The sequence below is a fragment of the Lepus europaeus genome, chromosome 6, assembly GCF_033115175.1.
Source record: "Lepus europaeus isolate LE1 chromosome 6, mLepTim1.pri, whole genome shotgun sequence".
NCBI lineage: Eukaryota > Metazoa > Chordata > Mammalia > Lagomorpha > Leporidae > Lepus > Lepus europaeus.
The window spans coordinates 76,501,618-76,789,975 of record NC_084832.1 but is presented as its reverse complement, the minus strand read 5'-3'; the positions used below and the strand labels follow the sequence as shown (position 1 = coordinate 76,789,975).

General features: G+C 44.4%; 2 protein-coding genes across 2 annotated transcripts in view; one reads left to right on the top strand and one right to left on the bottom strand.

The window, feature by feature from the left end:
* Positions 1-9,553, bottom strand: part of HSPH1 (heat shock protein family H (Hsp110) member 1) — a 28,587-nt gene extending 19,034 nt beyond the window's left edge. Inside the window, 4 exon segments of the mRNA XM_062195185.1 lie at positions 3,098-3,220; positions 3,893-4,033; positions 6,529-6,586; positions 9,144-9,553. Of these exon segments, the coding sequence (XP_062051169.1) occupies positions 3,098-3,220; positions 3,893-4,033; positions 6,529-6,586; positions 9,144-9,250 (429 nt within the window). The 5' untranslated portion in view covers positions 9,251-9,553.
* Positions 9,554-51,063: 41,510 nt separating this feature from the next.
* B3GLCT (beta 3-glucosyltransferase) lies at positions 51,064-175,004 on the top strand. Its single transcript, XM_062195183.1, has 16 exons — positions 51,064-51,271; positions 51,318-51,416; positions 68,639-68,688; positions 76,920-76,959; positions 85,275-85,384; positions 106,455-106,531; positions 107,333-107,444; positions 117,380-117,516; positions 124,688-124,751; positions 131,133-131,252; positions 133,245-133,314; positions 142,535-142,648; positions 144,384-144,483; positions 155,047-155,166; positions 162,873-163,017; positions 173,010-175,004. Exons 1-16 carry the CDS (start codon positions 51,064-51,066, stop codon positions 173,175-173,177), a joined length of 1,734 nt encoding a protein of 577 aa, XP_062051167.1. The 3' UTR covers positions 173,178-175,004.
* The last annotated feature ends 113,354 nt before the right edge of the window (positions 175,005-288,358 follow it).

Here is a 288,358-nt window from a genome sequence, read left to right as displayed (position 1 = left end):
CACGTAGAGGATTAACCAAGTGAGCCACAGCGCCGGCCCCCATGAAAGTTACTTAAATCTAACAGAAAACTTTAAGTGGATGAAATACTGCTTCCAAATTAATCTTAAATTTCTACTGGTATTTGAAAATTATTTTAAGTCAACATTTAATGTTAGATATAATTAAAAGACTACAGGGACACAAGGGTAAAACAGCGCTAATTCTAGCACAGGCTACCATCTTCACTTTATTCACTGGGTTCAGGCATAAACAGATTATGGCTACTATTTAATTCAATGGACCTGTTAAGATTACAAAAATTGGAACCAGCACTGTGGTATAGCAGGCAAAGCCACCGCCTGCAGTGCCAGCATCTCATATGGGCAACGGTTCAAGTTCTGGCAGCTCCACTTCCGATCTAGCTCTCTGCCATGGCCTGGGAAAGCAGTAGAAGATGGCCCAAGTCCTTGGGCCCCTTCACCCGGTATGGGAGACCTGAAGAAGCTCCTGGCTTTGGATCGGCACAGCTATGGCTGTTGCAGCCAACTGAGAAGTGAACCAGCGGATGGAAGACCTCTCTCTCTCTGCCTCTCCTTCTCTCTGCGTAACTCCTTCAATAAATAAATCTTTAAAAAAAAAGATTATAAAAATTTTTTGGCAAAGTGTGTTGATCTTCCTAAGAGGCAGAAGAGCACTTGTGCTTCTAGCTACAAGTAATTTTTTTAAAAGATTCATTCACTCGGGCCGGCGCCACGGCTCACTTGGTTAATCCTCCACCTGAGGCGCCGGCATCCCATATTGGCACCAGGTTCTAGTCCCAGCTGCTCCTTTTCCAGTCCAGCTCTCTGCTGTGGCCCAGGAAGGCAGTGGAGGATGGCCCAAGTGCTTGGGCTCCTGTACCCTCATGGGAGACCAGGAAGAAGCACTTGGCTCCTGGCTTCGGATCGGTGTAGCTCTGGCTGTAGTGGCCATTTGGGGGGTGAACCAACGGAAAGATGACCTCTCTCTCTCTCACTGTCTAACTCTGTCAAATAAATAATAATAAGAAGAAAAGATTCACTCATTAATTTGAGAGGCAACAGTAAAGGCCACAACAGCTGGGCTGGGCTGGGCCAAAGCTGGGAGTCTAGAGCTCCATCCAAATCTCCTACATGAGTGCAGGGGCCTAAGTAGTTGGGCCATCCTCCACTGTCTTCCCAGCCCATTGCAGAGAGCTGGATCGAAAGTGGAGCAGCTGGGACTTGACCTGGCACCCATATGGGATGCCAGCACTGCAGGCAGTAGCTTTACCCTCTAAGCCACAGCACCGGCCCCTACGTTACCCTTTTTAAAAACGATTTATTATTTATTTGAAAGGCCAAGAAAGAGAGATCTGCTGGTTCATGCCCCAAATGTCTACAACAGCTGGGGCTAGGGTGGGCCAAAGCCAGGAATGTCTTCCAGACCTCCCACATGGGTGCTAGGGCCCAAGCACTTGGGCCATCTTCTGCTACTCTCCTAGGCATATTAGCAAGCAGCTGGATTGGAAGTGGAGCAGCTTGGGACATGAACTGGCATCAACGTGGTATGCCAGCATCACAGGTGGCAGCTTAATCTGCTATAGAACGCCGGCCCCGTGGGTTATTCTTCTGTGGGAAAATAAAAAATACCACATTCACAACCTGGAAGGCAGCTAAGAGAAAACTGAATATAGCAAGTTTTAATTTTATTCCAAAACATCTGTGGGTGCTTCAGAAAGAGACAGGAGCTACAGGTGGCACTGTGGCACAGCAGGTTACGCCAACACTTGTATTGGTAACATTCTGTACTGGACTGCTGGTTCAAATCCCAGCTGCTCTGTTTCCAATTCCAATCCAGTCCCTGCTTTCCCCGGGTAAGCAGAAGATGGCCAAGTGCTTGGGCCCCTGCCACCTAATGTGCGTGACCAGGCTGTAGTTGCTGGCTTTTCCTAGCCCAGACCTGGCTGCCACAGACCTCTGGGAAGCAAATCAGCAGATGAAAGATCTGTTTCTCCTCCTCCCCTCTCTCTCTACCTTTCAAATGAATGAAAGAATGAGAGAGAAAGAGAGGGAGAGAGGGCAGGGAAGGCAGGCCGGCCAAGAGCAAAGGTGAGTCCTTGTTCTTCCAATCAGGGCTTTTATTATTATTAGGTTATTTAAAGGGAAACAAGAGATCTGGGGTAATGGAGTAGAGGGGGGAGGGGAAGGGAGCAAAAGAGGGGAAGGGAGGGGAAGAAAGCAGAGAGAAGAGAGGAGAAAATGAGGAAGAGAGAAGAAAAAAAATCCATGGACTTAAGACTTAATTCTTTGATGCTACCAGAGATTAGTACTCCTTCTGTAGGCAACAACCAGACATTGCTCCGTCAGAAAACCCTCTGTCTCCCAAAGTCAACAGGAGAGCTTCGGCTCTTCTGCCTCTACTTGTCCACATCCTAGAACCTGCTGCCCCCAAGACTTCTGCCTGGTCTGGGCAGGTCAAACAGCTCATAGTGCAGGTGGAGAGAACTTGGCTGCTTAAGTCCATCACTGACAATCCTGCAGAGCACAATCACAGCTGAGCAAACAGCAACCCCACACATCTGGAATAGCAGAACTCACAGCACCTTTTTGGCATCCAAATAAAAGCAGACTCTCATCCAGTTCATGTACTCCTTGACCATCTGACTAGTGACCGTCCACTGAAATAATGGGCTGTCCAGTACAGAATGTCTAGGTTTTGTCAGTACTGGCAGCCAGTTTTCCAACTCCTAATGCACTGGTTCTCAACCAAGCATAGACCTCCTTCATCTATGAAAGGCTGCCGTGTTGAAGTACAAGCTGGTGGGTAATGTGACAACTCACTGCACTGGAACACCCACAGATGTCATTAGTCCATCTGGACTTTCAAAGAGCCCCATGGGAGATGGCGAGTTACACCTCTAGTTAAGAACCTTCACAGCTCTGGCTAAAAATATCGCTCAAACCTACTCTTGAAATGCTCCAGAATACTTACTACATTAGTACAGACCAGCATAACTGTGATCTCTAGTAATAGAACACTTTCACACATTCCATATTTAAGAGTAATATAAAGAAGGTGATTAAAATAAAACACACTGGCTGGTTAAATTCTACTTACTGAAATAACACAATCTGTTACTGGTTTCTTGAGATTGTTTTCAGCAGTTTCCTTTAACTTGGTCAACAACATGGCTGTTATCTGTTCCACACTAAATAGATGTTCTTCATCCATGTACATCACCTATTGTGAGGGGGAAAAAAGGTTTTGAGCACTGTTAGCACATGTTAGCTACATGTTAACTTCCAAATATTAGCACACAGTCTCTTTCATAAATCTTTATTTCAAAAAGAAGGAAAAAGGGGTGAGAAAAAAAGAAAAGAGGAAGGGAAGTTTTTCCCTACAGAGGGAAGAGAGGGGAAAAAAGTTAAGGCAGATTTCTCTCCATCCAAAGACCTAGTCAAAAACACTATAGAAGGAAGTAAATTTCCATCCTAACTGAAGAGATGAATCACTGGAATAAATATTATAGTGTTGATCAGAGGACAGGAATGCCTCTGCTGTTTAAAAAAAGATTTCTGGTTGTATTACACTACTGCTCTCCAAACAACTCCAACTGGGCTGTCTTGGAACAGACCTTGACTTGACACACCATTGTTTAACACCATCAGAATAAATCTACATTGTGCAACTGCCAAGAAGTTAGAAACAAAAATTAAGATATACTAGCATAGAGTACTATTTGAGTAATTCTCAAAAGACAATTTAGTATGTATCTATTATACTTTAAAAAAAACAAAAGCCATCTTGTTCATTTAAGAAATTTGAACTATTTATTAAAAAGTTAGTACTTTTTTCTATAAACAAATTAAACAGTCTCTGGCTAAAGAGCCCATAGTTGCTCAGTTATATTACCTTTATTCCAACTCCACCATTTTTCATTGGAACCAAATCGTAACTTAAGTTTTCCTTCTCCTTTTGAATGAAGGGGTCACTGAAGGCCCGACCATGAAATCTTTTGAAGTTTGACACTGTATTGTTTGCATGAGTGATTTGCTGCAAAAGAAGTTTGATATTGAAATTTTTTCTCTAATTTCAGCACCTACCACACCCACTCACGGCAATTTTACAGGCAGTCGTTAGTACAACTCAAACATTGTAAGACCAGGAATGTACATAAAGTTCCCTGGGGCCTGGATTTCCCATCCATAGATTTTATTTACACTTTCTTCTCCTATACCTGAAGAAAAGCACTGAGACACAAATGGGAAGAGTGACACCACAGAAGTTAAAACAGATTTCAAAACCTCTAAGATAAATGTAAGAATATTGAAACTATCACTAAAACTTCTAAACAAACCCCAAGAACTGTACCGCTTCATTGTTTTCCTTCCACTAAAATTTAACACATAGGTAATGACAGGATGAATAGACATAGAAACACTATAGTTGAACAGTTTTTTTTTAAGGAGTTAACAGAGGCAAGAATGAGACATTTCTAAATGACACTTTTCAACTGCATAATTTTTAAAAACAAGACACTGTTTTCAAACTAATGGCTGCATCTTTGTTCAATATGAGTGTACCTAAAACTCTTGCTCAGCTACTTTTAACAATCTGTTTACAAAAATGAACAGTCTCGGCTATCAGATAAATACATTAGGTTAAGCAGAAATGCCTGATTTGAAACTGAAGAAATCTGGAAGGACATATGACAAACTGTTCTAAGAAACTGTGTTTTCTCACTTCACCATTTTGGTCAAATATCTCATTAACTCCAAATCCAAAAGTCCCACATCGGAGCATATTTGAAAGATGTCAGTGAGAACTTCATTTAAGACAAGTGACATAAAACATGAGAAACTATGTGTTCTGAAGTTATTAGCTTGAAAATGACTAAAGTTCACTACTTTTTTCTCTGATTACTTGAACTCTTAAAGAATACCGCTGAGCAGTAATAATCTGTAAACACTATGAAGGCAAGCATGTGTGCATCCTGTATTACCCAGCATCCTAGAACTGGGATGTGTGTCTAGCAGCCTACAGGACAGACAGCTGAGCCTCCTCAGAAAAGAACAAAAAGATGCAACTACAGTTTAGGTCGGGCCTACCAATATCATAAATGGGGACATTTGGGGGGTTTATTACTCCACTTTCTCCTTTTCAGCATGTCACTCTAATTGTGTGTATAACTATTTTTCTTCTGTCCTCTTACTGTGTGCCTCTTCTAACACAAGCAGTCATAATATAGAGTTAAAATATTATTAAGGTTTTACTTTTTTTTTTTTTTTAACATTCATCTATTTGAAAGGCAGAGTTAGGCAGAGGGTAGAGACAGAGAGTAAGTCTATGTGCTGGTTCACTCCCTAAATGGCCAAAAAAGCTGGAGGTGGGCCGATCCAAAGCCAGGAGCCAGGAGCTTCGGCCGGCCTCTTACACAGGTGTAAGCACTTGGGGCATCTTCTACTGCTTTCTCAGGCCATAGCAGAGAGCTGGATCTGAAGTAGAGCAGCTGGACACAATCAGCGCCCGTATAGGATCAGAGGCTTAGTCTATTATGCCACAGCGCCGGTCCCTGGTTTTACTTCTTTTTTAGTCATACTGTTTTCTGCATTAAAAAGAATTATTTTGGGGTCAGTGCTGTGGAGTAGTGGGTAAAGCCACCACCTGTAGGTATCTCATAAGGATACTGGTTCGAGACCCAGCTGCTCCACTTCCAATCCAGCTCTCTGCTATGGCCTGGGAAAGCAGTAGAAGATGGCCCAAGTCTTTGGGCCCCTGCACCCGTGTTGGAGACCCTGAAGAAGCTCCTGGCTTCAGATCAGCACAGCTCTGGCGGTTGTGGCCATCTGGGGAGTGAACCAACAGACAGAAGACCTCTTTCTCTTTCTCTCTCCCTCTCTATAACTCTGCCTTTCAAATAAATAAATCTTTTAAAAAAAATAAAGGTGAGATTAATTTCCATAATTTAGCCCAGTATATCTAGAAAACTCACTTCAACATGTAATAAACAAAAACTGATGAGATATTTTCCTTTTTAATTTCATGATAGGTCTTTAAAATCTCATGTATACCTTATGTGTTCTTCACATTTCAGTTCTGATCAGCTACAATTCAAGTGCTCAACAGTGACATGCAGCAAATGACTACCATTACTAGGCCACACAGATCTCACCTTAATTACTAAGTAACCTAAAGATGCTTTTAAACATAGAACCTCTTGGAAGTCCCTTCTATAAAATGACTCTTTAACCCTTAAATGAGTATAATGAGAAACTTCACATGAAAAAACTCCAAATGTCTTGCTTATAATTTTTAAAAATAAGAAATTAAATGACAGCAAAGTTACTAGAAGTCAGGATTGGCACTTTAGAAAGTTAGTGAAACAAGAAAAGGAATGGAAGAGGAAAAATAATTTCAGGGTTCATAAAGAATACTTGAGTTACATTCGAAAAACGCAAAAGCATAAGCTTTGACACTTAATACACATAGCCTCTTGGGATTTTCCTTTTAAAACTTTCCCTTGAAAAATTATCAGAATTCTAACATACCTGATTTTTGGCTGCAACTCCAATTGTTCTGTTTTTTGATCCAAATGATATGACTGATCTAGAAGAAACACAAAGCAGATGTTGTGAAGATACTAAAAAAGTAAACGAGGACACATTAAAACAAGAGGAAAATTCTAATACAAATTTCTGACCTATGGTGATGGTAAGGGCACCAGTGTAGGATAATTTCAGTCTGTAGCTCCCATCAGACACTCAAAGGAGTTGTTTTACTTAACTGCTGCTCTGAAAACCCAACCCAGGGGCAGTCCTACCACCCCAGAAAGTCTGCTGATGGCTCAAGGGACATTTTCTAATACTTCAAGTACTAGTGTAATTCTCCAGGTTCTCAATCATTACAAAGTGAACATTAATTCTGAAAATGCTTTGAATAAAGGGTATTAACTTGGCCCTACACAGGTGACCAACAATAAAACTATGGTGTATAACGCTCTCAGCCTCCAACCCTTTACCTACCTAAATGTCACTGACGTACCCAATTCTGTCATGCTATACTATATGCCTCTTTAGGAATCGAAGCTTTTCATGTAAGCACAAACAAGAGTACCTAAATTATGCCTCTGGAGTTTAAAGAAAAAAAAGGGGAGGGGGGGTTCCATCTGGAAGATTCTACTTGAGGACAAGTAAAATAACGCAGAGCAGGTATCACAAAAGCAGTGAATATAACGCTGAGCGAAAGCAGTGACTGATCAGTGACGCGAGCCGGTTCTGAACACCAGAGGCAAAGTGACTTGTAACTGAGACAGCCTGCTCCGAACAGAAGCCGGGCTGCACGGCAACAGCACAGCTACGGCTTGTGAGGGGGAGGTGAGTGATTAAGATTCTGGATCAGAGTTATTAACTTTGGATTATAGTCACTCCCACCCAGGTAAATGAGATGCACGAAATGGGAATACAAAGAGGGATTAAGTAACAGGCTGAATAAAGTTGGCATGTACTGCAATAGAGCCATCCTAGGCCTAGATTCCCTGAGCAGAAGCTAAATAGCATTCTGAAAGCCAGGGAAGTGTTGGGAGACTACACCTTTAAAGTGCATCCTAAAAATTGAGCATCATTCGAAACTCAGTTATACATTTTCAGAATGAGCTACTCATTTTCCCAAGGGAGAATCAAATTAACTGTATTCAATTGGAATGAATGGGAACAAAGCAATGATGTCAACCACCTGGTCTAACAACAGTGAGGAGAAGGCCCACGGTGGTGCCCTCAGTTTGCATCATTCGGGGCCATAGCTATCATGACGTTAGTTTCAATGGTCACTGTATCCAGGTACCCCCATTTTACCCCTGCTCTCCTTTAAACTGGTTTTCTTTCTTCTATTGGATCAAAGAAAACAAAGACGTAGACTGCCTCCAGACATGAGAGCCGGAAACACTGTCTTCTTTCTTACTAAAACCCAATTCCAAAGCCCTCGGCACAGGCAGAGAACAGACTGCAGGTGCGGAGGAGACCCAGGGGCTGCTCAGGCAGAACAGTCTTCCCCAGCTTCCCAGCAGTGGCGACCGTCCGCTGCTTTGCCGATTTTTCCACTCACTTTCACAAACGCTCATCTCTACACAACTAACTGGATAAACTCAGGCATGTTTAACCTTCGGTTCAATGTTTCACTGCACATTTTTCATCGTGCGCTTGGGATATTGGGGGGGGGGGGGGACGGACAGCTACAGTAATTTCCTTGAGAAGCACACAACTGATTACATCAGCGGGCATGCAGGTCTGTTTGCACATATTCTCTCCAGAAAATAACCTCCCCCGAAAGTTGCTTTTGATAACACTGCGCTGCTGTTAAAAATAAATAAATAAATAAATAAATAAAAACCTTTAATCCAGGGACGACATACATCCATTCCAGGAATTCGTGCACAAAAGCATTTCATTTTTATTGTCTCTTAAACTGCAAAATGGATTAAAAAAAAAAACAAAGCCTCGGTCTGGGATTCCTCACGAATGATTCTCCCTGAGCCAACACAGGACGTTTACGTCTTTCGAAAATACTTCTGGGTACTAAGGTTAACCACGTTAGCAACCGAGAGAAGGATAACAAGAGGTGGGTTAACCTTTCATGGGAGCGGATCTGCGGTTGCTAACAACAGCCTCCTCCCTGGCCAAGCAGCAGCACACAGGCTCTGGAAGCTTCCAGTTCATTTCGAGATTCACAATGCGGAAGAAAAAGCTCCACGGTGCGCAGATATCCGCGGAGGGAGGGGGACCAGCTGGGGGCGGCTCAGCCAGCTCAGAGAAGCCGGGTGGGGAACCGGGGGCGGCCGCGAAAGGCGCAGGCTGCAGCCTGCCGAGAAAAGCGATCGGACCCCCGCGCCCCCCACCCCGCCCCGGCAGGAAGCCCACCCAAGGTGAAGACCCTGGGGAACCCAATCCTGGCCGACTCCTGCCCTCGTGCATCCCGGAGACATCCCTCTCCGGTCGGCGGCGCCAAGCCCCCAGCCCCCCAGCCCCCCAGCCCCAGGCAGGGCGCCGGCGCACCGCTCCCCACACCGCCTCCGTTCCCGGCGGGGGCTCCGCAGCCGGCCCGCGAGCCCGCGTTCCCACGTTCGCCAGGCCCCGGGCGCTCCCCAGGACCCCCGCAGCCCCCCACTTACGGGGTGCATCGGTCGCTGAACTCGTTGGCGATGGTCTCGATGCCCCCGGCCCGGGCCACCGCGATGTAGCAGCTCTGCGAGCCCACGTCCAGCCCCACCACCGACATGGCCGGCTCGCGGTCCTTCTCCGCCTCGGGTCTGGCGCTGCGTCCTCCGGGCACCTGCCTGCTCGCTCCTCCGGCCGCTGCTTGCGGCCCGCGGGGTCCGACCGCCTCTCTGTCACTCGGAAGGGCACCCGGACACCAGGCCTGCCAGCCTCCGGCTTCCCGGGGACGGCGGCGGCGAGCAGGAGTAAGCCCGGGAAAAGGCGGCGCTCGGCCTGCGCGGCTCGCTCCGCAGCTCGGGCTCCTCGCCCAGCTCGGCCCGCCGCTCGCACACCGGCGCCGGCGCTGAACTACCGACCCAAAAGGGGAGGGCCCAATTCTTCAGTCTTATGTATCGCACTGATCAGAACTTTCCAGAATCTGCGGCATTTACCCACCGGCGCCTCCACGTGCCACTTCCGCTTCCTTCTTCTCGAGCCTTCTCGAAAGATTCTACCCAATGGGAGGCTGGTCCCCCGGGGACGGCCGCCGTTGCCATGGCAGCGGGAGGGCCGCTCGGCCGCCATTGGCTCAAGCCGGCCAAGCTGCCCTCCTTCCCCCGCGCCCGCCCTAGCCGGCAGCTCTCGGCCGACCTAGTAAGACAGGCAATGAGGAATGACTGCAGAACTCGTAACATGCACAATGTCCTACTGAGGGTCCGTGTCCGATCCCTAAGGAGAGGCTTAGCCAGGGGTGGCGTCACACCCACTTTCTCAGAGACCCCCACCCCCCAGGCCCCGGGTAGTTAAGGGGGCCGACCTGCTGTCAGTAGAGCACGTCGGGAATCGTAGTCCGGCTGGGCGACATGCGCGCCTTGCATGCTGGGACATGTAGTCCAGGTCGCGGTGTGCGCTGGGAGTGGGCTTTGTCTTGGGGACACTAGGGAGAGGCCAGGTTCTATGCGGTGCTTCGGGGCGCGTTCTGCGGCGGGCAGCGTTATTTTTGTTTTGAATTAGCTTCCATTATTGTCTCGGTTACCCCCGAAAACTGGCGCCCTGCGTCGTAGACGGAGGAATGCCCGTTTCAATGGCTTAGAACGATTTCGCCTTAGGTGTGTTCCTCAGCCGGCAGGGGCCTCCTTCCGTGGAATAAAATGTCGGAGGGGTTTGGTTTCTGTTGCGGAAAGCGGGCTTCGGTTGCGATGCCGTTTGAAAGGCTGTGGCGTCGCGTTCTGCTTACTCCGCTGCACCGGATCTCCGCAGACCCCCTCTCAGCAGGCTACTCTCTGGAGACCCTCCGCTGTGTATTTTTGCTTCCTGTTGGAACCGGCTTTCGTTTCCTTTCCTGAAAAGCGATGCCCTCATTGATTTAGGCTCAGCAAAAGGAAGAAAAGCTGGCAGTGTGGGGTCACACGTTTTATCAGGTTGCCTTACCTCGGGCACATAGCATGCCGCACTCCTGTAATGGGTGTGACTGGATGAAGAGTTGGAACCCAAAGTCGGATACCTCGGAGTCCTGAAGAAACTCTTGTCCAGATTAAATCTGAGCCAGCCAGGGGCCCGGGTTCCCATTGCACGTAAATTCTCTGCGCTTTTGGCCTGCCTCTTAGGCTGCTTACTCTGAACATGGTTCAGTTAACGCCTCTATAAGTGAGCTTTCCTGTAAGTTTGAAAATAGGATTAGCTCTATTTTTGTTAGGTAGCCCCCAAACCCCTCCCCAACCCCGCCAAATTTATGTTTTGTTTTACTTTGCATCTCAAAACCTTTCATTAAAACCCTGGAATCGCAGCAGTTTTGAAGAGAAAGAACCTCTGAGATTATCTGGTCTGCTTCCCACATTTTACACGAGAATACTGCTGTGCGAGAGAGAAGCAAAGCCAGACAGATTTAGGTCAGGTTCAAATCCTGGCACCAGCTAAGATGCTTTATATAACATACAGCTTGTGAGCGCACCAGGCCTCCTGCAGTCGGACTTCATGGGCTTGGATATTGCCCATCTTTCTTATTAATCTGTGAGCTGGGCGCCCTTGAGATGATCCCCAGGCCTTGCTGTGTTCCAACTCAGAGTTTATATAATGATGAAAATGCATGTGAAGTGTTGAACGTCATTATTCTGTAATGGTACCTACTCACTTAGTTTATGGCAAATTCCTCTTTGCCCTCAGTGTGTTCAACTGTAAAATGGAAGTAATACCTACTTTTGCTGGGATTTTGGAAAGACTGGATATAAAGGAAACATCTAGTATGATAGTAAGTGAAATCGGACATGACCCCTAAAATTTACACAAAGATGTGGCCCCTTAAAGTTCCTCAGAAGTGCTATCTGGGGTGCCACATGTGCTACCGGAATTTGGGATGCCATACAATTTCACCATATGCTTATTAATAAATCCCCAATATTAATAAGCCCAAGAGGGTTCTTGCCTAATACTTAGAGAAGAATTCTATAAATACTGGCACAGATAAACGAGGCAGCATAGTATGTTTTAGGCTTTTATTTAGTGCGAGAGGTATCTAAGAAAGTGAGAGCTTCAGTTCAGGTTGCAGAGAGGGGAAAGTCTGGAAACTAGGGTAGCATCCATACCACCAAGAGAGCAGCCAAAAGCCACGTGCAGCAAGCACCTTGAGGAGCTAGCCACCGCTTATCACAGGCAGCAAAGCAGAGGCAGAGCGCGTTTTGCGACACTCCCTGCCTTTTTATGTATTTTCCACAGAGGAGTGGCTTGTGGGCAGGTGGGCGCTCAGGTATGGTCAGGTAGAGCCTGATGTCACGTGGGGGCGTGGTGGTGGGGGGTATCAGGTAGGGTGTAAGGTCACACAGGGGCGTGGCGAAGCTATCAGGTAGGGCGTGAAGTCACACAGGGGTGTGGCGAAGGCATGGTCTTCCAGCTCACAAATCTAATCAATTTTAGCCTGTATGCCTGCCTACTTCAGTATGCATTCAGTAAATTGTAGTAATAATACTACTCCTATTCAAGAAAAGTCAGGGTCCAAATGTCAGTCTCAGTTCTTACTGCCGTGGGCTCTAAGCTACGCTGTCGACTTGTAGCCCCCTTTTATTTAGTCAGTTCACCTTAACTATTAGCAGAATAGGGGAGAGATGAGAGACCATAAAAAGTGCCATATTTATTATCTAATTAAAATTCTTGTCATTTTTATTGCTTTTATAGTATGTTTACATTGTATATTGTATTTATTTTTTTATTACACACGCTATTTCTGTCAAAGTGTCAGAAATTTTAGAATGGAATATTTAGACCAGGAAAATACAATCCCTAGAAATCCTTACTATGTAATTATGGATTCAAAGGTAAACATAGAATTAAAGTGGGTTTATCTTTTCTGCTAGCAGCTGAGAGTGCAATCACTGGTTTCTGTTCTGTATTTGTTTTAGAGAACAAGAAAGACCTCAAAGAATAACCATAAAACAAAAAGGCAGAATTAAAAGAGGGAAGTCTCTAACAAAAACACCACTCAGAGAGATGGTAGATCAAGCAAGCTGGAACTGGCTTCTTTGAGAGGAGGGAAGCAATGAGCAAATGATGGTGTGTAGATCAAAAAGGAAGTGGACGTGACCTTCAGCTTCTGGGGTGAATCAGTATTTTGGTGGTGGTCTCTGTTTTTAGCACAGTGCCATGTGCTGGAGTTCGAGTACAACGTTTGTTCTAAATCAAGTTGTATTTTATATGACTTCTCTATCAAGCCAGTGCATCAAGCATCAAGAATGCTCCAATATCAGAATTCCTGTCCGCCTGAACCTTTTTCAATAGCTGCTTCCTAAAGGATTTTTTTTCTTCTTGCATATTAACTTAAAATTTATTCTTGAAAAATTAACTGGTTCTGCTAAAATCTGTTTTGTTCTTATTTTAAGTTACTTTAGAATGATCAGCTAAAAATAGGAATGCATGAAGAAATCGTTCAGGGAACAGAGACTTTAAAAAAAGTAAATGTAGAAATAAAGTGACTTTATCCTGTCTTTTAGCAGCCAGGATAGGAATAAAAGTATAAACCTGTAATCTAAAAAGGATCATCATATTTTATAACAAATGCAGCTAACAAATTCCCCAACTCAGGAAAGTATTCATGGCTGCCTCTCCAACCTCAATGTGAACCACGTTCCCGCTGGAACATCAAGGCACACTGGTCACCTCCCGTGTCAAGGTGTTTGTGTTGGTTCCACTGCCTAGAAAGCTCTTCCAGTTCTTGTCCAGGTAGTCCAGTTCCTTCTCATCCTTCAAGGCTCACTTAAAAAAAAAAAAAAAAAAGATTTATTTATTTACTTGAAAGGCAGAGTTATGTATAGAGAGTGGGGGGGAGAGAAGGAGGAGAGAAGGGAGAGAATTTTCCATCCACTGGTTCACTCCCCAAATGGCCACAATGGCCAGGGCTGGCCAGGCTGAAGCCAGGAGCCAGGAGCTTCTTCCAGGTGAGGCCCGAGCACTTGGGCTGTCCTCTGCTGCTTTCCCATGCGCATTAGCAAGGAGCTGGATCCCAAGCGGAGCAGCGGCTTTACTGTTCTGCCACCAGGCCAGGCCCCCAAGGCTCACTTTAAATCTCAACTCCTATCAAGGAAGTTTCTGAATGAGCACTCAGCAGGAACATTACCCTTCCCAGTTTTTGTTCAGTTGTTAAGGAGAAGCTGGTACCAACCTAGGCACCAAGGGTGGTTCCCATTTGGCCTTGTCCAATCAACACATCCCATTTCTCCTTAGCCACAGTGGTTGGTTCAGAGATGGGCATGTGCCCTGGGCAACTCAATTGATGTGACTCTCCAGACTATGGCTTAGGATACCTGGAGGTGGAGGTTACATCTCTGTGGCTCTCCAAGACCCTTTCTTTCCTCCTCCCTCTCTCTAACACTAGTGTGTGATGTTGTGGGGCCCAGAACCATCACACTACCTTCCTTACCACCACCCTGGAAAGGACACTGACACACGGAGGGAGCTGAGGGATGATGCCAGCCCTGAGACCCGCTCTGCCTCTGGACTTAAGTTCTTTGAACCATACATTTCTCACTGTTTCAGCCAGCTTCTAATGGCGTTTCTGTTACTGGTCACCAAAAGCAAATAACCTCCTCAGAAAGATCTTTTGTGCTGGTCTAAAGCACCTTCCGGTTACTCTCCATTGCCATTCACTGATGGCCTTCGGAACCTGCACAGCCGAATCCGCAAGGAGCACGCGTGTTTGTGACTTCTTCTCTGTGGCTTCTGTGGCTCAGGAGGGAAGTGGCTGCTTTCCTCTGTACAGTGCTCTATAAATGCTCCATAAACATCTTTGGAGTAGTTGAACTGACGAGGCTAACGTTAACTTACTGTGAAAAGGACATTGGTCAGCTTTCCACTAGCCTAACACAGAGTTTCTCAACCGTGGTCCTCTCTACATTGTGGGGCTGGATAATGCTTTGTTGTGTGGACTTTTGTGCGCACTGCAGGATGTTTACTGCATCCCTGGTCACCACCCACGAGATGCCAGAAGCGGTATCCTGCTCTCCTGGGCCCTCAGGACAACAACCAAAAGTGTCTCCAGACAGTGCCAAGTGTTCTCTTGGGACAACTGCCCTCAATCTAGAAGCTTTGATTTAAGCCTAACTGGTACAAAAAGGGTGTTGTATTGGGATCTTTTTAAAAAGCAAATGGAGCCCTGTTTGATTTCTGAACCAGAAAGTCTAAGAGATGGGAGATAGCCCTGCTGGGAATGAGTCAGACAACTCCAGCCTGCATTAGATCCCATATGAGAGGAGGGACACATGTTTCTCACTAGGGTACAGGACATGCCCACTGTTGTGAAAATGTGCACTGCCCACTCTGTGAAGATAATCTGACTGCAGCTGAGAAGTATTTTTGTGGAGTATAAATAATTTCCTTCAGAAGCATGCCTATAGCTCACTACTATCCTTTGTCTTAACTTCCTTACTTGAAATTATAATTAGCATGCTTGCGCAGTTACTGACATACATTACGTCAGTCATACATGTATGGTTATCTTAGCTATTCTACTGTAGAAGGAAAGAGAAAGTATTTACCAAGATCATTGTTGCCCCACATCATAGTCTCATTCTTCACCCTGAGAACTAAAGTCAGTCCCAGAAATAGATTCTTCTTTCCTTTGTTTCTTCAGCACAGCTGAGCCAAGGGGAAAGGAGGAAGAGTTCGGATCCTGGGTCCTTTCTGTTGTGAAACCTTACAGGACACATTCAAAGTCCATGAACATACGGGCGAGTCACTTTGGTACAGATTTTTTGAGTTTGCTCTATGGAAACAAGAGGCTTCATTTTGGTGGGGAAACAACCCCCAGCTGCTGTTTTTGTTTTTTTGCATGGGCCACATAGAATTCTGAAACCATGGATTCTGTGTAGCTTTAGAGATGTTAGCATTATGGCAGATGCCCTTATTGGGTGGTGTATTAAGCTCTTGGAAGCAGGTGTGTATTTTGCTGCTCAAACTGATTAAGAATCCACTCGAGGGGGGTGGTGGCTAGAATAAACAATATTTGGGGATCTGTTTTCATTGAGCAGATCAGCTTGTTCTTAGCCCATTGGTACCAAGTGAAATGAAATCCTCCTTGCAGACATCTCAGGAGGGCTGTGCACCTGGCTCCAGAGTCACATCTGGGTGAAGCTGATGTAGCACAAAGGCTCATCCTCTCAGGGTAGACGGCAAGGAAAATGTGGAGGAGAGAGAGACAGAACTAAAAGCCATGCCAATTAAAGTTGCTTTTTTGAATTCCCTGACATAAAAGGGAAACAGCAAAAAGGGCCAGTTCTGAGCAATTATTCTAAGATAATTACACATGCCTGTCAACGCTTTCTACATCAGCAAACATGGGCTTGAAAGCGTTCAGAGGAAGGAATAAAACACTGAAGACAATGTATAACTCCAGCTTCCCAGAAAACCCAGTTATCATTAGAAAGTTGGTTCAGGTGGGCCAACATCGTTGAAAGTGGGTTAAGCTGGGGTTTGAGACACTGGCATCATATATCTCTGTGCCAATTCTAGTCCTGGCTGCAGTGCTGCTGATCCAGACCCTAATATACTTGGGAAGGCAGCAGAAGATGGGCCCCTGCCTCCCATGTGGGAGACCTAGAGAGAGTTCCTGGCTCCTGACTTCAGCCTCTCCCAGACCTGGCTGTTGTGGCCAGTTAGGGAGTAGAACTGCAGATGAAAGATTCTCTCTCTCTCTCTCTCTCTCTCTCTCTCACACACACACACACACACACACACACACACTGCCTTTCAAATAAATAATCTGAAAAAAAAAAAAAAAAGATACAGGTTAAATATCCTTCATCCAAAATGCTTGGGACCAGATGTGTTTTGGACTTTTAGATTTAAAGTTTGGAATCTGAGTTTAAATGCCAAGTTTCTTTTTGGGTAGGTGTTTGACCGAGCGGTTAGGACATACACATCTTATATCAGAGTGCCTGCATCTGATTCCCAGCTTTGGCTCTGATCCCAACCTGCTGGCAGCGCAGACCCAGCAAGGCAGCAAATAATGGCTCAGATGACTGGGTCCCTGTTAACCTTGTGGGAGACCTGGACTGAGTTCCCAGTTCCCAACTTCAGCTTCAGTTCAGCTGCCCAGGCCACTGTGGGCATTTGGGGAGTGAACTAGGGGATGGGATGCTCTCTCTGCCTCTTCCCCAAAATTGTTTATGCTTCATACATAACTTATACACATAGCCTGAAGGAAATTTTATACAATATTTCAAATTTGTGCATGAAACAAAGTTTCATGGGGTAGAATTTTTATGTTGTGGCGTCATGTCAGTGCTCAGAAATTTCAAATTTTGAAGTATTTCGTATTTGGATTTTTAGATCAGGGACGCTTGACCTGTATTGCTGACCAACAACCCTGAAACAGCTATTTCAATCCTTAAGTGCAAGTCACAGTTTTGTTTTTTTTTCTTAGGAAGTTTGTATATTGTTACTTTTTAACAAAAAATAAGGTCTTGGGGCCGGCGCCACGGCGCTGTAGGTTGTTAATCCTCCACCTGTGACACCGGCATCCCATATGAGCACCGGTTCTAGTCCTGGCTGCCCCTCTTCCAGTTCGGCTCTCTGCTGTGGCCTGGGAAAGCAGTGGAAGATGGCCCAGGTCCTTGGGCCCCTGCACCCACGTGGGAGACCAGGAAGAAGCTCCTGGCTCCTGGCTTTGGATCGACGCAGCTCTGGCCGTTGCAGCCATTTGGGGAGTGAACCAACGGAAGGAAGCCCTTTCTCTCTGTCTCTCTCACTGTCTGTAACTCTAACTTTCAAACAAAATAAATAAAATCTTATAAAAAATAAAGTCTCTATAAATACATTGGTCTTTTTTTTTTAAGATTTATTTATTAATTTAAAAAGCAGAGTTACAGAGTTACAGAGAAAAGCAGAGGCAGAGAGAGAGAGAGAGATCTTCCATCTGCTGCTTCACTCCCCAGATTGCCACAATGGCTGGAGCTGGGCTGATCTGAAGCCAGGAGCCAGGAGCTTCTTCCGGTCTCCCATACCAGGTGAGGGGCCCAAGGACTTGGGCCATCTTCCACTGCTTTCCCAGGGCATAGCAGAGAGCTGGATTGGAAGTGGAGCAGCCGGGACTCGAACCTGAATCCATGTGGGATGCTGGCACTGCAGGCAGAGGCTTTACCCGCTACGTCACAGCACCAGCCCCTCATTGTTCTATCTTGATCTCTTAGCAGTTCACCATCTATCAGATCTCTTTATATTTGTCAATATCAACTTGTCCCTTTTGTTTCTGAAGGAAGGGAACAGGGCCAACTCAAGACAAATTCAGAGAGGGTCTGGAGCTCCTTGTGTTGCCTTTCTGTACCTGTCCCCAGGCTGCCAGTTCCCTCTCTCCCAGGCTCAGGCACATGGCCAGGAGCCAGCAGCTGCCTGCCAGCTCCCCAAAGCTTCTTTCCTCTGCCCCCAACCCGTGCCTTCCTTGAGGTGCTGACTCATCTGTCTGTGCCCAGTGCCCTTGCACTCGCCTTGGTGCATTTCTGGGCCCTCGCGTTGTTTGCTGCTGCTAAATGCCAACAATTTACCCCAGACCATCCCACCATGTAAACTTGGTTCCAAAGTTAGCTCTGCCACCTGGTTAAACAGGTGCTCCCTGTTGTTTGAGACTGCATAAAAAAATGAATCCAGATGTGAGCATCTGCCCCAGGATGGAAATACTCTAATTACGTTCTGCCTACACCTCTAGTCGGTCCTATCAGGAGCTGCAGAGGGAAGATATCCAACACGAGGAGCTCTTCCCAGTGCTCCTTATAGTGCTACTGAAGACTGGCTGGAATGTGAAGAATCGGTGAGGCTCCCTTCTTTTTTTTAAACTGTATTGATGTATTTATTTTACTTACATATTTGAAAGGATGCATAACACAGAGAGAGGAACAGAGATCTTCCATCTGCTGGTTCACTCCCCAAATAGCTGCAATGGCCAGGACTAGACCAGGCTGAAGCCATGGGCCTGGAACTCTATCCACATCTCACGTTGTGGGTGGCAGGGGCCCAAGTACTTGAGCCATATTGTTCTGCTTTCCCAGGTTCATTAGCAGGAAGCTGGATCAGAAGTGGAGCAGCTGGGACTTGAACAGGCACTCACATTGGATGCTGGGTTGTAGTGGAGGCTTAACCCAAGATGGCACAACCAGACCTCACTTTACAACAACTTGTGCTCTTGAGAATTAGCTCAGAGGGATCTCCCTTAATCTCTTCATGAGGGTGGAGTCCCAGTCACCAATTACCCTCCACTAGGCTCCATCCTTAAAGGTACTAGCACCTCATTACCACCACATGGGCTTCCAGCTCTGCATACATCTTTGCAGGGCAAACAGACCACATCCAAACCATAGCTCAAGATAACTCTGTCCTTTTCCCCTGGAGGAGCTCCTACCATTTGCCAGGCCTTCGCTCTGTACTGGGAATATGATGACGAACAACTGGTCTCCCTACATGCAGGAAACTAAATAGCACCAGCTGTTACAAGCACAGCACGGTCAAGGGCCTGGCCAGCAGGGCTGTGCATTCAGTGTTAGCACTAACAGTCACAAGATACTGTATCTGGAGTCAGATGGAATGGAGTATAAATCCTGGCTTCAGGTGACCAGATGGCCCAACCACAGGTGTCGGCTCCACCCCACTCCCACCCTAGTGGGATTCACTGCTCCTACTTCCCTACCCCCCCCCCCACCAAAGATTTAACTGGACTTGCTTCCAACACAAGTTCCATCTCTTCCCCCCCTTACTCTCTCACGCCCCCCCACCCCCCGCTCGTCGGGCTTCCCTCACCCAACAATAAACCTATCCTCTAAAAAAGTAAGTAAGTAAATAAATAAATCTTGGCATCTGCAACCTCTCCTGGGAAATTTACCTAAGTCCTCTGAAATCTCACTTGTAAAATGTGGGAAAGAAATTCTAACTCATTGCATTATCATGGGGACCAGTTACTCAAGCAAGGTAGCATGAGCAAAGTACCTACTACAAAAAGCACAGCCGGCGCCGCGGCTCACTAGGCTAATCCTCCGCCTCGCGGCGCCGGCACACCGGGTTCTAGTCCCGGTCGGGGCACCGGTCCTGTCCCAGATGCCCCTCTTCCAGGCCAGCTCTCTGCTGTGGCCAGGGAGTGCAGTGGAGGACGGCCCAAGTACTTGGGTCCTGCACCCTATGGGAGACCAGGATAAGCACCTGGCTCCTGCCATCGGATCAGCGCGGTGCGCCGGCCGCAGCGCGCCAACCGCGGCGGCCATTGGAGGGTGAACCAACGGCCAAGGAAGACCTTTCTCTCTGTCTCTCTCTCTCACTGTCCACTCTGCCTGTCAAAAAAAAATAAAAAAATAAATAAAAAAAAACAAAAAGCACAATATACGGTGGCTCTGGCTGCTATTGCCCTGATTGCTAATCTCTTGGTCACCTATAGCACTCCCAGAGAGCTCTGTTCCCCTCATAACACCTGACCAGTAATACAGCCATCAAACTCTTTTCTCATCCTCATTTTCAGCATGTGCTGCTCATATTGCAAGATTGCTTGTTTGACCAACAGTTCACACATTTAAAAAAAATTAGCCAGACCTGTGTGTGTGTGAGTCTTTGCAGATCATTCTCAATCAGATCAGTTTCTACAGGGATGTAAACCTGCTGTCTGCGGTGCCGGCATCCCTTATGGGTGCCGGTTCAAGTCCCGGCTGCTCCACTTCCCATCTTGCTCTCTGCTATGGCCTGGGAAGGCAGTAGAAGATGGCCCAAGTCCTTGGGCCCCCACACCCATGTGGGAGACCCAGAAGAAGCTCCTGGCTCCTGGCTTCAGATCAGATCAGCTCCAGCCGTTACGGCCATTTGGGGAGTGGACCAGCGAATGGAAGACCTCTCTCTGCCTCTGCTTTTCAAATAAATAAGTCTTTAAAAATGCTTCCTTTCGATTGTGTCAGATTTATAAGAACATTCTGAATATCACAGATTTTAAATTTGTTACTGCCCTGGGAAGATTAACTTCCTTTTCTTTTCCTTTATTCCTACTGAAATGTTCGCATAACCCTCTCCCCAGGGTTATTTTATTGTATATAAGTGTCTGCTTATGAGATTGTTGTCAGGATAGTAGTATATTTTCTTTATAAAAGTTTTAATTTATTTGAAAGGCAGAGAGACAGAGATCTCCCATCTTCTCCTTCACTCCCCAAATGCCTGCCTGCAACACTCGGGCTGGGTTCGGCCAAAGTTGGAAGACAAAAACTCCATCCAGGTCTCCCTTGTGGGTGGCAGGGACTCCAATACTTGAGTCATCATCTGCTGCCTCCTAACGTGTGCCTTGGCAGGAAGCTGGAATCATGAACAGAGCTGCGACTCAAACACAGGCATTCTGCCAAATGTCCACGCCTTCTGGTACATTTTCTAAAGGTTTGCTACAGTATCATATAACACATGGAAGGGAATGTCATTGTATTCTCAGAATTGTATCTACAAACTGTACTGAATCTGTTAAAAACTAATTAAAAATTTAAAATAAAATTGAAAAATAAATAAATAAACAGACTTGTCACATGTGTGTTTTTTTGGCACTGGAAGCTTCCTAAGTCTATTCTTCATCCATTCAAGCAAAAAGTCTTTGTGGAATTCCCCCCCAAAAAAAGCCATTTTTCAAAAGTGTGACTGTATATGCAAAGATCATTCTCAACAACGACGTAGGATATTTGCTTGCCTGCAGGGGCGAGGGGCAGAAAGAGATATAATGTAGAAGACTATCAGGAGGTACAGGCGAAGCCAAGGGCTTAGGCAGCAGAGAGGTACCAGCTGTCTCACTTTAACCCTGTGATTCTGGGAAGTAGCTGGAGGTCTCAGGTCCCATGGTTTTCATTTTCAAAATGTGAATCTTCAGCATTCATCCCACACACAGTCTTTTGCACAGGCCTATGTCTCCCGTCATTTAATTACCCTCTCTTGTTAATTTCTCCCCACCTTACTGTAAGGTGTCTAGACAGTAGGTTCTCAACAAATGTAATTTTATCTTCCCCTGTACTTTTAATTCATATATTTACTCAACAAACTTTGAATGTCAGATATGGGCCAAACCTGTACAAAGAAACATTTAGCTTATAGAAAAAGAGATAAAAACCATATTTCAACCTCCTCAATCTAGTTGGGGATGGAGTCTCTAACAGAGTTATACAATGTAATCATTGCTCTGACAGCCCTGTGCAGAGGACACTATTGGAAACAGAAGTGGGAGACACATAGCCTAGCTTAGGCCAAGAGTGTGAAACTGGAAGATGCTTTGATTTGAAAGTTTCCCAAGGGGCAGGCGTTGTGGCATAATGGGCTAAACTGGCACTGGGATGTCATTGCCCACATTCCGGATCAGAGTGTCGGTCTGAGTCCCAGCTACTCTGCTTCCAATCCAGCTTCCTAGTAATGAATCCTGGGATAGAGCAGATGATGATGGCACAAGTGCTTGGGCCCATGTCCATCACTGCGGGAGATGCAGATGGAGTTCCTGGCTCCTGATTTTGGTCTGGCCCAGCCCTGACTGTTGCAGGCATTTGGGGAGTGAACTAGCAAATGAAGTCTCTCTCTCTCTCTCTCTCTCTCTTACTCTGCCATTAAGTAAGAAACTTGGTTCCCAATGCAGCCACGTTGGGAGATAGGACCTTGCGGGATGACTGGGTGTTGAGGTCTCTGTGCTCACGAATGGATCAGTCTACTAAGGGGTTGATGGACTCATGGATTAATGTGTTATTGCAGGGGTGTTTTCTTTTTTATAAAATCAAGCTGTCCCTGGCATTCTTGCTCTGTCTTGCCACGGGCTGCTCTTCACCATGTTCTTTTTTTTTTTTTTTTTTTTTTTTTTTTTGACAGGCAGAGCAGACAGTGAGAGAGAGAGAGAGAGAGAGAAAGGTCTTCCTTTGCCGTTGGTTCACCCTCCAATGGCCGCCATGGCCGGCGCACTGTGGCCGGCGCACCACGCTGATCTAAAGGCAGGAGCCAGGTGCTTCTCCAGGTCTCCCATGGGGTGCAGGGCCCAAGCACTTGGGCCATCCTCCACTGCACTCCCTGGCCACAGCAGAGAGCTGGCCTGGAAGAGGGGCAACCGGGACAGAATCCGGCGCCCCGACAGGGACTAGAACCCTGTGTGCCAGCGCCACTAGGCAGAGGATTAGCCTAGTGAGCCACAGCACCGGCCTTCACCATGTTCTAAAGCAGCAGGTGGCCCTCACCAGATGCGGAGCCGATCCCAGCACCACGATCCTGGACTTCCGGGCCTCCAGAACCCTGGGCCAAATAAACCTCTACTGTACAGGAGTTACCGACCTCTGGTACTGTGACAGCAGCAGAAAATGGACTCCAACAGAGGATGACAACGTACGTAGGGGATTCCTGAGCTGGGGGGTGAGTGGGATGGAGGTGGGTGTTTTCACGTCTCTGCCAGAAGGCACCAATACGGAGATGAATGACACCTGCAAGGAGAAGCAGGTTGATGTTTCTGAAGTGCAAGGGCTGAAATAAGGAACAAGTGATGAGTGTGTAAACAAAATGTAAGCATGGCACAGAGTAGCACAGACTAAAGATGTGATCCTGATGGTCTCTGAGGACTAAAGCATCAGCAAAGTTTCCAAGGATCTTTTTGCAACAGGAATGTCTCCCCGGAAAATTCATCAGGATGCAATAAAGCCAACACGTCTGGGTGTTTTTAAAGATATCCTTACGAATTGCAGGCACGAAAATGCCTGTGAACTTGTCATTGTTTCTCTAAGGAGTCAATTCTTTCCCCTACAGAGGGATCTGGATGGACTCAATGCCAGTGGCCAGGACTTTGCAGAGCATGCTGGAGTCTGGCCTAGTTCTTGCGGCTGGCTGGTACACGTTTCTTCTAATACCAGGACAGTGCTCTGCATCCTTAATTGATTATGGAGGAGTGGGACTCGGGCCACTCACAGTACCACTGCCCTTAATCCAGCGGCTGCCCCTGCAGGAGCAGGGGGTGAGCTTCTGTAGGCTGGTTGCAAACCCAGAACCACCACAACTGGAAGAGCAGATGGATCATAAAAAAAGAAATCTCCAGCAAGGCATGTGCAGGCGAAGAGGAAGCCCCCAAGCCTCGGTGACTGGAGGAGAGGAGGGGTAAGTGCACTAGAAATGAGCATGCTGAGCCAGGAGCAGGAATGTTAGAAATGTGAACTTATTCTCTTTGCCACCCAGGGGAGCCAGAGACTCATGGAAATCTTACACAAAGCTGCCGAAGCTAAGAGCTAGGGCAGGAAAAAGCAGTGTTTCAGTTTGGATACTGCAGCTGAAGGCAACAAAAATAAAACATTAAAAAAAAAAACCTGAAAAAAGGGATGTATGGATTCATTTGATTTGGAAGTTTCTGTTATGTGTTGTTTAAGGCCTGCTACATCCAGAGGCATGTGACATCATCAGGACTTGCTTTATCTTGGTTTTGCCCATGTCTAGGCTTGAGTTCTGCTGTGTTGCCTTCGTTCTTGTGGGAGTACACAGACTCTGTCACTCCAGGGTGATATAATTCTTTAAAAATTAAAAAGGCTTATGTATTGAAAGGCAGAGTGAGTGACAGAGAGAGAGAAGGGAGAGAGGTCTTCCATGAGCTGGTTTGCTCCCCAAATAATCATAACACCCAGGACTGGGCCAGGCTGAAGCCAGGAGTCAGAAACTCCATTCAAGTCTCCCACGTGGATGGCAGAGACCCAAGTACTTGGACCATGACCTGCTGCCTCCCCAGATGCATGAACAGGAAGCTGAATCAGACCGCTTCTCTGGTATGGGATGTTGGCGTTGCCAATGGCAACTTAACCGGCTGTGCCACAGTGCTGTCCCCTGGTAACGTGGTTCTTACAGCATGGAATAGAGGAGTGAGTGGGTGTGAGTACTGTGAGCTCTGGTACTTTGGCATGGTCACTGGCCCTCATTGGTGGTGAAGATGAGGAGAGTCAAACTGTTAGGACAGGGATGTTGGGCAGGGATGGTGGCACAGAGACACACCGGGCTGGCAAAACCTGAGGCCTACAACAGCTAGAGAGAAGACACCACCATGTGATGAGTGCCTTGGCACAGTGCTGGGTACCATGTGTGTTTCCTTGGACAATGTCCCGAGGTGCCCTGAGCTAGGAACCTTCCATTATCATCCCCAGTTTACAAAGGAGTTCAAGGCTCAGGTGGATTAAGTCATTCCTCCAAGGACAAGCAGGACCTGGGTGTGCCAGGATTTTAGATACGGATTGAAAGAGAAAGGAAGGTGAGGGGGAGGGGTGGGAGGGCAGGAGGACATTGGCCTTGACCCGCTGGGAGCCATAAAAAGAGTGGGCAACTCAGAACACAGAACAAAGTGCTTTTAAGCCATTGCTTTTCTTTCTTCCTATGGAGCCCACGCTACAAACCTCCTGCCAAGTGAGTCCAGAGAATGGAACTGGAGGAACAGGTTAACATCTGAGGCTGAGCAAGTTGTGGGGCGAGATGAGGCCAGGCTTTGGGACCTGGGGTGAGACTCTGTTAGGATCTGATCTCACACAGGGCAGATCCCCAGCCCGTGCCTGGATATGCACTCAGAGGGACCTGCCTGTTGCTGTCAGATGCTGAGTCCTGGCTCATCCCATGGTGCCTTTAGCTTCCATCACTCAATCTCCTGCCAGTCGAGACCAAGCTACTCAATCTTGCCAAGGGGGCTGCACTGAGTCAATGTGGGGAAGCAGCCCAGAGTGGACTCTGGGAAGAGGGGACTGAGTGGAAGGAATGGGGGTTACTGTGCTTAGAGTGCCCGATTATAAAACCGTGAAAAACTGGGAAGTTTCTGGAAAGTGTTTGTAATAAGAGCAGTTGTGTTTCTGAGTCTCTTATAATGGAGAATATTCAGGAGCACACAAGGCAGAGGGAATGCGGGTAACAGCTGACTATGTGACCTGGAGACAGATGAATGTAGCCCCCACTCTCGAAAATATAATCAGCCTGGGATCTGACTCAGCACTGCAGGATCCTAGTCTACATGCTACAGTGATGGGCTGTGTGCCACAAGTATTTGTATGTCTTCGCTGTATTTTCATGCTATCTAAGAATTTCTTTTTAATTTTTATTTATTCATTTAAGAGGTAGAGAGACATTGTTCTCCTATATTCCGGTTTGCGCTCCAAATGCTTTCAACTGCCAGGACTCAGGCCAGAGCTGGGAGCTGGGATCTCAACCTAGGTCTCCCATGTGGGTAGGGGTAGGGTGCACATTGGCAGGAAAATGAAAGCAGGGACTTGAACCCAGATACTCTGATGTGGGACATGGGCATCTCAATCAGTATCTTATCCTCTATGCCAAATGCCTGACCTACATAAGACATTTTTAAACATTATATTCTGGGGCTGGTGCTGTGGCTTAGTAGGTTAAGCCTCTACCTGTGGTGGTAGAGCCCTGGCTACTCCACTTCTGATCTAGCTCCCTGCTAATGTGCCTGGGAAACCAGTGGACTATGGCCCAAGTGCTTGGGTCCCTGCAGCCACGTGGAAAACCCAGAAGCAGCTCCTGGCTCCTGGTTTCGGATTGGCCCAGCTCCGACTGCTGCAGCCATTTGGGGAATGAAACCAGTGGATGAAAGATCTCTCTTTCTCTCTCTAGCTCTGTCTCTCAAATAAATAACTAAATCTTTTTTAAAAGGTTTGCTAATGACCACATTAAAAGGTGAAAAGAGGAGCCGGTGTACATTGTGGCTTACTGTGTTAAGCTGCCACCTGCTATGATGCCAGCATCTCATATGGGAGCTGCTTTGAGTCTCAGCTGCTCCACTTCCCACCCAGCTCCGTGCTAATGTGCCTGTGAAAGCACTGGAAGACAGCCCAAATGGTTGGGCCCCTACCACCCATGTGGGAGACCTGGAAGAAGCTCCTGGCTCCTGTTTTGGCCTGGCACAGCCCTGACATTAAGGTCATCTGTGGAGTGAACCAGTGGACGGAAGATCTATCTGTCTCTGTTTCTCCCTTCCCCTCTTCCCCATGTCACTCTTTCAAGTAAATAAACAAATAAATCTTTAAAAAGATGAAAATAACTGTAGTTTATCTGATTGAACCTAAAATATCTATTGACAGACATATACTCAATATAAACATTATGGTTGAGATCGTTTATGTACGATAATATTTGGAAGGTGGTGTGCATTTTAGTCTCATAGCACACTTCACCATTTCAAGTGCTTCCTCACCCTATGCACCCTGTTCCCTTCTGATAGAGTAGCAGGTCCATAACAGGCTGTCGTGGACACAGGGTCACCAGGAAGGGCGTTCATGCAATGGTCCAGATGAGAGAGAACGGCTGCGCCAAGGGTGAGCATGGAGAGAAAGACTAGTTCTCCGAAGGTCTATGGTAGAACTTGCTGACTATTGTTCCAGCTCCCTGGGGACACACAGAAGGACCATGTTGGGAACAACTGCAGCCTGATGTGTGGTAACCATACAGGAAGAAAAGAATTAGAAAGGAGCCCTCCCACTGTGTAGTGCTGTAATCTTCTCATCTCCTCACTCCACCACCACTACCACTCCACCACCACAAGACAAGGCAGAACCTGACCATTCATAATTTTTTTAAAGATTTATTTATTTGAAAGTCAGAGTTATACAGAGAGAGAAGGGAGGCCGAGAGAGAGAGAGAGTTCTTCCATCCAATGGTTCACTCCCACAATTGGCCACAATGGCTGGAGCTGCGCCAATCTGAAGGCAGGAGCCAGGAGTTTCTTCTGGGTCTACCATGCAGGTGCAGGGGCCCAGGGATTTGGGCCATCTTCTACTGCTTTCCCAGGCCACAGCAGAGAGCTGGATGGGAAGTGGAGCAGCTGGGTCTTGAACCAGTGCCTGTGTGGGATGCAGGCACTGCAGGCTATTCCACAGCACTAGCCCCCTGACCGTTCATATCAACACTCTTCCACATGGTGTGCCCCAGCTTTCCCTGGAAGCCACACTTCCTCATTTTTGTTCTGGGCTTATCAACCTCAGTGCATATGATGATGAAATGGAGTCCAACCATCCCTCTGTTGCTCTCCAGAGACAAAGTTGGTGGGGAGTCCTCCATGTCCCTTCTTGGGCCACATTAGATCTTTCATGGGTATTAGGCCCTTCTGTCTTCATGGAACCCTTCCGCCATTAAGCATCCATATACACACATAAGGGGACATTAAAAAGTCATGGAAAATGTGTATTATGAAGAAACTATGTGTGACTTTCAAAATTTCTTGTATTGAAATGAATTTCAATTTCAGTGCCATTTTTTGGTACCCTCATGTGTTTACCACTGTGGTGGTGAAAAAATTAGTATGTTAATATTACATGTTGATGGGAAGCAGGATACACAGCAGATTCATAGAATGGCAGATGTCCTAAACAGCACTCTGGCCTCAGAATCAGCCCTTAAGGCATTCAGATCTGGCTAAAAAGCCCATGAGATTATTTCAGGCATGGAAAGCGAAGACACTGCACCAAAAAAAAAAAAAAAAAAATGACCTAAATGAAAGATCTCTGTGAGTGAGATCCCAGTGGAAAGAATGGGCCATCAAAGAAGGAGGTACCTTTCTCTGAAGGGAGGAGAGGACTTACACTTTGACTATGGCCTTGTCTAAATAAGATCGGAGTTGGCGAACTCAACAGGCTTCCATAGCCTTGGTAGGTCATAACAACAGCCTCGGGTGATTACTGACATTATAAATAAGAGTGTCAATTGTTAAATCAACAACAGGAGTCACTGTGCACTTACTCCCCATGTAGGATCTCTGTCCTTAATGTGTCGTACTATGTGAATTAACGGCATAGCTAGTACTCAAACAGTACTTTATATTTTGTGTTTCTGTGTGGGTGCAAACTGTTGAAATCTTTACTTAGTATATACTAAATTGATCTTCTGTATATAAAGAGAATTGAAAATGAATCTTGGGGCCAGCACGGTGGTGTGGTGGGTGAGGCCATCACCTGCAGTGCCCATATGGGTGCTGGTTTGAGTCCTGGCTGCTCCACTTCCTGTCCAGCTCTCTGCTATGGCCTGGGAAAGCAGTCTTTGGGCCCCTGCACCCACTTGGGAGACCCAGAGGAAGCTCCTGGCTCCTGGCTTTGGATCAGCACAACTCCGGCCACTGCGGCCAACTAGGAAGTGAAACATCGGATGGGGGACCTCTTTCTCTCTCTGCCTCTCCTTCTCTCTCTGTGTAACTCTGACTTTCAAATAAGTGAATAAATCTTAAAAAAAAAAAAAAGAAAATGAATCTTGATAAAGAATGGGATGGGAGAGGGAATGGGAGATGGCATGGTTGTAGGTGGGAGGGTGGTTATGGGGGGAAAAGCCGCTATAATCCAAAAGTTGTAATTTGGAAATTTATATTTATTAAATAAAAGTTTAAAAAAATTACATGTTGAAAATTCTTTTTCACTATTCAAGTTCCATTTTTCCCCGATCTTTTTTTTTTTTTTTAAAAAAAGAAAGATTTATTTATTTTTATTTGAAAGTCAGAGTTAGCCGGTGCTGCGGCTTACTTGGCTAATCCTCCACCTGCGGCGCTGGAAGAAGCTTCCAGGGTTCTAGTCCCAGTTGGGGCGCCGGATTCTGTCCCAGTTGCTCCTCTTTCAGTCCAGCTCTTTGCTGTGGCCTGGGAAAGCAGTGGAGGATGGTCCAAATGCTTGAGCCCTGCACCCGCATGGGAGACCAGGAGGAAGTGCCTGGCTCCTGGCTTTGGATCGGCGCAGCGTGCCATTTGGGGGGTGAACCAACAAAAAAGGAAGACCTTTCTCTCTGTCTCTCTCTCTCTCACTATCTCTGCCTGTCAAAAAAAAAAAAAAAAAAAGAAAGAAAGAAAGAAAAGAAAAGAAAAGAAAAGAAAAGAAAAGAAAAGAAAAGAAAAAGAAAGTCAGAGTTACACAGAGAGGAGAGGCAGAGAGAAAAGAGGTCTTCCATCTGTTGGTTCAACTCCCAAGTTGGCCGGCATGGCCAGAGCTGTACCAATCTGAAGCCAGGAGTCAGGAGCTTCTTCCAGGTCTCCCACAAGAGTGCAGGGGCCCAAGGACCTGGGCCATCTTCTACTGCTTTCCCAGGCCATAGCAGAGAGCTGGATCGGAAGTGGAGCAGCGGGGTTCCAAACGCGTCCACATGGGAAGCTGGCACTGCAGGCAGTGGCCTCACCTGCTATGCCACAGAGCCAGCCCCTCCCTGATCTTAAAGAATATGAAATATTGTCTTGTTTGGCCCTGAAAGTGTTATGCCAGGCACTGTGAATGCTGTGCCTGATGGAAAGGTTGACACCATCAGAGAATTACCCTCCCCACCTTTTTTTTTTTTTTTTTAAAGATTTATTTATTTATTTGAAAGGCAGAATTAAAGAGAGGCAGAGGGAGAGGGAGAAAGAGGTCTTCCATCTGCTGGTTCACTCCCCGGATGGCTACAGTGGCCGGAGCTGTGCTGATCTGAAGCCAGGAGCCAGGAGCTTCCTCTGGTTCCCCAACGTGGGTGCAGGGGCCTGAGCACTTGGGCCATCTTCCACTGCTTTCCCAGGCCATAGCAGAGAGCTGGACCAGAAGTGGAGCAGCTGGGTCTCGAACTGGCGCCCATATGGGATGCCGGCACTGCCCTTACCCACCAGCCACTCCCCACCACTTCTGTGCTGTCCTCCCACCTTCAAGTCAGTAAGGTGAGCAGTTGAGGCCCTGAAGGCCTTCCTAAATATTTCTTACATGTGGGTCCAGAGGCCTCTAAGCTGGATCAAAATATTAATGGGGGGGGGGGAGGTGGGAGAGAATGTCACTATGTTCCTACATCTGTATATATGAAATACATGAAACTTGTATAATTTAAATTAAATTTAAATTTAAAAAATAGGGGCTGGTGCTGTGGTGCAGTAGGTTAATCTTCCACCTGCGGTGCAGGTTCTAGTCTTGGCTGCTCCTCTTCTGATCTAGCTCTCCGCTATGGCCTGGGAAAACAGTAGAAGATGGCCCAAGTGCTTGGGCCCCTGTCCCTATGTGGGAGGTCCGGAAGAAGCTCCTGGCTCCTGGATTCGGATTCACTTAACTCCAGCCATTGCGGCCATTTGGAGAGTGAACCAGCAGATGGAAGACCTCTCTCTGTCTCTCCCTGTCACTGTCTGTAACTCTACCTCTCAAATAAATAAACAAAATAAAAAAATACATTAAAAAGACTTATTTTATTTATTTGAAAGGCAGAGTGACACAGAGAGAGGAAGAAACAGAAAGAGAGATCTTCCATCTGTTGGTTCACTCCCCAACTGACCATAATGGCCTGGGATGGGCCAGGCCAAAGCCAGGAGCCAGGAACCCAATCTGGGTCTCTTACATGGGTCTCCCAAGGACTTGAGCTATCTTCCACTGCTTTCCCAAGCTCACTAGCTGGGAGCTAGATTGGAAGTGGAGCAACTGGGACTTGGACAGGTGCTCCAATATGGGATGGGCATCATAGGTGATTGCCTAATCCACTGTACCACAATGCCATCCCCCCAAAATTAACTGTTATACACAGAGCCATCCTCTAATCTGAGAGGTCATTAGTGATCTATTTCATTGTCCAATTGAGTTTTCCTGGCAGGTTCTTATGCAGCAGCAGGTATGCGTCCAGCCCAAATAATATGATGCTAATACACAAGATAACCTCAATGTTGCGTTGATATACAACATTCTCACAGGGTGGAGTTTTTCCCAGAGGGAAGCTAAAATTAAAGACATCTAAATTCTGTATCTTTTTTTGTTTTCTCCCTATTTTACACAGTCAGGCCGCAGCTCTCCCAGGCACCTGGTGTGTTCTGAATTCTTTATTCAATTGTTCAGCCAGAACCACCTGCCACTTCAATTAATGTAACTCCTTCAGTACATTTTGGGTGGTTGTTGGGAGGCTCATCTATAATTTGCCCCTCTGTCCAGGAGCATTGTGGGACAGCACTTTCCCTTTAAATTTGTGTCCTACTCTGGTCAACCTAGAGTGGAAGTGCCTTGTTTCGCCTCTTGGTGAACATCTTTAAGACGGTGTGCATGTGCAATGCACCACGTTCCCTTGCCCTGCCCTGCTTTTACCCTGCTAAAAGGTGGAGGTGGAGGTGGAGGTCGAGGTGGAGGTTTGTGTCTCTGATTGAGAAGAGCCTGGAGCAGAGCCTCCTGCTGGCCTGAGACAGACAAGGATTATGAACACAATAAACCCTGTTTTTTCAAGGGTTATTTGACAATGAAACATAACCTAGCCAGAAACAATTTCATAGTTGCATTTCTCCAGTTCTGGGTCCCTCTATCCCTTTTTAAAATATTTATTTATTGGGGCTTTCAGTGTGGTATAGTGGGCTAAGCCTCTGCCTGCAGCACCAGAATCCCCATATGGGCACCGGTTCTTGTCCCTGCTGCTCCACTTCTGATCTTGCTCCTTGCTAATGAGCCAGGGAAACCAGTGGAAGATGGCCCACCTGCTTGGGCCCTTGCACATATGTGGGAGACCTGGAAGAAACTCCTGGCTCCTGGCTTCAGATTGGCCCAGCTCTGGCCCTTGTGGCCATCTGGGGAGTGAACCAGCCAATGGAGGTCATTTCTCTCTGTATCTCCCTCTCTCTGTGACTCTGCCTCTCAAATGAATAAATAAATAAATAAAATAATAATTGAAAAAGACAGATGGTCACTGTTAAAAAAAAAAGTATTTAAGGGGCTAGTGCTGTGGTACAGTGGGTTGAAGCTCCAGCCTATAGCACCAGCATCCCATATGGATGCTGGTTCGAGTTCCAGATGCTCCACTTCTGATCCAGCTCTCTGCTAACAGTGCCTGGGAAAGCAGCGGAGGATGGCCCAAGTGTTTGGGCCCCTGCACCCACGTGGGACACCCAGAAGAAGCTCCAGGCTCCTTGCTTTGGATTGGCTCAGCTCCAGCTGTTGTGGCCATTTGGGGAGTGGACCAGTGGATTTTTTTTTTTTTTTTTTGACAGGCAGAGGGACAGTGAGAGAGAGAGACAGAGAGAAAGGTCTTCCTTTCCCATTGGTTCACCCACAATGGCCACTGCAGCTGGCGCACTGCGGCCAGCGCACCGCGCTGATCCAAAGCCAGGAGCCAGGTGCTTCTCCTGGTCTCCCATGTGGGTGCAGGGCCCAAGCACTTGTCTCCACTGCACTCCTGGGCCACAGCATAGGGCTGGACTAGAAAAGGAGCAACCGGGACAGAATCTGGCATCCTGACCGGGACTAGAACCTGGGGTGCTGGTGCCACAGGTGGAGGATTAGCCTATTGAACTGCGGCACTGGGCCTCTTTTTTTTTTTTTTTTAAAGATTTATTTTATTTACTTGAAAGACAGAGTTATAGAGAGAGGTAGATCCAGAGAAAGAGGTCTTCCATCCGCTGGTTCACTCCCCAGATGACCGCAATGTCCGGAACTGAGCTGATCCGAAGCCAGGAGCTAGGAGCCAGGAGCCAGGAGCCTCTTCTGGGTCTCCCACGTAGGTCCAGGGGCTGAAGGTCTTGGACCATCTTCTACTGCTTTCCCAGGCCATAGCAGAGAGCTGGATCGGAAGTGGAGCAGCCAGGACTTGACCAGGTGTCCATATGGGATGCCAGTGTTGCAGGTTGGGGTTTTAACCTGCTGCGCTACAGTGCCAGCTCTGTCTCTACCTCTTTCTGTAACTCTTTCAAATAAAAAAATAAATTTTAAAGAAAAATATATTTTAACAAAAGATTTATTTATTTATTTGAACGGCAGAGTGACAGAGAAAGAAAGATCTTCCAATCTCTGATTTACGCTCTCAATGCCCACAACAGGGGCAGGTGTTCCAGCTGTCTGTCTACTTGACTGCCTAGGCAGGTGGACTTGCTGTGCTTTGTGTGTTATGGGCTTAGGTTCTTGCTCCCACAGAGATAAGAACTCAAGGCAGAGGCATAATTACAGTGCACAAGTGAAAACAGAATTTATTTAAGAGAGGAAACATGCACGCACGCGTGAGTGTGGGCCACTCCACTTGGAGAGATACCCATCATACCTGGGCCAGAGAGCTGCCTATGAGAACAGAGATGGGGAGAAGGCAGAGAAGGATCCATAAATGTGGCCCAGAAGACAAGAACAAAAGAATCTGCTCCCATGCTTTCCATTTCTTTTATGAGGTAGGTGGTGGTGGTGCCCTAATTGAGTGTACAAATGGAGTGGAGTTTAACGTGCATGAGGCATTCTGGGAGTTTCATGGTACTTGCTCAGGAAGTTTAACTTTCACATGGCTATCATGGCATCTCCTCCTTCCTGGTCCCGGATGAGACACAGGTGCATCATGGGAAAGTGGGGATACTGGACAGATCAGGGGGTGGAGTTAAAATCAGGGCTATACAAAAATTGTGGAAAAAAATTCCAGCTCTATTTATTGCTACCTAACTCCTACCTTTTTCTCCCATATGAGACAGACTTAGTCATCTTTGACTTGGAAGGAAGGAGAAGGGAGCAAGAGGCTTCCCTCATGGCTCCTGGCCTCAGCCATGTTCAGCCCACTTCAGCTGGCTCACCTAGATTCTAGCAATGGCGATGACAGGGACCAGTTACTGTTCACACAGTACTGGGCTACTGTTCCTTGGAGGCATGGCATTTAGGTATCAGTCCCCAGAGGGAAGGATGAATGAGTGAGTGTTCTGATGATCCCAATCCCCAATCAAACCCTAACTTGTTACAGAACCCCCCAAACAGGTGGGAGGAGTTGCTATAGAACCCCCAAACCTGGGTCTGTTGGCCTGATTTCCAATCACTGACATGGGTGGTGGAGGGAAGTTGGTATTTGCAAAGCACAGAGCAAGGAGCCAGACAGCTATTGCTTAATTCCAGGCTCCCTGAGCAGTGAAGGGTGAAGGTTCCTACAGATGGAGCTATTCCATCGGCTTGTGTCCAGGTTCCTGGTTGCTCTGTGGTGATCAGGCCCTTCCTTGAATTGGGCAGCAAGCCATGCTCTTTATGGAATTTTTATAGTGGTCAAGTGGGCTTCAGTAACACTGGGAGCTCCACGCAGGAGGTAGTTGCTTTCCACCCTGGGCAGGAATTTCCCTGAAACAAGATCCAGTAAAAGGATACTGACCATTTAGATGTTAATTACTGGAGAATTTTCCTGGGCCAATTGAACCACTCCCCTGTTAAGGGAACTCCTAAAGGAAGGGCTAGGAGACCTTGAACTAAAGCTGGGAAGCTGGGGTCTCAAGTGACATCTAGCCTCTGCTTTAGGGACATTTGAAGGAATTCGTTTTCGAACTTCTGGGGGAAAGTTCAAGCTTTCCCTCTGAAGGCTCAGTAATTTTGGTCTATGAAATAAAGCTGACAGTGGATTTATAGGAGAAAAACCAAACAAAATTCATTAATTTGCATATGTGCACAGGAGCCATATAAACTATGAAAACTCAAAGAAGGGCCAGATGGTTGAGTCTTACCCTCCCTCTTCATAGTGGAGAGGAAAGGGGGAGGGGGCTTCAGGCAATTTGGAGGGAGCTATAGAGACAAGAAGGGGCCCAGACAGCAGACCATGGCCTGGGACAGAATTCTTCTGGGCTGTAGGTGTGGGGTTCGATTTTTCTGATGCAAGTTTAAATGTTTATGTTTCTTATCTACCGCAGGCGTGGGGAACACCCAGCCCAGGGGCTGTGTAAGACCTACAAAATCATCTGGTCCGGCCCTGCCAAGGCAACTGCTGGTGGTACTCGAAAATTCAGCTGGCTACTTTTTACTTTTATTTATATTTTAAAAATTTATTTTTAAGCAAATGGCAGAGTTACAAAGAAAGGGAAAGGCAGAGAGAGAATCTGCCCTCTTTCCCAAATGGCCACAATGGCCAGTATTACTGGGAAAATGGCTACGAGGAAGACGACTTTCGTTGTTGTCTCACCTAGAAGAAGTATTTCCATGTGGACAAGGTAGTGAGCAAAGCAAGATTTATTTAAGTCAGAAACCTCCTGTCCCAGCAGCCAGGAGGGGGGCTCTAAGAGAGGAAGACTGAGAAACTGGTGGAAGTGGTGTCTCTCAAGCACCATCTGGAGAACCATCAATCCCTGAGTGGGGACAAGGCCCATCAGAAGCTGGAATTGTAATCAAGTGCAGCCATCAGAAAGGTGGGATGGGAAACTTCTTCCAATTCTCATGATAAAAATACAAAGTCAGACAGGTATGACAGGCACTTTTGTCTTGCTAAAGGTAGCTTCCACAGAGAAAAATGCATCTTGTACACTTTTAAAGAGCCTCCCCCCTTTTCTCATTCCAACAGGGACCTTATCTAACTGCCTATTAGCCCATCCAGCTTGTCACACCAGGAACTGGGCCAGGCCCAAGCCAGAAGTCAGGAGCGAGGGGATTTATCCCTGTCTTCCATGCAGGTGCAGGAGCCCAAGCACTTGGGCCATCTGCTGCTGCTTTCCCAGGCATATTAGCAGGAAGCTGGATGGGAAGTACAGCAGCCGGGACTGCAACCGGTGCCCACATGGGATGCTGGCTTTGCAAAGGGCAGGCAGCTTATTAACCCACAGCACCAGAGCATTGGCCCCAGGCTAATTTTTAAGTTGATACTTTTGTGTGGCCTTCGAATGATGCTAAAAATATCCAAGTGGCCCTGGGCAGAAAAAAGGTCCCCTGATCTACCTGAAAGGCAGAGCAACAGCCAGAGTGAGAGTGCGAGTGAGCTTCCATCCACTGGTTCCTCCCCAAATGCCAAAACCAGAAGCCCGGAACTCCATCCAGGTCTCTGACATGGGTGGCAGAGACCCAAACACTTGAGCCATCACCTGCTGCCTCCCAGGGTGCATTAGCAGGAAGCTGGATTGGAAACAGAGTGGCCAGGACTTGAACTGCACTCTGATAAAGGATGCTGGCATCCCGGGCAGCAGCTTAACTGACTGTGCCACAACCCTTGTCCCAGATGTAAGTTTAATCTCCCTTGGTTACTGAAATCTCAGTAAGAAGATTTTAAGGCGATTATGTTTCTCTTAGGCTGATCCCATCTTTACGCAGACAAAAGAACTTCAGGGAAAGCCTGTCTGCATCTGTGGCTTCCCCGGGGAATTTTACTTTGGAGTCCAAAGTGGCATCTTTTTGGGTATCGTTCTCTGAGCCCCAACACGCCTTTAACAGTATATAACCTGGAGGACAAACTGCCCTTTAAAGAAAGCCTGCAAAGCACGCGGGAGAAACACAGAATGAGACATGTCCTCGGATGGTGCACACCAAGCCGTGAATCTCCGGCACCAGGTCAATTTGACTAGGGTGGTGTGCACTTAAGATCTGTCTCATCTTAGCCATCTGGAGCAAACTCGGGCAATTCTTTGTTCTTTATCTGAACATTTTTCATCAGTACCCAAAAATGTCCCTCTTAACTTGATCAGCAACCTTCTTTTCAAAATAACCTGTTTCTAAAGGTGTTTCTAGCCAATTATGTTCTAAAAATAGTCATTTTTATCCTGTGTGAAAGTTTTTCCTGCTTACCAAAAATCTGCCTTTTCAGGCCAAGCTGATGCATGTTCACTGTGTAACAACAAACCCAAATTTGCAGAGTACAGTAGCTTTGCTGGCCAGCATACATTCTACCAGCCTTCAGGTAATTCATCTGTGCCCAGCTTCATCAGGTTTGGGGTTCGTGCCTCAGTGGCCTAACAGGATCTGACTACGGTTTGACCACTTTGGAATACTTCCCAAGACACTAACTTTCCCGGGCTTGTGTCTTTGGGGCCTTAGTCACTCATATTCTGCCCCAGAGAACCCTTATAATAACCTTTTTTATAGAGCCGATTTGTTTCCATCAATAACAATCTACATATAAGTATCCTTACAGAAGCAGCATTCAAACAGCCCATGTAGGTATCCATCCATATTATTGTCACCAAACAGCTCTTAGCAGAATCTTAATGCTGTCTTCCGGGAGTGTAGGGAACCAGACCGGAGGAACCGTGCCCCTAAGATGGCGCCGACTCCCTGCTTCCGGGTTCTTCCTCATCTCAGGGAGTTCCCGCTCTTGCTCGCTCCTTCCCGCCTTAGATTTCCCGCTCTAGCTCGCTCCTTCCCGCCTTGCCACGAGATTGTCCTATCCCCGCGCTTCTAGCCTATCACCTGATTTGTGACGTGTATTGTGCATATAAACCCTTGCTACGCGGGTGTAAGGGAAGTTCCTGCCCAGAAGAGATCGAAGCTGGATCTCCTGCTTGCCGAGCAATAAAGGAACCCCGTGCAAAGTGTTCGGTCTCTGTCTCTTGCTGGACGAGGACGGCGCCGAGCACGGGAGAAGTAAACAGAATGAGATAAAGAACAAAGGCGCAGGCGAGATGCTTTATAGACCTATTTCAGAACACGCTTTTTATCAAATTCACAAAAGGCTACGTTTTGGGGATCGACTGGAGGCGGGGACGTGACACTGCAGAGCCCCACACAGGGTCGGCACATACTCAGCCACCTCTCCGTGGGGCACACACGCAGTGAGCAAAGGGAGAGGTGTCTTCCCAGAACTCTGAATCACCAGCACATTAGTGCACTGTCACCTTTCATGAGCCATCAGCAGTATAACTACAAGGAGCATCCTGGAGAGCCACAACAGAACAGTGTTTCTTAACGATTCTGTTTTCCGTAAGTATTTCACAGTCAGATAATTCTCATAAGGAAAGCACTGAGCCTTGAATGCCCAAACTGAATAGAATGTTCAGAAATGGGAACTGTGACTATTTAATGTATATTCCTATTTTCTTCCCTCTCTCTGATTCCAGAACCGCTTGAATAACTGGGCTTTTGACTTGTTTGGGAAAAGACTTCCACATTTGCAAATTAATGACCCAGTCCTAGCTGAAGCAATAATACCCAAATACTTCATTTGAAAAACAAACCCAGATCTGGATTTTTAAAATAGCTCCAGAGTATGGATTGGACTGTCATTCTTTTGTGCCTGAAGGCATCAATCTGAGACTGACAGAAGGGAAAATCTAAATAAGCATGAGTGCAGGGGCAGTTTCAATGGAAGAAAGACACTCCCTTGGCTTTTACACTGCAGTTTTCCAGTTAAGCCCAGCAAAACACCAATTGCTGCAATCTGCCACTACTGGGAAAAGTATGGGAAATTAAACTGTTTTTTAAAAATGATTTCTAATGTTATATTAGTGAATTCAACAGGTATTTTTGTGTCAGGCACTGTACAGATACAACAGCAAATTAGGGTACTTTAGCAGTTACAGTATAATGTGATAGATTGGCGAAGAGCATGATGAAACTATGTATGAAGTGTGTGTGCTCTTTGGGCTGGGGTTAGGACCAAGATGAGCTACTGAGATGCAGGGAAAATATTACAACTCGTCTTTGTGATTTTTTTAAATTTAATACATAACATTTTATAAATTTCTGGGGTCCGTGTTGTGGTGTAGCAGGTTAAGCTGCTGCCTGCCGTACCAGCAGTCTCGGCTGCTTCATTTCCAATCCAGCTCCCTGCTAATGAGCCTGAGAGAGCAGCAAAAGATGGCCCCAATGCTTGGGCCCTTGCACCATGTGCAAGACCTGCAGGGAACTCCTGGCTCCCGGCTTTGGCCTGGCCCAGCCCTGGCCATTGTAGCCATCTGGGGAGTGAAACAGTTGATAGAATCTCTCTCTCTCTCTCATGGTCTTTCCTTCTCTCTCTGTAGCTATGCCTTTCAAATATAATAAATACATCTTCATAAAAATTTCTTTATTTGAAAGGCAGAGGCAGAGGCAGAGAGAGAGAGAGAGAGAGTAAGAGAGAAAGAGACCTTCCATTTACTGGTTCATTCTCCAAATGCCCACAGCATCCAGGACTGGGCCAGAAGTTCAATCTTGGTCTCCCATGTGGGTGGCAGGAACCCAATTACTAGAGCCATCACCACTGCCTCATAAAGCAGGCATTAGCAAGAAGCCAGTATCAGGAACAGGAGCTGGGAATTGAACCCAGGTCCTCTGATGTAGGATGTTTTTTCTTGTTTTAAAATTTATGTATGTATGTATGCACATATTTAAAAAGCAGAGTGTCAAAGAGAAAGAGAAAGAAAGAGAGATCTTTTACCTGCTGGTTCACTCCCAAGTAGCTGCAACAGTCAGGACGAGGCCACGCTGAAGCCAGAAGCCAGGACCTCCATCTGTGTCTTCCGCATGGGTAGCAGAAGCCCAAGTACCTGGGCCATCTTCTGCTGCCTTCCCAGTCACATTAGCAGGAAGCCGACTGAGAAGCAGAGCAGCTGGGTCTTGAACTGGCACTCTGCTATGGATGCTGGCATTGCCAGTGGTGGCTTAATCAGCAGCGCCCCAACACTGGCCCCAGCGGTTCCCTTTAGACTGGTGGAAAAGGTGCAGCTTTATAAGCTTGCCATTCAAGACTTCACCAATCTCGCCTCAATTTCCTTACTTGGTCTAGCATTGTACAATCTAAGGTTAACTTCAAACACGTAAACAAACCAAAGGCTGTTATTTTGTGGAGATAAGACAAAGAAGAGAATTGCTTTAAATTCTACACCTTCTTATGTGCCTCCTTGGAATAGCTTCTCTTCTGTTCTTCGGCTTCTCCCTGTTTTCAGTTGGCCCCCAAGGTTCTGCAATGAATCACAGCAGCTTCTCTGAGCAGACACATCACATGCATCTCCAGATTTGGGTTTTTCTTCTTTTTTCTGTCTTATGGTCCCTCCAGAAGCCGACGCCAATGCACTCAGCAGGGAAACGCGACACAGGACTTGCCTACTCCTGCTTTCAGAGCCCAGAGAAAACAAAAGAAAATCCCCAACCACGACAATTTAATTTAAGCAAGGTACTTCTGACATCTGCTTGATTTAATGCTATTTCTGAAATTTATATTTTCAGTTATGTGAAACAATTATGCTATAGCTATTTTATTGTTATTGAAGTAGGGGAATTATGAAAAAAGTACATTTTTAGAAAAAAAAAAAACACACACACACACAAGGCATGCTTTGGCTTTAGCTTCTTCAACTTAAATAAATGCCTGTATCTCTAAGCTAAACATTTACTTGATAATAGTGTTGATATGCTCAGGGCCTTGTGGTCTCCTTTGCCGTGGGTTGGTCCTCCCTGGCTGGGTGTTCCACGTGGGTGCAGGGGCCCAAGGACTTGGGCCACTTCCCACTGCTTTCCCAGGTACATTAGCAGGGAGCTGGATCAGAAGTGGAGCAGTTGGGACACAAAAAGGCACCCATTTGGGAAGCCGGCATTGCAAGTGGTGGCTTTACCAGCTATACCACAGTGCTGGTCCAACACCCAGATCTTTAAAAAAACAAAAACTGTATTCACACCATACTCTCAGCATACTGCAAGTTCCTGTCTGACTTCACTATGTCTTCATTTTCTCTCCCCATTTCTGCTGCTTTGGGTCATTTCATGATCTCTACTCAGATCTCTCCTTCTCCCTGAAACCACCCAAACCGGTTTCTCCCAAGAACACCCAAACCATTCAGTTCATCTGGACGTCCCTGACTGCCTTGTTCAGCTGTTACTTGTGCAGTTACTCTGTAAATAGTAAGGAGCTGCTCCTGGCTCCTGGCTTCGGCCACGGCTAGGCCAGGCTGTTGCAGCCATATGGGGAGTGAACCAGAGAATGGAAGATTTCTTTCTCTTTCCTTCTCTCTCTGTATTTATGACTTAAATAAATAAGTAAGTAAGTAAATAGTAAGGAGTCACACAGAAGTAAGGTGGCGTTCTTTGTACTTTGACCTTTCCAAACCTTCCCTGTGAATTCAGAAAGGGCAGAGGATACATCCTCGCTCACTGTGTGCCCCAGTATCCAGCACGGCATCCTTTCAGAGTAGAAGATGGGGTATAGTTGGCTGGCTGGAAACATACAAGGGATCCCCAGAAGTTTTCAGAAAATGCAGATGGTGAACACACTGCATATGGATTTCAAAAACTTTGGCAGGGAGATAAACATCTCTTTTGGTTTCATTTTCCATGAATTCTTTGAAGTCCCCTGCAGAGGAAGGGCAAGATAATGCACAGTACTGTGTCCACCCACATCCAGCTCTCCTCTGTTCTGGGCTAGAGGATGGCACCTCTCGCCCCTCAGTGTGAGGCAGGCAGAAGTGAAGCGCGACACTTCTGCAGCCAGTGTTGATGGCTGGTGCTTGGCTCTGCAGCCCAGACCCATCTGTGGTGGTGATTGTGGAGGGCCTGAGTTCTGGTGGCAGCCAGCCTAGACCTGTGAAAAGGGGGAGCCGCTGGCCCAGAGTGTCCCCAGCAAGCCGCAGACGTGGCATGACCGAGAAAGCCTTTTGTTAAGTTAAGCCACTGACAGTTGAGAGTTGTTTGTTGCCCCGGCATGAACTTGCCCATTGAACTGATATTTATTATTTTAAATCCTTTAATAACTGAGGTCTTAATTAGGTGACTGGGAGCCAACATGGGCTTCCTGGAAATCTGGCAACCCAAATGCAACAGATCTGAAGCCAAACAGGAAGGAACCAAGCACAATGGGTGAAAGAGTTTTGGGGGCAGATGGATCTGGGTTTTAGTACTCACTTCCACAGTTTCTAAGTTATGTGTCTGGCTGACAGTTTTCAGGATGCCTTCAGACTCTGAAAAATCACTGAAAACTCCAAAGAAGTCTGGCTTATGTGGGTTTTATATCTATAAATATTTGCTGTACTAGAAATAAAATTGAGGGGCCAGTGTTGTGGCATGGCGGGTAATCTCTCTGCCTGCAATGCTGCATCCCATTTGGGTGCGAGTTCAAGTTCCGGCTGCTCCACTTCCAATTCAGCTCCCTTCTAATGGCCTGGGAAAGCAGTGGAAGATGGCCCAAGTCCTTAGGCCCCTGCACTCATGTGGGAGACCTGGATGGAGTTCTAGACCCTGGCTTTGGCCCAGCCCAGCCCCAGTCCTATGTGGCCACTTGGGGAGTGAGTCAGTGGGTAGAAGATCTCTCTGTCTCTGTCTCTCCCTTTTTCTCTGTTACTCTACCTTTCAAATAAACACATTTTAAAAAGAAAAAATGAAATAAAGCTGAGACATTGAAACATACTTATCAATTCATTTTAAGTTAATAAACTCAGCAATGTTGATGTATTTCAATGAAAACCATATTCTAAACGTAAAGAATTAGTGAGAAGAACATAATTGCTTTACATTTTATAAACCCCTTTAATGTCTGGTTTAAGAGGAATAGGTAGTCTTGATCTGTTTCTTCATCTTTTCGGTTATGTTGTTTTAGATGAAGTAAATGAAGAAAATCCAGTCTCACACAGATGTGCAGTTGAAAAGCAGAGCTGGAAATATTTTACCAATCATTCAAGGATGTTACATCCAAACTTGAAACATTTAGGAGTCTCTTAAACTTAGTTGTAACAAGGAGTCTGAAACCATATCAGATTTCAGTCTGTCTGGTACTTTGAATGGAAATTTTTACCCATGCATGCTTTTGTGTTTTATCTAGGCTATTTGGAAAATATTATTCTGCCAAAGTGCATAGGTCTCCCACAGGTTGTTGTAGTTCATTCTGCAATCTCAAAAAGAAAAAAAAAATCATGCTTATTAACACTATCATTGATTTCATCAAAAAAGTCTTGAAGGATTGGGAGACTGTTAAGCTCGTGGAGGCAAACTTATAATTTCGAGGAAACTTCAATGTTGTCATTGGCAACAAATTACATCAGTAGTTTTCTCTGAAGTGGCAGGTTCACTTTGATTATTTTTGAAAAAGTGTTTGTTCAGCTCCTGCATTACTGCAGTTTGTCAGCTTTTCTACCTGAAAAAATCAGCTAGTTCAGTTTGCAACTCAAAGAATCTCACTAGTGCATTGGCTTGAGATAGCGTACTTTGGTACTCAAAGGAATTGTATGTTTATTCCTCAATTTGTCCATAAAACATGAGGGTACTTCAGAAAGTTTTTAGGAAATGAGTATTACAAACAACTATACACAGAATTCCAAAATAATTTTTTGCATTCAAATAAACATATATATATATATATATTTAAAGTTTTATTTATTTCTTTGAAAGGCAGAGTTAGAGAGTGAGTGAGCAACAAATAGAGAGATTTTCCATCTGTTGGTTCACTCCCTAAATGGCCTAATAGCCAGTGCTGGGGCAAGCTGAAGCCAGGAGTCAGGAGCTTCATCTGGGCACAGGGGCCCAAGCTCTTGGGCCATCTTATGCTGCTTTCCCCAGGTGCATTAGCAAGGAGCTGGGTGGGAAGTGGAGCAGCTGGGACTCAAACTGGCACCCATATGGGATGCCTGCTTCACAGGCTGTGGTTTAACCTGCTGTACCACAACACAGAATTAAAAAAAAAATATATTTTTTTTTGAGAGAGAGAGAGAGACAGAGACAGAAAGATGGACCATCCATTGGTTCACTCCCCAAATGCCCATAAAGGCCAGGCCAGGAGCCAGGAATTCAATCTAGGTCTTCCACATGGATAGCAGGAACCTAACTACTTGGAAATTCACTTGTGCCTCCCAGGTGCATTGGTGGGGAGCTGGAATCAGGAGTGGAGCCAAGAATTAAACCCAGGAAGTTCACTGTGGGATGCAGGCATCTTACCCACCAGGCCAAATGCCTGCCCATGAACATATCTTTAATTCCATTTTTTTCTAAGAACTTTTAAAAGTACCCTCAAATTAAAAAGCTGTGTAGTCAAGGGTGTAATTAAATTTTTACTGCTTCATCAAGTACCCTTGTAAGTGAACTTGGCTTTGTTTGTTTTCCCACAGTACATTTTGGCGTCAATGCCTTGATTAGTGCCGTAGTGACAGCACTCTTAACCATCATAGCTTTTGCACTACCAGTGGAAATTCACCTCTGAGAAAAAAAGTAACATTTCAGTATTGCTGTAGAAGCAGTTTTGACTTTGCAAACTTGGACTTCCTGAAGGAGTCTGAGGGGGCCCTTGAGCCAATCGCTGTGAGTTACTTGATTTCCATCGAAATTGGAATGATGGTGATAAACCTGTTTGGAGAATGGAATGATATTGCTTAACACGAAATAATGCAGGCAAAGCACTTGGTGGGGCACCTGCTAAACAGTTAGCGTTAACTATTGTTGTTAATGGATTGATATAGTGAAGTTATAGCTATCACTTAAACTAGTAACCACGATGATACTCTTATTTTTCTCTACCATCTCATTCCTCTGTCAGCTTTCCATGTCGGTTAATTGCCTCAATGGTCCCAACATGTGGTCCCTTCCTTTGCTCCCGCCATTACTGACTCCCTCAGCAGTACAACTGATCTGGCCTCTGTCATGCCTTTGTGCAGCTCCTTTCTCCTCCTGCTGGGAGTGGTCCTGTGAAAGAGCAGGATTTCCATTATGGGCAGCTCTGGCCAATGCGTATTTGACCTGAGACTCAGCTTATTAATTTGTAATAGTCCTTTCATTTGAACAAATTTTAAGAACTTTTTTGGTGAGGCTTAGATGAAACAGCATGAAGGGTCTTCAAAAAGTTTGTGGCAAAATCATGTTATGAAAAAACTGTGTAGAGATTTCAAATTTTGCACCAAAAGGACATGCCCTTCGCCGTCAGCCCACAGCCCGTCAGTGCAGTTGCGCCTTTGCTGTGAGTTCTCCAGTCTCCACTGGAGGTGCTCTCCTGCGCTTCTACCTTTGTTCAGATGCTTTCCAGGGGACTCATGGGTTTCTACATGGGCTCCTGGCTACTTAGGCAAGTCTTGACCTTCTGATCAGACTGTATCCTCACCCAGAAATGTGCATCCCCCTCCTCAACCTCATGTCACAGGAAGACTTCACACATGTAATTCCTCTGTGACATGTTCGATCATGACCACACACAGAAAGTTATTATCATTCATTTTGTTGAGCTGGTTCGACCAGAAAGCAGGTGTTGTAAAATGAACAACTGCTGCTGATGGGGGCTGGTGCTGTGGCGTAACGGGTTGAAGCCCTGGCCTGAGGCGCCGGCATCCCATGTGGGCACCGGTTCAAGACCCGGCTGCTCCACTTCCGATCCAGCTCTCTGCTGTGGCCTGGGATAGCAGTAGAAGATAGCCCAAGTCCTTGGGCCCCTGCTCCCGGGTGGGAGACCTGGAAGAAGCTCCTGGCTCCTGGCTTCGGATTGGTGCAGCTCCAACTGTTGCGGCCATCTGGGGAGTGAACCATCGGATGGAGGACCTCTCTCTCTGTCTCTACCTCTCTCTGTAACTCTGTCTTTCAAATAAATAAAATAAATCTTTTAAAAAAAATGAACAACTGCTTCTGAGTAGCAGCACCAGAAACACCAAGATGATTTGTGCAGGCCGCTGAAGAGTCCCGCGCACGCCGTCTGTTCTCATCAATGTCAGACACCGACATTTCCTACTGCTCCTGTTGCTACGCTAGTTATGAATGACTCCTGAACTTACCGAGGACAGGAGGGTCCAGGACTCCAGCAAGAACCAAACAGCCATGCAGGTCATCTAGGTCTGGTTAGAAGTTTCTAGAAGATAGGTCATTTTGTAGAGAGGCTTTTACGCCACACTATGGCTTCAATATCACCAAGTATCAATGGTGTAAGATCTCCAGGTACGCCCTGGGGGCTCGCATCAGTGGTAACCAGGATTGTATCTCCTGGATCTCAGTTCAAGGCTGGTAGGCTGGGAGAAGTCCTTGATTAAGCCTCTTTGGGTAAAAATCTTACTCGAAAGTCTGGGCCAACAAGATGAGTTTTTCCTGATTTCTGTAAAGCTTTGGAAGCAAAGTGAAGCTGTTTTCTCAAGGGATGACCCCATGTCATCCAAGCATTTTGCTGGAGTACTTGTGGTGGGGGTTAGGCAGTGAGGGAGCTGAGCTGTGCCCAGTGGGTCTGTGCTGCGTGGTAGAGGTTTTGCTCTTTTCTGTTCCTGTCTCACTTTCTCTCCTATGGAGGATAAAGGTTCTCCTGCTTCTCTAGATGTGAAAGCATCAAGTAAAGCGATTGGTGGCTCCCCTCACACCCTATGTGCAGATCCAGGGGGAGCTGGGGGATGCTTAGCAGGCGGGATTGTGTCGTGGCTCTAACATCAGGTCTTTGCTGCAGCAGGAACAGGATGCCCCGAGGGTCCCTCCCTAGAAGCCAGGGCCACCTTACCGCCACTTCCCGACCCACGCGCTGCTCTCAGCTCATGTATTTTGTTCACGCTGTACCTCTGCCTGCCCTAATTTTCTCAGTCTTGAAAACCTGCTATTTGTCCTTTAAGATCTTGGCTACAGCCTGGCATTGTACACAGGGGCTTAAGCTGCTACTTACATGCTGGTGTTCCATACAGCAGGGCCGGCTCAAGTCTGGCTGCCTCACTTTTTTTAAAAAAAGGATTTATTTATTTATTTGAAAGGCAGAGTTACAGAGAGGTAGAGAGAGAGTCATCTTCCATCTGCTGGTTCATTCTCCAAATGGCCACAATGGCTAGGGCTGGGCCACGTTGAAGCCAGGAGCCAGGAGCTTTTTCCTGGTCTTGCAGCTGGGATTTGAACCAGTGCCCATGGGATGCTGGCACTGCAGGCTGCGGCTTTACCTGTTACGCCACATTGCCAGCCCCTGGTTGCTCCCACTTCTGATCCAGCTCCCTGCTAACGTGCCTGGGAAAGCAGTGGATGATGGCCCAAGTAATTGGGCCCCTGCTACCCCATGTGGAAGACTGGATGGATTTCTAGTCTCTTGGCTTCAGCCTGGCCTAGCCCTGGTAGTTGAGGCCATTTGGGGAGTGAACCAGTGGATGCAAACCTGTCTCTCTCTCTCTGCCTTTCAAATCAATCAATTAAAATCCTATGCTAAAGTCTCTCCAACTTTTCTGATGGTTGCCTGGTCTCTCAGATTCATTTTCCCTATGCGTTCTGAAGTGCTCCTGTCTACTCATACTATATAGCATTATTGCACAGTAGTAAAATTAGTTATGAACACTTCTGTCTCTCCAACTGGACTGTGAGATCCTGGGCCCACTGCCATGTTTCCTGATTCTCAGTGTCTGCCCCAGAGCCCCAACAAAGGGAGCATCAATTAGAAAGTGTTCACTAACAGTTAATGAATGAATGAAAGGATCCCCGTATTTGAGGCCAATACAGTAGTTCCCAGATCACTCATGATTCATCTGGAACTTGTTCATTAGATTTTTCTGGCTGCCAGTGGTAGTTCTGTTTCCTATAGTGTTGGAAAAATTCTTTAAAAACTTACTAGCCTGCAACAACAGGGCTTCCCCCAAAAGGGGTGGCTCCCTGCTTCTCCTGGGGACCTGGCCTATTTTCAGGGGCCAGCACAAGGGTAGCCACTGGGATGGAGGTGAAAGAACCCCAGGAAGAGCCAGCTACGGCTTGCTCCTCTGCACATCATAATCTCCGCACTTGGCAGATTTGCTCTTCTCTATTGTAAGTCACCCCCTCCTACAGCTGGTGTTACCCAGGGCTAAGGTGGCTCCGACCCAGGCACTGGCTGATGGCGTCCACCTGAGGATGTGTGCGCCAGGAAAGGCTCTCACCGTGGGACTGGGAGGGGCTTGCGGCAAGTCCATCTATCACAGGACTAGAGGAGGTGAAGGGTAATCCTGCTGGGAACGTGAGTTAGGAGCTTCGCACGCTGCCGTTTGTCTACACCTGCTGCGAGAGGAGGAATGCTAGGGCAAGTTTATCACTCAGCGTGCACTCTCCATCACCCTCAGGGCTCAATTCTCCCCAACGTGGACTGGAACACCGTGATACTTTCACGTGACAGATTCAGACGGAAACTTAAAAAAAAAAAAAAAAGGATTTAAAAGGCAATGAGAGGCCGGCGCCGCGGCTCAATAGGCTAATCCTCCGCCTGCGGCACCGGCACACCAGGTTCTAGTCCCGGTCGGGGTGCCGGATTCTGTCCCGGTTGCTCCTCTTCCTGTCCAGCTCTCTGCTGTGGCCCGGGAGGGCAGTGGAGGATGGCCCAAGTGCTTGGGCCCTGCACCGCATGGGAGACCAGGAGGAGGCACCTGGCTCCTGCCTTTGGATCAGCGCAGTGCGCTGGCTGCAGCAGCCATTGGAGGGTGAACCAACGGCAAAGGAAGACCTTTCTGTCTCTCTCTCTCTGTCCACTCTGCCTGCCAAAAAAAAAAAAAAAAAAAAAAAAGAAGCGGAGCAGCCGGGACTCGAACTCAGGATGCTGGTATCACACAAGGGCTTTACCGACTAAGCCACAGCACTGGTTCCAAGGAATGTTTTCTTAGAAGAAAGTTGAACAGTTTTGAAATTGGAAGTAATCTGTAATGTTCAATTAGGCAGGTATGTTTTAGAATTTTCCTAAGAAGGGGGGCCCCCGGCGCTGTGGCGCAACAGGTGGGGCTGCCGCCTGCAGTGCCGCCATCCCATATGGGCGCCGGTTCGAGACCCGGCTTCTCCACTTCCAATCCAGCTTTCTGCTGTGGCTTGGAAAAGCAGCGGAAAATGGCCCCTGCACCCACGTGGGAGGTCCGGAAGAAGCTCCTGGCTCCTGGTTTTAAATCGGCACAGCTCCGGCCATTGTGGTCAACTGGGGAGTGAACCATCGGATGGAAGACCTCTCTCTCTCTCTGCCTCTCCTTCTCTCTCTGTGTAACTCTTTCAAATAAATAAATATATCTTTTTTTTTTTTTTTACAGGCAGAGTGGACAGTGAGAGAGAGAGAGACAGAGAATAAATATATCTTAAAAATAAAGAATTTTCCCAAGAAGGTTAAAAGAGATCAATGAAATCAAGCATACATTTAAAAATCTTCACTAAGAAAGGAAGTGAAGATGCTGGCGAGGTGGTGTAGTGGGTTAAGCTGCTGCTTTTGGTGCCAGGATTCCACAGCGGAGCATCAGCTGCTGCACTTCCAATCCAGCTCCCTGCTGACGCACCTAGGAAGGCAGCGGAAGATGGCCCGAGTACTTGGGGTCCTGCCATCCACAGGGAGACTCGGCTGGAGTTCCTGGCTCCTAGCTTCAGCCTGGCCCAGAGCTGGCTGTTGTAGGCATTTGGGGGAGTGAACACGCAGATGATATTTCCCTTTCTCTGCCTTTCAAAGAAATAAATTAAAAAAAAAAAAAAAGAGAGAGAGAGAGAAGCAAAAGGATTTCTACATTTCTTTTCCACAACCTTTTCCACAGCCTTGACTGAACAAAACGGTACTATCTGCAGTCACATGAAATGGATAATGCATGAAATAATTAGGTCTTTAAGATTTTAATTTATTTATTAGAGAGACAGGCAGAGACAGATAGGGAGATGGCCCAAATGCCTGCAGTGGCCAGAGATGGGGAGCACAAGCCAAGCCTCCGATGTGACAGGAACCCAATTGCAAGAGCTGTCACTTTGACCTCCTGGGGTCTGAACTGGAAGAAAGCTGGAATCGGGAGCCAGAGCTGGCCATCAAACCCAGACACTCTGATGTGAGACATGGGTGTCTTAACTATGAGGCTAAATGCCTTCTCCTGACACAAAACAACTTAGTTCCCAATTTGAAGATGCCAATATAAATCAGAGAGCGAGAAAGTGAGAGAGAGCGAGTGAGCACATGGTCTCCAGATTTCCTTAAAACAAACAAATGTGGCAGCTGTTGCATGGAAAAGTGACAAGACTGTCCTAGCACATAAGAGACCAAGGCCCTAAAAACCCTGAGGCTTATGAGGTTCAAGACTCCAAACATTTCTTCAGCACCTGCTTCTCTTTCTCCAGCATCCTACCTGTCATCCTGAGGCCTGGTGCCGATCCTCACTCAGTGTTCAGCAATGTGAAGGTTGTCAGTCCATGTGGCAGACACTGCTGGAGTGACAGGCATCCAAACACTGTGAGTAAATATGAATGAAATAAGTCACTGCCTGCAGGAGCTCTCGGGCTAGCCTCGGGCTGGGGACAAGCCCTTGGCCCAGTCTCCCTCCCTGGAGGCGGAAAGGAATTAAAGGTGGGGGAAGCACGCAGGAAGGCACAGCCATGACAGGTGGCTTCTCGAACTCCATTTGTGATCGCTTTCCACCATGCAACACAAGGGGCCAGCCAGGCCCACCACTCTGCTCTCAGGCCTGTTAGGGACAGGAGGGTCTCCGGGGGGGGGGGGGGGGGGCTCCCGTGTCACTCCCCTTTTCCCACTTAATTATTTTATCCGACGTTTTCGATAAAATTATACCTTCCCTCTTCCATTACGGCAATCACTTAAAATTAAATACACAGAAAATTACCTTTCCACAAACATCTATTAAAAGCAAAGTTCCAGGCTTAAGTGATTGGCCAAATTCCATTAAAAAAGAGGTATTAAGTAAATTAGCTGAGCTGATTAAAAACACCTTCATCAAAGTACAACACTGGTGCCAACAATACTGAGCAGAATTGATTTTTTTTTTTTTATAGCAGATGCTACATCAGCAAAGAAAACTGCTTCCTCCCCTTCACTTCGGGTATTCCAAGGGAAGCTAGGGACCCGCTGAGACCAGGAGCGCGACGGAATAGGGTGGGAGGACACGAAGGGAAAACGCAGGGCGCGGTCAGGGGGGAGGCGTGGAGATCGGCGGCCGGGGCAGCGGGAGGGCAGACGCCTGGGGGGAGGGCCATGTCCAGGCGGAGCGGCTGCGACCTCTCCCCGCCGCCCGTCGGGCCGGACCCCGGGGGCAGCCCCGAGCCCCGCAGGTGCTCCCGCTCCCGGCCGCCAGAGGGCGCGGCCGGAGCCGGCGCGGCGGAGCCGGAGGAGGGAGGAGGGGAGCCGGCGGAGCAGGGTCAGCCGCGGCGGCAGGGCGGCGGCGGCGGCGGCGGCGGCAGCGGCGCAGCTCCGCTCGGCGCGCGTCTCCCGTCCCCGCGCTCATCCAGGGTGCGCAGCCCCCGCCGCCGGGATGCAGCCGCCCGCCCGCCGCGGCGACCGCCGCCTCGCGCTGCCCGCGCTGCTGGCGCTCCTCACCTGCTCCGTGGGTAAGTAGCGGGCGCGCACGGGCGCGGCGTGGGCTCCGCGGGCTCCGCGCCTCCCGGCCCAGCCCTCCTTGCCCCGTCCGGTCCCCGTCCCCGCCGCGCCGGCTGCAGCGCCCTCTCGCGGCGCCCGGCTGGGACCCGGGGTGCTCCCGCCCGGCGCCCGTTCGCTCGCCGCCGCCGCCGCCGCCGCCGCTGCCCCGACTCGCGCCTCTCCGCCTCCCTCCGCCGGGAGCGGGCGGGCGGCCGGGCGCCCCGCGGCCACCCCCGCAGGAGCGGGAGGAACTGTGCAACTGCGAGAAACTTTGAGAGAGGCCGGGCGGCGGCGGCGGTCCCGCCCCTCCGCCTTCCGCCCGCCCGCCCGCGCCCCGGCGGCGGGAGCCGGCTCTCCGCGGGCCGCCCGGGCTGGGGTTCCGCCCGCGAGGGCACGGAGGGCGGCGGGGCCCGCCGGGGCCCCCGAGGGCGCGCGGCCCGGCTCCTCCCCGGGAACGCGGCGAGCCCGTCGGGAGACGGCGCTGGCCGCCTCTGCCGCGGACAGGGCGCGCGTTCCTTCGGCCGTCCGTTGTCCTCCAGTCAAAAACCCCCCAAAAAACTAAACCCAAAGGCAAGCCGAGTCGTTGCGTGTCCGGTCGGAAAGCTTGGGCGAGAAATCCTGCCCTTGCCAGGCGGAGAGGAGTGCCCTGGCCTGGCGCTGCCAGCCGGGGAAGGGTGTGGGGATGGCAGAATGGCGCGGTTTGGGGAGAGACGTGGCGGCTCCCCGTCCCGCGCCCTGCCCGTGCCCGGACGGCCCGCTTCGGGCTGGCCTTGAGCTCCGAGAACGAGGGCACGCTTCTGCCTCGTCCGTGGACCCCTGGCATTGCCACGGGCGCCCACTAAGTGTGGCAGGATCGAAGGCGATTCGTTGGTGATGAATTGTGCCCAGGCCTGATTCATTGGGCACCAGTGTAATTAAAGATGCTGGCGCGCACCTTGCACAGGGAAGGCAGTCATTGATCACGGGCAGCGGTGGAGTTAGGCAGCTGCGCTTTGTCGGGAGACGAGGCAGCGCTGGGTGGGGGCTCTGGGAGACCCCGAGTCTGGAGGTTTGGGAAACTGACCAGGTGACCCTGGCTGCGGCCCTTGGCTGGTTGCCTGGAAGGTGTGCAAAGAACCGAATGGGTGGGTGGTAGCTGAACTCGGCATTCTACTTATAGCATCGCACTTTATAATGCTGTCCTGGGGATATGATATTTGTATGTCATAGATGCACTATACAGGCTGAAGCAAATACCCGCTTGTACTGCTAGGTGGATCTATTTTTTTTTTTTTTAACTTCTCTTAAGGAAATATTTGTGCTATCCAAACTTGATACTACACTGAAGGGCATTCAGAAGGAGCTGCAATGTCAACACATTTTTAGAGATGTTTATTAGCCTTGTGAAGTTGTCAGATAAGCACAATAAATAAGACACAAAACGCCTTAGCAGGTCCTGGGAGACGGTTGGGCTTTGTGATCCGGCTTTCGTGGGCTGGTACAGACAGGAGACGGTTTCCTTTGAGATCGGAAGTAAATCAGGCGTGCGTTTTAGTGAGCTCTGCTTTGATGTGAGGGCAGGGGAACCGGGCTGTTTGGAGATGCAGCCCTTGGAATCTTCCCGAAACAATGTTCCGAGGCATGTGAACAATCGGGAAGGTTTAAAAATACCTGAAGTGTTTCCTCATCAGATTGGTCTGTGTATAGTTTAGTTTCCCCATGAACGTTTATTTCAGTTTTTAGAGAAAAGTCAATATAGAAAATTTATTTTAAACCCATATGTATATACAGGGCAAAATCCACTGCGGCTTCCGTTGGAAGTCTGGCAGATTGAATCTGGTGGAGACAGACTGACTCAGGCCTGGTGGTCTCTTAGCTGTGTGGCCTTTAGTGGCTGTAGGGCTTAGTCTGCTCGATAAGACAGGAGGCAGGGGCTAGGTCGGATACTAGAAGTTTGTGGTCTTTTACAGTTTCAACTTCCTGATTCTATTACAGCGGAGACTTAACTGCCTACCCCATAACCCTCCCCGCCCTGCCTTTTTTTTCCTAACAAAACTTGTGTATTGGGGGTTGAGGGGAGGAGTGAAGAATGGTGTGGCAGAGCCGATATGAAACGTTTCTCAGTGGCGTTGCTGTGAGATATCTGCTGAGATTATTGGCTGGGCTTCTTGGTAAAGCTACTTAAAGGTGGCTCATGCCGTTGGGATGCAGGCCTTTTGACTTTGTTGTATCTACCTTCCCATTGCCTTTTATGTGGATCTGATGGCTGGAGCTGTGGTGACCATCTTGTGACCATGAGGTGACCTTGAAGATGGAATTCGGTCATGAGGATAGTAGATTAGAGAGACAGAAGCAGCCTGAGTGCCAGGTGGAGCACAATGCCAACCTTGGACCACCTGTTTCCAAACTTGTACTGCATGAGATTCTATACAACCAAACTTCATCCTAACTGAACATCTGTGAAGAAGCCGATTTGAACCGATGGCAAAATAATAGGTATTAGCTTTTATTTGTCACATCCCTGCTTCCTCTGTGTGCGAGCCAAAATTGTAGTTCTCGGCACCTGCCAAAATTAGGGATTTTTTTTTTTTTTTTCCATTCTGAGCCAAGTCTTGCTCAGATTCCTTTCATTGCAGTGAGTCAGAAATTTTAGGAGTCCGAGAGTCAGACCTAATTCTGAGTTGTTTTGTGTTTTTGGATTTTTGAAACCCTCTCTTCTCCAGCAGTGTGTGGCGTTAACCAGCAGAGATAATAATTTAGGGATGGGTTCTTTGTCAGCCAGGTGGTCTGGGACCCCCGTTATCATGGCCTTGACCTTAGGAGGTTGTCTGTCACCACCAGTCAAGCTCAGGGGTGGGGCGAGGAGCGGGAGGGAGAGCATCTACTCCAGGTGTGGGTGGGGGTGTGGGTGTGGGTGGGTGCCGAGGAGATGTTCTGACCCCTTCCTTCACTTGCTCGGAGGGAGGTCGTCACCGTGGGCCCAGTACTTGAGTTGGCCTCATCTGGAGCACACAGGGTTGGGATTTGGGCTGTTATTAGACACACTGTAAAGCAGGCAGACAGAATTCCCAAGCAGCAATCTCTTGGGGGATTTGTGAACGTTCTGTGTTTTTGCTCTGGTAGCTCTGTTACGATCCATCGTGGGTGATACACAGACTCTTGCTTAAGAACAATACGCAGGAGCCTCATAGGTTAACCCTGTGCTTCCCGTGATCATGGGTTTGTGGTGCATGTCAGGGCTTCCTCAGATCTGTGAATGAACGAGGGTCTCCCTTACTACCCTGAGTTCCAAATTCTACTCAGTAAGCGCTTCCCAGAGAAGCCTGAATAGCTAGAAATTTAATTATTATTTCATTTTAAGAAGTTTTACTTGATATGTATATATTTATAGCATGTTTTTTTTTTTAAAAAAAGATTTATTTATTTCTTTGAAATGCAGACTTACAGAGAGGCAGAGGCAGAGAGAGAGAGGTCTTCTATCCACTGGTTTACACCCCAAATGGCTGCAACAGCTGGAGCTGGGCTGATCTGAAGCCAGGATCCTGGAGCGTCTTCCAGGTCTTCCATGTGGGTGTCAGGGACCAAAGAGTTGGGCCACCTTCTGCTGTTTTTTCAGGCACATTAGCAGGGAGCTGGATCAGAAGTGCAACAGCCCGGACTCAAACCGGCACCCTTATGGGATGCTGGCTTTGCAGGTGGCAGTTTTACCTGCTGTGTCACAGTGCTGGCCCAATATAATGCGATATTTTAATTTGTGTATTAAACATGCAGTGATCTGATCAGGGTAAATGGTATATCCATCACCAAAAACATTTTGCCTTTCTTTGGGTTAGGAACATTCAAAATCTTTTCTACTGGGTTTTTTGAAATATTCAGTTAGTTGAATTTTTGCTTACTTTGCTGTGCTCTGGAACATTCCCAGTTATTTCTTCTCTCAGCTGTACCCCTTTACCCATTAGCTGCCCTCTCTCCATTTCTCCCTGTCTCCTGCACCCTCTGTAGCTTCTGGTAACCACTATTCTATCTCTAATTCAATAACATAAAACTTTTAAATTTTCACATGTAAGTGAGGACGTGTGGTATTTTTCTTTCTGTGTTTGGCTTAAATCATTTAACATAATATCTTCCAGTTCCTACCATGTTGCTGAAAATGGCAAGCTTTTATTCTTTTTAATGGCAGAATAATATTTCATTGGATATATCTATCAAATTAGAAAATGTTAACTTAAAATAGAATTAAGGGGACATGTTGTGGCACAGCAGGTTAAGCCACGGCCTATGATGACAGCATCCCATAATGGTGCTGTTTTGTGTCCTAGCTATTCCACCTCTGATCCAGTTCCTTGCTAATGCTTCTGGGAAATTAGCAGAAGATGGCCCGAGTATGTGGGGCCCTGCCATCCACGTGGGAGACCCAGAAGAGGCTCCTGGTTCTTGACTTCGGCTTTTCTCAGCCCTGAGAGTTGCAGCCATTTGGGGGAGTGAGCAAGTGGAATGGAAGATCTTTTCTTTCTTTTTCTGTCTCTTCTTTTCCCTCTCTCTCCCTCTCTGTCTTTAAAATAAATAAATAAATCTTTTGTAAAAAAAAAAATAGCTTTAAGGGGCTGGTGTTGTGGTCCAGCAGGTTAGTCCACCACCTGCCATGGTGTCATTCCAAGTTGGAGAGCTGGTTTGACTCCTGGCTTCCTCTGCTTCCAATCTAGCTCCCTGCTAATGTGCCTGGGAAAGTAGCGGGAGATGGCCCAAATGCTGGGACTTCTGCCACCCACATGGGGGAACCAGATGGAGTTCTTGGCTTCCGACTTTAACTTATGGCCATTTGGGGAGTAAACCAGTAGATAGATCTCTCTCTGTCATCTGCTTTCAAGTAAGCAGATCTTTAAAAGATAGTGTGATAAGGAAAACAGCCCAAGATTTCTTTGGTTTATTTAAAATAGTGATTGTTGACTGCCTACTGTATGTGCAGCATTGGGATATTGCAGAAAAAACACAGATTTGGTATCTGCCCCCATGGACTTTGCAGTCCAGAATTAAAGATAACCTGAAGCAATAACACAGTAGAAACTGCAGGTCTACTCAGTTCAGTGGGTGGAAGGTATCAAGGTGCATTGAGAACTATGCTTGTAAGGAGATGCTGGTCTTTCACGCCATCCGGGGCAGTGGTTGTCAATAGGGTCTGAGCCTGCACCCCAGAGAACTTGTATCTGTGTCTGGAGACTTTTGGTTGTCAATGGTGGTTTAGCAGGGCTTGCCACTGGCATCTAGAGCACCCTGAACATCCTCCACCACACACTGTAGCCCCGCCCCACCATCACACAGTTCATTGTTGGGTCCCACGTGCCAGTAGCGCTGAGAGTGAGAACTTTGGAGTCATGGCTCCGGGAAGGCTTCCTAGAGGGCACAACCTTAGATCTCAGCCTGGAAGGGAGGCAGAAACCAGGTAAGAGGAGCCAGGAAGAGAGAGGGCATCACGAGGTCTGGAGATTTTGGGAAGGGGCAGGAGAGTGACCAGGTGATGGGTCAGGGGTTGTGTTGATGGGCTGTCGGGGGCAGTGCACGACTGGGCTTCCAGCTTTGACCCTCAGTCTGGTTGTCCTGTGCAGCAGGGGTTGGAAGAGGCCTGGGGAGACCATGAGGAAGCTGCGGGAATGAACAGGTGGGAGATGATTAAGTTGGGAACAGGGCGCTGAGGGCAAGGGTTGGGGCAGGTACGAGGGGTGCATGCTGTGCTGTTGGCACATTCAGGCACTGGCAGAGGATGGCCAGGTTAGAGACTCAGTTCATCGGAGAAAAGTTGAGGCTGGGGTGCATGGTGGACTTTGAGGTGTCATGTCAGGTGAGCAGTTGGGTATTGGGGTCTGGAGCTTGGAGGAGACATCTCATTGTGGAGGTCTTGGGGGGTCATTACCACAGGTGGCAATTTGAAGGGTTGTTTTGTCGTCTTTTTCCCTAAGGAAGAGAATCATGATTGACAGAATAAAGTCATTTGATCTTTTTCTCAACATGTCTGTGTACCAAAATTTTGTAGAAGGTGGGGTAGGGCCAGCCCCGGGGCTCACTTGGCTAATCTACTGCCTGCGGCGCCAGCATCCCATATGGGCGCCGGGTTCTAGTCCTGGTTGACCCTCTTCCAGTCCAGCTCTCTGCTGTGGCCCGGGAGGGCAGTGGAAGATGGCCCAGGTGCTTGGGCCCTGCACCTGCATGGGAGACCAGGAAGAAGGTCCTGGCTCCTGGCTTTGGGCTGGTCATAGCTGCCACCTGGGGAGTGAACCAACGGAAGGAAGACTTTTCTCTGTGTCTCTCTCTCTCACTGTCCAACTCTGCCTATCAAATAAAAAAAAAAAAAAAAAGGTGGGGTAAAGTGGCCTTTATCTGTATAATGGAAAGCTGTGGGGTTTGCATACGTGAAAAAATGAGTGTAGGTGTCATCAAATAAGATTTGAATGCATTTCAAGTGTAGCAATGCCATTTTCTCCTGGGCATATGACTTATTTTCCCTCCTAAAAGAATATTTTACGATGCTGAGGAGGTGATATATTGTAGCTAACATCATTGCCTCCTGCAGGAAGCCCAAGGCTCTTTATACATCATGTTGGATTGATCTTCTCCAGATCCTTGAATGTGGGTGAGGTGTTTCGTGTGTGGAGTTAGTGAGGTGAAGGAAGGTAAGTGGCCAGTGCCTGCTGTGAGAATAGCCGTGCCCAGTTCCCTGAGATCCTGTCTGACTGCCAGTGCGCATCAAGCGTGAGTGCGTGAGAGTCAGCTGAGGGGCGTAGCGAAGCCCCTGTTTGTTAGAATGCAGATGATCGGTTCCAGCTCCAGTTCCCCAGTGCAGAGAGTCTGAGATGAGGCCTGTGGATTTGTTTTTTTTTTTTTTTTTTTTTTTTTTTTGACAGGCAGAGTGGACAGTGAGAGAGAGACAGAGAGAAAGGTCTTCCTTTGCCGTTGGTTCACCCTCCAATGGCCGCCGCGGTAGGCGCGCTGCAGCCGGTGCACCGCGCTGTTCCGATGGCAGGAGCCACGTGCTTCTCCTGGTCTCCCATGGGGTGCAGGGCCCAAGGACTTGGGCCATCCTCCACTGCACTCCCTGGCCACAGCAGAGAGCTGGCCTGGAAGAGGGGCAACCGGGACAGGATCGGTGCCCCAACCGGGACTAGAACCCGGTGTGCCGGCGCCGCAAGGCGGAGGATTAGCCTGTTGAGCCACGGCGCCGGCCTGAGGCCTGTGGATTTGTAAGCTCAGCAAGGCCCCCGGGGTGAGTTGTAATGTGCAGTCAGGTGTGGGAGTCCCACCTGGGCCACTGGCGGCCTGGTGTGAAGGAGGTCTCTGATTGGGTGATTTTGATGAACATCTGTAGCATGTGAAGGTAACTGATGGTTGCTCTGCCTTTACAAGGCAATGAGGAGTTGTTTTGGAGAGGGCGGAGTATGGAACTGAGGCCCCGTATTCATCAGGAAAGGGACTGTGGAAACCTCACAAGTCAAACTAGGAAGCGTTTTTCTGGTGCCCGCCTCATTTGGCAGGTTGTCAAATGCCGCAGGAGGGACCATAATCTGTGGAGCGTGAGTCTCAAACAGCAGAGCCGGCGGTTGTTAGAGCTAAGGTTTTTGGATGGCACACAAGGAAATTCCAAAGGCTCAGAACATCTCAGGTTGTGTGTGCCATGGCTCAGGGGTACTGATGGGTACTGCTGCCCCAAAAGGCCGCAACACCTGGAGCTGGGTTGATCTGGAACCTGGAGCTTCTTCTGGGTCTCCCATGTGGGTGCAAGGGCCCAAGCCCTTGGGCCATCTTCTGCTGCTTTCCCAGGCACATTATCAGGGAGCTGGATTGGAAAGGAGCATCCAGGACATGAACTGGTGCCCATATGGGATGCCAGTACCGCAGACAGAAGCTTAACCTACTTGCCACAACTCTGGCCCCTACACATGTTTGTAATAGGTAGGATACCCAGAAGTTAAGCATCAATTGCACTTTTTTTTTTTTTTTTAAAAAAAGGTTTATTTCATTTATTTGAAAGACAGACTTACAGAGAAAGGTAGAGACAGAGAGGTCTTCCATCTGCTGGTTCACTCCCTAGTTAGCTGCAATGGCTGGAGCTGAGCCGATCTGAAGCCGGGATCCAGGAGCTTCTTCCAGGTCTCCCACAGTGGGGCTGGGGCCTAAGCACTTGGGCCATCTTCCACTGCTTTTCCTGGCCATGGCAGGGAGCTGGATCAAAGTGAAGCAGCTGAGGCTCAAACTGGCACCCATATGGGATGCTGGCGCTGCAGGCCAGGGCTTTTTAACCCACTGTGCCACAGGGCCGGCCCCTCAATTGCACCTTTATAAATTAATCCTGACAATGAACTGTTCTGTAGTGCATTGCAGGAAAGGAATTGTACAAAGTGCTTGTTTCTTTGCAGGTACATGCTTGCCCTGTGTTCCTGTGCAGTATATTCTGGGGTAGGTTGTATGATCTGGGATTTTTCTGAGCCTTCCTGTGACTCTCTCCCCCCAGTCTCTGTTAAGAGTTGGGATTTTCTCGTTTTCATATCCTGAGTGATTTGTATAAATGAGATATGACTTAGGCAAATGACCTTTTTTCTTCCTACATATGTATGATTATTTCCTTTTTGTCTCTATTCAATGCCCTTCCTGTAAATATATTTACCCCCTTCGAGGGTCCTGGCAAACTTGGTTGCCACGGAAAACCTGTATTCCAACCCCACTTTTCCCGTTGATGTCCATGGCAGAGCAGGAACTGAGTGTAGATGGAGCAAGGTTGCGTTTGGGTGGGAAGTGGGCCCCCTGGAGGAAGATGGGGTCTGCAGGATCACTGCCGTGGCATCGCGGGAGGCTGGACGCCTGGACGCCTGGACGCCAGCCTTCAGTACTTCTCTCTGCTGGCTGAGTCACTTTGTAAATGCGGCAGAACCTTGGAACTTGGAGAAGGAGGATCCCTGGCCAATTTTATTTTTATTTTTAATTTACTTATTTGAAAGGCAGAGTGACAGAGAGATAGCTAGAGACAGAGAGAGAGGGATTGAGAGAGAGCTTCCATCTGCTGGTTTACTCCCCAAATGGCTGCAATGGCGCAGGGCTGGGCCAGGCTAAAACCAGGAGCCTGGAACTCCATCAGAGTCTCCCAAGTTGGTGGCAGGGGCCCAAGCACTTGGGCCTCGAACTCTGCTTTTTCAGGAGCATTAGCAGGAAGTTGGATTGGAGGTGGAGCAGGTGGACCTTCAACCAGCCTTCTGATACAGGATGCTGGCATCACAGGTGGTGGCTTAACTTGCTGCACCACAAACGCTGGCCCCCAGTATTGTCCAATTTTCAACTTGCTGTGGTTGTAGAGTTGTGCTAGCATCTTCCCAGGCACAGCGGGTGTCTTCTAAGACCATCTTGTTTGGTAGAAGAACTAAAGGCTCCTCACATAGGCCAGATACTGTTCCCAACCTGAACATACATCAGCTTACTGTCAGGTGCCGCATAACGGCGGTTCAGTCCGTGACAGACCATGTACATGATGGGGTCCTGTAGATGGCTGTCTCAGTTTGTGGAAGTTTTAGTACCCTCTAAGGTGTGTGCATCACTCTGAAATTGTCTATTGATGCATTTCCCAGAATGTATTCCTGTCGTTAAGTGCCTCATGAGTGTATTTGTTTTTTAAAGATTTTTATTTTTTTATTTGAAAGGTAGAGTTACAGACAGTGAGAGAGAGAGAGACAGAGAAAAAGGTCTTCCTTCACTCCCCAAATGGCTGCAACAGCCGGAGCTGGGCTGATCCAAAGCCAGGAGCCAGGTGCTTCTTCCTGGTCTTCTATGCAGGTGCAGGGCCCCAAAGATTTGGGCCATCTTCTGCTTTCCCAGGCCACAGCAGAGAGCTGGATCAGAAGAGGAACAGCTAGGACTCTACCTGGTGCCTATATGGGATGCCGGTGCCGCAGGTGGGGGATTAACCTACTGCTCCATAGAGCCAGCCCCATGACTGTAGTTTTTTTTTTTTAATATGGTGAAAAAACATATATTTAGAATTAGCCAGCTGGACTCAATTCAGATGATCCCAATTTTGTTGGCAACGTCCAGAGCATCATAGTCAGGAGCCAGCCGCACATAGGCCTTCTTCTCTGCGTCAGGTCTGATCAGGGTGTTGACTTTGGCCACATCAACGTCAGAGAGTTTCTTCACAGCTTGTTTGATCTGGGTCTTGTTGGCCTTGACATCCACAATGAACACCAGGGTGTTGTTGTCTTCTATCTTCTTCGTGGCCAACTCATTGGTCAGGGGAACTTGATGATGGCATAGTGGTCAAGCTTGTTTATCCTGGGGGCGCTCTTCCGAGGGTATTTGGGCTCCCGTTGGGAGGCGTAGTGTCTTGGGCCGCCGGAACGTGGGTGATGTGTGGATCTTCTTTTTCTTGTGGCTGTGGACGCTTCTCAGCACTGCCTTCTCGGCCTTCAAGGCCTTTGCTTTGGCTTCGACTTTAGGAGGGGCAGGAGCTTCCTTCTTCGTCTTCGGTGCCATCTTGGTGAAAAGCATGTATTTTTTTAAAAAGATTTATTTATTTATTTGAAAGGCAGAGTTACAGAGAGGCAGAAGCAGAGAGAGAGAGAGAGAGAGAGAGGGAGGGAGGGAGAGAGAGAGAAAGAGGGAGAGAGAGAGAAAGAGGGAGAGAGGTCTTCCATCCTCTAGTTCACTCCCCAGATGGCTGCAACAGCTGGAGATGCGCTGATCCAGAGCCAGGAGCTTCTTCCCAGTCTCCCACGCAGATGCAGGGGCTCAAAGACTTGGGCCATCTTCTACTGCTTTCCCAGGCCACAGCAGAGAGCTGGATTGGAAGTGGAGCAGCCGGGACTCCAACCTGTGCCCATATGGGATGCTGGCACTGCAGGTGGCAGCTTTACCCGCTGCACCACAGCGCCAGCCCTGAGGAGTCTTTCATCCACTGATTCACTCCCCAAATGGCCATAATGACCAGAGCTTTGGGCTGTTCCGAAGCCTGGGGCCAGGAGCTTCTTCCAGATCTCTCACAAGGGTGCAGGGGCCCAAGGACTTGGCCATCTTCCACTGTTTTCCCAGGTCACAGCAGAGAGCTGGATTGGAAGTGGAGCACCTGGGACTTGTACTGGCGCCTACATGGGATGCCAGCACTGCAGGCAGTGGCTTTACCTGCTACACCACAGTGTATTTTTTGTGTGTATTTTCAAAAAAGGTTTATTTATTTGAAAGAATTAGAGAGAAAGAGCACATGTACCCTGTCACACTGCCCCGTCATTTCTTCCCCTTTCAGAGGTCTCTGCCCTGGCTGCACTGGACTGCTAGAGGGGTTTGTCTATAGAACTCTCTTTGAAGGGGTCCCTTCAAGCAGTGCTTCCTTCCTTGGCCCCTTGTCCCAGGGACTTCCAGTAGATGAAGTGGCTTGTGGACTCTCTGGCCTGCGTCTGCCGTGAGCCCATCAACTTTGTGGGAGCCACCTGGTCATCTTCCATTTCCCAGCTCCTTGCACAGCAGGTGGCACACAGCGACCCTTGTCGGTGGAACAGATGAACATCTGGCTGAATAGTTTTGGCAGTAGCTGCTGACCCTGTAGCACATGGCCTGTGCCAGTCCTGTGGCTAGAGCATTTCACACAGCCCTTTGGTCCACGGCCACCACGTGGGCTGTTCCTGTCTTCAGCCCCTGTGTGGAGTGACAGGGTCCTCCACTCCTCAGTTTAGCGCTAGTGCCCCCTGGCTGCTGGAGCCACTCGCTGTTGTGTTCGCAAGTGCGGGGAAGGCAGGTTTATCCAAGGAGGATGATGGGAAGGCAGGCTCTAGTGCCTGTCTCTGGGACTGGGCCTTGGGTGTAGCCTTCAAGGCAGGTAATTTGAAACAAGCCAGCTGGCCCTGGGCTGTGTCTCCTGGAGCGGCAAGCACCTCCCAAGGATGAAGGAGGCCAGAACAGGTCACAGGAGAGACAGTGCCCCCCCCCCCCCCCCCATGGTATGTTGGAAGCCAGAGTCTGTGCACCATTTAGGTGGGTGGGAAGTACCTGCTGTGAGCCTCCATGATGTCTCCTTGGGAGCTCTGGCCTGGGTGGCTCAGCTGTGAGCACCAGGTCTTATTCCCTCTGTCCTGGCTTTTGTGCAGGACACAGGACTGTGCAGACCCCTCCCAAAGTGGCAGTCATGGTCACAGCCATCCGTGACCTCGGGGCTGTTACCTGAGCTTCTCTGTCTGCTCAGCTCTGCACAAAACGCCTTATGCATCTCCTCGTTGACTCCCCACAGTGCCCCTCTGAGGTGGGGTGATGTAGTGTCCTAATGGCTGTTTTGCTTTTGTTTTTTGGATTTCATTTGCTTTCTAAGATGGATCTTCTGGGGAGAGTTTGGGAAGACAGACCAGGAGAACAGGAAGAAAATCAAGTGAGGAATGAGGAGACACAACTCTTTTCTATGTGGGAATGGGGGCCCCTTGCCCACTCCTAAGAGCCAGAAAAGATTGTTGATTAGTGTGGCTTAAATGCATTGCAATTAATTCCTCTCCAGTTTTCTTGCACTCCAGGGCTTAGGCTACCCTATAAATCATAGTCCCAGGTTAGTTGTAAACTCCTGATTTATCTCCCTGTATAGGTGTGCTAACACGTTCGTTGGCTTGAATTATTTAAAGGTATCATGAAAAAAGTCTGATTTTTATTGCCTACCATGATTTGCACTTTAAATAAAGTTCCTGGTCTCAATTCACCAGCATTCATGTTCAAATAGAAAAGGGAAAATTACTTTTAAATAGCAGTTTGGCATATAAAAAGTTGATTTACCTTGGAGTATTTCTCCAACTGTACATTAAGGTACTGAGTCCTAGTTTTCAAGAGTATTTTTCCCTCCTGAATCCGGAAATTAGTTTGAAATGGAGCAGCAGCTTTAGAGCTCCCAGTGGTCGCTGTTGGGTGCCCCGTGCTCGGGGCCGATGTGGTGCTCTCCTCCCTCCTTGCCTACCTTACTTGCTTGGTAACTCAGGACTGCAAGGTGAACTCTTTTTTTCTTTTAATTTGTTTTTAAAATTTATTTGAGGGGTCTGCAATGTGGTGTAGTGGGTTTAGCTGCCACTTCCCTTCCAGGTCCCTGCTAATGTGCCTGGGAAAGCAGCAGAGGATGGCCCAGGTGCTTGGGCTCCTGCACCCGAGTGGGAGACCCGGAGGAAGTTTGTAGCTCCTGGCTTCTGCCTGGCCCAGCCTGAGCCACTGTGACCATTTGGGGAGTGAACTAGCAGGTGGAAGGTCTCTCTCTCTCCCTTTCCTTCTCTCTTTGCTTTTCAAGTAAATGAAATAAATCTTTTTTTAAAAAAGACAAAATTTACTTAAAGGCAGAGAGAGCGAGCATGGGAGTGAAAGTGAGAGAGAGAGAGAAACAGAGCTTCCATTCATTGGTTCATTCCCCAAATGCCTACAACAGCCAGGGCTGAGAGAGTGAGAGAGAGAGAGAGTGAGAGAGAGAGAGAGAGAAAGAAAGAGAGCTTCCATTCACTGGTTCACTCCCAAAATGCCTGCTGCAGCCAGGGCTGGACTGGGAAGAAGCCAGGAGCTAGGAACTCCATCCAGGTCTCCCATGTGGGTAGCAGGGATGCAAGTACTTGAGTCATCAATTGCTGCCTCCCAGGGTGTGCATTAGTAGGGAGGTAGAATTGGCTGCGAAGCTGGGATTGCACCCAGGCACTCCAGTGTGTGATGTCTGCATCCCAAGTAGTGGCTTTACCCAGTGCACCATAAAGCATACTCTCCAGTATATTCCGAGTTGCTGCCCCACACACCTGCCCCGCAGTGTGCACTCTTGTAGGTGTTGAACGTAACTCAGTTTATCATCTCACCTGCTAAGTTTTCTTGCTTTCCTCATCTATTTGCACCATTTCACCTTCATTTCCCTGAAGCTAGGATTTTGTTGGTGGTAATTCTGTAAATGATTTATTATTTTAAGATTGGATTTATTAGTCGTGTAGCATATTCTGTGCCTTGAAAGCACACTTGGTTCCTTGATGATTTCTTTTGTTTGATTTTAATTATGGAAATGTTAAGATGAAACCAGCTGACACTTTAAAAAATATTCATCTAATGGGGATTATCTTGCCAGGTATTTGCTCTTGCGACTGAAAGTAGCTGGTGCATTTCTGTGCCATTGCTTTAGATATTACATAATTGAAATTATCATGGGAAAAAGGAGTTTTTAATTTCACAGCAGAGTGATGGGGAGAAAATGAGAGGCTTTTTTTTTTTTCAAAGGATATTTTAACTCTAGGTCTGTGTATTTTTGGACAGAACTAGAATCTAGTTTAAATTGTATCTGAATAAAGAATGATGTCTTGATTGTGACAAGCAGGATTTGGGGAATTCACTTGATTTACTGGTGATGTCTTCACTCTGTAATTCCTACTTTAAACAGTTACACAGTCAAATAATCAGCGGTCTGCTTATGAGAGGTGATGTGTTAGTAATTTTCAGACATCTTTCCTGCTCTGTAGTCTACATTCTAAGGGCCAGGGTGCTTTTGGGTTGACGTGTACTTCTTTGTCATATAGACTTCTGGCCACACGCAAGAGAAAGGTGAAAGGCAGCCCTGGTTATTAGATGTTGCCACTGAAGCAGTTAAATTGAGAAAATCATTTTACTTCACACAAGAGGAGGTTCTAATCTGGAGAGCTTTGTGCATATTTGGAATAGGGATTGATTGGAGTAAGAAGATGGATTTCTTATTCTCTCTCTCCCTTTTTGCTTTTTTAAGCTTTATTTATTTGAAAGGCAGAGTCTCAGAGAGACAGGGATAGACACATGCACACACAGGCGCACACACACACAGATCATCCATCTGCTGTTTCACTCCCTAAATGGCAGCAATGGCCAGGGCTGGACAAAGACAGAGCCAGGATTCAGGAGCCAGGAGCTTCATCCAGATCTCCCACATGGTTGGCAGGGTCCAAGCACCTGGGCCATCTTCTGTTGCTTTCCAAGGCGCATTAACAGGGAGCTGGATCAGAAGTGGAGCAGCCAAGATTCAACCTGGTGCTCACTTGGGATGCCAGTGTTGCGGACATTGGCCTAACTGGCTGGGCCACAATCTCGGCCCCAGGGGAAGATGGATTTCTGAGTCAAAGTCGTGTCTGAGCTTGGCCACCATTTTTACATGCCACAAATCACACACCACCATTTTTACATACTATAGATTCTCACTGTGTTCTATTTTCTGGAATTCTGTAGTACTAAGTGATGGCAAAATGTTGCCCCCTCCCTGTTTGATGTCTATTAAATAATTCTATTTATCTCTTGAGGGTTTTAAATGTGCATATTAGTTAGGAGGTAAGTGATATAAGACAAAACCAAGTGAGGATCCAGACGCAGTATTTAAATGGCATCTGGGGCTAAATGTCCCCTTTCTTAGAATTTGGTGAATAATTGGGCTATTTTTCCCAGTGTGTGTGTGTGTGTGTGTGTGTGAAGTGAGAACATGGATCCTAGCCTGGGATGGAGGGCACTGAACTCCATTCTGCTGGGTTGGTGCTGCCTGGTATGAAAAGTAGGTAGCCCGTAAGTGATGTGACCATGGGCCATAGTGAAGACTTGCTGTCATTCATTACCTAAGTATTTGTTGAGCTCCTTCTATGAGGGGACTTCAGAACCGTCACTGGATAGTAGAGTTAAAAGGTAAGTGTATTTGGTGCAAAGAAATTTTGAAGCCTGTGCAAAAATGTCTTCATTCTATGGATTTCGCATAAACCTTTTGAAGATCCCTCAGCTGTGCTGGCTGTGGTCTTGGTGTGGGGCAAACAGTTCATAAAGCTATATGCTTGCTTGCCTTACGGAACTCAAAATAAGTGCGATATAAGGTAAGACATAAACAAGCAAGCATAGATTCTGTCAGCTGGTGATAAATGCTCAGGAAGGTGAGGGGGCAAGAGGGGCTTGGGGGTGAGGGTTTCCTCTTTCAGATGAGGTGGTCCAGGTGGTCCAGCTATCTCAGGATAGCTGTAGTTATCTAAATTCCACCGCAGTGGTTCGTTTGGCTTACATTTCAATTTCACCCTGCCTTTTGAAATGTCATTCTGGAAATGGAAACGATTAAACCATGTTAGTCATTTGCTTCTTAGTGTGAGTATGTTTTAGATGGTTTTCTTCGAGCAAGTGTTAATGGAGAATTTGAGGCAATGGCTGGCTGGGGTGGGTGGCACGGGAAGGGAGTAGAAGGGCCCTAAGTAGCTGCAGTTCGCCCCTGCTTCTGAGCAGGGTCTCCTCTGTCACCTAGGCAGCCACAGCCCTGACACTCCCTGCGTGCAGTTTGGTGCTGTCCCGTGATGCCCGCCTTTAGCCCTTTCAGTACCTTCTTGCTCTATGGCATTGCCCCTTCCTCCTGGGATGCCAGTTGGAGAGAGCAGACACCCTGCACTGCTTTGCCCCTAGCCCTTCCTGGCAAACGCACAGTCTGGGATGGTGCTGGGTTTTGTTCTCTTACGCTTTCTCACTGTTTAGCTTCTCATTTTTCCTTATACTTTCAAAGTATGACTGCCATGTTCTAATTATGATTAGAGTTAATGCAGAGTCTGAATGTGTCTCTAGGGATGTCTCTGTCTGTTTCTGGGCTCCGACTGTAGGCGTGAAGTCCTTCTGAATGGGGGCTGCACCCCGCCTCCTCCCCAGCTCTTTTGCCCCTCGCTGTGCTGCCCCAGTTGCCTGGGTAGGAGCTCTGCCGACTGCCAACTCCCCGGGAGCACCTGCACCTCCCCTGCAACCCTGCAGGGCTGAAGAGAAAGCTCAGAAAGAGCTCTGTTGCCTGCAGGCTGTGGCCGTGGCCGTGGCCGTGGCCGTGGCCGTGGCCGTGACTGTGAAGGGAGGATTTCTGTTTCTCCCTCTGGAGTCTCAGGACTTCCCCTGTGCCTGAGAAAGGACCAGAATCAAGGTTTCTAAGAAGTAGTGTTTCGTCTACATCTACTCTGCAGTTTGGCTCTGTCAACACACATGACGCACCGCGGTTTCAATTCCATTCGCTTGGTAATCCAAGCATGCGGGCCTCACATCGGGGAATAATTTCAGGCTGGGGATAAAGAAAGCCAGAAATACCAGCTTGCAGCAGTGCAGCTGCTTAAAAATGAGTGTTGTGTCTTGTTAAAGTCACACTGTTTCCCCATGCATTATAAGCAAACTTGAATGTGAGAACGAAGCTAGATTGCTAGTTTTCATGTAAAAATGTTCCTTTTTTTTTTTTTTCCTCTTCCAGCTATTGGTTTGGTTTCTGAAGATACGAAGAAAGAGGTCCAGCAGTCTCAGGTACTAATTCAGATGACCTAATTTACTCCTCCTCCCTGAGGTTCCTTTGTGTTTTCTTTAGTAGAAACTGTAATAATTATGCCCTTTAGTAGTTAACACGTTTCTTTTCTGGCTGTTGTGTGGAGTCACATCGTGTTGGTCAACATAGATTTTTGAAGCCCCACCAACAGCATATAGGGAGACTTGCTTTTTAAAAAAAATCTTTTAATAGTTACAAAAGATCTGCCAGGTTCTAAAATAATTATAAGAAAAAAAAAGTTGTTTTGACATGGAAATAGAACTTTTATAAGTCTTGCTTGGATACTGTTGCTTTCTGTGTTCTCGCCATTTCTTAATTCTGGGTGTAAGTTTTCCATTCTTTGTAAAGACTTTGCTGTCCTAGAAGCTGCAAGAACCTGATGATCACCACTTTGTAGGTGATGCACTGTGAGAGAGCTGCTGGGACCAGGCGGGGACCCACAGGTGGCTATGCTGTCCGATTCCTTGTAGGTGAGACAGGACTCCAGCCCTGGGGAACCTGCAGAGCAGGGGCAGAACTGACCCACATCTCAGAGCCCCTCGTTTTTGATCAGGTGCATTTAAGAACCTCATCTAAATTTTTACTCTCTGAGTTCTGCACTGGATACATTTGGCATGTGAGAAAGAGAAGCGGTATTTTAAGATATGAATTGTTTTTCTTATTAATTAAGGCTGTTGACTCATGGTGTGACTGATATGAGTATTTTTAAAGAGAATATTTCTTTTACCGACAGTAAATATGTCTGTTCTAATTATACTGTGGGATTCTGCCACAGGGGAAGTGATAATAATAATTTCTTATGATTGTAAGACCGTTTATGGTTCATAAAGCGTTTTTATTTCATTGAGTCTTCTCGAGGGTCCTGTTATTGGCAGGCAAAGCCGGTGTTCCCAGTTCCAATGGAGGATACTTAGCCTCTGAGAAGTTAACAGAGTTGACCAAGATCACATGATCATTAAAAAGACAGAATTCAAATTTCCTGAGTTTTTGATATTTTTCAGGCTGCACTAAATTACACAGGATTGTGTATTGTCATATGCGTGTTGGGCAGTAATGAGGACTATTTATGACAAGCTTAAAGTGCTACTTCAGGATTATTGGCAGTGAATTATTGGCGGGGTTGTCATCAAATTCAGACAAGCCCTACTCCGTGCTGGGTTCCTGCCCAAACAACGAGCAGTCTCATCAGTTGGCTACGGGTTTGACTGCCCATCGAAATCCTGAATGTGGCTGCTGCTTCGTGCCCTGATGTGTCGTCTGGGGCCTGCCGCCTGACCCTGGCCTCCCTCCTGGGATCCAGTGTCCCATTCCACACCGTGGGGCTGCTGTAGCCATTGCCATGCACTTGTCTGTAGCCTGCCTTGTGTCCTGCCACGGCCTGTGATACTGCGTCCTTATGTAAGGTTAGCACTGAACATGGGCGCCACCGTGCCACGGTTCAACTCTTCTCCACTGGGGACCAGCCATGGGGCCTAGTGAGTCTCACTGTGCCTCAGTTTCCTCATCTGAAAGATGCAGTGACAGGGTTAACCTCAAAGGACTGTTTAGAGGTTTAAGAAAAGAGGCCAGGGGGAGAAAGAGGCAGTTAGTTTAGAACAGTGCCAGGTCCTAATGAACTGCTTAACTGATTGACAAAATAACAAAAAATGTGTTAGGCAGCCTTCTAGGAGGTTGCATGGGCCCTCTGTTCCACCTAAGCCAGTCCGTCAAAGGTCTTCTGCTTGGATCAGTCAGGTTTCTTCCTTGGAGCTGGGTAACTTCATAGAAGGCAGTAGGAGCCGATAATGATGAGCGTTTGCTTTGTGTTCACACCATGCTTAGCCTTTTTTTTTTTGACAGGCAGAGTTAGACAGTGAGAGAGAGAGACAGAGAGAAAGGTCTTCCTTCCGTTGATTCACCCCCTTAATGTCTACTACTGCTGGCGCGCTGCGCCGACCCAAAGCCAGGAGCCAGGTGCTTCCTCCTGGTCTTCCATGGGGTGCAGGGCCCAAGCACTTGCATCCTCCACTGCACTCCTGGCCCAAAGCAGAGAGCTGGACTGGAAGAAGAGCAACCGGGACAGAACTGGCGCCCCAACCGGGACTAGAACCTGGGGTGCCGGTGCCGCAGGCAGAGGATTAGCAAAGTGAGCTGCGGCACCGGCCCATGCTTAGCCTTTGATGAGCTCATTCAGCTCGAAACACAGCCCTGGGAAGTGGCTCTTGTAAGTATTATTCCTGTTTTACAGATGAGAAACTGAGGCCTGAGCCAGTCAGCGTTAGAGGCAGGTAGAGCCTGGACCAACTTGCAACTGAGTGCACTGATGCTCACCTTTTTTAAGACTTGTTTTATTTATTTGAAAGGCAGTTACAGAGAGAGGGAGACAGAGAGAGAGATATCTTTCATCGCTGGTTCACTCTGCAAATGGCCACAACAATCACGGCTGGACCAGACCATCCGGGTCTCTGACATGGGTGACAGGGGCCCAAAAACTTGGGCCTTCTGCTGCTGCTTTCCCAGGCGCATTAGCAGGGAGCTGGATTGGAAGTGGAGCAGCTGGGAGTCTAACTGGCAGCATTTGGGATGCTGGCATCACAGGCGGTGGCTTGACCCGATGCACACATCATGAATGATTGATTTTATTTACAGTCTGTAGGGTGATGGCGAATCATTGTGATTGGGTGAAAATGCCTTTTTACTTCTCTTTTCTCGTAACATATTGCCCATTCTTTTGAGCATGTTATATCTTCTTTTTATGAAGGCCTTATAAACTAAGCATTACATATACAGATTGAAAGTGTTCAAGAGCCGGTGCTGTGGCGTAGTGGGTTGGGCATCCAACTTCAACCCAGCTCCCTGATAATGGCCTGGGAAAGCAGTAGAAGATGGTCCAAGTGCTTGGGCCCCTGCACCCATGTAGGAGATCTGGAAGAAGCTCCTGGCTCATGGCTCCTGGCTCCTGGCTCCTGGCTTTGGATTGGCCCAGCCCCAGCCATTGCAGCCGTTTGGGGAGTGAAGCAGTGGATGAAGACCTCTTTCTCTCTCCCTCTCTCTGTAACTTACCTCTCAAGTAAATAAATAAATCTTTAAAAACAACAACAACAACAACAACAACAACAAAATGTTCAAATCCACGTGGCTTAAAAAGTAAAACCTGTGAGTATAAGAGTGGCTTGGCCCTTGTTTCAACTGTTGAGAAACAGTTTTTTCTTTTTTGTGCAAGTTGTACTTAGTATAGAGTTGGTCTTCTGTGTATAAAGTTAATTGAAAATGGATCTTAGTGGAGAATGGGACTGGGAATGGGAGAGGGAGGAGGAGGGGTGGGAGTGTAGGTGGGAGGGCAGCTATGGTGGGAAGAATCACTGTATTCCATTCCTAAAGTTGTACTTATGAAATGCATAAAGTCTGTATTCTTTAAATAAAAGGTTTATTTGGGGAAAAAAAAGTGGCTTGGATAGGTCTTTCCCTGGCTAGAGCAGGAGCTGTCTGTGGGGGCAGATGCATTATAACAAATCTCTTCTCTATCTGAGTAGCCATTCACTTGGCTTATAGAACCTTGACAGTGAGCACGTTTTGATGAATATTGATGGTCGGTGTAAGAAGCCTGTGGCAGCAGAGATAATAAAGCAAACCATGTGTTTCTTTCTTCTTAGGAAGAACGAAGGCTTTCTCAAGGGTTGCTGGAGACAGGATTTTAAATGTTCTGTCAGTTTGTTCATTTACTCTAATTTTCTTTCTCAAAGGGGAAATTACGAGCATTTTGGTTCCATTTCAATTCACCTAATTCAACTGTTCCTTGGATGTTTTATTTTTACAGTTTACAAATTGAGCCATTGGAAACAGCTAATCATTTCCTAGCTTGAATGTCAGCTCGTCTGAGCTGCAGCACTTAACAAATGTAGGGTTTTGGTTGCGTTTCCTTGATTTCACAAAGGTAGCTGGTAGAAAGTCTAGTTCATGTTCCAGCTTGTTTAAATTACTCAGACCAGAACCACTGAGTTCTGGATATTTGTTATTTTTTTTAAAAATATTTATTTTACCAGGGGCTGGCATTGTGGCCCAGTGAGTTAAGCCTCTGCCTGCAGTGCTGGCAGTCCAGATGAGTGCCAGTTTGAATCTTGGCTGCTTCACTTCCAGTCCATCTCCCTACTAGTGTGCCAGGGAAAGCAGCAGAAGATGGCCCAAGTGCTTGGGCTCTGCCACCCATGTGGGTGACCCTGATGGAGTTCCAGGTTCCTGGCCTCAGCCTGACCTAGCCTAGATGATACACCCATTTGGAGAGTGAACCAGCAGATGGAAGGTCTCTTTTTCTCTCTTTTTGTAAATTTACCTTTCAACTTATTCATTTGAAAATATTATTATTCATTTGAAATATTATTATTATTCATTTGAAAGAGTGAGAATGAGAGCAAGTTAGAGAAAATGACACAGAGAAAGAGAGAGGTGTTCTACTTGCTGGTTCACTCCCCAAATGGCTGCAACAGCTAGGGCTGGGCCAGGCCAAAGCCAGTAGCTAGGAACTCCATCCTAGTCTCCTACATGGATGGCAGGGACTGAAGCGCTTGGGCCATACTCCTCTGCCTTTCCAGGTACACTAGTAAGGAGCTGGATTGAAAGCAGAGTATCTGGGACCCTAGCACTTTGATATGGGATGGTGATATCGCAAGCACTGGTTTAACCCACTGACCCCAATGTCAGCCCTGTAGTTTTGTTATTTTAACTTGTTGATGATGGTGACTTTTGTTGTAGATACAAAGGTACTTCAAAATGTTTGTAGAAACATTAATTAAGATATGTTTGTTTTAGTGCATAAAAAGTTTGAAATCCAGGCAGGTTTTTCTTTTTCTTTTTTTTGTTAATGATGAGTGTTCCCATGAATATTTAAAAACATTATTTATTTTCATTTTATTGAAAGGCAGAGACAGACTGAGAGTCTCCATCTACTGGTTCATCCCCCAAATGCTCACAATCACCAGAGCTGGGCCAGGCTGAAGCTAGGAGCCTGGAAGTCAACCTGTGATTCCTGCATGGGTGGCAGGGGCCGAAGGACTTAAACTGCCTCCCAGGGTGTGCACTCATGGGAATCTGAGTCAGGAGTAGAGTGGGGACTTGAACCCAGGCACTTTGATAATGGGATATGGGTGTCCCAAGTGACAGTTTATCTGTTGTGTTTCATGCCTGACTCCATAGACATTTTTAAGGTCCCTTATGTAATGGTTTCAAAATCTTTACACAAAAATAGACTTATCTTTTAGTTCCATTTTCCATGAGCTTTTAGAATGACCCAGGTGTTACTTTCTGCTTACTCTCAAAATATGTTCCCATCTAGAAAGCTGCATCTTTTTCTGAACAAAGCCTCTGAAGGAGGGGTGGGCACGTGTTATCACATGGTGTAGGGAAGGAGCATTGCAAAGGAGTCCAGAGATTTGGGTTTTAGTCCCAGTTCTGGGGCCAGAAGACCTGCTGGACCTGACAATCCTGTATCTTTCCTGACCCTCCTCAATTGTCTCACTAAAAAAAAAACAAAAAACAAAACAACAAAAAAAAAACAACCAGCATTGTATTGAATCATCTCCAGTGCTATTTTTAGATCAAACCATTCTATTTTTCCATGGGTCTCATCTGGCAGCTGAAGTTGTGGCCTCCCAAGGAGCAGGCAGTTTGGCCAAGGACAGGCCGTGGGTTAGCCGTAGGGGCTGAGTGGCAGGGTGGAGCCCAGGTGGAGCTCCTCCCCCAGGGCAGGTGGTGCCTCTGGTCACCAGGGCCTTTAGGATATGCACTGTGAGTCCGTGCGCACCGCCTTGGTTCAGCACTTCCCAAGAAGTGGGTTGGGCTTTCCACTCTTTCGTACTGGGTTCTTCCAGAGCCACGTGTTTTCTCAGGTTTAAGTGAGGTGGCTGTCGATCTGTTGTCCAGCAAACCTGCCTGTAAGTCTGGGCTCTGCTGTACTCAGTGGTGTTTCTGTTGTCGAGACAAAGACGCTTTCACAACATGCCGCTGTGTGAGTCCGTTTCTGTTACTAACAACCCACTGCCACAGATGGGTAAGTTATGAAGAAAGTTCATTTTGGCTCACAGTTCTGGTTCAAGGTCAAGGGGCTGCATCTGGCAGTGATGAAGTCCCAAGGCAGTACAGGGCATCACATGTGAAAGACAGGGAGTGTGTGTGTGTCCTGTGATGTTAGAAAGCCACCAGTTTCTTTCTTTTTTTTTTTTTTTTTGACAGGCAGAGTGGATAGAGAGAGATAGAGAGAAAGGTCTTCCTTTCCGTTGGTTCACCCTCCAATGGCTGCTGTGGCCGGCACATCTCGCTGATCCAAAGCCAGGAGCCAGGTGCTTCTCCTGGTCTCCCATGCGGGTGCAGGGTCCAAGGACTTGGGCCATCCTCCACTGCCTTCCCGGGCCATAGCAGAGAGCTGGCCTGGAAGAGGGGCAACCGGGATAGAATCTGGCTCCCCAACCGGGACTAGAACCCAGTGTGCCGGCGCCGCAAGGCGGAGGATTAGCCTGTTAAGCCACGGCGCCGGCCAAAAGCCACCAGTTTCAATCACGCAGGCTCTACCCTGGTGACCATACCTAATCCTCATCACCTCCCAGGGACCCCACAGTCATGTAATTTCCACTCTTGTAATATCTCACAACAGGAATGAGATTTCAACACATGAACTTATGGGGGAAACAGTCCAACGCCATCCAGACCACAGCAGCTGCCCATGGTAGCCACTCCCTGTGTTTAGCTATCTCTCTGCCTGTCTGTTGTTGCAATCCCTTTGATGTTTTTCAAGGACACATCCCTCTGTGGCTACATTGGTATTTAAGCTTGGTAAAGGCTCACCACCACATTTTAAAGAAGATTTAGTAATTTACTTGAAAGGCATAGTGACAGAGAGGGAAAGACAGAGAGATCTTCCATCCACTCATTCATTCCCCAAATGGCTGCAAGCGTCAGGTCTGGGCCAAGCTGAAGACAGAAGCCAGGATCCCCATCCAGGTCTCCCACATGGGTACACAGGCCTAAATACTTAAGCCGTCTTCTGCAGCTTCCCCAGGGAGCTGGGGGCAGGGAGTTGGACCGGAAGTGGAGCAGCTGGGGGCTTGATTGGCATTCTGATATAGGATGCCAGTGTCACAAGTGATGACTTAACCTCTGTGCCACAGTGCCAGCCTCTCACTGCTGCATTTCTTGTAGCAGTCTGTGAAGAAAATGGAAAGATGTTTGCCGCTATCCAGTTGTCATAACACACGGCTGTGGAAAGGAGGAAGTGGCAGTTAGAGAAAATTCCTTCTCAGTCTACAGAGAGGACAGTGAGGATGGCAGCATTGGCCTCTGATGCTTTGCACTTGGCCAAGAGAACTCTCTGGAGAGTTCCCCTCTTGACTGATGCAGGGCTAGACTCAGGCCCGCTACGCCCGGGTCCAGATTTTTATGTCTGGAGCTCTCCAGCTCTGAGGTGTCCCTCCTGCGCTCCTGAGCAGTGGCGAGCACTGCCTTAGTGCATCTCGTGCTGCTCTAACAATACCTGAGCTTGGTGTCTTACAGAGAACAGAGATTCACTTCTGGAAGCTCAGGAGTCTGGGAAGTCCACGGTGCAAGGCCACTCCCACAAGAATGACATCAGGGACCTGTGCTGGTGACCTCATCACCTCTTCAGGGTCCCACCTGTCAGCCGTGTCGCACTGGGGGTTAAGGTTCCCACACGTTCCTTTTGGAGGACACGTTTTAACCGTAGCAGCCTGTGTAGGCGAGCTCCCCCACAGCTGTGTGCAGGCCATATTTTGATGACAAGAAAGGTGATGAGTAGAAGAGTGAATAGAACAGATTGTCATGAGGGGTAAGCCTGCCGGGATGCAGAGTGCGTCTGATGTGTGTGTGATGCTTTGTGGTCGATGAGGTTTTTTACGACCTCCTTTCCCAGGACCACTGTGACACAGTTAAGCGTCATGTCCGTTTCACGCGGGAGGAAGGGGCTTCAGACCAGTAAGCAGCTCACCTGGGAGCATATCAGAAAGGCAGGACCCCCTTCCCTCCCCCAAGAGACCCTTCATCACTACTGCTACTCCGCACTAGGTTGTGGTCTCACTTGCTTAAGGAAGCGTCTCCAAGCTCCTGTCTTCAAAACTCTTCCCTCCCCACTTAGAGTTGATTTATATGTGCCGTGTGTGTTTATTTGGAGTATTAATCACTTTGGGATGAGATGAGATTAATCTTTTTTCTCTTTCATTTAACATTACAGGATTTTGAGAAAAGTGGTATATCAAGGAAACATGACATAGGTAAGTAATGACTTTTTTAGCCTAAGAGTATGTACTCAGATGTATTTGTTGTAAGTGGTATTTCAGTGAAGAGCATTATTCTTCCTGATTTTGTTTATGGGGTAAATACTATTGGCCCTGTGTTCTGTCATTGGCCACCTCCGCATTTACCCCCGTGAACCTGTGGGGAGAACACCTCACAGAGTGGCGTGTTGGTCTGAGATGCGTATCAAGCATCATAGCCCGTCTGTTGGATTTAACTCCTCAACTGCTAATCCCTGATACTCCAGTGGAGGCAGAGTGCCATGCTGGGCAGGCACTGTGGGGGCACGAGGTCACTGCGGCCTGCTCTTTGATACTAGGACCCACGCTTAGTGGGAGAGAAGGGCAAGGGGCTGCTTTTGGCCTTGCTGTGCTCTGCCCAGGGCTGGGCTCTCCATTTGTTGACCTCCAAGTGCTTGCTTGCCTTTCAGGATCAGCCCAGCCAACACACCTGTCAGACATTGCTGAGGACCCTGGGGTAGAAACTGCCCCTGCCTGCTTTTTTTTTTTATTAATTTTTTTTTTTATTTATTTGAAAGGCAGTTACAAAGAGACAGAGAGAGAGAGAGAGAGAGAGGTCTTTCATCTGCTGGTGCACTGTACAAGTGGCTGCAATGGTAAGAACTGGGCTGATCCAAAGCCAGGAACTTCTTCCAGGTCTCCTACGTGGGTGCAGTGGCCCAAGCACTTGGGCCATCTTCTACTGCTTTCCCAGACCATAGCAGAGGGCTGGATTGGAAGTGGAGCAGCCGGGACTCTAACTAGGGCCCATATGGGATGCCGGCACTGCAGATAGTGGCTTTACCTGCTACACCACAGCACTGGCCCCCCTGCCTGCTTTGTAACATCTCTTACTTATGTCCCCCAGCCTGTACATACCTGTTTGTACTGCTTTTAAACCTGCCTTTGCTCTCCAGGATCCTGTAAACATCTGTAGAGATGTGGGAAGGGGGTGGGGTCTCTCCCTGAAGAATGTAAACCTAGCCCCTTTTTTGATATCAGGGTAGGCCAGGAAGCGGAACTTTGTATAAGAAGGGAAGGGAACATGTTCCTTTCTAGGCCTTTCCTTCTTGGGCTTAGACTTTAAAAAAATTAATTAATTATGAATTAGTTAATTAATTTGAGAAGCTGGGAATCTGAGGGAGAGAGAGCTTGATCTTCCATCTACTAGTTCGCTCCTCAAATGCCTGTAACAGGTGGGGCTGGACCAGGCCAAAGGCAGGAATCTGGAATGCAATCTTGACCTGGAGTCTTAGCTACTGGGTCAATGGCCTCCCATTGGGCCTGCATTCTGAGGAGCCCTGCAAAGGACAGGAGTGGGCCCCCGCCCCTCCCCATCCTGCTCCACCCCACTGGAAGATGACCTATGCCGAGGAGATCTAGGGTGCATAGAAGCTTAGGTTAGGATCTACAGACTGTGAGAGCAGCTGTATTTAAGGGGTCATACTGGTTCATTGCCTTTACTATATTAGAACACTCTGTGTGGTTTGGTTCCTCTTTTCCCTGAGGAGTGCTGCCAACCCTGGTGGCTTTAGGCATTTGGTTGTATTTTTTTTAAAGGAGTTACTTATTTATTTGAAAGGCAAAGAGAGGGAAAGAGAGAGAGAGAGAGAGAAAGAGAGAGAGATTTTCCATCCATTGGTTCACTCCCCAAGTGGCCACAATGGCCAGAGCTAGGCTGTTCCAAAGCCAGGAAACAGGAGCTTCTTCCAGGTCTCCCACATGGGTGACAGGGTCCCAAAGACTTTGGCTGTCTCCCGCTGCTTTCCCAGACGCATTAACAGGGAGCTGGATTGGAAGTGGGACAGCTAGGACGTGAACTGGTGCCCATATGGGATGCTGGCGTTGCAGGAGGTTCTACCCACTACAACACAATGCCTATATGTTTTATGGGAACTGATGGCACTCTTCATAATAAACCGTTGTTAAATGTGTGAATGACCTGAGTCTGGAGCACAGGGTTGATAGGATCCTGGGAGAAGTTAACTTGGACAAGGAAATTTTCATTCTTGCAGTTAGAGTGACAAACCCAGTGAAATCAAAGCTCACGTCAGCTCATCTGAAAAACACCCAGGGGCCTTCTTGTCACAGTCTTCATGTGAGTCTCCGGGGGCCTCCGTAGTCACAGCAGCACCGTGGAGTCAGAGCACCTCCACCCTGGGCTCACAACACGCAGGCCTGGGCCACAGCCTCCATGCGTTTGACTAATTGATAAATTAGATTTCAGCTCACTGCCTGGTCAATAGCAGTGTACAGTTATTCTGTGCACGTAAGGCCTCGTTGGAGTGGCTCTTTGTGTGCGTGTGTATATAAGCATATTTATCCCACGGCTTTCAATCAGAAAACTACTTGTTAGTCACCTTTGATCAGAAGAACACCGCGGTATTGATTTCTCATCGGGATAACACCGGCCTGATGAAGTCTGTTCCTGTAGGTAATTTCTGACCAGGAAGATTAGCACCTCATGGAGTTCGTGGCCCATGATAGATGCTCAACAGCACAAGAAACGGAGCACCTTTGCTTTCTGCCACCTCCAAGGAGGAAGCGTTTCTCTTCCAGGCTTCCTTTTCCAAGTCTCGGCGTGGTTCCACCGCTTTTCCGATGTGCTCCCTGCAGCTCACCATTGGCTTGCACACCGCATCAGTCCTTTCTGTGCCCTTGACTAATTTCTGTATCTTCCGCCTCTAGCCAGTCACGCTCACCGTTTTTGCCAAGCACTTAGCGTGCGACCCATTTATTGCACAATCCTGAAGGAGTAGCAGCGACGATCCGTCTTGAATTGTGACAGTGTTTGCTGAAGGCCAAGTGCAGGGAGTTTAGAGAAGTACAAGGCAGAAGAGAAGGAAATGTGGCGTCCTTGTCTTTAGCCTGGTTGCCCTGGGGAGGGGGGCTTAGGCTGCAGGGGATGGAATAGCACCGACTGCTGAGATAAGCCCTGGGATCTAGACTTAGCTGGAAGGGGATTCCGCTCGGACGAGGCTTAGGAGGACGTCAGGGAATGTTTCTTTGTGCTGCTGTGAGGGACAGTGGGCATTTAGACCTGTAAGCAGCTCACTGCACTAACTTGCTTCTTCCCCTGGAAGCAGGTAGGGCTGACATTGTGTGATGATCTGTCTTACTGTCAGGGCTACGGGAACGGGGTGCCCTTCTCCTTGTCTCCTGTAACTCCCCCACATTCTACTGCTTAGCCAGACCTAACTAAATATTTTCAGGACCCTTAATTCAACAGTCTGTCCCAAACCTTCACTGCTCCCTCTGTGGGGAAGGTCCCCGCCCCCCCCCCCCCCCCCCCCCCGTTATCTTTGGCCTGTTCCTAGGATGTGGTATCCTTGTCTCCTCCTCTGGGGAGACCTCGTGGCCTGGGTACCTGTCCCTGGTTTGGAGGTGGTTAGTCAACAGTAAAAGCCCCTTCTGGTGCAGAAATCCTTCATGATGTGGTGGGGCCGACCCTGCCTCCCTCTGTAGCGTTATCACCCACAGTGCCCACCCCCCTTATCAGAAATGCCAGCCAGGCTCCCTTGGGGATGCTGCAGAGATAAGATAAGGCAGGCTGCTGGCTCCCTGATAACCTCACTTTCTCCTCTGCCACCCAGCTGCTGCCCTCTGTGCAACAGTCTGCAGAAAACCGCTGCTTTCTAAAGGGCACTCAGGAAAGCGTCCCCCCAACCTCCCACCTCCAGCCCCAGTTCTCCTTGCAGCGGGCCCCTTTGCCCACCCCTGCCGTCCCCACCCTTGGCTTCCCCCTTACTGCTTGGCTGTTCACGGCCTCTCTTCTGAGCCAGGCTCAGGTGCTGCTGTGCTGTGGCTGTGCTCCTTCCTGTGTTGCCCGGTGCCTGGTGCTTAGTAGGGACTCAAGATGTTTGCCCAGTGAATTCTTGTAGCCTGCAGAGTTGAAGGATGTGAGAAGGGCAGGGCCAGTCTGGTTTCTTAGGCGCTGTGCTAGAAAGAGAAGGAGGGATACAACTTGTAGGACGTGACCCAGTTCCCGGGAAGGGGAAGGATTTGCTGGCTTGCGCCTTGCAGAGCTTTTCCCTGCACGGGAGCACGGTTGTCTGTGTGAGGACGGTGGGAGTTCTGCTGAGCTGGTAGAGGAAGTGGTGGGAGGTGGTGATTGGTGAGCAGGCACAGGCTTCACCTTTGCACAGATGGATCTGCTCTTTCAAAAAATTTACTAGGAAATAATTTGAACATACAAAGTTAAAAAGCAATATAATGAATATTCATGTGTCTGCCGCCTAGGTTAAGAAATAAAACAATACTAACACAGCTGAAATCTTTTAGTCATTAAGACACCATTGATTTGGTGTTTATCGTTCTCATGTAATTTTTTATACTTTCACATTATAAGGGGGCCTTTGAAAAGCTCATGGAGAATTTGCATTATGTTTTTTTCTTTGAGCCATAAAGAGCATGGGCTCCCATCCACTGGCTCAGTCTTAAATGCATACAACAGCCGGAGCTGGGAACTCAATCCAGGTCTCCTAAGTAGGTGGCAGGAACCAGTAACTTGAGTCATTGCTGCTGCCTCCCAGAGTCTGCAATGCTGTGAAGCTGGTGTCAGGAGCCAGAGCCAGGAATTGAACCCAGGCAGTCTGATGTGGGACTGGGCATACTAACCACTAGGCTAAGTGCCTATCCCTGTGAGCCATATATATGTATATCTGTATATATATATATCTGTATATATATATATATATATCTGTATATATATATATATATATGAAGGAGCAGCAGAGAGAGAGGGAGGTCTTCCATCTGCTGGTTCACTCCCCAGATGGCTGCAATGGTTGGAGCTGTGCTGATCCAAAGCCAGGAGCCAGGAGCTTCTTCTGGGTCTTCCACTTGGGTGCAGGGGCCCAAGGACTTGGGCTTCTTCTACTGCTTTCCCAGGCCATAGCAGAGAGCTGGATCGGAAGTGGAACAGCTGGGACTCGAGCCGGCACCACAGGCGACGGCTTTACCCGCTACGCCACAATGCTGACCCCACCTCTGTTATATTTTAAATCTGTTTTCCACAGCCTTTTTGAAGAGCTCTCTTATATGTGCTTCTGTGTAGTATCTCTGCATTGTATATTTTTGTGTTTATATTTTTGCAAGCTATTGATTTTTGTGATTATTGTCTTGTAGCTTTTTTCAAACATTATATCTGTGAGAGTTCATTTATAGTATCTGTCTGGATTGATACAAATAGTGCTAATTAATTTTATTACTGCTTTGTATTCCAGTCTGTAAGTCATATTGGAGGATATTTGGGTAGTTTCCGGTTTTTTTCTTTCATGCAATGCCATGTGGACACCTTTGTTATAGTTCCTGAATGCATTTGAGAGCTTCTCAGGGATGACTAATGGATCTGGAATTTCTAGGTCATTGGGAATGTGCATCTTCAGGTATTATATTGTGCAAAAACTTATCTGAGCCTGTTCACCCCATTCTTTTTTTTAAAGATTTATTTATTTGAAAAAGTTACAGAGAAGCAGAGGCAGAGTTAGAGAGAGAGAAAGCGGTAGAGAGAGAGAGAGAGAGATCTTCTATCCGCTGGCCCACTCCCCAGATGGCCACAATGGCCGGAGCTATGCTGATCCGAAGCCAGGAGCTTCTTCTGGTTCTCCCATGTGGGTGTAGGAGCCCAAAGGCTTAGGCCATCTTCCACTGCTTTCCCAGGCCATTGCAGAGAGCTGGATCAGAAGTGGAGCAGCCGGAACCTGAACTGGTGCCCACGTGGGATGCTGGTACTGCAGGTGCGGCTTTACGTGCTATGTCACAGCGCCGGCCCCCACCCCATTCTTAACAAGAAGCAATCTTTGTAACTCAGCTCTTGATATGTCAGCTTATATTACTGTTTCAGATGCCGTAATGAACGTAACTCTGTAGCTGGAACTTAAGACACTGGTTCAAACCTTATCCATGTGTTCCATGTGCAGGGCCAAGAAGTCAGTGGTGTTCACATTCATATCAACTCCCAAAGAAAAGGATTTAGGTCATATTCAGTAGGTTGTTCAGCATGTCCTTTGCAATTCTTATTGAGTTTTGACTAAAGAGCATTTTGGCTTATTTTTAGGATCCTGATGGCTCACTGTGGAGCTGGCTGCTCTATGAATATTTGAACGATTGAACAGTGAATGGAACTATAGAATTGAACATAGGATCAATAAAATATAATGGAATAAAATTAAAACCAAATTAGTGTTCCTGAGCTGAGATGTTAAAGATAAAGGCTTGTGGTAGGGGAAAGGTTTATATCGATTTCCTGTAAGCCTGGCTGGAGGCCGCAGTTTGTGTGAATGCACCTGCTGCCAACACCCCTGTCAGGTGACAGGGCACTGACACAATGACTGTTTCCATGTCTTTATTATGAACTCAGAACCAGGGATGGCCTAGTGTGCCTCTCCAGCATGTGATGTGCTTTCTGGGCAGGATCCCCAGTGAGTGTCCCCAGCCAGGCGAGGGTGACATCCTGGGGCGTCCTCCCTGCTTGCCTGTGTGGAAAGCTAGCCACCTTGAGAGTGGGCTCTTCTGGGCTGGCAAATGCTTGGGTACTTCAGAAAGTTCATGGCAAATGTAATTAAAAGGTAGTTACACATTCTGTAAACTTTCGGAGGACCCCTGTTCCTGCTTGTGTGGTGCCACAGGTGGGCATCCGTGCAGTACTTTTTTTTTTTCTTTGACAGGCAGAGTTAGAGAGAGAGAGAGAAAGGTCTTCCTTTCCGTTGGTTCACCCCCCAAATGGCCGCTACGGCCTGTGCACTGTGGCCGGCGTGCTGCGCCAATCTGAAGCAAGGAGCCAAGTGCTTCCCCCTGGTCTCCCATGTGGGTGCAGGGCCCAAGGACCTGGGCCATCCTCCACTGCACTCCTGGGCCACAGCAGAGAGCCGGACTGGAAGAGGAGCAACTGGGACAGAATCCGGCACCCTGACCGGGACTAGAACCCGGGGTGCCGGCGCCGCAAGCGGAGGATTAGCCTAGTGAGCCACGGCGCTGGCTCACATGCAGTACTTCTTGCTAGCACCCTGCTACTGGACAATTGTAGCCACTGATTTCCTGGAGACACTTAGGCCTGGCTTGGTGACTTGGGAGCTAGGGCAGGGATTACTGAGTTCCTTATTTGCAAACCCTGTGAACTCAGGGGACACAGGCAGTGGCTATTGAATGTCACCGTCAAAGGCCATCGGAACATTGTTGAAGTAGTGTGTTCATCTGTCAGGGCTGCGTGAATGACAGAGGACTACAGTGGGCAGGGTTGCTCCCTCCGGAGGGCTGTACTGGGGGATCTGTTCCAGGCTCCCTCCTTGGTGCATAGACACATCTTCTCCCCACATCTCACATCCTCTTCCCTTTGTGTGTCTCTTCATGTCCAAATTCGCCTTCCCACTTCTGTTTTTTAAATAAGGATAGCAGTTACATTGGATTAGGGCCCACCTTGATGACCTCACTGATCATCTTTGAAAAGACTCATATCCAAACAAGGTCGTATTCTGACACACAGAGCCTGTGAATTTTTTTTTTTATAAAGATTTTATTTTATTTGAGAGTTAGAGTTATAGACAGTGAGAAGGAGAGACAGAGAGAAAGGTCTTCCTATCCACTGGTTTACTCCCCAAATGGCCGCAATGGCCAGAGCTGCACCGATCAGAAGCCAGGAGCCAGGAGCTTCTGGGTCTCCCATGTGGGTGCAGGGGCCCAAGCACTTGGGCCATCTTCCACTGCCTCCTGGGCCACAGCAGAGAGCTGGACTGGAAGAGGAGCAGCTGGGACTAGAACCGGCGCCCATATGGGATGCTGGCGCCGCAGGCGGAGGATTAACCTACTGCGCCACGGCGCCTGCCCCCAGCCTGTGAATTTGGGGGCAGACACAGTTCCACACAGATAGATAGCAGTGCCGTGTGGGATAGAGTGGGGATTGCGGCACGCTGCAGTGTAAACACTGGCTTGTCAGCTGCTGGGGAAGCCAGTATTCTAGGACGCTTCCATGCCTTCACACATTCACAGTCTTGCTTCCGAACAGATGCAGGGGCAGGCTCACACTTTGCTGCCACAGACGCAGCCTCACACAATGAGCTCGTTTACGTGCTGACTTCTAGGAAGGGAGTTTTGGAAATCGGTTAAAAAGAGTGAAGACTTTATCACTAGAATTATATATATATAAATTGATTTTTTTTCCCTGTAAGAGCTTACTGCTTACTTAAGAAGCCTTGCCTTGGAACTGGTTATTTTTTCCCTCATTTATTTTGAAATTTCTTTCAGTCATTGTTAAAGAAACTCCTGAACACTTACTTATTTATTTATTTTGGTTCTAGACTTGAAAGGCATTGTATTTGTCATCCAGAGTCAAAGTAATTCTTTTCACGCAAGGAGAGCAGAACAATTAAGAAACAGCATCTTAAAGCAGGCCGCAGACCTTACACAGGTACGTGGACATGGCTCAGATGTCATTAATTAAGTATGTGTTGATACGTTTATGTTTAAGGCATTTGATCTCTAGAGAATCAGTTGTATTTAGGTGATAATAACTCTCCATTTGCTTATTTACTATTATTTACTGTTGAAAGTGCCTTGCTTAATTCTGATGCTCCAAGCATCGTATTCTAAATTGTTCTCTCTATTTATATTTAATTTTAAAGACAATTATTTATATTGTGTAAGACTAATGTGGCTTTGTCATCATGTCTGATGAAAAGAAGTGAGAGAAATAACTTTTAAAAGGCAGGACTTAAAATAACATAATTAGCATTCAAAATTTTGGTAACAAGTTCTAAGGCAATCTTCATGTTGAAAGAACATATTCATTAATCTTAGTGCAGTGCTTCCTCCATGAGTCTCTTAATCTGTTTTTTAATTGGATGTCATTAATTGAACTTTTGATTTGATTTATAATGTAATATCCCAAAAGGATGATGGAGAGAAAAGTCTTGCATTCAGGTGCATTTTAATAATGTTTAAAATGGGTGTCCACTGAACCTACACCTGTTCTGAGCAGTGCTGGAGGCTGGGCATGAATGAAGGAAGATCTGCCTTCTCGTACGGCCCCGGAGGTGCCTTCCTTTTTGGCTGAGTTATTAAACACACTCCCCCAAGGCCTTTGCCCCAGGTTACTGTGGCCCAGGCGTGCTTGTGTGCAGAGAAATGCCAGCTCCGGCTTCTCTCACAAAAGAATTCTTTGACAAGAGATGCATGTGTTTGACAGATTGCTTTCTCCCTGTTGGAGGGTGATGAAAAATGACAGGTCAGAAACAGCAATGGAAACATAAGCGATCTTAATGGCATTCAAGGCAGAGACGCAGCTGAGAATAGGACTTAATTGTGAAATGGGTTCTCATCATTGGCTCTCTACCTACCTGTCCCCTTTCCTTCTTCTTGGAAGAGTAGTTTCCAGGAAGATGAGTACCACTAGGAACTGGATAGGCCTGCTTTTTCAGGAGGCCCTGGGGCTCTGCTAAGGACAGGACCCAGGTGAAGACCCCTGGATGCTTAGAACTGACTGAAGGCTCCAGGGAAGGATGGTTAGAGGTTCCCATTGAAACTGAACTTGGCAGTTGCATGAGAACTCTGCTGGTTGGAGCTTCTCAAGGTCTCTCAGAGTTGAGGGAAGGTGGCAGAGAGCTCAGAGGGTGTGGAGCCAGCAGAGGAATAGGAACCCCCGGTGCTCGTTGTCTTGCCAAGACAGGTGCACCAGAGCTTTTAATCGAAGTTCCCGGTCTCTGGATTCCAGCTTCATCTTCCACCACTCACGCCCCTTGCACTTTACATGTCAGTCATTTTCAAGCCTCTAAGGGTTTTGGAATCACTTTGCTGTGCCTCTGTGGCTTTGCCCGAGTTGACTCTGTCCTTGTGTTGAGCCTCTATTTTCCTGGTGAATCCCTGAAATGCATGATCTCTTCTTGCCCAGAGTTGCTCTCTTTTCAAATACAATGGAAATTTCTTCTTATTTCTTCTAATATAGTTTGTTTGTTTATTTATTTGGAAGTGAGAGTTACAGAGAGGAAGAGACAGAGACGGAGACAGAAAGATCTTCCATTTGCTGGTTCACTCACCAAATGGCTCCAACAGCTGGGGCTGAGCCAGGCCCAAGCCATGAGCCTGGAACTCCATCTGGGTCTTCTACTTGGGTGGCGAGGCCCAAGTACTTGGCCCGTCTTCTGCTTCTTTTCTAGACACATTAGCAGGGTGCTGGACCGGAAGCAGAACAGTGCTCAGATGGAATGCTGGCATTGCAGGCAGCAGCCTAACCCACTGTGCCACTACACTGACCCCAAAGCAAAGAGATTTACTTTTCCCCACAAAATGGTGCTTTTGCTGAGTGCACTCGGGGTAGCTGCCTTTGTGCCCAGTCTCCTGTCTTTTTCCAGGGATGAGGTGTCTTGTTCCCAGCTGCATGGTTGACGATGACTTACATTCCATGTGTGGAGGATGAGCAGCTTCCTTTTAAGGATGTGACCTTAAAGTTGAATATTCCCCCTTCTGTACCACTGTCTGCAGCCCCATGAGCTGGCCTCACCTAGTCTGGAACATGGGCCTGGTTGGGTGGCCTTGTGTCCAGCCAAGACTCAAAGGGTTCTAACCACAAATGTAAGAAGGTAAATTGGATCCTGGGGGACAAATAGATGTCTCTCTCAAAGGCAGGGTTCTGCTTACACAGCAAAGACTTACCTAGTCTGTAGGATAATTTACCAGTGAATATTTACAGACCTAGCATGGGCAGAGTTCTGGGGATGCAAAGATCAACAAGACAAAGTCTTTGTGCTCAAATACCCTGTGAGGAGCCAAGTCTATCGAAAGGAGATTTTTTTTTTTTAAGATTTATTTGTTTATTTTGAGTTAGAGAGAGAGTGAGCAAGTGCACGCTTCTTTTTTTTGTTTTGTTTTTTTGTTTTTTTTGACAGGCAGAGTGGACAGTGAGAGAGAGAGAGACAGAGAGAAAGGTCTTCCTTTACTGTTGGTTCACCCCCCAATGGACGCTGTGGCCGGTGCATCTTGCTGATCTGAAGCCAGGAGCCAGGTACTTCTCCTGGTCTCCCATGCGGGTGCAGGGCCCAAGCACTTGGGCCATCCTCCACTGCCTTCCCGGGCCATAGCAGAGAGCTGGCCTGGAAGAGGGGCAACCAGGGTAGAATCCGGCACCCTGACCAGGACTAGAACCCGGTGTGCCGGCGCTGCAAGGCGGAGGATTAGCCTGTTGAGCCACGGCGCCGGCCAAGTGCACGCTTCTATCTGCTGGTTCACTCCCCAGATGGCTGCAATGGCCAGGCTGAAGCCAGGAGCTTCATCCAGATCTCCTATGTCAGGTGTCAGGAGCCCAGACACTTGGGCCATCTTCTACTGCTTTTCCCAGGCCATTAGCAGGGAGCTGGATTGTAAGTAGAGCAGCCAGGACTTGAATTACTGTGTGTATAGGATGCCAGCATTACAGATGATGGCTTAACCCGCTATACCACTATACCAGCCCCTCGCTAGGTGGTTTTGAAGTGAGGTGAAGTGCAGTGATACTAGCACAAAGAAGGGATTGCCACTGTGGCCGGGGTGGGGGTGAGGTAGGAGGGGAAGCTGAGAAGGGGGATCTGGCACACCAGGAGGGATTTCTGAAGGAGCCAAGTGCTGGACTGAGCCTGCCTGGTGTGGAGGGAAGGCCTTCCAGAAGGGGGAGGCCGGCAGTACAGGCAGCCAGGTGAGAGGCAGGGACATGGTGGGCAGGCACTGCATACTATCCTGGGATGGGCATCAGGTGGGAGGTGGCTGTGTTGGGGGCCAGCTGTGAAGGGGGTGGGCAGACATGGTCTCAGATGAACCTGTTTGTGTTCTGGGAAGCCGCCTTTCTCAGGGTTTCTCATGGGAGCCCCACTGGCATTTTGAGGGCTATCTTTAGCTTATTATTATTTAAAAAATTTATTTGAAAGGCAGAGTTAGAGACAGGGCGGGGGGGGGGGGGTCTTCATTCTACGGATTCACTCCCCAAATGGCCACAACAGCCATGACTGGGCCAGGCCAAAGCCAGGAGCCTGGAGCTTCCTCTGGGTCTCCCACCTGGGTGCAGGGGCCCAAGAACTTGGGCTGTTTTCTGTTGCTTTTCCAGGCATATTAGCAGGGAGCTGAATGGGAAGCAGAGCAGCCAGGAATTGAACCGGCGCCCATACGGGATGCTGGCGCTGCAGGCAATGGTTTAATCTGCTGTCCACAATGCCGGCCCCTTGAGGACTGTCTTTGTTATAGGAGACATTTGTCATTACTGGCCCCTGGCAGTACAGGTAGCGTGCCCCCATCACAGTTACAGCTAGAAATGTCCAATGTCGAGAATCCCTGCCAGGGAGAGCTGCTTGGGAGCCGACCTGGCCGACTTGTGTTTCCTACAATTGAGCTGATGGCTATTGAGGACGGCTTGCAGAGAGCAAGGTAGGGCTGTTGACCAATCAAGAGCAGCGCTGCACAGGGGGATGGCAGACTGCTCCGGTCACTCGCTGTAGGCCCTGGGGGAGCACTGGGCCAGGAGATGGCCATGGGTCTGGCCGGCATGGCGGAGGCGCTGTGTGGGTGCCAGAATGGTGGGTGATTTGACGCAGGCGGAAGGATAAGGCAGGGACGGCCCTGGAGGGGACTTTAGTGTGGGGTTGAGGTTCAGAGAGTGAAGCTGACTTCTGGATTCCATGTATCCCATCCGAGCTAGAGGGGTCAGCGGCCGGAGGCTGAGTGCTTCCTTACGAGGTTTAGCTGGAAGACAGTGGATGTGAGTCTGTCACATATCACAGCCATTGGCTGAGAGCTTGAAGGTGCTGCTTCCAGGGACCTTGCAGGGAGAGCGGTGTCGGGGCTGGACAGAGCAGGGGCAGCCCTCTCGGAGCCCGAGGGACTGCACCGAGGATGCAGAGAGCAGGGGGCCTGGAGGAGTAGCCCTTCATGACCAGCAAGATAGCCTCCCCGAGTCCCCCGAGAGGCCACTGAGGGGCTCCAGCTGCCCACAGTGGGCTCCTGGGGACTCCTTCCTGGGCACTGTCCTCAGAGAGTGTCCCGTCTTATGCTTCGTTCTTGCTGATACTCTGATATTACTGCACTTGTTATTTCTGTTTTAAAGTTTGAATTGTATAAAACGCGTAACAACACATACATCTTAAATGTACAGTGAAGTGCATTCATATTGGCAAACTCTGGAACTTTCTCATTTTCCAAAGCTGAACCTTTGTACCCTTTAAATGTCAACTCCCCGTTCCCCCTCTCCCAGTTCCTAGCAAGCACCTCTCTTGATTTCTGTCTCTGTGGATGTGACTATTCTGGGTGACTATTCACATCTGACTATTCGAGAATCTGTCCTTTTTTGAGTGGCTGATTTTTTTCCCCAGACACATTTTATCTAAGGTATAAAAACATCATGCATTTCATAAATACAGCTTTAAGAACATAGTGATAGTGATTCTTGGCTGATTTCACTTATGAATGTTCTCAAGGTCCATCTATGTTGGACTGTGGCTCAGAAGGTTTGTGCAAGCTTTTTTATTTCAACAGACCTCCGTGTTCTTGCTGGTACCCTTTGTCCACCACATTGGATATTGTCATCTGTGGACACCTGTTTCCTGGGGTGCTCCTTCAGCTATTCCCGTGGGCGCCCTCGTGGTGCAACTTGTCTTCTAGTGCACCTGTTCTGTCTCAGACTCCATAGGGACGCGGGGTGTCTTCCCTGCTCCTGTCTCTCTCCCTTGTGAGACCCCGTGGGATGCCAAGCATGCACAATATTAGAAACTGCATTTCCATTGGTGCCTTTTCCTCGTTTTTTAAAGCTTGAGGAATAGCTCCATTTTCTCTAGTATTTTATTCTGTGCTTCTGTTTAGTTTCAGCACACTTACACTTAATTCTTACTATCCTTTATTTCATTTACAGTTCGCAGTTTAGACAACCTGTTGAGTAGGGGACATCGACTGCCGCTAGGTGGCAGTGTTGGTTTTTATGTTTCAGAAACTTAGTGAAGCAGCGTCATTGAGTAACCCTGCATTTAATTTCTGTGATAGTAACTAGGGTCTGGATGAAGGTGCCAAGGGGACCTCCCTTTAATTTTAAGGTACTCTGAAATGTGTCTTCAGATATTCAACTGTGAATGCACTGTAGATCTGTAGCGTGCTTTTTTTTTTTTTAATATTTATTTATTTGAAAGGTAGAATTACAGAGAGGCAGAGGCAGAAAAAGAGAGAGAGGTCTTCCATCTGATGGTTCACTCCTCAGACGGCCGTAATGGCCGGAGCTGCGCTGATCCAAAGCCAGGAGCTTCCTTTGGGTCTTCCATGTGGGTGCAGGGGCCCAAGGACTTGATCTTCTACTGCTTTTCCAGGCCATAGCAGAGAGCTGGATTAGAAGTGGAGCAGCTGGGACTTGAACCAGCACCCATAAGGGAGGTGGACACTGTAAGCGGTGGCTTTACCCACTATGCCATAGCACCGGGCCCCTGGCATGCTTTTATAGTTCACATGATTTCACATTTAGATTCACATGTGTTTTGGCAGTTGGAATGACCAGAAAGATTTTAGGGTTTGCAGCTTTACTTGATCCTGGACCATTTTTTCTCTTTCTAGATTTTTTTTTTTTTTTTTTGCCACATACATGATGAAAAGTTTATTTCATAAATAGCACCATAGAGATAAAAAGACTGTTTACAGCTAAAATAGGGTCTGTAGGCAATCCTTGGGGGGCAACAGTGAGAAACCTTGACCTGGAACTATGTGGAAAAAAGAGAAATAAAGATCAATTTCTGAGAATTAAATGCTGAAGTGCAAGAAAGCATGAGGGAACAAAATCACCTTAAAGAAGCAGGAGGGCTCCCAGATTAAAACTTTTAAATCATATTCTTGGGTCCAGGGCTGTGGCTCAGTGCGTTAAAGTAGTGGCCTGCAACGCTGGCATCCCACATGGATCCTGATTCAAGTCCTGGCTATTCTACTTCCCATCCAGTTCCTTGCTAATGTGCCTGGGAAGAGCAGCAGAAGATGGCCCAAGGGCTTGGGCCCTTGCACGCACCCAACGTGGGAGACCTGGAAGAAGCTCCTGGCTCCTGGCTTCGGCCTGGCCCAGTCCTGGCTGTTGTGGCCATTTGGGTAGTGTATCAGCAGATGGAAGAGCTCTCCCTGTCTCTCCTTCTCTCTCTAACTCTTTCAAATAAATAAATAAATCTTAAAAAACAAATTGGCATATTCTTGGGAAAGAACTGATGACTATGAGCCACGGAGGCTGCAAAAGGGGATGAAGGAGGCTGAGGCTGCCAGGGCTCCCCCACACAGTGGTGCGAGCAAGCTGGCGCCTCGAGGGAGGGCCTTGCTGCTAGGGTGTGCAGTGTGCTTGGTCCCTCTCCTGGGCAGGATGTCTGGGGCCCTCGTGGCACCTGGGACCTGAACTAGGAAGGCTTTAGGTTGCAGTTTTGGCTTCTCCCTAGATTTGAGTACCATGAGCGTTCGTAAAAGTTGCTTGGTGAGGGGAGGAATCAGCAGTAAGTTTTATCATTTGAATATTTATCTGATAGCCCAAAATATCTCTTCCTCCCACAATGCCAGATGTCTAGAGCTGCTGTTTATTTATTCATTACTCCTGTCTGGTTGCACTTGACTCCAAAGGCTGCCAAAAAATTAAGGTGCAAAAATGTAAAGGTTTCTGTGATTATGCATCTGCTTCTAAACTGTTCTCTTTGCTCCAGCAAGTCATTACCTGTGTCTGTTTTGCCTCAAGGTGCTCAAATGCAGTCTTATTAAAGCACAAACATTTTTCATTGTTACAGTGTTTGGATAAAAACAGCAGCCTAAGCTTACTTTCTGTGTGAAATTTAATGCTGTCCTTGGACTTGTTAGAGTGGTACAACTGTTTTCCTTGTTTTCTGGAAGAGTTGGGGCACTGTAAATTCTCAGTGCCCTCTTCAGTTTTGTAGCTTATTGTGCAGTTTATAGTGACTTTGAAATTTGTGATTGTACTCATCCAATAAGCAGGCCAGCAGCCTTTAATTCTAGAATGCTCTGATGCAAAGGGTTAGGAAAGAATTTAGAAAGGATATTCTGGTTCTTTGAGTTACTTCTGGGAGACAGACAATAACTGCAGGTTGTGCATCCCTAACCTGAAAATCCAAAATGCCCTAAAATTTGAAACTTTTTGAGTGCTGACAGGCTGCTTTAAAAATTTTGCATTTTGGAGAATTTAAGATTTTTGGATTAAGGATGTTCGACTAGTGCTATGCAAAGAACCTGAAATTTGAAAAACTCCTAAATCTGAAACACTGTGGCCCCAGGCGTTTCCGATTAGGGACTCCCAACCTGTGTGTCTTTGTGTAAATGGCTGCATCACTAAACAGCAACTAGAAGCACAGGATAAGTTTATTAAGGTATTTACTCGATGGCCATTACAGGAGTCACTTTATAACATAAAAGGACCAGACGATGCATGGGGCTCTGGAGAATTGTCGTACGTTGGGAGATGTTTAAGCAGTGAAGTGTAGAAGGCATGAATTAATACAGTGCAGAGTGCACATGTGAATCCTGAGGATAAAGAAGAAGACTTGTGTGAAATCGGAGAGGAGAGATGGAAGGTTCATGAGGAGCTGCAGGTTTAGAACGTAGTTGTCAGGAAGGCCTGCTCTGGGGGTGCCAGGTGGGAGCTGGAATTTGTAAAGGCAGTGTCTGGGGATGAGGAAAGCAGGTGCTGGCTGTGGCATGGCCAGCGTTTTAGATTGTGGGGAGAGGGGGCAGCCGTGGTGAAAGTAGCATTCTAAGGCCGGCTGTCGACAATAGAATACAGCTTTTTGAAGAAGTGCTCTTTGTTGTTCCCTGGTTGTTTTTCCCCCTCCCTGCATTGCAGATTGATTGGTAATGTGAGGTTACAAAGACTGACATTTAAAGAGGTACACACAGTAAAGCTAAGTGGAGGCAGCTAACAGAAAGGCATAGGCAGAGGTGTGATGGTCTAATAAATCCAGCACTTTGTTTTAAGTGCCTGTTAGGTGCATGGCACCTGTGTGTCAATTGTGATTGGACTTTTAGTTTTTGAACCTAACAAAATTCCTTCTTGAGTGGATCCTTGTGTGAAAATTCTTCTGTTTTGTTTGTTTTGTGAAAGAGAAGAAGAAACAGCTGTCTTGGGATATGAGTCCCTTGGGGTGCCTTCAGTTTCTGTTGTGACAGAAAGAAAGGCTGTTATCCAAGAGTCTCTTTTTTCCTTCTGGAACCTGGAATCTGGTTACCAAGCACATCCTCACCTCAGATCATCTACTGTAGCTCCAGAAGTTCTGGACACCTGCTGATGACAGAAGCTATTATTGTTTTCAAAGGGATTTCACACCAAAGGAGCGAAGATACAGCTTAAATGTATTATTTTTAGTAGGTTCTGGTAAAACAAGATCTTGCAGCATTTGAAGATTCTAATGGGTAAACTGTGACGCAGACAGGGGTCTTTCTTGGCCAGAGAACCACTTTGGATGGGGATCAGGGAGGTAAGCTACTGTGGAGAACATCTGGGGAGAGGGGGATTGTGTGTGTGTGTGTGAGTGTGTGTGTGTGTGTGTGTGTGGTATGTATGTCAGCGTACCTTTCAAGAAGAGGAAGATAAACTTTGAAGGAGGACAGGCTTTAGAATCAGGGCAGGAGCTGAAAAATTGGCAAAACCATAGGTAAATTATGTATCTGTTTATTTCAAAGACAGAAAGAGGGAGAAAGAGAGGGAGGGAGGAAGGGGGGAAGGAGGGAGAGGTTGAGACTGATAGAGATCTTCCATCTGTTGGCTCACTTCCCAAATGCCCGCAATGGCCCAAGGGAGCCAGACTGAACCCAGGAGCTAAGAACTGAATCCAGGTCTCCCATATGAGTGACAAGAACCTATCTACTTTAGTGAGAAGCTGGAATTGGGAGCCAGACCATACATACAAGGAGTTTTCAGAAAGGTCATGGAAGATGCATATATGAAAAAGTACATGGGTTTCAGTTTATTTCGCACTAAGCTTACCTTTCCATTCCAGTGTCCTTGAACTTTTTGAAGCACCCTCATACTGCTTTGGAGAACAGATACTTCTAATTTTGTCTGCTCCTTTTGCGTTGAGACTATATACTTTATTTAAAGCCTGGCAGAATCTCAGCCTTACAAACAAATTATTCTTTGTGCTTGCTTGCAGCAAGTTTGGGAAACCACTATGTTCTTAGAGTTAGTCAGGCTTTGGCTCATTAGTTTGAAAACCCTCATTTCCATAAGATAAGCTGGGAAAGCGAACAAAGCCTTTCTAGTATGTGAAGAAGCATAGAAAGATGGCCTTGTGCTTCTATTTTTAGAATTTTTTTTTATTGGCAGGAAGACAGTGTGAGGTACTTCATTAGAAGCTGAGCTGTGAGAGTCATGAGAGATTTATTGCTTCAGCTTTTTGATGCTATCAGCTGAACTTTTCTTTTGAAATGGAAGCAACTGAATGCTTAATTACTGAATAGAAGTTCACTTTTAGGGTAGAAATGGACAGGTGTTAAGTTACCATATTTATTAAACAGTTATTGCATTGCTGTTAAATAAGAATTTATTTTCCATCCTTTAATAGATAGCTATTGAATATTACTTTGTGCCAGGATGTAGGTGAGATGCCTCAGGAGAAAATACTGTTTTCTCATATACAAATGGCATTCTTGGAGACTTTTTTTTTTAAGATTTACTTATTTATTTTGAAAGAGTTACACAGAGAGAGGGAGAGAGAGAGAGAGAGAGACAGACAGACAGACAGACAGAGACAGATCTTCCACCTGCTGGTTCATTCTCCAGATGGCTCAACGGCCAGGGCTGGGCCAGATTGAAGCAAAGAGCCAGGAGCTTCATCTGAGTTTTCCCTGTGGTTGTGGTAGTGGTAGGGGTGCATGCCAGATACACAGTCTTAATGTTCTATTTCCTGTGGTGCATGGAAATCCCATGTGAAGGCACACACAGAAAAGATGGCTCCAAGGGGCTACCACAGTGGCACAGTGTGTTAAGACACTGTCTGGGACACTGGCATCTCATATAGGTACCAGTTTGAGTCCTTGCTGCTCCACTTCCGATCCAGCTCCCTGCTGATGGCCTGGGAAAGGCAGTGGAGGATGGCCCAGGGGCTTGGGCCCCTGCATCTATGTGGGAGATCCAGCAGAAGCTCCCGGTTCCCGGCTTTGGAACGGCCCAGCTCTGGTTGTGTTCATCTGGGGAGGAGTGGACCAGCGGGTGGAGGATCTCTGTATCTCCTTCTTTCTGTCTAACTCTGCCTTTCAAATAAATAAATAAATAAATCTTTTTTTTTTTCAAGACAGAGTCGGGGTGCTCAGCAGTAAAGAAATCTACAACCTGTTTGGAAGGCCCTGTCATGAGCATTTGCCTCTTTTTGGCTCCCCAGCACGTGAACTTATTCCCAGTGCTGGAGCCACCTGCCTTGTGGGGGCCTGAAGGGAGCCAGGCTCTGCCACGAAGGCTCTGCCCAGAGCAGCAGTCTCTGTGGGTTTTTGCTCAGGAGGAGCAACCACGCTGGCTTGGGGTCCAGCACGGCCTGTCGTACGTTGCCATGCAAGGGTGTGAGTCTGCACATGGGGACCGAGAAAAGCAGGTCACTGTCCGCGCCCTTCTTTGGTAGTGATTGTAAGGGTCAAGTGAGGAGGAGCCCGCATGTGCACGTGCCCCATGTGGGTGGTGCTGGTGGCGGGATGCCCAGCAGGGCCGGCATTTGCAGACTGTGCGGGGCGCGTGCCCAGTGCTGGGTGTGCTGCCTGCTCTCTGGCAGGCTCATTCTAGCAGTGGGAACGGGCCCTTGCAGCGGGTGAATGAGGTAAGCACACGACAAGCTCAGCTCTGTAAGCACACAAGTGAAGGTCCCTCCAGCCCTGCCTGGAAGTGCCTGCTGAGGCTTTTGCTGTGGCATTTGAACCGAGCACGTGGGGGCATGGCTTTGCGAGGCTCCTGCCGTGGGCCACACTGAGGACTATCTTGGATGGAGGCAGTAAATGGTGGGTCCACTTGAGTATTAGTGAGAGAGTGGAGAAGGGAAGATGAGCTACTGTATGGGCCGAGACGCCAAGTTCATGTTTGTAAAGGTGAAATTGGAGGGAGGAGTGGGAATCGAGTTTATCGGTTGGGAGTACAGAGTTGGAAATGACAACGGTGACCACAGCTGGGTTTTATCGAGTGCACATTGTCACTATTTTATTTCATGCCTGTTTTGATACCCTATGTGCTGCTGTTTGCAGGCATCAGCTCATTTAACTTGATGAATTAGTTACTGTTAATCTACCCATCTTGTAGAGAGGAAACTGAGGCTTAGAGAAGCCACGTGAGTTGTTTCACTCGTGAGCTCACATCACTACTTAGCAGAGCCAGGCCTGTGCCTCCCACGTCACCCGGGCAGTGGATCATTGCCACCCCATCAGTCTGCAGTGGCCTGTGTGTGCCTGGGTTTACCTGGCTGTGTCTTGGCAGCTTCTCTCCCTGGCACCCTGCATAGATCTGTTCATTTGTTGCTTGTGTCCCTCACTGGAGTGTGAGAGCCAAGAGGGCAGGGAAGGGGCCTACAGCTGTTTCCTGATTTCCCAGCAGAGTGCCTGGCACGTGCTTGTTGTAGTTACAAGTGCTGGACAATCACTCAGGATGTTAGTAGGCGTCATATGCTTCCTGTGTGCTTAGGACTTGGTGTGGGGGAACTAGCTTGCTCCCAAGACTGGGATCCTTACGTTAGAGAATGGGGTAGCAGAGCCCCACAGGTTAAGACATTTGCCCAAGGTCACAGGGCTCAGAGCTAGGATTCACATGCAAGTACTCTGGCTCCAGAAATGGGTTCCTTAAGTACCAAACTTCACTGCCCTTTGTGAGTCAATGAATGATCAGTTAACATAGATTTGTATGAGCTGTAAAAATACACTTAGAGCATTTCAAAGTAAATAGCTTGTAAAAATAAAAATTATAACTAATAAGGTAATGTTGTTTCTCACTGGGAGATGACAGTTAATGACTAAGACAGGTATTGGAAGCAAATCTTGTCCCCCCCCCCCCCCCCCCATATAGACTCAGATTCCTAGAAGGTGTGTTATAACACCACCACATAATCTGCTGGTCCACAAGTGAGTGCTAAATTTCTAATGGCCTGTAAATCTGATATATGTTCCAGATGCCAAATTATGCATCCCTGTTAGCCTCACAATATATACCTACCTCTTATGAAAGAAATTACAGTGATAAACAGATGTTAATTTTATTTGCTGGTCTAAAAGCTCCATTCAGCGACTAAGAACTATGTAATAACTGGAATTAGAAAACCAGTTGACCTCGAATCCATCTTAAAACAGAATTCAGTCTTTTAGAACCTTTTCCTAAAACTAAAAAAAAAGTTGACTTTTGCTTTCTTTCTTCCTCTTCTTTTTTTTTTTTTTAAAAAAAGATTTATTTATTTATTTGAAAGGCAGAGTTACAGAGACAGAGAGAGGAAGGGACAGAGATCTTCTATCTGTTGGTTCACTCGCCAAATGGCCACAATGGCTGGAGCTGGGTCGTCTGCAGCCAGTAGCCTGTAGCCTGTAGCCTGGAACCTCTTCCCCAAGGCTTGGGCCATCTACCACTGCTTTCCCAGGACATAGCAGAGAGCTAGATTGGAAGTGGAGCAGCCGGGACTTGAACTGGTGCCCATATGGGCTGCTGGCTCTGCAGGTGGTGGTTTTACCTGCTACACCACAGCACTACCTCTGGCTTTTGCTTTCTAATTTAGTACTTGATTGAATAATGAGACAATTGGACCAGAAACCCATGTTCTTCTAGGCTTATAGGTAAAATTAACACAAGGACAGATTACAAATGATAGGAAGTAATCTGTTGACAAAGGAGTCAATAGCAGCCTGGAGTTAATTGCTGAATAATTTCTGGACAGATACTGAAAGATAAAAATGTTCAAAATCAAATCTGCCAGGGATGAGCTTCATGGCATAGGGGGTTGGGCTGTTGCTTGTGATACCAGCATCAGACATGAGCGCCCGTTCAAGTTCTGGCTGCTCTATTTCTGATCCAGCTCTCTGCTAATGCACTTGGGAAAACAATGGAATTCACTTCACGTGCTTGGGCTCCTGCCACCCACATTGGAAACCCGGAAGGGGTTCCTGGCTCCTGGCTTCAACCTGGACCGATTCCCGCTGTTGTAGCCATTTGGGGAGCTAACCAACAGATGGAAGACCTCTCTCTCCCTAGAGGCTGGCACTGTGGAGTAGAGAGTAAAGCCACCGCCTGCAGTGCTGGCATCCCATTTGGGCGCCAGTTCATGGCTTGGCAGTTCTGCTTCTGATCCAGCTCTCTGCTAGGGCCTGGGAGAGTAGTGGAAGATAGCCCAAGTGTTTGGGCCCTGCACCCGGGTGGGAGACCAGAGGAAGTTCTTGGCTCCTGGCTTCAGATTGGCCCAGCTCCAGCCATTTGGGGAGTGAACCAGGGGGTGGAAGACCTCTTTCTCTCTCTGCCTCTGCCTCTCTGTAACTCTGCCTTTCAGATAAATAAATAAATCTTTTAAAGGGAATCTGCCAAATAATTAAAGTGAGTTATGATATTTAAATATTCATCAGTTTTATCCATATTCAAATGTAGCTTTTTCATTCTAATGTTAATATTTCTGGATATAAATTTTTAATAATTTTCCCTCCATTTGAAGAATAATGGGCTTTTTCCATTTTCAGAGTATTTTGAGAATGCTAAGCTATGACATTGGAGTCAAACTCTTTTCCCAAATGAAAGTGTTGAATATATATGAATATATATATTCTATATATAGAGAGAACTTTTTTTTTATTTGACAGGTAGAGTTATAGACAGAGAGAGAGAGAGACAGAGAGAAGGTCTTCCTTCCGTTGGTTCACCCCCCAAATGGCTGTTATAGCTGGTGCTGCGCCGATCAGAAGCCAGGAGCCAGGTGCTTCCTCCTGGTCTCCCATGTGGGTACAGGGCCCAAGCACTCGGGCCATCCTCTACTGTACTCCCGGGCCACAGCAGAGAGCTGGACTGGAAGAGGAGCAACTGGGACTAGAACCGGTGCCCATATGGGATGCTGGTACTGCAGGCGGAGGATTAACCAAGTGAGCCACGGCGCCAGCTCCAAGAACTTTGATTTTAAATTGATTTGCTCTCAATAATTAATTATTAGCCACTTTAAATATGAATTTGTCCTGATACCAAAGATGTTCAAAGGAAGAACAACCTGCAAGTCCTATAGGCGTTCTCAAACTCTCATGGGGATTATGATGATGAGAGAAATAAAGATAGACTTTAGTTCAAAGAGATAGACTAAACATAGAAGTTTAAATTACTGTGATCAACCTTTTCATTTTCTTCCCCTTTTCTGTCACTTATTCCTTTTCTGGTCATTTGTAATTTTAGCTTTGTCATGCTCGCCCCTGTTATAGTGTTATCTCCTTATGGGTAGAATTTTGGGTTCCCTTTTTGGTGTGAAATAGTGTGGTTTGGTAGTTAGGCGTCAGTCAGATTGACAGTAGACAGTTGCTGCATGCAGGCATGCCTTTACTCTGTCTTTTATGCAAGTAGCTCCTGGAAATGTTGATAAAACATTTTCTTTCCCTTTGATTTTTTTCATTTGACACCTCTTTCCAAGTTATCCATTTCTTGGAGTCGGTGGTGTGGTGCAGTGATTTTTGTAATGCCAGTTTCCCATAAGGGAGCTCTGATTCAAGTCTTGACTGTTCTGTTTCTTATCTATCTCCTTGCTAATGTGCCTGGGAAGACAGCCATTGATGACCCAAGTGCTTGGGCCCCTGCCACTCACGTAGGAGGCCACGTTGGAGTTCTTGGCTCTTGATTTCAGCCTGGCCCAACACTGGGTGTTGTGGCCATTTGGGGAGTGAACCAGTGGATGGAAAATCTCTCTGTCTCTATCACTCTGTCTTATAACTAACTAGTTAAATAAATCTTTGAAAAATCATCTATCTAATTATATATTTAAAACTGGCTTTACATCTTAAAATGCTATAAGCTGGTAATAAAACAACTTTTGTTTTAAATTTTGTGGTGGAAATAGAACATAAATGGTTATGATTCCAAATAGTATGAGCTGAGATCCGATCATATAATAGAAAATTATACTGTGACCTTTTTGATGATTTATCTTAGAGACATCAAGACAACTGAGTGTATGTGTGTTTGTGTTTATACAAGGGGTCTTCAAAAAGTTTGTGGAAATGGTTTATTATGATAAAACTATGCATGGATTTCAAAATTTTTTGCACCAAAACATTTTTTTATTGTTAAAAATATTTATTTATTTATTTGAAAGGCAGAGTTATAGAGAGACAGAGAGAGAGAGAGGTGTCTTCCATATGCTGGTTCACTCCCTAGATGGCTGCAATGGCTAGAGCTGAGCCGATCCAAAGCCAGGAGCCAGAAGCTTCTTCTGGGTCTCCCACATGGGTGCGGGGGCCCAAGAATTTGGGCCATCCTCTACTGCTTTTCCAAGCCATAGAAGAGCACTGGGTCAGAGGTGGAGCACCTGGGACTCGAACTGGTGCTCATATGGGATGCTGGTACTGCAGACCATGACTTTAACCACTGTGCCACAGTGCCAGACCCCCAAAACAAACTTTTAATTCCATTTTCCACAAACCTTTTTGAGTTTTGTCATTTATATGTGTATGTGTTTATCAAGAATAAAAGCTCCTGGGCCTTCTAGGGAATTAAAACTCGTCATCGAGATGATTTTGGCTTAACCAAGAACTAACCAAGACCAGGTTTGTGAGTGTCAAGGTAGAAACCCCTTTACATTTTTGAGTACTCATATACCTTTGGAGACTGCTGTTATCACGGCATGCTTATTTTTGAAATGTTTCTTTTGGCAAGAGAGAGAGGGACAGAAAACTTGATTTCAGTTCTTTTTTTTTTTTTTAAACTTTTATTTAATGAATATAAATTTCCAAAGTACAGCTTATGGGTTACAATGGCTTCCCCACTCCCATAACTTCCCTCCCACCCGCATCCCTCCCCTTTCCCGCTCCCTCTCCCCTTCCATTCACATCAAGATTCATTTTCAATTCTCTTTATATACAGAAGATTAGTTTAGTATATATTAGGTAAAGATTTCAACAGTTTGCCCCCATATAGCAACACAAAGTGAAAAAAATACTGTTTGAGTACTAGTTATAGCATTAAATCACAATGTATAGCACATTAAAGACAGAGATCCTACATAATATTTTTTTAAAAAAATTAATTAATTTTCTATGCCATTTCCAATTTAACACCAGGTTTTTTTTTTTCATTTCCAATTATCTTTATATACAGAAGATCGATTCAGTATATAATTAGTAAAGATCTCATCAGTTTGTACCCACACAGAAACACAAAGTGTAAAAATACTGTTTCAGTACTAGTTATAGCATCACTGCACATTAGACAACACATTAAGGACCGATCCCACATGGGATGTAAGTACACAGTGACTCCTGTTGCTGACTTAACAATTTGACACTCCTGTTCATGGCGTCAGTAATCTCCCTAGGCTCTAGTCATGAGTTGCCAGGGCTATGGAAGCCTTTAGAGTTCGCTGACTTTGATCTTATTCCGATAGGGTCATAGTCAAAGTGGAAGTTCTCTCCTCCCTTCAGAGAAAGGTACCTCCTTCTTTGATGGCCCCGTTCTTTCCACTGGGATCTCACTCACAGAGATCTTTCATTTAGGTCTTCTTCTGTTTTTTCTTTTCCATGGTGTCTTGGCTTTCCATGCCTACGATACTCTCATGGGCTCTTGAGCCAGATCTGAATGCCTTAAGGGCTGATTCTGAGGCCAGAGTGTTGTTTAGGACGTCTGCCATTCTATGAGTCTGCTGTGTATCCCGCTTCCCATGTTGGATCCTTCTCTCCCTTTTTGATTCTATCAGTTAGTATTAGCAGACACTTGTCTTGTTTGTGTGATCCCTTTGACTCTTAGACCTATCAGAGCCATCGAATGTGAACTGAAATTGATTGCTTGGACTAGTGAGATGGCATTGGTACATTCCACCTTGATGGGATTGTATTGGAATGCCCTGGCACATTTCTATCTCCACCATTTGGGGCAAGTCCGATTGAGCATGTCCCAAATTGTACATCTCCTCCCTCTCTTTTTCCATTCTTATATTTAACAAGGATCACTTTTCTGTTAAAATTTAAACACCTAAGAATAATTGTGTGTTAATTACAGAGTTCAACCACTAGTACTAGAACAACAACAACAACAACAACAACAAATACTAAAAAGGATAAAGTATTACATTGTACATCTAGAGCCAGGACAAGAGCTGATCAGGTCATTGTTTCTTATAGTGTCCATTTCACTTCAACCGGAGCAAAAATGAAAGCCAATATAGGATTTAGCAAACAAAAAGTAATAGAGAGAGGAATGATTTTTAATCCACTGATGATCCAAAGAGTTTATTTCAGTTTAGGCTATGACTCCTTTCCACTGATGAAATTTTTCCTGCTGCATTTTCATTGTGGTGGCGTCAGTCATTCATATGCTTGATTTGTGATGCCTCCAGGAAGGTGCAGGCTTTCTGCTGGGGTTACCTGCGAGGTATGCAGGGAAGGCTTCTCGGGTAGCACCTGTTAATGTTACATAAGCCCTGTGACCGCAAAGAGCAGTACTTGTTTGGAAGTGGAATTTTGAGGTGCATTTGCTTTCCCTGAATTGAAAAAAAAAAAAAAACAGCTATGTGTTAGTTACATTGAAGGATTTTTAAAAGCATATATCTCATCATTCCATCATCATGACACAAACATTTTTATTTTCCCTCATCTCTGTTTCACCTATCAATTTGTTTTGTGTTTAGGAACATGTCTTTTTTTTTTTCACATTTGACATAAAGATATTTCCATTGTTATAAAGTTTTCATTAATCACTATATTATAACTCACCAGCTCATTTTTTATATGAAACTTTTCAAAGTACTTGCTGTATTTCTTATATACTTCATATTAGCAAATAGTAATGTTATTAGTTTCTTTGCATGTGAGCTTTTCTTCCTATATAGAATCCTTCATGAATATGTGTCTATAACAATCTTTAAAAGGCAATGAAGATTACTGCATAATTTAGTAGCAACAGTAGGAAGACCTTGAATTATTTATATTGTATTCTATGTGATAACTGCTAATTCAGCTTGTTTGCGCTTTCTTTCTATCATGCCTCATTGTTTGTCCCATTTAATCTTTGATTACTGTTTTTGCTTTCATATTTGTATATGAAGTTGAAGATATGCTGCATAATGAAAAGAAGAGAATTTTGTTGGATATTCGATTTCAAAGACTTTTATTAAAAACCATTCTTCTTAAATAATAAATATTCACACATATGAACTTTACTAGTGTGGAAAACACCAGAGCCATATTTCCAGCATTTGGGCATTTATTTTTAAATTCTTGACTGTAACTTACCAGGAATATAATTTTATAGCTAGTATAAAGCACAGGCTATAAAGTTTGTTGGGAGAAGAGGTCCAAGCATCATAAATAGGAAATTTCTGACTTTTGGCTTTTGTAACAATTTTTTTTTTTTTCACAGGCAGAGTGGATAGTGAGAGAGAGAGACAGAGAGAAAGGTCTTCCTTTTGCCGTTGGTTCACCTTCCAATGGCCGCCACGGCCGGCACGCTGTGGCCAGCACATCGTGCTGATCCGAAGCCAGGAGCCAGGTGCTTCTCCTGGTCTCCCATGGGGTGCAGGGCCCAAGCACTTGGGCCATCCTCCACTGCACTCCCGGCCATAGCAGAGAGCTGGCCTGGAAGAGGGGCAACCAGGATAGAATCTGGCGCCCCAACCGGGACTAGAACCCGGTGTGCCGGCGCCACAAGGCAGAGGATTAGCCTGTTAAGCCACGGCGCCGGCCAACAATTTGAAATATAGAGGTTAATGCTTTACTTCAAAGCTAACATTCATAGCCTTAAAAATATTCCTCTTCCTCTCTACATGTAGATCACATTTATGTAACCACAATTGTGCCTTATTTCTGAATCGCAGTTTCTTCTATATTTATAAATTGTCAAATCTAACATTGTGCTCTTCCTTTTGCTGCCTGAGTAATAAAGGATTGTATTTCTAATATTTCATCCATTTTTTTCATTTCCATGATTTTTTAAAGCATTTAAAATTTTTTTTCACATGAGGTAGATTAGATATGAGGGTACTTATTTCATAAAAGACAAGTTTATTTTGTGACAAAAAATTTTTGAAATCCATGCATAGTTTTTCATAGTATGCACTTTTTTTTTTAATATTTTGAATCAGAAGAACTTCTTTTTTTAAATTTTTATTTATTTTTTTGACAGGCAGAGTGGACAGAGAGGGAGAGAGAGAGAGAGAGAGAGAGAGAGAGAAAGGTCTTCCTTTGCCGTTGGTTCACCCTCCAATGGCCGCCGCAGTCGGCGCGCTACAGCCAGCGCACTGCGCTGATCTGAAGCCAGGAGCCAGGTGCTTCTCCTGGTCTCCCATGGGGTGCAGGGCCCAAGCACCTGAGCCATCCTCCACTGCACTCCCTGGCCATAGCAGAGAGCTGGCCTGGAAGAGGGGCAACCGGGACAGAATCCAGCACCCTGACCGGGACTAGAACCCGGTGTGCTGGCGCCACTAGGCGGAGGATTAGCCTGTTGAGCCACGGCGCCGGCCGTACTTTTCACTGTTTTTCTGAAGATCCTTCATGTGTATGGATTTCAAATTTTTTTGTACCAAAATAATCTTATTTCTTAATGCCATTTTCCATAAATTTTTTGAAGTAATTGCACATTGTATCCTCCTAATTAGCCAAAAAGATTTCTTTAACCTGTGTCACATATGTTGCATATAAAGTACAAAGCTGGTTTTGTGTCTGTGTTCTGCCTGTCACCTTTACAAATATGCAAATTGCAGGTGAGCTCTGATCATCTCTGCACTGCCTCATTGTGGGCCCTGAGCACTGTTGGCTACCTGGGAGGTGATGAGGTTGTATGGCCTCAGCCAAAACCTTCGGTTGTAGCAACTCTAAAATAGAACTAGAAGAAGGAAAGTGGTATGAAGAGTAACAAGGGAGACAAGGGAGGTCTCCAGAAATAGCTGCGTGGGTTTTTTTTTTTTTTTTTTTTTTTTTTTTTTTTTTTTTTACAGGCAGAGTGGATAGTGAGAGAGAGAGAGAGACAGAGAGAAAGGTCTTCCTTTTTGCCGTTGGTTCACCCTCCAATGGCCGCTGCGGCTGGCGCATCGCGCTGATCTGAAGCCAGGAGCCAGGCGCTTCTCCAGGTCTCCCATGGGGTGCAGGGCCCAAGGACTTGGGCCATCCTCCGCTGCCTTCCCGGGCCATAGCAGAGAGCTGGCCTGGAAGAGGGGCAACCGGGATAGAATCTGGCGCCCCAACCAGGACTAGAACCCGGTGTGCCGGAGCCGCAAGGCAGAGGATTAGCCTGTTAAGCCATGGCGCCGGCCACAGCTGCGTTTTATACCAAGTCTTTTTTTAACTGTGGTGGTCAGCTACACTCTGATTTAACTTGTTGGTCATTGGTTTTGCAGGAACTCCCCAGCGTTCTCTTCCTCCATCAGCTGCCTCAGCAGGAGGGTGCCTGGACTATCCTTCCACTGTTACCGCAGTACGTTTGACTCAAAATGTTTGAATTACCGACACTGCTACCTGGGCGCTGTTGTGCTCCCTGTTTTCCTTAGTAAGAGCGTGTGTTTGCTTTTAGAGTCTGTAAGTAAAGTGAATTTGAGTGTCACTTTTTGTGTTTGCCAAATCAATCCAATTTCTTGATGGTTGGTTCTTAGTCTTGAATAGTTTTTATTACTTAATATGCTTCTTTTTAAAAAGATAAATGCTTCAAGTTGATATTTGAAAATTATTCATCTTCTGAATTGGTGATGTTATGGAGAGAATTAACCTTAGGAGTTGTGTCAGCCCTATAAACCGTTAGAATCTACCTGGCTTTTTTTTTTTTTATTTTATTTATTTGAAAAGCAGAGTTAGAGAGAGAGAGAGGGAGGGAGGGAGAGAGATCGAGAGATCTTCCATCTGCTGGTTTACTCCCCAAATGTTGGCATTGGTTAGGGCTGGGCAAGACTGGAGCCAGAAGCCGGGAGCCAGGAGCTTCTTCCACGGCTTTCCCAGGTGCATTAGCAGGCAGCTGGATCGAAGTGGAGCAGCTGGGACTCAAACCAGTGTCTGTAGGGACTGCAGGTGTTTCAGGTGGTGGCTTTACCTACTACACCACTGACCCCCTAGTTGGCTTTTCTATAAGCTGAAAACTCTATGTTGAAGAAGAACAAAAGGAAAAATAAATCTAGATGCTTTGCTCTTCTGTATGCCTTCCATCCATCTTCTGCTTATCAGTTTTAAAGCTTATTATAAACACATTTTGTAGAAGTGATTACCATAATCTATTTCTTCTTGTCAGCTTTTCTGTAACATATAGCAGAAATTCATCATGGATTTTCTTCTGTGAGGAAGAGACGAGAATACAGATTCCGAAACTCCTTGAAACACTCAGAAGATATGACCCATCTAAGGTGAATACAGTTTCGTGCCTGTGTTTATTTTGGGGGACAAGGCTTCAAAGAAGATTTAATTCTGATTAAGAGGTTTTTGAATCTAATAAATGCAGTTAATTTAAAGTTAAAAGGAGTGAATAGTTGAATATCTGGAAGCTATGTTAAGAAATTCCCTTTGAAGTGCATAGTTTACAGAGGGATGGAACTTATAATGATCCGTTTTAAGGGGAAAAATGTGTTTATGTGTGTTAGCAATTTCAGAGAGCTAAAAACCTGCATCTGAGAGTCAGAAACAGTTTGTTCTAGAAACTTAAATTGGTTGTTTCTCTTTATCAGGTGGTGGCCACATCCTCTTCGAGATGCAAATAGTTTTTGAGCCGCAGCTGTGGGCACTTTGTGGGCGCTGTGAATGACGTGGACTAGAACAAAGCCAGCAAGGATTCTAACTGCCTGGGTGGTGCAGAGTGGCAGGACAGAGTGTGAAAAAAGTGATTCTAGTTCAGAGCAAGACTTCCACACCCAGGGAACATAGGGTGCAGTTGGAAGCATGTAACAGGGGCATTAACCCGATGGCGGGAGAGGGGTGCCTCAGGTCAGGAAATGACGTTTCATTTGGGTCCTGTAGGACAAGTGGGGTTAGCAGGAGAGACAGGGTGTGCCAGGCGGAAAGGATGCATCTTGCCTGAGAGGGTTTCTGTGAACCTCAGCTGCTTTCCTGTTTCCAAGTCTTTATTTTGTGCTGATTTGATATGGCAACTAGATCCTGTTTACCTCTAAATCTCTAGCGCTGAGCAGAGTGTTTAGCACTTAGGAGATGTTCTGGGGATGTTTGTCAAAGACTGATGAACCCTATAACATCAGCTTTCCTGCTGGGCTGTGCTCCGAGGCTCACTAAGTTTGGAGAGCTGCCCTGGAGAGGTTTCAAGACTAAACCAGTGTGCATTCAAAAGGCTTCCATAGCCTAGGCAGCTCATGTCAAGGGCTTCAGGTAGTCACTGATGTGATCCATGAGTGGTTTTTTTTTTTTTTTTGACAGGCAGAGTGGACAGTGAGAGAGAGAGAGACAGACAGAAAAGTCTTCCTTTGCCGTTGGTTCACCCTCCAATGGCCGCCGTGGCCAGCGCGCTGCAGCCGGCACACCTCACTGATCCGAAGGCAGGAGCCAGGTGCTTCTCCTGGTCTCCCGTGGGGTGCAAGGCCCAAGCACTTGTGCCATCCTCCACTGCACTCCCTGGCCATAGCAGAGAGCTGCCTGGAAGAGGGGCTACCGGGACAGAATCCGGCGCCCCGACCGGGACTAGAACCCAGTGTGCCGGCGCCGCTAGGCGGAGGATTAGCCTGTTGAGCCACGGCGCCGGCCAAATACATGAGTGTTAATTGTTAAATTAACAACAGGAGTCACTGTGTACTAACTTCCCATGCAGGACCTCTGTCCTCAATGAGTTGTATTATGAGAGTTAACTGTAAAACTTGTTCTCAAACAGTTGTGTGTGTGTGTGTGTGTGCCTGCAAGTTGTTGAAGTCTTTACTTAGTATGGAGTTGGTCTTCTGCATATAAAGTTAATTGAAAATGGATCTTAGTGGATAATGGGACTGGGAAGGGGAGAGGGAGGAGGTGGAGGGTAGGAGTGTAGGTGGGAGTGCTGGTGGGAAGAATCACTATATTCCTAAAGTTGTACTTAAGGAATTTGTATCCCTTAAATAGAAGGTTTCTTTGGGAAAAGGGGGGGGGGGGAGGCAAGGAAATAGGCAGCACTCAAGCTCCCTCCCCAGACTCCATCCTCAATTAAGCGCCCCAGACACCACCACCCCTTTTACCTCCAGTTCATAAAAAGGCATGGACCCCGGCCTGGTAGAGTAAAACTTTCTCTTGAGCGTGCCTACGTGCCTTCCGGGTGAGTGCTTTCACCACTTTGCTTGTAAATAAACCTTGCTCCTCTACCGAAGAAAAAAACAAAAGAGTAAACCAGGCTCATTCAGTTCTTTTAAAGAAGCCCAGATTACAACCTGATGACTTTATGGGATTCTTTAAACTTGGGATGAGCAGGGTTAGGCTCCTTGTGGTACTGCTAGAAACACTCTCCACCCCTGTTCTGATGCCCCCTCTCAGAAACAAACGCGGTTTAATGAGGATACGGAGATGAAGGCAAGCAGCTGGGGGCCTGCTCAGTTGATGGACGTAGGTGTCAGAAGTTGGGCAGCAGTGATCATTAGGTTGATTTCTCAAATGCTGGGTAGATGTTACTGTAACAGAACCCCCAGGTTTGGGGGATCTTTAAATGCTGGAAGGATCCATTGCGATTTCTTTTCATGCTGTTGATTTCTGGGAAGGTACAGATGTAATTGGATTAAAATGTTATTAGGGTAAAACAAGTGATTTCTTCAAAGAAGGGAAGAGTTGTGAACCTGTCTCCTGCAGTCTTTTCAGACGCTGCTGCCCAGCACGTGTGGTGCGTTTTCCTGTGTTTTATGTAAACCATTCATTAGGCTTTTATGTTTCCTTTTGACTTGAGAAAAACTCCCAGGTCTTTTGTAGGATGTAGGAGTTTTAGACTCCTCTTGGTATTCATTTCACCTGGAGATGATTTTTCCATTATCCATAGTTCTAATTCTGTACAGAAGATGGTGACTCACCATGCTTTTTAATGAAAATTGGAATGATAAATGTAAAAGTTCAAACCAAGTTCATGAAAAACAAATACAGAACAGAGCTAAAATGAGACGTTTTCTCCTCTTTTCTAAACTCTGCCATGTGAGAAAAAAACCCCTAGGATGTTTTATTTCTTTTGAAACTAGCAAAGATTATGTAATGTTGAAGTTAGCTCAAACCAGTATGATTTTTTTCTCCTCCTATTTGAAATCTTAGGAAAAAAGTGTAGATCAAACCTGGCTTTGATATTGACACAAATACTGTCTTAAAATAATAATTACATAACATGTTAGGGTGTCAAGTATTTTGTCTGATTATGATATTCTTTCCTTCATTGTATTTCTTTTTAATAATGATTTATTTATTTGAGAGGCAGAGTTACAGAGAGAGAGAGAGAGAGAGAGAGAGAGAGAAATAGAGAGAGAGGTCTTCTATCCACTGGTTCACTCCCTAAATGGCTGCAATGTTCAGAGCTGGACCGATCCGAAGCCAGGAGCCAGGAGCTTTTTCTGGGTCTCCCATGTGGGTGCAGGGCCCAAGCATTTGGGCCATCTTTCACTGCTTTCTCAGGCCGTCAGCAGGGAGCTGGATAGGAAGTGGAGCATCCAGGACTCTAACCGGTGCCCATATGGGATGCCAGTGCTACAGGCAGAGGCTTAACTAACTGTGCCACAGTGCCGGCCCCCCTTCATTATATTTCACTCATTGTTATTTATGTCTCTGTTCTATTATACAATATTTCAGATGTAAATTTTTTTTTAAAGTCATTGGTTTTTGTTAAATTGCCTTCCTGGGTGATTTTCATAAATTTCCATATCTTGTTTGAAGTCTTCCTTTCTATCCCTCTGCAATATACTTTTTTTTTTTTTAAGATTTTATTTATTCCGGAGGTAGAGTTAGAGAGAGAGGGAGAGACAGAGAGAAAGGTCTTCCATCCTCTGGTTCAGTCTCCAAATGGCTGCAACAGCCGGAGCTTGGATGATCCGAAGCCGGGGCCAGGATCCAGGTAGCTTTTTCCTGGTCTCCCACATGGGTGTAGGGGCCCAAGCACCTGGGTCATCTTCCACTGCTTTCCCAGGCCATAGCAGAGAGCTGGATTGGAAAAGGAACAGCCAGGACACTACTGGCACCTATATGGGTTGCCAGCGCCTCAGGCAGAGGCTTAGTCTACTGTGCCACAGTACTGGCCCCAATATACTTTTAATGTTTTTAAAAGTATATTTTTAAAGTGTCTGAGCTTCCGGTAGAACATTGTATAAGTTATGCTTTTAAAGTTTATCTTGATTATGATCATTCTTGTCATGAAGCCTTTACAAAAATTATTAAGAAAGATGGCAGAGGGTAGCTCTTTTTCATAATTTCTATATTAATTTCTCCATGTAAGTAGGTTATACTATAACCTCCACAAAAATATTGAAAAACAGTGTTATATGCTATGAGTGGTCTTCAGAAAGTTCATGGAAGATGCATATTATGATAAAACTGCACGCATTTCAATTTTTATTTGACAGGTAGTTATAGACAGTGAGAGAGAGACAGAGAGAAAGGTCTTCCTTCCGTTGGTTCACCCCCCAAATGGCTGCTATGGCCAGAACTGCGCCGATCTGAAGCCAGGAGCCAGGTGCTTCCTCCTGGTCTCCCATGCAGATGCAGGGGTCCAAGCACTTGGGCCATCCTCCACTGCCCTCCCAGGCCACAGCAGAGAGCTGGACTGGAAGAGGAGCAGCCGGGACTAGAACCGGTGCCTGTATGGGATGCTGGCGCCGCAGGTGGAGGATTAACCAAGTGAGCCACGGCGTCAGCCCTAATTTTTTCTGCACCAAAATACATGGATGGTTCAAAAAGTTCACGGAAAAATGAATTAAAAGAGAATTTACTTTGGACAAAAAATTTTTGAAATCTATGCTTTCATCTTTTTTTTTTTTTTGATTATTTATTTGAAAGAGTTACACAGAGAGAGGAGAGGCAGAGAGAGAGAGAGAGAGAGAGAGAGAGAGAGAGAGGTCTTCATCGCTGGTTCATTCCTCAGTTGGCTGCAATGGCCAGAGCTGCGCCGATCTGGAGCCAGGAACTTCTTCCGAGTCTCCCATGTGGGTGCAGGGGCCCACTGACTTGGGCCATCTCCTACTGTTTTCCCAGGCCATAGCAGAGAGCTAGCTCAGAAGTGGAGCAGCAGGACTCGAACTGACACCCATAATGGCTGCCGGCACTTCAGGCCAGGGCATTAACCTGCTGCACCACAGCACCGGCCCTCATGCTTTAATCTTTTAAGTCTATTTTTCTACAACCTTTTTGAAGTACCTGCGTATAATAGTTGAACACTGTAATTAGGAGGTCAAATGTAACAACAGGTTTTGTGTAAAATTATGTTTGGAATAGTAGGTTTTAGTAGTCAAAGATTTGTAAGAAACATGCCACAATATACTGAGGTATTTGTTTTTTTGTACAAAGCTTATTGGCTTGATATATTAAATGCGATTTTCACATTCATTAGTGTTTAGGAGTTTGGGAAAGAGCTATATTATTGATTTTTTAAAAAATTATGCTCAATTTTCCATCTCAGGCTGAGGTCATTCTCCTTGGTCATCACTAGGCATATTTTTGGCCCAGTAATGACTTAGTGTATCTGAAGGTGAAGGAATTGGCAGGCAGGAAGTCATCAGGTGGACCTGGTTGAGTAGTATTTCATAGTGTGTATGTACCACATTTTCTTCATGTAGTCACCAGTTGATGGACGTCTGGGTTGATTCCATATCTTAACTATTGTGAATTCAGCTACAATAAGCCTAGGGGTAAAAAGAACTCTTTTATATGCTGATTTCATTTCCTTTAGATAAATTCGCAGGAGTGGGATGGCTGGGTCATATGGTAGATCTATTTTCAGATTTCTGAGGAATCTTCATATTTCTTCCATAGTGGTTGTACTAGTTTACATTCCCACCAGCAGTGGATTGGGTACCTTTTTCCCCTCATCCTCACTGGCTGGAGCCAGGGAACTACAGTGCTCAAAGGTGGGTCGAGAACCCAGGGTGACACCACGTTGGGCATAGTAGATCTCTGTTGTCAGCAGGGGGAGGGCATGATCACCCCTGTTGGTGTAATCGCAACCTCACTTCCTCTCTTCCAAGGTGATCAAGCCCAGGGGTTAGCCTACAGTAGGTACAGCTCCCACCCACACAGGCACGTGAACCACACAAAGGATCTGTGTGGTCCTCAGTGTGAGCACGCAGTCTTCTGCAGTGACCCACCCCAGGCAGTCAGGAGCTCTGAGCCAGACACAGTGATTGCCCAGACACCCTTGCCGTGTCGTGTAGTCCCAGAATTCCCACAGTCACAGGGAACAGGGAATCCACTCAGCCCTGCAAGCCTGCCCTGTCCTTGGAGAGAGCAGAGGCGTTCCCAGAGCCAGCTGCCTGTCAGTGCTTCGCCTTGCAAGTTTGAGCCCCGGAGACTCTGATGGGCTGAGGGGATGGGAGCACCTCACAGCCCTAAATGGGTGCCCAGCCCCCTGCCAGCTCTCCAGCCAGACCCAAAGTCAGTGGAGAACTTGGGCTTTCTCCTCTAGTTAAATCTCCCTTGGTGCCTATGAGAGCCACTGTAGCCTCTACTGGTGTTAAGATGGTACCATCTCCCTGCTGGGCACTGGGCACCCTTGTCGGGGATGGGGAGGATGAAATGTGCTTTTCCTTCACTGTGTTAGGTGGGTGCCCCGCCCCCTGCTAGGGCTCCAGGCCAGACTGAGAGTCACTGTGGTCCACTAGGTTCTCCCGCAGGCGGTGTCACCAGTGGCACAGGCTGCTCTCAGAAGCTGCATCCCCTCTAGCCCCTGGGGGCAAGAGTGATGTCCCCTCGCTGCTGCCTGTTTGCGCTTTCCACACTGATCCTCAGCGTCTCTCTTCTTTCTGTTGAACTTCTGCTACAAACTTCTCTCTAACTCTCCCTTGGGAATGCACCTCCTCCGCTTTTTTCCCCATGGTCAAAATCAGCACATCTTCCCTATTCAGCCATCTCGGGATCCCCCTCCCTGCTTCTGTAACACACTGCCTGCTTTGGACCTCTGCCTATCTGATAGGACTCTCAGACATGACATGTTCGAAACTGAACTCTTAGTGCCCTTCTGAGCCTCTCCCGTCTTTATCCTCTCTCAGAAGTTGTGTCATTGTCTCTCCAGTTGCTCAGACAGAAATTGTAAGACTTATGATTGATGTTTCTTTTTCCTTCAACTCTCTGTTGGCATTTCCAGCAAGTCTGCTTCCAGAACCTCTCAACTATTCTCTGCGCACTTAATACTACTGTTACGTGGATAAAACCATTTAGTAGTTAAATCCAGACTACCATCATCTGCTGCGTTCACCAGCGTTAGAGCCTTCTAAGACTCTTCTCCTGGTTTCTATTCTTGTCATGCTGATAATCTGGCTTCTGTGTAAATCAGATCTAGCACTCTTCTACTCAAAAACTTCCAGTGGTTTCTCATTCCACCTAAAATATTTTTTGCTGGGTGTAGCACTCAAGGTTGGCAGGAGTTTTCTTCTATCATTGTAAAGATGTTGTACCATTGTCTTTCCCTTTCTATTATTGCTTTTGGAAAGCCTACTGTTTTTTTTTTCCCTTTGAATTAGTGTGCATACTGTGTCCGCAGTCCAAAAGTCCCATCTGCTTTTAATATTTTATTGGGGTTGGCATTGTGACGCAGTAGCTTCAACTGCCTCTTGGCAATGCCACCATCTCATATGGAGCTTCAGTTTTGAGTTCTAGCTGCTTTGCTTACAATCCTGTTCCCTGCTAATGTGCCTGGGAAAGCAGTGGAACATGGACAAGGTGCCTGGGCCCCTGCCAGCCACGTGGGAGAACCAGTTGGAGTTCAGAGCTCCTGGTTTCTGCCTGGCCCAGCTCTGGCCATTGAGGCCATTTGGGCAGTGAACCAGCAATGGAAGCTCGCTTTATCTCTGCTTGCCCCCCCCCTTCAAATAAATAAGTCTCTTTTTAAACATGATTTTCTTTGATTATATTCAATTTTACCATTTTGTGCCTCTATGTAGTTTTCTTTATTTTTTCTAATTGCAGTGTATAGGTAGTTCCTTGAATCTGTGACTTGGTAGCTTTTGTTAGTTTTAGAAAACTCCAAGCCTCTTTTTCTTCAAATATTGCTTCAGTTCCATTCCCTCTCTCCTCCCATTTCTGGTTATCAACTTCATGCATTTTAGACCTTTTCACTAAGGTGTTTTCTGTGTCATTCTCCTTTTTGTTTTCATCTCTGGGCATTAGTCTGGATATATTTTTGCTGCCTTGCCCAATCCCTAGACTTCTCTTTTCCTGTGTTTAATATCCTTTTGAATTCCTAACTTTGTCCTTACATTATTCAGTTTTAGAATTTCCATTTGAGTCTTGATTATATATTTTAGTTCTTTGGTATAATTCTCAAGCTTTTCATCTACATCCTGAAAAATATTATCATAGTTATTAAAAAGACTTGATAACTGTAAAATCTTACTTATCTGTGCATCTCTTTCTACTTTTTCCTCTTTGCCTTTGATCTGATGCATGGTGATTTTTGATTAAATGTCAGGTATTTTATATGAAAAATTAAGGAGGCTATATATGAAGGCAAGTTTCTACAGGAGGATTTAATATTCTTTTAGGTTGTAGACCTTGTTGGGTAGGGATATTTACAGCTTCCCCTTAATCCTAGAGCCCTTTCATCCTGGAAGACCCTGCCTGAGCTGCAGCCTTGGTCCCTCCAGCACTGTAACTGCCAAAGACTTTGGTCAGCTTTTTAGTCTCCCTGCTGCTGCTTTCTTCTGGGCTCCTGTGTTTCTCCTTGGTTTCTGTGCAGCTAGGAGAGCTGCAGGAAAATCGCATACAGAATTTTGGGCTCATTTCCCCAGTATCTCCTTGATTTGCTGTCACTGGGCAATCTGCAGCTCCAACCTCTCTCCTTAGTCCAGTAAGGCTGCGTAAGTCCCCAGTGGCTGCCTGCTCCTGTTGACTGTTTATTCTTAGCTTTGAGCCAGCAAATTCCTTGGGGGAAAGAGGAAGCCAGTCCCAGGCACCCGGGGAGGAGACTTCCTGATTCCGGCATCCTGGTCCTTCATGTCTTCTTACTTGCCTTGGTTGCTTTCTGTCATGTGCTTTATGTAATTTTGCCGGCATTTCATTTGTTCTCAGTGGGAAGCAGGTCTGATCCTGGCTATTCTTCTGTGGCCAGCAGTGGAGAGCTTTCATTGCTCTTAGGATCAGGACTGGGTGTCTTTCTGATGGCATTAACTCCATCCTGGCCTGCCTCCCCCCCATCTCCCTTGTACCTGTTCCTCACATCCAGTATGCAACAGTCACACTGCATTTTTTTTTCCCATGGCCAGCTCCATTATTTCATTTGTTATATCAGAAGAGGCTTCGCTGCCTTACTCCCTGGGTAGTCCCCAGTTACCCTGTTTTATGTTTTTCATGGCACATTTCAATTATTATCTGAAGTTACTCTGTTAACTTGCTTAATTTCAGTCTCCGCACTGCAGTATAAGCTATGTTTCTGCCTGGTGTGTGGTAGACTCTCCATATTTTTTTTAAGATTTATCTTATTTATTGGAAAGGCAGAGTTACAAAGAGAAAGGGAGAAACAGAGAGATCTTTCATCTGCTGGTTCACTCCTCAAATGTTCCCAACAGTCAGGGCTGGGCCAGGGTGAAGCCAGGAGCCAGGAGCTTTTTCTGGATTTCCCATGTGGATGCAGGGGCTCATTCACTTGAACTATCCACCACTACTTTCAGGCGCATTAGCAGGGAGCTGGATCTGAAGTGGAGCATCTGGGACTTGAACTATTACCTATATGGGATGCCGGCATTACAAAGTGGCGGCATAACCATTATGCCACACAGTGGCTATAGAGTCTCCATAAATATTAATTGCATGAATGAATGAATAAATGAATAAAATAGGTACTTGATTCTGGAAGGAATTTTTCAAATCTTTTGAAAATGTCAGTGGGGCATAAGGGATCAGTTTTCTTTGCCTTAACAATATTTTTATATGGGATAGTCTATAAAGTACCACTTACATATATTTATGGTATAATCATGACTAACATTTTGGTCATCCTGATGATCTGATCTTGAACTACTTTCTAACATAAATAGATCATTGCATATTCATTACTGTACTAAAGTTAATTATATTTTCAAATACTGTAGAATATATGATCTGTGCTATCATTCAAAGTATCTCATTAAAACTAAAAATATGAGTTTGCTTTTAGTCTAACCTGAGATGGCTTTTTAAAAAAATGACATTTTATATCTTTATTTAACAGGAGTGGTTTTTAGGAAAAGCATTGCATGATGAAGAATCCACAATAATTCACCATTATGCCTTTTCTGAAAATCCTGCCATTTTTAAATATCCAGACTTTGCTGCTGGCTGGGCCCTCAGTGTTCCACTTGTAAACAAGTAAGAATTCATGAGCCTTTGTGTGTGTGTGTGTGTGTGTTGATCAACTTTTATTTCACTGGGTATGATGACTGATGGTTCTTAGGATGTGAAATGAATTTTTCAGCCAGAGGCAGAGTGGAGCACGAACCTGAGCCTGTGGCTGTCACTTATGAGTCCCCTAAGGCAAATCACTCAACCTTTCTGTACTTCCTCTTAGTCACCTGCAAAATAAAGCAAGTCATCAGTTGTGAGACTAAGTGAGAACACCCAAGTGCCCTGAGAACTGCACAGGCAAGCCTCGTTGCTGCTGTGAGGGGACCTCATTAGCCACAGCCATGACTTCGATCGCCAGGGAAACAAAGAGCGTGTGACATGGGAGGGTGCATAGAGACACACGGCCAGGCAGGAGGGACTGATGGGGAAGGCACTGAAGGTGATCCTGCCTGGCCTTCCGGGCGTATAACCACAGCGAGGCCTCATTAGACATGGGTAAAGATGACTGAGTTGCAATTCAGGAGAAATACGGCTGATGACAAGTGCTCTCTTAGTCTGAATATTTTACGTTCATTATTCTGTGTTTTTGTTCTTTAGAGAATGGAAAGTCAATAAAGCCTCTGTGGTCTTTCTATCTTCAGAGAGGGCTTCTGTCATTTCTCACGTTATATGTCTTGTTTCTCAGGATTAGGGTCTTGAAAAATGGATGTACAGGGCCATAAATACCTTGTCATGTACTGCTGCCAAAACTTCATGACTACTCCCTTTCCATGTGAAATTTCCCTATACTCCCTACTCTCCCAAAATCTCTTTCCAGTAATTCTGTGAGCCGTCTGAAGGCCTGAATAAACGCATTTTGTGCTCAAACCAGCCAAGTGGTTACTTTTGTCTCCAACTGAGACCCTTTACCTATGTACTCAGTCGTTGGCTGGGCAAAGGTGCCGTTCTCCCAGGTCAGCCCAAGAGTGGGAGAGGATCTGCAGTTTCCCCTCCGTTCTTGGAAGGGCTAGGGAGGACACAGAGGGAAGATGGGAAGAGGTAGTTATTATTTCCTTCTCATCCTCTGCTGCCTTGCCAGCTTTGCTCTTCGTATGGAAGAGGGGGATGTGTTGTGTCTCTTGTAGCCCAAGGTCATATTTATTCTAGAAGTAAATACATTTCGGGGAACTGACGTTGTGCAGCAGGTTAAGCTGCCATTTGTGATGCCAGCATTCCCACATGAGTTCAAGTCCTGCCTGCTTATCTCCTCATCCAGCTCCCTGCTAATATGCCTAGGAAAACAGCAGAAGATGGCACAAGTGCTTGGGCCCCTGCTACTCACATAAGAGACCTGGATGAAATTCTAGACTCCTGTCTTCAGCCTGGCTCAGCCCCGGCCATTGCAACCATTTTGGGAGTGAACCAGGGTATGGGAGATCGATCTCTCTCTCTCTCTCTCTCTTTCCCTCCTCCCCTCCCTCTCTCTCTCTGTCTGTCTCCCCCAATCTCTGTTAGTATGAATAAATAAAATAAATCTTTAAAAATTAATAAATAAGCCTTGGTTTGCTGCAACTTGAGACTGGGAGCTGCCAGGACATTCTTTCCTCTGGGACCAGCAGCCTTGCATTCAGGACTAGTTTAGTTAGCTTTGTTTTATTTGGACTTTTGCAAAACAGAGGCTATGTGCTGTGTGTCCTTGGTTGAGGTGCTGGGCTTTGTCCTTTTAGGTTTCTTCCTACTCCTTGGCCATAGGAGGCTCTTGTAGGACTTCTCACAGCATGGAATGGCCTGGTCAGACTGCTCCCCGGGACAGGTTTGGCGCTGTGATTCCTGACTTGGGAGTTCTCAACACTTCATAAGCCCGCTTCTCTCTCTCATGCCCTGTAGTCCAGCTCAGTCCTTTTTTTTTTTTTTTTTTTTTTTTTGAGATTTATTTTATTTATTTGAAAGACAGAGTTACAGAAAGAGGTAAAGACAGAGAGAGAGGTCGTCCATCCACTGGTTCACTCCCCAGATGGCCGCAACGGCCAGAGCTGAGCAGATCCGAAGCCAGGAGCCCGGAGCTTCCTCCAGGTCTCCCACACGGGTGCAGGGGCCCAAGCAGTTGGGCCATCTTCTACTGCTTTCCCAGGCCACAGCAGAGAGCTGGATCGGAAGTGGAGCAGCCAGGACTAGAACTGGCGCCCATATGGGATGCTGGCACTTCAGGCCAGGGCTTTAACCGCTGCACCACAGTGCCGGCCCCAAGCTCAGTCCTTTGAGAAAGCGACATGCGCAGGTATCACTTGTGAAGGGCTATGAGTGCAGCAAGTGCTTCTTCCCCCAGAGCTAGGGAGGAGACCCCTTAACAGCAAGCCTGAGGATATAGCCACTACAGTGAAGCCAACAGACCTCCATTCTCCATCCCTGCTCTGATCTAGGATGCCTCTCAACCTGAAGTCCAGTCCTGGAGGTCCAGAGTTTCTTTTTATCCCCGTCACCGTTTCAGCATCTTCCTCAAGCAAAGACCTTCCTGGAGACCTCTGGATATCAAATTTAACTCAGGTTTTGTTAAGTGCCAGAAGTATCTATTTATTTGGAATTGGTTTTAGCCAGGTAGATGGAAGCACTCTTTTCTGAACACATCTTTGACTCCTAGTATTCCATTGTAGGACAGTTCAGCTCAGTTCTTGTTATTTGAAGTGCTGGCATTAAAGGATAATCTGTTCTGCAAAACCTCTTGGGCTCATGAACTCCAGCCTCTGACCTCCTTCCTCATAAGGTGTGGAGACACCCAGAGCACTGGCAGGTTCTGTTGGCTCTGGCTAATGATCCCCTCATATCCACCTCTTGTTCACCATGTGACTCGCAGCTGGGGGCTTTGTGGACCCTGTTTGTAGGTTGCACACTAGCCAAGCACAGTGGCCAAGGTGTTAGCCTTCTTAAGGGATGCTTCATATTGTGGCTTACTTGGCACAATATGTTGTTTGCAGGAGACTGCAGCCTCCTGACTTCCCTGTTTTGTTTGCGAAGTCCTTGAATACTTCCATTGACAAGGGAGTGAAACCAAGTGCCCAGCTTCCCCAGGGGTTTCAGATCTCCCTTCTAGTTAAGCTTAACACCATGTTTTACTGAGATAGGAGACAGTTCCAAGTGGCTTGTCACTGCAGTGTGTAGGTGTCTCAGTTCCTTGAGTTTCTATAGCAAAATACTGGCTTATAAGTAGCAGTAGGTTATGTCTCACCATTGTGTAAGCTGGGAAGTACAAGGTCAAGGTGATGACAGGTTTGCTGTCTGGTGAGGGCCCATTTCTTGGCTCATGGACAGCACCATTTGCTGTGTCCTCACGATGGAAGGGACACACAAGTTCCCTCGGACCTCGTTATAAGAGCACTAATCCTGTTTATAAGGGGGCTGTACCTCACTACCTTATCACTTCTCAAATGTCCCGTTTACTAATACGGTCACTTGGGGATTAGATTTCAACTTGTGAATTTTAGGGGCACGCACACATCAAACCATAGCAGTAGGGAACAATGGGTAAGAGAATGAAAGCCAAGAGAGCAAGCTTTTGCACATAGTTCAGAAAACTCCCAGCACTTCCCCCATTACGTGTGCTTGATAGGAGGCGGCACTAGAGGACTTCTTGCATTTTGAGTCTTCTGCTCTTAACAGCACTGAACAATGGCCGGCAAGCTGCTGTGTTGTAATAAGTTAGTACCTTCTTGCTACCCACCCTGTCCCCTGCCAGCCAACATGAAACAAAATAAAATTGTAGACTCTATAATATAGTACCAAAATTGAGATTCTAGTTCTCTTAGAGCATATTTCCTTTTTCTCCCAAGGCAGAGAAATAATCAAACAAATAACATGGTATAACCCATCTGGCAAAGCAGCTCTCTTGTGTTCAAGATGTGGTGTATTTTTTTTTTTAACTTTTATTTAATGAATATAATTTCCAAAGTACAGCTTATGGATTACAATGGCTTCCCCTCCCCCCATAACTTCCCTCCCACCCCCCGCTCTCTCTCCCCTTCCATTCAATGTGGTGTATTTTAAAATGGTTTTCTATTAGGAGCTTTTCATTTATACTTCAAGAAATTGGTTTTATACTTAGAACTAAAGAAGGCATAGAGTATCCACTAACCCCATAAACTGCAAAGTCGCATCTTTCCTGTTGGTTTTCCCCAATTCCAAAAATGTCCTATTGACTTTATTTCCTCCTATTTGGGGAACTATAGCAGCATATTTTGGATACAAGTAACAGAAAGCAATTCTCATTGGGTTAAGGAACTATCATTGCTCTAATTGGAGGTGAGGAGAGTTGGCTGATGTGTGAGGGGTTCTTGCGGACTCAGGTTCTCTCTGTCTTTTCTATCTGTAGTGTACAGTGTCTTTTTATTTTAAATCTGGTTACTTTTGTAATCAGTAAGGAATACTGATTTCCTAACAGTAGAGAACCTGCCTCCAAACCTGGGAAGGTGAGTGGTTATCCTTAGTCTGGTTGGGTCAACTTCAGGCCTGGACCATTAACAGATTCCAGGGAATTTCAGGGCCTTGGTTGGCCCAGAAGAATCAGGTTCTGATGCCGGAGCCATTTTACTTTAGTTTTAAATATTTATTTGAGAGGCAAAGAAATGTGGACAGACAGAACTCTGATAGTACATTCCTCGGATACTTGTGATGGTCATATCTGGGCCTGGCTGCAGCTGGGAACCGGGAACTTAATTTGGCTCTCCCACATGGGTGACAGGAACCCAGGTACTTGCCGGAACTGCTGCCTCATAGGGTCCTCACTAGCTGCAGACAGGAGCCACAGCCAAGAATCAAACCTAGGCTGTGGGACGTGAGCATCCTAACTGGCTTCCAGCATTAGTCTCAATAATTAATCAAAGTTAATCAAAGTTAGAATTCATTAGGAAGAAAGAAAGGAAAACTGTAAAATGTAGGCAGCCAACAATGTCCATTATGGGAATGCTGATTCTCTTTGTCTTCTTTCTTGGCCACCTTCTGAGGTAGGGCAACAATTTGCAGTTACTTCAGTATTGTTTCTTCTGCCTGAATCTCCAGGACAACTGGTTATTAAAAGAGTTTGTGACATACACTTTTGCACACTGTTTCCCACCAAAACTAGTATTTGGCCTAGCAATCCCACATCAGTGAGTTTTGAGTCAACATTCCCCAACAGTTCCTGGTGATCCATCCACATTGTTATCTAACATTTCCTGATGATCTATCCATATGATCAATAAAAATAATACTTGCATCTTTGGAGGAGCTCTCATTAATTTCCAAAGAGGTGATGTCTTTAAATGTGTTATTACAAAACAGTCATAGAGCTTTTCTCCTTCCTTCTTCCCCTTGCAAGCCTTATCTAGATTTCCCTGAGTATCTTGTTCTGTTGACTGGTTCACAAGTGGGACTAGAAAAGCCAGCCAGTATGTTTTCCTAGTATTGATTCAAAGGGGCCCCAAGTTTGGCATGTCTCCAGCCTCGTCAGTTGTGGCAATTGAGCTGGGCTATGATGAGCATGACCTAGCACCTTCTAAAAATTAGGAAAGAGGGGTGCATTTAGTCTGGCAGTTGAGAAACCCGTGTACCTCATCAAAGTGCCTGTGTTCAAGTCCCAGCTCTGGCTCCTGACTCCAGCTTCCTGCTAATACAACCTAGGAGGCAGTGATAATGCCTCAAATAGATGGGTTCCTGCCACCCACATGGAAGATAATGAACAGCAGTGTGACAGATATTGTATGGGGCTCCTTTTGGTGCTACCATTAGTATCAACCATGAGACAAATGCTCTATAACTCAGCATAAATTATAAACTGCATCTGCCTTCTTTCTCTCTAATCAGAAGTGAATTTTTCCAAATTAAAAAATTTAAAATTGTTTTAAAATTTTGACATATATTTGTATATATTCATGGGGTACAGTGTGACATTTTCATACATGTATACAATGTATAAGGATCAAACCAAGGTAATTGGTATGTCCATCACCTCAAACATTTATTGCATTTTTGTGTTGAGAGCATTCAGTCTTCCAACTATTTTGAAATATACAATAAGTTACTATATATATTACTGGGCCATAATATGCCAGAATTCAATTCTCCTATATAATTGCATTTTTGTATCTGTTAACCAACCAGTCTATCCACACTCCACTGTTCTACTTTAAGAAGTGAATTTTTAAAGAAATATTTCATGCCTCAAGCAGACTAAAATGTAATTATGAACTCAGTAATACTTTTTGAAACTTTTAAAATCACTATTATTTCTTTATACTTATAACGTGTTAGGAGTTTTGTAGTTGCAATGGATGGCCCAGTGTCCAGCTCTGAAGACAAATGTAGAACCATACAGTATTTCATTGATTGTAATTAATATGTACTTCTACCTCAGTCGGCTTGAATCACAGCAGCTATTGCCCTCATGCATTTGGGGAACTCACCGAGTACTCATTTTGGCCAGGGATATGAAGTGCAGCACAGAGAGGCATGTGTACACAACAGATCTGGAAGCAAAGGAGTTTCCATTTCTTTTTGGTGGAAAAGTTTCACAGAGAGATCCCTTGAGTTTGGTCTTGAAGAAGTTTGTTAAGCCAAGGTTGAGTGCAGGCATCAGTTGGGAGGAGGATCTGAGGGCACGCAAGTGGGTACTAAGATGCCAGTGCGTGGTAGGGGCAATGGCAGGGCCGTCAAGGCTGGCTGAGGACGTGAGCCTTATTCCACAAGGGAAGGAAGCCACGGGAATTTTTTAGGCAAGAAAATGACCAGAAATAAAACTATCACTCTTCCCCCAAATCACATGGCTTCCCCCCCCTCCCCCCGAAAGTGTCACAACCTATTAGGGTTATTAAAAGCAGAAGACAAAAAGTGGCTCTTTGTCATGCACACCTTTTTTTTCTTTCTCTACTTCTGGTGTCAAGCTTGTCAGGAGTCAACAGACATCAAGGCTTTTGTTTCCCAGGGCCTTGTCTGGTTTTATACTGTGCTTTACATTGTCTGGCAGATGTTGACATAATGAGTGCTGCACTGACAGCAGCAAGGCTTGCATTCACTTACCGTTCTAGGAACCATTGCATTTTTACAGTTCATTCCCTCAAGGAAATTAAACTCATTTTCATTTTAACAGTTAAAGTTTTGTTTTCTATTTTCAATGTTTGAAAGTCATAGAATGTGTTGCTCCTGTTTAACACTTCCTTCAGTTAAGAAAATGACATTATCTATTTTCCAGGCTTGCCAAGAGGTTAAAGAGCGAATCTCTGAAATCTGACTTCACCATAGATTTAAAACATGAGGTATGTCATGTTGTGTTCCGTTAAATGTCTTACTAGTCAAGAAATCGTGTCTTTTGTTATAAAAAGTGCCACATTCTCTAACAGTGCGTTTTCTTCCACCCACATCCGTCTTCTGTGCACCGAGGTGATTTCTCAGCACTCCAGTGAAGTAGGTCCTTCTATTTTAAACTCATTTTAGTTATGTTGGTGGAGAAGGAGCAGTTATGATTCATAATTCTTTTGTTTTTGAAACTAGATGGATAGGTCCAGCGGGGAAACTTTTAAAAAACACACAAAGTGTCATTAAAAGTACCTCTGGCCTCGCTGGGTGCTTTGGTTGCACATGTGCTGCTATAGATGGAATGTCGATGGAATGTTGGTGTCCTTGCAAAATTCATGTATTGAGGCTGAATCTCCCATGTGATGGCATTTGAAGGTGGAGCCTTTGGGAGGTCATGAGGGTCATGAGGGTGGGGCTCTCATAAATGTGATTAGTGTCCTTATAAAAGAGACTCCAGAGAGCTCCCTTCACCTTCCTGTCATGGAGGACAGAGCAGGAACCAGGAGCTGGTGCTCACCAGGCATTGAATTAGCTGGCGCCATGGGCTTGGGCTTCCAGTTTCCAGAACTGTGAGAAATCAATTCCTCTTGTTTATCCAAATGAACTAAAGCAATGCCTTTGTCGTGTGTCTGTGCTTGGCCCTCCAAAGCAGAATTGAGCCAGTTGGTTGTGTGCAGGCTGCCGTGGTAGGCCAACCTAGGCCCTCAGCACCCTGCTTCTGTTGGCATTTAGTAGACATCTGTGGCTCTTTATCCTTTCTGGTGACAGGTGGCAGGTGTTCCATTAATTGTTCCTAAGACTTTTTTTTTTTTTTTTAAGATTTGTCTATTTACTTGAAAAGCAGAGTTAGAGGCAGAGAAAGTGAGCAAGCAAGCAAGTGAGAAAGTATGCTTCCATCTGCTGGCTTACATTCCAAATGGCTGCAATGACCAGGGCTGGGCCAGGCCAAAGCCAGGAGGAGCTGGGAGCTTCCTCTGAGCTTCCCATGTGGGTGCAGTGGCTACAGTACTTGGGCTATCTTCTGCTGCTTTCCCAAGCACATTAACAGGGAGCTGCATCGGAGCTGGATCAGAATTGGAGCAGCTGGGACTTGAACTGGTGTCCATATGGGAAGCCAGCTCTTCAGGCGGTGGCTTTATCCAGTATACCATAGCGCCACCCCATGGGTCATTCTTGAGAAGTCTCCATTTTGCATTTCATTTATGGGTCATGTCTGGATGCTTAAAACTGTCTTGCCTGTCCTCTCTGTAGGAATCTGGATCATAACACATTGAAGGAAATCTTGACATTTAATGCAAGTCGGTGGTGTTGGCAGCTTTCCAGGAGTGGAAGGGGCACACACAAAAGTTTTGAACTCCTGCAGTGTCTTTAAATGATGAAACAGCTTATTTGAGGAGAAATATACTTTTCAAAAAAATCATTCTACAAAAAGTAAAAATGATCAGTTGAAAACCAGTTTAAAATGAAAAGTTTATGAAATTAAAGTTTAATGAAAAGTTAACTCTGGTATAGAGTCTCTTAGATATTTAATGCACACAGAAGAATATTTATGAAATATGTGAGGCTGGCGCTGCGGCTCACTAGGCTAATCCTCAGCCTGCAGCACCAGCACACCGGGTTCTAGTCCCGGTTGGGGCACCGGTTCTGTCCCGGTCACTCTTCCAGGCCAGCTCTCTGCTGTGGCCCGGGAAGGCAGTGGAGGATGGCCCAAGTCCTTGGGCCCTGCACCCGCATGGGAGACCAGGCGGAAGCACCTGGTTCCTGGCTTCAGATCGGCGCAATGCGCTGGCTGTAGCAGCCATTTGGGGGGTGAACCAATGGAAGGAAGACCTTTCTCTCTCTGTTTCTCTCAATGTCTAAATCTGCCTGTCAAAAAAAAAAAAAAAAAAAAAAAAAAGAGAAAAGAAAAGAAATATGTGAAAGGTATAAGAATCAATTAACAGGGGCCTGTGTCGTGGCATAGTGGGTAAAGCTGCTGCCTATGATGCTGGCATCCCTTATGGATACTGGTTTGTGTCCTGGCTGCTCCACTTCTGATCTGGCTCTCTGCTAATGGCCTGGGAAAAGCAACTTGGGAGACTTGGATGAAGTTCCTGGCTCCTGGTTTCAGCCTCGCACAGTGCTGGCCGTTGTAGCCATCTGGGGAGTGAACCAGTGGATGGAAGATCTCTCTGTTGCTGTCTCTCCCTCTGTCTATAACTGTGACTTTCAAATGAATGAATAAATCTTAAAAAATCAATTAACAAAATACCTGTGTAGCCCATCTGGTTTAAAAGAGAGGATGTTACCAGTCACCTGATGCTACCTCTACATTCTTCCTGGGCAGAGGTCCCCTTCCACCTCCCCAGAGTTAAACACTCTTGAATTTTCTTTCTCTTCCTTGCATGTCTTCCTATCTTAGAACAAATGAATGTGTGTCTGAATAGCATGTCATGCCGTTTGGCACCCTTTTGGGCTTTAAATAAACAGGAGCATACCACGATATCATCTAATCTGAGACTGATTTTTTTTTTTTTAAGATTTATTTATTTACTTGAAAGTCAGGGTTACAGACAGAGAGAGAGGAGAGGCAAAGAGAGAGAGAGAGACAGAGAGGTCTTCCATCCAATGTTCACTCCCCAATTGGCTGCAACAGTCAGAGCTGCGCCAATTCGAAGCCAGGAGCCAGGAGCTTCTTCGGGGTCTCCCACGTGGGTGCAGGGGCCCAAGGACTTGGGCCATCTTCTACTGCTTTCCCAAACCATAGCAGAGAGCTGGATCGGAAGAGGAGCAGCTGGGACTAGAACTGGCACCCATGTGGGATGCCGGCGCTTCAGGCCAGGGTGTTAACCCGCTGCACCACAACGCCGGCCCTGATACTGCTCCTGGATGACGCACGCCACAGTGCTTCCCTCTCTGTTGCTTTCTGTATTAGTCTCTCGTTGGCCATACCACACTGAATTATTTGTTCTCCTCTTAGCCTCTGGGTTGCTACTGGTTTTTTGCTATTATGATGATTGCGTCTATGAATATTTTTGACGTATGTCATGATGATCATCTGCAAGAATTTCTCTAAGGCGGAGGTATTTCAACTTTTTTGACTGTGACCCACCTACAAAAAAAGGTGGTTTTCATTGTGACCCAGTATATTGGTGTATGTTGTTACTATGTTTTTGCTAGTGATTTCATACTTGGTATTATTATAGTCTACAGAAGAGTCATTTGAGGTATTTCGGGCTTACTCCATGGCCTAGCTCAGGTATTCATAAATGAAGGAAGGGTGTATATTTTCTAATTGGTGAGTATCATGTTTTCTTTATATCTATTAAAGAAGGTATTAATTTTAATTGTGTTCTTCATATTTTTTCTTTTCTCCCTCTCTCCTTTCTCTCCTTCTTTCCTTCAACTTTTGTTTTGTCTGCTCGATTTATCATTTACCAGGGGAGGAGAGTGGAACTCTGCTGTAATAACGGTGGATTTGACAGTGTCTCCGTGTGGGGTTGTCAGCTCTTGCTTTTCATACTCTGTGGCTGTGTTAATCAGGTGTATGCAGGTTTAGAATTGTTACGTCTTAGTGAATTTATCTACAGTTAATGTTCTTCTTCTTAGTGTTTGTTGGCCTGAATATTTATTTGCTAGCTTTCTTTAGGTGTCTGCTTCATAATCATTTTTCATCTTTTTCTCTCAACCCTTTTGTGCCCTTTTAGATGTGACTTTTTTTTAGAGAGGACATGCCTTTTTTCTCCCTCCAAGTTTGACAATCTGTCGGTAAACCAGATAGTATATTTAAATTTACGATGATTGTAAATATGTAAGTAAACTTGAATTGATTTCTGTTATTTTATCCTCTTTCCTGCCACCAGCACTATTATCTCCCTATTTTTCGTTTTAAAACTTCTTTTAAAAACTTCTTTTTCTTTCATTTTTAGTCCATCCTGTACTATTTTGGAAGTTCAGTCTATATGTCTGTACTTTATTGGTTGCTTTAATATTCTAACGTGAATTCACTTTTTAAAGTGTTTTTTTTTTTTTTTTTTATTTGAAAGGCAGAGTTAGAGAGAGAGGAGAAGAGAAGAGGTCTTCCCTTTGCTGATTAATTTATTAAATGGCTACAGTGGCCAGGCTGGGCCAGGCTGAAGCCAGGAGCTTGGAACTCCAATCTGGGTCTCCAGCACTGATGGCAGGGGCTTTCCCAGGTATATTGACAGGGAGCTGGATCAGAAGTGAAACAGCTGGGACTTGAACCGGCCACCCATGGCGGGTGCTGGCATCACAAGTGGTAGCTTAGCCCATTGTGCCACAATACTGGGCCCCCACATGAATTTTTTTTTTTTTTTGACAGGCAGAGTGGATAGTGAGAGAGAGAGAGACAGAGAGAAAGGTCTTCCTTTTTGCCGTTGGTTCACCCTCCAATGGCCGCTGTGGCCGGCGCATCTCGCTGATCCAAAGCCAGGAGCCAGGTGCTTCTCCTGGTCTCCCATGTGGGTGCAGGGCCCAAGGACTTGGGCCATCCTCCACTACCTTCCCGGGCCATAGCAGAGAGCTGGCCTGGAAGAGGGGCAACCGGGACAGAATCCGGCGCCCCAACCAGGACTAGAACCTGGTGTGCCGGCGCCACAAGGCAGAGGATTAGCCTGTTAAGCCACAGCGCCAGCCCCCACATGAATTCTTAATATATCAGTTAATCAGTACCCAGAGAATTGAAGTGCCATAGGGCCTTTCTATGGTAGGGTTGCTAAGCAGCGTTTGAAACTCCTCGGCCGTTGTCTGTCTGCCCACGTTCCCATCCCTGTCCACCGTGTTACTTCCTCCTGGGACTTTAGACATAAGTCAGAGGCATGGACTTCTCTTTTACATTTCCTGTCTCTCTCTCTTGCTACATTAATTTGGGGGGCTTCATTCTTTAGGGCTTGTTTTCACTCAGCTGTTTCTAAAATGCTGTTTATCCTAATCCTTAACATTTGTCATTTTGATTTAGCTCTTTCACTTCTGGAAGTTCTATGCAGTTACTTTTCAAATTTCTTTTCTTGTTTTTTCTTGTTTTTTTTTTTTTTTAAGATTTATTTTATTTATTTGAAAGACAGAGTTAGAGAGAGAGAGATCTTCCATCCGCTGGTTCACTCCTCAGTTGGCCTCAATGGCTGGAGCTGTGCCAATCTGAAGCCAGGAGCCAGGAGTTTCCTCCGGATCTCCCACACGGGTGCAGGGGCCCAAGCAGTTGGTCCATCTTCTACTGCTTTCCCAGGCGATAGCAGAGAGCTGGATTGGAAGAGGAGCAGCCAGGACTAGAACTGGCGCCCATATGGGATACTGACGCTTCAGACCAGGGCCTTAACCCACTGTACCACAGTGCCAGCCCCTCTTTTCTTGTTTTGTATAATGCTTTAAAAATATTCACGTGTTTTAAAGTTTGTCCTTTCTGCATACAAATGTATGAAGCATGTGTTTGATAATTCCACTATCTGAAGTCGTGTGGGTCTGATGAAATTGTTCTGCTACCCCTTACTCGTGGTCCTCTCGTGTCTGGGGAACTTTGTCTCCTCTAAGGTCCTATTAAGTCGTGGGCTCCCCAGGAAGGATTTGCATTTGCATCTGCCTGCAGCCAGTGGCTTAGACGGATCAGAAACTGCTTGGAATTCCTCTGTTTGAGGTGTTTGAGGGCCTCATTCATAGGTGGCACACATTAGGGAGGCCTGGGTTTTGGTTACACAATTTCAGAGCTGATTTGGAGATGCCAGTTCCCTGGTTCCCTCCGTGGAGCTCTGGGGCCCCAGCTCTGTGTGGGGGTTTGCCAGCTCCACGCCCTACCTTGCTGGTCTTATCCTCTTCTTTCCCACTTGAAACAGCATCGCAGAGGTGAGCTGACACTTGCTGTTTCACAGTTTCGCCCTCGCTTTTTCCACACTTCTGTGCGAACTTTGTCATACATTTAAAATGATTTGAAAGATATTTTTTCCAACATCTTTAGATGTTTTCAGCAAGTCAGCTATTTAGCGTATGTAATTACCACTCTGCAGGGAATCAGAGCTGGGATAATATTTCCTGACATGTCTCTCTGATGTTTTAAAGTGTGTTCTCACCTAAAATTGCTTATTAATGACTGGAATTTTTTGGAAGTCAAAATGTTGACTCATAGTTAATTGTTTATTGATTGTCAATAAAAGACTTGTTTGATCCAAAGAGAATAACCACATTTTTAAGTAAAGAGAAAAAGAAGTCCTGCTGGATATCGACAGACTGACATGTTTCGGTCTCAGATCTCTCTAGAAGGTGTGTTCTGCTTCCCCTTGAGGTGTTGTGTACCTTCCTGTAATTATGTTGGCCAGATTCCGTCTTCATTGCTGTCTCCTGTCCTGTGGCAGGTTGCCCTCTACATCTGGGACAAAGGAAGTGGACCTGCCCTTACCCCAGTGCCCGAGTTTTGCACAGAGGATGTGGACTCCTACTGTGCTACCACGTTCCATTCTTTTCTACCACTTTGTGTAAGTACTAGAAGAAAACCTTGCTTGTAGATCAAAGGAAAATTTACATGCTGTGTGTTATTTTACTTAGCACTTTACATACCTAAAAAAAAAATTTACATTTGCCCTGTGCCACTTAAGAACCATGCCATAGTACTTCAGAAAGTTCATGGTAGGGCAGGTGTGTAGCCTAGTGGTTGAGTCCTGTGCGCCCTGTTGAATGCCTGGGTTTGGGTCCTGTCCAAGGTCCTGACTCCAGCTTTCTGCTGACGCAGACTCCAAGGGGAAGCAGTGCTGACTCCAGTAATTGGGTCCCTGCCACCATGTGGAAGACCAGGACTAAGTTCCCGGGTTTGGCCAATCCCCAGGCTCCAGCAGTTGTGGGCATTTGGGAAGCAAATCAGTGGATGAGAGCTCTCTTCTCTCTCTGTCCACTTCTGTGTTTCTACCTTAAAAAATAATTAAAAATTTAAATTTTAAAATAACAAGAGTTTGTGGAAAAAATGAAGATAAGTTCATTTGGTGCAAAACTTTATTTTCAAATCCATGCATAGTGTTTTCATAATCTGCATTTTCCATGAACTTTGTGAAGTACCCTTGTATATCACATCTAGTCATAACAACCTTGGTTGCTAATACTGGCCACACTAACTCCCCTTGAGAAGGGAAGGATGGGGAAGTTAAGTACTTGCTCAAGACTGCACAGCTCGGGAGAGGCAGTGAGGGTCTGCAGCTCCCTCCACGTCCTTGCTGTTCACCCTCTGTGTGCCCACACTCATTTCCTTGGTTGATGGCATAGCATGTGCTGGTTGGAATTTCTGCTCCATTCCCCAGAAAGGTGACCTCGGGCATTTGTTGTGATACCCAAGCCTTCTCCACAAGCCCAGCCCCTTCCCACTCTCAGCAGCTGACCCTGCCATTGCTCTCCCCGGAGCCTATCCGGAGCTTTCAGAAGGTACTTACTTGTAATGACTGACATTTGGTCCAGTCCCCAGGATGGGCCTGAAGACTGGAACTCACTAGACTGTTCACAATCCCTTCTCCCAGGGGAAAGTAGGTTCACCAACCTCTAGCCTTGCTGTTTTCCTCGTCAGTCGCGCGGAAATCCTTGTTTGCCATTTTAAAAGATAAACGCACACAATACAACACAGGGCAACAATGAGAGAGAATCTTTGCCGTCCCTGGGGGACGCTGGTGTTTCTGGACCTGTACCTGTTTGCTCTTTAAGCCTCCTCTGAGTGCCTGGAGTGACACGCCGAAGCTGTGGTTAGGGACTGCCAGCCAGCCCCAGATGATGTCGGAGCTATGGCTGCTTATTATTATTATAGACATAAGACAGGTAATAGAGGACTCAGAACAGCTCCCTCTCCAGGCCTTGGGTGTGTGATAAATCCCTCCACGTGCCCCAGTCATCTGCCTGGGCTCCAGGATTCTCCTCTGCCCCAGGTGTTTGAAGCAGTCTCACCTTTAGTAGATGACAGAAGCTCCTTAGTCTAGACTTGAGGAGCCAAGACAGGCGTCATAAAAACTCGTTCAACCTCAAAGCCCAGGCCCAGGAAAGGGAGTCATCTCTTATTTAGCTCTAAAACATCCCCCGCCCCCCACCCCCAGCTTCTCTCTTTGTCAAAATCTTCAACAACTGGGAAGAGGAGAAGAGAGGCAGTTAACATTTATTGGTCACCTTCTGTGTGCTTAGTAAATTGTAGTAATAGCAGCAGCATTACGGGGGTTACTCTCATTTTCTAAATGAGCAGAGTGGGGTTTTGAGAGCTTTCTCAAGCACTTGTTGAGATAATGCACAGTCTGTTCAGGACAGAGCTGGGAGGCGGGTCCTGGGCTGGCTGACATCCAGGGCTGTGCTGTCAGCTGACCTGCACTTCCTTTCCTTTCCCTGCCCTGGATATGGGCTGAAGTCCCTACCACTGGTTAATCTGAACTCTCAAGCAGGTGACGTCTCATGTGGGTCTGAAGTTTATGCTGATTCATATGCATTTGTTTTTCCTTATTTTTTAGGGAAAGCCAGTGAAGAAGGAGGATATTTTTGTTGCAGTAAAAACATGCAAGAAATTTCACAGTGACAGAAGTATGTTTTGGGTTATTTGTTTTTATTGAACATCTTTCGAAAAGAATTTATTTGAAAGGCAGAGTTACAGAGAGGCAGAGGCAGAGAGAGAGAGAGAGAGAGGCAGAGAGGTCTTCCATTCTCTGGTTCACTCCCCAGATGGCCACAGTGGCTGGAGCTGCACCGATCTAGAGCCGGCAGCCGGAGCTTCTTCTAGGTCTCCCATGCAGGTGCAGGACTTGGGCCGTCTTCCACTGCTTTTCCAGGCCATAGTAGAGAGCTGGATCGGAAGTGGAGCAGCAGGACTTAAACCTTCACTCATATGGGATGCTGGCACTGCAGGTGGCAGCTTTACTCACTCATAGTGCTGGCCCCCTTGACTGAACTTTTAAAATGCAAACTGTCTTTTGAAAGAAAGTGCAACCCAGGGATAAGCTCAAGACAGGGAATGATGACAACAGAGTGTTGACGTGAAAGCAGTTATTTAACTAGTACTCCTCATTGTACGATTTCAGTCACCAAGACCAATTAGAAAGGACAATTTTGTATACACACGGATGGTCAGAGCCCTTTGTATATACTGTCTAGAACACTATTTTAAGTTGGAAATGGAAGCGTTCAGCTGTGACAATCTTGGAGACAAGAAGTGAATAGCAGCCCGTTTTGTTGAGCAATGTCCTTTTATGTCCATGCACAGTTACTGAGCCCTCTGAAGAATATTGCAGGGGATTTCAAGGTGATAGAAGCCAGCACCAATTATTCTTTTGAAGACTCTTCATACGTTTTACCGAAGATATGTGTTTGCTCACCCGTCAATATATTGGAGAAAAGGAAACACTGCCTTAGGAATGGTGGTCTTTGCTGGGGGAAACCCTATCCTACCCATGAATGGTGTGTTCAGGTTTTGGGTGTCATTACAGAATCCTGCTAACTGAGGGTGATAATGTTAAAAAAAAAAAACCAAAAAGCCCATTCTGTATATAAATAGACATCATTTCTTTTTGCACCTTATTTCAACTAGCACTTTTCTGAAATTGAAAATTAGGCAGTCTTTTGCATGTTCTAATTTTAGCACATATTTTAATTTTTTCCATGAAAAGACTGTTGATTTTACCAAGGGTGTGATATTTCTGTAGGAGAGATTTCTCAGCCAGCTGTCATTTTCATGGATTAGAGCTATGGGGGAAGTTCCTTTATATATTTTATGTAATATTATGGTACATACAGATTACATTTTAAAGGGGAAGATACTTTCTAAATAACAGAAATTTATAATTGGGATTATAGTATTGTCTAAGATTCACAATCAATTAAAATCCAGTTGTAATCTGTAGTATGTTTTTAAATTATTTGTGAGACAGAGCACTCCCATCTGTTGGTTCACTCCTCAAGGGCCCACAGTGACAAGGGCTGGGCTTGTGTGGAAGCCAGGAGCCAGGAGCTCAATCCGAGTCTCCCAGGTGAATGGCAGGAAACCAATTAGTGGAGCCTTTACCACTGCCTCCCGGGGTGCACGTTAGTAGGAAGCTGGGATACGGAGCTGCAGAGCGAGGTGCTGAGCCTGGACATTCCGAAGTAAGACAAGGGCATTCCAGTTGGCATCCAACCACGAGGCCAAATGTCCACCCTGACCTATAATATCTTAAACGTACATTAACTGTAAACTTTTAATTCACATTTATAGACTTTGAGTAAACATTAAATTCCAGGTCCTATTAAGTTAGCTTTCCTTATACAAGGATTCCTAAAACTATTCAGAATCAATATACTGTTTAAAATAAAATTTTCATTTATCTTAAGTTTAGCCTAAATGTAGTATCCTTTCACCTGTTTCATGATTTAGAAGAGCTTTGTGGGATGATTTTGACAACTATCTTTATAAACCCAGTTGTCCGAGGAAATGAACTATCCTGCTTTTTCTTATACTTAGCTTACAGCAAGCAGAAGGGTTTGAATTGATTTAATTGATCTTGAAGCTGCACTCAGAGTGGTGATTATTTTCGTAATACTAATGTTAGCAATGGTGGTAGTGGTGACATTTTCTCCCTTGAGACAAGTGACAAAGAAGCAGTGAAATTAGGAACCCTCCCTAATTATATGTTTCATATTCTACAGAATGAAAGAAAAATTTAATTTTAACATCATTTTGAGTAATACAGCTTATTATTGCTTTCTTAGATTGTATAAGGTTGAGGTAATCGTTTTAGTATCTGTGAAATGCTTTCCTATTTGAATTTCAAGTCAGAGATCTTTAAAAGTGACAAAACCCTAAAGCTGGCTAGCATTTAAAAAATGATTTATTGATTTATTTGTAAGAGTTACAGAGAGAAGAGTTATTATTTAAAAGAGCTACTGAGAGAGGGAGAGAGCGAGTGAGTGAGAAGGATCTTCCATCTGCTGATTCACTCCCCAGATGGCAGTAACAGCCAGGAGCCAGGAGCTTCATCCACGTCTCCCGCATGGATGCAGGGGCCATCTGCTGCTGCTTTCCCGGGCCATCAGCAGGGAGCTGGGTCAGAGGAGCACCTGGGATACTAATTGGCACCCATATGGGATGCTGGCATCACAAGCTGCAGCTTTACCTGCTACACAATGCAGGAACCTCTTAGCTTTCAAAATGGTCTCCCATAGCTAATACGTTGGTTGGCGACTGTTCAGTTGGCTGTGGGGTTGCTGAAGTGTGAGACCCAGGGCATTATGACACTCTCACAGTTGGGTTTCTGTGTCTTTAAACTTGGATGTGTGCAGCAGGGTTTTAGCGCGTTGGTGTGGCTGCCACTGTTAAGCATGTGGGCAGTGAGTCAGGCCTCCTCTCCTCTCTCCTCTTAGGAGAGAGTTCAGCTACCAGTTTGCTCAGAGAACAAATGATGCACTAATCACATCAGATACAATGACAGTGCCAGGGTGTGTCTTTTTTCACATACCTTCAATCATGTGGTATGTAATCATCATTGTTCCTCACCTAATACTGCAGAGGAAACAGGGTGTGGGATGGTACACAACTGGCACAAGCCCTGGAAGCCCGTCTAGTGGAAGAGCCAGGACCTGTTTGGGTTTTCTGGCTCCTAAAACCCATGCTTTTTCTACCTTAGCACAGATACACTGTCATCTCCTTGGGTATATTTCAAACCCAGCGCTTGACACATCATCTTGGATATTCGTGTTGATGACCTCAGGGCCAGTGAGGACTTGGCCAGGGACTATTCATTTTCAGCAGCAATAGGGACAACAAGGAGTCAAGGCTCATGGTGTCCTATACACACGGAGCTGGGCTTTCTCGTAGCCACTCCTGTGTAAGCCCAGCAGAATACATGCACTGGATGGTTTTTTCTTTTTCCCCTGTGCACTCAGTGGTAGAAATGATTGAAGGAACAAAGGCCAAATGACATTGAAAGAAAAAAAAAAAACCAAAAAACATAGGACTGATGTTGTTTTGTAGCAGGTTAAGCTTCCGCTTGCAATGCCAGCCACCCCGCTTCTGATCCAGCTCCCTGCCAGTGCACCTAGGAAAGCAAGGGTGTGGGCCCCTCCCTCTGCCACCCTCTGACTTAGGAGATCCAGATGGAGTTCCAGGATCCTGGCTTCATCCTGGAGCAGCCCCACTTGAGGCATTGGGGAGTGAACCAACAGATCAAAGATTCTCTCTCTCTCTCACTATGGTCTTTCAAATAAATAAATAAATGTTTAAAAACAGATAAGGAACTATATTTTTGAAATACTGAAAGCAGGCCACTCATGTCCATGGATTTCAAAATTTTCTTGCACCAAAGTAAATTTATCTTTTAATCCCATTTCCCATGAACTCTTTGAAATACCCTCTTGGAAGGTGAAGCATTGGGCAGAGCATATAAAATTTAAGCTTGGAAAAGATGGCTGGAATTATAGCATGCAGCTTGATTGCGTTCTCTGGGGCTTGATGTTTTTCACTGTGGAATGTCACCTGTCAGGAGCCCATCAGCATTTTCTCAGCATCCTTTTGCCACTCAGTCTGTTCACGGGCCAGTCTCACTTCACACAGCCTGTGTTTTTATTCTTCATGTTGTGGGTTGTGAGACACTTTCCTGCAGTCTCCCTGTAATTAATTATAGAGGTTAAATTGTTATTTGCTCAGGCTTTAGTTCCTTCTCACAGTTTCCTGAGCTCTTATGAATAAACACCTTATTCCTTTCAGATTAAAACACCTCTGCTTGCCATGTTTACTGCTGTGACCTTGTCTACAAGAGGTGAATCTGAACAGATTTATTAAGAGGAGTGTTTGGTAGGTGGTGGTCTCTTTGGTAATGGAGGCTTCAGGTGCTGTGGTCCCCTGTTTGTTTAAGAGGTGAGGCTTGAGTGGAGATGCAGCCAGATGGAAGGCCACACTGGAGGCACATGAGGTGATTACATGAATTATTGACGAGAGGCGGGAGTCAGGTGTTGCCTGGTTCAGGCCTTTCCCTGGCTGTTGAGTAGCTTAAGTGTTACAGATTGCCCTACACTGTTGATTTAGATCACCCAGGAGGGATGCTTTTCAGTCTTAGGTACAACTCAGTCTTTTATATGTAGAAAATTTATTTATTTGAGAGGCAGAGAGGGAGCTCCCATCTGCTGGTTCACACCTCAGATGTCCGCAGTGGCCCTGGGTTGGGGGCGGAAGCCCAGAGCCAGGAACTCTAAAAGTCCCCTACATGGGTGGCAGGAATGCAGTTACCTGAGCCACCACCCTGGGGATGCCAGGGTCTGCATTAGCAGGAAGCTGGAGTCAGGAGCCAGAGCTAGGTTTGAAACCCCAGCACTGTGGTGTAAGATATGAGCATCTAAGCTGCTAGGCCAAACGCCCACCGCCACTCAGACTTCAGCTGGAGGCATCAGTGCACTCTGTTGTGGGTCTCTAACCCCTCAGGGCCGGTGGAGCGCAGTCAAGGTTTTATTTGGGGGTCACTGACTCGCACGCTGAGACAGAAGGTTCATTTGCCAGCCCCAAACAGCAGATTGCTTCAAGTCAAAACAGCCATTCACTTTTGATTGTGTGGTACACTCAGGTGTGACTGATGGAACATGTATAAAATGATCCAGTGTCAAGTGCAGTTTTCCTTTGAGATGGCTTTGCAAGTAAATTTACCGGGGGTAAAAATGTTTCTTTACCTTGTCATGAGCTACTTCTCTTGCTTAGAGTCGGGAAAACTCTAAGGAAGGTTTATGCCATCTGTGCAACTGGGGCTTTTCTGATAGTAACCTTTTTAATTTGTACCCATTTGAAGTTATCCGTGGCAAACTTTCTTGAAAGAGGCATTTACTCTTATTATGTGGTAGAAATAGGCTTTTCTTTACTGAGATAATATATCAGTTAACTATGTTGAAGTATGAGGAGTCTTCAAAAATTTATGGAAAATGTATGTTATGAGAAAAACCTATGGTTTCAAAATGATTTGCACCAAAACAATCTTGCCTTTTAATTCCATTTCCCAATACTTTAAAAAATACCCATATGTTTTCTTGATATTTGATATCTTTAGGAATGCAATGCTTCAATATAACTTCAGTATTCAAAATACTTTGTAAATAGTAGAAGTAATTCAGTTTAGAATTCCAACAATTCTAATGAATTGGAACAGTATTTTAAAAGTTTAGCTAATTCCTCCGCCTTGCGGCGCCGGCACACCGGGTTCTAGTCCCGGTCGGGGCACCGATCCTGTCCCGGTTGCCCCTCTTCCAGGCCAGCTCTCTGCTGTGGCCAGGGAGTGCAGTGGAGGATGGCCCAAGTGTTTGGGCTCTGCACCCCATGGGAGACCAGGAGAAGCACCTGGCTCCTGCCATCGGAACAGCGCGGTGCGCCGGCCGCAGCGCGCTACCGCGGCGGCCATTAGAGGGTGAACCAACGGCAAAGGAAGACCTTTCTCTCTGTCTCTCTCTCTCTCACTGTCCACTCTGCCTGTCAAAAAAAAAAAAAAAAAAAAAAAGAAAAGAAAGAAAGAAAAAAAAAAGTTTAGCTAATTCAGCATCAACACTGATTTGAATACAAAACTTAGCCTGCTGGTTATGGAAGACTTTTCCTTAGGTTTACATTCTTTCTCCTTTATTTATTTATTTATTTATTTATGACAGGCAGAGTGGATAGTGAGAGAGAGAGACAGAGAGAAAGGTCTTCCTTTTTGCCATTAGTTCACCCTCCAATGGCCGGCGCATCTCGCTGATCCGAAGCCAGGAGCCAGGTGCTTCTTCTGGTCTCCCATGCGGGTGCAGGGCCCAAGCACTTGGGCCATCCTCCACTGCCTTCCCAGGCCATAGCAGAGAGCTGGCCTGGAAGAGGGGCAACCGGGATAGAATCCGGCGCCCCGACCGGGACTAGAACCTGGTGTGCCGGCGCCGCAAGGCAGAGGATTAGCCTGTTAAGCCACGGCGCCGGCCATCCTTTTTTTATTTTTTAAAAATGTATTTATTTATTTGAAAGAATTTCAGAGAGAGAGAATGAGAGAATCTTCTATCTGCTGGTTCACTCCCCAAATGGCTACAACAGCTAGGGCTGTGGCAGGCCAAAGCCAAGAACCAGAAGCTTCATCTGGGTCTCCCATATCGGTGCAGGGGCCCAAGCACTTGGGCCATCTTCCACTGCTTTTCCAGGCCATTAGCCCAGAGCTGGATTGAAAGTGGAGTATTCTAGGGGCCAGCGCTGTGGCACAGCAGGTAAAGCTGCCACGTGCAGTGCCGGCATCCCGTATGGGTGCCAGTTCAAGTCCCAGCTGCTCCTCTTCCGATCCAGCTCTCTGCTATGGCCTTGGAAAGCAGTAGAAGACGGCCCAAGTCCTTGGGCCCCTGCACCTGCGTGGGAAGACCTGGAGGAAGCTCCTGGCTTCGAATCAGCATTGAGGCCAGTTGTTGAGTGAACCAGCATATGGAAGACTTCTTTCTCTTTCTCTGCCTCTCCTCTCTTTGTAACTCTGACTTTCAAATAAATAAATAAATCTTTAAGGAAAAAAAAAAAAGAAAGTGGAGTAGTCTGAACTTGAACCAGTGACCATGTGGGGTGTTGGCCCTGCAGAGAGTGGCTTAACTGCTGCACCACAGTGCCTGTCCTACGTTCTTTCCTGATGAGGGGAGAGACAATACAAACTATTGAATACTTTAGATGTTGTGAATCATAATATTGTACTACATGAAAATGGCCTGGTCTTAAAGATTGATGGTCCCATTATTGTACCAAAGGAATACAATTCTCCTTTAAACTAGTTTCCATAAAATAGTCCTAGGCCTTTTATTGAAATTCCTGCAAACTACAGTTCTCATTTTCCTGATTATTGAGCACTTACTATGCCCTACACACTATGTCTGGTGCTGGGGAACAAATCAAATGAGAACATACAGTAATTCTTGCCTGTAGTGAAATTTCTGTTTCCACTGTTTAAAAATAAGTGTTAGGTAGAGCAGTCAGAGCTAACTTACACTTGATTTTGATCTTAATGTCATTTAAATCAGTGACTTGAGAAGAAACATCTGTACTGTTGAAAAAAAGCTTTTAGTTCAAAAAGAATTGAAGGCTAAAGGCTGAGGAAATTGGAAGCAGAATTTGCAGAGTCTGTAGGACCTGTATTTGGGCCCGAATAACAGTCGGTTTTTTTTTTTGTTTTGTTTTTTGTTTTTTAAGATTTATTTATTTATTTGAAAGTTAGAGTTACACAGAGAGAGAAGGAAAGACAGAGAGAGGTGTCCTCCATCCACTGGTTCAATCCCCAGATGACTGCAGCGTCTGGAGCTGTGCTGATCCAAAGCCAGGAACCAGGAGCTTCCTCCTCAGTACAGGGGCCCAAGGACTTGGGCCATCTTCCACTGCTTTCCCAGGGCATAACATAGAACTGGATTGGAACTGAAGCAGCTGGGACTCGAACTGATGCTCATATGGGATGCCAGCACTGCAGTCGCTGGCTTAACCTGCTATGTCACAGCACTGCCGCCCCCCGCCCTCAAGTAACATTCTTGACCTTTACCCAAGAATGAGCTTTTTCAGGGCTGTAGACAGCAGGGAGCTCTTTCTGGATCACAGCCCCTTGCTTATTATATGCAAAGCAAACTGCCAAGGCAGTGCCAGGGTTGGGATTTTCATTGTGCTGAAATTTAAAACAGTGAAGTTTCTGAAAATGTCTCTCTTTTTTTTTTTTGTCTCTCAGATCTTAGCTATTATTTAATGCATGTTTGACTTTTGACATGGAGAAATCTTTATAACTATCCGTTTCCCTATGATTGCAGAAAAATTACATTTTAACGATACAAATAATAGTTAATGGACAGTTTGGTGATAATTTTAGCAAAAGTCCAGAATTCATAATTGTTTTTCATTCTTAATAGCCAATGAACAATAGATTATGAAATGGTACACTCTTTATTTTGTGTGTTAAGGACTGTGTGAGGTAGATTCTAACTTCTCTGTCTTATATAGCTAATTTCTTAAATTTTGCTTTCCAATGACAGTGTTGCATATAAGTTATTTAATTTGGGTTGCAAAGAAGGAAAAGATATTATCTGATAAAATTTCAGAAAGTTAAGTGAAGATTTGCTTCATCAGAGTGGAGATTTTCAACATAGTTTTCTATGCCTGCCGAAAAGCTAAAGATGGGTTAAATGAAATAACCTATCAGAGAACAAGCAAATTATTTAAATGCAACAGTATAATCAGACCAGAAACTTTTTCATGATGTAGGAGTGCACCAGGAGTAAGCAGTGCTTGATTCCAGAGGGTACAGAAAATGGATTCATGAATGGGGCCAGCGTTGTGGCGCAGCCACTTGGGATGGCAGTTTCTCGTATGAGCACCAGTTCAAGTCCTGGCTGCTCCACTTCCCATCCTGCTCTCTGCTAATGGCCTGGGAAAGCAGCAGCAGATGGCCCGAGTGCTTGGGCACCTGCCACCCAAATGGGCGACCCTGATGGAGTTCCAGGTTCCTGGCTTCTGCTGGACTAGCCCCAGCTATTGTGGCCATCTGGGGAGTGAACCAGTGATGGAAGCACTCTGTCTCTTCCTTTCTCTGTAACTCTGCCTTTCAGATAAATAAAATAAATCTTAAAAAAAAAAAAAGCTTCAAGAAGAGGGTTTTAGTCCTGAGCAGTGATCAGCAAGGGGTGCTGGCATTTTTCAGGGTTGAAGCAAGCTCCAGGTGTTGGAACACCTGAAGCAGAATAAGTAACACTTCCCTTCCTCTGGGCTGCTGTGCTGAGTCTTATGGCTTCCCTGTCAGACGGTGCCAGTGATTGTCACCTGTAATTTTTTCAGTACCCATTGTAAAGCAGACTTGGGAGAGAGAGGCAAGTTTCATCGAATACTACAGTGACTACGCAGAAACTTCCATCCCTACTGTGGATCTGGGAATTCCTAATACAGACAGAGGTGAGTCCTTAATTCTTACAGTCTTCTTGTTAAAAATGCCCATCCTGGAACAGCCGTTTGGCTTGGTTGTTCAGACATCCACATGGTATGGGAAAGGCTGAGTTTAACACAGTGCTCCATTCCTGACCGCAGCTTTCTTCCAGCGCAGACCCTGGGAGGCAGTGGTGATGACTCCCGCAGTTGGGTTCCTGCCACTCATGTGGGAGAATGGGGTTGAGTTCCTGGCTCCCAACTTCAGCCTCAGCTAGGGGCCACTGCAGGCATTTGGGAAGTGAACCAGTGGATGGGAATTCAGACTGAGAATAAAGAAAATAAAGGTCAAAATGAGTGGTTTAGGGGCCAGCACTGTGGCATAGTGGGTAAAGCCCCTGCCTGCAGTGCCGGTATCCCATGTGGGTGCCTGTTTAAGTCCCAGCTGCTCGGCTTCCAATCCAGCTCTCTGCTATGGCCTGGGAAAGCAGTAGAAGATGGTCTAAGTCCTTGGGCCCCTGCCCCCACATGGGAGACCCATAGGAAGCTCCTGGCTCCTGGCTCCTGGCTTCGGATAGGCGCAGCTCTGGCAGTTGCAGCCAATTGGGGAGTGAACCAGTGAATGAAAGATCTCTCTCTCTCTCTCTCTCTCTCTCTCTCTTTCCTTCTCTCTGTGTGTAACTCTGACTTTCAAATAAATAAATCTTTTTTAAAAAATGAGTGGTTTAGTGCTAATTACCATAAATTACTAATAATTTTTCTTAACTATGTCACCAAATTCTTAGTCCAAAGGAGGGGCCTGTTCCTGTTTATCCGCCTGACTACTCTTCCCAATCATTTTATTCTTATCCTGGTTCGAGCATTTATTACAAAAACATCTCTGTGGTGTCTGAAGAACTGTGACTGTCTTATTCAGCGCTGTGTTTTTAGTGCATGTCATTCTACCTGCCACAGTAAATATTTACTAGATAAGTGCATCAAGGTATAATGTAGCGCTTTCATCACTATTGCTTGTAGTGCCTGGGGTTCTCGCAGTTCTTTCTGATAAACCCTACCTAAGGGAAGATGCTGGGCTTCTGTGATTGCCAGGAGGCTGATTGCTTCTTTTTTTTGAAAGGTTTATTTATTTATTTGAATGTCAGAATTAGAGAGAGAGAGAGAGAGAGAGAGAGGAGGAGACAGAGAGAAATCTTCCCTCCACTGGTTCACTACCCAAATGGCCATTCAGGGCTGGGCTTGTCAGAAGCCAGGAGCCAGGAGCTTCTTCTGAGTCTCCTTCGTGGGTACATGGCCCCAAGGACCTGGGCCATCTTCCACTGCCTTGCCAGGTGCATCAGCAGGGCGCTGGATCAGAAGTGAAGCATCCAGAACTTGAAGTGGTGCCATATGTGATGCAGGCGCGGTAGGCGGGGACTCTACCTGCTGTGCTGCAGCACTAGCCCTCCTTGTTGCTTCATTTTGGCCTGGACTGGATATACCAATTCTACCTCTGCCTCAAATGCTCTGTGTAACCTTGTGGAGGACCCCTGGTTTCTCTAAGTCTCTGTTTCCTCATGTGTGAGATGAGTGGCTTATACTTCAGGATCTCCAGAGTTCCTATTGGTTCATTATGTCTGTGAACTTAGAGAAAGCTAGTTTTTTAAATTTCAAATTTAAATGTCAGCATCCAAGCTCTTACAAAACATGAAAATGAAAATAATTAAATAAATAAAATGAATTTTGCATATTCAGAAAATAACACATTTTATGTTTTCTCCTCACCTAGGTCATTGTGGAAAGACGTTTGCCATTTTGGAAAGATTTTTAAATCATAGCAATGACAAAACATCGTGGCTGGTCATTGTGGATGATGATACATTAATCAGGTAAGGAGTCATTTTCATCCTGCGTGGCTTTAATATATATATATATTCATATTCATATTCAAAACTCTGATGGGCCCTACTGCTTGCAGCTAGGATATAGGTAGGGGACTTAACTTACCATCTGAAGCAAACCCCCTAAAGGACACATATGTACAAGAAAGCCCTTTCAGAGACTGGACACCAGGCAGCAAAGGGCAGTGATGCCCGAGACACACAAAGCAAGGAGTGAGCCCTGGGACTGCCTCAGCTGGCTGCTGTAAGAGAGTGCCGAGCCATGCTTAAGGAGGGGGCACTAGGTGCAACCTGATGGACTCCTCTAGTTGGAGACTTGGAGCTGAGATTCATGGGAGATCAAGGCATTAGTTTGTGGGACAGAGTGCTGGAGAGAAGAGATCTGTACAGTATTGATGAGCACACATGTATGCAGAAACTACTCAAGGCTGGGAGAAGAGCCCAGCAAAATGGCTACAAGGGGTTCTGCCTGACACATGCAGGGCTCGGGGTAGTGCCCGTTCCTGGCAGCCAGTCTGGATCACAGGGCCCCGGGTAGAGTACGCACAAGGATCTTGCCTCAGTAGTGAGGAAGTGTTAACCCTCCGCTGAACGCTGCTCAGGTCCTGCCTAACACATCTAAAAACAAGACCCTGAAAGACCAAACTGTTTCCAATAACAAGTGCTGATGAGTACTAAAAGATTTATACTAGTACAAAAATACTCAGCACCCCGTAAGTAGGTTCACAGTCTGCTATTAATTAAAAGTTACTAGGTATGTAAAGCAGGAGAAAAGTATTGAGAATAAAAATCAATTGATTGAACTTGTCCCAGAATTGATGCAATGTCAGAATTAGCAATTATGAAGCTATTATCACTGAAAAGTTATTATAACTGTATTCTATATGTTTGAAAACTAGAAGGTGTAAATAAGTCTGAAATCATACTTGCAGAGATGAAAACTATATTATCTGTAGTGAAAACGCTTTTGGATGGTATTAACAGCAAATTAAACATTGCAAAAGAAAATATCAATGACTGTGAAAATGTTGCAATAGCAGTTATACAACATAAAATGCAAAAAAAAATAATTTTAGAAAATGAGTAGCACATCACTGGGCTTTGGGGCAATTCCAGATAGCCTTGTAAATATGCAGTTGGAGTTCCAAAAGGTGCATATAAATATTTAAAGATTTATTTTCCAAATTTGATGAAAACTCTAAACATACAAATCCAGAAGCTCAGTGAACCCCAGGCGCAATGGTGACAGCAGAAGCAGAGCATCGCTGCCTCCAAGAATGCAAGAATGATGCCCTCAGGAACATCTCCTGAAGCGGTTATTGCCTTGGGAGCTGCGTCACTTGTACCATCCCTCTGTAGCACAGCTGCTCTGTTCAGAACTTTTGCCAGGTTTTTTGCTGGTGATAACACACATTGAGGTCTCGATGTTTTTCAGATTGAGCTTCGTTACCTTGCCCTTCTGACACCATCCTTGGTCATGGTGGTCTCTTATCTCTCCTAAATCATGAGGCCTAATAATTGCAAGTGTTAGGGTCAACCTCTCTTTTCCATGAAAGACAACAACCTCATCTTTAAGTTGGTTGGTCTTTCTGTTGTTACCAAAACACGGAGTTACAACTTCTAGAAAAAAGCAAGCATTTGGGAACATAAGAAAATATCTTGAATGTGAAATCTGAAAATGGGAGAAAGAAATGAAATGAGAATGTAATGGACTGGGGGCCGGCACTGTGGCACAGTGGGTTAATGCCCTGGCCTGAAATGCTGGCATACCATATAGGCGCCGGTTTGAGTCCTGGCTGCTCCACTTCCAATCCATCTCTCCTCTATGGCCTGGTAAAGCAATGGAAGATGGCCCAAGTCCTTGGGCCCCTGCACCCATGTATGTGGGAGACACGGAAGAAGCCCCTGGCTCCTGGCTTCAGATTGGCATAGCTCCGGCCGTTGCGGCCAATTGGGGAGTTAACCAGTGGATGGAAGATCGATCTCTCTCTCTCTCTCTCTCTCTCTCTGTAACTCTGACTTTCAAATAAATAAATAAATCTTTTTAAAAAAAAGAGAGAAAATAATGGACTGAAGAAAGAAATGGAACAAAAAGACAAATTCATAATTAAATTTTGAAATTATTGTACTGAGTTTATGACTAAGTTGTGAAACACCTAAAAGTGAAAGAATTCAAATGAAAATTAAAATTTAATAAGGAACATGAATGGAAATTAGAAAATAAGAAAATGAAAATGGAATAAAGAAGTTAGAGTGTAAAAATAAAAATTGCTTGAAATGGTGGAGAGAAGTTCAATACATACCTAATTAGAGTCCTTGATTAATGAGAACAGAAATAAAAGAAGACTTTATTGTATCTATTGAAAAGACCCACTGGGTACCATGGGCAATTGACCTGGAATTATCAGCTTTGTTACATATCCTAATAAAATGATTAGATTTTAGATTTCAAAAATAAAGTCCTCTGAGACCCCAGGCAAAATCATGAAACAAGAAATAAGAAAACCAGACTGGCATCAGACTTTTCAAAATAACATACAAGGCATGATATCCATGGATATAGTTTTCAATAACCTTAGGAAATCGTAAATCGCAGATTTTATATGCAGCTAACTTATTTTTTGGCATTAAAGTTCTTAAAGAACAAATTTTTAGTGGACATGAGCCCAGGGAGTAGTGTACACATGTGCCCTTCCTGAGGAATAATTTAGGGGAAGAACTTCAACCAAGAGAGATGAGATTTAGGCAGAAGCACTGATGGGGAACATTGCTTCTTTTCTCTTCTCTCTCTTTTTTTTTAGGGTTTATTGATTTGAAAGTCAGAATTGCAGAGAGAGGGGCAGACAGGGAAAGAGTAGAGAGAGTGCTTCAGTGCTCTGCTTCACTTCCCAAATAGCTGCAGTGGCCAGCACTGGGCCGGGCGGAAACCAGGATCCAGGCTCTTCATTTGGTTCTCTGACATGGGTTACGTGGGCCCGGGTATGTGGGCCATCTGCTGCTGCTTTCCCAGGCACACTGGTAGGGAGTTGTATCAGAAGGAGAGCAGTTGGGACTTGAACCAGTGTTCATCTTGGATGCTGGCATTGCAGGCAGCTGCATAACCTGCTGAGCCACAACACTGGGCCCTGGGGAACATTTCATGTATTTAACTGTGGAACTAAAAGCAGGGATGACAACATGGTAGAAGGACAATATGTAAATGTTATATGTTCTGACAAGGTGGAAAGTGTGGAGCTAAAAAAAATGGAAGGAAAGAGGGAAGTAGGGTAAGATTGTTGCCTGTTGTATAGGTAATAGATGAGAGTTAACAGATACCATGTAAAATTGACAGGCCAAACAATACAATGTTAATTTTTTAAAAAACATAGTAAATTGTAAAAGATGAACCACAAAAATAGATCCTCAAATATTTTTTAAAACAAAGATATCATACTGAATAGAAAAGGAATCACAGTAAATATACCATAATATATGAGTACAGTAATTCAAAGCTAAAATCACTTTATATTATTGAAGGCAAATATTATGAGTCATATTATGAGTCATATTAGTAGATGTGAATGGATTTAATTCACCTAATAAGAAATAAAATTTTTCAAACTGGCTCATGACGTAAATCCCAGCTCTGTGCAAGAGGTACATACAAACACAGCCATTCTTCAAAAAGTCTGAAAATATGGGCATGGGTATTGACTTGTCAAGACATTTGAAACAATGAAAGTAACAATAGGCAACTAAATTCTCAACTCAGAAAGCTAGGAAAAGAATCCTGAAGTCAACCCCCAAAAGCATAGGGAGGAAACAATAATAGATAATGTTGAAGTAATGAAATCAAGAACAAAAAGCAGAGGATCAAACCATGAATCAAAATTTCGTTTCTGTGAAAGAAAATCGGCAGATTGTGTCGAGTGATATCCAAGGAACGTTGTGGAATGCCAAAAAAGCAAGTACAAAAGAGTACATCTAGTTCTACAAGAAAGGAGGGGAATAAAACTTACCTTTGTTTGCTTATCCTTACGAAAGTTGTCCTTTTAAAACCACAACGCTGTGAAGCTGCCTGCCTATGAAAGTGGCTGGTGATGGAATAGGGTAGAAGCAAGCGGAAGGGAAGAGCACAGGACACTCCCGGAGTTTCTCAGTTTAGTGCTTTTTGTTGCATTTTAAAACAGCAGAAATTTATTCCTCACTGTTCTGGAGGTTGGCAGTCAGAGGCCAGTGTGCCAACATGGTCAGATTCTGGTGAGGGCCCTCTTCCAGGCGCCAGGCTTTGGACTTGGGCTTTGTCTTCGAACAGCAGAGAGAGCATGAGCCAGCTCTTCAGCCTTTCTTTGTAGAGCCACTTGTCCTGTTCCTTAGGGCTCTACTGTCATTTAAAAGTGTTTACTTATTTTTATTTATTGACAGGTGGGAGTGGAGGAGCAGTGTTCACTTCCCAAATACCTGTGACAGTTGGGGCTGGGCTGGGCCAAAGCCAGGAGCCAGGATATCCATCCAGGTCTCCCATCTGGGTGGCAGGGACTCAAGTATTCGAGCCATCATTTGCTGCCTCCTAGGCACATTAGCAGGAAGCTGGAGCAGAAGCAGAGGCAGAGATGGGACTGCATCCCAGGCACTGTGATCTAGAATGCGAGTGTCTGAAGTGGCAGCTTTATCCACTGTGCCAGGATGCCTTCCACTGGGGATTAGGTTTCAACAGGGACACAAATGTAACAGCTCTTGATCTTCTCTTAGTGTAGAGTGCAAATTACTAAGAAAAAGAAGGATTTTTTTTTTTTTTGACAGGCAGAGTGGATAGTGAGAGAGAGAGAGAAGGGTCTTCCTTTTTGCCGTTGGTTCACCCTCCAATGGCCGCTGCGGCCAGCACATCTCGCTGATTCGAAGCCAGGAGCCAGGTGCTTCTCCTGGTCTCCCATGTGGGTACAGGGGCCAAGCACTTGGGCCATCCTCCACAGCCTTCCCGAGCCATAGCAGAGAGCTGGCCTGGAAGAGGGGCAACTGGGATAAATCTGGCACCCCAACCGGGACTAGAACCCGGTGTGCCGGCGCCACAAGGTGGAGGATTAGCCTGTTGAGCCATGGCACCGACCAAGAAGGATCTTTTTTTAAAAAGAGATGACAGAAAGCATTGAAAATTATGTACACAGTTTGATTTCACCTTCACCTGGGCCATCCACAGTTGTTTTTTACATGTTTTTTTAGTCTGCTAAAATACAAATAACATAAAATTTACTATCAAAATCATTGTGAAGTGTACAGTTGAGGTTATTAAATATATTTATAATGTTGTACAACCATCTCTAGAACTCTTGTCATTTTGTAAAACTGAAACTTATTTACTCACTAGACAGTAATTTCCCCTTTCACGCTTCCCACAGCCGCTGGCAACCACTATTGTATTTTGTTTCCAAGATTTTGCCGCCTCTAAGTACTTTATGTAAACAGTAATACAGTGGTTGTGTTTTTGTAACTTGCTTATTTCATTTCATACAACATCTTCAAAAATCCATCCATATTGTAGCATAATGCTGAATTTCACTCTCTTTAAAGGCTGAATAATGTTTCGTTGAGTGGATATTCCTTATTTTGCTTATCCATTCATCTATTGATAGACACTTGGGTTGCTTCTATGTGTTAACTTTTGTGATCATATGCTGCCATGAACTTGAATGTACAAATAGCTCCATGAAAACCTGCTTTTAATTCTTTTGGGTATAACCCTGAAATAGAATTACCAAATCATATTGTAATGTAGGGTTTTTTTTGTTGTTGTTGTTAAGGTTTATTTATATGAAAGTCAGAGTCAGAGAGAGAGAGAGAGAGAGAGAGAGAGAAATACTTTCTGCTGGTTCACTCCCCAAATGGCTGCAACAGCTGGGACTAGGCCAGACTGAAGCCAGGAGCTTTTTCCAGGTCTACCACATAGGTTGCAGGGGCCCAAGCACTTGGGCCATCTTGCACTTCCTTCCCAGCACATCAGTTGGGATCTGGATCAGAAGTGGAGTGTCCAGGACACTTACCAGTGTCCATATGGGATGCCAGCATCCCAGGTGACAGATTTACCCCCTACCCCACAACAGCGGCCCCAGTAATGTGGTTTTGGCTTTGGGAGAGTATCTGAGCTAAACTACGTACTGCAAGTGACTTTTGAAGATAAGATTTAAATACATACCTTCAGTCAGCTTTGGGAAGAGGGAGGAGCTTCAAACAAATCCTGAAATTTTGGTGGGTCTGATTTTGAAGTGGTGTGGGCGAAGCTATTCTGAAATTACAATGAGGTATAGGATTGAATAAATGCTAATATTTCGGCATGGCAGGGTTCTGGACCTGGAAGAACAGACATACAGATATAGAATGGGGTGAGTCAAACAAGAGGCCTTTGGGAATGGATGCAGATTTGAGGAATCTGTGAGAACTCATGAGTCTGCAGTGTGCGTGTGTTCACACACATTTCCCAGAGAGAAGATAAAAGCAAAGATGTCCCAACAGCAGCAGAAACTGTCACCTAGAACCAATAATGCTGCTTTCCCCGCTGTAAGAAGCCAGGGCCTCTCTGCAAAGCAGGTAATGCCAGGGCTGAGGCAGAGAAGGTACCGGCTGCATGTAGATCATCGTTTTATACCAGAAAGTAAAGAAGTGGACAAAAAATGGGAATGAAAGGAAGTAGATAAGTGCATGTCAAGAGGACAAAGAAGTAAACTTAAACGGGTTCCCAAGGTCCAACTTTGGCAACAATGAACTATGAACTACTGAAAATTAGAAATTAAAGACTTCCTGGTTGTAATTAATAGACAAATAAATAGGGGGCAGTGATGAGTTCTGAGTGCTAAATGTGCAGGGAGTGATGGAGTTGGAAGAATCAGCACTGTAACCATCATAAAGATCAGTTCAGGCAAGAGTCATCAGTGTCTGCTAACTAGGGGTCCATTGGGCTGATGACCAGGGTATTTGCGTGTATTGAACTCTTTGTCCAAAGACTGTTAGAAATAGCAGGGGATATGGAATCACTGTCCACTGGGGAAGCCACATGTGGTATTGCTTGTGTGATTCTGGGCCAGCATCCTGGCATTAGTCTGGCCAAGACCTGGCTGTTTGGGTAGTGAAGCAGTGGATGGAAGATCTCTGTCCTCTCTCTTTCTTCACTCTTTCTCTCTCTGTCCCTCTCTGTCACTCTGTCTTTCAAATAAATAAATTAATTTTTAATGAAACTTATGATATAATGTTAAGCTTTCTGAAGTTCTAACTTGTTCATAGGAAATATACTCTGATATATTTAGGGAGAAGGGAATATAAATATATGCAACTTACAAATATTTCAGAAAAGGGAAAATATATACATATGTACACATTTACACATATTATGTAGGTGTATATGTATATTAGAAGGAGAGAACAAATGGGGGTAAATGTTAAAATTGGTAGATTTGGGTAAAGTATGTAAGAGTTTTTTGTACAGGTTGAGTCTGTCTAAATAAAAAATCTGAAATGCTCCCATACCCAAAACTCTGAGCACCAACATGAAGGCACAGCTGGAAAATTTAACACCATGAAACTATGAACAACATTATATAAAATTACCTTCAGACAATGTGTATAAATGAGTCGCATGTTTAGACTTGGGTCCTATCCCCAAGATATCTTATTCTGTATGTGAAAATATTCCAAAATCCAAAAAACTCTGAAATCTGGACTATTTCTGGTCCCAAGCATTTTGGATTAGGGATACTCAACCTGTACTGTTCTTTCAACTTCTCAATAACCTTGAAAACATTTCCAAATAAAAAGTTAAAAAGTAAATGCCATAATATGTTATGGTGAAACATCTTCTGGACTTTAAAGATCAATGTTAATCTGTTCATATGCATTACTAAGATGTGCTAATACAGTTTTGATAGCACTTATTCTAGGAGATACCATCTTGTTTTTCTCTTCATTTCTGTGTCTTGGAATTGCCTATAATGGGAACATACTGTAAAATGAAGTTTTTTTTCTGGTTCAGGAGTTGAATCCTCTTAGATCTACCTAAGATCTACCTGCTTCAGCCACATTCCCACTTTTTAGCAAATCTACAATATATATGATTAATTGTTAAATTCTGTTTGTGATCCTTAAGCTTTAAAATGATATTGCAAATAGGGACATGAACAGTGTTGGAAGGAAAAGAAATCCAGAGAAGATTTTAAATGTCAGTTATTTTAACTTCACAGATACTGGAGGCTGCAGGTAATTGATACTTTTTCACTATGCTGGAGGAGAAATACCGTGAACTTCTCATTTCTTCTGAGGCCCAGAAAAAGCACACATATTGTCCCAGAAAACATGGAGTGTTTGCAGGGCTTTTCCCAAATGAAGGCTGAGTTGGCTCAGTGATCTTTAAGAGTATATTCCCCAGCACTAAATGGTTTCCACACACTTACTTGCCTGCCTGCAGAACGATTTATTGGATAATTTCCTGAGGACTGGTTCTGGATTAGGTGCTTAAAATGCTTAACGTGTGTGCAGAAAACAGGATATTAGCCAGAAACAATGTTCTGGGGTCACTTGGAAGCTGTCAGCATTGTCAGAGGCCTTAGCCTTCAGATAGATGGGAACCTGATTGGTAGATTTGGAGACTGAGCAGCAAAACTTACCAGAGATTTTTAAAAAATTTGTTTTCTTTACTCTCAATTTTAACTTTATTAACTGGGATACTTTGTGAGGCACATGAATACACATGGGAAATGTGATCTCTTTTTATATGTCTTTCTTTTCACCCAACCCTCCCTCAGAGAAGGGGGAAATGAGTCTCTAGACCACTGTTGTTCTGGGTGTTTAACATTGTTCAATGAGAAGAGATCTTGTGATTAATATTACAGAAATGCTTTATATCATACCCAACTCTCAGAGATCCATTATGCTTGTGAACGACAGGCCCTGAGAGACATATAAAATGTATTCAGCCCATTAAAAAAATTTAACTCAACGTTGTTGGTCAGTGACAATCTTTTTAGGAATGCTGATCAATATCGTAAGGACATCTCGGACTTGGTGGTATGTGACCTGGGAAACTCTAGATTATAAGTGGTATATATCTTTTTTCTTTTTCTTTCTTTTTTTTTTTAAGATTTATTTATTTATTTGAAAGGCAGAGAGAGAGAGGACTTCTATACGCTGGTTCACACTCCAATTGGCCACAATGGCTGGAGCTGCGCCGATCAGGAGCCAGGAGCTTCTTTTGGGTCTCCCACGTGGTTGCAGGGGCCCAAGGACTTGGGCCATCTTCCACTGCTTCCCCAGGCCATAGCAGAGAGCTGGATCAGAAGTGGAGCAGCCGGGACTCGAACTGGTGCCCATATGGGATGCCCGCACTGCAGGCGGTGGCCTTGGCCCACTGTGCCACAGCGCCGACCCTGTATAAGTCTTTTAAACAAAGCAAAACTAGCCTTTCTTAGTGTGAACATTTGTGTCTTCCTTCACGAGTATTTCTAGATTTTACTTCCCTATGAACTCTTTCTTTCCCTGGACTTAAGGCGGCTGTAAGCAGGGTTCTGGCCAGCTGATGGATGTTCTCACAGCACTTTGCAAGCTGTCCTGAGTGACTCATGACAGAGATGGTTAGAGCCCAAAGGTATAAATAGAGAACAGAAGTGCGTGCACGGAAGTGGCCTTTTAAGGGAAATAAGTGTATTGTGCAGCACAATCTGAAGATTTCCAGAAAAGCCTTGTGATCCCAGTTCTTTTTATCACCTGCCAGCCAGGTGCCTGATGTGGGCTGCTCCACCCCAACTCATTTGCACTGCTAAAAGCTCCTTCTTTGGCCATGAAGAATTTTTTTTTTTTTAAAATACTGATTCTGGGGCTGGCATTGTAGCATAGTAGATAAAGCTGCCACATGCCTGTGATGCCGACATCCCATATGGGCACCAGTTTGTATTTTGGCTTCTTCATTTCTGATCTAGCTCCCTGCTAAGCAGTTGAGGATGGTCCGAGTATTTGCGCCCCTGCCTCCCACGTGAGAGATTCAGATGAAGCTCCTGGCTCCTGGCTTCATCCCAACTCAGTCCTGGCTGTTGTGGCCATCTGTGGAGTAAACCAGCAGATGGAAGATTCTATTTCTCTCTGTAACTCTGACTTTCAAAATAAATAAATAAATCTAAATAAAAAAATACTGATTTCCATCTGAGAGGTAAAGATTGGTTCATACTTTCTTGAAAACAGGCTGGGTAGCCATGAGGTCTACAACCTACTGGGCACCATTGCCTCAGTCACCTGCCAACCTGCCTACCCAGGTCAGACAGCCATGTTCTGGCGGGGCTTGCTCAAAGCTGGGAAAAGCCACTTCTCAGTTTCTCTTCCAGTCTGATAATGTATGATATTCATGCATTCATTCATTCATTCATTCTCTCTCTCTCTCGTGGTATTTTTTTTTTAAACCATCAATTGAATTTCCTCTGTAAACAATTTCAGTGTAGTACTGCATGAAATAAACAGTGGGGTATAAGGACTGTGGCATATTGATTGTGAAACCACATTTGAGTTAAGTAACTGTTCCTTTTGTCCCCTCTGGCATCTCAGTATCTCCAGGCTCCAGCACTTGCTTAGCTGTTACGACCCCAGCGAACCAGTGTTTCTGGGAGAACGCTATGGCTATGGCCTGGGCACCGGTGGCTACAGCTACGTCACAGGAGGAGGAGGGTAGGTATGAGTGCAGGACCCGTGGAAGATACCGAAATCTGCAGGTGCTAAAGTCCGTTATATGACATGGGTAGCCTGCACACGCCTTCCTGTATGCTTTAATTTACTTTTAGTTGACTTCTAGTCACGACTAATGCAACGTGCATAGTGGCTAACTGTGTTGTTTAGGGAATAATGACAATGAAGAAAGGTCTGTACATGTTCAGTCCAGATGCATTTTTTTCCTCAAATATTTCCAGTCCGTGGTGGGTTGAGTCCATGGATGCAGAACCCATGGATACGGAGGGCTGACTATACTTTGAATATGAAACTTCCCTCTCTGTGAGGTGGAGGTGTCTGTGGCATTGGGATCTATATTGAAATGTGAGTGCTCTGTACATGGCAGCTGTTAGCATAATAGGAAAGTGAGCATCGTGTTTGTGTAATGTGAGAAGAACTTGTAGTAAAGAATATCCTCCCTCTTGAAGAAACAATCTGAAGATGTATGCCAACCTACTTGGTAGAAGTGCTCTTATAACATGATTGCTTCTAGGCTGCCAATTGGTTTTGATTCTCTATTTAAATGGGGAAAAGTTGGATATAGATTTTAATTTCAGAGAATAAGCCATTAAACTTTTAAATTATCCAGTGCTTAATAAATCACATTTGGGAAAAGAGTGATATTGAAGCTTGGGCTTAGGCAATTAAATAATATTTGTGTAGGATTTATAGGTTTTAAATAACAGTTAAAAATCAATGTTTTTAAATGAAACATCTGCCTAATCCCTTATGGGGAAAGATTTTTAATTTGATTTCTATGGGAAAATCAATGTAGTAGCTGGTGTTTTCTATTATTTCTGGAGTCTTTACTATTGATGTGTTTAGGGAGAATCTTGTCAATTATGAGGTTACTTGGAAAAACTTCTGGAAAAAATGGAATTTAAAGATAAGTTTAGTTTGGTGCAAAACTTTTTGAAGGTTTTTTTTTTTGCAACGTGTATGTTTCATGAACTTTTTGAAGAGTCCTCATACTCATTCATTCAACAGATGCTTGTTGAACATCCATTGTGTACTGGGCAATGTTCTAGGTGCTGAATTATAAACTTCTAAAAGGCTAAGGCTTTATATTCCTCTTTAGAGTCCCCTGGATTAGAACATCTCTTACTGCAGGAGCCCTGGTGTCAGCTTGCAGGTGTTCTGGGTTGGTCTGGTGAGTGGTTGGTTATACAGGTGGTTCTTTTGTGGAGATGACCAAACCTGAGCAGAGCTGCTGATCTTTGTTCAGCCAGGCGTGTGTCCCCCTGAGATCATTAGCAATAGCAGATGGGGATCCAGAGAGGACTTTGAAAAGACCCTACAGACTAGGGCCAGAGAGTGTTGACATCTTCATTGAAATAAAACGTAGGCTGATTGCAGTCTTACAGTAAAGCATTTTCTTTTCTGGGTGAGATGTCAAAGCCAATTAAGGATCAAGGTATGGCATTTATTCAGCAGGGGCATTGTACTTTGGAAAGGGGTCCTGGCATCTGTATGTGGTTTTATATATCTTGCAGCATGGTGGTGTTCATATACTTTGAACACAGAAGTACAGGAGAAGTATTTGGTTGTCTTTCTTGCCTGTAGGATTCAGCTGGTAGATCTGAGACTGACCTTCTGAAACCTCAGTTTAGAAGCTTAGCTTTCCGGCATCACCTTTCATTACTCCAGGAGGTTGCTCATTTACTGGCTGGCCTAGTGCGTGCCAGGTACTTGAAAGGCACAGCTGAAAGCCCCATGGCCTGTTCTCTGCAGGAGCTCACTGACTGCTGTCAAATTTGCAGATCCACTGGACATTGTCACTGCTGGTTCTTCTCGTGCTGATAGCGGGCCCTGCTGGACCCCAGAGGAGCCACCTTCAGCCTCTCTTCTGTTCAACCTCCACCTCACCATGGGCATTTCCCATCATGTCTAGTTTTCCCACCTTAAACTTCTGCCCACACCATGGCATCTCCCACATCTCCTTCACAACATCTCCATCCCAGCTGTTCTCCATGCTGTATTCAGAAGGGCTTTGCCAAAAGTAGATGATGCTCTCCTGCTTCGAGTCCTTCAAAGTGCCATTCACTGGCCTTTGTTTTCCCCCAAGAATGTGAACTCTCTCTTTTGGTGTTTGGGAAGAGGAAGTGATCGTTCACATTTCCTCCAGAGTCAAGATGACTTGGGCTTTAAGCACTCCTGGTGTACCTTATCCACAGCCTGCCTGGGGCTGCCAAGGTCTCTGCCTTGCAGCTAAGGCTCCTGCGGGTCTTCTTCCCGCTGCCTGTCTGGGTCCCTGTTTGCCCCTGAGTATTGCTGCTCACCTAGAAGGAATTCCTCTCACTAGGAATTCATTCATCTAGGCCTCCTGGCACCCTTTTCTCTGACGGTTCCATAAATAAAAGTGATCTTGATTTTATCCAGATTCTTTGACTGCAGAGTGAAAGTTTTTCCCATTGTTTGATATCCTGGCTTGAAATTGACCTTCTCCCATTGTTTTGAGGATAAAGTCCCTCTCCTTATCAAGGCAGCCCAAACCCTTATAATCGTGGATTTGTGGTTTTATCTTTCTAGCCTCATCTGTCTGCGTACTCCTCTGAAGGGATTTGTACAGAACTTGTTTCAGTTTCTCAGAGGCACTATTTCCCCCCATCCTCCTAAGATGTGGCATTTGTGGTCTTTACATAGCATTGTTCTTCTGCTCCAACTCTCTGCCTATCTAGTTCCTTCTTATTTTTTTGTACTCAATATAGGCATCATTTATTTACTTCTGGAAGCCTGTAGCCCAGTCTAGCAACTCAAATCTGGATTTAATGCCTTTCTAATGTACTTTCAGAACATATTATGCAACCTATTATCATTTAGTTGCCTATCTAATTTCATATTTTCTAGGTAACTATGAATTATTTGCAGGCAACACCTGTGTCTTTTTTTTCTCATTATGTCCCCACTGCCAAGCATAGAGACTCATTTTTTTTTCAGGATACAATGAATAAATGAATGAAGAAGTGCATGAACACTGGGCGTTGACATTTGAATAGCCAGCATGAGCTAGTATGATGTTCTCTTTTTGATGGCACTTTTAGAAAGGTATAGAAACATTTTTCGTCATCTTGTCTCTGATATAAACCTTTGATAAAAGCTGCAAACATAATGTTGAGTAGATTCTTTGTTGTAATAGACTTTCCTGATGATATAGCTTGAGCACCAACATGTTTTTTTGTTTGTTTGTTTTTTTAAGCAGCAAACCAGGATCAGTAGCTTGTAAAACCAATTAATAGAGCATAACCAGCATTTTAAAATGATAGGATATTAGAGTGAGCATTTGACATAGCAGCTAAGACACCACTCCGGATGCCTGCATCCCATATCAGAGTGCTTGAGTTCTAATCCCGGCCCCACTCCTAATTCCATCTTCCTACAAATACATACCCTTGAGAGGCAGAGTGATGGCTGCAGTAGTTGGCTCATTGTCAACTGTGTCAGAAACCCAGGTTGACCAGGTTTTGACCTGGTCTAGTCCTGGATGTTGCAAGTATTTGGGGAAGGAACCAGTGGGTGTGTGGTCTCTGTCTATCCCTTCCTTTCTGTTTCTCTGCTTTTCAAATAAATAAAGTAAATAATAGAATATTGATGAAGTAGAATATATCATAAAGTTAAGTGTTGTTGTTTTTTTTTAAATTTTTGTTCTGGTTGTGTACTCACACAACCATACACCCACACAGAAAACACATACAAATGTTTGCAGTGTGAAACACATTTCTTATTTCTGACTGTGTGTTACAGTCAAGTAAATTTTTGAAAACCATCACCTTCAACCATCCTTTTTAACACCCCTTCATCAGAGCCAATTCAGAAGTATGACTGCAACTGTTTGTTTATTTATTTTTTAAAGATTTATTTATTTATTTATTTTTATTTATTTGAAAGTCGGAATTATACAGAGAGAGAAAGAGAGGCAGAGAGAGAGAGAGAGAGAAAGGTCTTCCATCCGCTGGTTCACTCCCCAATTAGCTGCAATGGCCGGAGCTGCACTGATCCAAAGGCAGGAGCCAGGAGCTTCTTCCAGATCTGGAGCCAGGAACTTTTTCTGGGTCTTCCACATGGGTACAGGGGCCCAAGGACTTGGGTCATCTGCCACTGCTTTCCCAGGCCACAGCAGAGAGCTGGATCGGAAGTAGAGCAGCTGGGACTTAAACCGGCTTCCATTGCAGGTGGCGACTTTACCTGCTACACCACAGTGCTGGTCTCTCCAATAGTTTATGTGTAGTACTCTGTGTTTATTGGAAAGTGAGAACTTTGTACTATTTGAATCCAAGTATCTGTTTTTACTTTGTTGTTTACTCCATGTAAGTTTGGGTATTTGGAGGAAATTACCTGAGTGATTGTTTTCTTTTTTGAAGGTACTTATTTTCTATGTGAGTTTGAGTAGGAAACTGTGCTTAGGGAGTTGTCAGCCTCTTTGACAGCCTTGGGAGAAGCACCTGCACAAAATCAGGGGATAATATCCTTGGAAAAGGCAGTGGGCAGTGGTACCCAAAAAGACATTGCCATGGAACATGCCCAAAACTGGTTGGAGGAATTGCAGTAGAGTCCCCAAAACTGGATCTGCTCATCTAGTGTACACCAAGTAATCACTGACTAGGTGTTCATTGCAAAGCACAGAACAGAGGGCCAGGCAGTATCTCTTAATTCCTGGGCTCCTTGAATGGTCAGGAGTAAAAGTTCTTATAGATTGAGGCTGGGGCTGAGAAGTACGTATCCAGGTCACGTCCAAGTTCTTGGTTGGTCTGCAGTGCTATTGGCCCTCCTTTAGTTGGCCAGCAATGTTGTGTCCTTTAGTGAATGTTGATGATGGTAAAATGGACACCAGTTAGTCTGGGGGGATGTGTGCAGGTAGGAGTTATTTTTTGCTTGGAGCCAGAGATTGCTGGAAAAGAAGCCCTTCAAGACAAGACTGAACTTCAGGATGTTCTCTGTAGGGGAGATAAATAACCCCATGAGTCTTGTATTCAGGGACCTTGCAGGGTCAGCTGCACAATACTCCCTCAGGTTAGTGAGTTAATTTTAGGGAAAGAAGGACAAGGAGACTTTAAGCTGAGGGAGGGAGGCAAGGAGACCATGAGAGACTAGGACCTGCTGGTTTCTAGCAGCTACATCAAAGGATCTCTACAGGGCTCAGTTTCACCTTGGGCTGCTCGTGTGTGGAAGAACAGAACAACACAGTGGGTAGGTAAACCGTGCTGGATGGAGCTCAGTGCACATGGAATCTCTGGTTTTTATTTTTTTAAAGGGTATTATTTGAAATGTAGAGTTACAGAGAGGAAGAGGCAGAGCCAGAGAGAGAGAGAAGTCTTCCATCCACTGGTTCACTCTCCAGATGGCCACAATGGCCAAGACTGGGTTAGACTGAAACCGGGAGCTTCATTTGATCTCCCATGTGAGAGCAGGGGCCCTAGCACAAGGGCTGTCTTCCGTTAATTTCCAGGTGCATTAGTAGGGAGCTGGGTTGGAAGTGTAGCAGCCAGCACTGGAACCAGTGCCCTCTGGGATGCTGACGCTTCAGGTATTGGCTTAACCTGCTACACCACAGCGTAGCCCCTTGTTTGTTTGTTTGTTTGTTTTTATTTATTTATTTATTTATTTATTTGGAAGTCAGAGTTACAGAGAGGGAGAGACAGATCTTACATCTACTGGCTTACTCCCCAGATAGCCACAACTGCCAGCACTAGGTCACACTGAAACCAAGAGCGGGAGCTTCAACTGGGTCTCCCAGGTGTGTTGTGGCAGGGACCCTAGTATTTGGGCCATATTCTGTACTTTTTCCATGCTATGAGCAGGGTATTGGATTAGAAGTGGAGCAGCCGGGACTTGAACTGGTACATATATGGGATGCCAGCATTGCAGGAGGTGGCTTTACCCACTACACCACAATGTCAGCTCTAGAATCTATTTTTGATTTAGGGGTTGTGTTGAAGTTCTCTGTCTGTTTTGCTTTCCTGCTTGACTAATTCATAGAATACTTTAGCCCTTGGGAAGGAGATGTTTGCAGAGGCAGCTTCACTCCCGCTTATTTGATGCATCGAACTTTAATTGAGTGCTTATTGTGTGCCAGGCCCCCTGTTTGGAATGGGAATACGTGGGTGAATTTTAGAGAGTTTTGCCTTAGAGAAAGTCTTTGATGATTGAGAATAAACTAGCGAATCTATTCCCTTCTGTCCTGTCAGTTTTAAGGCTATTCATGGTATGGAAAGATTCATGATTGCAATAGGAGCACAGTGGTCAATAGAAACCACTCTGTGTTTGACAAAGAGGAGAGTATATTCTGCAGCTTGATCCCAAAGTGTTGGAAAGGCCAGAGGACTGAAAGTGAGCAAGGGGTCCAAAGAGCTGAGGAAGCTGTTACGTACCCAAGGCTGCAGGAGCAAAGAAAGTGCCATGTTCTGGAGCTTAATCCTGCATCACTGCTGTGGCTGTGGCTGCTGTCAGCTCACAGCACTGTTTCTCAGCCAGGTCCAAGGCCTGGCACCCCAGATACCCTGCTGCCAGTGCTGTCCATCCTGGACCCCGGCTGCAGAGACCTGGTCCCTCTGTGCTGAGCCTCTTGTTGTCAGGTGAAACCTGGCTGGGAAAAGTTGTGACCTCATCATCAGTCATGACACAGGCACATTATAGGTAGTATTCCTGGGCACACCCACCTCATGAGTATGTTGGCTGATTTTGTTATTGATCACGGTAAGGGTTTTAAACCAAAGAACTGTTCTGAATTCTCAAATATCACAGTAGAAAAAGAACATTACATATTATGAGTTTGTAGGAATTACACAGATGCTTCTTGACTTACAAGGGGGTTACACTCTTAGAAACTCATTTTAAGTTGAAATCACTGGACGTGGAAAATTAATTTGATCACCTAACCACGCACTGTAGTGTGGTCACACGGCACACTGTAGAGTGTGGGTTCTGTCGGTTCTGGCCTGCACGAGCACAGGGCTGACTGGCAGCTGTAGCCATTGCTGCTGCTCACAGAAAGACCGAAGTTCAAAATTCCAAGTCTGATGGCTGCTCAGTGTATATCACTTTAACACCATTGTGAAGGTGAAAAATCCTTAAGTAAGCCAGGAGCTAACTGTGTCTAAAAATTGCCTATGAGGTAGTTAAATCTCTCTCCTTTTTTAAAAAGATTTATTTTTGTTTATTTGAAAGACAGGGTTTCAGAGAGAGGTAGAGACAGAGGAGTCTTCCATCTGCTGGTTCACTCCCCAGATGGCAACAATGGCTGGAGCTTAGCTGATCTAAGGCTAGGAGCCAGGAGCCAGAAGCTTCTTCCTAGTCTCCCTCATGGGTGCAGGGGCCCAGGGACTTGGGCCATCCTCTGCTGCTTTCCCAGGCGTGCATTAGCAAGGAGCTGGATTGGAAGTGGGGCAGCTGGGACTTGAACCAGTGCCCATAATTGGGATGATGGTGCTGCAGGCCGGGGCTTTAACCTGCTACTCCACAGCTCTGACCCCAGTAAATCTCTCTTTAAAAGTGATTTTGCTTTCAGAGAAACAAGCAAAATGTTTCCTCAAGACTACCTGTGAAATATACAAGTCCACTGAGGGCCTCCTCTTTTGTCAGCAACGTGGCCTCTGACCTGTAGTTCTTTGTTCAGATGTGCGTTCTCTGCAGAGCTGCCCTGACCCGTGTCTGTCTGCTCTGGCTCCCACCAGAATGGTCTTCAGCAGAGAAGCCGTCAGGAGACTTCTCACCAGCAAGTGCCGGTGCTACAGCATCGATGCTCCTGACGACATGGTCCTGGGAATGTGCTTCAGTGGCCTGGGCATCCCCGCCACCCACAGCCCTCTCTTCCATCAGGTGAGAAAATGGCTTTTATCCCCCCCTGAGGGAGACAGAGGGAAATGTCTTTCTCACTTAGGGATTTGACTTCTTTCTCTGAACATCATGTTCTGGAAATAGTCTGAGGAACTCTGTTGACAGCCTTGGGGCGGGGTGGGGGGGTGCATTCCTAACAGACCTTGTATCCTCCTTGATGTTTGTGCTAAACCATTTACATCCTGAAGATGAGCAGCAAAAGCATCTAGAAAACCAAATGGTATTTGACCAGTATTCTTGCACATGGGGCCAGGGAAGAGCTTCTTTTTGTGCAGTGAATTAAATCTATGGCATTTGAAAATTATGAAATGCTATCTAGAAATATATAGGACTGACCAAATATTATCCTTCTGGCCACCAAGTCCATGTAATTTCTACAGTGTCCTCAGTTTTTACATTGTCCATTGGCTGTCTTTCTTTTCAGAGTTTTCTCTTCTTTGGTTGCTATTAAACTGAGTTACTAAAATTTATTAAATTTCAATATAATGCCTCAATGTATGGAAAAGAAGTACAAATGATGGTTACTGCTTATAGATTCCCTGCACTGCATTTGCTGTTAGAGAAGGGAATTGTCCTGTATTATTTTTAGTAGTCGTTAAGAATCAGGTCAGTGAATTTCCTTCCATTCCAAAGATAATAGCAGATATATTCATATGTAAGCTGAAAATAACCACAGATTCTCACCCGTCTAATGTACTCTTTCAAGAACTTGAAAGCTTCTTGAAATCTGCAGTGTATAAATGCACATGTCTGTTAAGTACTCTTCTTTATATTGAAAATTCAGTGTTCATGCTGTTTAGTAACCAGTAGCAAATGCTGTCATAGCAACATAGAAAATTGATCACGACAGAAATAGCATTGTTAAACAACTTGAACAAGGCAAAGATGGTGTCTGCAGGATCAGGAAAGGCAGAATCAATTTCTGTATCTTTGTAAGAGAGGATAAAAATAGCCCTTTAGTAAAAAGAGATGTGTGAGAAGCCTCCTTCCTGGTAGCAGTCAGAAGGGACTTCTCCCTCCTGCAACACCTCAAGAGGTGAGCCTGTGTGTTGTGTGCTGATGGCTTAGAAAGACCAGCTGGTCTCTGTCCTTGTGTCTCTTGCCTTATTTTGTGATCTTTCACTCATAGGAAAGGAGAAGTAATTAAAATTTTTGCTGGATAAGGGCAATAATTTATCAAAGTTATTGTGACAAGTTTTAGATTTATATAGCATCCCTTTTCACTTATGGAAGAATCCATTAGTAATTAAAATGATAAGGAGAAAAGAAAGAAGGAAAAGAATCTAATCTTCCAGCAGAAGTCCTTTGAAGATCATTCAAAAGTAAAAGAGCATTTGTTGCTTCCTACACTTTAAAACTCTTGATTTTTTAATTCATTTAATAAATGTTAAGCCTTTCCAAAATCATAAAACAAGTTTAAAGCCTGTCCTCCCCACCAGAGAGTGCGTGTCTTCCAAATCCCAAGTCTTTTTGGAGAGTTTGATGAGTTGGACAGGGCCTCTTACATGTAATGTTTGGGCAGCAATCCAGACAGTGTGTTTGTTCTTGTTGACAAAGATGCTTATAGCGACAGAGGTAAAATCTAAGATTCTTGAGGAGTTAGAGATAGAGTGGGCTTTTGGAAACAGTCTCAGTGTAAGGTTACTTGGGCCACATTCCCTCTGCTTTTAGTTAGGGAAGGTCATTGTGAAATCACACATTTAGAAGGGGATGACTAGTATATCTGTTTATTGAAAGCAAAGTATTGGATGAGCATTAAACCTCGTGGTTCAGGTGCTGCTTGGGTTGCCTGCATCTCATGTTGGAGTGTCACACGGACTCCAGCTTCCTACTAATGTGCACTCTGAGAAACAGCAGGTAATGGCCTGGTACCCGCATGGGAACTCTGGATTAAGTTCTAGGCTCCTGGATTCAACCATGGCTTTTGTGGGCATTTGGGGTGTGAACTATTAGAAGATCTGTATCTGTCTTTTTTTTTCTCTCTCTTTGCTTTTCAAGTAAATAAAATCAATAAATTAAAAAGCAAAGTATGTAGGGCATGTGGTTTTCTGTTTTTTCAAACTTTTGTGCCACAAATAATCATGATGGTGTGTGTAATGGTTGCTGACTTCTCTGTACAAATGTAAGCATCAAATTGGACAAAATGACCAAAATTACCATTTCAGGTTGTGGGAAATCTAACAATAAATTGAGAAGCATTTATTCCTAAAACATGGCTACAGTTCTGGCTAAGAACAGTGGAGTCTGAGGCCTTCTTGCCTTCAGGCTTTTATAACTTAAACAATAAGAAAAGAAACTGCTCAGTTGAAAATGGGAAGAAGGTTTGATAGACATTTTGCTAAGGAAGATCCAGGAGTGAGTAATAGGTGCCTGGAAAGATGCCCAGCGTTGTTAGTCACTGGGGAGCTGCGAGCCGAGGTCTGTGGTGTTCCAGCACACACCTGGGAGAACGGTGAGAAGCAGAAAAGGTGGGTCCTACAGCGTCTTGGGGAGCCAGTTGCCGTCCTTCCCTCCTCCTCACCCTGCTAGCTTTGTTAAGGAGAACAGCAGTTTACCATTCTGCGCCTGGCTAGAATAAACACAGCTCTGCTGCTGAAACAGTGGACTTGATCTGGGAGAGGGGGGTGAAAACCTACAAATACTGTCTGCTAGAACAAACATAATCAGAATTTTGAGTACAGCTACACAGTGAATAGAGGAAAACTTGGTCTTAAGCACGTTAAGAAGGAATAAGGATGTTCAACCAATGGTCTAAAGTTTCTACTTGGGAAGCAAACCTGAAGTAAGTAACATAAAAAGAAATATGAAAAACCAGAGCAAAACAGCAGTGAAATACAAATCAGGGAAATGGTAGAGAAAAGCAGTGAAACCAAACTTATTATTATTGAGAGTAAAATCATTACTGTCAGTCCTTTTTTTCTTATTTTTTAAGAAGTACAAATTTCATAATTACAATTTTAGGAATATAGTTATTCTTCCCACCATACCTGCCCTCCCACCCATACTCCCACCTCTCCTCCTCCTCCCTCTCCCCTTGCTAGTCCTAGTCTCCATTAAGATTCACTTTCAATTAACTTTGTACACATAAGACCAACTCTATACTAAGTAAAGATTTCAGCAATTTGTGCATGTGCGCACGTGCACGCGTGCGCGCGCACACACACACGCTGCGAACTCGTTTTACAGTTAACTCTCATAATACAGCTCATTGAAGACAGAGGTCCTGCATGGGGAGTTAGTACACGGTGACTCTTGTTGTTAATTTAACAATTAATACTCTATGCTCTATGTATTACATCAGTGACCACCCAAGGCTCTTGATGTGAGCTGCCTAGGCTATGGAAGCCTATTGAGTTCACAAACTCCATCTCTATTAGGACAAGGCCACAAGCAAAGTGGAAGTTCTCTCCTCCTTTTAGAGAAAAGTACATCCTTCTTTGATGGCCCCTTCCTTCCTTCCTTCCTTCCTGCCTTCCTGCCTTCCCTCCTTCCCTCTCCCCTGATTTTTTATTTATTTTCCTTGACAGTTACACAGAGAGGGAAGGAGAGGCAGAGAGACAGAGAGGTCTTCCATCCAATGGCTCACTCCCCAGATGGCCACAATGGCTGCAGCTGCACCGATCCGAAGCTGGGAGCCAGAAGTCTCCCCCAGGTCTCCCACGTGGGTGCAGGGCCCAAGGACTTGGGCCATCTTCTACTGCTTTCTCAAACTATAGCAGAGAGTTGGATTGGAAGAGGAGCAGCCGGGACTCGAACCAGTGCCTATATGGGATACCAGCGCTTCAGCCCAGGGCATTAACCCACTGCACCACAATGCTGGCTCCGGCCACTTCTTTCCACTGGGGTCTCACTCACAGAGATCCTTCAAGCAGAACATGGTGTCTTGGTTTTCCATGCCTGAAATGCTCCCATGGGCTTTTCAGCTAGTCTAGGAAGCCTTAAGGACTGATTCTGAGGTCAGAGTGCTACTTAAAACGATTGTCATTCTTTGAAGTCTGCTATGTGGACTGCTTCCCATGTTGGAACATTCTCTCCTTCAAAAATTATTTTCAAAAGGTCAACTAAATTGGTAAACCTTTACCTAGGTTGACTAAGACAAAAGAGAGAAAACTAAATTGCCTACATCTGAATAAAAGAACAAGTATTTGGCTAACAAGACTCTGATTAAAACATTCACATCCCACATCTGGTTAGGTTCAATGTCCAATTCTAACTCCTGACTCCAGCTTCCTTTGTTCAGATACTGGGAGGCAGCTGGTGATGGTTAAAGTGCTTGGGCTCATGCTACCCACATGAGGGAGACCCAGATTGAGTTCTGGGATCCTGGCTTCAGCCTAGTCCAGCCCAAGCTGTTGTACAGGGCATTTCAGGAGTGGAGCAGTAGGAAGAAGATCTTGATATTCTCTCTCTCTCTGGCTTTCAAGAAGATTAAAAAACATTTTAAAAAAGAGTGAAAAAAAAACCCCTAAGATATGAGACTTCTAAAAGAAAACTTAGGGATAATTCTGTGTGACCTTAGTTTGGTGATAGATTTATTATTGCATCAAAATCATGATCCATAAAAGGAAAAACTGATATATTGAACTTGTTAAAAATTTAGAAATGACTCTACAAAGGCATCATTGAGAAAATGTATAAGACATGTCATAGACTAGGAGAAGGTATTTGCAAATTATGTATCTGGTAGAAGACTTGTGTCTAGAATGGATAATGTCCTTTTATAACTAGATAATAAAAAACTGCTCAGTTGAAAATGGGAAGAAGGTTTGATAGACATTTTGCTAAGGAAGATCCAGGAGTGAGTAATAGGTGCCTGGAAGGATGCCCAGCATTGTTAGTCACTGGGGAGCTGTGAGCCGAGGTCTGTGGTGTTCCAGCACACACCTGGGAGAACAGTGAGGAGATAGGCGGGTCATGCAGAAGCTTGGTGCAGATGTGAGAAAAAAATTTCTCATGCACTGCTGTGGTGAGTATAAAACACAGATACTTTGGAAACATTGTTTCAGAATCTTAAGGTAGACATACATGTGATAGGTGCTTTCTGGTGTGGATCTCTGTGATCCCCACCTACTGGTGTTAACCAGAGACAGCTGATAGGAATGTCTCATCTTCATTCAAGAAAGAGCAGCAGTACACATGCTAGCCAAGCTTAATAAAGAGAAAACACCTGACACACCAGGCAGGCATCTCAGGGAAGATCGGAGAGCCCAGTCTGTACTCAGGCTGGAGTTTCTATGGATATGAGCATAGTCCTCCCGTTTTCCTCCCTCCTCCCTCTTCTGGGAAATTACTGGATGTGGAGTTCCCAAAAGCCCTCCCAGGCCCTCATCAGCACAGTATTATTGGACATCTTGGTGGAAGGTGGGGGATGAGTTAGGAGGATTCCCTTAGCTGCCCCCAGGGAGAGGGCTGAAACCCATCTAATAAGATTATTGAACAAGAGCAGTTACTTTAGGTGTAATTGGTCTGCTTTCAGGGCTTATCTCCTTGTTCCATTGCACAAAAATTAATCTTAAAAATTTTTCTTTTTTTTTTCCTATTTTCCTTGGCCCCTCATACACACACAGGCTAATGTCTACCTGGCTACCTTAGCACCAGTATTCATGCCCTTGCCAAGTTGCCTCCCCTAGAGAAAAGGTGAAGCCCAGTGATTTGCTTCCAACAAATAGAATATGGCAAAGGTGATGGGATGTGACCTCCGTACTTAGACTGTGACGGATTGTGACTTCCATCTTCCTATCAGAGCCTCCCTGTTCCCTTCTTGGCTTGAGGCAGTCTGCCATCGGGGAGGGACCTCATAGCAGGGAACTGACAGTGGTCTGCAGCCCAGAGCCTGCAAGGAAGTGCAGTCCTGAGTCCAGTGGCCCACAGGGAAATGAGCACCCCCAACAGCCACCAAGTGAGCTTGGAAGTGGATCTGTTCCCAATGGAGCCTTCAGATGAATCTGCAGACCCTGGGCTGACATCTTGATTGGGACCTTGTGAGACTGAAACAGGGGACCCAGCCAAGTTGTTCCTGGACTCCAGACCTACAATAATGATTGTGTGTTAAGTGGCTATGTTTTCCCATATTAAGTCTTATAGAAGTTGGTAATTATTACATTACATTTGTGCCCCAGAATTCCACTTTTAGTTATCTACCCCCCCCATGAAAACATACATATATATAAGCATATGAGGTAATCTACAAAGTTTGTGAGAAGTGAAATTAAGAGATGAGTTAATTTGGGTACAGAAAGTGTTTGAATGCATCCATACGAAGGGCCATCAGAAAATTCATGCAAAATGAGTATTATGAAAAAAGCATGCATGGATTTCAGTCTTTGCTTTTGCAACAGAACATCTTTGAATTCCACAAACCTTTTGAAGTACTTGGTGTGTATGTGTGTGTGTGTGTGTGTGTATTCACAGAGAATGTGAATACTTATAGCCCAACTCATCATAATCCCAAATTGGAGACAATCCAAATGTTTATCACCTGATGATTAGGAAAGCAAAATATGGTGTATTCTTACAAAGCAGCATTACTCAGCAGTAAAAAGGAATGAACTCCTGATACCTGCAACAATGCTAAGGGATAGAAGCAAAGCACAAAATATTCATATATAATTCCACTCATAAGACATTGTTTAGAAAAGGCAACACTTTGGACATGAGGCAAATCAGTGGGTTTCTGGGGCTTCCAGGAAAGATAGGGACTGACTGCAAATATGTGCAAAGGTATTTTAGGGGGATGATTGCAATATTCTAAAAGCGGATTTGTGATTGTACCTCAATGTGCCTTTTTTGGAATTTTCTAAAAAGATTTAGACCACCATTGCGGTGGCTTAAATGTAAATTATTCCTCAGTACGGTTGTAAAAAGTATACGCCAAAGGAAATAGAATTTGAATCTCCATTGATTGCCCGTTCTAACCTTTGGATAAACTTTTAATTTTGTCCAGTTTATGTCCATGTGTAATTGAAGCCATCTCTCTCTTCCTGCACACAGCTGCCCATCACACTCCACACCTTGCCCTCAAGGTCTTCTCTATCCTGACCCTCCCTGTTTGGGATAGCTTTTTGGCATATTGGGCACAGACATGTGATTATTCGAGCCTATGTAGATTCTCAGTGGTGCAGATTTCTCTTTGAGTGCATTTCATTTTTCTAGTTGTGTCTTGTTTTTCCCCAGATTTTCATTTATTGAAAATGACCTGCACATTGTAATGCTTAACAAGCTGCCTCTTCACATCCATCAGTTGCTTCCTGCAATGCAGTTGGTATCCTGGAACTGTGTAACAGAGGGAAGGATATGGAGGATTTCTTCTTTCCTGTTAGATGCATTTTATCTCTAACAGTTCATTTTTACATATGAAAGAAAGGCAAGGTTTTGTTTTCATCACTTTGTACTTTTTTCTTCTGGGACTATTATGGAATTATTTGAGAGCCAAATTGAAGATACGTTTCTCCTTGATTTTCTTCCCTGCCAGTGAACTCTCAGAAGGCCTTTGAGTATATGAACTCACAGCTTTTAATCCATGAATTCCCTCAACCATTATTCAAAATTTACCCATCCAGTTAGACTGTAATTCCAATATATATTTTTTGTCTCACTGTCTTTATTTTTAAAATCCCCTTCTTAGATTTTCAGCTGTATGCATACTTAGGATTTTTAAAAAGCAATTGTGAAATTTCTTCCCCTATGTTATTTTGAGTTTTTCCCTGTGGATAGTGGATAAGTGCTCATCTGAATAGTGTATTTGTACTACCGATGGATAAAACCTCTCCAGGAGGCCAGTGCGCAGTGGTGCTATTGTGTGGGCCAGCCTGGAACAGGCAGCCCGTGTCCTGGTAGAACACTGGACAGGGAGTGAGACCTGTCTCTCTTGTCTTCTTTCCAGCCTTTGCTAGCCATGTCACTTCTGTGAGTTCTGGTTTCCTCATCTGTAAATTGAGAATGAATTATAATATTCTGTGTGTCTTATAAGGTTGTTTCATATAAATAAAGTTTAACAAAGGAATTTTATAAATCACTTAAGATAATTTAAATGTTTGTGTTAAAATTTAGGCTGTATAAAATGTTAGTTTTTAAGATAAAATATCTAGTTTTAATAGGATAGTTTTTTTTAAACTTTTATTTAATGAATATAAATTTCCAAAGTACAGCTTATGGGTTACAATGGCTTTCCCCCCACCCATAACTTCCCTCCCACCCGCAACCCTCCCCTTTCCTGCTCCCTCTCCCCTTCCATTCACATCAAGATTCATTTTCAATTCTCTTTATATACAGAAGATCATTTCAGTATATATTAAGTAAAGATTTCAACAGTTTGCCCCCACATAGCAACACAAAGTGAAAAATACTGTTTGAGTACTAGTTATAGCATTAAATCACAGTGTACAGCACATTAAAGACAGAGATCCTACATGATATTTTTTAAAAATTGATTAATTTTCTATGCAATTTCCAATTTAAAACCAAATTTTTTTTTCATTTTCTATTATCTTTATATACAGAAGATCGATTCAGTATATACTAAGTAAAGATTTCATCAGTTTGCACCCACACAGAAACACAAAGTGTAAAAATACTGTTTTAGTACTAGTTATAGCATTGCTTCACATTGGACAACACATTAAGGACAGATCCCACATGAGACGAAAGTACACAGTGACTCCTGTTGTTGATTTAACAATTTGACACTCTTGTTTATGGTGTCAGTAATCTCCCTAGGCTCTAGTCATGAGTTGCCAAGGCTATGGAAACCTTTAGGGTTCGCTGACTTTGATCTTATTCCGATAGGGTCATAGTCAAAGTGGAAGTTCTCTCCTCCCTTCAGAGAAAGGTACCTCCTTCTTTGATGGCCCCGTTTTCCACTGGGATCTCACTTGCAGAGATCTTTCATTTAGGTCTTCTCTTTTTTTTTTTCCGGAGTATCTTGGCTTTCCATGCCTACAATACTCTCATGGGCTCTTGAGCCAGATCCGAATGCCTTAAGGGCTGATTCTGAGGCCAGAGTGCTATTTAGGACATCTACCATTCTATGAGTCTGCTGTGTATTAATAGGACAGTTTTTATTGTTGATAATCCAATGAGTTGCTAGATTTGCCTGCATGAATTTCAAGGTTTTCTTTGAACCAAAATGAACTTATGTTTTCATTTTATTTTGAATTTTTGAAATAACCTCCTACATTTAAAGAGATGAGCCATATAAGTTTATAAAGAAACTAAGATGAGCATTGAGAGGGATGGATGCTTAGCTCAGTGCAAACCCAGTCATATCAGGTGTCAATTTCTTCCTAACTCTATAGGTTACTTCTCCAATCTCATCTTCCAGGCTATATCAAATTCTGCTTGAGCTTCATTTTCTAAATTCGAGAGAATTTTGAAATGATGAAGACACAAAGACCTTTCAGGCATTGAGTTACTCACAATTTCCATCCATGCTTTTGGAGCCAGGGTGGATACTTGGGAAGGCAGAGTGTGAGTTCTGATGCTGTTCTCCCCAGTGAGTGCACGTCTTGTTCATTTGAAAAGCGTCATCTAACTGCTTAATAGCACAGGAGACAGGCTGAAGGATCCCTGAGCACTGCCTGTCTCAGTCCCTGCACACCCGTATGCAGCCAGGTTCCTCAGAGAAGACTGGGAAATAACAATTTTCTTACCTTTTTCCAGGATGGTAATAGCAGCTTAAATGACTTACTGAGGAAAGCTTTTTTGTATTTATTGCCATACTTGAAGTGTCTCCCAGAGGCAAGACTGTGGAACTTAAAAGCAAAAAGCAATGCATTTAGAATATTAAAGTCATTGGAGACACAAAAGCATGGAGTTAGAGAAAAGATCTAGAAGAGATCTTCTTTGTTATTTTTAGGTTCCCACAACTAGCATCACGTATTGAGGCAAAGCAGTTGTTTTATAAATTCAGATGCTGTTCTGAAGCAAAATCATTTTCAGACAAACAAAGAAAGCATAATTCTCTGTTTTTCCCGCAGGCTCGGCCAGTGGATTACCCTAAGGACTATTTGTCTCATCAGGTTCCCATATCATTTCACAAACACTGGAACATCGATCCAGTGAAGGTGTATTTCACATGGTTGGCACCCAGAGAGGAAGACAGAGCCAGGCAGGAGGCACCAAAGGGTTCCAGAGAAGAGTTATGACGCATGGTGGTCTATGAGCACCGCTTGGTGGGGACCAGCAACGGAGAGGGCGGCGTCACCCCGCTGTGCTGCCTGCATATGTCACGTGGCGTTGGACGCTTCCTGCCTTGAGGTGGAAATCATGTATTTGGTATTTTTGATTTGGGAAGAAAAGAAGTCATGGGGAAACATTTTTTTTTTCTGGGAAAAAAATCAGTTTCTTTTGACTTATACAGTTATTGTAACACAGTGATTACTGTATAATTTTCAGGCTGTGATACAGCAGCTTTATAATTACTGTCACAGAAAATAAATAGCACCAGAAGTCCCTTTTCTGTTCCCTGTCTTCATTACAATGAGTTTCAGCGGGGCGTGACGTGAGACTGCAGAGACGTGACTGTTCTATGTCCATAAAGAAGAATGAAGGTCTTTTCATGTGGATTACGATGGATGATATGGACTTCAAAAGTACCTCATCGATAGTGAAGGCTGTTTTCCTGGGAAATCAGTAAGAACAATGGCGTATTGAAGATCATTCATAAAGTACCATAAAAGTGTAAATATGAAGTCCCTCGGATGCCATGTGACCATGGTTGTTATGTTTTATCTCTTCTTTGGCTGTTTGTACCTCATAAAAGGAGAATAAGAGGTGCAAAAGCTTTTTATTTCTTTAGAAGTTCATCTGTGTTCTGTTCCTCCCTCCAGCACCGTCTTTATGGACATTTGTGGGAAGTGGACCGGATACTGCCAGAGAGTAGCAGCCTCAGTGTATAAAAGCAAGGTTGATAGTTTCACTCAAGTTAGCAAGCTCTGTGTGACTCAGGAAGTGCATTAAATCTGGACCTGATATTTCGTCTTGTTTTTCTTCAAATGTTACTTAATGACTCCCTCCTGATTCAGAATGTACTTCCCCTATCCCCTATATACACAGCCAGTACACCATGAGACATCCTGGTGATTTGGCAATTTCTGTGGCTTCTTAAAGAATGAAGTTTGATCATAGTATTTTAAAACAGCTCTATCTAATTTGCAAATCACATATTTAATATATAATAATTTAACGCACGCAGTGTTAATGTATAAAATGTACTCTAATGTTTTTAATTATATAATTTAGTTTTGTAAACGTATTTGCTTAAAATTTGATTTTTATGTTGTAAACTAATTTTGGTACTGTAAAATGCTTTTTTTCCCCCCTCTTTTTACTAACTGCAGGAATTTATGAACTTTGCTTATAATACTTTTCATAGCGAAGTACAGAGTTTTAAATCATGCCACCAAAAGTACCTGTGTATTTTTTTTAACAATATATTTTTCTTGGAGCCTAGATTTAACTTATTTCCAAAATAATGCAGTAGTATTGATTATGTTTCCAAATTGGCAAATACCAGGACTAGAGTGTTTCAGTGATAATGTGGTGCGTTGGATTTCGTTTTGTCAAAATGGACTCTTGGCCTGTCCACGGAATGGATCTGGGAGGACCATCTGTGTGAGAGAACCTGCAAGGGTTTGTGGATCCTGCCAAGCCGCTGTTGATGGCATCAGCCTCGTAGTCACTGTCACTAAGATTGCTGTCATGCTCCCGTAGTCATCACCTCCTGTTGTCTGTGATCATGCTACTGGAGAGCCCTGGAAGCGTCTTCAGTTTCTTCTGCTCCTTCTCGCTAATCGTTACCAGGCAGAGAGCAGCATCTTCATGGGGCACGCATGTGTGTGAAGAGCTGTGCCAGGCTCTCTCCTGTGCTGGGATCAGTGCCTTCTACCGAACACTGGAGCGCCTCCTCTGGTACTTTCAGATGTTTCCATTATGTTCACTTTTTGGAACTATGTAAGCCTAACTATGAATAAAAGATCTTTGTATAAGTTTCTGATGTCTCAAATACAGTATTTGTTAGTCCAGACTTTAGTGGCTAGGGAAGGGTGTCAGGAGAAGGAATTGATGAGGTCAAAGAGAAAAGTTGGTAGCTCAGTAAATACAGTTTTTTTTTAAAAGATTTTTTTAAATTTTACTTGAAAGTCAGTTACACAGAGAGAGAAGGAAAGGCAGAGAGAGAGAGAGAGGTCTTCCATTAGCTGGTTCACTCCCCAGTTGGCTGCAACAACCAGAGCTGTGCCAATCCGAAGCCAGGAGTCAGGAGCTTCCTCTTCCATGTGGGTGCAGGGGCCCAAGCACTTGGGCCATCCTCTACTGCTTATCCAGGCCATAGCAGAGAGCTGGATCAGAAGTGGAGCAGCTGAGACTTGAACCAGTACCCGTATGTGATGCTGGCCTCAGTAAATACAGTTTTATTTATTTATTTATTTATTTGACAGATAGAGTTAGACACTGAGAGAGACAGAGAGAAAGGTCTTCCTTCTGTTGGTTCACCCCTCCAAATGGCCACCACAGCCAGCACTACGCCGATCCGAAGTCAGGAGCCAGGTGCTTCCTCCCAGTCTCCCATGCGGGTGCAGGGCCCAAGCACTTGGGCCATCCTCCACTGCCTTCCCGGGCCACAGCAGAGAGCTGGACTGGAAGAGGAGCGACTGGGACTAGAACCCAGTGCCCATATGGGATGCTGGTGCCACAGGCAGAAGATTAACCAAGTGAGCCACGGCGCCAGCCCAGTAAATACAGTTTTAAGAGAGAAACATGTATGAGAGGATACCCTTTTTAGAGAAAGTCATCAGAACTTTAAAATGCAGTCTATAAAGTCAAGTATTTTGTTTCACAACAAGCCAGAAGCGCTTCATTAGAGCTGGTTCCCTACAGTTCATATTCAGAGAACTCAATGTTTGAATCTGAGCTTTCCAGAACAGATAGCATCCTCCTCACCTTGGCTTTGCCTTTTAAATAGAGATTTCTTCCCAAATGGCTGGTTTTTAAAAATTTTTAATTTTTTAAAAGATTTATTTATTTATTTGAAAGGCAAAGTTACAGAGAGGCAAGAGAGAGAGAGAAAGAAGTCTTCCATCCGCTGGTTCACTCTCCAGTTGGCCGCAATGGCCGGAGCTACACTGATCTGAAGCCAGGAGCCAGGAGCTTCTTCTGGGTCTCCCACATGAGTGCAGAGGCCCAAGCACTTGGGCCATCTTCTACTGCTTTCCCAGGCCATAGCAGAGAGCTGGATCGGAAGTGGAGCAGCTGAGACTAGAAACTAGCGCCCATATGGGATGCTGGCACTTTAGGCAGAATAGAAGTATATGTGATGAAATACATTTTTAAAAAATATTTATTTATTTGAAAGAGTTACACAGAGACAGAGGAAGAAAGAGAGAGAGAGAGGTCTTCCACCCACTGGTTCACTCCCCAATTGGCTGCAACGGCCAGAGCTGCACTGATCCAAAGCCAGGAGCCAGGAGCTTCTTCCAGATCTCCCACGTGGGTGCAGGGGCCCAAGGACTTGGGCCATCTTCTACTGCTTTCCCAGGCCGTAGCAGAGAGCTGGATTGGAAGTGCAGCATCTGGGACTTGAACCGGTGGTCATATGGGATACCAGCCCTGCAGTCGGTGGCCTTACCTGCCACGCCACAGCACCGGCCCCCAAGTGACTGTTTTAAGCCTAGGGATGTTAACATTTTGCTTTTAAGCCAGTTCTGATGATATAGCAAAAACAAGTTGATTGTGTAGGAATTTCACATCTTGTAGCTAAATCAGAAATCCATACCAAACAAATCCTTTAAAGAATGGTTGGGAACATAAAGCAATGGCGTGTTGGGCTATGAATACTACTGTTTACCAGTATGTAAACATTGGTGCTGAGTGCATTTCCTGATTTGTTGAAAACCTTTAGGAGTGCCACATCCACATCTATTTTAATTGTTCATGTATGTGTATTTCCTCAAAAATGAACACAGTAGACATTTGTAAGAATATTTCTAGTGTGTCCCATTATCATGTAATTTCCATGTAAGAAATCAATGAATACAGCCAGTGCCGCAACTCGCTAGGCTAATCCTCCGCCTGCGGCGCTGGCACCCCAGGTTCTAGTCCCAGTCGGGGCACCGGATTCTGTCTCGGTTGCTCCTCTTCCAGCGCGCTGGCCGTAGTGGCCATTTGGGGGATGAACCAACGAAAGGAAGACCTTTCTCTCTCTCTCTCTCTCTTTCTCTCTCACTGTCTAACTCTGCCTGTCAAAAAAAAAAAGAAAGAAATCAATGAATAGATTTTTTTCAGCAACTATTGCTCAAATATCCAGGTATTCCTTGCCCGTCCCATTCATTCCTGCCCTCTGAATGCCCAGCGCTGGTAGATGCCATTGTTTTATGTTCTCCCACATTCTATAGACATGTCACCTGCAAACTGTACTTTTCCCTTACTTGTACAATAAAGAGAAGACTTTATTTCTGGTGCTCATTTAGCTCATGTTTTCACTGTAGAGGCACTGATATTAGGGTAAGAGTAGGTACAGGGAGAAAGACTATAAAAGAAACCAGTAAACATCAATGAACAAGATGGCTTTTAATAATGACAGTGCACTAAAGGTACTGAGAGTAAATAGGGCGCTGTGCTAGAGCTGGGTGGGAGTCAGGGACTGCTTTGGATGGAGTGGTCAGGGAGGGCCTCTGTGCAGGTGGTGTTGGAGTGAAGGCACAAATGACCAGGGGAGTCGGGAGTGCAGAGATCCATGGCAGGGTGTTGTGGACGGAGCACACAGCAAATGTCAAGGCTCCAGGAGAGAACAAGCTTGGATGTCTGGGAAGGCTGGGGGACTATTGATTAGGCATCATTATTACTATTAGACATCCAGGTGCTGTCAAAGACCTGTGGATGTGGACGATAGGAGCTCAATGAAGTCAGGGCTATTATGCCAAAAGACAGTTAATTTACTAAGAGGGAGCAGCCTGTCCTGAGGATTAGATAAATTCAGCTCTTTCCTATAACACTGGTAGAGTCTAAGCTGTTCTATGCTGGACCAATGAGCTAGCTATTGATGCAAATTTACCTGCCAATCATATTTTTTTTTAAGATTTATTTATGTATTTGAAAGAGTTACACAGAGAGAGGAGAGGCAGAGAGAGATCTTCCATCCACTGGTTCACTCCCCCCAGTTGTCCATGACGGATGGAGCTGTGCCGATCCGAAGCCAGGAGCCAGGATCCTCCCCCGGGTCTCCCACGTGGGTGTAGGGGCCCAAGGACTTGGGCCATCTTCTACTGCTTTCCCAGGCCATAGTAGAGAGCTGGATCGGAAGTGCAGCAGCCGGGACTCAAACCGGTGCCCATATGGGATGCTGGCGCTTCAGGCCAGGGCGTTAACCCGCTGCGCCACAGCACTGGCCCCGCCAATCGTAATTCTTAACATACACCCATGTGACTCACTGAGACTTCCTCCTTTTTTTACCCTTAAAAGAACCCTTTAAACCCCTTCCTAACAAGAGACATTCTGGTTTCTCCCAGAATCTGAGCTCTCCGAATTGCAATTCTGACCCTCCCAAAAAATGCCTTTTTGCTTAACAGATCATCTCAGCCTCTTTGGATGACAGCAAAAATGGGAGTTGAGGCTGTAGACAGCAGTAATGAACAGCCTCTGGGGAGGGGAGCTGTATGTAGTTCTTTTTCTGAGTTAGTCTGAAGACAGGGGAAGGCAGTTTGAGGAGAACATGGGCTTAGGGAGCGTGTTGCATATGATGGAAAGTTCTGAGAATGTCTGAATGTGATGACAGTGGTCAGAGGGGATGGATGATTGACTGGCTGCCTCGGTGAAGCGGGCTGGAATCCAGAGCACACTGGAGGTATCGCCCTTGACCGGAGACTCTACTGTAAAAGAAGGGAAGAGTGTAGACACACACAGGGCTTTTAGAATTGCTGACATGAACATGTGAGAGTTTGCACCTGGCCTTTCCTGTTCAGTGTGAGGCAATGTCTGTCTTAAGCATCTGGCTTTTTTGCATATATGTCTATGGAGAACCAGCACTATGGTTATGACATTGACAACCACTTACACAGTACTTCCTCTGCTTGGCATCATTCTAGGTGTTTCACATATTCACTTATTTCACCCTTACAATAACCCTTGGAAGTGTGTATAACTCTTTGCCCCAGTTTATACTGGAGTAACAGACACACAGTCACCTGCCAGCTCCAGGTTGTATACCTAGTAAGTGGCAGAGCTGGGTTTGGAACCCAGACATTTTAGCTCCAAAGTCCAGGCCTTTGATCCCTTTGCTCTTTAACCCCTCCCAAGGACATGTAGTCCCTTTCCAGATTGAATGCCTATCTGTTTCTAAATACCAGCATGTGTCAAGATGGTTAAGAATTGAGAACCATGCATCAGCCCTATAGAAGAGAGTTCGCAATTATCAGCTACATTATAGGGAGATCATGTGCTTGGAGATTAAAGATGGAATACACTCGGTACCTGAGATTGAATTTCAAACATTTGTACCACCTCTTTGGAAGAGAATACTTTTAGCATGGATGAATATTCTTGTACCCTTGGAGCTGGGAGTTTTACTCAGGCATATATCCTGGTGAACACATCCTTGTACCAGGAGTCATGCACGAGAATGTTCAAGCAGCATACATAGTTCAGTAGAGCTGGCAGCTGGAAGTAATCCACATGTCCGTTGCTTGAAGAATGGGCAAATTGTGATATGTCCTCATGATATCTTTATATATTGTATTTCTGTGTATCTTTACAATGCACCAGTTAATATGAGTGAACTATAGCTGCATAAGACATTTCAATGTTAAGTCAGCAAAAAAGTCACAGGACAAAACTTAGAATAGGATTTCACTTATATAATTTAAAACCATGAAAAATGAAAATTAAATATATAGATATACACAGAATCTAAAAACCCACAAAGAAAAGTAAATGAATGACATAAATTAAAGGTGGTAGTTACCTCCAGGGAAAAGAAAGGGGGATAGGCTCAGAGAAGAACACAAGCAGACTCAAAGGTCATAGTCATTTCTATTTTATAAACAAGTTGACATGTACGTGAGTGTGTGTTTTCTGATACTCTTTATATACCTTGTACATATATTGTGGATATTTATAAAATGTGTTCAAATTTAATTTTATTGTAATTTAATACCAATTGTGACTTAATTTTTAAAGTGTCATGTTAAGCACCTAGTGTGTACATTTTAATTTCCTGTGACTTCTGCAATAATTTATCACAGATTGGGTAGAATTACCATTCTGTTTCTTGCCTGGAGGACGTTGGGGATCTGACAGCCTTCTTTGTGCTGCTCCCACCCCTCCTGGTCCAGGCTGGCAGTGTTTGTGCTGACACAGCAATCTCAAAGCTTCGTGAATCTCCTGTGTAGGTCAAAGGAATGCAACCTGGTAGACCAGGGGCTGCCTCACAGATCTTTCTGGTCATGTTTTTAACTAACACAGTCTAGTTGAAACATGAAAGTTGAAGTTTATTCAGCTAGGCAAACTGGGAATTGAAAACTGGAAACAACCAGTCAATTGCCTGAGTTGGCTGTTCGCCAAGCCTGAGTTTGGTTATAGGTTTTGTCCTCTTCTTACAGGGTGAGTACACACATTGAGTCAGGTTTAAACTGTGTGGATGGTTGTGTGATTATAAGATTGAAAATCCAGTACCTCACTTGAAATTGGAGAACATGTAATAGTGATCAGACTTGATTATTGATGAAGGAGGTGCATGCCCTCCCACACACTCTGCCACATGGGATGTTTCTCTATGCAGGGAGGGGCAATCAGTCGGGTTGTTGGTCATTCTTTGTTCAATGGCACTAAGACTTAAAACTTACTCTTTAAGGCCCGGTAGATGTTTCCTCACCCAGAGCTGAGCCTCCTTGAAAGGTCACACTATCTGGGAAGCAGCTGATGGTGTCGTCCCTGCATGGACAGCACCTTGGTGACATGTGCCTCTCTGTGATCACCATCCCGTAAGTCTGCAAGGCCATCTCCAGTCCTGGCTTGAGGAGATCCCTGAGCAATACACTGGATCTCTCCAAGACACCCTTTATGTAAGGGAACACTTTGGCCTTTTGATCCTATTGAGGCAGAAGCCAATATGTGTCCCATTATACCCTCAAGAGTGTTGTGGGCTAGGCTGGGCCTAAATTTCTATTCCAGACTCTTGCCTTTTACAAAGAGCAGCATTCTAAGTACAGACACAGACATGATGTGCAGTGCAATAACGTTTATTTACAAAGTAAGGAAAATACACAGGCACATGTGGCTTTATTTAGGGAAAGGAGGCCATGAAAGGCAAAGAGAGATTTTCATACCCTCCTTGCTCTGGGTCCAGAGACAGAGAGAGAGACAGACAGAGATTCTGCTTTACTGCGCTTCTTATGAGCTTAGAAATGGAAGTGTTTACATGGTACCACCCTCAGGTCCGGAGTAAGGGATTTACTTCCTGGGGAAGGGGTCATCTGATTGACAGGTGGGTGGATAAGATTACATGGAACAGGTGAGGTGTGGCTTCCAGCTCATGAATTTAGCTACCAAATGGCCCGATATCAAGAGCATGCTTTCCTAACATGGAGTCTCTTAATTTTAGCATTTTTATAATCTGGGTTAACTAAGGAGTTACCAACTTGTCAAGTCCATGTTCCTTTTTCCTCAACAGTTCTCTCAGTTTGTGTCTTTCCTTCCAAATTTTACTTTTTGCCATACAAAGAAACCAGGCTGTGCCTTCAGTACTTTGGTTAGAAATCTCACTAACTCCCCAGGTTCATTGCCTGTAAGTTCTGTTTTCCAAATGCAGGACATCATTGAGCTATGCTCTCTCCCACTAGGATCCCCTTTCTTCCAACTTCATAAAACATTTTCTTCATTTCCAGCTGAGCTCTTGCCATCAAAGCCTTTTTGAAATTTTTTAAAAAAGATTTGTCTTATTTATTTGAAAGGCAGAGTACAAAGAGAAAGGGGGAAAGCAGAGAGAGAAGAAGAGGGAGGGAAAGAGGGAGAGAGGGAGGGGGAGAAAGAGAGATAGAAGAGATTTACCATTGGCTGGTTTACACCCCAAATGGCCACAACAGCCAGGGCTGGGTCAGACCAAAGCCAAGGCCAGCAGCTTCTTCCTGGTCTCCCTGTGGGTGCAGGGGCCCAAGCACTCGGCCACTCTCCACCACCTTCCCAGGTGCATTAGCAGGGAGCTAGATAGGAAGAGGAGCAGTTGGAAGTGGAATCAGTGCCCATATGGGATGCTGGCACTGCAGGTGGCAGTTTAACCCACTGTGCCACAAGGCCAGCCCTCACCAGAGCCCTTAAGGTTCACATTTGTTCCAACATACTGTTTACAATCATATGTGTACTGTGTAAGATGATACAGACTTTGTTTCCCATATACTTCACTCCCTTCTACAGCCTTACCAACAGCACCGTTGGCAAGTATTGCCACCAACAGTCTGCTTAAAGCAGTTGTTTTGGAAAAACCTGGTGTTGAGAACCAGTGCTGAAGGCAGAAGGTAGAGTGGCTGTGTGTGCCTTAGCAGGAAGCTGGAGTCAGAAGTAGAGTTGGGACTGATCGGGGATGCAGGTGTTACAGGTGGTATCTCAGTCACTGTGCTGAACTCCCACCACAACAGGAGCTTATCTCAATAACTTTGTCTACTCCACAGGCCCTGGGATGACCTCCAGGGTCACTCAGAGGGCAAGAGGGGGTTTACATCCAAAAAGGCTATGATCTGGTCAAGCTGAATCCCTTCAGCCATGCAGACCATTTCTTTCCTGTGGTTCAGAACACCTCCAGGTGCTGCCCATCACCCAATTCCAAAGCCATGTCCCCATTTTAGGCATTCATTACAGCACATGTCAGTATCTGGTATGGGCATGTGTAAAAAAGTGGCTCTGGTAACAAATTTCCACAAAGTTGGTACCATAAAACAACAGTTTATTCTGCCAGAGTTCTGGAAGCCAGCAATCTGAAATCAGTGTCACTGGGCTGAAGTTAAGGGAGAGAGAGATTGGGGGTGGGGGGGAAGGGAAATAATCTTCCATCTGTTGGTTCACTCACCAAATGTCTGCAGCAGTTGGGGCTGGCCCAGGCCACAGCCAGGAGCCAGGAACCAGGAACTCTATCTGGGTCTTCCACATGGATGGCAGGGGCCCAAGCACTTGGGGCATCATCTGTTGCCTTCCCAGGTGAATTAGCAGGAAGCTGGATTGGAAGCAGAGCAGCTGGGATTTAAACTGGTGCTCATATATGGGATGTTTGTATCACAACCTTAACCTGCTGCACCACAATGCTGGCCCCTCTGGATCCTTTACTACTAAGTAAAATCCACAAAATCCTCCCCCCGGCTCCCACACAGTGTGAAGAATTAAGACATGGATGTTTTTGGGTAGGATCAGTATTCAGTCTACTCTTAGGGTGTTCTTGATGTGCTATGTTTAGGTGTCAGCAAGCAAGTGGGTGAAGTAGAGTCTAACATGACATGCCCATTCATTCATTCATTCATTCCTTCTTTCATTTGACATCCTTTATTCTTTTCATTTGACGAATGTAGTTTGAGGGAATCTTTCATGTCAGGCACTGCAGGGTCCTGGTACTCAATGGTGCCACCTGGTAAGCACCAGCAAAACAACCACCACCACCACCCCACAGATTCCTGGCTTCTGTTTGTTTTGAAAACTCAAGAAGAGAAGACACCTGTCTCAGCATTTTAGGTTTCTTCGAGCCCATTCTACAGGGCACTTCTAGGTGTGCTTGACACTAGGATTTCCTTCACTGTTCTACCTTTCTATTTTATTCCTCTTCTGGGTTTCTTCTAATGACACACCTGGATGGGAAGGAATGCTTCTCCTTTATTCCGAGGTGGAATGAGCTCTGGATTAAATGTACCTGGTGCTAGCTTTGCTGTGCCATCTCAGGCAGTTCACTTTGTGTCTCTTAAATCAGTTCAGGCTTTAAAATGTTATACAGTCAAATATAAGACCTGCAGCACATTCGTAAATATTCCCTGTGGATGCTGTTTCCACATCCATACTCCATTATGAAAAGACCTTAATTTCAAGATTTCAGGGTTCTCTAATCATAAGAATTATCTGCTCTATAAATTAGGGACATTTTGTCATATTGACTTTAATCATTTTGAGGTATATTTGAATTTCATTCATGGACTCATAAACACAGAAAAACTATAATGACAGTTTTACAATAGCTTTTTTATGCATGTAAAAGTTAACTGTGATTCATGCAATCCATATTTATTAAGTATCTATTTTGTTCCAGATTCTGGAGATGCAATGGGGAGAAAAAGCAGACACCTTATCTGTCCTTGTAGAATTTATAATCTAGGCCAGAGAATGAAATTGAAAACTATAGCTACTACTAACAAAACACATAATGACGTAAACCTTCATAGGACTTCAGAGGAAGCTGAACTTCGGTTGGAAATTTGAAAACAGAAAACAGTTTATCAGGTGAAAGTGTCAGGGAGATAGCATTCCAGGAAGAAGAACAGCATGTGCAAAGGCCCTGTGGTGGAAGGATTATGTCTCCTACCAGACTCACACTTCACATTTCCCTTGGAACTTGCTTGCTTCACTTAATATATTAGGAAATCACTATAAGCAACAATGAACTGATCAGCTCCTGTCCTGACTTTAGATGTACAATGTAATACTTTATCCTTTTTAGTATTTGTTGTTGTTGTTGTTGTTCTAGTACTATTGGTTGAACTCAGTAATTAACACACAATTATTCTTAGGTGTTTAAATTTTAACTGAAAAGTGATCCCTGTTAAATCTAAGAGTGGAAAAAGAGAGGGAGGAGATGAACAATTTGGAACATGCTCAATCGGACTGGCCGCAAATGGTGGAGTTAGAAATGTGCCAGGGGATTCCAACACAATCCCATCAAGGTGGCATGTACCAATGCCATCTCACTGGTCCAAGTGATCAATTTCAGCTCACATTCGACGGCTCTGATAGGTCTAAGAATCAAAGAGATCACACAAACAAGACAAGTATCTGCTAATACTAACTGATAGAATCAAAAAGGGAGAGAAAGATCCAACATGGGAAGTGGGATACACAGCAGACTCATAGAATGGCAGATGTCCTAAACAACACTCTGGCCTCAGAATCAGCCCTCAAGGCATTCGGATCTGGCGGAAGAGCCCATGAGAGTATAGCAGGCATGGAAAGCCAAGATATCATGGAAAAAAAAAAAAGACCTAAATGAATGATCTCTGTGAGTGAGATCCCAGTGGAAAGAACGGGGCCATCAAAGAAGGAGGTACCCTTCTCCGAAGGGAGGAGAGAACTTCCACTTTGACTATGACCCTATCGGAATAAGATCAAAGTCAGCGAACTCTAAAGGCTTCCATAGCCCTGGCAACTCATGACTAGAGCCTAGGGAGATTACTGACGCCATGAACAGGAGTGTTAAATTGTTAAATCAGCAACAGGAGTCACTGTGTACTTACACCCCATGTGGGATCTGTCCCTAATGTGTCGTCTAAAGCGAAGTGATGCTATAACTAGTACTGAAACAGTATTTTTATACTTTGCGTTTCTGTGTGGGCACAAACTGATGAGGTCTTTACTAATTATATACTGAAGTGATCTTCTGTATATAAAGAGAATTGGAAATGAAAAAAAAAAAACAACCTGGTGTTAAAATGGAAATGGCATAGAAAATTAATTAATTTGAAAAAAAATTATGTAGGATCTCTGTCTTTAATGTGCTGTACATTGCTATTTAATGCTATAATTAGTAATCCAATGGTAGTTTTTTCACTTTATGTTGCGATATGGGCAAAATGTTGAAATCTTTACCTAATATATACTAAACTGATCTTCTGTATATAAAGAGAATTGAAAATGAATCTTTACATGAATGGAAGGGGAAAGGGAGCGGGAGGGGGGAGGGTTGCGGGCGGGAGGGAGGTTATGGGAGGGGGGAAGCCATTGTAACCCATAGGCTATACTTTGGAAATTTATATTCATTAAATAAAAGTAATATATATATATATATATATATATATATATATATATATATATTAGGAAATCATACATGTGGTCAAATATTCTGTAACAGAATCCTTACAAAATATTTCATCATATGCTTATACCATTATCTAGATGTTCTTTATTATTGGTTGCTTTGCTTATTTGCTGCATCCATTCTTTTAATTAGTATCTTTTAAGATTACAATGAAACAGGAGAAGTTAGGTGACTTCATCAAGATTAGACATTAGGGAGTGATTCTGAGTTAGACTGGTTATGTTAGTCATATCAGGTGGGTGGGCAATAGATTTTTAACATCTTTTTTTTTTTCCCCCAAAGAAACCTTTTTTAAGGAATATAAACTTCATGCATTTCATAAGTATGACTTTAGGAATATAGTGAATCTTCCCACCATACCTGCCCTCCCACCCACACTCCTACCCCCCTCCTATTCCCTTTCCCATTCCCAGTCCCATTCTCCACTAAGATTCATTTTCAATTAACTTTATACACAGAAGAAAACTCTATACTAAGTAAAGAGTCCAACAATTTGCACAAAAAACAAAAACTAAAACAAAACAAAAAACAACTCTTCCTCAATAGTTGAGACAAGGGCTGTTCAAAGTCATTGCAACTTGAAGTTAATTTTACTTTTTTTTTTTTAGAAACTTAATTAACTTTAAAGAAGCACCCAAAAATGATACATCTTTTGTGAGCACTTAGACATAACCAAAATTTATGAGATATAAAAATATCCTCCACTTAATACATTAACAGAAAGTCCTTGAGAATGAGTTTTATCATTAATTAAGGAAGCACCTAAGAAAACAAGCAATGGACTTGGACACTTAGGCATACTTAAAACTTAAGATACATAAAAATATCATCCACTTAATACACTAACACGAAATAAATCTTTGAGAACAAGTTTTGCAGTTAACTCCCATAATACAACTCTTTGAGGAAAGAGGTCTTGAATGGGGAGTAAGTACACAGTGACTCCTGTTGTTAATTTAACAATTAACACTCTCATGTATGATATCAGTGATCACCCGAGGCTCTTGACATGAGCTGCTTAGGCTATGGAAGCCTTTTGAATCCGCAAACTCCATCAGTATTTAGACAAGGCTATAAGCAAAGTGGAAGTTCTCTCCTCCCTTCAGAGAAAAGTGCCTCCTTCTTTGATGACCACTTCTTTCCACTGGGGTCTCACCCACTGGGGTCCTTCATGTAGGACATTTTTTACCACAGTGTCTTGGCTTTCCACTCCTGAAATGCTCTCATGGGCTTTTTGGCCTGACCAGAATGCCTTAAGCACTGATTCTGAGGTCAGAGTGCTACTTAAAGCGATTGTCATTCTATGAGTCTGCTCTGTGGTCTGCTTCCTGTGTGGAGCATTCACTCCTTCTTAATTTTATCTATTATTATTACCAGACACTTAATCCTCTCTATAGGATCACTTTAACACTTAATCCTACTCATATGATCACTTTAACACTTTACATGGTATTTTAATCACCCAGCTTAAGGGGATTTGGGGTCCCATGGCAAGTTTTTAACTATATCCTTAGAAGTATGTCTGTAGAAATGTGTACAGTACTATGCAGCTTTATGGTTAGAAACTTCATAAACTTCACAATTACAACTTTAGGAACATGGTGATTCTTCCCACTGTGCCCATCCTCCCACCCATACTCCTACCTCTCTTTCTGCTCCTTCTCTTATTTCCACTCTTATTTTTTACTGAGATATGTTTTCAATTGACTTTATACACATATGATTAACTCTATATTAAGTAAAGAGTTCAACAAATAGTATGAAAAAATAACTGTTCCTTAACAGTCAAGATAAGGGCTATTCAAGTCCTTCTCAAATTGACAATTTCACTTCTACAAGTTGCCTTTTAGGTGCTCTATTAGTTATCACAGGTCAAGGAGAACATATGGTATTTGTCTCTTTGGGACTAGCTTATTTCACTGAGTATGATGTTTTCCAGAATAATCCATTTTGTTGCAGATAACCAGATTTCAATTTTTTTTAACCTCTGTGTAGTATTCCATGGTGTACATATCCTATAATTTCTTTATATAGGGATTTCTTAATGGTGTCAGGTCTGCACGCTTCTTTGTGTCCTGGTAGACTCCATCGCTCTCTGGTTTCCTGCTGAGGTTAATCAGTGGAGATTAGGAATTGTGGGAAGGTGTTGGTGAGGGAGGCCTCTTACTTCTGCGCCCCTCCTGCTGGGCCAGCATGGCTCAGCTGTGCCTCTGGTCCTGCTGGGTGCCTTTCCCATACAGCTCTTCGGAATGGATTCACTGGTTCCCCTCCAGGCACAGGGTATTAAACAGCTCCCCGCAACGTTAGTGCTGAGGTGCAGCACAATTCTTGGTGGTTTCTCTAAATCCTGCCTGCTGCTTTGCAAGAGTCCAGTTGTAAAACTGCCCAGCTGCTCGGTTTGAGTGTAAGACCTGTTTGCTGCTGGGGCCCTATCACCCTTGGCAGAGACAGCAATGAGTTAGTGGGTCCAGCCCTGCCTTCCTGCCATGGATTGAACAAGATTTGACTTCCAAGCTAATGCAGATGTTTAATCCCCAAAGTCATAAACTGATAGTCCTAAGAGGCTGAAAACATAATCCAGTTTTGATGTCTGGTGGGCTTAGCGGGAGTTCCTTGGGTCACGGGTTGTGCCCTGGGACAGTAGTTTTGTAAGGGGGCTATTACAAAAGCTTAGTTGGGCACAGGCACATTTTCTTTTTCCTGTCTCACCATGGGGTCTTTCTGCATGTGCTCCCCCCCTGCTGCCAGATGCCAAGCCAGTGAGACTGTTCACTCTTGGACTTGAATGTCCAGAACTGTGAGCCAAAACATAGCTCTTTCCTTCATAATTAGCTCGTCTTGGGCATTTGTTGTATCAGCCACAAGCTAATATATCTCCCCTCTGCAGGAAGGGGCATATGTGCACTCCTCCTTCCACAAGGTCCTCTCAGCTGTCCCCATTGGGCAGCTCCCCTGAGAAGCTGACACCTAAACCCAGTCCCCTGCTTGCCAGAAAGGGTAAGAAACCAAATGGAGGTGGAGGGGCAACTTCTTTCTCTCAAAGCACAGGCTCCCAATGCTAATGTGTCCTGCTGTGTCCAGCAAAAGTGCTTGTCTTCATGGGGTGCCAGAAGAGGAAAAGAAGGACCTGTGCCTCTGCCGAACTTCTGGACCTCTGCACACAATTTCCACCCAGCACAGTCACTGACATCTACCCAAGTCCCTTGTTTCAAAATCAAGGTTATTAACAACATATTGTACCATAGATCTGGGTGAATGGGAATCTTAGGTAATAGCATTATTGAAGTCAGAATGCAGCCAGAGTAAAAAAAGAACCAGATCGGAGGTTCTAGTTTTTTTTTTTTTTTTTTTACCCTTAAACCTAATACCAATAATTTCACTTTGGAACAAAAAATGCCATCACATGAAATTAATGTTGTATTTAATTTTACTGGCTTGGGAATGTCGTTTGTATTTATTTCGTAAATTAGTTTTGCTTTTATAGCTATGTAAGATCACAGTATACGAAATGTACAATCAGGCTTATGTTTGTACATTCATAAGCAACATTATAATGAAAATAATTGAAGCTGATGGTCACATTCCATGAGTAATATTACCTGGGAGAGGGCTTTATATTATTCAAATTTGACAAACATGGTACCTAGATTTTAATCTTGTTTCTACAATTCACTATGGGACACTGGACAAGTTAATTAATCCCGTTATGCTTGATTTTTCTTCTTCTGTAAAAAGGGGGAACTACAGTGGGATTTCAAAAATGTCATGGAATGTAGGACCTCTGTCTTTAATGTGTTGTACTATGAGAATTAATGGTAAAACTAATCTTCAGGGCCCGGCGCTGTGGTGCAGTGGGTTAATGCCCTGGCCTAAAGTGCTGGCATCCCATATGGGCGCTGGTTCTAGTCCCAGCTGCTCCACTTCCGATCCAGCTCTCTGCTATGGCCTGGGAAAGCAGTAGAAAATGGCCCAAGTCTTGGGGCCCCTGCACCTGCATGGGAGGCCCAGAAGAAGCTCCTGGCTCCTCGCTTCGGATTGGCACAGCTCCAGCCGTTGTGGCCAACTGGGGAGTGAACTATCAGATGGAAGACTCTCTCTCTCTCTCTTTCTCTCTCTCTCTCTCTGCCTCTCCTCTCTCTGTAACTCTGGCTTTCAAATAAATAAATAAATCTTTAAAAAAACCTAATCTTCAAACAGTAGTTTATACTTTATGTGTCTGTGTGGGTGCAAACTTGAAATATTTACTCAGTTGATCTTCTGTATATAAATATAATTAAAAATGAATCTTAATGAAGAATAGGATGGGAGCAGGAGTAGGAGATAGGATGGTTTGTGGGTGGGAGGGTGATTATGGGGGGAAGAACTGCTATAATCCAAAAGTTGTACTTTTGAAATTTATATTTTTATTAAATAAAAATTTTCTATTAAAAAATTTCATGGAAAATGAAATTAAAACACTATTTTGGTGAAAAAATTTGAAATCCGTGCATAGTATTTTTTGTTTGTAACACACATTTTTCAATGAACTTTTTGAAGATCTCTCATATCCATGGATTTAAGATTTGTTTTGTACCAACAAATAAATTTATCATTTAATCCTATCTTCCACAAATTTTAAAAAAGTGTCTGTTTTTATTTATTTGAAAGGAAGAACGAGAGAGAGAGTGAGTGAGTGAGAGTGAGAGAACCATTTAGTGGTTCACTCCCTAAATGCCTGTAGCACCTGGGACTAGGTCAGGCTGCAGCCAGGAACTCAGAGCTCCAGCTGTTCTCCTGCATCAATGGCAGGGCCACAAGCAGTTGAGCCAGCACTTGCTGCCTCCCAGGGTGTACATAGGCAGGAAGCTGGGTGGGAAGTGGAGTAGCTAGGACTCAAACCAGACATTCTGATGCATGATGCTGGTGTCCCAAGCAGTAGCTTAAAATGTGCCACGCAGTCCATCCATATACCCTCATATACCCAAAGTTTCAACTTCCAGCTGGGGCTAATAAGAGCCAGAACCTGGAAACCTTTCCCTGACCCAAGGATCTCATATGCCATCTGCATTAATTTCTTGTGGCTACTATGCTGAATTATTGCAATTTAGTAGCTTGGGAGAGCACAGATTTATTATCCAATAGTTCTGGAAGTCAGAAATCTGAAATGAGTCTTGCTGGCTGATAAATCAAGGGGTAGAAGGGCTGAGTTCCGTTTGGACGCTCCAGGGAGAATTTATTTCATTGTCTTTCCTGGCTTCTAGGGACCACCCATATTCCTGGGCTCATGGCCCCTTCCTCTGTCCTGAAAGCCACAGTCGTCAAATCTCTGACCCTTGCGCCTCCTTGTCATAAGGCTCCCTGTGATCACACTGAGCCAATCTAAAGAATCCAAGATAATCTCCCATCTCAGGACTCGTATCTGCCATTCCTTTTACCGTGTAAGGTAACCTGTTCACACGTTCCGGGGATTGGACGGTGGATGCCGTTGGGGACCGTTATTCTGCCAACACCATGCCAGGCTCTGATTAACCTGCCTGAAAGTCACATTAACCCAGGTGTACTTTTGTTAGCACTGCTTTGGGCTGCACATATGATTGAGCCACACAAGGGCACTTCAGAAAGTTCACAAAAAAGGTGTATCATTTTAAAAAATGCATGGATTTCAAAAACTTTTTTGTACCAATTAAACTTACCTCTTAAATCCATTTTCCATGAACTTTTTGTGAACAATACTAACATTGCCAAATCAATATCATATGGTTTTCTGATACCTTGAATGTAGCCAGCCTTGTGGTAAAACTCGAACATTTGTCCTGTTGTCACAGAGACAATTCAGAACCTTCACTCGAGAGACCACTAACATTTCCATCGCAGCTCATCAGCATGCCTGTTTACACGTGCTCATCACTTCCTGTCAGGGAAGGCAGAGCCGCTCATCAGAGAAATGTTGGGCAGTGACGTCGTGCAGTTGGAAACTGACTTCTCCCACCAGGCCAATGCTTTTCCAATGATCAGGTCTTTGGAGTTTCATTTAAGATGCTCAACATCTGCTAATTTAGAAAATTTCCACAATAGCTTCCTAGGAGCCAAATGCAACGGAAAGTAACTTTGTCAATGAAATTATCACCCTGTTTACATTTTAACAAACAGTTGTAGAAGCCTTGGAAAGGTTGAGTTCATGGTGCTTTCAAGGAGAATTCTATTCTAAGAGATATATCCAACAGAAATGCCCCCTGAGGGCCGACCCCATGGCTCACTTAGTTAATCCTCCACCTGCGGTGCCGCCATCCCATATGGGCTCCGGGTTCTACTCCCAGGTGCTCCTCTTTCAGTCCAGCTCTCTGCTATGGCCTGGGAGGGCAGTGAAGGATGGCCCAAGTGCTTGGGTCCTGCACCTGCGTCAGAGACCAAGAAGAAGCACCTGGCTCCTGGCTTCAGATCGATGCAGCTCACTGGCCGTAGTGGCCATCTGGGGGGTGAACCAATGGAAGGAAGACCTTTCTCTCTGTCTCTCTCTCTCACTGTCTAACTCTATCTGTCAAATAAATAATAATAATAATAATAATAATAATAATAAAAAGAAATGCCCCCTGGAAAATAGAAAATGGGTTGTCGTGTGACCAGGAATGTTCAACATTGTGTCGATTCATCCAGGTCTGCTTTTATGGGATGTACCATGAGTGAAGCACACTGGCGCAAGGACAAGGAAACTGAGGGTCTCAAAAAGGAGCATAATGTAATTGTTTTCAGATTATCTCATGTGAAGTCTTATTATTTGTACTTTGAGGCAGCAGAGACCCAAATACATTTTTGAAGACACTGACAAGCTTATGTGGGCAACACAACATCCAACATGAGATCAAAGAGGCCTACAGAGATGTAGGAAGGTCTGCTTCCTAGCAGTGCACAGGTGCAGGGGAAACTTCAAGTTAGTGTACATCTATGCATCTTGGAAGCATTCCCTGGAGGGATCATTTCTACAAAATGGAAGAGGAGCTGGACTCTTGAAATGATTGTGCAGAAAGAAGGACGCCTGGTCACGAAAGAACCAAAATCACCCCTAAAAGAGGAAATCTCACACCAAGTGGGGAAATGCTAAGAATGGCTCTGAGACCTGGCGGAACTAAATACTGATGACTGGGGAGTTAAACAAAAAGTTGGTAGTTTCACTGGGATCAGATTCAGTGCTTCCTACTTCTACCTTAAGTGCCAAGGTATGAGGCAGGCAATTTTCCTGTTGGGTAGAGGAATTTTTACTTTACTCTTACACTGAGGATATAGCCCTTTGTCACCCAACATTACTGAGGGAGGTGTCGTACTAGATTTTCCAACCTGGGCATGCCCTAGGATTTGTCTCCTGTGACCCCCACCTAGAATGCATGACAGCCAACCTCAAATCTCTCCGGTTTGGTCAAGAGCTCTCAGCATGGAAGCTGCCTCTACTATGCCATTGAGTTCTTTGATTTTCATCTTTGTTTAGTTACTGCCTTGTGTGTTCTTTATTTATTTCCAGCTCAACCTTGTGTTTAAGAACATTTACAAAATATTTTATTCTTTTTGTTATTTGTAGCTGTAGAATTTCTACCAGTCTGCTATTCTTTTTGTGACAGAAGTTAGTGATTTTAGTAATTATTTAAAGGTCTTAAATAAGAAATATCAAAAAATGAACATAATGATTCCAAAAGGTAAAAACCAAAGTATTCATATTATGGCTGCATTTACTTTGGATTTTTATAATTACTTGTTTAACTTGGCTATACAATGCCATTTACTGAATCTAGGGGAGCAGATTTATCACAATGGATTGGCTGCATTTAACTGTGTTGGAGATTTGAATTGGAAGCTGAGTGCTCAGATTCAAGACCAAGGTGAATTCTATAAACCCCGTTATTTATGCCTACCATGAATGGTGACCCTCAAAAACGACCCATCTTTGGGTTTGGATGAAGCATATTATTGGGATGATGTTGACAAAATTTGGATGTGAATTCTGGATTAGCTAATAGCATTGTATCTATGTTTAATATTCTGAGCTGATTTTTATGCTGCTATTATTTATGTCCTTGTTCTTAGAAAATACATACTGAGCAAAAATAACCTACTGATTATTTAAAACATGGATAAAATGAATTATATACATATATCATATGCATGATTATTCAGTCAGTTGCTAAAATAATTTCAAAAAATGATGCTTCCTTTCTTAGCTTTTTAAGCTGTCATTTGAAATGTCTTGTCATAAGTTTTACCAAGGAGCCTTATCCAAAACTTATAAATAAAATAAGATCACTATGTGACCTTCTAATCTCTTCATAATAGCATTTTCTAACGAGTCAACTGGAGGATAATCTGACTCTTCAGGAGCATGTGACTTTATTAGATTTAGCTTTGTACTTGACTGGGGCCCAGTCCTTTTACAGGTCTATAAATTTAGAGGTTAACTTGTAGAAAAAAATGAAAAGATGTGTTAGTTTTTCTTCTTTCTTCCTCTGCAAGAGCATATAACTGTAAAAGTTACAATTTTATTGTAATGGGACATTAGCCAGTTATGTTTTTAATTTAGCACTCTTATTTCAGCATCCTATCACTGAGTACATAAAATCTCCATTTCTCATATTTCCTTTTAAATAACTTCATCTCCTGTTGGTTCTTTCTTTAATGGATTAACTAAAACATTTCAACTATTTGTATGATAATTATATTTGCAACATTTTGCAAATTATGCTTTGACAGTTCAAATAGTCATAAAACTTACAATTATAGTCCATCGAAAGAAATTTCAAATAAAACTATTAAGTCACTCTCTTGATCTATCCAGATGAATCTAAATACCATGATGATTTTAATAGTCATCATCATTTAAAAATTTTTTAAAGATTTATTTTATTTATTTGAAAGGCAGAGTTACAGGGAGAGGTAGACACACACACACACACACACACAGAGAGAGAGAGAGAGAGAGAGAGAGAGCGAGAGGTCTTCCATTCATTGGTTCACTTCCCAAATGGCTCCATGGCAAGAGCTGAGCCAGTCCAAAGCCAGAAGCCAAGAGCTTCTTCTGGGTCTCCCACAGGGGTGGCAGGTCCCCAAGCACTTGGGCCATCTTCCACTGATTTCCCAGATCAAGCAGGTGGCTTGACTGGAAGTGGAGCAACTGGGACTCAAACTGTACCTTTATGGGATGCTGGTGCTGTAGGCTGAGGCCTTATCCTGCTGCACCACAGAGACAGCCCCTACCCATCATCATTTATTTAAAAACATGGGAACAAGTTATTCTTTACAATCAAGTTTTAAATTATTGCCTTTACTCCTTAAAGTCATGCCCAGAATTCTTGAAAGTTGTGTGTTAATAAACCTATCATTTCTCCAGGCAAAAAAAGTATATAGATGAGGGTACTTTGAAAAGTTTGTGGAAAAATGGAATTAAAAGATACAAAGGGGCCGGTGCCTGTGGTGCTGGCAGTTCACATCCTGGCTGCTCCACTTCCAATATAGCTATGGCCTGGGAAAGCAGTAGAAGATAGTCCAAGTCCTTGGGCCCCTGAACCCATGTAGGAGGCCCAGAAGAAGTTCTTGGCTCCTGGATTTGGATTGGCACAGCTCTGGCCATTAGGGCCATTTAGGGAGTGGACCAGTGCATGGACGATTCTCATTTTCTCTCTATCTCTGTCTCTCTCTCTCTCTCCCTGTCTCTATCTCTCTGCCTTTCAAATAAATAAATAAAAATTTTTAAAAATATATATGTATATGTGTGAGAAGTTTTGAAATCTATTCATGGTTTTTTCATATGCATTTTTCATAAAGTTATTTATTTATTTTTTAAGGAATACAAATTTCATCAGTACAACTTTAGGAATATAGTTATTCTTCCTACCATACCTGCCCTCCCACCCATACTCCCACCCTTCCTCCTCCTCCCTTTCCCCTTCCTAGTTCCATTCTCCATTAAGATTCATTTTCTTTCTTTCTTTTTTTTTTTTTTTTTGACAGGCAGAGTGGATAGTGAGAGAGAGAGACAGAGCGAAAGGTCTTCCTTTTGCCTTTGGTTCACCCTCCAATGGCCGCTGCAGCCGGCGCAACTCGCTGATCCGAAGCCAGGAGCCAGGTGCTTTTCCTGGTCTCCAATGTGAGTGCAGGGCCCAAGGACTTGGGCCATCCTCCACTGCCTTCCCGGGCCATAGCAGAGAGCTGGCCTGGAAGAGGGGCAACCGGGATAGAATCCGGCGCCCCGATCGGGACTAGAACCCAGTGTGCCGGCGCCGCAAGGCGGAGGATTAGCCTGTTAAGCCACGGCGCCGGCCAAGATTCATTTTCAATTAACTTTGTACACAGAAGATCAACTCTATACTATGTAAAGATTTCAACATTTTGCACACACATGCACATACAAAGAAACCTGAGAACTAGTTTTACAGTTAACTCTCCTAATACAACTCATTGAGGACAGAGGTCCTGCATGGGGAAGTTAGTGCATAGTGACTGCTATTGTTAATTTAACAATTAATACTCTTATGTATGACATGAGTGATCACCCAAGGCTCTTGATATGAATCTCTAGGCTATGGAAGCCTTTGGATCCACAATCTCTGTCAGTATTTAGACAAGGCCATAAGCAAAGTGGAAGTTCTCCCCTCTATTTAGAGTAAAGTACATTCTTCTTTGATGGCCATTTCTTTCCACTGGGGTCTCACTCACAGAGATCCTTCACGTAGATCATTGTTTGCCACACTGTCTTGGTTTTCCATGCCTGAAATGCTATTGTGGGCTTTTCAGCCAGACCAGGAAGCCTTAAGGGCTGATTCTGAGGTCAGAGTGTTACTTAAAATGATTTTCATTTTATGAGTCTGCTGTGTGGACTGTTTCCCATGTTGGAACAGTCTCTCATTTTTAATTCTATTATTATTACCAGACACTTGATCCTGTTTATATGATCCATTTAACACTTAATCGTATCTTTATGTTCACTTTAACACTTATTATGATCACTTTACCATTCAACATGGCATTTTTATCACCCAGTTTAATGGAATTTTGGGTCCCATGATAAGTTTTTAACTGTACCCTTAGAAGTAAATCTGTAGAAATGTATGCAGAACTATACAGCTTTACAGTTACAAACGTCCTTCTCCCTCTCTTATTTCCACACTTATTTTTTACTGAGATCCATCCTCAATTGACTTTTACACATATGATTAACTCTATGTTAAGTAAAGAATTCAACAAATAGTATTAAGAAAAAAACCCTGAAAAACAAAGAAAATGAAACTGTTCCTTGACAGTCAAGACAAGGGCAGCTAAATTCATCCCTTCTCAAAGTGTCAAATCTTCCTGCAGATTTTGTTTTAGGTGCTCTGTTAGTTCTCACAGATCAAGAGAACATATGGTATTCATCCTTTTGGGATGGGCTTATTTCACTAAGTTTTCCAGATCCATCCATTTGGTTGCAAAAAATCAGATTTTTTTTTTTTTGACAGGCAGAGTGGACAGTGAGAGAGAGAAAGGTCTTCCTTTTGCCGTTGGTTCACCCTCCAATGGCTGCCGCGGTAGGCGTGCTGCGGCTGGCGCACCGCGCTGATCCGATGGCAGGAGCCAGGTGCTTCTCCTGGTCTCCCATGGGGTGCAGGGCCCAAGCACTTGGGCCATCCTCCACTGCACTCCCTGGCCACAGCAGAGAGCTGGCCTGGAAGAGGGGCAACCGGGACAGGATCGGTGCCCCGACCGGGACTAGAACCCGGTGTGCCAGCGCCGCAAGGCGGAGGATTAGCCTAGTGAGCTGCGGCGCCGGCCTCAGATTTTTTTTTTAACCACTGTGTAGTATTCCATAGAGTACATATCCCATTATTTCTTTATCTAGTCTTTGTTTGATGGGCATTAAGGTTGACTCCATGTCTTTGCAATTGTGAATTGAGCTGCAATAAACATGGGGGTACAGAAGACTCTTTTATTTACTGATTTCATTTCCCTTGGGTAAATTCCCAGGGGTGGGATGGCTGGGTCATATGGTATAGGTCTATATTCAGATTTCTAAAGTATCTCCATACTATCTTCCATAATGGCTTTACCAGTTTACATTCCCACCAACAGTGGATTAGGGTACCTTTTTCCCTGTATCCTCGCCAGCATTTGTTGTTTGTTGATTTCTGTATGAAAGCCATTCTAAGAGGAGGGGGGGTGAGGTGAAACCTAATTGTGGTTTTGATTTGCATTTCCATGATGGCTAGTGATCCTAAACATTTTTTTCCTGTGTCTGTTGGCCATTTGGATTTCATCCTTTGAATAATGTCTGTTTAAGTACTTTGCCCTCACTTAACTGGGTTTTTGTTTTTGTTGTTGTTGTGGATTCTTAATCACTTTGTAGGTTCTGATTATTAATCCTTTATCAGTTGCATAGTTTGAAAATAATTTCTCCCATTCTGTTGGTTGCCTCTTCACTTTCCTGACTATTTCTTTTGTAGTACAGAAACTTCTCAATTTAATGTAATCCCATTTGTTAATCTTGGCTTTGACTGCCTGTGCCTCCGGGGTCTTTCCCTAGAACTCTTTGCCTGTGCCAATGTCTTATAGAATTTCCCCAATGTTCTCCAATAATTTGATGGTGTTGGGTCATAGATTTAGATTTTTAATCCATTTTGAGTGGGTTTTTGTGTAAGTTGTAAGATAGGGGTCTTGCTTCATGCTTCTGCACATGGAAATCCAGTTTTCCCAACATCATTTGTTGCAGAGACTGTCTATACTCCAGGAATTGGTTTTAGCTCCTTGGTCAAATATAAGTTGATTGTAGATGTCTGGATTGATTTCTGGTGTTTCTATTCTATTCCATTGGTCTACCCATCTGTTTCTGTACCAATACCATGCTGTTTTGATTACAACTGCCCTGTAGTATGTCCTGAAATCTGGTATTGTGATGCCTCTGGCTCTGTTTTTATTGTATAAGATTGCTTTAGCTATTCAGGGTCTTCTGTGTTTCCATATGAATTTCACCTCATTTTTTCTATATTTGAGAAGAATGTCCTGGGTATTTTAATCGGTATTGCATTGAATCTGTAGATTGCTTTCAGATGAATGGACATTTTAATGATATTGACTCTTTCACTCCATGAACATGGGAGATATTTCCATTTTTTGTATCTTCTATTTCATTCTTTAATGTTTTGAAGATCCCATTATAGATATCTTTGACATCCTTGCTTAAATTTATTCTAAGGTACTTGATTTTTTTGTAGCTCTTGTGAATGGGATTGATTGTAGAAGTTCTTTCTCAGCTATGGTGTTGTCTGTTTATACAAAGGCTGTTGATTTTTGTGTGCTGATTTTGTATCCTGCTACTTTACCAAACTCTTCTATGAGTTCCAATAGTCTCTTAGTGGCATCTTTTGGATCCCCTATATATAGATCATGTCATCTGCAAATAGGGGTAGTTTGCAATTTGTAACTCTTTGATTTCTTTTTCTTGTCTAGTGGCTCTGTCCAAACTTCCAGTGCTATATTGAACAGCAGTGGTGAGAGTGGGTATCCTAGTGTTGATCCAGATCTCAGTGGAAATGCTACCAATTTTCCCCCATTCAATAGGACTCTTGGCCATGGGTTTGTCATAAATTGCCTTGATTGTGTTGAGGAATATTTTTTCTATACCCAATTTACTTTGAGTTTTCATTATGAAAGGGTGATGTATTTTATCAAATGCTTTCTCTGCATCTATTAAGATAATTGTATGTTTTTTTCTTCAGTTTGTCAATATGATATGTCATATTGATTGTTTTGCAAATGTTGAACCATGCCTGCATATCAGGGATAAACCCCACTTGGTTCAGGTGAATGATCTATCTGATGTGTTGTTGGATTCAATTGGCTAGAATTTCGTTGAGGATTTTTGCATCTATGTTCATTAAGAAAATTGCTCTGTAGTTCTCTTTCTCTGTTGCATCTTTTTCAGGTATAGGAGTTATGGTGATGCTGACTTCATAGAAAGAATATGGGAGGATTCTCTCCCTTTCAGTTGTTTTGAATAGTTTGAGAAGAATTGGAGTTAGTTCTTCTTTAAATGTCTAGTAGTGAAGTGTTGTATTCTTTTGGGGGCATCATGTTGTCTTTCTTATTCTTGTTTCTTGAATTGGTACATTTGTTGTTTTGCATTTATGGAGATACTCGTTGGTTTCTTCTTTTTTTAAATTTTTTTTTCATGTGGTGGATTTTATCTTTGTACTATGCCTCTGTAGATAAGTGAATTGTCTACTTTCAGTAATTTTCTAGAGGCTTGTATTGGGTGTGACCAGGGAGCTCTGGTTCTCCAGGGTGAAAGCTGTGTCTAAGGTGACACACCCAGGTTTGGTGCAGTTAATCTCTCTCTCTCTCTCTCTCTCTCTCTCTCTCTAATCAGAAGGGAAGTTTATTCTGCTCAGCTGAGCTCCTCTCCTCAAAGGAGACCAGTGCCTGAGCACTAGCCCTGGTGAGTATAATACTTGTCTGCTCTGCCCCAAGGACCACACAAAGGATTTGTGTAGTCTTCAGTGTAAGTTCGGATTCACCATCAATGTCCCTCACCAGGTAACCAGGAAGCCCTGAGCATGTGGATTTTCCCACAATGACTGCCCAATGTCCCCGCCACACCGTGAGTTCTCCCACACAGCCTCAGTTTCTTTTTTTTTTCAAAGTCCCAGCTCACAAGCCTCCCATAGCACGAGCACCCAGCCCCCTGTTAGTTGTCTCCACCAGAGTCAGGAGTCTCCACTTGGCTGGTTACTGGGTGTGGACATGAGCTGGTGCAGCTGTTATGTATGTCCAAAATGGTGCCTGCTCTGTTGGCTTGTTACAGAATGCCATTGTAAGGTGATCAGGGAGAGAGAAATGTGTCCCTCCTTATTTTTCTCCTCTAATTTGGCAGGTACACTATTCCCCACGGAGATCCACCCTGGGTTCCCTCTAGGCTCTTTCTGCAGCTTTATTGCCAGTGGTTTGGGCTGCTATGGTCTGGTCTCACCTCAGTCTCCAATGCTAGTTTGTAGGCTCTCGGCTGCTGGGGTCCTGAGTTGTGGGCATCCATGCCCTCCACGGAGGTCCATTGTGTCCCTCTAATTTGCATAGTTTCCTCTGCTGTTTTCTCCCTAACTGTTCCCTGAGACTGCGTTCTCTCCACTTTTTTAAAGCTATCTTCACCTATACTAGAGCAGTAAGCTCCCTCCCTACTCCACCATCTTGGAAACTCTCACCTCATAAACTTTTTAAAGATCCCTCATATGCATGAATTTCAAAAATTTTTGCATCAAAATAAGCTTATCTTTTATTTTCATTTTTCCATGAATTTTTTGAAGTTATCTTGTATATTGAAAATGGTATTTTAAAGAATTTCCTTTGACTCTGAGGCTTTAAATGTTAAAAATCCTGGGTTGACGCATGGGAGACCAGGAAGAAGCACCTGGCTCCTGGCTTTGGATCGGCACAGCACCAGCCATAGCAGCCATTTGGGGAGTGAACCAATGGAAGGAAGACCTCTCTCTCTCTCTCTCTCTGTCTATAACTCTACCTGTCCAAAAAAAAAAAAATTCTGGGTTGAATAATTTTGAAGACATAACTAATCAAGACAAAATTATGTATAGCTTTTTGGCAATTAGTAAACATAAGTATTTTATTGGAAATACAAGTTTTAATGACATTGGTGGGGTTTATGCAGTTTTTAAATATAGTCATAGATGAGTATCATTTATTGCTTTTCTAATTTTTATTGCTGAAAGCACATCAATAAATCAATGGAAATGGAAAGATAATTTATCATTCAATTCTTGAAATATTTTGAATTGTTTGCCAAAAATTACAGTGATTTTTTTTTTTTTTACCCAAAATGATTTTTTGGTAATCTATCAGCTTGTAACTCTGTTACATCATCAATCAGTGTTTTGAGGGCAAGAATTGGAAACCACCCGGCTTAGGATTTTTACTTAGCCATTCACTTTCCAATCACTAACACCAAGACTTGGAATGCACCCAGAGGCTTGTTCATCTCAAAGGACTGCTTCATAGTGAGATTAGGGCTGGGAGACAAATTGGCCTTTCTCTTGCTGAGTGAGGAGACAGAAGGGTAAGGAGACCATGTACCTGCAGCACAATTTTGAAATTCAATGATTGTTTACAGCCCTTGTCTCTACTGTTGAGGAACAGGTTTTTGTTTTTTTTTTGTTTTTTTCCTTCTTACTATTTGTTGAATTCTTTACTTAGTGTAGGGTTAATTTTATGAGTATAAAGTAAAGAATCATTTGTGAAAATTAAGATTAAGTCATTGTAAAAATTAAGAGAAGGAGAGGGAGGAGGATGAATGGTGGGAGTATCACTGTGTTCCTGAATCTGTATATATAAACTACTTGAAATTTGTCAACTGCTGCGTTCAGCATGGCAGGCTGTCAGGTTAACCAACATCGCATGGATTTAGGAAGCAGATTGAGATTAGAGATTTTGCTATGGGGGAAACTAGGGGACCTCTGTCTACTGCCAGAGGTGGAGGCAGAAGCAGAGGCCCAGATGTCTGGTTGCTCCAAGTATTTATTATCAATGGTGATGTGATTGATTAATCATAAAAAGTGTTCAGTTTCATGGTTGTAAGATGTCATTATGAGGGGAGTTTAAGCATAGTGAAACAGGGAACAAGGGAGAGCTTTGTTGTTTACAGGAAAGATTTGTTTGCTTGGATGCTGGGATTAAGAGAACGATCATGATGTGGAGGAATCTTGAGGAGGACTAAGCATTAACTGGGGCAAACTCTGCTATTTACTGGAGCCAACAGCATTTCCTTGGCTGCTCCAGCATCTTGTCAAATGACCTTTGCCATTGTTAACGTAACTCTACCACTCACCTTTGCAATGTAGCCAAGCATGCCTTCAGAATTCAGGCCATGTGATAGTCTCCAAAACCTAGGCCTTAAACAGAATTTAGGGCATGTGGTGGTCCCTGCCAGTATATTTTAAATAAAATAAAATAAGCAAAGAATACTGTTTGCAAGCACAGTACTGGAAATGGTTTCTGTTAAACATCACAGGCACTTACATAGTGCTTTGAAGGCTGCTACTCTAGAGAATTTGGCTTATGATTTTTGTGGTGTTGCAAAGAACTCCCATTGCTACCAATGCCAGTGTTTTGGTGGATGTAAATGACTTCCCAGTATAGGTGCACTGACCCATCACATCAGCTGTGTACTTTTTTTATAGAAAACTTTTATTTAATAAATATAAATTTCAAAAGTACAACTTTTGGATTATAGCAGTTCTTCCTCCCATAACCACCCTGCAAACCATTCCATCTCCTACTCCCTCTCCCATCCCATTCTCCATTAAGATTCATTTTCAATTATCTTTATATACAGAATATGAACTCTATACTAAGTTAAGATTTTAACAGTTTGCACCCACACAGACACACAAAGTATAAAGTGCTGTTTGAAGACTAGTTTTACCATTAATTCTCATAGTACAATACATTAAGAACAGAGGTCCTACATGGAGAGCAAGTGTATAGTGACTCCTGTTGTTGATTTTAACAATTGACACTCTTATTTATGACATCAGTAATCACTCGAGGGTCTTGTTATGAACTGCCAAGGCTATGGAAGCCTCTTGAGTTCACAAACTCCGACCTTATTTAGACAAGGTCATAGTCAAAGTGGAAGTTCTCTCCTCCCTTCAGAGAAAGGTACCTCCTTCTTTGATGACCTGTTTTCTGCTGGGATCTCACTCACAGAGACCTTTCATTTAGGTTGTTTTTTGCCACAGTGTCTTGGATTTCCATGCCTGAGAAACTCATGGGCTTTTAAGCCAGATCCAAATGCCTTAAGGGCTGATTCTGAGGCCAGAGTTCATCTGTGTACTTAACCAAACCATACCTTGCAATATGATTCCAAAGAGAAATTTACAAAGTGAAGAAAATAGAGTAGTCTCCTCTTATTTATAGTTTTACTTTCTCTGTTTTTAGTTACCCATGGTTAATTGCAGTCAGAAAATATTAAATGAAATATTCCAGAAACAAACAATTCAGAAGTTTTAAATTGTGCATCATTCTGAGTAGCATGATGAAATCCCGAGCCTTCTGCATGGACCTGAATCATCCCTTTGTTTAGCGCATCTTCACTGTATAATGTACCTCTCTCTCTCTTAAAGATTTATTTATTTATTTAAAAGTCAGAGTTACACAGAGAGAGAAGGAGAGGGAGAGACAGGGAGAGCAAGAGAGAGAGAGAGGGAGAGAGAGAAGAGACAGAGAGAGAGAGAGAGAGAGAGAGAGAGAGGTCTTCCTTCCACTGGTTCACTCCCCAGTTGGCTGCAATGGCTGGAGCTGCACTGATCCGAAACCAGGAGCCAGCAGCTTCTTCTGGGTCTCCCACACTGGTGCAGGGGCCCAAGCACTTTGGCCATCTTCTACTGCTTTCCCAGGCCATAGCAGAGTGCTGGATCGGAAATGGAGCAGCCAGGACTCGAACCGGTGCCCATATGGGATGCCAGCATGGCAGGTGGCAGCTTTATCTGCTAAGCCACAGTGCCGGCCCCTGTACCCTCTCTTTAGTCATGTAGTAGCTGTCTTGATTATCACATTAGCTGTCTTGACATCTGAGTGCTTGTGTTCGAGCAACCCCTGTTTTGTTTAGTGACCACAAAGCACAAGAGCAGTGAATGTGGCAATTTAATGGATCAAAGGCAAGCTGTAAAGTGAATCTTTTAAGAAAGAAGATGAAAGTTCTTGACTTAATAAGGAAACAATCGCATTCTGAGGTTGTCAGTGTCTACAGTAAGTTGTTGCTATTAATCCCTTTCTCATTTAGGATATGTATAGGTAGGAGCAGACACAGTATGTGTAGGACTTGGCACTATTCGCTATTTCAGGCACTCACTGGAGCTCTGGGAGAGTAGCCACTGTAGATAAGGAACACCTACAGTTCAATCTATACAAGCATTTGGCACAAAAGAAAATTTAGAAATTAAAAATCAACCTAAGTTTTTTGAGGTAAAAGCAGTTTAGGGAAGATAAAAACTATCCCTCAGCATCAGAAGTCATGGTTGGTATTTTGTTCTGATATCTCAGTGGAGAAATCACACTGACTTCACTTGCCTGGGATTAAGGATGCAGAAATACTCATGTATCATTTCCCCAATGATATGAAAGAAGCACTCAGGCAAAGAAAGTGAGCTGAACACATCCACATTTGAATAGTCTAATCAGAGATATATCATTTGCTGGATAGGCAGTTCAAACAGCACAAAGGGAGAAAATTGTGTTTTTCTCTCTCTTCCTTCTTCCCCTTCCAATAAACTTTCAAAAGTTTATACTGAAATTCCAGAAAGTGGTCAGTTTGTAATTCCTTCTTTAAAAATGTTAAAGAGACTTTTGTGTCCTCTTGTCACAACCCATTTCCAAATTGTTTTATTCTGTAACCTTGCTTGGAAGTTAAGATTAGTTGAATGAACTGGAAAAAAGCAAATACATATACAAAAAAAAAAAAAAAACCACACACATAAAGCTCCCTGCATTCATCTAAGGCATGCTGTTAGCTTGTAGACTGCTCTTGTTAGTATCTTGCTAATGAGGTCGCCTATATATTCCAGGATTTAGCTTTTCACTCATTTTATGAAGGTTATTTGAATAGACTTTCCCAGCATGGAGCTACCAGGTACAAATGGCAGCCTCCACTTGTAATGGATTAGTAATCAATATGCTCTCACTTCCTCTTCTCGTGTCATCACATCAGTCCAGCTGAGAGAGAAATGAGCTGAGGGTCCTCCCGCTGTGACAGCAATTGTCCGAGTCACCTGTTTGTGTAGCACTGAGGATGTAAGGGCTTGGAGATGGCCTCTGCCCTGAGACAGAGTGAGCAGATTGTGGCTGGGATTCCACACCTAAATACCCTCCTTCTGCTTACCTGTAACCCTGAGATCAAGGCAGGAGGGAGATCAGTTGTTTAACTTAATTCAGCATTGGGTTTGGAGACAGGAAGGGCAGGTTGTTCTCATAATTCTTTTAGCACCTGTAGATGGGACTTCAAAGGGAAATGACCCATGACAAGCAACCTTTCATTCTCCCTCTTCAGCACGTGTATTGGTCTGAACAGCGGATGAAGGGTAAAAAGAGAACCACAAGCAACAGTTCACCCAAACTGTTTTCCCAAATGTTTTGAAAATTCCAAGGCAGTGTTGAGAAGAAGGTTTCAATAGATGAAAGGGAAATTTTCTCTTTTTCTCAAATGATTTTCGGGTTTATCTGGGGGTGGGTAGGAGGAAGGTGATGACTCCTTTGGGTTCATCTGGCATTCAGAATGAGATGGCTTGGAAGGGTAGAAGAGGCATTGTGAGAGGCGAGCAGCTGACGGAGAAGAACTAAGCAGATGTCTGTTCATGCTTCCTCAGTGTGCATCATTGAGCACCAGCACTAGAGGATCGTAATCATTTGTGTGGTTTTGAAAACCACAGGTGCCTTGGAGGGTCTACAACAATAGGTAGGGGGTGGGGATCCAGGCCACTGTGGCAGAGGACATTCTCTCTGGCACAGCAACAACTTGATACTCTACAAATAGATTATAAATTCTCTTGTTCTTTTCTTTTCTTTTTTTTTTAAACTTTTATTTAATGAATATAAATTTCCAAAGTATGGAATTATGGATTACAATGGCTTCCCCCCCAAAAAAAAACTTCCCTCACACCCGCAACCCTCCCCTCTCCTGCTCCCTCTCCCCTTCCATTCACATCAAGATTCATTTTCAATTCTCTTTATATACAGAAGATCAGTTTAGTATATATTAAGTAAAGATTTCAACAGTTTGCCCCCACATAGTAACACAAAGTGAAATATACTGTTGGAGTACTAGTTATAGCATTAAATCACAATGTACAGCACATTAAGTACAGAGATCCTACATGAGGAGTAAGTGCATAGTGACTCCTGTTGTTGACTTAACAAATTGACACTCTTGTTTATGGCATCAGTAATCACCCTAGGCTCTTGTCATGAGATGCCAAGGCTATGGAAGTCTTTTGAGTTCACCGACTCCGATCATATTTAGACAAGGTCATAGTCCGAGTGGAAGTTCTCTCCTCCCTTCAGAGAAAGGTACCTCCTTCTTTGATGACCCGTTCCTTCCACTGGGATCTCACACTCAGAGATCCTTCATTTAGGTCATTTTTTTTTTTTGACAGAGTGTCCTGGCTTTCCATGCCTGAAATACTCTCATGGGCTTTTCAGCCGGATCCGAATGCCTTAAGGGCTGATTCTGAGGCCAGAGTGCTGTTTAGGACAATTGACCGGATAGTATTTCAGTCCTACCTGTTGGACAAATTATTGTGCAATTATTTCTTCAGGATTATGATTTAAGAATTTAGGGTAGTTTGTGATATATGTAGCCAAGTTGCCTTCCAGAAGGAACACCATAGGCACTGTCAATAGCAATTTATAAGTGTACCTAGTAACCTCAAAATCACTGTATTTGAATATCATCCCAATTTTTTTATTTGAGTAATACACAACCTTTAGTCTAATTGGTGACATTAGTCATTTGCTTATTTATTATTTACATTCCTTCTTTTGTGAATTGTCTGTTAATACCCTTGCCATTTTCCTTTTGGAGTATAAGTTATTATGAATTTCTAATGAATAACTTTGTAAGTTGCAGAGCTGAATTTGTTGTTGTATATGTTATAGGTAGTTCAATGTTTACCAGTTTTTAAGGAACCTGTTTGATTTTATTTTGCCGAAAAGAAATCTTTTTTTTTGTTTTGTTTTGTTTTGGACAGGCAGAGTGGACAGTGAGAGAGAGAGAGAGAGAGAGAGAGAGAGAAAGGTCTTCCTTTTTGCCGTTGGTTCACTCTCCAATGGCCGCCGCCGGGCAACCGGGACAGAATCCGGCGCCCCGACCGGGACTAGAACCCGGTGTGCCGGTGCTGCAGGCGGAGGATTAGCCTATTGAGCCATGGCGCCGGCCCAAAAAGAAATCTTAATTTGTATGTAGCTGAATCTATAAATATTTTCTCCATAGCTTCATCTTTGCTTTATTCTTGGAAAGACCTTACTTATCTCAACATACAAAAATATTTCACCTGTTTCTTTATCTGTGTCTTTTCCTCATGTGCTTTTTAAAAAAAGATTTACTTATTTATTTGAAAGACAAGCTACAGAGAGGCAGAGGCAGAGCAGAGAAAGAGGTCTTCCGTCTGCTGGTTCACTCCCCAAATGGCTGCAACACGTGGAGCTGGGCTGATCCAAAGCCAGGAGCCAGGAGTTTTTCCCAGATCTCCCACACAGGTGCCAGGGCCTAAACATTTGGGACACCTTCCACTGCTTTCCCAGGCCAATAGCAGAGAGCTGGATCAGAAATGGAGCAGCCGGTCTTGAACCAGCGCCCATATGGATTGCGAGCACTGCAGACAATGGCTTTGCCCATTACACCACAGCACCAGCCCCTTCATGTGCTTTTAAAAATTTTATTTAAGGTGTACAGATTTATACAAATTTCATGCATTTCATATATTCAGGTTTGGAACATAGTGATCCTTCCCACCCTTCCCTCCTTCCCGCCCACGCTCCCACTCTTCCCCCTCCCTATCCTGTTCCCACTCTTAATTTTTACAAAGGCCTATTTTCAGTTTACTTTATACTCATAAGATTAACCCTACACTAAGAGTTTAACAAATAGTATGAAGAAAAAACACTGTTTCTCAACAGTAGAGACAAGGGCTATAAATGATCATCAGATCTCAAAATGTCAATTTCACTTCCATGCATTACATTTTAGCTACTTTTATTAGCTACCACAGATCAGGGAAAACATATGGCATCTGTCTTTTTGGGATTGACTTATTTCACTAAATATACCTTAAATAAAATTTTTTCAAAAAGCATGTGAGGAAAAGTTGCATCTGTTTTTTTTGCAAAAGGCAGGATTCATTTTTCGCCCCCTCCCCTCCTCTCCCCCCTCTCCTCCTCTTCTCCCTTCCCTTCCCTTCCCTTCCCTTCCCTTCCCTTCCCTTCCCTTCCCTTCCCTTCCCTTTCCTTCCCTTCTTTCCTTACCACTGAGTAATACTCCATAGTGTATATATACCATAATTTTTTTTATTCAGTCAGCAGTTGATGGACATCTGGGTTGATTCAATATCTTAGCTATTATGAATTGAGCTGCAATGAACATGGAGGTTTAGGTAACTCTTTCATATGCTGATTTCATTTTTGTTTGGGTAAATTCCCAGGAGTGAGATGGCTGGGTCATATGGTAGATCTATTTTCAGATTTCGGAGGTATCGCCATACTGTCTTCCACAGTGGCTGCAGCAGTTTACATTCCCACCAACATTATTGGCTTATTAGTTTAGCCAACCAGACATCTAGTACATTTTATGGTCGTTCTTTTTTTTAAAAGGCAAAGTGACAGAAAGAGAGTGGAGAGAGAGAGAGAGAGAGAGAGAGAGAGAGAGAGAGAGAGAGAGGAGAGAGAGAGAAAAAGAAGAGAGAGAGAGAGAGAAACACACAGAGAGGCGGGGGTGGGGGGGGAGAGAGAGTCTTCCATCTGCTGGTTTACTCCCCCAAAGGGCCACATCAGTCATGGCTGGATCAGGCTGAAGCTAGGAGCAAGGACCCCCATCCATGTGTCCTACGTGGGTGGCAGAGGCTCAAGGACTTGGACTGTTATTTTCTGCTTCCTCAGGGGTTTTATCAGGGAGCTATATTGGAAGCAGAGCAATTGGGACTTGGACAGGCACTCCTCCAAAGTGGAATGCCGGCTTTGCAGGTGGTGGCTTAATCTGCTGTACCACACCAACACTCCTTTATCCCCAGGCTTGACTCTCATTCCTCTGGCTCTGTGTCCTTACTATTTTCAGTCTTTTTTATTTTAGCAATTCTGATAGGTGTACAGGAATATCTCTGTTGTGTAAATTTATATTTTATGATTGTGAATGAGATTGAGCACTTTGGTCATTTGCTATTCTCTTTTGTGAAGTACTTGATTGAATCTTATGCTCATTTTTTATTTATTTATTTATTTATTTTTTAATTTTTGAGATGGAATTACCTCTTTTTTTTTCATTTTCAATTCTCTTTATTTTTTTTAACTTTTATTTAATGAATATAAATTTCCAGTGTACAGCTTATGGATTACAATGGCTTCCCCCTCCCATAACTTCCCTCCCACCCGCAACCCTCCCCTCTCCCACTCCCTCTCCCCTTCCATTCACATCAAGATTCATTTTCAATTCTCTTTATATACAGAAGATCAATTTAGTATAAAGATTTCAACAGTTTGACCCACATAGAAACACAAAGTGGAACATACTGTTTGAGTACTAGTTATAGCATTAAATCACAATGTACAGCACATTAAGGACAGAGATCCCACATGAGGAGCAAGTGCACAGTGGCTCCTGTTGTTGACCCAACAAATTGACACTCTAGTTTATGGTGCCAGTAACCATCCTAGGCTGTCGTCATGAGTTGCCAAGGCTATGGAAGCCTTCCAAGTTTGCCGACTCTGATCATATTTAGACAAGGTCATAAAAGACAGGGTGAGGATAGTAACCAATGATCCTAAGAGTGGCATTTACCAGGTCTGAACAATTATACAGCATTAAGTGGGGAAGAGGACCATCAGTACACACAGGTTGGGAGTAGAGCCATTGGTGGTAGAGTAGAGGTTATGATTACAAAGGAATGAGGCCCAAGTGTGCTAGACAGGGTCTAGAACAAAGGACAGAGTCATTATTAGGTGTGCTAAGAAAGGTGTTGTCTAAGCTACAATTAAGTTTTCTGACTGAGAGGCAAATAGAACCTGATAGAAGGGGCTTGATAATAATCTGGTGGGCTTTAGGCCTTGTAAGTTAAGAGGCCCAGACCTATCTATCTCTTCACATGGGGTACATCCTAAGGGGATGTACCTTCCTCCTAGGGGAAGGCACTCTGTTGACTTTCATTACTTGGCTGGCCTGGGAGGAGAGCTGGCCAGGTCAAGGCAGGTGGCATCTCTAACAAGAAATTTACAGTTCTGCCTTCAATGTTGCTGACCCTACTTGACCATCCTCTCAGCTGCAGTGGTCTCTTGGGAAGTTGGGCTGAGTGAAGGGCTTTTCAGCTTAGAGCCAATAAGATCTGTGGCTCTGACCTGGGCATCCTTCGACTCCAGGGCAGGTCCATTTCCAGTGATCCAACTCTTGGCAGAGCTGCCAGGGCTCTTCACAAGCTGACTTCTGCTGAAGCCCAGGCTTACCACATTGAAAGCCACTGCAGTGGACTGGCCTGTTGGGTCTCCTTGAGGGCAGATCACTGTACAGATCAGCCATTAATAGGCCTGCCACCCATTGCTTCTGATGCCGAGCTTTCTTTTCCTCCTGGTTTGTGTTAAAGCAGACCAGAGGATGCAAGTCAAGGGAGTGCCCGTTTCCCATCTCTAATCTTCGGTGGCCTGAACTACAAGTCTATAGTCACAGGCATGTTCTGTAGTAGTTTTTCTAAGGTAGACAATGCCCATGAGGAAAATTATATTCTCACTTTAAAACTTTCTTTCCCTTTGGTCTGAAAGGGAGGTTTTTTCTACTTACTGTATACTTCGCTGATGGCGAAGTGAATCTAGCTATGAGATTATTATTTGAGTTCTTATTTTGGCTATGCTATTGCAGAAAAATGTTAGCCATCTCTTTTATAAGGTCTAAAGATTAAATTGTGCATCCTACAGATTCCTTCATAATAGAATTAGTTTCCTACCTTGAAGAGAATAGAGAAGTGAAAGAACAAGTTGGGCTTAGAATAGAGAAATGAGGGAGCAAGTCCTAGATCGCTTGCTGACAATAGCAATATCACATGAATACTTAGCAAACCGTTTCAACCATTAGATAACAACTTAAGAAAGCATTTACCAGAAGGTCCAATGCCTTCTATAAATTTTAAGAATCATGTATTTGAAAACACCTCTTAAATATCTAACATGGTGTAGATGGTTTAGCCAGTAAACTTAAGCACAACCATCTAAAATGTTTTTAGTTTCTTTCTACCAACAAGTCTAAAACATATGATACACAGATTCAGGTCCCACAAATTAAAATGTATCTTTGATTGATTTTAGCAGCTTAAATTTATGGACAATCTTATCTATAAGCCATTTAAAATAAAACTCTTAATAAAATTTCCCCATGTGGACATACAATATGTACACACATATAATATAGCATAGTAGACCAATATAGCAATTTTAATAATAGCTTTTAAAATCTTTAACTCTTTTTGTAGACTGCCAATTGATTTGAATTGCTTTTTGTTTTTAGTAACCTCAGTTAACCATACTTTCTCTCAGTTGGTACTGTTAATACATTATTGGCTTCATCTGTTTACAGATCCATCCCAAAGTACTGAATACAATAGAAGTGGCTGGAAAAAGTCCATAGGAACCTATAGGAGGACAGCTAAACACAGAACCAACAACGCTTTAGTTTTATGAGCAGCACATCATATATAACTGTGGATGACAAAAGACTTTAAGTCGCCATGTTTAAAATTATAAACTCATCAGCCAACAAGAGGCACTTGCTTACTTCACAGTATTTTTGAAAGCACCTGTAGGATTTTACAATATTTAACCCTTTAGGCCTCTGGGGCTTTCTCATTAAGATAACTATCATGTCTAGTAACACAAGATCATTAGACTTTTTAATTCTCAAACATTTGTATTAATAGCATTTTCCATTATAGAAACTTAAAGTTTGGTACCACATCACATCTTGACAGTACTTCTAATATAATCCAAATACCCTGATTAGTTGGGGTCTCTATAAGATGAGAGACATAGGTCCTTCGATTTTTTCAGTTGGGCCCAAACTGGAAAAACCAAAGTCCAAGATTTACTGGAAATTTTAGAGTCCAGATTGTTTGGAACTTTGATTTTTTGAATGCCTGTCAAGAATGCCAAGAAGGCTCAAAATCCAAAATATCTGGTTGAAATAAGATTCCTTAAAATCGTGACATAACATAGACCAAATTTGATCATTGTTACAAGGTGATTATTCAAATTTTTGAAAAAAGCACATATTTAAATAACCCATAGCTCTTAATAAAAATTCAGCTGTTTTTGAACAATTCGAATTTAACAGACATCAAGAGAACATAATAGATTACTTTAACACATTGCTTTAACAGAGCATCAGAGTTTAATTCTATGTCAAAGAGAAATTGAGCTTCCTGTGATCTTTTGCTGTGAGGTTTCCTTCCTTTACCTTCTTTCATATTGGTGACCATGTTTCTGTGTTTCTGTGTGTAAGACATCTTTAAGCATCTTTTTCAGGGCAGGATGAGTGGCAACAAATTCTTTCAGTTTCTGTTTGCTATGAAAAGTCTTAATTTCACCTTCATTCACAAATGAGAGCTTTGCAGGATATAGTATTCTGGGCTGGCAGTTTTTCTCTCTCAGTACCTGGGCTATGTCTCGCCATTCCCTTCTAGCTTGTAGGGTTTCTGATGAGAAGTCTGCTGTGAGTCTAATTGGAGATCCTCTAAGAGTGATCTGACGTTTCTCTCTTGCACCTTTTAGGATCTTTTCTTTATGTTTCACTGTGGTGAGTTTGATTACAACGTGTCGTGGTGAGGATCTCTTTTGGTCATGTTTATTAGGGGTTCTATAAGCTTCCTGTACTAAGATGCCTCTGTCCTTCTCCAAACCTGGGAAATTTTCTGCTAGTATCTCACTGAAATGCCTTCTAATCCTTTCTCCCTCTCCATTCCTTCAGGAACTCCTAGAACCGAATGTTGGGTTTTTTAATAGTATCCTGTAGATTCCCGACAATATTTTTTATATTTCTAATTTCTTCTTCTTTTCTTTGGTTTGCCTGTTTCCTTTCCTGTTCTCTGTCTTCTAAGTCTGATATTCTCTCTTCTGCTTCGCCCATTCTGTTTTTAAGGCTCTCTAATGTGTTTGTCATTTGATCTATTGAACTCTTCATTTCATTATGATTTCTAGTCACTATCACCATTTCTTGTTCCACTAGTTGTTTCATTTCATTTTGATTCCTCCTTAAGATTTCACTTTCACGAGAGAGATTTTCTATCTTGTCCATGAAGGATTTCTGTAGTTCAAGAATTTGTTTTTGAGAACTTCTTAATGTTCTTATCAATTTTTTGAGATCTGCTTCTTGCATTTCTTCGATCTCATCATCTTCATAATCTTGAATTGGGGTGTCTTTTTCATTTGGGGGCGTCATAGTGTCTTCCTTGTTCTTGTTAGCTTGGTTTTTGCGTTTGTTGTTTGGCATGTTGGAGATATTTGATTTCTTCACTGTGGTGTTTTTTCTTGTTACACTATGGCTCTATATTAAGTGGACTGTCTGCTTTCAGTGGAGCCTTAGAGGCTTGAGATGAGTGTGGACTGAGAGCTGTGTTTGGTTCCTCAGGGTTGAGGGTGTGTCAAAGATGACACTCCCAGGTTAGGTGTGGTAAATCTCTCTTTCTTTTTTTGATTTAAAAGGGAAGTAATTCCGCACAGCTGAACGTAATTGGAGGTAGTTAGCAGGCAAATGATATACCCACAGGAGCCAGAGATCGGAAGCTCTTTCCCAAGGACCACACAGGGAATCTCTGCTGCCCTCAGTGTGGGCTCCAATTCTCCTGCAGTCTCCCACTGGGTTGCCAAGTTAGATGCTAATCTCCTGTTATTTCACCCCTCCCCCCAGAGTCAGGTTTTTCTGCTAGGCTCAGGGCTGGTGCAGACCTGAGGTCGCCCTGCTTATGACGTATGTCCAAAATGGCGCCTGCTCTGTCTTGCTCGCCTTTGAGAGGTGAGCGGAGAGAGAGAAACTTGTGTCCGTATCAGTCACTTTTTTTATTTTTTTTCTCTCTCTTCTAGTTAGCCTGGTGAACTTTTCCCCACGGAATTTCAAGCCTCGTTCCCTCTAGCCTCCTCTTTCCGCTTGCCTGCTGGTATCTCGGGCTATGGAGGTTCGGCTCACCTCGCATTCCAGCGCTGGTGCGTTGAGTCTGCCGCTGGTGTCCCGAACTTGGGCTCCCACGCTCTACACGCAGGTCCACTGTGAATCACTAGTTCCGGAAGAGTTTCCTCTGCTGTTTCATCCCCTACCCTTCCTTGACCCTGCAGTATCTCCACTTATATTAAACTTTCTCTCCCCCCGGACTAAGTGTGCTCCCTGCCTATTCCGCCATCTTGCCTCTTATGCTCATTTTTTAAATTGAGTTACTATTTTCTTACTGGTTTGTAGTAGCTTGTTACATATTCTAGATATGAGTTAGTGTTGAGTCACATTTGATCTTGTGTCTAATCAAATTGATATTCACATATTAATTCTAAAATTGTTTACATGATTTAAAAATACATTACATACATAATGTCATTTTATTTATTTATTTTTTTTAAACTTTTATTTAATGAATATAAATTTCCAGTGTACAGCTTATGGATTACAATGGCTTCCCCCTCCCATAACTTCCCTCCCACCCGCAACCCTCCCCTCTCCTGCTCCCTTTCCCCTTCCATTCACATCAAGATTCATTTTCAATTCTATTTATATACAGAACATCAATTTAGTATATATTAAGTAAAGATTTCAACAGTTTGCACCCACATAGAAACACAAAGTGAAACATACTGTTTGAGTACTAGTTATAGCATTAAATCACAATGTACAGCACATTAAGGACAGAGATCCCACATGAGGAGCAAGTGCACAGTGGCTCCTGTTGTTGACCCAACAAATTGACACTCTAGTTTATGGCGCCAGTAACCATCCTAGGCTGTCGTCATGAGTTGCCAAGGCTATGGAAGCCTTCCAAGTTTGCCGACTCTTCATATTTCGACAAGGTCATAAAAGACAGGGTGAGGATAGTAACCAATGATCCTAAGAGTGGCATTTACCAGGTCTGAACAATTATACAGCATTAAGTGGGGAAGAGGACCATCAGTACACACAGGTTGGGAGTAGAGCCATTGGATGTAGAGTAGAGGTTATGATTTCGAAGGAATGAGGCCCAAGTGTGCTAGACAGGGTCTAGAACAAAGGACAGAGTCATTGTTAGAGGAGCTAAGAAAGGTGCTGTCTAAGCTACAATTAAGTTTTCTGATTGAGAGGCAAATAGAACCTGACAGAAGGGGCTTGATAATAATCTGGTGGGCTTTAGGCCTTGTAAGTTAAGAGGCCCAGACCTATCTATCTCTTCACATGGGGTACATCCTAAGGGGATGTACCTTCCTCCTAGGGGAAGGCACTCTGTTGACTTTCATTACTTGGCTGGCCTGGGAGGAGAGCTGGCCAGGTAAAGGCAGGTGGCATCTCTAACAAGAAATTTACAGTTCTGCCTTCAATGTTGCCGACCCTACTTGACCATACCCTCAGCTGCAGTGGTCACTTTGGAAGTTGGACTGAGCGAAGGGCTTTCAGCTTAGAGCCAATAAGATCTGTGGCCAGCGCCGTGGCTCAACAGGCTAATCCTCTGCCTTGCGGCGCCAGCACACCAGGTTCTAGTCCCGGTCGGGGCGCCGGATTCTGTCCCGGTTGCTCCTCTTCCAGGCCAGCTCTCTGCTATGGCCCGGGAATGCAGAGGAGGATGGCCCAACTGCTTGGGCCCTGCACCCCATGGGAGACCAGGAGAAGCACCTGGCTCCTGGCTTCGGATCAGCGCGATGCGCCGGCCGCAGCGGCCATTGGAGGGTGAACCAACGGCAAAGGAAGACTTTTCTCTCTGTCTCTCTCTCTGTGTCCACTCTGCCTTTAAAAAAAAAGAAAATTAAAAAAATAAAATAAATTTTTCATATTTATTTATTCATTTGAAAGCCAAAATTAGAGAGAAGAGAAGGGGGGACACAGAAAAAGAGGGAGAGAGAGAGGGAAAGAGAGAGAGATTGAGAGATTGAGATTTCCATCTGCTGGTCCACTCCCTAAATGGCTGCAATAGCTGGGACTGGGCCAGGCTGAAGCCAGGAGCCAGGAACTTCCTCCAGGTCTCCTGTGTGGGTAGCAGAGGCCCAAGTACTTGGGCTATCTTCTGATGCTTTTCCGAGACCATCAGTAGGGAGCTGGATGGGAAGTGGAGCAGCCAGGACACGAACTGGTGCCTATTTGGGATGCCAGCATTGCAGACGTTGGCTTTATTCACAATGCCACAACGCCAACCCCCAATCTCCTTACTTCTTAAACATAACCTTAAAAACAAATAGATTCTTGGAAAATATTAACAACAGCAAGTACAAAGGTCCAGGCATGCAAACTACCCCATCTCTCCTGGGAAAGATTAATTGAATAACTTATTGAGACACTTAAACAGGAAGGCAAGTGAAATTAAAGTGTTCAACTGTACTAAAACATGAAAGGAGTGATAATATCTCCAAAGGAACTAATTACTGCTGTACCTTCTTCTGGCCAGCAATATTGGAAGGGCTGGGAACATTAAAAACCAAAGTAAACTTTTAGTTGACAGATGGGTCATAAATATCAAATGTATCCTCTCAGTGGAGGCATGAAGTCTCCCGCAAGGTGATCTATACTACCAACATTTGGGCACACGGCTTCCATATGTCAAATAGTTTATAAGATGGCTTTACTACTCTTAGCCCAAACTTGGCATCCAGCCTCATTACTGCAGATGTATAGTTTGATAAATGATGCTTCCTTCATTATTTCATGGTGCTTGATTTATATGTGTTCATCTTAAATGAGCCTGCAGATATATTGGTTTAAATTATTTTGTTGACCTGAGATTGAATGATATATCACTCAAATCAACACACACACACACACATACACACAAACTGGTAAAAGTAGTAACACTGAAACCAAAATCAACAGTGTGCATAACCATCCATAAAGAACCCTATGCAGAAGTTCATTTGGCTGTAAGTTAGCCAAGTTTTCCCAAACAGGAGAAACCATTTTTCAAATAAGTCTATAAAGAGTGCAAAACCAGATGAGAAAATTTCATGGAAGAGACAATGGGAGCATGACCTTGCTTAGATTTTTGGATCTGTAGAATCCATTCAGGGGTCACTTTTAGGCTGACTAGATTAACTAATTGTGAAAAATGCAGCATAAGTAGCATGGTGGCCCTTTAAGACTGAATTTTTAACACTTCATAATTTCTGTCACACGGGGACAGTGACCCATGTCTTCATCTGGAATAATGAGTCTCACAACTTTGTTCCAATACTGGAATAACTAGAAACAAAGAACTCATTTGAGAAGTCCACAAATACTGACTTATGATGAGTACTTCAAAAAGTTCACACAAAAAATGGAATTAAAGGAGGTAAGCTTATTTTGGTGCAAAAAAATTTTTTTTGGAACTCGTGATGCATAGTTTTCATAATACACATTTCTTTTTTTTGTTTTAACCAATTTTTATTTACAGAATATAAATCTCTTCAAAAATGCATTCTTTCATTTAGTCAATGGTAAAAAGTCTTATTAAACAGGAACAAATCATCACTTATATTTGAACAGAGATACAGATCATTCAAGTGTACGAACATGGAACACAAAGTGTAGTTTTTACTTAAGCTATTTTTAAGCTTCTTCCCTGACAGCCCCATTTTGACAGCGGAACAAACTGTACTTGAATTAACAGTAGTAAAAATGTAAAAATTCAAATTTAAACATGAAAATATGGAATAACAACAAAAAAGAACAGGAAGTATCTTTATTATCAAGCAGATTAACAAGTTTACAGACACTTAGAAACTTTCTGAGGCATATCAGAACACCTACATCAAAGGTTACATTCATTTGAGAGGTACTGATACTTGTTCAGTGCTAAGACTATTTGTAGCACTTACAGTATATACAAAGCAGTGTTAGACAACCATGACTCATATTTGAGAAACACAGATTTAAGCTTTATGAAACAACTTGCCAATTTAACATTATAGCTAATGCAGAGACAACTACTCATTTCATATTTTTTTCTTCTGAAACTCAATAAGCAACTTATTGTTTAAGCACATGGAATAATGCTATGTGTTCTTTTTTTTTTTTTTTTTTTTTTTGGACAGGCAGAGTGGATAGTGAGAGAGAGAGAGAGACAAAGAGAAAGGTCTTCCTTTTTGCCGTTGGTTCTCCCTCCAATGGCCGCTGCAGACGACGCATTGCGCTGATCCGAAGCCAGGAGCCAGGTGCTTCTCCTGGTCTCCCATGCGGGTGCAGGGCCCAAGCACTTGGGCCATCCTCCACTGCCTTCCCGGGCCATAGCAGAGAGCTGGCCTGGAAGAGGGACAACTGGGATAGAATCCGGCCCCCCAACCGGGACTAGAACCCGGTGTGCCGGCGCTGCAAGGTGGAGGATTAGCCTGTTGAGCCACAGCGCCGGCCTGCTATGTGTTCTTAATAATAGTAAATTTTAAAACACAAATACTTTGTATCATGGAAACTTTAAGCTGTACAAAGGCTCCCAAATACAGTACAGTCAAAAGTTTCTTTTTAGATTCATTAATTTATAGTTATTTTAGTACAGATAAATGCAGGACTACTCTAGATTATTGGGCAACAAAAACATCAGTGTGTCACTACCTGTATTTAAGTACGAGCACAGCACAACCACAACCATGGCAAGCAGATGCCCTTACATGTCCTCCATGGCTTCTGGGCACAGGCACTAGTTTAATGGATCCAGTCAGGTCTCAACCTATCTCTACCTCTGAAAGTTCCTTTATTAAAAATTTTGAAATTTAACTAATGGAACATCTACAGTCTCAATAAGTTAGTTTTTTCCTTACTCTTCACTAACTAGTTCTAATACAATATGTAATGTTTTAAATTTTTATAGACACCTTATTAAAATGATTAAAGGTATCTAAAATACCATTAGCGGGTAAAATATTAACCAAAAATGACACTAAGAGTATTTTTGAGACTATTTTTTCCTAACTAGAAAAGCTACAGGATTCATAATGAACACAGACGTAATGGCACTTTAACCCTGCTGTTCTACAACATCAATAATAACAGAAAATGCGGGAAGCACAGAAAAGAAGAGCAGGATTTCAGGAGAAAAATGTAGCAAACACTTGAATTTTAGATGCCTCAAATAAAAAAGAGTTCACAGTGCTTATAAGCACTATCATTATTTTCATCCTTTAAGTAATGCAAATCTTTATTTCATTTCTAATTTTATCCAGAAATAAAAACTTAATTCTTTACATAGTGTATCTCATCAATTTCAGTATTCAAGTATTCAAGTAATGCAAACCCAAGTATTTTCTTTTGTGGCAAGAACACACTTATGGACTGAGCTTCAAAGACAGGGAAAAATTCATTTAAAATAACTGATACACTCTTCTGCCTAAAGACATAAGAACTACGACTTAACACTGTAATCACACAAATGATATGTAATAAGAGAAGGGGGAATAAAAGATGGCGCGATATAATCAATGTCTTCTTTTTAAAAAGATTCAAAAACAGATTGTCTTAATATGTGGGTAGGTTCCCAGTAACAGGATATTCTGAAATCTAAGGAACTACAGAACAAAAACTAGAGTAAATTTAATTTCTCTGCTATTTTTCCATAAATGTTCCTATTGTTTACTTTGGATTTCCTTTGTACTTCTACTGGGAGATTTTCTGCCTTTACCTTCTTTCACAGTGAAGACCATGTTTCTGTATTTCTGTGTGTAGCGCATCCTTAAGCATCTGCTGTAAGGCTGGATGACTGATGGCAAATTCTTTCAATTTCTCTTTGTTATGGAAGGTCTTTATTTCACCTTCATTCATAATTGAGAGCTTTGAAGGGTACAGTAGTCTGGGTTGACAATTTGTTTCTTTTAAGACTTGGAATATATCTCTCCATTCTCTCCTAGCCTGTAGGGTTTCTGATGAGAAGTCAGCTGTGAGTCTAAGTGAAATTCTCTGAAACTAATCTGGCATTTCTCTCATGCACATTTTAGAATCTTTTCTTTATGTTTTACTGTGGTAAGTTTAAGTACAATGTGTCATGGTGAAGATCTTTTCTGGTCATGTCTGTTAGGAGTTCTATGTGCTTCCTGCACTTGGATGTCCCTTTATTTCTCCAAATTTGAGATGTTTTCTGTAATTATTTCACTAAAAAGGCCTTCTAATCCATTCTGTCTGTCCATGCCTTTAGGAACTCCTAAGACTCATATGTTGGGTCATTTGATAGTATCCCATAAATGGCCAATGCTGTTTTTTAGTTTTCCAATTTCATCTTTTTTTTTTTTTTTGGTCTGACTGTAAAATTTCCAGAGATTTGTCTTTTAACTTGGATATTCTTTCTCCTGCTTCACCAAATCTGTTGTTAAGGTTTTCTGCTACATTTTTCATTTGATCTATTAAATTCTACATTTCTAATATTTCATTTTGATTTCTTTTTAAAATATCAATCTCATGGGAAAAATGCTCATTCTTGTCATGTATGGATTTCTTTAATTTGTGGATTGGCTTCTGATTACTTCTAAGTAATTCTACAATAAGTTTTTTGAATACTGTTTCTTGCATTTCTTCAATCTCTTCATTTTCACATTCTAGATTTGAAGTGTTGGTGTGTTCCTTTGGAGCCTTCATGTTGTCTTCATTATTCTTGGTTCTTGAGTTGCTGCATTTAGTTTTGGGCATTAGTGGAGATACTTGGGTTTTTTTCCCCCCCTGTGATAGCTTTTATCTTTGGACTATGCCTCTGTGGATTCTTTCATTGAATACCCCAAGGTGTGTGCTGAGTGTCGTAAGGGAACCCTGTTTAGTACTTCAGGGTGAGGAGAATATCCAAGGAAACACCCAAATTGGGCATGGTAAATCTCTTCTTTTTTTTAAACAGAGGGGAGAGTTAATCTGCTCTATAGGTGGTCTCATGCTCACCTCCACTCCTCCAAGGAGAGCAATGCCTGGGCGGGTGCTAGCCCCAGTGAGTATAATAATATTCATTCTTATTGCCACAAGAATCACACAAAAGATCTGTGCAATCCTTGGTATGAGCACAAATCCGACAGCAATGAACCCCATTAGGGAATCAGGGAGCCTCGGACATGTGGAGTCACCCACAGTGACTGCCTAAAGACCTAGCCGCACCTTGTACCCTCACATGCAGCCACAGTGTTTTCACAGTCCCAGCACACAAGGCTCCCACAGTCACGAGCATCCAGCCCTCTGTCAGTTCTCCTAGCCAGACTCAGGCATCTCCTCTCAGCTGGTTGCTGGGCACGTGGACACAATCTGGAGCAGGTGTTATGTATATCCAAAACGGCACCTGCTCTCTCTGTTATAGGATGCTGGTGCTGGGTGGTCAAGGGAGAGAAAAATGTATCCCATCTTTTTTTCTCTCTAGGTTGGCAGCTACACCATCTCCCACAGGGCTCCAAGCCGGACTCATGCCAGGTTCTTCCCACAACTTTATCACCAGTGGCTTCATGTGCTGCAGTCTGGTCTTACCTCGCTGTCCGAAGCTGGTGCTGAGGCTCTCGGCTGCTGGGGTCCTGAATTATGTGCTTCCACACTCCCCACATAGATCCACAGTGTCCTTCTAATTTGCATAGAGTTTCCTCTGCTGTTTTCTACCTAACTCTTCCCAGTATTTGGACTCTCTCCACTTTTTTTTTTTTTAAAGTATCTTCCCCTAGATTACAGCAGTAAACTTCCTCCCTATTCTGCCATCTTGGTTGTCAGTATCTAAAACACATTTCAATGAACTTTTTGAAGACATACCTTTTATGAGAGAAACACAGTAGATAGCAGATGAGATTCAAAAAATAAAGCTGATGATATGAAGAGTAGAAAATGAGGGTAGGGAGAATGCTAAGAGGATAGGAAAGAACAAAACCAAACAGGAGACTCAGAGTTTGAGACAGGGGTAATTAATGGTAAGCTTGAAGAAATCCATTTTTACTTTTTACAACAATGTCACCCTTTTTATCTACCCTCCAAATTTTACAGGACAAAGGAAAGGGGGTGCATGATTTTTGATTCACAGAAAGTACAGACTCAGAGAAGCTTACAAAGTCTATGCCTAGACATAAATGCAAATCAAAGAGCCCCATCTTTCCTTGAGCTTCTTTCCTGTGCATCCCTGGATACTGGGCCCCTCCTTGGACTGTCAGGGTTGACTCGGCAGTGCAAGACTAGTGGCCCCCCTCGGGTGATCACTGACATCATAAAAGAGTGTTAATTGTTAAATTAACAACAGGAATCACTGTATACTAACTTCCCATGCAGGACTTCTGTCCTCAATGAGTTGTATTATGAGAATTAACTGTAAAACTTGTTTTCAAGCAGTTTTTTTTTGTTTGTGTGTGTGCAAATTATTGAAATCTTTACTTAGTGTAGAGTTGGTCTTCTGTTTATAAAGTTAATTGAAAATTAATCTTGAGGTCGGTGCCATGGCTCACTTGGTTAATCCTCCGCCTGAGCTGCCAGCATCCTGTGTGGTTGCCGGGTTCTAGTCCCGGTTGCTCCTCTTCCAGTCTAGCTCTCTGCTGTGGCCTGGGAAGGCAGTGGAGGATGGCCCAGGTGCTTGGGCCCCTGCACCCGTATGGGAGACCAGAAGGAAGCACCTGGCTCCTGGCTTCAGATCAGTGCAGCACGCTAACTGTAGCGGCCATTTGGGGGGTGAACCAACGGAAGGAAGACCTTTCTCTCTGTCTCTTTGTCTCTCTCACTGTCTAACTCTGCCTGTCAAATAAAAAAATTAAAAAAAAAATTAATGGAGAATGAGACTGGGAATGAGAGAGGGAGGAGGTGGGGTAGGAATGGTGGTGGGAGGATAGGTATGGTGGGAAGAATCTCTATATTCCTAAAGTTGTATTTATGAAATATACTTACTCCTTAAATAAAAGGTTTCTTTGGGAAAAAAAAATAAAAGTAATCTTTACGGAGGTGTAATTCACAAAAAAGATCAGTTGCTCCAGCAAATTCATCTCAGAGGCAGCTAATGGCTATCTGCACACACATCCATTCTTGGAAGAAAGTGTTAGGGTGCAGCTCGGAATGGAAATAGGTCCAGCATTCTCTTTCCTGATAGAAACAACATCTCAAAGTCTAGGCTGATGCCTTGCTTTCTCTTTCCTGAAGGCTCAGAAATCTTGGATGTTGAGCTAGAGAGGAGGACTGAGACCTGAAGAGGGTGGAGACATGCTGCCTTTGCCTTCTCCCTCCCTCCTTCCAACATCTATATCTTGAGTCCCCAGTATGTGGCAGGTCACTGTCCTTGGTACTGAAGACAGTGCCGTGAGCTGTGAAGTATACAAAGAAGTGGAATCACAGCTGATTTCCACCTCCAGATTTGTTTAGTTTTTGTGAAGGAGCTGGATGTGATGGGGGCACAGAATAACCTGTTGAGAAGTGGGTCACAAAGACCTTTCTGATGAGGTGATGAGAATGAAAGTGGCCCCTGTGTTCTGTCAGCTCCAGGAGAGTGGAGGCTTCCTTGTCTTCTGAATTAGCCTGTTATGGTTCCCTGGATACTGACAGAAAATACAGAGGCAAAGGACTCTAGTTTTCACAACACAGGCAGCAACATGAGCTTCTTGCCTGCATCAGTTTTTCTTGTCCCTGTGGGGGACTTCCGATGGGGGTACTGTATGGATGTTGTACACCACATAGTGAGTTTGCATCACAGATGAGGAATGTGTGGCTTAGTAACCTCAGTCTTCTTAACGAGTTGTAGGAAAACTGGTCTAACTGCTGCCCAAAGAGAGATAAAAATCTCTCAAGTATAAGAGACAGGAAGCAAATTTACCTTAGGCTCAAGAATGCAGCACAGTGTTTACTTTCCAGAGGACTTTGCATAGCAGGTGTTCTAGAAAAAGATGGCTTGGAGCAAAAGCCACCATTGCTCTGCTTTGTAAGACAGGCAGGAATCTGGAGGGAGCTGTGGAAAATTGCCTCCCAATAATATGGTCGTGATTAGTGATGTTCTGCAGTGGGGCTACACATCCTGGCTCCCTCATTGGTGGGTGGGACACCTGGACATTTCTGGCCAGTGAGTGATGAGCAGTCATTGCTGATGTGGAGCACTCTAAGTCCTCTTTTCTCTGTGGTACAATGATTGTCATGTTAGAAACGTGGCTATCCACTCAGCATGGATCTTAAATCAGGACAGGGAGCAGAAATCTCAAGTGATCCACGATTTTGACATGTTTCTAAGCAAGAATTAAACTTGCAGTTTAAGCTCAGAGTTGGCAAACAACGCAGGCCAAATCTGCCCTGTAGTTTGTTCTTGTGTGGCCCATGAGCCAAGGATGTTTTAAAAACATTTTTAAAGGGTTGTTTAAAAAAAAACAGAGAAGAACGGGACAGAGATCTATGTGGCTGGTAGAGTCTGAAACAATAACTGTTTGTTACTTAGAAAATGTTCAGCAATCCATGATTTATCTAGCCAGTCCTCTCTGATATGGAGAAAAACTGAGAAAACACATTATCAGGGAAACCAAGAGAAAAAAGTATTTGAAAAAGTGGTTAAAAAATTGGTTAGTGTCAAAGGCCACTAAATTACTTACATGAGGTAAGTTTTAGAGAAAAGGCCACTGGATTTGACAACATGGAAGTTACTGGGAAATTGATAAGAGCAATTTCCTTTGCACGGTTGGGACAGAGAACCTCTCAAAGTGGAGCAGGTGAGGAAGTCAAATCGCAAAATAAATACAAGCATTTTAAGAAGCTTTTCTGATGAGGAGAACAGAGAAACGAGGCAATAGCTGGAATGGGCAGTGGAGGTGCAGGGGAGACACCACAGTGTATGGATACACTGATGAAACTGAACACTGATAGAGAAGGAAAGAGGGTAGAGCTGGAGCAGCGGGCTCCTGAAGGAGGCAGCAGTGGAAGGTGTGTGCTGTGTTTTCAATCTGGATCCCCGATGGTTCCTGTGTGGAAGACTTGTTCCTAGTGCACTAATGAGGGAGGTGCTGGGACTGTGAAGAGGTGGCAGTGCTGCCCTTGGAAGAGATTAAGGTAGTTCTTTGGAACCTTGGTTAGTTCACCCAAGAATGAGTTGTTATAAAAGGGTGCCCTTGACCCTGTCCAACCCTCTGACTTCCTATCTCACCATGTGACGTTTCCTTCTCACATGTGCCATCTGTCATGATGTGATGCCCCCAGAGCTGGCAGTGTGCTGTTTGAACTTTCAGCCTCCAAACCTCCGAGCTAAATAACCCTCTCTTCTTTATGCATTCCGCAGGCTCAGGCATCTCGTGATAGCAATGTAATATAGAATGAGGCAGAAGGGGTATGAGCGTGATGATAGGATGAGCCACAGCTAGAGGGAACGAAGGGCCTTCCTCCTGTTGTTGCAGCAGAAGAAAATGATGTCTGCCTGTGCAGGAGGACCTGAGGGTTTGGCGGATGTCCTCTATTTTTCAGTAAATTTTCAGGCAAATTAGGGATGAAACAGGGGGATCTAAAAGAAGATGTGGGAGATTTGAGGAGAGAAGAGAAAGTTGGAACTCCTCAGAGTAAGGGAAACAGTGGAACTGGCAGAAGTGTTGAATGGCCTTTGGAGATTATGGTCATCGATTTAAACCCTGTGTGTTCGTTTGGCTCTGTGACGTACCAGCAAGTCTTAGTGTTCGGAAGCCACGTGTGTGGAGAAGGCGATCCTCTGAGTTCAGACGGCTGGAGTGACGCCATTTGAGTGCAGTGGAGAGTGGAGTGGCTGAGTTCCTGAGGGCGTTTTGAGGATCTCTCTGAGGGATATCTGCAAAGACCCTCTCCGTTTGACCACCAAGAACCTGACTTGGCATTGTGATAACAGAGCCTGGGTCCTGGAGGCAGAACACCTGTGGTGAAGCCAAAGCTCTGCCGTATGTAGACCTCAGCCACATTCCCCAGCTGCGTTTATAGAACAAGGCTGGGTTGGAGTCACCTCATGTGGTGGTTGTGAAAGTTAAGTGAGTTATTCTAGTTAAATCTTTACACCAGAGTCCAGTACATAGGAAGTGCTTTCAAGTACCCCAGCATCTAGATAAATACTTTGATGCCTCCAGGAAGCTAGGAGCCAGATTAAAAGTCAGTTTTCCAAGCTGTGCATGGGGACGGGAACAGCGAGCAGTCATGTGCTACCTTACCCTATTTCTTCTCATCTTTCTTCCTTTGGAGCATAAGAGTGGTGCAAACATGCTGAGAAGGGGCCGGCACCGTGGTATAGTGGGCTAAGCCTCTGCCTGTGGCATCAGCATCCCATATGGGCACTAGTCCTGTTCTGGCTGCTCCACTTTCAATCCAGCTCTCTGCTATGGCCTGGGAAAGTAGTAGAAGATAGCCCAAGTGCTTGAGTCCCTGCACCCATGTGTTAGACCTGGAAGAATCTCCTGGCTCCTGGCTTCAGATTGGTGCATCTCCAGCTGTTTATGCCATTTGGGGAGTGAACCAGTGGATGGAAGACCTTTCTCTCTATCTCTCCCTTCCTCTGTCTGTAACTCTACCTCTCAAATAAATAAAATCTCAAAAAAAGAGTGGTGCAAACATGCTGAGAAATGTAGGTGCTCTCTCAGGTTCACCTGTATTTAAATTCTTAACCATTTTAAGGTGTTACAGGATAGAGTGCTGTGAATCTGGCACAATAAAGTGATCATTTGCAAGCATTTTATTGGGAGGCAGGCTCTGGAGATACAATGTGGGGGGTGGTGTGGTAAGGTGCCTCACTAGAGGCATTGTGCAGCACAGCTGGCTGAAGCGAGTGTTGGGGCGAGACTGCCCACTGACACAGCAGGAAAGGATCCTGCCCACGAAGTTGTCTAATGAGATGACTCTATCACAGACAGGAGCGAGAGTCCCTTTCTCCTGGAATGTCCCTCCAGAACTCTCTCCTGACAGGAGAAATCCTAAAAAGGCCTAGCTCTCATGTGGCAGAGCAGGCAATGAAGGGTGGATGTGGTCTGAAGGGTTAGCAGTTCATAACTGCCACTGTGTCCGAAGCCTTTGGGGCACCATCAACATGAGTAGAATGAGTCCAGTCATAGCCAGTAAGTATCACATTAACAGCTGTCAGATTTTTTTTTTTTTTTTGTATCTGGAAACCAAAGCTAAGCAGCTTACTCTAAAGTTCAGCTGTCAAGATCAATGTCTGGGGCCTGTTTACAGAGCCATGAGGAAGCAAACACTAGGTAACTGTAGGGGGGATCAGTGCCAAAGTGTTCAACATCAAAATTCTGTCCTTAGTATTAGCCCTTGAGCTTTCCGTTTGAGTCATTGTTCTAGGCTTTTCTTAAAGAAAAAAAGTTTCAGAATAGGTATTCTGTTTTCCTAAGACTGATCAAACACTAGCTACCAGGATCTCTTCATCTGGCAACCTGTCCAGTATGAATTCATATCTACTTTGCTTCCTCTAATCTCCTAACCAGATATGGTTACAGACAAAATGCAAAATAGGTTTGTCTCTTTCTAGGGTTGTCCCTGAAAAAATCATTTATCAGGGGCCCAATCTAGCTAAGCAATTTGATTAAAAAATGCATTACATGTGGATGGCATTGTGGTGCAGTGGGTTAAGCTATTGCCTGCTACACTGGCATCCCATTTGACTGTTGATTTGAGTCCTGGTTGCTCCACTTCTGATCTAGCTGCTTGCTATTGTGCCTAGGAAAGCAGCAGAATATGGCCCAAGTCCTTGGATCTTTGGTACACATGTGGGAAACCTGGATGGAGTTCTAGACTCTTGGCTTCAGCTTGGCCTAGCCTTTGCTGTTGTGGCCATTTGGGGAGTGAAGCAGAGGATGGACGATTTCTCTCTCTCTCTCTCTCTCTCTGCATCTCTGATTATGCTTTTCATATAAATAAATTTTTTAAAAAAGCATCATACTATTCATGGACCTATGTTGAGTTGTTGTGATTTATTAATGAAGATATAGACTGATGGGTAGAGAAGAAGCAGTTATAAATTTATATTCCAATCAGGGTGTGTGAAGATCCTTTGTCCTGTTTCCAATGTCAGCACCACTCTGGCTGCCCAATGTCATGTAATCATGAGAGAGAAGTACTATACTAACCAGTGCACATAACCCGGGCTCCAGGTCACCTGGCCTTCTTCCTGGAACTGGGTCCCCTTATGGGGTTCTTTTTTTTTCTTTTAAGATTTATTTATTTATTTATTATGAAAGTCAGAGCTACAGAGAGAGAAGAGAAGTGGGGGGAGGGGGTTCCATCCACTTGTTCACTCCACAATTGGCTGCAACAGCTGGACCTGCGCTGATCCAAAGCCAAGAGCCAGGAACTTCCTCAGGGTCTCCTACATGGGTGCAGAGGCCCAAGGACTTGGGCCATCTTCTACTGCTTTCCCAGGCCATAGCAGAGGGCTGGATCAGAAGTGGAGCAGCCGGGTCTTGAACCGGCACTCATATGGGATGCTGGCACTGCAGGCAGTGACTTTACATACTACACCACAGCACCGGCTCTCCCTTATGGGGTTCTATGTGACTTCTAACCTCCACTTGGCTTTCGGTCTACTTCACATATGAAACAGAGGGCTGGGAGAATGGTCTCATGGGATGTAATGAAGACCAAGCCCAGGGAGACCATGTCTGGGCTCTGGACACCCCAGCAGGGCATGGCTGGCCATAGCAGGTCCAGAACTCAGGGTGTGATTACCTTTGTGCAAGGTGTTCATTCCAAAATGCTGTGTTCCACTTGTCTGATCTAAGAGCAGTATTGCCTCTTCCCACATCTGCCTCACTGAAACATTGAACAAAGAAACTACTTATTCACCTTTTTTATTATAACTGAAGATGTGCAAAGCAGTTAAGCCACAGTCTATCACTTAGTAAGTTGACAGTGTGGCCTGGCTCTGAACACTAGTCCTGGAGTCAGTTCCTATTCCTTCATGCTGCTGTGCTTCTGTTTGCTGTGCCCTTGCCCCTCCTGGACATTTAGCACATCTCAGCCCCTGGTGTTATAGAATGAGTGTGTTCCCCCCAGATTCTTGTGGTGAGGCCTTAAACCCCGGTGTGGCTGTGTTTGGAGATAGGCCTCTAAGGAAGTAATTAAGGTTAAATGAGAGCACAAAGGTGAGACCTTGTGTGATAGGGTTAGTGTCCTGTAAGAGGGGATACCAGAGAGATGATTCTGTCGTGTGAGTGCTGAAAGATGGGGGGCGTCCTAGAGCCAGGAGGAGAGCCCTCACCAGAAGTCACATGTCCTGGTACCTTGATCTTGAACTTCTACCCCCCAGAACTATAAGCAAACATTTCTGTTGTTTGAGCCCTATAATCTATAGTATTTTTTTAAGGCAACCTGAGCTAACTGATACATGTGGCTTCCCAGGGAATGTTCATCCCTCTTGCAAAACCCCTTCTAAAGGTCTCTTTGCAAATCTCCTCCAAGTTCTACCTCTTTGTCATCTCAATCCTTCAGAAACTCGCTTGTGCATAGGCCAGAAACAAAACCCTGCAGTAATGGTTGGTATGTGATTCATTCTAAAAGTAGTTGTCTTTGATCAGGGTCACCTCTGAATAGCTCCCAAATTCCAAAGAATGATTCTGGCAATGGTTCTTCAATGCACTGGGAAAGGCAGGCAGGGGGACTCAAATGGTGCTTACGAAGGTCCGTCAAGTGCCCTTCAGTCCCCCAGGAAGGCAGCTGCACTCTCATATGGAAGTGGCACCAACCTCAGTCTTCACTTGCATTGTCCTTTCACTTACATTGTTCAGGCAGGGGATACTGACTTCCACAGGACACATGGAAAAATTTTGAAAAACAATTTTTAAATTAATATAGGTGAGAAGACAATCATCAAGAGGCATTGCTTTTTTTAAAAAAAGTATTTATTTACCTACTTTTTTTAAAACTTTTTTTCTCCCAGAATCCTTTTATTTAAGGTATAAAAACTTCATTCATTTCATAAATACAACTCTAGGAACATAGTGGTTCTTCCTAGCATACCCACCTTCCCACCCTCAGCCTTCTCCCTCTCCTATTCCTATTCTTATTTTTTACTAGCATCTATTTTCAATTAACTTCATACACAGAAATTAACTCTCTACTAAGTAAAGAGTTCAACAAATAGTATATAAAAACAACTATTCTTCAACAGTTGAGACAAGGGCTGTTCAAAGTTGTCACATCTTAAAGCATCAATTTCACATCTATAGATTACCTTTTAGGTACTCCATTAGTTACCACAGATCAGGGAGAACATATGCTGTTTGTCCTTTGGGGACTGGCTTATTTCACTAAATATGATGTTTTCCAGTTTCATCCATATTGTTGCAAATGACAGGATTTCATATTTTTTTACTGATGTGTAGTATTCCATGGCGTATATATCCCATAATTTCTTAGTATATTCTTCAGTTGACAGTCATTTAGGTTGGTTCCATGTCTTAGCTATTGTGAATTGAGCTGCAATAAACATGGGGGTACAGATAACTCTTTCATATGCTAATTTCATTTCCCTTGAGTAGATTCCCAGGAGTGGGACAGCTGGGTCATAAGGGAGGTCCATATTTAGATTTCTGAGGTATCTCCATACTGTCTTCCACAGTGGCTTTACCAGTTTACATTCCTGCCAACAGTGGGTTAGGGTACCTTTTTCTCCACATCCTCACCAGCATTTGTTGTTGATTTCTGTATGAAAGCCGTACTAATGGGAGTGAGGTGAAACCTCACTGTGGTTTTGATTTGCATTTTCCTGATGGCTAGTAATCCTGAACATTTTTTCATGTGTCTATTGCCCATTTGGATTTCCTCTGCTGAAAAATACCTGTATAAGTCCTTTTCTCATCCCCTCCTCTTTTTTTTGAAAGGATGAGAGAGAACAACTTCCCTGCTTTCTTTTTTTAAATATTTATTTGAAAGGCAGAGTTACAGAGAGGCAGAGAGAGAGAGGGAGGGAGAGAGACAGAGAGAGAGAGAGAGAGAGAGAGAGAGAGAGAGAGAGAATCTTGCATCTGCTGGTTCACTCCCCAAATGGCTGCAATAGCTGGAGCTGGGCCAATCCAAAGCCAGGAGCCCAGAGCTTCTTCTGGGTCTACCACATGGGTGCAGGGGCCCAAGGACTTGGACCATCTTCTGCTGCTTTTCCAGGCACATTAGTAGGGAGCTGGATCAGAAGTGGAGCAGCCAGGATTTGAACTGGCATTCATATGGGATGCCAGCACTGCAGATGGTGGCTTTACCCACTACACCACAGAGAGCACCTTTATCAGTTGCATAGTTTGCAAATAATTTCTCTCATTCTTTTGATTAACTCTTCACATTGCTGAATATTTCTTTTGCAGTGCAGAGCTTCTCAATTTGATGTAATCCCACTTGTTAATTTTGGCTTTGATTGCCTGTGCCTCTGGGATCTTTTCCAATGACTCTGCCATGCCAGTGTCTTTACAGGGTTTCCCCAATGTTTTGTAATAATTGAATGGTATCAGGTCATAGATTTGGGTTTCTGATCCATTTTGAGAAGATTTTTGTGTAAGGTGAAAGGTAGAAATCTTGCCTCCTACTTCTGCGTGTGAAGATCCAGTTTTCCAAGCACTATTTATTGAAGAGACTCTCCTTGCTTCAGGGACTGATTTTAGCTCCTTTGTCAAGGATTCCCTCAATTTCAATTGTTTTGATAGCTTGAAAGAATTGGAGTTAGTTCTTATTTAAATGTCTGGTAGAATTCAGTAGTGTGGCCACCTGGTCCTAGGCTTTAGAAATCTGGGAGGGCCTTTATTACTGATTCAGTTTCATCTTGGTTACTGGTCTGTTTAGGTTTTCTGTGTCTTTATGGCTCAATTTAGGTAGGTTTTATGTGTTTAGGAATATATCCATTTCTTCTAGGTTTCCCAATTTGTTGGCATACAGCTCTTTGTAGTAATTTCTGATGATTCCTTTTATGCCTGTGGTATCTGTTGTTACATTACCTTTTTCATCTCTAACCATTAATTTGGGTCTTCTCTCTTTTTTTGGTTAGTTAGGTCCATTTTGTGTATTTTTTTAAAAAAACCAGCTCTTTGTTTTGCTGGTCTTTTGTATTGTATTTTTAGTTTCAATTTTGTTTATTTCTTCTCTAATTTTAATTATTCCTTTTCTCCTACTAGTTTTTGATTTGGTTTGCTGTTGTTTTTCTAGTTCATTGAGATGCATTGATAGCTCACTTATTTGATGCCTTTCCAATTTCTTGATGTAGGCACCAATTGCTACAAACTTTCTTCTTAACATTGCTTTTGCTGTATCCCATAAGTTTTGATATGTTGTCATCTTCATTTATTTCCAGAACTTTTTTGGTTTCTTCTATGAAACCCTGTTCATTCAGGAGCATGTTGTTCAATCTCCATGTGTTTGCATATGCCCTAGGGATTCCTGAGTAGCTGATTTCCAGCTTCACTCCACTGTGGTATAACTTCGATTTTTTTGAATTTGCTGAATCTTACTTTGTGGCCTAGCATCTGGTCAATCCTAGAGAAAGTTCCATGCACTGCTGAGAAGAATGTATATTCTGCAGCTGTAGGATGGAAAGTTCTGTAGATACCTGTTAGGTCCATTTGGTCCATAGTGTCAATTAATTCTGTTGTTTCCTTGCTGATTTTTGTCTGGATGATCTGTCCATTGAAGTCCCCCATTACTATCATATTGGAGTCTATATCTCTTTTTGGATTCCTTAACATTTTTTTTTAAATAGCCAGATGCTCTGTAATTAGGTGCATATATATTTCTAATGGTTACATCTTCCTGTTGAATTGATCCCTTAATCATTATAGTGCTCTTCTTTGTCTCTTTTAACAGTTTTTGTGTTAAAGTCTATTTTGTCTGATATTGGGATGGCTACACCAGCTCTTTTTTGGTTTCTGTTGTCATGGAATATCTTTCCATCCTTTCATGTTCAGTCTGCATGTATCTTTTTTGGTGAGATATGTTTCTTGTAGGCAACAAATTGATGGGTTTTGGCATTGAGGGCTGGCATTGAGGCACAGCAGGCTAAGCTGCTGCCTGTGAAACCATCATCCCCTTTGGGCAATGGTTCAAGTCCCAACTGCTCCTCTTCTGATCCAGCTCCCTGCCAATAAACCTGGGAAATCAGTTGAACGTGGCCCAAATGTTTGGGCCTCTGCCACCCATGTGGGAGATTCAGATGGAGTTCCAGGCTCTTGGGTTTGTCTTGGGCCAGCCTGGCTATTCTGGTTATTTGTGGAGTGAACTATGGATGGAAGATCTCTTTCTCTTTCTTTGTCTTTCCCTCTCTGTCAGTAATGCTGCCTTTCAAATAATTAGATAAATAATTTTAAAAAATAAACAACCAAGAAACAAAACAATTATTGGGTGGTATACAACCTATATAGAAACAAGATATATGACAACCAAAGAGCAGAGTGAGTCAACGGAGCTGTATGGTAAGATTTTTGCATTATTCATGAAGCAGGAAAGTACTAATTTATGGTAGTTGTAAATAAATTAGAATATATATTCTAATTGCTAAAGTAGTCTCAAGATAAAAAGTAAAACTACAAAGTTAATAGAGGAAATAAAGTAGAAAATTAAAATATATTATAGGGGCTGGCACTGTCGCATAGTGAGTAAAGCTGGTGTCTGCCGCCATCCCATCTGTGCGCCAGACCTGGCTGCTCCACTTCCGTTCCAGCTCCGCTATGGCCTGAGAAAGCAGTAGAAGATGGCCCAAGTCCTTGGGCCCCTGCGCCTGCATGGGCGACCCAGAAGAAGCTCCTGGCTCCTGGCTCTGGACTGGCCCAGCTCCAGCCATTGGGGCTATATGGGAGGTGAACTAGGGAATGGAAGATTCTCTCTCTCTCTCTCTCTCTCTCTCTCTCTCTCTCTCTCTCTCCCTCTACCTCTGCCTCTCTGTGGGGAATCCCACAGGAGTCCCCAGTAGTCACAGATCACTACTTACCTGATCAGCAGAAGGAGGTGAACTGTGGAAACTCCACAGAAAAGCCTAGAGTCAAAAACTGCCACTATCTATAAAGTGAAAGTAAAGAAAAATGGAGTCACTCATGCTAATCCAGGAGCTGATGACATCACTTATGTCAAACTCAGTGCTTGCCAGAAAGATGCTCCCCATCACACTGAACAGACATCCCTGGGCAGTCCAGTAACGTGTGTGCTATAGACGATAACCTCGAGTTACCTTCCTACTTGCATGATGTTTGGATGCACTCCGAAAATGAGCTGGAGACACCCTGTCCTAGGCATTGGATTGGTGGCACCCCGGGAAACTACAAGAGGGAGCACAACTGATTGGTGACACCCAGACCCCTACTGGAGACTCCCCCTTCAGAGTGAAAGGATAAAAGGAGAGCCTTTTGCACTGCTCTCCATCCTCTTGAGGATCATGGCCCGGTGTGTGTGAACCTCTGGATTCCCACACATTTGGAGCCGAAGAGCCAGCTTGCTAGCCCCCTTGCTAAGCAACACAAGGTGACTACGGGATCAAACTCCAGTGGAGCTGCCACCTCGCCACCTCCTGGACATTGTGTCAGCCTGCAGCCAGACCTGACTGCAGAGCCGGACCAGGCCTCTCAGCAGGGGACCTCTCCAACTCCTCGCCTTGCTGTCCGCCTGGGAACTCCAAGCCCACTGCCCAGTGACAGCCATCTCACGACTCCCTGCCTGTGACTGATCCGAGATCCGTGGGTCTCTGCTGAGACGTTAACATCTGGACCTTAAACACTGACTTTTTTCGTGACCACGATATGAACCTTGAGAAAGAAGCCTTTATAAGTAACATTAACCTTGTGTTAAAGGAATATGCTTCGAACCTATGGCTAAAAATAACGTTAGATACCTTGCTGTACGTATACTATTATAATTGGGTAGCCCTCAAAGTTACTTTAACACTGTATACTGTGAACTGTGGAAAATGAATAAGCTCAAGTAGTATTATTGATATTAGTGTTAAGATTGATATTAATGGTATTAGTGTTAAGATTTAGTTCCAGTAATTCTTTAGTATTGCTGTTAATAGAATAGTGTTATAATAGCGGAGTTATGAAGTGTTAGTAGCTGAATCAAGTGCTACTAGTTAAGTATTGTTATAATAATTAAATATACTGATAGTGATAAGTACATTGATACTGGGGAGTGTGTTAACAGCAATACTGATATGTGTGTTGACCTTAATGAGCATATTGATGAGTAGTGTGATATAACCCCTGGTGTGTAAGCGATGAAGTCTTTCATTGGAAAGGCAGTCTTGTGTCCTTGTGTTCCTTTCTTCCCCATGCTCTGACACGTCACCCTTAAACCTTGTCGAGCTGTGTGACAGCAGGCACTCACGACACTCTCCCTCTCTGTAACTCCACCTTTCTAATAAATAAAAAATGTATATTACCCAAAATAAATCAGAAAAGACATGTAAACAAAGATCAGATGTGACAAATAGGAACTAAATCAGAAGACTTAAAGCCAACTATATCAACAATTATTTTAAATGCAAAGTTATTAAAACACATCCATTAGAAGATATATATTGTCACATAGGATTAAAAATAAGCTTCCAGTGTTCTGTTGCTTGAAAGATTACATTTTAAATACAAGATTCCAGAATACGTTGAAATTAAAAGAATGGGTAAAATATGCCATTGGCACATACGTGCCAATGAAATAAAAACCTTGTTTGCTATGTGAATAACAACAAAACAATTTTTAAGGCAAAAACATACTGAAGGGAATATTTTATGACTTTTGGCAATCTTTTTTTTTTAAATCTAAACATCCATCTTTTTTTTTTTTTAAGATTTATTTATTTTGAAAGTCAGAGTTACACAGAGAGAAGAGAGGCAGAGAGAGAGAAGTCTTCCATCCGATGGTTCACTCCCCAGTTGGCCGTAACGGCCAGAGCTGCGCCGATCCAAAGCCAGGAGCCAGAAGCTTCCTCTGGGTCTCCCACGTGGGTGCAGGGGCCCAAGCATGTGGGACATCTTCTACTGCTTTCCCAGGCCATAGCAGAGAGCTGGATAGGAAGCTGAGCAACCGGGTCTTGAACTGGCACTCATATGGGATGCCAGCGCTTCAGGTCAGGGCGTTAACCCAGTGCGCCACAGCACCGGCCCCAGACTTTCGGCAATCTTAAAGGTGGACATACTATCCTAATTTTGAGTGCATCATATTAATAGCTTCAAAATATACAAAAGCAAAATTAACAAAATTAAAGGAAAAATAGACAAATATACAGTCCTGGCTGGAAATTTTAAAAATTATTTTACTAGCAGACAAAAAAGAGTGAGTTAACAGAACTAATACAGTCTGTCTTTTTAGAACTCCACACCCACCAACAGCAGAATACAGGTTTTTTTTCAAGTGTATATGAAACATTAGCCAATATATACCACAACAGACCCACATGTTAAGGAATTGACTAGGTAATCAAATGCAGGAAACTCTAAGTTACAATGATTTCCCCCAGGCGTTTAAGAATACAATATCACGTAGAAGTTGATGTTAGATAAACTCAGAACATAGTGAAAAAGGAAATATTTCCCAACTTGATGTATGAGGCCAGAGTTTCCTTGGTACTGAAACCTGACAAATCTAAGGAAATTACAGAATAATGTCTTTCATGAACATAAAGACAATAATCTGAATCAAGATGAAATTCAGCATTATGTAGAAAGGATACCCATAAGAAGTAAACCGTGACTAAGTGGATTTATCATAGGGATGCAAGGTTGGTATAACTTAAAAACTCAAGTAATTCACCTCATTAGCAGAACAAAAGAAAAATCAGGTGATCTTTCTAAGCAGTTGCAAAGAAAGAATAAAGCATTTGATAGAATTCAATAGCCAATCACGAGAAAACACTCTCAGAAACCTGAGAAGTTAAATTTATCAGTACAATAAAGGCCATCTAGAAAGTCTCCCACTGTCACAGTTCTTGAATGTTGCTGTATTGAATTATTTCTCTCCTAAGTTTGGGGGAAAGACAAGGCTGTTGATCATCACTACTTTCTGTTCCATATTGTTGATTCCAGTAAGAGCAAGCGGCAAAGAAATACATAAAAAGAAGGCAGTAGAACTAAATTCACAGATTACCTGATTGCATACAGAGAAAATAAATGAAAATCTTTGAATTTTTTAAGATCCCTCACTATAAGACATAAAAATTAGTGGCATTTCTACTTATCAGCAACAAAGACTTGGAAAATATAACTAGGAAAATAATGTCATTTACCAGGACTTAAGAATATGAAATACCAAGGGAGTAAATCTTACATATACCACCCCAAATGAATTTAAAAAATAATTATGTGAACCAGCAGGGTGTAGGAAACCTCCACATAAAACCTGTGTGATCACTTGGTCTGGCCCTGCTAATGCAACTGCATGCAGGACCCCAAGTTTCACAAATCTGTAGCATGCTAATTTTTAAAAAAGATTTATTTATTTATTTGAAAAGCAGAGTTTATAGAGAGAGAGAGAGAGGGAGGGGGAGGGAGAGAGAGAGAGAGAGGAGATATCTTCCATTTGCTGGTTCACTCTCCAAATGGCTGCAATGGCTGGAGCTGGGCCAGTCACAAAGCTTCTTCCGGGTCTCCCATACAAATAGCAGGGGCCCAAGCACTTGGGCCATCTTCTGCTGCTTTCCCAGGGACATTAGCCAGGAGGTGGATTGGAAGTGGAGGAGCCAGGACTCGAAACTGTGCCCATATGGGATGCTGGCATTCCAGGTGGCAGCTTAATCTGCTACACCAAAACACTGACCCAAGCATGCTAATTTTTAAGTTAATTTTGTATGGCCCATGAATGATCTTATAAATATCCAAATGGCCCTCAGAGATAAAAGATTCCTCACCCCTAAAGTCTTGGATATGTTAATCAGCTTGATCGTGGTAATCATTTCACAATGTATACATATATGAAGTTATAACATTGTACACTACGGTGTATAATGGCCTATTCAATTTTATTTGTCAAGTATACCTCATAAAGCTCAGAAAATTATCAAATATCTAGAAATAATTTAATTAAATAGTTGCAACCCTTGGACATCAAGCAAAAATAAAATTTTGTTGAGAGATTTTTAAAAAGATGCTATACAAAAAAGAGGTTTATAACTTCATGTACTGAAATATTGTTAGGAGCACAATGATCTAAAATTGATCTATAGATTCAGTTTCAATCAAAATCTCAAAATTTTTTGGTAAGTAAACATTGGGATTGGTTTGTATATATATGGAAATGCAAAGGACCCAGAATAGCTAGGCCCATCAGGATCAAATCTGAAGAGTCACAGTGCCAAAAACTACTATAAAATGCTTTATTGACTTAAGAATGGAAGTTAGATATATTGAACAGGATAAAGAGTCCATCCATATGTAATAACATGGTTTAAGGCAGAGATGATGAATGCAATTCATGAAGGAAATGCTGATCATTTCAATAAGTGTTACATAAGAGGGGGTGTGTATTTGGTACAGCAATGAAGAGGCTGCTTGTGATGCCCACCTCCCTTACGGAGAGGTCTGTTTGAGTCCTGCCTTGGCTTTCAATTTCAACTTCCTGCTTACGTGCACCCTGGGAGGCAGCTGGTGATAGCTCAAGTTATTGGGTCCCTGCCACCCATGAGTGAGACTTGGTTTGAGTTCCCAGCTCCTGGCTTTGGCCTAGCCCACCCTTGGCTGTTGAGCAGCTTTGGGGTGTAAACTAGGGGGTGGCAGAACTCTCTCTGTCTTTCTTCCTACCAAATACAATGAAAATGAATTTTTTAAAAAAATTGTTAAATGCTGCAGACCAATTAGATATCCATGTGGAGCAGTGTGAAGCCATTACAAACTTTCGCAAATTATAGACATTGTATTGAAAGATTAAGTTGTAAAGCCTCAACATCTCAAATAGAGGCTTTTGTTTTGGATGTAGGAGACATTTGGAAAGGTATTTTGGCTTGCACACTGTAGATGATGTGCTACTTAAACCTAGTGGGTAGAAGCTAGAGGTGCTGTTGAATGAGTTACAATGCACATGAGAGTGCCCCAATTATCCAAACAGTTACCCAGCCCCAGTTGAAATCACTAAGGCTGAGAAACCCAAAAGAAAAATAGACAAGGAAAATATCTTTAGGATATTAGGCAGGCAATGAATTAGATCCTAAAAAGTAAAAATAAAAAACTGAATGTTTGATTTTATATTAAATGAAACCACTGTTATTACCTGTTTCAAGGAGAGGACAAGACAGGTTACCCACTGGGGAAGACAGGTCTGATGCGTATCAGCAGGTGCCCCTCAGCAGTCAGGTTCTAAACTGGGCCGCATCCTCCGTGACACCTGGTATTCCTGCCCTGGTGTGATCCTTTCCCCTTGAGTTTTGATGGGACCTTTGACTTGTTTCTAAGCAACTGGATATGGCAAAGCTGGTGAGATGTGGTTATGCCCCATAAGTCTGTGAGTCATACTGGGAAGGCCCACGTGGCAAGGAATGAAGGGCAGCTTCCAGCGAGAGGCTCTCAAACCGATAGCCCATGAGAAACGGAATGCTGCCAGCAACCTCCTGAGCTTGGAAGCAGAGCCTTCCTCACTTGTGCCACAGATGAGACCACAGCCCTGAGCATTTTCTGTCTTGGTTGCAGGCTTGTGACAAGCCCTAAAGGAGATGGCCCAGTTAGGCCAAACATGGGGTCTTGACTCACAGAAACTCTGGGATAATCAGTGTATGTTGTTTTGCCTCACTAGATTTGTGCTAGTAGTGCCAGGCAGCCATGGAGGATACGGATTCATAGCCCAGAAAACTCCCACAAATCTGAGACAGACAAACTGCAATCACAAATGCCCAAAAGACTTGAACAAACACTTCCTAAGAGAGAAGTTTAAATGGCTAATACATGTATTTCATCGTCAAGGTCATGGAGTTATGGAGTCGCAATTTATAACCACAATGAGATACACCACACACCGACATCCATGGGTAGAGGTTAAAAGGTGGAGCATTCTGAGAAAGACATGAAGCAACTATTGAATTCTTCTAAAGGGCTGCTTAGAGTGTTAAGTGAATAGTCACTTTGGGAAGCCACTAAGCAGTTTCCATTACAGTGGAATATCTGCATTGGAATTCAGCAAACAATATCCCATGGGCATAATTCAGTCTACCACTTGCTTTTGTAAATAAAAAAATTGTTTTTACACAGCCATGCCTGTTTGTTTCCATATTGTCTGTGCCAGAGTCGACTTGTTACGACGGTGAGTATGTGGCTTGCAAAGCCTAAACTCTTCACTATCTAGCCTTTTACAGAAAGAGTTTGCTGATCCCTGGCCTGTACTACATCTCAGTAATTCCTATCCTAACTGCATAGTTTCACAAAATGAAATGGTCAAGAGAGTTTATGGAAGCTTCATCATAGCATCAAACTGAAAAAAAAATCAATGCCTTCCAAGGAAAGAATGGATAAATTGTGATGTAGCCATAAGATGGCAGACTTCACAGCCGTGAAAAGGGGCAAACTCTTGGTAGATATAATGATTCTCACAGGTATAGTGAGCAAAAGGTAGCAGACACAAAAGAGCACATGTTATTGATCCCATTTATATGAAATTTAAGAATAGGTAAAAGTAGTTGATTGAAGTTGAAATAATGGACACTTCCAATGGTGAAGTATAAAGAGAGAAGCCACCTAAAAGATCCATCTAAGGTACTGGCATTGCTCAATGTCTTGATCAGTGTGCACATTCAAATTAGAAATCCAGTTGTATACTTTATGTTCTTTACATTATGATTTCCCTCAGGTAGAAAATGCCTGTTAATTGCAGAATATTTGGAAAGTATTGTACCGTTTAACAATGTATTGAAAAAGACATATCTCCAGCATTCAGAGGGCAACTATTCTTTGCATTTTGGCTCATTTTCTTCCAGCCTTTGTTTTTAGTGACTCTAAAAATACTGAAAATTTACAGGAACAGAACAAAGAACTCCCTTATTCCTTTTGCCCAGAAGTCCCCATTATCATACAATATTCCCAAGAGTGGTTTGATTGGAATGTGTCCCCCAAAGTTCAAGTGTTGGAAAAATCCCTAATGCAACAGTGTTGAGCGGTGGGACTGTTGAGGCATGATCAGAGGTGTCTGCCATTGTGACTGTCTCTTAATGCCATTATCACAAGACCCCCATAAAGGACAAACTCAGCCTCTTTCCCTCTCACCCAGTGTCACTCTCCAACCCTGCAATGATGTAGCAAGGAGGACCTCTGTAGATGCCAGTGCCTCGATATTGGACTTCCTAGACTTAGGAACTCTGAGAAGTAAATTTCTTTTCTTAATAAATTACCCTATCTGTGGGGTTCTGTTATAGTAGCACAAATGCACTAAGACAGGGAAGTATGTCCCCAGAACAGAGACACCCTTTTATTTTTTTAGATTTATTTTCTTTATTTGAAAGCCAGAGTAACACAGAGAGAGGAGAGGCAGAGAGAGAGAGAGAGGTCTTCCAGCTGCTGGTTCACTCCCCAGATGGCCGCAGCAGCTAGAGCTGCACCAATCTGAAGCCAGGAGCCAGGAGCTTCTTCCAGATCTCCCATTGGGTGCAGGGGCCCAAGGACTTGGGCCATCTTCTACTGCTATCCCAGGCCATTGCAGAGAGCTGGATCAGAAGAGGAGCAGCCAGGACTAGAACCGGCGTCCATATGGAATGCTGGCACTTCAGGCCCAGGGCTTTAACCCACTGTGCCACAGCGCCAGCCCCAAAGAGACACCCTTTTAGATTACTACAGTGCAAACCTCTGAAAATCAGGAATCAGCGTTGCTATAACTTTAACATCCAGCCCATAAACCCCATTCAGATCTCACCAGCTGCTTTGCTAGTGTCTCATTTTTCTATCTGGTCCTGCATCCTATTTTTTTTAAAGATTTATTTGAGAGATAGAATTATAGACAGTGAGAGGCAGAAAGAGAGAGAAAGGTTTCCCATCCGCTAGTTCACTCCCCAAATGGCTGCAATGGCCGGAGCTGTGCCGATCCGAAGCCAGAAGCCAGGAGCTTCCTCTGGGTCTCCCATGCGGGTGCAGGGGCTGAAGCATCTAGGCCATCCTCCACTGCTTTCCCAGGCCACAGCAGAGCAGCATCCTATTTAGAAACAGGTGCTGTGTTAAGTTGTTACATCCCATCAGTTTCCTTCAGTCTGGACCAGCTGTTCAGTATTTCCCTGGCCTGGTGTCCTTGATGAATTTCATGAATGAACAGGTGATCTGTAGCACAGCTTCAGTCTTTCCTAACCTTATGTTGCCTCTTGACAGGCTCAGGCCACAGAGAAAGGACGCGGGGCTCTTCTCAGGGCGTCTCATCCGTGGGGACATGTTGTTGACTGGTCCCATCAATACATTAGTCATGATCACCTGAGCAGGTTAGTGCCTGCCAGCTTTCTCCACCTAAAGCCACCATTTCCCTCTTGGTGTTTGATTAGCGTTTTGTGGCAAAGATGTACTGAAACGATCCTGTTCTTCCTCAAAGCTCCGCCCACCATATTTAACATCCATTGACAATCCCTGTGTACATCAGCCGCTGCTCTGATGGTTGTCAGGTGGTGGTGGCTTCCCTGGTTCAGTCTTTAAGGAGAGAGCCTTCCCTTCCAATCTATGTATTTCTTTACTTATTTATATTAGTGTGCACCCATGGGTTACTATTTTATTTAATGGGTTGTAATCTCAAAAGTGTATCTATGTCAACCTGGGGAACTAACTACAGACTCTACCCACCTCAACTATTTCAAAAGATGAAATGCTTTCCTCTGCTCATCAACAAAAGAAGTGAAAAATTGACTTCAAAATTAACCAGTGTCAAAACATTTCCTTGGAGGTCACAGTCACACATATGGTACATCCTAGAAAAGAGGAGGCATGATACTATTCCACCCACTTTCGAAAGTTTCTTCCAACACTGTGGAGAGGGCAAGCAATTTTCAAAAAGAAATGCGTGCTATTACCTGTGACATCTGCCGTATTCCTCTTTGCCACAGCACCTTCCTAGTAGTGCCTCACAGCCCCAGGCGCTAGATCTGGGATGTGCAATGAGCATTCAGTCCTTCATCAGCTCAAGGGCATGCACTGTTTGATTAATTAAAACCAAGACCCACTCCAACTCCCTCCACACATCCCCTCCAAGAAAAATAAGTCTACAAATTACTCTCCAGATTGTAACCAGGTAGCAGTTTCAACAAATCAAAGCAGTCATCACAAGAATGTTTTGCTTTAAACACAACTTTTTTTAACCCACTTTTTTTTTGTCATATTTTCAAATGAGGACAGTCAGAAAACTGAAAAACAAACAAGCAAACAAAACCCAGAACAACAAATGGTCCCTACCAGTTTTATTCCAATCCACAGTTACTTGACATTAACTGATACTTAAACTGAGTTAGGAGTGGAAGGGAGCATTCCTGCTGGCCTTGTTTCACAAGCGTACATAAAGGATGGGGTGTGAGCCTGTGCTTGGCTGCCCACATCCCAAGTGGGAGTGCCAGATTTCAAGTCCCACCTGCGCTTCCAATCCAGCTACCTGCAAATGTGTCCCCTGGGTGGCAGGCAGTGATGGTTCAGATAATTGGGTCCTTGCCACCCAAGTGGGAGACCTGGACTGAGTCCCATGCGCCTGGCTTCGGCCTGGACCAGCCCTTGGCTGTTGTGGGCGTTTGGGGAGTAAACCAGCAAATGGAAGATCACCGTTTCTCTAGCTCTTTCTCTGTGTCATTCTGCTTTTCAAATAAAAAAAAATTTGAAATTTTTGAAAAAGTACGTAGCAGTGTGTGCAGGGCACTTATTATGATCACAAAAGCAAATTTCAACTTTCAATCTTTAGTTTGATTTAAATATTGCCTTTAGTGTGATGCCGACATCATTTGTGCTGGAAAGGCCCTGGCGGGATGTTCACAGCAGCACCTGCAGGCAGGCTCCAGGGAAGTCACTGTATGGCGCTTGGTCAGGCGCATGCTCTCAGCCTTCAGGTATGAGTGCCTAACACTCCACGTGCAGACCATGGACCCACTTTTCTGCAGTCTCCAGACTTTTATTTCTTCTAAGTTTTTCAATAGTTTAGGAGTCTTCTCTAAGGTCAAGGTGCGTCCCAACAAGCAGCAAAGGAGTCTTTAGACAGCAGTGTCTCAGGCACCTACTTTTTTTTTTTTTTTGGTCGTATTTTCAAATGAGGACAGACAGAAAACTGAAAAAATAGGCTAGAAATACATTTATTGGTGAATGTGTGAGGAGTCATACTTTGCCCTAGTCCTGTTGCCTTGTAATATATATATATATATATATATGCGCATATATATATATATATATATATATATATATATAAAAAAGAATTCAAGAGTACATGGCTTCTGTCAGCAAAATTGTATGTGCATGGCTGGGCAGTGTTCAGATGGGATTGCTTGCCGGACCGGCTGCCTATCAGACATATCTCACTGGTGGCTCTTCTCACTGACAACGTGATTGTTCCCCTTGGTGGACTATTTCCACACCTGTTTTGCATATTTCAGATTCAACACTGACTGCAATTTCTCCACCAGGGCCCTGCCAGGACCATGTAGGGGTCTCTTCACCTGCTGGACAGTGTCATGATCTTCAGATACTTAGATGCCCAAGTTTTTCCAGATTTTGCCAGTGGGGGACACTTCAAGCAGGTATTTTTTTTTCCTGTGAATCTTTGATTTTTTTTTTAAACAAAAATAACAATTCTGTTCTCCTGATCCAGCTGTGGAGCCAGCTATTTCTTCTAGGAGTTCTGGTTCTTTTTAGTGAGGATGATATTTGGAAACCAAACTTGGGCTGTCAGTATGCCTGTTGCTGCAGGGCTGCCCTGCTCCTAGGCCCCTCGGCAGAGGGGCTGAAAATACACATATGCGTACACATACACATGCTTATATATTATAAATACACATGTGCAACATCCATGACTGCTCACATACCTGTCTATGTATAACTATCAAAAATCCCCTGGTTAAAAACTGGTACCTCTAATTTCACTTCAATGCCAGAGTTATTTCTAGGCTTGCATGTGTGTGTGTGTGTGTGTGTCTATTTTCAGACCTGATGAAATTTTTTTCAACTGAGACTTGAAGAGGGGAGCAAAGTCAAGGTAGTGGAGCTGGCACTGTGGCTCAGTGGGTTCAGCATCCTGTATCGAAGTGCTGGTTTATGTCCCAGCTGCTCAGCTTCTGATCCAGCTGTCTGCTAATGCACCTGGGAAGGCAGCAGAAGGAGATCCAAGCACTTGGGTCCCTGCTACCCATGTGGGAGACCTGGATGGAGTTCCAGGCTCCTGGCCTTGACTTAGCCCAGCCCTGACTACTGTGACCATTTGGGGAGGGAACCAGCAGATGGAAGAGCTCTTTCTGTGTCTCCCTACTAACTGCTATGCTGCCTTTCAAATCAGTGAAATGAATCTTTTTTTTTTTTAAAGTTCAAATGATGTCCTGGTATCAGAGATGCAATGTATGCCACATGAAAATGCATTATTATTGGCTTTCTGTAACTTTATGCACTGGTGCCAAATGTAAATACTCACTGAGATCACAAAGACTTAGGTTCAGTGTTACACAAGTTGTACCTACTGAAAGGTGGCAAGGACAGAACAGAGAACGCCCTTCCCCCTTTCACTCACATTCCTCATTACCACAGAGTCTTCCAAAAGTGTTCTGAGTGGATAATGTCCACCCGGCCCCAAGTTCATGTGCCAGAAGCTTAATCCCCAATGCAACAGTGTGGAGAGGCAGGGGCCTCTTAGGAGTGCTTAGGTCATGAGAGGTCTTCCTCATGAATGGATTAACCATGTTATCACAGGAGTAGCTGTTTGATTATGGGACATCCATTCTTATAAAGCGTGAATTTGGCACTGCAGGTACCTAGAGACCAATTCTGAGCCAGTTAGGGGCCATGAAACCCGAGAGGATGCCGGGCTATGCCAAGACAGAACATCATCTTTGAGGTGAAAGTGAAAAAGAAACCACGGTTTCCAAGCACCTGAGCCTCTGCATCCTACCATGAACCTGGTGAGCAGTGGGAGAACAGAGTCATGTGGGGTAGATCAGAGAGAGTGAGGCTAAACTTCAGTTACTTTTCTTCATGGACACAGCTGTCTTGTTGGAGCAGGCTCATCTCATGTGTCATAGTCAGTGGCCCTTGGTTCTCTTTCCTTTGTTCGCATTTTAGCTCACAGTTTCTTCCCTTGCTTAAAGAGTTACAGCTTCAGTAGAGAATTCTGAGGTCTTGGAAGATAGGTGGGCCAAATGCCAGGAGGAGCCTACGTTCGTGAATGACTGTATGGAGCAGAGTGGTCCTCCTCCATAAGCTCATTGGATTTTAAAGAATAAAATTCTATGGTTTCAAATTATTGAGATTTGGGGGTTGTTAGAACAAGTAGTGTACTCCATCTAATATGCAGGCTTCAACTAGTACATAGATTAAGGTTTACAAGGCTACTTCCAGAAGGTTCAGCTTCCTTTAAGGTCAGATTTCTGAGATAAACACTACATACCCACCTACTTTCTGTTCTATCAGTGCCTCATCACCAATAATCTACTTTCTTTTTTGGGCTCAATTTGAAGTGTGCTTTCCAAATGTTTTAACTGCCAATTCCAAATTACTTTCCAGTCCTCATTTTACTCATGTTCCTGTGGTGTTTGCTCGATGGTCTTGATCATACTGTTCTTCCTGAAGCCCTCTCCCACCTCCCCTCCGTTCTTTTACACACAGCTCTAGACTGTTGCATGTTCCAGCAGCATCATCACTAACTAGCTGAGTGCCCTTGAGCAACTCTGGAGCCCCCCTGAGCTCATGTGGGGGCTCTTGCGAGGATTCAGTAAGATAATGTGGAGTGTGTCATAGTGCTGCAGCTCACTCAGTGATAGTCACGGCTGGAGTGAAGAATTCAATGTCTTTGCTTATTTTTTTTAGAAAACTTTTATTTAATAAATATAAGTTTTGAAAGCACAACTTTTGGATTATAGTGGTTTTTCCTACCATAACCTGCCTCCCACCTGCAAACCATCCCATCTTCTATTCCCTCTTCCATCTCATTCTCCATCAAGATTCATTTTTAATTATCTTTATATACAGAAGATCAATTTAGTATATACTAAGTAATGATCTCAACAGTTTGCACCCACACAGACACACAAAGTATAAAGTACTGTTTGAAGACTATTTTTACTGTTAATTCACATAGTACAACAATTTAAGGACAGAGATCCTACAGGGGGAGTAAGTGCACAGTGACTCCTGTTGTTGATTTAACAATTGACACTCTTATTTATGGCGTCAGTAAGCATCCGAGGTTCTTGTCATGAGCTGCCAAGGCTGTGGAAGCCGCTTGAGTTCACAAACTCTGACCTGATTTAGACAAGGCCATAGTCAAAGTGGAAGTTCTCTCCTCCCTTCAGAGAAAGGTACCTCCTTCTTTGATGGCCTGTTCTTTCTGCTGGGATCTCACTCCCAGAGATCTTTGATTTAGGTCTGTGAAACTCTCATGGGTTTTTAGCCAGATCTGAATGCCTTAAGGGCTGAGATTCAGTGTCTTTACATTTTTTTCTTCTCTGGTTTCTTGATAATTTTTTTTTTGTTGTTGTTCTTTCTCTGCTCACTAATTGTTGATTCTTTCAAAGGTTAGTGTCTGGATTTTTCACAATGCATTTCTCCTTTGTTGTCTGGCAAATTTAGGTTGGCTTATGAATGTCCTAGAAAGCTTTATTTTCTATTGGCCTCCTCCATCCCCCTTCTCTTGCAGGTTATCAAAGTAATTAGCCACACATATGAATAGACTGATTAAGCCTTGTCCTGTTTGTGACTGACACTGTTTGAAACTGGATGACAAAGGAGATCCCATGGAGGCCATAACTGTGTGGTGTGTTCTGTTCACTGTACTAGGTGACTAATCCACAGTGTTTCCCCATGACCTCTAAAGATTTGTTGGAGGGATTGTGACTGCTGTCTGACTTCTGAGGCCTTTTGTACACTTGAGGATCACGAATTCTCACTCCATATCTTTGTGGCCATTTCTCCTAAATAGAGCACAGGTATTTTAGTTGGCTGCTTCTTTTTAAAAATTTTTAAAAAAAATTTTAAGAAATTAATACATTTGTTTCTCACGGTCACAACAAATGCATGATAATTACTGCAATACAGTTCACATCAATTCTCATGTTAATGTGATTTTGATTAATACAAAGAGGACAGATTCCATGTAGTTCACAGAATTCTAAGGATATAGCTTATTTTTCTTTAAACTGGATTTCCCAATGTGAGATCCACAGACTATTTAGCTTTTAAGATACTTCTCAAAGGAGACTCTGGGGTTAAGGGATTCTGAATCACTCTGGTAGGCATTCTCAGAGCACATCAGTCTACTGAGGGCTCTGGGAAGCTGTGCTGTCAACAAAGTTGGGACTTGAGTCATCAAAGCATCTCACAAGCTTATTTGGCCTCCAAACCCTACTGATGCTGGTCTTTGGCTTGAGCTCAGTTTGTGGAGGTTCCTCAGTTGCCAGGCAAGGGCTGAGCAGGGGCAGGGAGACAAGAGCCCTAATTGCCTTGGAGCTACTGGGGGAAAATTGAGAGCAAATCGACCTGGGAGGGAGGAGCTGAAAGAAGTGGATCCAGTGTCGCAGAAGCCAAGGCACGTGACAGATTTACGAAAGACTGTGTAGTCAACTATGTAAAATGCCACAGGAGAGAACTTGTTCACTCCGACATTGAGTAGCCTTTAAATAGTTTTTGAATTACTGGTCACCTGCCCAAGAGTCTGTGCTGGGCCCATGGCTATAGTTCATTGTTACTGAGATTCTCCACGGGACCCTGCAAGGGTTCCCCCAGAGCCTCCATTGCTTCCCATGATGGTTTCGCAGTGTGCCAACTATGCTTGGCTGAATTACATTCTCCAAATCCCCGCTCCTGTGTGTTTTCTGTTAGTGTGTGGGGGTGGACAGGAAGAGAGAAAAGGAAGCAGTGATAATCATTTTGTGATGTGCGTGTGTCCAATCTGCTGATTCACTTTGTTGGCGTGAAGCCACAGCTTGGCCTGAAATTGCTTTCCCTTCTGCCCCCACCTTCCTCTGGTTTCTCTGACTTTTGGGGTCAGGTATGTGTGTGTGTACAGCTCCTGACAAAGAACCCTGGCCTCTGCAGGGTGTTCTTGTTATGAAAATCAGAAGCAAAGAGAACTGACACGGTTCAGCCTCCCCTAGTGGGACTCCAGCCTACTCGTGTCCTACCTTTCTGGCTTCCAGACTGCAACCTTTGGATTCTAGCTTTAGATGTGGAGGCGACAAGCCCCCATGGATGCTTAAGTCAATTCCATTTTCAGAAATCCATATGTGCCTGCCTCTTACTGGTTTCCCCTTCTCTGATTGAGTGCTGACTTACATGTTTATACTCTGCCCTTTGGGCCCATGAATCATTGTCAAGGCTGGAATCTCAGCATAGAGGCAGGGCCTGTGCAAACTTAGCCCTAGAGCTGCTCCTTGCTGCGGCCCTGCCACTCTCTCAGAGATGTGCCATCTAGCCTGGCGACGTTCTCTGCCATGGCCAGACTTGCCACTTCTGTCCCGTTTGCAGTCTGGGAGAAAACCCGTGGCTTGACTTTGCTCTGTCTTCTCTCTGGGATATTTAATGACACTGCCTCTGCAAGTTGAGACCATCACAAAAGAAAAAAGAAGGGGGTTTGAATTCTAGCCCCTTCTTTCAGTCCCAGTGGGAATTTCCCATGAGGCAAGCCCACATAACCTCTTTTCTTGTCAGAGTGGGAGAAAATAAACAAGCCCAAAATCTTCAGTAGTAAGACAACCATAGGTGGCGTAGAACTAAGGCCATTGACAGAGAAGACATTCTCCTTAATCAGTGGTCCCAAAAGCCAGGTAAGCTGTCCTCAAATTCTACATCTCCCAAATCAAAAACTTTTAGGGCAGGGTACAGGGAATCTTTATTTTTAATGAAATCTCTTTCCTTTGGTTCTTAGGCAGACCTAAATGAATAATTAGCTAGCCTTAGGCCATCTTCTCTTCACTGAATCTCAGTTCTCTTAGTGGAGCATTTGCTGATGGAGGCTAGCAAGTAACCATGGTTGCCAGCATTGCAGTGCGGATTTGGTGTATTGGCTTTGCCATACATCTAAACAGCTGCCTGTGTGTTCTGAACTCTGCAAGAGACAGGGATAGGACTGACATTCTATTGAGGAGGCTAAGACATATTCATGCCTGGTATTCTTTTCAAACGGGGAGAAAACTGCGTGTCAGGGAGCATGAATGGTAGAGATTATAATCAAAGAAACTGCCTGTGTTTCAGGGGCAGGCAGGGTAGTTACTGCTGCAGGCTGGCAGCAGCTCAAGGGATGGCCAGGGATGGCTGGGGTCTTCACTTGGGTCTCCCACATTTGCCTGAGTGCCCTCCCAAAGCAGAGGGGCCGAGGTGCCTTTGTGGTTGTGGACCTGTTTACTCTGAGCCTTGCCACTTGGGTTTGGAGGTTGGAGGCCTTTCAATTCACTGAGGAAGGAGATGGGCAATAAAGAAAGATGTGAACAATGAAGATGGCCCACTAGAAAAGCAAAGCCTGATTCAAGTAGCACTCCTCGCTTTCCAAAGGCAGCATGTGTGATGGATACCAGGATGCAGGGGCGGGGAATAAACCCATATCCTGGTGAACTCTGTGTGCCTTGCAGGAGAGGGATTCTTTGTGAAGCAGTGGATCAGGCCCTGGAGAGTGGCTTGGGAGGTTGCCCCGAGGAAGTTGCAGGAAGTTGAAGACAGAGTAATTGATGAAGATGAAGAAGTTGAAGCTGACAGGAATTTTAATACCCCTATCTTTGCCAAGAAAAGATTTGAAGAGAGAATTTGATGAAGTCTTTGCAAGGGAAGTGATTGAATCTGAAAGCTGCTCTTCCATGGAGTTTGAGCACCTTTCCCTTCAGCTTCTTTTGGATAAGCTAAAGCCATCACCTAGGTCACCTAGGGCTAAGGGTTCTGCAGGTGGGAGACTGCCAACATGCTGCTAGAGCCACCTCAGCAAAGAAGGAAGCCCTACCAACAGTTTGGAGAGATCTGTTTGCACAGAGAAGATGGAACTCAAGAAACTAGTTTCCAAGCTAACAGGAGTCAGGATTTTAGGAGGCTCTGGGAGCCACAAGCGTACCAGCAGGACTGCCAGGACTTCAGTGTTTTGGAAAAAGAGAATGATATGGTCTCTGCCTGAGATTTGGGATGGGACTCTCATCCTGGGTAGTCAATTCCTTGAATTCAGCTTCTTGCTGAGGAAGTTTGTCTTCAAAGAGACACAGTTTTCTAGGGGACTCATCAGAGGAATGTTAGATTATAGCCTCTGCCACAGCAATGTAGAAGCCCTTTTTGAGGGTGACCTCAGCTGCCTTCTGCAGTGTCTAAACCCTCACAGCCCAGGGAGAACGTTCTCTTTAAGAGGAGGGAGATGCCTTGAGAAGGAAGACTGCCTTTGGCTAGCGGTACCCTGGCCGCTGGGTTTTGGCTTCCAGCATAGTCAGGGAGACCATTTTTGATGGTGACCTGTGAAGACAGGCAGAACTTGGGGGCTTTACAGTCAAGAAATGTAATGGAAGCCTTGGAGCTTGCATATTAATTGTCAATTAAACATAGGTTTACTGATGAAATATCCTGGAGAATCATGGCTCACGCCTTTTTGCCTAAGAAAAGACAAAGAAAAGTTTGTCCTCTGAGGTTCATTTACCTTGTGCTAGTGTTGCTCCTTGGTTTCCCTTGAATTATTGACCAGCCTGGTTACTCAAGATGTTCTCAACTTAATGTTGAGTGTCCCGAGTTTGGGAAGTGGCTCAGAGGCAGATCCACTTGGAGAGGGTACGGTACCCAGTGACTCTCCAGGAGGTTCTCTGTCAGCCAAACACAGCCTGAATAGCATGTGCACTTAACCAAAAATGACACCTCTGTGAGCAAGGTGAGTTTTATTGAGGGTTAATTTAGAAAATGATGCATGGATTCCTAACTGTGAATGTATTGGCAAATGACATTGAGATTTACAGACACTGTCATTGCCCAGTACTTAAAACTATTGTACCATAAGCATTTAACATTTTCAGATTAATACTTAATGTCTACACAAGAAAACTATTGAAACTGAAAAGCATCCTTGAAGCCAGGTGTACCCAGTGCACGCTTCCTTAGTCTCAGAATTGGAGATGAATGTAAACTGTGCTTCCCTGAAATGTATTGGTAGAGGGTGAGGTGGTGGCTTTCTGAAACATGACTGAAACTGGGTTTTGTATGAAACCATCTAAGCCTGTAGCTATAGAATGTAGAGCAATTGCCAGGCAGGCCTCTAATCCAAGGACTACCGATGTGGAGGAAGAAAGAGAAGCCCCCAGACAAGGTTCTCAAAGTGCCAGGAGAGACAGGAAAAAATGCAAATTCTGCTAAAATCCAAACCTGATTTCAGGAGTCTTTTTCTGAGACGGTACTAATTTTCTGCAAGAAAATGCACATTTAATGTCCCTTTCTGAACGCTGTCTGTACATGCTGTCTGTACAAAAGTTGTGCCTGTCGTCCTGTGTTGCGTTACAAGTTTATTTCATTGAGTATGGCTTCTGAAGATGCATTAGACCTTAACTTACTTACTGTGCAGATAGGTGAACGGGGAAAATTGTCTAGAGTAGGTGAACCTTAATGACTGTATAGTTCATGTTTGGGTTGAGGACTTTTCTTGGTGTTTATAAATTTCTGGTAATATGAAGAGAGTGCGTGCATTTCTTACAAATATAAAGGAAGAAAACTACTTATTCTTGAAATGACACAGATGCAAATTCTAGAAAAATCATGAGGTAGGGACCCAATCACGTGAAGAATATTTACTAGCAAGATGCTTTTGTCAACTGGGGTCTGAAAACAGGGCTTTCTTTGTTGTTGCTTTTTAGATACATGAATTGGGCAGCAGTAGGGAGGTTCTGGAAGATTATTTTACTTTAAAATGAGAATGTGGTGCTTCTGCATTTTTTAAAATGAAATTTAACCCTCTTTTTGGGGGGGAGGGGGAGGAAATCTAGTTTGTTATTGATTTTTATGGATTTTCCAGACACAGATGAAGGATGTTATATTTTTGATCCAGATTTAAGACAAGATCAGAGTACCCTGCATTTAAGATGCAGAATCTTGGATTAGATTGAAGCATTAGTCACAGAGAGCAGCCTTCACAGTATCTACCACTCATGCTTCTCAAAGTGGCAGTATTTTTTTCTTTGAGTATTTTTACTGTTTATATAATCAATGTTTTTTAGTCTATTCTTTTGATGCTCAGAGTATCCTAAATGTATCCAGAAGGGTCCCCCCAGCTGGCTCAGCTGTGTACCTCTGGTCGTGATTCGTTAGTACCAGGACACTTCTGTGCCGTCTAGAACAAGACTCACCTACTTCATTCCTTGTCCCAAATCCAGAATCATTCTGGTTCAGTGTCGTAGTGATAGTGGGGTGGTGTTTTGAAACCTAAATCTTGGTACCGATAGAAGAATGTGATAAGGACATGGCATTTGTAGTGATGTGTTATCAAAAGGTCAAACTGGAATCTGGTCAAGCCTGAGCTAACTTCTGGCATGCTAGAAATACAGGGAGCAAAGGAGTGAGTTAAAGGACCCAGGGATGAAGCAAGCAGGCATATTGAGGCTCAGGGGCATCCTACCTAGCACGCCTGCTTTGTAACAAGCCAGTGCCAGGGCAGATGCGGGGGGCACATACCAAAAGAGGTGGAATCTTTACTGGGGTCTCATTTTGAAAAAAGAACTGAAAAAATAATTCAGGACACTGTCTGAGGAATTTTACTCTTGGATAATTAATTTTTTCAAGGTGTGACAGTGGTATTGCGAGTGCTTAGTTGACATTACTCTTCAGTGATACACGCTAACGTGATTAAGGGTCAGTGTAATCATGTCTGTAGTTTATCTAAAATGATTGAACAATAAAAGCCAAAATAAAATGTTTTATAACTTTATGAATATCATCTGTACTATGTGTATATGAAGCAGGCATGGCAAACTTTGTAAGTGTTGAAGGTTCATTGAATCCAGCTCATGGGCACTTACTGTACTATTCCTTCTACTTTTCTACATGTTTAAAGGTTTTCATTATGGAAGAAAAAAATTTTTAAGGGGACTGCAACTCTCTATGGGACACAGGAAGTTCTTGGCCCTGAGAGCTTTATACCAGCATTTCTTTCTGTATTTGGGACCACTGTTCTCCTGGCTCCCAAATCACAAATCTGGGAAAACTTCCATGTCCCCTCCTTCCCCTTCAGCCTTTTCATTCAGCAAGCACCTCTTCCTTCCAATTCTGTCTTCTAGATATGTTGTGAATCCACCCATTTGCGTGGCCACGAAGATCCTGGGGGCATCTAGGCAGAGGTCAGAGGTCAGTCTGCTGCTTGAGTTCCCTGGTCATCTGCATCTTCCCCAGAGCAGTTTCCCAAAGTGCAGTTCTGATCATGCTGCTTCCCTGTGACTCCCCATTGCTTACAGGATAAAGTCCAAGTCCCTGGCATGGTGTGACGCTGTGCGACCAGTGCCACCTGCCCCTGTTTCAGCACTGTGAGTCTGCTGACCCTGTCTTCTCTCTGCTGCCCTTTGTCTTTGCTTCCCCTAGCTACCTACTCGTGGGCATCCTGACATCCCCAAACACTGGAGACCTGCTCAAGCACAGATTCCTTCCTGGGTGGCAAGTCCCCCATAAAAGTGTTGGCACATGGCTGTGACTGCATTTGTCACACTTGAGCGAGGCAGAAGAGTGCAGTGATTAGAGCCCAGTACCTGTGTCTCAGCCCCAGCTCTGCTATCCACCCCTCTTTACATGACCTGGGGAAAGTTACTAAAACTTTCCATGCCTAGAGCTCTCATCTATGGAATCAGGATAATAGTAAGAAGACCAAATTCAGTGAGTCTAAATGTGGAAAGCTTAGGACAGTACCTGGCACATTATAAGCACTCAATAAGTGTTAACCATTATCTGAACTGTGGTTTTATTTCCTAACTCCTGGTGAGCCCTTTCTAGTGAGGGTTTACAGATATTACCAGGTGGTCAGGGACCATGTTAGGAGTTTGTATTTCATCCAGTTCTTCCCACTTCTCACATCCCATGGGTCTTCTTCCTTCCTTTTACACCTGCTTTAGTGTCAAGCATGTGCTATCATCTCTGTTTTACAGATGAGGATACAGAGTTGCAGATACGATAAGGAGAGTGTCCGTGTGCATAGCTAGCCAATCAGCAAACCCTGGGTTGAAATTCCAACTGCCTAACCCCAATGGTGGTGGGTGCAATACTGCATGCTGTATTCTTTATATCCACAGCATGTAACACCCCAAATGCCATGAGGAATGAATGAAAATGAGTACATTCAAGGGAGTTACCATGTGTGTGGGGGTATAATGAATGCAGGTTTGAACAAAGGCATTGCTTCATACACTCCCAGCACCCAGAGAGCAGTCCCTGACAGAGGCATGTAGGCTGTGCAGACTCAAGGTCAAGCTGAGGATGTGCTGAGCAGACCAGGGCGTCCTTGAGGGCAGAGGCCCTAGCTGTTTGAGAGTCAGTCTTGCATTTTTCTGAGAATTCACATTAAACTTAGCAAACCAGGCCAAAGTGTTCATTTCCCTCCCTTGTGGTGAACATTCAGCCTATTAGGTTTTGGCTCCCCTCTTATCCACAATAATACCTCACAATACTCCGTTTTCGGGATTGCGTCTCTAGAGTTCTCTCATGGATTTAAGTTCTTCTGAGCAGGAATTTAAAATAATTAGCTGCTAGGCACCATTTCACTGCTTCCAGTGCTGCACGTCTTCCATCTCTGCTGAGACTTACTGTTGGAAATTCATCCTCTTTGATGCTACTAGCTCGGGAAAGGTCCGTTTTCACTGTGGTAGTAGGTACAAGGCCAATGTCACTACATCAGAGAAACCTCCCTTGACTGTCTTATCTGAAGTTGTCCCCAACCCTCATCACTGCCATACCCTATGTTATGGCACTAGTAACATTTATTTGCTCAGGCATTATCCTAAGTCGTTAAAAACTGTGTTTTTGGTCTCTCCCTATAGGAATGTAAGCTCTATGAGGGTGGAAACTGGAATATCTTGCGGATTGCAGGTGTGTGTACTGGAGGTACCAAATAAATACTTGTTGAATGAGTGAAATGAGGATCAAGAGGCATGGAGAAAAGAAGAATATGCAAAAAGATTAAAATAAGTAAAGTAAGGGCAAGCATTTGGCCTAGCAGTTAGGATATGGGTTGAGACACATGCATCCCATATTGGGAGTGCTTAGGTTCAAGTTCAGGCTCCACTCCAGATTCCAGCTTCCTGCTAATGTGAACACTGGGTGACAGCAAGTGATGACTGAAATAGCTGGGTTTTGCCACCCACATGGGAGATCTGGATTGGGTTCCTGGCCCCTGGCTTCAGCCTGGCCCAGCCTTGGCTGTTGCGGGTATTTGGGAAATGAACCAATAGATGGAAACTCTGTTTGCCTATTTCTTAGTCTCTGTTTCCACGCCTATATCCATGAAAAAAAAATCAGGGATGTACCTTCACAGGCCCCCTGTCTATTCTACTTACTTCTGACAAGCACATTTTGTGGATTCTCTCTTCCTTTGTTCTATTGTTTTCTATTTAATTCTGTTTCTACTCCTGGCCTGTAGGCACTGCGAGCTTTATACTGCCTGCTCACTCGTTCATTTATTTGGTTTATTCCATTCATTCACTCATAAAAGATGCATCAAGTGTGACTACGGGCCAAGCAAAGTCCTGGGACCCATCTGTCTCTATGTAGTTGACCAAAAGGACCAGAAGTAGCAAGACCCTCTTCTGACTTTATAATTCTGCTTCTATTTAAACCTGCAGCATCTAAGAAATACATTTCCTTCTCTTTGGTTCAGGAACCCAATCTCAGCTCCTAAGGAAATCATCAACCCATTTTGGGGTTGAAAAGATTAGAATTTTTAATTTAACCACTTGCAAGAAACATCATAGTAATGAGGCTGACTTTCCTTTAAAAAAAAGACTACTAGTTTATATTTCTTTTCATCATAAGTGGAGTAATTTTATGTTTCAAACTTAAATATAGGTAAACAGTCTAAATTCAATTATGATAAAGCAATTTTCATATTTTATAAATATTTAAAAGTGTTCTTTGCTTTAAAATAGCTAGCATGCTCAGAAAAAATTAAGTATAGAAAAAATTTACTTTCCCTAAGGCATCAATTATTTGTGTCAAACCATATCCTCATCTTTTAGTGATGTTCAAGAATATCAGGTGCTTACATTAAAGATAATAGTAACCCAGTAACTGTGATAGAAGCATACATTTACCAAGAACAGTCACAAGTTATGAGCTTCTTCTTTTTATTATTTCACATGCCCACCATCATCATCATTCCTGCCATTTAGAGCTACGTAGTCTCCATTTCCTCTATAACCTCCTCTTATTTCCGAATCTCTCCACCTGCCACTCCCTCCTCACCCTTGGAAAACTCACCCTTTCCCATTGCTTCCTGGTTTCTATCACCTTCTTCCCATCTCTTTTTAAAAGGCAACAGTCATCTTAATTCCAAGTCTAGGCTTCAAAACCTAATCTGTTCTAAAAGAGCAAGTATATGTTTTTGCAAACAGTGGTGCAAAAGTTATAACATCCCAATGAAATGATGGGATGTTCCCTCCTTGGCAGTAGGCTTCCTTCCTGCTCAGGCCCTTATATTCAAGCAAATTGGGGTCTTTGAAAGATATTCCTAAAATAAACCATCTTGTTACCCTCCTAACATCCACTCAACAGTTCTTCCTGGCCTACTGGATAAAGTCCAAGCTGCATTGCCTTTGAGTGCAGGCCTTTGCCGTCTGCCTCCACTCACTGCTCTGACCCTGCTTTTATACCCCCAGAGCTGGGTTCTTTTCATGGACTCTTACAGGCACTTCCTGGGCTTAGTGCATGATCTGTTGAGAATGCCATTCTCTATCTTGAATCCTTCCTGCCTACTCATTCTCCAATCCTCTCTTTAGATACCCTTCAGGAAACCTTTCTCAACTTCCAGTGCTGGGTTATGCACTTTTCCCAGCACACCATAGCATTTGTCACAGTGTCATTATGTCCGTCCCCATGTCCAGCCACATTGTGGAGCGGGCAAGGACTACAGGTTTCTCATTAGTTCCCAGAATCTGGCATGAAAAGGTTTGCTGAATGAATAAATTGCTAAGACTGTATACTTAGGATCCATTGGGTTCAATGCTTCTTTAGAGTCTCTTAGGGATAAAAAGAAAGAGGCCATAAATAGGAAGATTTATGGGACAAGGCAAGAGTTTCACTGCCAAGATTTCCCATCCTATGGAGCAAATGACAATACAATCAAGAAGGGCTTGAAAGGGTTAGTGATGTACTGGAGACCCATTACAGACCATGCTTATGTGGGGCGTGTGTGTGGAAGCCATCAGGAATAGCATGGAGCTGAGTTCACAGCTTGGGAGTCCCAGTCCTTCCATCTGGAGCGGCTGAGGAGGAGGTCAGGCCTCCCATCCAGACATACAACCCTCTGGAGAGCTGCACAGAGGAGCATTGCACTGACTGGCATTTTTCCCATTGTGACGGAAACAATGTGATTGCGGAGACTCGGAATAGTCAGTGTAGTGGGGTTAGAAGTTTATGTAGGTTTAGGAACCAAAATGAGGTTAGCACTGAGCACTAATTCCTAGGAGATGAATGGCCATGGAAAACATTCAAAATCATTCCCAATCATGTATCTGTCCTATCTGGGCAGCACTGTAAGGAATGGACATGTTGTAACCCTGGCATAGTTCTCAGGGTGCTCAGAGAGTTCTTAATTCTCCAATCTGTGGGTGAGGGGCAGGGCTGAGAAGATGCAAGTCTCCAAGGAACAGTGGGTCTGGGATCCACTCAGGACAGAGGCGACCTCTGCAGACTTCCTGCTATGCTACTCTCACTATCAGGCTGACTGGGTTGTTCTTAGCCAAATCCAGGGAGCAGTGGGAGAAAAAAAAAATAAAACGCCATCTCGGTTGGTGGTTCAGCTGGGCGGGCAGACAGTCAGAGACTTTGGGCTCACCTAGAATCATGCACCCATAGAAGAAAGGAGACTGGCAAGAGACCTAGGGACCATGCCACTCAGAGCCACTGACTTCATGGTTGCTAGTTTACCAGGCCCCTCTGACCTCACTTCCCACATCCTCTTGGAACCCTCCATTCCCCTGACCCCTATCTCCATCCCTAGATCTCATCTTGGGCTGCTATTCTGTCCAGTGTCTTTCTGCTCCCTGTCTTTGCCTTGGGCCCTCATCCTCTTTTGATGCAATGTTTGGTCACCAGACAATCCCATGCATAGTATGAAGCAGCTATCACCTGTGCGTTCATGACTCCCAAGTATTCGTTCTGATTCGGATCTCTGCCCTGAACTGCTGGCTAGCAGAATTATCCCGAATCTTTCACAGGTGCCTTGTATTCAGCGTGTCTCTTATTTCTTACCTGCTACTCCCACAGTCCTGCCTTTCCTGAAAAACTAGGGGTTGGCACTCGTGTGACCTTGGTTGTCCACACCAGCTGGCAACAGATGACCCTGAATCCCTCACCCTCTCCTGAGTCAAGTATCAAACAGCAAACTCTCTTGCTTTGACCTCTTACATTTCTCTGAAACCCATCCTTTATTCTACGTTTTCTACTCCTACCTCCTAGACAGGCAAGTTAACTTTCTTTAAGGATAACCAATGTCACCCTCTTTGATCTATCACATCACTGCCTTTGAAAGTTTTCCATCGTGAGGTTTCACCTAGTAAGGGGCTTTCTAGCCCAAGGGCAGTGTTTCCTGGCTGTAGCTTCTCTAACTACACCTCCTCGTCCATGCACCTCCGTGGTAACGGCAGCCTGCTGTGGCACAGTCTTGTGATACCACTTTCCTTGTACTTCCTTCGACAGATGTTACAGGTCTTTGTCAGGCCGCCATGAACCGAAATGTGAGCAGATGTGACATTATTTTCAAATACTCAACTTAGTTTTGCTCCTGGGGCAGGGGAAAAGACTCAGGCTTCCATATTCTGAGTTTGTCCATATCATCTAGGGACTTTTTTCAGCCACATTCAATTTACTTTCTCCATCACTGTCAAATTCAAGGCTTATCATCATGGGGCAAATGCTTGGTCTCCCAGTGTTTCTTTTCTTTCCCCTGCCTTTGTTTTTGGAGGTGGCAGGAGGGCAGCAGAGGGGGGCCGTGAACGGGACTTAATGTGCTGTCTAGCACTGGAAGAGGGGTGAGTCACCTGTGGGGGCTCTTTGAGGTGATCCATCCTGCTCGGTCTGTGGGCGTGCCTCTGTCCCCAGAGCCTCTACTGCGTTGTGGCTTGGGGAGGTCTGGACTGGGGCATCTATACAGGAATCCACCAGGAATTGTTCTCCTCTCCACTGCTGATGGGCTAAGTCCCTGCCATTATCCTCCGTAACTTCCTCTTCCAAGTCTCAGAACCCTCCTAGGTCATACTTCCTCTTGGAATCTCCAAAATATCCTTGAGGCTCTGGGAAAATTTGTCAACTTCCTCTGCACCGCACAGGAGCAGGGGTGGGGACCAGGTGGGGCTCCTCTTCAGCCTGCTGCTAGTTAGCTGGGCTGCTCCCCTGTTCTACTGATGTGTGGGCAGCATTCTGCCAGACATGCAGTAACCTCAGAACACGCAGTCCTCGACAAACCTGGCTTAGTATCCAGAGGTTTACTGGTCTGCTGTTTCAGCAGGGATAACCTGGGCTCAGTGGTTTACCCAAGATCACTTGGACTTGTAGGATGAAGGTGCATTTCAGGCCACGGATCTCAGATGTAAGTCTTTCAGATGCAAAGTTCCATCTATCATTTTTGCTATCCATCTAATAGGGTGATGGGGCGGGGGGGGATGAATCCCTATCAAATTAGGGATCTCTATTTTTTTTTCATTGGGGTCTTGGCTTTCCCAAAGGACCAGGAGCTTTGTAGAGGGGCCAGGAGGGCCCAGGTGCTTCTGTGTCACCTGTCTGTCCAGTGTCTACTGTGAAGTCCATTGTTGCATTGGGCCCACAGTTGGTGCACTGCCCAGGGCGTTGCAGAGGTGGCCCTGGGCCCATCTTCCAGTCCTCCTTTCAGATCTACTGATGCTCATGTCCCAGCATGCAGGAACCCACTTCTGATTTTCAGCTAGTCTGAGCTACTCGGAAGTGTTCTGAGCCCACCTGGGACCCATCTTTGTGGACATCCCTTGTATCCACCTGTCTTTTGGAGTTTCTCCACTTCCCTAAGGATTTCCCTGCTAATTAAGGCTCAGGTCCCCTCTGGATCCCCACAGCCCTGGTAGGACTTGTCTCTTTCACAGGGGTTGCCCTCAGATCCCTTCCTCCCAGCAGGAGGAGTCTTCTGTTATGAGTAGGGACATGTACGAGTCTGACTCCTACTTGCTAGGTTTAATCTCTAACCTCTCAAGCCAAAAGCTTTCCTATTCCCATAAAGGTCTAGGCTTTTGAAACTCAAAAGGCAGAATGACACTCTGTCCTTCTCTGCTGTTGTCTCTCTTTGCCCAGTGCTTAGGATGCTCCCCTCTGCACTGCCTGAATCTCACTGCCAAGGCGTGCTGGCCTGACCAGCTGGAATGAGCACAGGTTCAGAGGCCACTGCTGGGCAGCCAGAGCTTGCTTGCTTCTAGATGATGCTACCAGTGTGTGTTCAATGAGGAGGCTGTGCTCTGAGGTTGCATGCTTTGCTTGGTGAACAGATACCCCAAAATCTTGGGAGGAATGTAACTTCCTATTCTCGACTTTCAATAGGCAGTCACACTGTTGAGCCACAGCTGTGGAGCCCACCTTGTTGTCAAGGCAACCGTTTCACGATCTAGTGAAAAAAGCTGGACATGCATCTTTTTTCCCCCTTCTTTGCTTGGTCTACTTGCAGCACAGATCTGGGTGGAAGGGGACCTAATGGAGGATGACAGCAAGTGGCATCTGGAAGCCATCCCAATATGTCCACTCTTCACTTGGAAAAGGTGAATCCAGAACTCTGGTGCTTCAAAGAGGAGGAGAACAAAGAAGTGGTTGCAGCATCCTCAGGGAAACCAGTCACTGTTTCTCTCCAGAAGTCCCTGCAATTGGTCATGGATGCGACAACATGGAGAGCCAAGAGGGCACAGATCAGAGAGGGGAACTGACAAGAGAACAGGCTGTCCCCGAGGAACCAGGAAGCCATCTCTGCGAGGATAGCTGCTTCCCTCCATGACCCTCCTCCTCCTCCTCCTCCTTCCACTGCTCCTAGTCACGTCTCCACCCGTGCTGCTGCTGCTGCTGCTGCTGTTGGGACAGGCTAACATTTACTGAGGACATGCTGTAAGCCAGATCCTTTTGAGAGCCTCACATGAATTAACCCCTTTAATTTTCACAACAACTCTAGGAGGGCAGGCACTGTTATTGCCCACATTTATTTTATTTTATTTTTTCGGATTAGGGAAATGAAGAGGCCACAGTGTGATTTGCCCAAGATGGTGCAGCAGGAGGCAGAGCTTGGGACTTCCACGTAGGCATGCTGAACCTGTAGAGTTCCTGGTCTAAACTCCATGGCCATACCTTCCAAGCCCTCATTTTCCATAGAGTATGGTAGCCAGAGAGCTTGTCCCTAAGGGCTGTTATTGATAGGCAGCTATTGGTTATGAGGTTGATTTGGGGAATCTGGGCTTTGAGTTTTGTCATCCATGTGTTCCTAAGGGCAGGGAAGAATGAACTTCTCTTTAAGCCCAAATGTCTGCTACCAGCCATCCTCTTCCCAATCCAACACTATGCCAACCAAAGCTGCCCCAAAGCATTGGTTGTTTTGTCCTACAAATTCAAATTTGTAACTGACGACATAGTACACCCATCTCTGCTGTTGTACTTCTGTCATATTGACAAACAGCAACAGCAGGACTAGTTTGACAGACTGGATGTAGGCACATTAATAAGATCCCTAAAGGGGAAAAAAGAATCTAGGCAAATAGGGTGGACCGTACGGAGAACCAGCTATGTTGTATGCTGACGGATGGAGGTCTGAGCTTCCAGGGCCTCACTGGAGGTCCATAGCAGTGCATGCTCGGCCCTTGGACAGTATTCTCCATGAATCTGGCCTTGGAGACTGGGGCTAACTCCTGGAGGCTGTCCCCTGGCAAAGTGCAGGCTACGTTATCTCATGTGTTCAGGACATCAGTAAATGAGAGGCCACCACAGCCCATGTGAAGCACACATGAGCATGAATATTATTCTGATGACTTTCAGTATCCCCAGAGGCCAACATCATCTAAAAACTCTCCTGATCTCAGATCTGTGTATTCAAGCAAGGGCCAGACAGCCAGGGCTGGCTCCCTTAGAGCCCAACCATGGGAACCCTGCGGCAATGTTAGCAACAGTTAATTGAGTGTTTTGAGGAAAATGTACACATTTTGTCTAGTGGCTTGTTACCTCTGACTCTCCCTCTGCTGCTTAGATTCAGGACCGAGCAGCTCTCTCATTTTGTGAAGTGTGGTGCTAGCCTTATAGCACCTGGGCTATGAGGGGTTTGGGGAATCAGGTGGGACACCACGAGTGCAGTTTCCCATGGTTTGGCCCAAGAATATAGAACCATTTGCAGTCACTCACAGCCCCCACCTCCTGGTCCTCAACCCCATGCGTGGTTAGACTGCCTCGCCTGTGTGTGCAGGAGACAGCTACTCGAGTAAGGGTTCGGGTAGTCTTCAGTCCCCCATGTGTTGAATTGTGTTTCCAGATAGGAGAAGCTGAGTTCCATCAGCTGTGGCACTCCAGGGTCACCAGGATCCAGGGACTGTCCAAGTTACTGCTCCTCAGGGATTTCAGGGCACTGGCAAATGCATCACCCTTAGAGCCGGAGGCCACACTACCAACAACAGAAGAAGTCAGTCTTGTTGCCTTATTTTGATACAAAAGAATATAAACCTCTTGAAGCACCTTAAACTCTTCCACTCATAAAGTATTTCAGGCAGCAAATCTAACAGGCATTTGCCTTTATACAATCCAGCAGAAACATGTGATGCATCAACTCAAAATAAACCCTTACAAGCAATTACAATCATCACATTTAATTGGGCAGATCTTGCCAATGCGTACAGTATGCAGTCCAGATCACATCTTGCAATTAAATCTCATGAAATAGGCTTTCTCTGTACTTATCTCCAAGGACAGCAGGGCACTGTGGTTGTGTGCTAGCGGGGGCTTCTGCTGGAAGCGAGCTGGCCTCAGGTCATGTTCCACGCTGCCCCAGGGTGGGCAGACCCTGGCGGAGACCTTAGAGGACCTATGAGCAGCCCTGCCACTCAAGGCTCTGTGTGATATGGTACAGACTCCGCCCCTTTCCAAGTCAGTTTCTTTATCGGGAGAAGGAGCCAAGCCAAGCCACCTCCTGGAACCTGACCCAGTATCATATTCTGGGCTGAGACCCAGTCAGCATTCAGTAACCCCTCTTTTCATTTTTATGGCCCAAAGGCCTACAGTTACTAAGATGCAAGGAAGGGGCTTGCTTTTATGTTCTTGCACATTTTTTTTTAACTTTTTTGTGTTGTAAAGTAAAACAACATACAGAGAAGTGCATACCGCCATCCAGTTTAACAAATACTTATAAAGCCAGCCCTTGTGTAATTGCCACTGACATCCAAAGCAGGAGCCTTTTGGTCCTGTCTGCTCTCACTTTCTTCCTCCCCTGCCCTCCCCTGCTTGACTGGAGCCCCTTCTCTGCGACCAGGGGTCGCCTCACTCTCACAGCTCCCAGAGCTCATGTGCTCTTTGCAAGCAGGCAGTGGGCAGCTCCGTCCACAGTGCCCTGTGCTGAGCCTCCCCCGAGCCCCATGCCCAACACGGGCAGCTCCCCCAGGCCACACCCAGCTCCTTCCCAGAGCAAAGGGCCAGCTGTGCCCGCTCAGAGCTGCAGCTCATTCGTTTGTCCTTCCCGTGTCTCCCGGCGACCTTTCCTACTCCACGGGGAGACAGACTCCAGAGGTCTCCTTTGCTGCTGAGTCCTCTGGTGCTTCTGTGGGGGTCCCTGGCTGGAGACTTGCCTCCTGGTAGACAGCTTGAGTATTAGACGTTTTATGTCCAATAAAAACTTCAATCACATCTTAACACTCTTGTCCCTTAGCGTTGTTAATTCTTGACTTTGGACTTTGTTCTCAGCCTTTTTAAAAGGGTTGGCTGGATTATTTAGGATACACTTGTCCATATGGAAAAACTTCCCATTTTGTTCTTTAATCCAGTATCCACAGAGGGCTTCTGTGAGTGCTGGGGGAGGGGAGGGTTGGTCACCAGGCCTAGCACTTGCCATCTGAAACAAGATTTTCCAGATGGGACACGAGGTGATTTATGGAGGCGTTCCAGTCCCTCGCCCAGGGAACTACCCCCAATAATCCACTTCATACACAGTCTGGTTGACCTCAACTCCAGGAGCTCTTAGCATGAAACCGGGGTTGCTGGGTAATTTCTGGATGAATAGTAACCTTGGTTTACCAATCTTGATTTGGGCACCTCTCTAAGAAGTATAATCTTGAGAACTTAACGTCACTTAATCTCTCATTCCTGTAACTCATCTGGGTAGTATTTCTACAAAAGCATTGCAAGACAAGTAACATCAGCTAGCTGTCTGGGAACACAGTCTCCAGGGGTTGGGCACCAGGAAGTGGTGCCAGCCTTACCCAAAGCATTAGGAGCCTTGGAGGAAAGCTTGACCTGTGGGCAACTTCTCCACCTCAGCGGGGGTGGGGTTGGGAGTGTATCACAGGCAATGTCAGTGTATGTCCATTGGTTCTAGTATGTCCTAGACACACCTAAAGATCATAAAGATTGCTTTGAAGGGCTTCTTCAAGGAACAAGGCCTTGAAATATAGTATATGCTTAGTAAAACAATTTTTTTACTGGGTAAAAGTTGGGTTATGCAAGGCTATCCTTTTATTTTGGGCATTAAGCTAAAAATTGAATTAAAATCATTTACCTAAATATTTGGCAATTATCAATAACCAACATAAATTGTGGAATCTTTGTATATGAGCCTGCACTTCAGAAGCTGAAAGTGTAAGCTGAACCATGGAGAGATAACCTGTCCAAATGAGACATTATTTCCCTGCAGAACTACAAAGAGGACTACCATGCTTTCTGCAAGGAAACTTTCAAATGTGTTAAAAATTGGTTAGGTGAATTATATTTCATTACGCCATTAGATTATCTTCCTATAAATTTAGCAAATGAGAAAGTTAAGTGACCTCTTAGGTGAATTAAAAATCTTGTTAATTTTACTGTATTAACTTTTATGCAGTCAAGACAAAACCAAATCAAATGCAGACAGATGGGGCAGTCACATCTTATCTCATTAAGGTACAAATAAAGGTATTCAGAGAGGCAGCCAGAACACTACATTGTATGGTTGCTTTTAACTTGAAGCAGAATTTATTTCATAATCGATATAAAACTATGACAGTGTTCAGAAATGAGTCATGTATTTGCTTGCAATAGCACCATAGAGTTTGCAGTGTGTAACAGTGAGAGCTGTAACTTACTCTTTACACCCCCTGGTGCACTCCCTCAAATGTGCTTGTGCAAACACAGACAGGGGTGTATGCAAAGTCAAGTCTAAATCCAAGAAGTGTGCGGGAGCAGATGAAGAGGGAACAAAATACTAAGGACATAAAGACAAGGGAATATTCAGGATTGAATGATTTTCAAAACAGCTAGAAACCAGAGAAGGTGTGTGGTACGTGGGAAAGATAAGAAAACTGGAGAGGCAAGTTAAGCAGGGCTGCATCCTGCAGGGTCTCGCAAGCCATAATAAGGAATTTGGACTTCATCCTAAGAGCAATGGAGGACCTTCCAGGGAGGGAATTAAATAGGGAAGTGACATGATCAGATGTGTGTTTGACATAGTACAGCATAGAACCAGATGGGCAAGTGACAGGGAGTTTGGGGAGAGCATTATAAGTTAAAACGGTAAGAGAATATAATATATAATATCCTTCACTTCCATGTTTCTGGAATTCATTTTCTAGTAAGATGAAAATCAGATGGAAATTATAAATTGGAAGTCCTCTTGATGATTTCAACTGTATCCAGTAGATCCTGACTTCAGGATTGAAAATCCTGCATCGTAGACGCTTTCTGCAATGCAGAACTGTGTCTCTCTGGAACAGAAGGGATTAAGGAGGTGCTTGCCATAGGCATGACTACCTTTCAATGCCTTAGAATCAAATAGGTTTTAATTAGGTTAAGGGTAATGGATACTTATGTGTTTTTGATATTTCTGGCAAGCAAGTAGCAGCCCAAGAGCCAGGAATCTTCAGAATCTCTGGGTCTTGATGAGTGGTTGAATTTATGTCTGTGTCTCTGAATGATGAACTTACCCTAACTAGAATGCCATTTCCTTTTTCTCTTTTCTCCTATCATGAAAGATAGAAGATTTTTAGGAGAGAATATGAGAAAAGCTCACCCAAGTACAATGTTAAGGATTTTTTAAAGAATTTTGTAGTTTAGGATCAAAGTCAGAAAGAACACGGCATTCATTTCAAGGCTATCTTTTTTCTAACTCAAGGGCATGCTGGCAGCATCTACTGTGTGCTCGTGTTCTGCAGTACACCACCATGCATGCCAGGTAAACACTGATGAGCTATGTCCTGCCAAGCGCTGACCAGGATGATCTGAAATGCCATCACTCGCTTCCTTTCTTTAAAAATCTCTCAGCTGTCAGTTCTCCAGTTGTCCAATTCCTGAGGGAAATCAGTGGAGAGGTATGCAGTTGGGTTTCTTTCAAGAAAGTAGATAAAGTAAGAGTTTTAGGATATAATTTAGCACCTAAGAGACATCTAGAACATTCAAAGCTGCCTCAAGCCACCCATTTTGTCAGTTTTCTCAAAAACCTGATTTTAATCTTTGAAAAAAATACAGTTTGTCTCAGATAAGATTAGCTGGATGAATTCTAACTCCTGACTTCCCTATCTCTGTATAGAAGGCCTGGGAGGGGGAGGTCACCATTGCTTTTCTGTAACTTTTCAGTCCACCGCAGAGTGACAGGTTCAGGCATCCTGCTAGCAATGTCCGGAGGATTCCCACTCTGCTTTGGTTTCTTGCCCAAGAGTTGGAAAGTGCAGTTATGTAATCGAAGTCAATCAGCTAACTTAACACCACAGACAGGGAGGACGTGTAAAGACATGGCAGCTTTAGAAAGAGAGCTTAAGGTGGGTACTCTTTCAAGAGCTTGGATGGCGTGCTTTCTAGTCCTGGATTTTAATTCACCATTTGTTGCATTACTCCAAGGGGTACACTGTGTCAGATCACGTGGGGAGTATAAAAGAGACAATGTGAACTATCCCTTTCACCCCAAAGCTTACCACGGTTGGGAAAACAAGACGCTTGTGAAAGTTAAATCATGAAAGGTTGTCTAAAAAATGAGAATGAAGTAGACTTTTGGGAGTATGCATTGGGATTGTTGGAGAGCGGGAAGAGGGGCTTTCCAGGGGCAGCTGGGCTTGGGGAGGGAGACCACAAGGTAATGTTGAGATGATGGTGGAGGCCTGCTTGATAGCCAGAGGAGACGTCCTCCAGAAGAGAGAGGAGGAAGAGTGGCACATGTGGAAACACAATCAGAAGAGTGCTTAGCACCAAGGCTCTCTGATAAGCCGTGAACTTTGGGAGTAATAAAGTGAGTGGAAGAGACAAGAGACAACATTGGAAAGGAGGGTTAGAGCCAAATTTCCAAAGGAAGTTTCCAAAGGAGGGTTTGAGCCAGATTATGAAGAAGCCAAAATTTCACACTGGGAGTTTGTTGGTATTGGGGCCGCCATGTTGTAGGTGGTGGAATGCCATATACTTCATAAAATACACAATTTTTATAGTATATGTGACTTAAAATCACCAAAAGAGGGGAAAAGGTGATCAAATGAGGCTGCTTTGGTATTAGTCCAGCATTCTTTTTTTTTTTCTGAAGATTTCCCATCAGTGCTTGTTCAATATAGTAGGGGATAGGATGGGAAAGAAAACAGATATGAAGAAGTGCCCTTTACCGAACCCTCGCGTAGGGTCCTGAGTGTCTTGGGAGCAAGCAGCTTAAAGAGCTACGGAAATCAGAAGATACTGGAAAGTATCAATGCTAAAGGTTTTCACAGGCTACACTGCCGCGGCAGGTGTTGTTGAGCACAGGGGACAGAGCTAACGCCCTCAGCGTGAGGCCATCTCAGTTCCTCCTGCTGGGACACAGACCCCCAGAGGGTCTCAAGATCCACTGAATTCTAGGGATCACCCGCCACAGCTTTTCCCTGAGCTCCCCAAGGTCTGCCTACCAAGAACAATGGTTAGACAGTGGCCTTCCCAAGTTCACGCAGCAGATCACAGCAGATTAGGAACTGGGAGCTGGAAGCTCTCCTTGGTGTTGGGGGGCCTTTGCACCTTAGTGAGCTCATCAGAAACCTTGAACTTCCAAACTTGGGACCTGTCTCTATAGACTCGCAATGTCCGCTTTTTCCTTTTATCTTTACCCAGCTTTGCAGTCCTGACACCCTGACCACACCTTCTAGACTTTTCTCCCTGGGAAAGCTTAATAGCTCTTGTTATGTGGGTCCTGTTGGCCCTCCAGTGAGGACAATGCGGGAGAGTCAGCAAGAGGCTGGTCTAGGTCAGGGTTAGCAATTGGTTAGGCATCAGGAAACTGCATGGCAGGTTAAGAAACAAAGAAGCAAAATGATCAGAAGAGGATGTCTACACTGTGGCAGAAACAGGCACAGCACTGGCAGGCATACTTGTCGTTAGCTGCTATTCCAGGGATGTAGGTCGGGAAAAATGAGCATTGCCTCTTGTTGCCTGAGGAATGGATTGTGTCCTTATTTTGGACTAGAGGTGAAAACTTTTCACCTAAATTTCAAGCAGGAACTGGATTTTTATGCTGAAATTTAAAATGCATCCCTAATTTTTGTCCAGTAGGACAAAATTTTTGGGTCCAGTTTTGAGTAGATATTCAGCTGCTGAGATGAGGTTTTTTTTTTTCTTCTGTTTTTTATTAATAGAAACAGAACAAGTTTCATGTGGCTCATGGATACAGTTGTAAGGATATAAGGATACTTTGAGTTTAAAACTCTTATCGGTTAAGGATCTGAAAGAGATTGATGCCTTAAAGAGAGCAGGTGATTGCAAAACAGAACATAGAAAAGTCACAGCAGGATGGGGCTGGTGAGAGAGCGAGGGCCTTGGCGGCCACAGCAAACCTTACCACGTGTAGTGGAGGGGAGGAGAGCTTCCCATAAAGTAAATGAGAAAGGCAGTGCAATTAAGAGACTGCTGTTCCACCAACTGCCCAAGCAATGTCTGGGTCTGAGAAATTCATTTGCCAAAGCAAGAAGAGGGTCCCAGTGGAGATTGGGTCTTTGAGACATAGACACATGGGCCATGAGGAAGAGGAGGCAGACCGGACCAGGATGCCTCACTTAGACACCGTGGTTAAGGTTACTGTCCATCCTTTAGTGAGGAAGAATTCCAGATCTCTACCAGTACCCGTTTGATAATCCTTGTAGTTTGTGGTCAGTTTTATTTGCCAAGGAGCACATATATCACACATTTGCAGCAATGTTGCAACCAACCCCTTCCTCCCACTTCTTTTCCCAGCAAAAAATTCCAAAACCTCCTCCATTATTTCTAAGGGTGTTTTTGTTTGTTTTCTGAATACCCCTTGTTGATAGGTCAGATCGCTTTGCTTCCAGAAGCACTTGCAGAGTGGCAGGTGACTTCCTTCATAAAAGTTTGCAAAGTCCACCTCTCCAGGGCCATCCTCCTCACAGAGCCCACTCTCTACCCTGCTGCCCATCTCCTTTAGATCACCAGCCCACTGGTGTCGCAGAGACCTTGACACTTTGCCCCTTTCTGCCCTCTCCTGTCTGATGCACACTCCTCCTCTGGGGATGGGGGAGGCAGGGAGAAGGCCCAGCAGCCCGGCTCAAGGTGGGCTTCCCACTGGGCCCCACAGCCCTGCTGTCTGGTGGGCAGGATTGCTGCTTCTTACAGCCAATGGACTCAACTTCTTCATTTGCAGGGAATTTTTTTCCTTGGGACTTTTGTGCTTCCCCCCAACCCCACCTCAATCGAGTTGCTTAGGGGGAACTCTCAATGTAGTAGCGCTATCTCAATCTATGTTGGCTTCAAAAGTTCCTCCAAAGCTCTTGCTCCTTCAGGTTCATCAAGAGCCATGGCTGGGTGTGCTGTTGGTGACAGTTAAGAATCTTCCCTGTGTTCTGAGGCAGTTAAGACTCAGGTCTGCCTGGGTCAGAGGTCATTGAGTCCTATGGAGCCTAGGCTCTGTCCGTGGATAAAAAGACTCCACTATGGAGAACCTCATTTCTCTGTACAAAGCATCGCAAGCCAGAATGGTGATTCTAGGAGGAGTTAACCAAACACAAACAAAAACCCCATGCTGTTCAAGTATATAGCTTTATGGCATCGGTTTTCCTTTCCTTTTTTTTTGACAGGCAGAGTGGACAGTGAGAGAGACAGAGAGAAAGGTCTTCCTTTGCTGTTGGCTCACCCTCCAATGGCTGCTGCGACCAGCGCACCGCGCTGACCCGATGGCAGGAGCCAGGTGATTCTCCTGGTCTCCCATGGGGTGCAGGGCCCGAGCACTTGGGCCATCCTCCACTGCACTCCCTGGCCACAGCAGAGAGCTGGCCTGGAAGAGGGGCAACCGGGACAGAATCCGGTGCCCCGACCGGGACTAGAACCTGGTGTGCCGGCGCCGCAAGGCGGAGGATTAGCCTAGTGAGCCGCAGTGCCAGCCACCAGTTTTCCTATTTTTATTTTTTTTTAACTTTTATTTAATGAATATAAATTTCCAGTGTACATCTTAAGAATTACAATGGCTTCCCCCTCCCATAACTTCCATCCCACCCGCAACCCTCCCCTCTCCCGCTCCTTCTCCCCTTCCATTCACATCAAGATTCATTTTCAATTCTCTTTATATACAGAAGATCAATTTAGTATAAAGATTTCAACAGTTTTCACCCACATAGAAACACAAAGTGAAACATACTGTTTGAGTACTAGTTATAGCATTAAATCAAAATGTAACAGCACATTAAGGACAGAGATCCCACATGAGAAGCAAGTGCACAGTGGCTCCTGTTGTTGACCCAACAAATTGACACTCTAGTTTATGGCGCCAGTAACCACCCTAGGCTGTCGTCATGAGTTGCCAAGGCTATGGAAGCCTTCCAAGTTTGCCGACTCTTCATATTTCGACAAGGTCATAAAAGACAGGGTGAGGATAGTAACCAATGATCCTAAGAGTGGCATTAACCAGGTCTGAACAATTATACAGCATTAAGTGGGGAAGAGGACCATCAGTACACACAGCTTGGGAGTAGAGCCATTGGAGGTAGAGTAGAGGTTATGATTACAAGGGAATGAGGCCCAAGTGCACTAGACAGGGTCTAGAACAAAGGACAGAGTCATTATTAGAGGAGCTAAGAAAGGTGCTGTCTAAGCTACAATTAAGTTTTCTGATTGAGAGGCAAATAGAACCTGATAGAAGGGGCTTGATAATAATCTGTTGGGCTTTAGGCCTTGTAAGTTAAGAGGACCAGACCTATCTATCTCTTCCCATGGGGTACATCCTAAGGGAGGTGTGAACCTCCTAGGGGAAGGCACTCTGTTGACTTTGATTAATTGGCTGGCCTGGGAGGAGAGCTGGCCAGGTAAAGGCAGGGGGCATCTCTACCAAGAAATTTACAGTTCTGCCTGCAATGTTGCTGACCCTACTTGACCATCCCCTCAGCTGCAGTGGTCACTTTGGAAGTTGGGCTGAGTGAAGGGCTTTTCAGCTTAGAGCCAATAAGATCTGTGGCTCTGACCTGGGCATCCTTTGACTCCAGGGCAGGTCCATTTCCAGTGATCCAACTCTTGGCAGAGCTGCCAGGGCTCTTCACAAGCTGACTTCTGCTGAAGCCCAGGCTTACCACATTGAAAGCCACTGCAGTGGACTGGCCTGTTGGGTCTCCTTGAGGGCAGATCACTGTACAGATCAGCCATTAATAGGCCTGCCACCCATTGCTTCTGGTGCCTAGCTTTCTTTTCCTCCTGGTTTGTGTTAAAGCAGACCAGAGGATGCAAGTCAAGGGAGTGCCCATGTCCCATCTCTAATCTTCGGTGGCCTGAACTACAAGTGTATAGTCACAGGCATGTTCTGTAGTAGTTTTTCTAAGGTAGCCAATGCCCATGAGGAGAATTATATTCTCACTTAAAAACTTTCTTTCCCTTTGGTCTGAAAGGGAGGTTTTTTCTACTTACTGTATACTTCGCTGATGGCGAAGTGAATCTAGCTATGAGATTATTATTTGAGTTCTTATTTTGGCTATGATATTACAGAAAAATGTTAGCCATCTCTTTTATAAGGTCTAAAGATTAAATTGTGCGTCCTACAGATTCCTTCATAATAGAATTAGTTTCCTACCTTGAAGAGAATAGAGAAATGAAAGAACAAGTTGGGCTTAGAATAGAGAAATGAGGGAGCAAGTCCTAGATTGCTTGCTGACAATAGCAATATCACATGAATACTTAGCAAACCGTTTCAACCATTAGATAACAACTTAAGAAAACATTTATCAGAAGGTCCAATGCCTTCTATAAATTTTAAGGATCATGTATTTGAAAACACCTCTTAAATATCTAACATGGTGTAGTTTGTTTAACCAGTAAACTTAAGCACAACCATCTAAAATGTTTTTAGTTTCTTTCTACCAACAAGTTTAAAACATATGATACACAGATTCAGGTCACACAAATTAAAATGTATCTTTGATTGATTTTAGCAGCTTAAATTTATGGACAATCTTATCTATAAGCCATTTAAAATAAAACTCTTAATGAAATTTCCCCATGTGGACATACAATATGTACACACATATAACATAGCATAGTAGACTAATATAGCAATTTTAATAGTAACTTTTAAAATCTTTAACTCTTTTTGTAGATTGCCAATTGATTTGAATTGCTTTTTGTTTTTAGTAACCTCAGTTAACCATACTTTCTCTCAGTTGGTACTATTAATACATTATTGGCTTCATCTGTTTACAGAGCCATCCCAAAGTACTGAATACAATAGAAGTGGCTGGAAAAAGTCCATAGGAACCTATAGGAGGACAGCTAAACACAGAACCAACAATGCTTTAGTTTTATCAGCAGCAAATCATATGTAACTGTGGATGACAAAAGACTTTAAGTAGCCATGTTTAAAATTATAAACTCATCAACCAACAAGAGGCACTTGCTTACTTCACAGTATTTTTGAAAGCACCTGTAGGATTTTACAAGTATTTAACCCTTTAGGCCTCTGGGGCTTTCTCATTAAGATAACTATCATGTCTACTAACACAAGATCATTAGACTTTTTAATTCTCAAACATTTGTATTAATAGCATTTTCCATTATAGAAACTTAAAGTTTGGTACCACATCACATCTTGACAGTCCTTCTAATATAATCCAAATAGACTGATTAGTTGGTGTCTCTATAAGATGAGAGACATAGGTCCTTCGATTTTTTCAGTTGGGCCCAAACTGGAAAAACCAAAGTCCAGGATTTACTGGAAATTTTAGAGTCCAGATTGTTTGAAACTTTGATTTTTTGAATGCCTGTCAAGAGTGCCAAGAAGGCTCAAAATCCAAAATATCTGGTTGAAATAAGATTTCTTAAAATCATGACATAACATAGACCAAATTTGATCATTGTTACAAGGTGATTATTCAAATCTTTGAAAATAAGCACATATTTCAATAACCCATAGCTCTTAATAAAAATTCAGCTGTTTTTGAACAATTAGAATTTAACAGACATCAAGAGAACATAATAGATTACTTTAACACATTGCTTTAACAGAGCATCAGAGTTTAATTCTATGTCAAAGAGAAATTGAGCTTCCTGTGATCTTTTGCTGTGAGGTTTCCTTCCTTTACCTTCTTTCATATTGGTGACCATGTTTCTGTGTTTCTGTGTGTAAGACATCTTTAAGCATCTTTTGCAGGGCAGGATGAGTGGCAACAAATTCTTTCAGTTTCTGTTTGCTATGAAAAGTCTTAATTTCACCTCCATTCACAAATGAGAGCTTTGCAGGATATAATATTCTGGGCTGGCAGATTTTCTCTCTTAGTACCTGGGCTATGTCCCACCATTCCCTTCTAGCTTGTAGGGTTTCCGATGAGAAGTCTGCTGTGAGTCTAATTGGAGATCCTCTAAGAGTGATCTGACGTTTCTCTCTTGCTCCTTTTAGAATCTTTTCTTTATGTTTCACTGTGGTGAGTTTGATTACAACATGTCGTGGTGAGGATCTCTTTTGGTCATGTTTATTAGGGGTTCTATAAGCTTCCTGTACTAAGATGCCTCTGTCCTTCTCCAAACCTGGGAAATTTTCTGCTAGTATCTCACTGAAAATGCCTTCTAATCCTTTCTCCCTCTCCATGCCTTCAGGAACTCCCAGAACCCGAATGTTGGGTTTTTTAATAGTATCCTGTAGATTCCCGACAATATTTTTTAGATTTCTAATTTCTTCTTCTTTTCTTTGGTTTGCCTGTTTGCTTTCCTGTTCTCTGTCTTCTAAGTCTGATATTCTCTCTTCTGCTTCGCCCATTCTGTTTTTAAGGCTCTCTAATGTGTTTGTCATTTGATCTATTGAATTCTTCATTTCATTATGATTTCTCGTCACTATCACAGTTTCTTCTTCTACTAGTTGTTTCATTTCATTTTGATTCGTCCTTAATATTTCATTTTCATGAGAGAGATTTTCTATCTTGTCCATTAAGGATTTCTGTAGTTCAAGAATTTGTTTTTGAGAACTTCTTAATGTTCTTATCCATTTTTTGAGATCTGCTTCTTGCATTGCTTCGATCTCATCATCTTCATAATCTTGAATTGGGGTGTCTTTTTCATTTGGGGGCGTCATGTTGTCTTCCTTGTTCTTGTTAGCTTGGTTTTTGCGTTTGTTGTTTGGCATGTTGGAGATATTTGGTTTCTTCACTGTGGTGTTTTTTCTTGTTACACTATAGCTCTATATTAAGTGGACTGTCTGCTTTCAGTGGAGCCTTAGAGGCTTGAGATGAGTGTGGACTGAGAGCTGTGTTTGGTTCCTCAGGGTTGAGGGTGTGTCAAAGATGACACTCCCAGGTTAGGTGTGGTAAATCTCTCTTTCTTTTTTTGATTCAAAAGGGAAGTAATTCTGCACAGCTGAACGTAATTGGAGGTAGTTAGCAGGCAAATGATATACCCACAGGAGCCAGAGATTGGAAGCTCTTTCCCAAGGACCACACAGGGAATCTGTGCTGTCCTCAGTGTGGGCTCCAATTCTCCTGCAGTCTCCCACTGGGTTGCCAAGTTAGATGCTAATCTCCTGTTATTTCACCCCTCCCCCCAGAGTCAGGTGTTTCTGCTAGGCTCAGGGCCGGTGCAGACCTGAGGTCGCCCTGCTTATGACGTATGTCCAAAATGGCGCCTGCTCTTTGTCTTGCTCGCCTTTGAGGGGTGAGCGGAGAGAGAGAAACTTGTGTCCGTATCAGTCACTTTTTTTATTTTTTTTCTCTCTCTTCTAGTTAGCCTGGTGAACTTTTCCCCACGGAGTTTCAAGCCTCGTTCCCTCTAGTCTCCTCTCTCCGCTTGCCTGCTGGTGTCTCGGGCTATTGAGGTTCGGCTCACCTCGCGTTCCAGTGCTGGTGTGTTGAGTCTGCCGCTGGTGTCTCGAACTGGGCTCCCACGGTCTCCACGCAGGTCCACTGTGAATCACTAGTTCCGGAAGAGTTTCCTCTGCTGTTTCATCCCCTACTCTTCCTTAACCCTGCAGTATTTCCACTTATATTAAACTGTCTCTGCCCCCGGACTAATAGTGTGCTCCCTGCCTATTCCGCCATCTTGCCGCTCCTATTTAGCAGGTTCTTAATGCCTTTTGCGTTTTCATCTCTTTTAGTAAGACCTATGAAACAGATATTTGGTTGCTTAATGGTATCCCATATTATGCATGGACTTTATTCATTCTTTTTGATTCTCTTTGTTTTTGTCTGATTGGGTTATTTCAAAGTTCTTATCCTCAGTGTCAGACATTATTTCTTCCACTTGGTCTATTCTGCTGTTTAAGTTCTCAATTGTATTTTTTATTTCACTGATTGAATACTTTATCTCCAGAATTTCTATTTGGTTCTTATTAATGAGTTCTATGTCCTTCATAATATTTATTCATGTCACTCATTGATATCCTCATTTCCTTAATCATCTGTATTATCTTGCATCTTGTCGCAATCATTATTTTGAATTCTATATCTGTCATTTCATAGGTTTCCCTCGGTTAAGGATTTAATTCTGGAGAAGTATTTTGTTCTTTTGGAGGCATCATGTTACCTTGCTTCTTCATATCTCTTATGTCCGTATGTTGATGTCTGCCCATCTGGTCTATTCATCCCTTTAAGGAATAGGTTTTATTGTAGAAGAGTTTATGGTTTAACTGGAATGCAGGGTATCTCTTGGCTTATTGCTTTGGCTTTGGTTTTAGGTGAGCCCAGAAGTGTAGAATCTGAGTGATTTCTTTTGCCTTAATCAATGTCTGCTGTATCTCTAAGTGACACAATGGGCTAATCTCATGCAGTTCTTAGGCATAGAAGTGTGGTTTTGAGTTGAATATGGATTTCCTTGGGTGTGTATCTTTGACCCACAGGGAATTCAGTGTCAGTTTCTCTGCTGAATGTGATAGCCAGGGCCTTATTCTTGGTATTGAGGGAGATGACGGTGACTGCTTCCTTGTCCTGCTGCCAAGTCTGAATGATGTGGGGGCTTGTGGCTACAATTGCTGTGGCTCTAGGACTGTGTGATACAGATGGACCTTGCTCAGATCCTGCTAGGAGACTCCAGCTGATGCTATGGCTTATAATACCAACGGCCCTAGCCCTAGGCCTACAGGATGTGAAGTGAACCCTGTTCCAGTCCCACAGGGTGACTACAATGTACACAGGAGTTTTTAATCTGAGGGTATACAACCAGAGAGGTGGAATAGCAGGTAGGTTCTTCCCTATGTCCACTGGTAAATTCCAGTAGCACCAAGAAATTTAGAACAAATTGTTACAGTCCTGATGTTATGGGGTATTGAGTGGTAATTTCAGATCTCCCAGGGTGAGAGAGGGTATTTTAATGGCTGCTTCTGGTATTAGCCCCCAGCAGCTTAAGCGAATCCCCAAGTCACACGGAGTGCTCTGGGCCTACAGCCCTCACACTCCCACAGTTGCAGGATGCAGGGGATCTGTCCTTTGCCCTGACTCTGACTCTGACGCTGGTAGGAGCAGAATAGAGACACACTGTGAAGCTTTTCACTGCCAGGTATGATGCCCTGTGTGGGTGGGGGGTGGGAGGAATGGGAACCCACGTGGCCTCCCTGCTCCTAGCCTGGCAGCTGCCCGGACCGCTCAGCTCTCCAGGCTGAAGCCAGAGCCAGTGGATGAGTGTGGAATTCCCTCTCAGCTAAGACTGTGAGCAGTGGCAGTGGCGTGTGGCAATTTCTTCCTACCTTGATGGCAGCTCACAGTGGCAACTGGGCGCATCATGCAGCTGGCAGCAGCGGTGTCTCCCTTTTCTCTCCCACAAACCTTTTGTGTTTGTTTTTTCACTTCTTTGCTGAAAATTTCCATCATTCAGACCCCTGGAAATGTGGTCCTTCCTTTGTTCTCTTCATGTCCCATAACAGCTTAAGTTAGCATGGCTGTACTCTGTTCAGCCATCCTCTGACCTTGAGCTTGTCCACCTACTGCAAATTCCCCTCTCACTTGCCACTTACTCTTTGTTTTCTTTTTTTTAATCTATTTTATTTATTTGAAAGGTAGAGTGACAGAGGGAGAGGGCGAGATAAGAGATCTTCTATCCACTGGTTTATTGCCCAAATGACTGCAACAGCTGGGGCTGGGCCAGGTCAAAGCCAGGACCTGGAAATCCATCCAGGTCTCCATTGTGGGTGGTAGGGGCCCACGCACTAGGGCCCCCCTCGGCCTCTTCCCCAGGTGCTTTAGCAGGGTGCTGGTTTGGAAGCCTGGCAGCTGGAACTCCGACCATGGCTCAGATATGCAATGCCGGCATCACATGCAGCAGGCTAACTCACTGCCACACAACACTGGCCCCCCCCACTTACTCTTTAGCATTGGGATTGCTTGCTTGCTTTTTTCCTTAAGCACAGATTGGCAGACACTGAGTTCTCAGCTTGCTTGCTTTCTTTTAAATCAAAGATGTATTTGGTTTAATTCCAACAGGGTATGTGGGATTGAGTCCCTGTGGTCTCTGCTCGACACTGAAGGGCAGGTGATGCCAGCTCACCATTTTGGCAGCTGTGTTGTTCCATTTAACACAGCGCTTCATTTTGTTCCCAGCTTCTCAAAGTAGGTGTATCTGTAAAGGAAACAGAGACGTTGCAACTCCTGCTTGTTTACATTCTAGGAACTAGTGGGAACAATATGGAGTTTTAGCGAGTCTTACTGGGCTAAAGATTTAGGGCAGCTTCCATAGCTTTCCATTTCAGTCCAGTAGTGACACCTACTTTTGCACAGTGGCTAAGATCCTGGGCTTTGAAGTCAGGCAAACCAAGGCTAAATGCTGGTATATATATATATATAGCATATGTACAAGGGGATTTCAAAAAATTTACATAAAATGCATAGTATGAAAATACTATGCATGGATTTTATATTTTTTGCACCAAAATATTTTTATTCCATTTTCTATGAACTTTCTGCTATATATATTTATATGTATTTCTGTTTAGTTCTCTGTGCAAGCCCACAGAAGCAAAATGAGGCCATTTTTTCTTATAAAAATAGGATCAGATTTTATAATTTAGTTAGGAATTCACATTTTCCATTTAATTTATAATAAATATTTCTTTCTTTTTTAAAAATTTTATTTAATGAACATAAATTTCCAAAGTACAGCTTATGGATTACAATAGCTTCCCCTCCCATAACTTCCCTCCCACCCGCAGCCCTCCCCTTTCCCACCCCCTCTCCCCTTCCATTCACATCAAGATTAATTTTCAATTATCTTTATATACAGAAGATCAATTTAGCATATATTAAGTAAAGATTTCAACAGTTTGCACCCACAGAGAAACACAAAGTGTAAAATACTATTTGAGCACTAATTATAGCATTAATTAAACACCTAAGAATAATTGTGTATTAACTACAGAGTTCAACCAATAGTTTTAAGTAGAACATAAAAAATACTAAAAGGGTAAAGTATTAAGTTCTTTTTCTTCTTTTTGTTTGTTTGTTATATAGTTTTTTTTATTTAATAAATGTGAATTTACAAAGTGCAGCTTTTGTATTGTTGTGGCTTCCCCCCCACAACCTCCCTCCCTCCCACGGCCCTCCCCTCTCCCACTCCCTCTCCCATCCCGTCCTTCATCGAGTTTCATTTTCAATTACCTTCATATACAGAAGATCAAATTAGTATATACTAAGCAAGGATTTCAACAGGCTGTACTCACACAACCGCACAAGGTATAGGGTATTGTTCGACTAGTAGTGTCTAGACTGTTGAGGAACAACTTAATATTTTATTCCTTTTAGTATTTTTGTTGTTGTTGTTGTTGCTCTGTTTGTTCTAAATATTTCTATATTAGTAAGTATTGATCTATAGTTTATAATGACTACAAAGCATTACTGTGTGTATTTAATCAACTGTTTTATTTAGATTTCTTTCAATTTTTTTTTTTTTTTTGACAGGCAGAGTTAGACAGTGAGAGAGAAAGAGAGAAAGATCTTTCTTCCACTGGTTCACCCCCCAAATGGCTGCTACAGCCAGTGAGCTGCGCCAATCTGAAGCCAGGAGCCGGGTGCTTCCTCCTGGTCTTCCATGCGGGTGCAGGGCCCAAGCACTTGGGCCATCCTCCACTGCCCTCCTGGGCCACAGCAGAGAGCTAGACTGGAAGAGGAGCAACCGAGACAGAATCTGGTGCCCTAACCGGGACTAAAACCCGAGGTGCTGGTGCTGCAGGCGGAGGATTAGCCTAGTGAGCCGCGGCGCCGGCCAGGTACTTTCAGTTATTAACTTTTATATATTTGCAATTAAATAATCTTGTAGATACTACTTAAGTGCTTATTTCTGATTATTTCATTAGTATTAAGGACAAATAGGAGTCTTTTGAGAAATGTAGCAAATACCTTAAAATGTTTTTTCTTAATACTGTAAAATATGTTACCAAAACATTGCCAGGAAAGGACAGAGAACTGTATTTTTGCACTGGTGGGAACGACTGACATAGGAGAGAGAAAAAATCGATGTGAGTAGAGAGGGTGGTATTGTAGAATCTGTGTCCTTGAGGAGGTGGGAATGTTGGGATCTTAGTGCACAACCAAGTGCTTTAAAATAGGAACAAGGAGAATACATCTCTGGTAATGAGCAGGAAAGTAGAGTGTGGGAGAAGGTGCCGAAAGGTTGGTGGGGTGGCAGTAGGAGTCAGAAGATCTCTTAGCATTGCTTCAGTTATCTTCGTGAAGTGGGGAACAAGGTCATGAGCTTGAGAGTGAGGGTGGAGAAGATTGAAGTTTTGACAAGAGCAGAGAAGATATAAGATATAATTGAATCTCATTATTTGTGGAGTCCTTACTTGCAAACTTACCTACTTGCTACAATTAATGTACAGCCCTGAAACACCAGCCATGGTGCTTTCCTGGTTATTTGTAGGCAGGCTCAGGTTCAGAGCTGTAAAATATTTTGAGTCATCCAATGTGCATGTTCCCAACTAAGGCTGAGCAAGCCATGCTGTGTCTTCTTGTTTCACACTAAAAACAAGTCATTTTTGTAGACTCTTTAGTGCTACATTTTGGGCATTTTTCTGCGCTTTTTGTTGGTGACTATGCAGTTAAAGTGTGACCCCCTTCAAAACACACACCCAAGTGTAGTGCTGAAGGGCTCTTTAGGGTTCTGCCCTGTGAAAATGTAATGTGCTTTATGGAGAAAACGTGTGTATTACAGAAGTGTCATTGAGGAGTGAGTTAAAGCACTGTTGTCTGTGACTTCAATGGTAAGGAATCAATAAGGTAATAAATAAGGTATTTTAAACAGAAATGCACATAAAACACGGTTGCATGCTTATTAGTTGGTGAAGCTCGTGGGAGCCTAATATTAATTCACAGTTCATGATTAGGGAACACAACCGCTGTGATTAGTAACAAGAATCAATTGTGTGTGTCTAGAAGAATGGGAGAGTGCATGAAGTTGGGAGGTAAAATAAAGTTGTTGGGAAGCCATAGGAGCCCCCTTGACTTCTTTTAGATTTATTTGACAGGCAGAGTTTTAGAGAGAGAGAGAGAGAATGAGAGAGAGAGACAGAGACAGAGAGAGAGAGAGGCCTTCCATCTGCTTCCAAATGACTGCAATGGCGAACCACAGCCAGGAATTAGGAGTTTCACTGGGTCTCCCATGTGGGTGCAGGGGTCCAAGTACTTGGGCCATCTTCTGCTGCTTTCCCAAACACATTAGCAGGGAGCTGGATCAGAAGTGGTGCAGCCAAGGCTTGAACTGGTGCCCATATGGGATGCCACATTGTAGGTGGTGGCTTAGTGTGCTATGCCATAGCACTGCCCCTCCAACCCCAGCCTTGACTTTTAAGATGATGAATTTATTTATTTATTTATTTATTTATTTATTTATTTATTATTTTTGACAGGCAGAGTGGACAGTGAGAGAGAGAGAGGAAGATGATGAATTTAAAGTAAGGTTAATCAGTGTGATTGTTTTCCTGCAGCCACATTAGTGAGAATGGTGAAGCCAGATCCCACTGTGGGAATGGAGAGTGGAGCAAGGGAGTGATTACAAGAAGCCTTCAGGGGCTGGCACTATAGCATAGTGGACTAAGTCTCTGCCTACAGTGGCCCATATGGGCACTGGTTAGTGTCCCAGCTGTTCCTCTTCTGATCTATCTCTCTGCTATGGCCTGGGAAAGCAGTAGAAGATGGCCCAAGTCCTTGGGCCCCTGCACCTGCATGGGAGACCCGGAAGAAGCTCCAGGATTCTGGCTTCAGATTGGCGCAGCCCTGGCAGTTGGGACCATTTGGAGAGTGAACCAGAAGATGGAAGACCTCTCTGTCTCTCCCTCTGTTTGTAACTCTGCCTCTCAAATAAATGAATCCTAAAAAAAAATAAAAGAAGAAGCTTTCAAAAAGCATGTTTGAAATAATATTAAAGGATCATTTTATTTTGGTAAAAAGTGCTTTGAAATTTATGTGTATAAGAGATATTCAAAATGTTTGTGGAAAGTGTGTATTCTGAAAACACCGTGTTTATATCTCAAAGGTTTTTTTGCAGCAAAATTTTTGTTTTGATTCCATTTTTCAATGAAGTTTTTGAAGTTCCTTTGTATGATGGTTGTCTTTTGTGATTTATGTCTGTGTACATATATGGCAAAAATTTTTTTTGTTGATGTAAAGGGCACCAAGCCTATTGTTTTTTGAAATGTCAGTGAGTTTTTAGAAATATTTATTTTTTTGACATCCCTAATAACAATAAAGGCTGTTCTCTAAGACACATAAATTGTGTCTAATAGGGCCCAGTATTGTGGCACAGTAGGTTAAGCCAGAGCCTGTGACACTGGCATCCCATATGGGAGCACATGGTTTGAATCCAGGCCTCTCCACTTCTGATACAGCTCCCTGATAATGTACCTGGGAAAGCTGCAGAAGATGGCCCAAGTGCCACCTGTCTGGCCCAGCACTGGCTATTGTGGTCATTTGGGGAGTGAACCAGTGAATGGAAGATCTCTCTCTTTCTACCTCTCTATCACCCTGACTTTCAAATAAATAAAATAAGTCTTTAAAAAAAATTGTGACCAATATCTTTGAGTAGTAGAGATTAGACTTTGGCAGCATCTATTGATGTACAGATGCCTTTCATTGTATGATTTGTCCTTGCTGACAACTTCCCAGTGAACCGGGTGTTACACAACTTTTTCTCTATTTGTATATTGAGGTCAGGATTTTGTAGTGTCTGGTGTCAGCTTGGAATCCATGTTCCACAATTACTGGCAAGCCAACCTCTTTAAGCCTCAGTGTTTTCATCTAAGATAATGTTAGTATCTTCCCCATTACATTTTTAAGAGATGATATTTGTGAAGTGTCTTTATTTATTTATTTAATTTTTTTTGACAGGCAGAGTGGACAGTGAGAGAGAGAGACAGAGAGAAAGGTCTTCCTTTTGCCGTTGGTTCACCCTCCAATGGCTGCCACAGCTCGCACGCTGTGGCCGGCGCACCGCGCTGATCCGAAGGCAGGAGCCAGGTGCTTATCCTGGTCTCCCATGGAGTGCAGGGCCCAAAGACTTGGGCCATCCTCCACTGCACTCCCGGGCCACAGCAGAGAGCTGGACTGGAAGCGGGGCAACTGGGACAGAATCCGGTGCCCCGACCGGGACTAGAACCTGGGGTGCCGGCGCCGCAGGTGGAGGATTAGCCTAGTGAGCCACGGCGCCGGCCCGTGAAGTGTCTTTAAAGCAGTGTTAAATATATAGTATGTGCCCACAAAATGTTAGTTGTTACTGTGATCATTATTGTACTGGGGAAGTGCTCAATTATTAGGAATGTAAGAAGGTGTGGCTTCCAGTGTTTACTTCAGACCATAGGGATTATAGCTGATTCTTCACATTTGTGAATTTGACATCCCAAGATTCAACCAATAGTGAATAGAAAATATTCTGAAAATATTCAAACAGGTAAAGACTTGTTTTTCATGCCACTATTCCATAAATAATAAAGTATAGAAATTATTTGCCTAGCACTTACATTATGTTAGGTATTATAAGTCATATAGTGATAATTTAAAGTATACTGGGAGAATGTGGGAAGTCCTATGTGGATACCACAACATTTTATATAAGGGTCTTAAGCATCCATAGATTTTGGTGTCCTCAGGGATCTTGGAGCAAAACCCCCTTGGATAGAGAGGGATGACTGCATATTCTAACTGTAGAAGATTGAAGCTTGGTTCAGATTTTGGAAATATCTCACCAGGTTCATCTTGGTAGCTCAATAGCACAAAAGAACAGTATGTCAGAAGGAAGGGCAACCTCAGTGCGTATACATGCAGCTGTTGGCCTGCATCCTGGGGCCAAGTCCCAGGCTGCAGAATGGATCAGTCTATGGAAGAGATTCAGAGAGGGGAGCAGAGTCCCACTGCCTGGGCTGGGATGGCAACCCCAGAAACACCTGTCAACAGAAATCATGCTAGAAAGGAAATGATAAGTTGTATGTTAAAGTATGTCAGATTGAAGCTAGAGGAGTGAATACCACATACTGCTAAACTAAGATGGCCAAGAAGCTAGAGACAGGTGAGTGGGTTGGGAAAGCAAGGATCCATCTGAGGCAGTGGAGATGGAAGGAGGTGTAGACAAGGGCAAGGACTCACTGGAGCAGCCTGATGAACCTGAGCTTCAGAGCCAGAGGAATTCCTTCCCTTTCAGGTGGCACTTGGCACTATCACTAGTGGACCAGAGGCAGGTGGTTAGAATGAAGGAGCTGGTTGGATACCAGAAACTACCTATGCAAGATATTAAAGTGGAAACCTCAATTTAAAATCCACTATTTCCTATTCAGAGTAGTTTAATAATACTTTGTAGACTGTATCTCACAAGATTTTTTGAATTGAAAACTAATTTTTAAAAAGATTTTTATTTGAGAGGCAGAATTACAGACAGAGAGAGGTCTTCCATCCACTGGGTCACTCTCCAGATGGCCCCAATGGCAGAAGCTGAGCCGATCTGAAACCAGGAGCCAGGAGCTTCCTCCAGGTCTCCCATGTGGGTGCAGGGGCCCAAGCACTTGGGCCATTTTCCAGTGCTTTCCCAGGCCATAGCAGAGAGCTGGATTGGAAGAGGAGCAGCTGGGACACAAAGTGCCATATGAGATGCTGGCACTACAGGAAGAGACTTAGCCTACTATGCCACAGCACCAACCCTGAAAACTAATATATTTTTTTTCACTTTAGAGAAAGAGGTCTATCCCATCTGTTGGTTCATTTCCCAAATGCCTGCAATGACTGGATCAGGAGTAGGCCAATGTTGGGAACTGGGTGCTCAGTGAAGATCTCCCATGTGGGTGACAGGTTCTCAAGTATGGGAATTGTCATCTGCCCCCTCCCAGAGCCAGGACTCAAATCCAGGTGCTTTGATATGGACACGGCTAGCATGGGGCTTAACTGCTAGGCCAAACACCTTATGGCATATATATATATATATATATATATATATATATATATATTCCCCCCACCCCAGGCTGATTAGAAAAATTAAGGTGGGAGGGTTAAAATTTTCTTCTAGTTGGTCAGGAAGAGCTTCATGGAGGAAGTAAGTGGGGAAAAGGATTCAGTACAGTAAAGGGAGGGACATTGGTTTCCAAAGAAATTTGTTCTGGCTGTGAAGGAAGGTATCAGAGAGGGTTGGGGACAAAAATTGAGGGAGGGACATTACCATGAAGCTGGGGTTGTTAGATCGCCCAAAGGTTGTGAAAATGGGATCATGGAGGCCAGCACTGTGTTGCAGTGAGTTAAGCTGCCCCTCTGGATTGCTGACATCCTGTATTAGAGTGCCAAATCAGGTCCCAACCTCTCAGATTCAGCTCCCTGCTAATGCATCTGGGAAAGCATCAGAAGATGGCCCAAGAACTTGGGCCCTCATCACCCATATGGGAGACCCAGATAGAGTTCCTGGCTCCTGGCTTTGGGTTGGCTCAGTCCTGGCTGTTGCAGCTATTTGGGCAGTGAACTAACCAATGCAAGATCTCTCTCTCTTTCTCTTTCTCTCTCCCTCTCTGTTACTGTGCCTTTCAAGTTAAAAAAAAAAAAAAAAGGATTAGGGACTTCTCAGTAATAAGAGGGACTCCAGCCAAGGAGGACACTCAGGACTGAAATCCTAGTGCTGCATCTGTCGGGTGAAGGTAGAAGAAACTACATGAGAGAGCAATTTAAACCATGCTCAAAATAAATGCAGCAACTCATAACAAGAACTGTTATCAGATAAGAGGAGTCCTCTAAAATCTCATGGAAAATGGTTATTAAGAAAAAGTATGCATGGATTTCAAAAATTTCTTGCACTATAAAAAATTTTAATTCCATTTTTCCCATCCAATTTTTAAAAAAATATTTATTTGAAAGGCAGAGTTACAGAGAAAGGGAGAGAGAGACAGAGAGAGACAGAGACACAGAGAGAGAGAGGTCTTCCATCTGCTGGTTTACTCCTCAAATGGCCACAACAGCTGGGGCTAGGCCAGGCCAAAGCCAGGAGCCAGGAGCCTCTTCCAGGTCTCCTCCATGGTTGCAGGGGTCCAAGGACTTGGGCCATTTCCCACGGCTTTCCAAGGTGCATTAGCAGGGAGCTGGTTTGGAAGTGAAGCAGCCGAGACTTGAACTAGCACCTATATGGGATACTAGTACAGCAGGCAGAGGCTTTAACCCATTGGGCCACAGTGCTGGCCCCTTC

Bases quoted from the DNA above. Each gene is read 5' to 3' on its own strand.
- B3GLCT (XM_062195183.1), top strand. From the start codon at position 51,064: ATGTCCAGGCGGAGCGGCTGCGACCTCTCCCCGCCGCCCGTCGGGCCG. The intron at 85,385-106,454 runs GTACGTGGACAT...TTGGTTTTGCAG, and splicing joins AGGCCGCAGACCTTACACAG to GAACTCCCCAGCGTTCTCTT. The intron at 117,517-124,687 runs GTAAGAATTCAT...TCTATTTTCCAG, and splicing joins AGTGTTCCACTTGTAAACAA to GCTTGCCAAGAGGTTAAAGA.